This window comes from Cervus canadensis, chromosome 4 (genome assembly GCF_019320065.1).
Source record: "Cervus canadensis isolate Bull #8, Minnesota chromosome 4, ASM1932006v1, whole genome shotgun sequence".
NCBI classification, from domain to species: domain Eukaryota; kingdom Metazoa; phylum Chordata; class Mammalia; order Artiodactyla; family Cervidae; genus Cervus; species Cervus canadensis.
The window spans coordinates 49,898,238-50,173,176 of record NC_057389.1 but is presented as its reverse complement, the minus strand read 5'-3'; the positions used below and the strand labels follow the sequence as shown (position 1 = coordinate 50,173,176).

The window sequence follows — 274,939 nt, the reverse complement described above, 5'->3', positions numbered from 1 at the left end:
CAGTGGAAACAGTGTCAGACTTTATTTTTTTGGGCTCCAAAATCACTGCAGATGGTGACTGCAGCCATGAAATTAAAAGACACTTACTCCGTGGAAGGAAAGTTATGACCAATCTAGATAGCATATTAAAAAGCAGAGACATTACTTTGCCAACAAAGGTCTGTCTGGTCAAGGCTATGGTTTTTCCAGTGGTCATGTATGGATGTAAGAGTTGGACTGTGAAGAAAGCTGAGCACTGAAAAATTGATGCCTTTGACCTATGGTATTGCAGAAGACTCTTGAGAGTCCCTTGGACTGCAAGGAGATCCAGCCAGTCCATCCTAAAGGAGATCAGTCCTGGGCGTTCATTGGAAGGACTGATGCTGAAGCTGAAACTCCAATAGTTTGGCCACCTCTTGGGAAGAGTTGACTCGTTTGAAAAGACCCTGATGCTGGGAGGGACTGGGGGCAGGAGGAGAAGGGGATGACAGAGGATGAGATGGCTGGATGGCATCACCGACTCGATGGACATGAGTTTGAGTAAACTCCGGGAGTTTGTGACGGACAGGGAGGCCTGGCGTGCTGCGCTTCATGGGGTTGCAAAGACTCGTACATGACTGAGCGACTGAACCGACTGACTTGCCTCTCACTGAATTCTTTCTATGATAAGACATCAATAACCTGAGCTTCATTAGGTCCTGAAAGCAGATGTGTGATCTCAATTTAAAGACCATGGGTTCAAACCCCAACCTGAGTTCCATAGTTTTAGTTTCAGTTCTATTTACACACATTTGAAAAATAACAGAGTTTTTGTACATGACATGTGATTTATCCTATCTGCAGACAAGCATACACATTTGTTCTTTTCCATAGCTGCTTGGATACCAAGCACTCTCACTCACAGTCTGGGAACAAAACTTATGCCAACTGCTTCCTAAAGTTCTGAGGTTTATATGTTCAGTGTTTGGCAGCAAGTGAATAAGAAGACTGACTACTCAATGATTAGTACAACCAAAATCTTGAGGATGCCTTCTAGACTTCAGCACGGCACAGTAGATAAAGGCCCCTGTGCTCCTGGCCACATGATGCGAAGGGTCTCATTGGAAAAGACCCTGATGCTGGGAAAGATTGAAGGCAGAAGGAGAAGGGGATGACAAAGGACGAGATGGTTGGATGGCATCGCCGACTCAATGGATATGAGTGTAAGTAAGCTCCAGGAGTTGGTGAAGGACAGGGAAGTCTGGCGTGCTGCAGTCCTTGCGCTGGCAAGGAGTCGGACATGACTGAGCGACTGAACAACATGCTCTTGAGGATTCTTAACAGTAACACAGGTATCTGATAAGAAGGAAATGGGAGTGAAGGAGCAAATATCCTCACCTCTACCTTTATCACGTACTATTGCTCCTTCCCATGGGCCAAACCCAACAGAAGCCAGTTGGTGAGGGAGTCTGGACAATACAATCTAAAGACATCAGCATCTCAAGGCCCAGACTAGCTCAAAGAAGGGCATAGAATGGATCTAGTGGGGAAATGTGTGGTATAATAAGAAATATGTCTAATCTGTGTCCTGGGTTCTTGGCACAAAGCTCCCTAAACCCTTGTAATTTCCTAAGTGATAAGATTATCCTTTGTTATTCATGACAAGCCCTTTCAATCAGACCTGAGTTTATGCTAATGAGGTGATTTAGAGTGAAGTGAAGTGAAGTGAAGTCGCTCAGTTGTGTCTGACTCTGCGACCCAATGGACTGCAGCCTACCAGGCTTCTCCCATGGGATTTTCCAGGCACGAGTACTGGAGTGGGTTGCCATTTCCTTCTCCAGAGAATCTTCCCCAAGGTCCCAACAAAACCTCAGGATGGGGTTGGTCACCAAAAAGATCAAGTAATTGGAACTTTTAGTCCTACCCATTGACTTCTGAGAAGGGGAAGGGTGCTGGAGAGTAAAATCTGTATAAAAATTGGAGAACAGCAAGATCTGGTGAGTTTCTGGTTTGATGAACACTTGGAGGTGGTGGGAGAGTGGTGTGTCTAGAAAATGCTTGAACGCTCCATAGACCTTTCCATACAACTTGCCTTGTGCATTTATCCCTTCCATCTGGCTGCTCCTGAGCTATATCCTTTTATAACAAACTGCCAGACTAGTGAGCAAATGTTTTCCTGAGTTCCGAGAACTGCTCTAGCAAATATTAATAAATTGAAAGCAAGGCGGGCATCATAGGAACCACAGATTCAAAGCCCCTAGGTTAGAAGGCGGAAACCTGGGACATGAGATTTCCATTGGCAGGAGGGGGAGAACTGTCTTGTATGATTGAGCCCTTAACCTGTGGGATCTAATGCTGTCTCTAGGTAGACAGTGCCAGTAAGTAAGTAAGTAAGTGAAGTCGCTCAGTCGTGTCCGACTCTTTGCGACCCCATGGACTGACTATAGCCCACCAGGCTCCTCTGTCCATGGGATTTTCCAGACAAGAATACTGGAGTGGGTTGCCATGTCAGAATAGAGTTAAATCACAGGACACCCAGTGGCATTGCAGAATTGCTTGATGTGTGAAAAAGCCACAGGTCTGCTACCAGAAAGGAAATAGCATCGTAGAAGGGGAGAGGAGACACATAGGAATGTGGTTTTCCTTAGACCAAAGCAGCAGGGAAACTCTCACATTTGTAAACTTGACAGTTAACAAAGCACTCCTTCAAGTCTCAAAGCTGGGGATTGGGAAACTGGCAATGGCATGAAATAGAGGGACAGGAATGAAGGGACTTGCCCAAGGTTAAACAGTTAAGCAGAACTTGGCCTTTCCTTAAGCAATGTGACCCGCATCTAGTGTCTGTTGTATTTACGCTTCCCATCTCTACCTACCTTCCACAAAAAGGATACCATTATAGCTAGAGATTCTCCAGTGCTAGGGCTGAGCAATGCTGAGTGGTTCCTGTTCCGTTTCTTCTCTGTTTGTTTGGGGAATTTGCCTCTATTTGTAAAATATTATCTTGCTGTCACTATAGCATTTGTTGTTGCTGTTAATGTGCCCAGAATCTTTCATACCCTGCTTTTCAATGAGTTTTGGCTAACGTGCCGCCTGATTATTCACACTGGAGAGGGATGGGGGTTGGGGGGCATGGAGGGGGTCAGATTTGGAGAACCCCACACAGGGCTGCCCCCTGGGGGCCAGAAGAATGAGCCCCTTCTGGCAGGGAGTGGAAGGGTTGCAGGAGGCTGAAAGGTGAGAATGCTTGAGAGGCTCTGTGCTTGGTGGGTTTATCCCAGAAAACTTCAGTAGTGACAGTCTATTGGGCTCTTTTTTGCCTATTTATGGTTTTTCTATGCCTTACTTTAATCTTCCCTTAGCTGTCTAGATTCAGTGAAGATTACCATAAACTAACTTTTAAAACTTAACGGCTATTTCTTAAACAAAACTTAAAAAAAAAAAAAAAAGAAAGAAAAACATTACCCATAATTCCATCACCAGAAAGAATATTTTCATCTAAATCTTTCCAGTCATTATTCTCTGCATAGATATACATGCTTATTTATATAAAGTTTATTTTAAAATGCAATTATTCTATACACGTTGCTTTGTAGCTTACTCTTTCATCCCATATGGTGTCTTAAACGGCATAGATTTTTTTCAAATTTCATACAGAACTTTTCTCAACTATTTCATATCCCGAGTAATGCCATAGCTAGAAATAAATGCCCTCTAGTTGAAGCAGGTGACATGGTGGAATGCCAGCTTCTCAAATGGAAGTGTGTTTGGAGATCATCTGGGGGTCTTGTTAAAATACAGATTCTGATTTGGGAGTCCTGGGGATAGGACTTGCGAGTCTGCATTTCTGACACACGCCCTGATGCTGATGGTGATGCTTATGTGACTGGTCTGAGGCCCACACTTTGAGAACCACACAGGTGTGGAAAGAACTTCAATCTAGGAGCCAAAAACATGCCTTCAAATCTTGGCCATGGATTGGGGGTAAGTTTCTAACCTTCTTCAGTTCTTTTATATAAACAAAATTTCATAAAAATCTGAAGACACTTAGCATAAAACATGTATTTACACTTATGTTGCATAGCTACACACGTCTGGTTATATGGCCTCCCCAATGGCTTAGCAGGTAAAGAATCTGCCTGCGACACAGGAGACACAGGAAATGTAGGTTTGATCCCTGGGTTGGGAAGATCCCCTGGAGAAGGAAGTGGCAACCATAGTTATGTTTCCTTTGTGGAAACATACTCTGTCCACTGTAGTGTAAGGGGCTTCCCTGGGGGCTCAGATGGTAAAGAATCTGCCTGCAGTGCAGGAGACCTGGATTTCATCCCTGGGTCGGGAAGATCTCCTGGAGAAGGGTATGGCTACCCCCTTCAGTATTCCTGCCTGGAGAATTCCAAGGACAGAGGAGCCTGGTGGGCTACAGTCCATGGGGTCGCAAACAGTCAGATATGACTGAGCAACTAACACACATACCCATATGTATATGTATTGTGCATCCAACGTTCCTTTGTGGACACATAGTATGTCCACAATCGTATATATGCATTGTTTAACAACCCCCGCCCTCAACCTGGGTCCTGCCAGGGAAGGAGGCAATTTCCGCCTCAAGGGATACACATTACAATATCTTTGAGCTCAATACAGAACTAAAACCCCCAACAAATGGAAGATGTTAGCATTCTTCAATCAAGATAACCTTGAGAAGCTCATCAGGAGACCAGATTAAAGGAGTATAGGCTCTGCACAACCTCTGATCCTTACCAACAACCCCATCCTGGAACCATTTCTATAAAACTCCTCACCAAATTCTCCCAGTTAGGACACACAGTTTTGGGGTGGGGGGCATGAGCCCACTGTATCCCTGTTGGCCTGGCAAGGCAATAAAGCTATTCTTTTCTACTTCACCCAAAACTCTGTCTCTGAGATTCGACTTGGCACTGGTGCACAGAGGATGAGCTTTCAGCATCACCTAATCTGCTGGCTTTATCTTCTTTTCCCGTCAAGACGTTCCTTCTGGACCTCTTCAGATACCTTTTCTTAGGAAGCTCTTGGCTTCTTTAGTTTATATCTTCATATGCATTTCTAGGAGTCTGGTAGGACCTTGTGTTTTTCTTGCATAATCATTATAATTTGAATTTTTTAAAACTGGCATACAAACACAGAGTATAGAATTAGACTTCTCTGCTTCTCTTTTCAGCTGAGGAACTTGCCAGCTATATCATTGCCAGCTAACCCTTGATAATAACTTTAAACAAGGACAGACCCTTACTCACTCATTGTGGCTTCCCTTACCAGGTTAGGGGCAGAGAGAGTCAGGACTGTCCTGGGGAAAATGACTTGTTCTGCCTTTACTGGGAGCCCTTTGAAGGCTTGGTGGTCCAGTTTCTTGAGGGTGGGGGCGATAGTGGGTGAAGACGGCAGGCTGAGTCAGTCGGGTGCCTGCCTTTGCCCCAGGAAGTTCTTTGTATGAAAACTGAAAGGGTGGATTCTTAAATGCTGTTTCATTCTGGACCCCAGTGGTTAAATTCTGAAGGGCCTCATGCTGAGATCAAAATTGGGGAATTATATTCTCTTGAAATACCACCCTGGGTGGGCCTAGCTTGGGGACAGATAGTTATAGTTAGGCAAACAAAAATGAATGAACTAAAATAACTTAATTGATCAAATCAGGCCAAGATAAAATTTCCAGTGCTTACATGTTCAGATACTTAATGAGCAAATGCTGTCCTTTACTTGAATTATTTAGGTATTTATGTCTAATTCCTTTGGTTGCTATTTTCTTGTTTATTCTCATGGAGCCTAGCATGCTCTGCAGCTCCTTAGTGTGAGGACTGCAAATCCTTCTCTGTAAACCCACAGCAGTGGGGTAGGGCCAGAAAATGGCTGGTTTCTTTGTTGTGACCTGGCCATTGTTTACCTCTGACTCATGATTTTACATAATAATTTTTTTTTGTACGTGTTTGTGTGTCTGTTGGTGGGGGGTCATAGTTCACTTAAATAATAGGAGATAACTCAAATCCTTTTGAGGATAATTTAGGTACACTTCTGATATAGAATCCACATATATAGAAGGGAGGTAATACAACAGTGGAAAGAGAATGGAGTGAAGGGAAGGAAAACATGCCACCTCAAAATGTTGCAGGGAAGAAGCCAAGTCTGACTCCACGTTGGAAACTGTTTCTTTGACTTGCTTTTATTATTATAATCATACTCAAAGGCTTGCCTGGAGGACCCTACCCCTCTGCTTGACTGTAAACTAAAGTGCCTTTGTTCAGTTCATGGTGAGATAGTTTGTCTCTGCCCACCTGTGAATAGAAGCTTTCCTTGGAAGAAAAGCTATGACAAACCTAGACAGCATATTAAAAAGCAGAGACATTACTTTGCTGACAAAGGTCCATTTAGTCAAAGCTATGGTTTTTCCAGTAGTCATGTATGGATATGAGAGCTGGATGGTAAAGAAAGCTGAGCACTGAAGAACTGATGCTTTTGAACTGTGGTGTTAGAGAAGACTCTTGAGAGTCCCTTGGACTGCAAGGAGATCCAACCAGTCAATCCTAAAGGAAATAAGTCCTGAATATGCATTGGAAGGACTGATGCTGAAGCTGAAGTTCCAATACTTTGGCCACCTGATGTGAACAGTTAACTCATTTGAAAAGACCCTGATGCTGGGAAAGATTGAAGGCAGGAGGAGAAGGGAACGACAGAGGATGAGATGGTTGGATGGCATCACCAACTTGATGGACATAGTTTGAGCAAGCTCTAGGAGTTGGTGATGGGCAGGGAAGCCTGGTGTGCTGCAGTCCATGGGGTTGCAAACAGTCAGACGTGAAGGAGTCTTTTGGGCCTAGAAAAGAGAACAACAGTCTCAAAGGCCCCTTGCTGAATCATCTAACTTCGGAGAAAACAAAGCATAACTTTAGTTCCATCCTGATGCTCCAGGCCAGCTGCATCTATCTGGGACTTATCACCCCCTGTCCGGAAACCTACCACCCCCTACACCCACCCAGAAGACTTATCACCCCCTGCCCAACTACAAGTGTCATCTCAACAAAAGAATGCTCAAAATATCCCGCCTGATTGACGTTTCCCTTATCGCTTCCACAAACCTCCCTATAAGTATGAAGCCTCCCTGATCCCTTTCGGCGCTCAGCCTGGTCGTTAGGCCGACTGTCGCCCCTCCTTGCCTGAATAAAGGTAACCTACTTCTGTTGAGGTCGTCTTTCCTCTTCTGCCTCGCCGGAACTGTACCTTACAAGACGTGACTGAGCAACTGAACTGAACTGAACACACCCCTTCTGAAGACTGGAAATTCCCTTGGAGATGTTTTACAAGACTGAAGACCCTTTCACTTTACTTCCTCACTGCATCTCCCTCTCTCTTCTGCCTTTTGACTTTAGTTTCTCATTGCTTCTTTCTTTCTAATCTATAAAAGAATTTGGCATCCAGAGCCCAATAAGATGGTTATTTTGAGGCACTAGTCTGCTATCTTCTCAGTCTGTCAGCTCCCTGATTAAAGTTTCTTCCTTGCCTCAACACCTCATCTCTCGGATTCATCAGCCTATCGTGCGGTGAGCAGAGTGAGTTTGGACTTGGTAACAAAAATACTCCTCTTTGGCATATAGATTATTTGGCCTTGATTATGTTTGAAAAGTTGAAGACACAGGAGAATCTCTGCAAATCAAGCAGAGGTTATCCTTAATATTAACAAGGGAAATCTTTATTCGTAAGGGTGTCTCTGTACCAGAAGAGGAGGATGGTCAAATCTGCAGAAATTCTTATCAGTGGAGAAGACATCAACTTATATCTGCATAACAACCATAGCCTTGTTTACTGTGCTTTGCCTGTAAATCTTCCATAAGCACCCTCCTCCCACCCAACACAACATCTTTCTTTCGTGCTTGTGTATATGTGTGTGATCAGTCCTGTCTGACTCTGTGACCCCAAGGACTAGAGCCTGCCAGGTTCTTCGGTCCATGGGATTCTCTAGGCAAGAATACTGGAGCAAGTTACCATTTCCTTCTCCAGGGAATCTTCCCAACCCAGGGATCAAACCTGCGTCTCCTGCGTTTCCTGCATTGGCAGATAGATACTTTACCACTGAGCCACCTGGGAAACCCTACATACTATCAAACCTTTTTCTGTTTTCTGCTGTCAATTTGCCTCAATTACAGGAATTCTCAGCCAAGAATCTAAAAGAGTAGAGGGAAAATTACTTTTTTTCCCATACGGGAACAATGAGGAAGTTGACAAAGAAGATATTTTGAAGAATAACAAGTTAATTAGGAATCAGCTTAAGGAGATTGAGTTTAAAGAAAATTAAAGTCTGGACAAAGCTGACAGAGATTAAATGATATTTCTGAGAATTGTTAAGATAGTATCCTGGCCTCGCCTTGATGATAATCTGTACATGGTTATAAATTCTTCCTATTTTGGAAAGAAGGTGCTCACCCCACTGGTGTTGTCTCACCTTATAAAGGGGGTTCCATTTATTGAGTACATTTGTAAGCAAGTCTTTGCAGGAAATTACTTTCAGCAGGAAACCCCTTTTCTTGTCAATGTAAGCAAAGCTACATTGGAGCTAACTTTTAAATCAGGGGCCGCAATATTCTACTCATTCCTGACCCTAGCATACCTTTCAAATTTTTTTTTTTTTTTTTTTAATTTTTTATTTTTTTTATTTTTTTTCAAATTTTTTGACCATACAATATCTTGCCCACCTATTGGTTCTTTCAACAGATCAAAGAAGTAGAAATGAAGAATGAGTGATTAACAGATGACCAGATCTTTTCTCTAGCTTCCCCTTCAGTGATCTTGCAAACAAGCTGTGTGAACAAGATGGCATCTAAAGAAAGATCACAAGGGACCTCCCTGGCAGTTCAGCAGCTAAGATACATGGTTCCCCTGCAAGGAGTGTGAGTTCGATACCTGGTCAGGGAACTAAGGTCCTGCATGCTGCACGGTGCAGTCAAAAACAGGAAAAAAAAAAGTGGAAAAAAATAAAGATCACAAGAAGTCAACAAGCCTGCACCCAGTGGGGGAGAGTGAGAATTCCGACCCCCATCTCAGTGATTAATTAGGATTAATTCTCTTTTCCCCTTAAAAACTTTCATGGCCAAGCAGAATCTTGGGAAATGGTTTTTGGGAAACATTGAGCCCATCTCCCCAGATTAGAGGCATTCTGATTAAAAGCAACATTCCTTTCTACCAACTGCTTCTTGGGTATTGATTTTCCAGTAGCCAGAGGTTTGGTAACACCATGTAGATAGTGAGTGTAGTTTTTGAGGTGTGTAGGATTCTAATCAATGGGAAAATTTAATGCCACCATCTGGTGCCTCCTGTTGGTTACACAGAGAATTGGCTGAAGGGAAATGAAATTGGCAACACTATGAGATACAAGTTTTGGGCTGGGCTGCAGCATTCCTGCCCAGAGAAGTCTGGGTCACAACAGTCTCCACCTGCAAGAACAGTATTCAGTGGCCATTCCTCAATGGGCAGTTCTGAGTTCCTTGTGCTGGAGGCCAGGGAGGTATGCTGATGTCTCTGTAAGTTAGGATGTCAGGCTTCAGGGTACAATGGGGATAGCTGTGAACTTCCGTGCATGATGAGTTGTAACGATATCCCCCTTTCTTCCCTGGATGACTAGTCCTCATGGATAGCTCGAAACATAATGGCTTCACCAGCATCTCTATTTCTTTCATTATCTGCTGTTCTGGATTTTAAGCACTACATGCTTCTTTTTAAAATTTTATGTGGCATATGGCTAAAATAGGAAGGAGAGTTTAGGGCTCTTGGATGAAAGAAGAAATGGGAAGACATTAATGCATCATCCATAGTTTCAATGGTGGGCATTCTGCTTTCAATGAGGAGCAAAATTTTTCCATTTCCACTCTAGGTTTACTAAATTACTGAATTTTCATAAAACTTGTTGGCTACTTTTTCTCCACTTCTTCGGGTGACGGAAATGAAGTCTTAGAGAAGTACTATTAACCTGATCAAGAGCACATAATCTGGATTTCCCTAGTGGTGCAGTGGGATGGGAGTCCACCTGCCAATTAGGGGACTCAGGTTTGATCCCTGGTCTGGGAAGATCCCACGTGCTGTGGAGCAACTAAACCGGTGTACCACGACTGCTGAGCCCACGCAGTATAGCCCGTGAGCCGCAACTACTGAGCTGGCATGCTGCAACTATCGAAGCCTGCACGCCTAGAGCCTGCGCGCCACAGCAAGAGCGGCATCACAATGAGAAGCCCCCACCCCTGCTCGCCGCAACTAGAGAAAGCCCACATGCAGCAACAAAGACCCAGAACAGCCAAAAAGAAAAAAAGAGAGCGAGAGAGAGAGAGAGCATAATCTGAGCAAGAAAGAGCTAGGCCTCCAACCTCTATCCAGAGACAACACAGGTCAGGACCTTACCCCTGTTCCGCCATCCAAAACCCTCCACCTCTTACCCATCCCACCCCCAACTGGGGCAGTAACAGGAAGGGAGTATCACTGAGGTCTGCTGCTCTGACAGTTATTCCTAAGTCCTCACCAGATGTCTCCTCCAACTTTCGTTTTGAGGGAGGAGGCAGGTCCTGTTCATCTGCCAACTTCTTTATTCCTTAGAACTGATGGATCCTGGGATTCCAGTTCAAACTTCAGTTTGGAGAACTCTGAGCCCAATGAACCATGTCATAACCACATCAGGTTTTCTTCTTTCTTTTTCTTTTGTTTTTCCCTTAGCCAAATAGAGGCTGAATGGATGGGCTCTTGGCAACCTCATCGTTTCTATTGTGTTCTCATCATTATTTAAACAAATGGTATTCACTGGGGTCCAAGTCAGAAGACAGGACACAGAGAAGGCTTTTTATCAGTCAGCTGGACTGCTCTTTGCTTTTCCCAAGTCTTTTGTGTTCCCTGAGGGTCCTCAAGTGTGGAGAAGCTCACAAAGGAACTAAAATGGACACAGCCTTTGTCTGAGAAGGGACAGCCAATCAGTCCCCTCTACCCCTCCACAGATGTCTTGATCTTTTGATAAAACAGCACTTTTTTTCTTAAGGCACTTAAGGCACTGGGGTTGCAGAAGTGGAGAGTCATGTGCAGGTTTTTTTGCAAGGTACCAAGAATCAATTTAGGCACTAGGCCGTACACAGCACAGAAAGGTGTTGAAAGATGCTGGCTCTGCAGAGAGTATGCCTCCGTTCCAATAATTATAAAAGTGATCTCAAAAATGCTTTCACCTAGCGAGACTTAGATCCCTCATATGTAAATGGGAACAATTATTACAGGTATTTCACAGCAGTAACCAGAGAATTAAGTGAAATACTGCATGCAGCATGTTTATTGGAACATTTTGTGTTTTTCTTAAACTCTCACTTTTATAATTATAGCTGAGGATAGATTTATGGAGGGAGGTGGCCTTGGTTCCTGGAAAGGAGAAAAATTATAGAATGTTTCAGGCCCAAGTCCAGGGAGTCATGACATCTGGAGAATAAAGGCATCTGCAATTTATCTTTTCACTCTAGGGTATACAGTTAGTGAAATATTTTACAAATCTGAAAAGTTTCAAGTAAACTACACTAGTTTAGCACATTGATGCTTGAACTTATTTCCTACACCACATTTCCCATAAATAATAGTCCAGGAATTTTTTTTTTTATGTTACCTCCTTGAATCCTATAAAATGGATACTTTGGTTAAGTATATTTGAAAAAAATCAGTATATTTGAAAATTCATAATGAATGTTAGGATATAGTCTCTGACCAGGCCTGTATGAAAATAACATAATGCAGCATTGGCCAAATTAATTTGAATATGAAGCATTGCTGTCTCTACTGCTGCTGGTGTTCTTGGGAGTGAGGGAGCAGAAGGGTGCATATAACCACACCTTGGAGAGTGGAGGTCCATGGGACTTGGTTTGAAAGCTCTCCAGATTATTCCCAAGAGTGGAACTGGTGTTAAGCCGTCTCACTCAGATGTGTGCTGTCAGCTCAAGTGTTTGCATGCAGAGGGTCTAGTCCATCAAAAAATGTTCTTTGCAACAATGATAGTGACACTAGGCATTGTTCAAAAATAGTGGCTCTTAGAGGGGGAGAGTGAGGGGAAGGGAGAGTTAGGGAGTTTGGGGTGGACATGTACACACTGCTGCTGCTGCTGCTAAGTCGCTTCAGTCGTGTCCGACTCTGTGTGACCCCATAGACGGCAGCCCACCAGGCTTCGCCATCCCTGGGATTCTCCAGGCAAGAACACTGGAGTGGGTTGCCATTGCCTTCTCTGATGTACACACTACTACATTTAAAATGGATAACCAACAAGGTCCTACTGTATAGCACAGGAAACTCTGCTTGCTGTTATGCGACAGCCTGGATGGGAGGGGAGTTTAGGGGAGAATGGATACATGTATACAGATGGCTGAGTCCCTTTGCCGTCCACCTGAAACTATCACAGCATTCTGAATCGGTTATTGTTGTTGTTTAGTCACTCAGTCGTCTCCGACTCTTTTGCAACCCCATGGACTATTGCCCTCCAGGCTCCTCTGTCCATGGGATATCCCAGGCAAGAATACTAGAGTGGGTTGCCATTTCTTTTCCCAGGGGATTGCCTTGACTGAGGGATTGAATCCATACATATTTCCTGCATTGGCAGGTGAATTCTTTACCACTGAGCCACCAGGGAAGCCCATAATCAGCTAAACTCCAATAATAAAATAAAAAGTTAAAAAAAATTTTTTGAAACCCACCTACTGACTTTTGAACCTATTCCTTTCCTATGTTTTTCCAATGGAAGCAGCAATTGATCAAGCTGAAGTATTATTTTAGATATTGAGCAAGTGTATATCTTCTAACTAGATTTTTGAGCAAATTTAAAAATGGATTGTTACATGTCAGAAAGCCAAGGCTCTACAAACTGTGATGAGAATTTATATGCATTTTACTATAAATTTGATAATTTAGGAGATAAACCACAGGCTTGCATGCTGGTTTAGAGAAAGAGTGCCAAGACAGGCTGAGTGCATTGAGAACTAAATTGTGCAATTTTAGGGAACAATATGATAAGGTCTATGGTAGGAAGGTTGCATAATTTAAAAACCTAAGTATTTTGCTCTTTACTAAATTGGCAAAAGTCAAATCAATAAAATATACATCAAGATGAAAAGTAAAATAAAATAGTGGCTCAAAAGGGCAGTAAATCTGAAGACTTGAGCTGAGAAGTCTTAGCAGGTTGAACCAGGCAATCTTATCTCAGGAGAAAATACCTTATCATGATGTTGGGACCTGGTAGCAAAGTTTGAGTGGCTCTTACTTAGCTGAGTTTCCAAGATGTTTTAATTATCAAATTGTTTCTAAAACCATATACAAACTTATAAAAACTTTACTTACCCCAACACTTTCCTACTGTAGTATGCAGAGTATATGAAAGGTTAAGGCATTAGGTAGCACTGAGAATGTGTTAGATGCTGGAAAAGACGAGAGGCAGGGGAGGAAGACATAAAGAAAGCATGATGAAGCTATGTTCTCTCCATTTGCGTATATGTATACAATATAGCGGAGAAGGCACTGGGGACCCACGCCAGTACTCTTACCTGGAAAATCCCATGGACAGAGGAGCCTGGTGGGCTGCCGTTCATGGGGTCGCTAAGAGTCGGACACGACTGAGTGATTTCACTTTCACTTTTTGCTTTCATACATTGGAGAAGGAAATGGCAACCCGCTCCAGTGTCCTTGCCTGGAGAATCCCAGGGATGGGGGAGCCTGGTGGGCTGCTGTCTATGGGGTCGCACAGAGTCGGACACAACTGAAGCGACTTAGCAGCAGCAGCAGCAGCAGCATGCAATATAGAGACTAATATTATTTTATAATGAATTGGTAACCATATTTTTAGATTATCTAGATATATGATTTGTTTTCTGGGGAAGTAGAAAAACTAAATATAACTGATGAAAATTTCAGTTTTCTGTTATGTATTTACAGCTACATAGCTGTAGCCTAAAATTTGCTGTGACCAAGATTTTGTGAATTACTCAGCATTTCATAGGTTGCTGGCACTACATCACGAGAACATCCTAATTCTGAGCTTTTTGGTTCTGAGTCCACCCACTGAGTCTAATACACTGTGTCTTTGGAAAATCTCTTTACCCTAAGTATTCTTTAATTTCTTCTTATGTAAACCGAAAATAGTAACCGTGCTTCTGGATGTTTATGAAGTATATTTTTAATAATATACTGAAGTCATTCCTAAAAACCTCTCCATATATTGAGGTTGGTTCAACAACAATATTTTCATGGGTATACAGTAGAATAAGAAAAAAAGATCACTGTGGTGAGTGCTATTCAAATTTTGTACATTTTTTTAAAAATGGAGATAAATTCTTTCTATACTTTAGGTTTAAAATTTTCTTTATTTTACAAAATAACTTTTTGAAGTTTCTCCTGTCCCCTGCTCATCTCCCCTCCCCCCACCATTTCACTAGTAGATGACTGTGTGGATCACAATAAACTGTGGAAAATTCTGAAAGAGATGGGAATATCAGACCATCTGACCTGCCTCTTGAGAAACCTGTATGCAGGTCAGGAAGCAACAGAACTGGACACGGAACAACAGACTGATTCCAAATAGGAAAACGAGTACGTCAAGGCTGTATATTGTCACCCTGATTATTTACCTTATATGCAGAGTATAGCATGAGAAACACTGGGCTGGAAGAAGCACAAGCTGGAATCAAGATTGCCGGGAGAAATATCAATAACCTCAGATAGGCAGATGACACCACCCTTATGGCAGAAAGTGAAGAGGAACTAAAAAGCCTCTTGATGAAAGTGAAAGAGGAGAGTGAAAAAGTTGGCTTAAAACTCAACATTCAGAAAACTAAGATCATGACATCTGGTCTCATCACTTCATGGCAAATAGATGGGGAAACAGTGGAAACAGTGGCTGACTTTATTTTTTGGGGCTCCAAAATCATTGCAGATGGTGATTGCAACCATGAAATTAAAAGACACTCCTTGGAAGGAAAGTTATGACCAACCTAGATAGCATATTAAAAAGCAGAGACATTACTTTGCCAACAAATGTCCATCTAGTCAAGGCTATGGTTTTTCTAGTGGTCATGTATGGATGTGAGAGTTGGACTGTGAAGAAAGCTGAGTGCTAAAGAATTGATGCTTTTGAACTGTGGTGTTGGAGAAGATTCTTGAGAGTCCCTTGGACTGCAAGGAGATCCAACCAGTCCATCCTAAAGGAGATCAGTCCTGGGTGTTCATTGGAAGGACTGATGTTGAAGCTGAAACTTTAGTACTTTGGACACCTGATGTGAAGAGTTGACTCATTGGAAAAGACCCTGATGCTGGGGGGGATTGGGGGCTGAAGGAGAAGGGGACGACAGAGAATGAGATGGCTGAATGGCATCACCGACTCGATGGGCATGAGTTTGAGTAAACTCTGGGAGTTTGTGATGGACAGGGAGGCCTAGCATCCTGCGATTCATGGGGTCGCAAAGTGTTGGACATGACTAAGTGAACGGAATGAACTGAAAATCTCAAAGTTCCAGAATTGGTCAGCTGACGATACAGAAACACTGGTTACAACTGTCACCTATGAGTCAGTGTACAAATGAATTGTGCTATTGTATGAAGTTATCCCTGTGCCTAGCAGTAGAGAGAGAGATCTTCAGATGTAACATTTTTGGGTGAGTCCTTCTGAAACACAGTGTTTTTGTCAATGGGAAAAAGCTGAAAGGCTTCCCACTAAACTCTGTAATAAGGTAAGGATGCCCACTCTTACCACTTTCATTCAACATAATATTAAAAGTCCTAGCCACAGTAATCATGCAAGTAAAATAAATAAAAGGTACCTAATTTGGAAGAGAAGAGTTAAAATTGTCAGTATATGCAGATGACATGATACTATATATAGAAAACTCTAGAGACTCCACACAAAAATTACTTGAGGGACTTCCCTGGTAGTTCAGTGGTTAAGACTCCATGCTCCCAAATCAGGGAGCCTGGGTTTGATCTCTGGTCAGGGAACTAGATTTCCACATGTGAGAACTAAGAGTTAGCATGCTGCAACTAAAGATCCTGTATGCTGCAATGAAGATCAAAGATTCATGTACCGCAACTAAAACCTGGTGCAGCCAAGTAAATAAATAATAAATATTTTAATTAAAAAACCACCAGAGCTGATAAATTGAGCAAGGTAGCAGGATACAAGATTAACATACAGAAATCTGTTTTATTTCTTTACAGTAGCAATGAAATATCAGAAAAGAAAAGTTTAAAAAATTATTTTAAAATAAGTTTTAAAATCACATAAAAAATACTAAGGAATAAATTTGACCAAAGAGGTGAAAGACTTATATCCTGAATATTAAGTATTGATGAAGGAAACTGGAGGTGATTCAAATAAATGGAAAGATATCCGGTGCTCTTGAACTGGAAGAATTAATATTGTTAAAATTGCCATACTACCCAAAGCAATCTACAGATTTGATGCAGTCGTAATCAAATTACCCATGACACTGTCCACAGAACTAGAACAAAGAATCATAAAATTTATATGGAAGCATAAGTGACCAGAATTGCCAAAGCAACCCTGAGGGAAAAGAACAAACCTGGAGGTGTAACCCTCCCAGACTTCAGACAATACTTTAAGCTGCAGTAATCAGAACAGTATGATGTTGGCACAAAAACAGATACATAGATCAACTGAACAGAACAGAAAGCCCAGAAATAAACCTACATGCTTACAGAGTCAATAAATCTTCAACAAAGAAGGGAAGACTATACAATAGAGAAAGAACAGTCTCTTCAGCAAGAGGTACTGTAAAAGCTGGATAGCCACATAAAAATCAATGAAGTTAGAATACACCCTCTCGCCATACACAAAAATAAGCTCAAAATGGCTTAAAGACTTAAATATAAGACAGGACACCATGAAACTCCTAAAAGAGAATGTAGGCAAAACATTCTCTGATACAAACTGTACCAGTGTTTTCTTAGGTCATCTCCTAAGGCAATAAAAGCAAAAATAAACAAATGGGACCTAATCAAAACATAAGTTTTTGCATAGCAAAGGAAACCATAAACAAAACAAAAAGAGAACCTACGGACTGGGAGAAAATATTTGCAAATGATGCAACCGACAAGAGCTTTATTTCCAAAATATACAAACAACTCATATAACTCAACAACAAAAAAACAACCCAATCAAAAAATGGGCAGAAGATCTAAGTAGATGTTTCTCCAAAGAAGACATAGAGCAGGCCAACAGGCATAAAAAGAGATGCTCAACATTGCTAATCATTGCTGCATGCTGAATCACTTCAGTCTTGTCCAACTCTTTGTGGCCCTATGCACTGTAGCCCACCAGGCTCCTCTGTGCATGGGATTCTCCAGGCAAGAATACTGGAATGGGTTGCCATGCCCTCCTCCAGGGGATTTTCCCCACCCAGGGATCAAACTTGCATCTCTTATGTCTCCTGCATTGGTAGGTGGGTTCTGTACCACTGGCATTAAAGAAATGCAAATCAGAATTACAATGAGGTACCACCTCATACTTGTCAGAATGTACAGTGTTAAAAAGTCTACAAATAAAAAAAATGCTGGAGAGGGTGTGGAGAAAAGGGAACTCTCCTACACTGTTGGTGGGAATGTAAGCTGGTGTAGACACTATGGAAAACAGTACAGAAGTTCCTCAAAAAACTAAAAATAGAGTTGTCATATGATCCAACAATCCCACTCCTGGGCAAAACTGTAATTCTAAAAGATACACGAACTAGTATGTTCATAGCAGCACTATTCACAATAGCCAAGACATGGAAATAACTGAAACGTCCATTGACAGATGAATGGATAAAAAAGATGTGGTACACGTATAATGAAATACTACTCAGCCATATGCTAATCACTGCAGATGGTGACTTGCAGCCATGAAATTAAAAGATGCTTACTCCTTGGAAGGAAAGTTATGACCAACCTAGATAGCATATTAAAAAGCAGAGACGTTACTTTGCCAACAAAGGTCCGTCTGGTCAAGGCTATGGTTTTTCCAGTGGTCATGTAGGGATGTGAGAGTTGGACTGTGAAGAAAGCTGAGCACCAAAGAATTGATGCTTTTGAACTGTGGTGTTGGAGAAGACTCTTGAGAGTCCCTTGGACTGCAAGGAGATCCAACCAGTCCATCCTAAAGGAGATCAGTCCTGGGTGTTCATTGGAAGGGCTGATGCTGAAGCTGAAACTCCAATACTTTGGCCACCTCATGCGAAGAGTTAACCATACACACTGAGGAAACCAGATCTGAAAGAGACACATGCACCCCAATGTTCATCGCAGCGCTGTTTGTGATAGCCAGGACATGGAAGCAACCTAGATGCCCATCAGCAGACGAACGGATAAGGAAGCTGTGGTACATATATACCATGGAATATTACTCAGCCATTAAAAAGAATTCATTTGAATCAGTTCTAATGAGATGGATGAAACTGGAGCCCATTATACAGAGTGAAGTAAGCCAGAAAGATAAAGAACATTATAGCATACTAACACATATATATGGAATTTAGAAAGATGGTAACGATAACCCTATATGCAAAACAGAAAAAGAGACACAGAAATACAGAACAGACTTTTGAACTCTGTGGGAGAAGGTGAGGGTGGGATGTTTCAAAAGAACAGCATGTATACTATCTATGGTGAAACAGATCACCAGCCCAGGTGGGATGCATGAGACAAGTGCTCGGGCCTGGTACACTGGGAAGACCCAGAGGAATCGGGTGGAGAGGGAGGTGGGAGGGGGGATCGGGATGGGGAATACGTGTAAATCTATGGCTGATTCATATCAATGTATGACAAAACCCACTGAAATGTTGTGAAGTAATTAGCCTCCAACTAAAAAAAAAAAAAAAAAAGACCCTGATGTTGGGAGGGATTGGGGGCAGGAGGAGAAGGGGATGACAGAGGATGAGATAACTGGATGGCATCACCGACTCGATGGACATGAGTTTGAGTAAACTCCGGCAGTGGTGATGGACAGGGAGGCCTGGCATGCTGCGATTCACGGGGTCGCAAAGAGTCGGACATGACTGAGCGACTGAACTGAACTCAGCCATAAAAAAGAATCAAATAATGCCATTTATAGCAACATGGATGTACCTAGACATTATTATACTAAGTGAAATAAATCAGAAAGAGAAAGACAAATCACTTATATATGGAGTCTAAAATATGACACAAGTGAACTTATCCACCAAACAGACTCCTCACAGACATAGAAAACAGACTAGTAGTTGCCAAGTGGGGTGGGGAGAGAGATGGATTGGATTTAGGGATTAGTAGATGAAAACAATTTTAAATAGAATGAATAAATAACAAGGTCCTACTATATAGAACAGGGAACTATATTAAATATGCTGTGATAATCATAATAGAAAAGAATAAGAAAAAGAATATCTATATCTAGATATCTGAATCATTTTGCTGTACACCAGAAATGAATACATTATAAGTTATTATATACTTCACTTAAAAAAAAACAGTGCTTTTGAACAGCTGCCTTAGAGATGTCATTGGTGCTTACAGAACCAAAGTAAATTGCTCCCAAGGGTTTGATACAGCCTGATTAGCACTAACTGTCCACAGACAGCAACGGACAATAGAATTGAGAGAGAGCCATGGGGCTTCCTTATCTAAATGTGTCTGACTAGTGTCACAAAGCAAATATGACTTTGAGTCCTGTTAGTCATTGGCACTTTGCGTCTCTTTTCTCCCCTATTCATGCTAATTACTATAGACTCATTCCTTAATTCACCTCAGAGACAGTCACAGGGGTCCATATTTTGTCAGGCATCATACTGAGTGGGCTTCCCTGGTAGCTTGGACTGTAAAGTGTCTGCCTGCAATGCGGGAGACCTGGGTTTGATTCCTGGGTTGGGAAGATTCCCTGGAGAAGGAAATGTCAACCCACTCCAGTATTCTTGCCTGGAAAACTCCATGGCCAGAGAGAGGAGCCTGGTAGGCTACAGTCCATGGGATCACAAAGAGTTGGACATGACTGAGCGACTTCACTTCTTTATACTGAGTAGTTTACAAACACTATTATCTCATTTTAGTTCACACAACAGTCTAGTGAGGCAGGCATTATTTTCATCTTCAATTTTCATGAATGAGGAAATGGGCTCAAAGCCTATGTGCTGTATGAGAGCCACTGATCAAGAGTCACCTAACAGCATTCAAGGTCAATTGTCTCATATTCCGAGCTTCATAGCACGGACCATGGAAAGACAGGTTCTTGCATATCACAAGGAGACCAATGGTGGCAACATTATAAGCAAAGACTTTGGAAATATGCAGACCTCAATTGTTGCTGATGTTGTTTTAAGTTTGTTCAGAAAATTGAGAAAATAATTGTCTCCCATGGATGGTTGTTGTCATAACTAAATTAAATAGTGTATATAAGGTCCTAGAACATAATAAGCTTTTTGAAATGGTGACTGTCAGTAATAATGTTAACAATAGAATATAACTGAACTGTGATGTGAGTGGTATGAGACTTTGTAGTAGACGAGAAAACACACACAACAACGCGAAGTGTAGCAGGAAGTTTGAGAATTGGGTAGAAGGCTTGAGGGATTGTAATTAGAGATAAAAGGATCATTGGAGATGGCTTCCTGTGTAGTGATGGCATCCTTGTTGGGTCCATTCTGCCTGGTGGGCCCCGGCAACCTAAGAAATGGAGTACATGTTTGTGTGTGGCCACCAATTTCACAGAGCTTTATTTCCCTCCAGCTGGGGAGGGACGTGACCAGTGAGAGATGAGGTTCATGCAGCTGAGACCTTGTGAAAGAAGTTTGTATGGATGAAAAGCTGAGCCTGGCTCCCAAGGGGAAGCCCTCCACCCTGGCTGTCTGGTTTGTGTTGAGAAGTGGAGTCAGTCTCTGATTACCTTGGCCAACAAGCCTTTCTCACAATGGCCGAGGAACTGAAAAATTAGGATCCTTCTGGCAGCTGCTGGCATGTTCTGAACCACAACATTTGAACTTACTCCAAGCCTGGAAACCAGCTGCCCCATGGAGTGAAAGATGAGGGAATTTCACATGTCCAAGAACCTAAAAGCAGGGAACTTGCTCTGGAAGGAAATGAAGTCATAGCTCTTATAAGCATAGCATTTCCTCCAGATTGGGGGAATAAAGCCATGACTTAGACAGCTTTACTATTATAATGTATATTTAGAAGCTGGTAAAATTTAGGGAATGTGGCATGTTGATCATTTATTTGCACACATTTTCAATGTAGACAAGGAACATAACGTATTATAAGTTCTCCAGAGGATGACTCATTTCTCCTGTTTTTTTATCTTGGGCATTGTCTGAGAGTAGTGAGGAATACTGTGCTTAATTTTAATAAATTTTCTTCCATTTCCTTTACATTTATGCACATCTCCTCAAGAAATAGCTTAGTTAATAGTTACTGATTGTCTGCCAACTGCAATGTAATAGATAAATATATACATATTTATGGCAATGTATTTATGTATACTGTGATATGTAGATAGAAACATACATACATGTATTTAACTTATTTTGAAATAATTACAGATCTACAGGACTGTATGCAGGTCAAGAAAAACAGTTAAAACTGGAAATGGAACAACAGACTGGTTCCAAATTGGGAAAGGAGTACGTCAAGGCTGTATATTGTCACCCTGCTTATTTAACTTATATGCAGAGTACATCATGAGAAATGCTGGGCTGGAAGAACCACAAGCTGGAATCAAGATTGTCTGGAGAAATACCAGTAACCTCAGATATGCAGATGACACCACCCTTATGGAAGAAAGCAAAGAAGAACTAAAGAACCTCTTGATGAAAGTGAAAGAGGAGAGTGAAAAAGTTGGCTTAAAACTCAACATTCAGAAAACTAAGATCATGACATCTGGTCCCATCACTTCATGGCAAATAGATGGGGAAACAGTTGAGACAGTGACAGCCTTTATTTTTGTGGGCTCCAAAATCACTGCAGATGGTGACTGCAGCCATGAAATTAAAAGACATTTGTTCTTTGGAAGAAAAGTTATGACCAACGTAGACAGCATATTAAAAAGCAGAGACATTACTTTGCGAACAAAGGTCCATCTAGTCAAAGCTTTGGTTTTTCCAGTAGTCATGTATGGATGTGAGAGTTGGACTATAAAAAAGCTGAGTGCTGAAGAATTGATGCTTTTGAACTGTGGTGTTGGAGAAGACTCTTGAGAGTCCCTTGGACTGCAAGAAGATCCAACCTGTCCATACTAAAGGAAATCAGTCCCGAATATTCATTGAAAGGACTGATGCTGAAGCTGAAGCTCTAATACTTCGGCCACCTGATGCAAAGAACCGACTCATTTGAAAAGACCCTGATGCTGGGAATGATTGGAGGTGGGAGGAGAAGGGGATGACAGAGAATGAAATGGTTGGATGGCATCACCGACTCAATGGACATGAGTTTGAGTAAGCTCTGGTAGTTGGTGATGGACAGGGAAGCCTGGCATACTGCAGTCCATGGGGTTGCAAAGAGTCAGACATGACTGAGCGACTGAACTGACTTGAGGACATTTCAAAGATAGTATAGGGAGGTTTCTGTGTATACTTCATCCAATTTTCTCCAATGATTATATCTTACCTAATGATAATGTGATATCAAAACCAGGAAACTAATACTGGTACATGGTATGCAAAATTCTATGTCATTTTGTACCCACTCGGTGATGCAAGATGCAGAACTATTCTATCACCACAAAGATTTTTCCCATGCCATCCCTTTACGGCCACATCCATTCCCTTCCCTCCACCATTTCTAACCCCTGGGAACCCAGTAATCTGTTCTCTATCTCTGTAATTTTGACATTCTGAGAATGTTGTGTAAATGGAATCACACAGGTAACCTCACGAGACTGGCTCTTTTCATGCAGTGCAGTGCCCTTGAGATCCACCCAAGTTGCACATATCAATAGTCCATTACCTTTTATGCTGAGTAATATTCTACAGTATGGTTGTACCATAATCTTTTTAAGTAAATTGTCCTTTTTGGAAGGACATTTTTATTATTTCAGTTTTTTTGAAATTACAAACAGAACTGCTATGAACAATCATGTATGGGATTCATTTGGCTATAAGTTTTCATTGCTCTGGGGTTAACACTCAGAAGCATTGTTGCTAGGTTGTATGGTAAGTGCATGTATAGTTTTAAGAAAGCACCAAATTATTTCCCAGACTGACTATACTACTTTACATTTCTACCAGCAAGAGCTGAGAGATGCAGTTTCTCTACATCCTTGCCAGTATTTGGTATTGTCACTATTTTTTATTCTATCAATTCCAATAGGTTAGCAGTGACATCATAGTCTTGATTTGTATTCCTACAGTTGCATTGGTATATTTAAACACCCTTAATGGAATATAATTCACATACCATGTAATTCACACTTTTAAAGTGTACAATTCAGTGGCTCTTAGTTTACTCACAGAATACTATATCCAGTACAGTACTGGATATTTTAGAATGTTTTTATTACCCTCAAGAGGGACTCCTTATTCCTTAGCCATTACCTTCAGACTTTCCATGTCTTCCCAGTCCTAGGACACTAATTTATTTACCACCTCAATAGATTTATCTATTTTAGGCTTTTTATATAAATGAAATAATACAATGTATTATAATTATAATATAATATGTAGTCCTTTGTGACTTGCACCTTTCACTTAGCACAGTGTTTTCAAGCTCCATCCAAGTTGTAGCATGCGTTATCACTTCATTATTGCCAAATAATGCTCCAATGTATGGTTATACTATGTTTTGTTTATCCATTTATCAGTTGATAGGTATTTGGGATTTTCTACTTTGGGGATATTATTAACAATGCTACTAAGAACATCTGTGTGCAGGTTTTTGTGGATATGTTATAAATTCTCTTGGGTATACACCAAAGGGTAGAATCACCAGGTCACATGGTGACTGTTTAACCATTTGCAGAACTGCCAACTGTTTTCCAAAGTGGCTGCACTATTTTATGTTCTCACTAGTAGTTTATAATGGTTCCAGTGTCTCTCACATCCTTGCCTAAAGGTATTATTATCTTTCTTTCTGAAGAGTGTCATCCTACTTGGTATCTCATCGTGATTTGCATTTCCTTGATTTCTAATGTTGGTGAGCATCTTTTCATAGCTTCATTGGCTATTTACATATCTCCTTGGGTTAGGAGGATCCCCTGGAGAAGGAAATGGCAACCTACTCCAGTATTCTTGCCTGGAGAATCCCATGGATGGAAGAGCCTGGCAGGCTACAGTCCATGGGGTCAAAAAAGAGTTGGACACAACTTAGTGACTAAACAACAACATAGAGTGATTTTGATACTTTGGTCACTTGTTAATTGTTAATATGCTGTTTACTACTTGGTTTGAAGACATGTTTATATATTTTAGATACATGTCCTTTATCAGATACATGATTTTCTGAGTTTTCTCTTATTCTGTGGATCATCTTTTCACTTGAGGCTGTTTTTTGAAGCATGGTTTTTAATTCTGATCATGTCCAGTTTCACTCTTTTTTCCTCTTGTTGCTTATGCTTTTGGTATCGTATCTAAGAAAATATTACTTAATCCAAGAACATGAAGATTTACATCTTTCTTTTAAGAGTTGACACGTTCAGCTCTTACACTTAAGACTATGAAGGATTTTGAGTTGATTTTTGTATATGGTGCTAGATAGGAATCCAAATTCATTCTTTTACATGTAGATATCCTGTTGTCCCTGCACCATTTTTTAAAAAGGCTATTTCCCCTCTGTTTAATTGTCTTGGCATTCTTTCTTTCTTCCTTTTCTGCTGTGCTGATTGCGGGATCTCAGTTCCCTTAGACCAGGTATTGAACCCAGCCCCTTGGCAGTGAAAATGCAAAGTCCTAACCACTGGAGAGCTAGGGAATTCTGTCTTGGCATTCTTATCAAATCAACTGACTGCATGCCATATATTGTAGAACTGTGTTCTTTTTTTCCTATCCCCAAACTACAGTTCCTAAAAATTAAGCAATTTAAGCTTCCAAAGGATTAACTGAAGGCTGATCTAAAGCTTCAGGAGCAAGGACTTTTAAAACTGTGAAAAGTCACTTGTCCTTTATGTTAAATGAGATCCAGGCACTTTTTAGAGAGCAACTTTAGATCTGGAGAGGAAATATCCAGTGGCTTCTTTGGATAACTATGGGGAGAATCGAATAGGAGAAATGGGCCAAGAATACACGGCAATCCTAAAGATCAACATTATTTTTTCAGTTGTATCTTTAATTAATCTTGGGTTTTGTTTGTTCTTCTGGCTTCCCTCTATTCTCCAGAGCATAATATGGCCTCACTCTGGCTAAACATGCAGGTTTTGCATTAGATAAACAGGGGATCCAATCGCAGATCTTTTGTTGCTTCCTACCTGTTTGATCTCTTCAATCTTCATTTTTTCCTTTTGCAAAATCAGAATGAAAATTTTGTCTCCCTCAATGGATTGTTTGAGCATTAGGTAATACAAATAATACATAGCACTGCCATGGTATGTTAAAATATTATCCATTATTATTTTCTCTATCCAAAATAAAACCTTATCTGTCCTGTGTTGTATTCCCTTGAATTCTGCTCTGTAAGATGGGATAATCTGCTAATATGATTGAAAAAAAATCCTACTCACCTCTTCATAGGTTTGACATATCTTTCTTTGAGGGAGTAGTGAATATTTCCGTTTTCTTGTATGCCTTAATTTCTTGTGTGTATTACAAGTTGTATTAAATTACATTTACTATTTGGGGGTTTTAAGGGTCCTAAAGTAATACTAAGCTTCTGTTACCATATGATAGAATGGGAGAAAGTCCAGGAATCTGTGAAACCCTGTGGGCCTTCCACTTACTCCCTATGACCTTAGGCAAGCTGCTCACCTTTTGTGAGCTTCGCTGTCACCGCTCATAGAATGGGAGTAAAATATCAGCCTGGACTGTTGTACAGAGTTGCTATGATATTTGAAGGAGGTAAAAACTGTGCAGAGCTTTAAAACTGTGAAGTTTGCTATATATGAGATTATCTGTATTATTTTATTGAAGTTCACAATCAGTGAACTCTGACAAAATATCATTTTTTGTTGTTATTTTTCATTTATACTGTACTACTACTCTTAATGGGCTTCCCTGGTGGCTCAAAGGTTAAAGTGTCTGCCTCCAATGCGAGAGACCTGGGTTCGATCCCTGCGTTGGGAAGATCCCCTGGAGAAGGAAATGGTAACCCACACCAGTATTCTTGCCTGGAGAATCCCATGGACTGAGGAGCCTGGTAGGTTACAGTCCACGGGGTCACAAAGAGTCGGACACGACTTCACTTTCACTTTCACTTTCACTACTCTTAAGAGATACAAAGAAGACAGTAAGGTCACATCACTGTGGATGGCATCATCAACTCGATGGTCATGAGTTTGAGCAAACTCTGGGCGTTGGTGATGGACAGGGAAGCCTGGAGCTGCAGTCCATGGGGTCGCAAGGAGTCAGACACGACTGAGTGACTGAACTAAAGGTCACAAGTTCTAGGTGTGACACAAAGCAGGGAGTCAAATTCAGAATGCACAGCTGTGGTTCAAGGCTTTAAGATGTTTTGAAAGGTTAAAGTTCAGTGTTTTTACATTCTGTTCTAAAATCTTAGTGGGCTGGCTCTCTCAATGCTTTCTTTCTTAGTTGCATGATCTTCGGTAACAGGAAATAGATGAACTCATAATTTTAAGGGCCTTAATTTTAGGGCCAAAGAAATGGTCCCACAGGCTCTGGCCTGGTCATTTAAGAAATCTGATACTCCATTGTGTGTGTGTGTGTGTGTGTGTGTGTGTGTGTGTGTGTGTGTGTGATGCGTATGTGCACAGTCACAGCAAATGCATTTGAAATGCACTAATCCTTACAGTTTAACATCAGGTCTTTTGCTACATTCAAATACAATTGAATTATTCAAATGTATTTAAAAATAGGATCTATCATAGGACTCTATTGGACTTCCCTGGTGGCTCAGATGGTAAAGAATCTGTCTGCTATGCAGGAGACATAGGACACATGGGTTTGATCCCTGGGTTGGGAAGATCCCCTGGAGAAGGGAATGGCTACCTACTGTAGTCTGCCAGGTTCCTCTGTCCATGGAATTCTCCAGGCAAAAATACTGGAGTAGGTATTTTGGGGTTGCAAAGACTGAGTGACCGACACACACAAAGGACTCTATTTTCCTAAAAATAGCCTCAACCCTTCTCCTTCCACCTGAATATTTACAAAGAAAAATGTCTAAGATGATGGTCACCTAATGATATGATAATTCTGTGTGGTATAATTTTGGGGGAAATTTTACTCTCACCTATATATTTTCCTATATTTTTGAGGATTCCCCCCAAACTTTTTACTTTAAAATAATTATAGAGCCTTCCCTGGTGGCCCAGTGACTGAGATTCTATGCTTCCAATGCAGGGGGCTTGGGTGTGGCCCCTAGTCATGGAACTAGATCCCACATGCTGTAACTAAGAGTTTGTAACCCCAGTTAAAGATCTAGCATGCTGCAATGAAGGTTGAAGATTCCATGTGCTGCAAGTAAAATCTAGCATAGCCAATAAATAAATATAAATAGTTTAAAGTGAAATAATTATAAACACAAAGTTGAGAAAATAGGAATCCCATGTAACTTCTCCCTATGGCAACAACTTAATGACTATAGTATAATAGCAGAGCCAGGAAACTGACTTCGGTAGGATACAAACTACACACTCGATTCCAATTTCACCAGTTTTGACATGCACTGGTTTGTGGTGACTCCCCATCTTAATTCTATTTAGTCTTCAGTGAGCACTGCTATTATAGGGGTGGAGTTAGGGTACAGAGCACACTGCACTTCATAGGGATGACCACGTGCCTACTTTGAAAAGGCACATCATCACTCACATGGTAACAAATTGACAGGAAGTGACCTCATCCTTCCAAAATGGCTGGTCAGGATGTGCTTGAGCTGGCTCATACCACAGCTGAAAGCCAACTGTTAAATATTCAGGCATCTCGTCACTGGTAGCTTGAAATCAGCCATGGTGGAAGCATTTGCCTCAGAGACATCTGCAAAGAGTGTAAGCCAAGGCTCACTCTCTCTTCCCTGGGCCTGCTTACCACACATCGCTGCTTGCCTGGCATTGACAGCTTGTCTCAGAGGATCCAAGTTCCCCACATATGTCTCCTCAACTGGGTCTCAGTAAAATCTTACTCCCCAGCAGGACTTCTTGTCACTGATGATGCTTTTGTCCTCAGGGCTGTAGACTAGGCAGCCAGATAGTCTTAAAAAAAAAAAAAAGAATTTTCTGTTAATGGATTCTAATACCTTAATTATGACCATTATTGGTAACTCACTTTCATTTTTGCCCAGGGGCTTTCCGGAATATGTATTTATTTTTAACTCCAAGAGAGCAGTTAGGGGAGTGAGAGAGACAGTTAGGGGAGGCAGTAGAAGGGGTAGTGGAGACAGAAAAAGGGTCTGGAGTGCCTTTCCATTCTCACCTAGCAGGCAGGGTGGACTCACCTACACTTGGAGTCAGTACTGCCTTGACTCCCCCGGCCCCATCTTTTTCTTTATAGGTGATGGGAGGTCAGTAATTCTTTCTCTTGAGGCAGATGATGGGAACTCGGAAGAGAACTTTGCTTTCCACTTGAAAACGGGTCAAAAGGCAAAACGATTCTTTGCAGATTTCACAGTGGCTTCATAAGCTTCTGTGTATATAATGAAGGGCCACGTCATTTCACCATTAGTCAACAAGTGTGCTATGTCTCCTGGTACCCTTAGTATATTTACTTGTAGACAGAAAAAGAGTAGAATCAAAAACGAAACTTTGCTGTTCTGTTTTCTCCCCTTGTCTACGTATGTTGCTCACCTAGCAGACTTGTATGGACTGTTAACACGTATAGTCAAATGCAGGCATTGTGGGGAAGTATTAAATGTTCTCTCACCTCAAGGACCCACTAACTAGAGACGAAGAGCATGCTGGCAACACAGAACAGTGAAAAGAGCACATACTTTCAAGTGAGATCTGAGTTCAGATCCTAGCTTGACGACTTACTAGCTGTATAAACTTGGGCAAGTTACCAGACTTTTATGTGTTGGTTCACTCATTAGTAAATACAAAGTTGTTAAAAGCACAAACCCTAAGAACTGGGCCCCTATCCTGTACCATGCATTTGGTGTCTATTTTTATACTGCTACATTTTACTTTATTTAAATTTCATCCTTACCATAACCCTGCCAGGCAGGTTGTATCATTTCCATTTTATGGATGGGAAAATTGAGCTTCAGAGACATTCATGAACTTGATTAAGGTCATAGAGAGAATGGGGAATAGAACTGGGATTCCAAAGACCACTCTGGAGTCCATATAGCCTATGAAAAAATGTATTAAAAAATCCAGACACTTGGTAGGAGCTCAGTCATTGTTATGTTGTTACTCACTTAATATATAATTAATTACAGGTTAGCTATACTGATAATTATGTTAATATAATTAGGTACACAATATATAGGGTTATGTAATACATTATAGAATGCATTAATTACATGAATTAATTGTACATATTTTAAGTGGAAAGTTGACTAAACTTGGAGTTGGATGATCTGACGCAGAGTTTGGCTCTGCTCTTTATTAGTTCTGCCAAAGGCAAGTCACTCATATATGATTCTCCTACACAGGCATGAGTGAGACTTGGTAACTGTTCAATAAATATTTGTTGAAAAATGAAGAAATAAACGAATGAATAAACAAATGAAAGAGTAAATATTTGTCTTTTCTGGGCCTTGAAAAATGACTCTCATTGTGCTGAATAACTAGTTAATGCTCAAATGAAAACTTCATTGTCAGTAGTCCGAGTCAGAGGTATCCCAGAACATAGCGGTTCCTTATAGCGACCCACTGTGGTGATTAGCGGGTACTGCAAGGGTTATTGCACAGGCTTCCTAGGAATGCCCAGGATTTACCTTGCCGGGTCTTTGCTCCTCTTCTGCAGCCTATTAACCCTAGACTGAGGAGTAAGATTTTGGCATAGTCCTCTACCTGAATGCTTGCTTACCTACATAATATTGCAATGCTCTGACAGAATACATTTTGCTTGGCTTTATTAGAGAGTGCCAGGAGTCAGGAAAGATCCTGAAGGCAGGGATGTCTGAGGGTAAGATGCATATACTGTTCTTTCACAGTTTATGGTCTTATATTGACCTTTTGAACTATATCCTTTTATACTTACAAATGAACTGAAAACATTACAAATAATGAAAATGTCACATATGAAGCCTGCTGTTGATCCAGTCCTTTTATCTCAAGCCACACATTGAAACTTTGGGTACTAATCCTGCTACATACATTATTTAGTTCTCACAACAGCCTGACAAGAGAAATTATCTTATTTATCCCATTTTACAAAAAGTAAAGGAAGGCTTCAAATGTTTCAGTAACTCAGTGACACATACTGACTGGCAGAGCTAGGACTGGGACTCAGACTGCCTTCTGACACAGGCGTGTATGCTTAGTCGCTCAGTCATGTCTGACTCTGTGACCCCATGGACTGTAACCCACCAGGCTCCTCTGTTCATGGAATTCTCCAGGCAAGAATACTGGAGTGGGTAGCCATTTCCTCCTCCAGGGGATCTTCTCAACTCAGAGAGGGAACCCGTGTCTCCTATGTCTCCCGGATTGCAGGCAGATTCTTTACCCACTGAGCCATGACGGAAGCCCATTGTCTTCTAAACACACATTATCTCTCATAACAGAGTAGAAAGAAAAGTAGGCCAGAAGGAGAAAAGACCAACATAACTGGGATTCTGCTTTACTTCCTTCCGTAATTAAAATGAAAGTACCTGGCTTGTTTCGAACTGTCCTTCCCAACAGCAGCCCCGGCAGAACTGGGGAGACGCCAGCACTAAGCGGGGATCTTTTGTCAATTACAGAGTGATGTATAAAGTGCCATATATAGTTAAGAATGACAGACCAAAGGAATAAAAGCTTATCTAGCCAATGTTTTGTACAAACAATCAGAAATTATTGCTTTTTTCCATTCTTGTGCTTCTTGGGTGGTAAATGTTTTTGAAGGATAAATCCCTATTTTTTTCTTTAAAAATTCCTTTAGGAGACATGTTTTAGCAAAGACATTTAAATATAACACTGTTATTTAAAAAAATTCAGGTGCATTCACATAGAGCAACTCTAGACATAATAACATACCTTCCTTTTGTCTGTGCTCTGGGAAGAACTTGCTTATGAAGTTGAGAATTAGGAAGGGAATCTGATGAACTGCCTTGACCCTTTTCGTCTGGAGTCTTAGCAAGCCTGGAATATTTGGAGACTGTGTAATAGGGTGCAAACTTCCCTCAGCCTTTGTGTTTGCAAATGAATTTGCTGCCTCAGGGAAAGACAACAATTCAGCTTCTCTGAAGTATAGACTGAAAAAAACCCAAGATAGTAAAAAACCATGTCAAAAGAGCAGACAAGACAGTATTTATATTTAGATTATTGCTTTCATATGGACATGTGGAAGAGAAACACACAACCAAGGGTTAAAATGCCCCATAAAATCAACCTCAGATTTTCTTGCGCTGACACTTCTTCCCTGGACTTCTAGACAAATGCTTCCCTCCTGTGGGCAGAGAGTAGAATACAGGGGAATAGAGAACTTCAGCAGCAGGATAAGGGAAGCGAGTAGGGAGTGTTTTTGTCTTCTTGCCTGTTTTCTGAAAAGTGTTTGGTTTATGGGCCAGAATTATTGTTCAAAAAATAAGGTAACAAAAGGAAGAAATAAAAAAACCAACCAACAAAAACCCAGCAACAACAATAAAATAACTTTCCAAAAAATGGCCCAGTTTACCTATTTCCATGCTCATGGAGCCCTCTTTTACCGTCCAAATGAGAAGTGACACTCTTCTAAAAAATAAAACAAATGAGTATAACAAAACAGAAACAGTCTCACAGAGAACAAGTTAGTGGTTGCAAGTGGGAAAAGAGATGGGGGAGGGGTAACATAGAGGAAGAGGATTAGAGGTGCAAACTCCTTCTAAATTCTAAAAAAGAGTATCATGTGGAGCTTTACAAAGATGAATAAGATGCAGTGGCCCTTGTTCTCAATATTTTTACAGTAATTATAGGTACAGAGTCCCAATACCTCTTTGTTATAGAGCCTATTGGCCAAAGCCAATGATGTCCTACATATATGTGTATCTGCATGCAAAAATGCATTTGTTAAACACATCTTTATTTGGAGCATTTTCAGTGAGTAAAAAAGTCTTCATCATCCACTCTCACATTCCATATGTAACTACAAACCAGCTTAAGTAAAATAAGCATTCTTTATCAGCCACTGGGCACAAGTTTCTACCCATGGGGTAGGTAAGCACTTTACCACACATCTGCACCCCATGACAGTGTCTCACCTGTAGGTCAGAGGCAGAGCTCTGTGGACTGAGCCCGTAAGAGGAGTCTCTTTGTGTGGGCTTTGCATGAACTGAGTGGATGTTGTCCAATTGGCACTAGATAGGAAGTGTCCTTACCCCTATTAATGTCTCCAAAAGACAATGCATGCATGCATACTCAGTTGCTCAATTGTATCTGACTCTGCGACCCCATGGAGTGCAGCCTGCCAGGCTTCTCTGTCTATGGAGTTTTCCAAGTAGGAATACTGGAGTGAGTTGCCATTCCCTACTCCAACATGGGGTACTTCCAAATTCTGGAGCTAGAAGAAGTCAGCTGAGCTGTTGACATGATCGCATATTTGAGTGATATACCAGAATTGGAGTTCATCAAAACAGAGGTTTTCATTTGTAACATTAGACAGAATTCATAACAATAACAGAATCATGGCATGCTGATATGCTTGGTACCTTTCTCATAGACTCAGGCAGTTGTAAGTCTTCATCAGGTGATGTAGATGTGATGTCTTGAGGACTGCGGTAATGTCTTATTCTCTGTTTTAGGGATTTGACATGGCACAGAAATGGTTCCTATGGACAGGTAAGAGGACTTGGTGATGAACTGATGAGTGACAATTTTTGCCAGTTAAAGATAAGAAGTTGCACCTGAAAGGAGAACCATTCTTAGTAAGGATTTTTCAAGCCAACCCCCAAAGACTAACCTTAATTTTAATTGTTCTCAATAGTGACCTATAAAGTTATACCTCACTTTGTGATGGAATTCCAGTTGAGCTATTTCAAATCCTAAAAGATGATGCTGTGAAAGTGCTGCACTCAATATGTCAGCAAATTTGGAAAACTCAGCAGTGGTCACAAGACTGGAAAAAGTCAGTTTTCATTCCAGTCCCAAAGAAAGGCAATGCCAAAGAATGCTCAAACTACCGCACAATCGCACTCATCTCACACACTAGTAAAGTAATGCTCAAAATTCTCCAAGTCAGGCTTCAGCGATACATGAACTGTGAACTTCCAGATGTTCAAGCTTGTTTTAGAAAAGGCAGAGGAACCAGAGATCAAATTGCCAACATCCATTGGATCATCGAAAAAGCAAGAGAGTTCCAGACAAACATCTATTTCTGCTTTATTGACTATGCCAAAGCCTTGACTGTGTGGCTCAGAATAAACTGTGGAAAATTCTGAAAGAGATGGGAATATCAGACCACCTGATCTGCCTCTTGAGAAACCTGTATGCAGGTCAGGAAGCAACAATTAGAACTGGACATGGAACAACAGACTGGTTCCAAATAGGAAAAGGAGTACGTCAAGGCTGTATATTGTCACCCTGCTTATTTAATTTATATGCAGAGCACACCATGAGAAACGCTGGGCTGGAAGAAGCACAAGCTGGAATCAAGATTGCCAGGAGAAATATCAATAACCTCAGATATGCAGATGACACCACCCTTATGGCAGAGAGTGAAGACGAACTAAAAAGCCTCTTGATGAAAGTGAAAGAGGAGAGTGAAAAAGTTGGCTTAAAGCTCAACATTCAGAAAACTAAAATCATGGCATCCAGTCCCATCACTTCATGGCAAATAGATGGGGAAACAGTGGAAACAGTGGCTGACTTTATTTTTGTGGGCTCCAAAATCACTGCAGATGGTGATTGCAGCCATGAAATTAAAAGATGCTTACTCCTTGGAAGGAAAGTTATGACCAACCTAGACAGCATATTAAAAAGCAGAGACATTACTTTGTCAGCAAAGGTCCATCTAGTCAAGGCTATTGTTTTTCCAGTAGTCATGTGGATATGGGAGTTGGACTCTAAAGAAAGCTGAGCGCCGAAGAATTGATGCTTTTGAACTGTGGTGTTGGAGAAGACTCTTGAGAGTCCCTTGGACTGCAAGGAAATCAAACCTGTCCATCCTAAAGAAAATCAGTCCTAGGTGTTCATTGGAAGGACTGATGCTGAAGCTGAAACTCCAATACTTTGGCCACCTGATGTGAAGAGCTGACTCATTTGAAAAGACCCTGATGCTCGGAAGAATTGAGGGCAGGAGAAGGGGATGACAGGGAATGAGATGGTTGGATGGCATCACTGACTCAATGGACATGAGTTTGAGTAAACTCCAGGAGTTGGTGATGGACAGGGAGGCCTGGCGTCCTGCGGTTCATAGGGTTGCAAAGAGTCGGACATGACTGAGAGGTTGAATTGTAATTGTTGTACCCTATTGTTTGTTTCATGTATGCATGGGTTGTTTCTCACACAAACTGTAAGCTCTTTGAGTGTCGACTATTCATACCAGACCACAGGGATGGACACGTGAGGGATGCTCATATAACAGACTCCTGTTAACTTGTTATATCTAGTGGGTCTACAAGGGAGAGAAAAAGGTTAATAAAGGAAAAGAAGTAATAGCTAGATAAGAATGACAAACAGCTGGCAAGATTCTTCCCCCAACTGTATTCAGAGCAGGCATGCTAATGAGCATAGATCTCTCATGAATGTAAATTCTACCTTGGACTCCTCACCACGGTGCCCCTTGGCAGGTACAATAAAAAGTTCAGAGTGTATAGATGAGAAGAAATCTATTTACCATCTTTGATATAGAGTTTGTTCTCTGACATTATAGGAATAACCCTGATTTCCCTCATCCCGTTTTTCAAAACTAGCTTAAGTAAAGAACCCACATGCTAATACAGGAGATGCAAGAGATGCAAGTTGGATCCCTGGGTTGGGAAGATCCCCCAGACAAAGAAATGGCAATTCGCTTCAGTATTCTTGCCTGGAAAATTCCATGGACAGAGCAGTCTGGTGAGCCGCAGTACATGGTGTCGCAAAGAGTCAGACATGACTGAGCGCGCACACACACACACACATAAAATGAAAACGTATGGACAATGAAGGTAAAGTTTTTAAAAATGCAGTTTTTTTATTTTTATATAAACTAAAACACCAGAGCTTATTGATTCCTATATTAAATACATAAATTATAAAATAACCATTCATAAAACTTTACATACAATAAGTTGGTTCCAATCTCTACGGTAATACATACAGTACATGTACATGTTCAGTGTACTTCAAAGGGTCATTCTGGTGAAACTCAGTTTATATTTTTCTTCCATTAATAAACAAGCACTGAAACAATCAATGGAGTCATGCTAATGAGATGGAGAGAAAGAACCCCAACTGAAGCAGATGATTGAATGAAAGCTCTGAGAAATCGACTCCCCTGGCTGTATTAACGCAGTAGATACCCGGGGAATTACGTATTCCTGTGCATTGGTTGTACCACACCCTACTACCTAAGTCCTACTGAGTCCCTGCAAAATTGGATCTTGAAAGTTCAAGTGGGCATGAACCCTTTTTGGAATGAGATTGTTAGTGGATACAAATATGGGACTTTGGACTAATGTTAATACTGTAGATTGTGCTGGATTCTGTTGCTCTTTCCAGAAGACCACTGGCATTATTAGAAGGCTAGTTGGCAGGTCTGAGTAATTGGAAAGCCAAGGAGTAGTTCTTTGCTTCAGTCAGAAACAGGGAATAGTAGTAATGGACAGAAGGTGGAAAAAAGGGAGGAGAGACAAGCAAGGAGGGGAAGAACACAGATATCAGACGCTGAACAAAAAATGAGTTACCCAGCAGCCTCAGAAAACCACTTCCCAATTCCTCAGTCCTAGGACAGAAGTACACATTCTGTGAGCACTCACACCATCATACTATATACAGACTATATATGTGTATATATCTACATCACATATTTATAAAAGTGTTTGGGTTGTGATCTGCCTCATTGTGGGAAGTTATGGTTAAGGGGGGAAAATAGGCACATTTTGTGACTTATCAATCAAATATAAGTGACTGCTATTACCACTGGATGCTGGGGACCTTGTTTTGGGAAACTGCTTCATCCACACTACAGTGAGATCATGGAGGCTTGACTGTAAGCAAATTTAGACTCCAAGTTGTTCATCTACAGCACTCTCACCATACAGAACTTTGATATCACAAGGATGGAAATATAAGCATGGGAAGAAAGACCTCAATGCAAAACTACAAAGATAAAAAGAGGGAACTTCACCCAACCAACTACCTGTACTTCTGAGTTTGGTATACTAGGTTGAATATAGCAAATTACAATCCTTCTATTTTTGCCACATTGCCCCTTGAAGTTTATCTTTAGCGATTTTGGCTAAACATTGGACTTAAACTCTCAATAATAAAAGACTTGTTTAGAAAGAACTAAACTGCCAAACTAAAGGCAGTAAAGGAATGCGAATCTGCTCTGCCCAGGATTAAAATGGGATCACAGAGAATGTTAACTCCAGCTTCTATTATGTCTGAATCCTCTTGCCACAATGCCTGAGGCTCAGTCTTAAGACAGTATATTATATAGAAATGACAAGGCAGGTGAACAGGATGGAAGTGTTTGGTGCTCAAGACCTTGTGCCCTACTTTCTTCCTTTTAGAAAGGGGGAGTCCACTTAAGGGGAGGATTGGGCCATCCTGGAAACATCAGCTCACGACAGTCATCCAAGACTTGCTCTGATGACTGATCTCTCAAGTTATACTGAACTATTTCAGTATAGTAGATAAGTATATATATACACATTCATATATATATATATGAATATATATATATGCTGTGCCATTCTTTGACAGATCAAGAAATACCATTAAATATTTAAAAAACAAAATGTCTATGCTGCCAATCTATTTTGACAGATAAAAAATGCAATTAAATATTTTTTTAAAATGTCTATGCTGTGCATCTATTTTGATGTAATATAACACACAAGATCCAGTTATTTTGCATCAGCACAGAACTGATGAATATTATTTTTACAATTTCCATGAAAACCTAGGAAGGTTAAAAAGACATGCTTCATTTTTAAAACAATGAACTTACGAATTAAGTTGAAGACATTGAATACATGAATTACACAATGGGCTTACAAAAAAAGTTGACAATCAATAGGCAAAAAAGAACAAGTTGGCCAGAGATTTATTTTAAACTAAAAATCACCAAAGTAAGTTGAAATAAAATACTGTAGCAAAAATCAGTTGGCAAAAGTTTATTTGTTCTATTACTAATGGAGAATACACTTGTTCTACTTCAGTGATGACCCATGAGCCCTACATCATCTCTGTCCTCCTGAAGATACACGCTGCCTATATGGGCAGTGTTTTTTTTTTTTTTTTTTTTTAATACAAAGCAAGATTTATTCTTCTACCACTAAAACTTCACTATTGGCAAAAATTTCATTTATATGACATAAATTAAAAGGGATTTTGTAGCTTATTTTAGCAAATTCTAGTGTTACCTAAAACAAAACTTGGGTGGTGTTAAAAAAAAATTAGACAGCCAATTCAGCATCTGTTGATACTTTCTGGTTTTATAGTCAAATATAGTCTTCAATTTATTTTTCCTTTCTTGTGAAACTTTTCCTGTTCTGAATAGTTATGCTAAATTGGGGCTTTCATTTTATCTCAAACTATTTTTTAATATTTTCAGTTATGTTTATTTTCCAAGAAATGAAGGCTTTAGGAAAAGTTAAGTAAAATGAACCCTGAAGAATGCTGTTCTGATTGTTCCTCATTCATTGGCCAAATATGTCAGGATAGCTAAGATGAAGAAATTAGGTATTGAAGATTGGAGTGGGGATCATCTGATCTCTGTAAGAAGTAGAGCCACAGTCAACCTCTCAACTGTTGAGACACTTTTTACTCTTGCTGATCATGACATGCAAGGGAAGCATTCATCTGGATATGGTCCATTTCCTTGGATCTACAAGTGACTGGAAAATACATGTACAATTTTGCTGATGGTTTTTATAATTGTGGAAACGCATTAACAAAATATTTAGCCTTACTCAAAGATTTGTTAATTTTGAAGGTCATGAGTAAAGTGTGGTAAAAATATCATCTGTTAGCTTAAAATCTTAGAGAAATTTATTAACCTCCTCGATCTTAAGCAAAAAGAAAGAATTCTTTTTTTTCCCTTGCATTTTCCCTAAACATATCTAAAGCTGCTTAGATGGTCATACTCATGGGGATTGCTCTTGTATGACTTTGTGTATGTGACACAATCCAATTTATAGCAGATAAGGTACCTGACTAAGCTACATTATTTCAATAAGTATTTCTGATCACCCGAACCATAATCAGTGCTTGAATATAAAATTTAACCTACAAGTTTCTTGGTGGGAAAAGCAAGATTAAGAGGAAGGAAGTAGGTTTGGTGGAGCAGATGGAGTCTGAATTTACTCAGATGCACCCTGGGATGGCCAATGGAAGAGAAAAGTCATCTAAAATATGGGAGAGTAATTTATCCTCTTCCATACATTCTGAGATTTGAAAGTGTTGGGTCACAAACTGTAGTAGCACCCTTTTTTACATTGCTTGCACAGTGAACGTACTCTTCATACTTCATATGGAAACTACCTATTGAACAGAGAATCCAGCAGAAGGATGGTTACACTGTACATCCCCAGTAGGACATTTACAAGACCTCCCCCCAGATGAAAGGGATATCCATCAGACTAATTATGTGATACTCTCAGTTCACTCCAAACCTTAATTTCATGGCTGGCTCTCTTATGATGAGGGAGGACTTCTGTATTTTGGCATGCATATGCAGTAAGGGGAGCTAGAAGATGCTTCTCGCTGAAATGACACATTCTTCTATCTTGTTAAATAGCATGAAAATGATTTATTTACTATAGGTGATTAGAGCTCCTAGTTCTGGATCGCTCAATCTTTATTGCTAGTAATTGACTGGAAAGCTTCAGTACCGCGGTGCTTAGAGTGAATGAAACTGAAGCACTATTTTATTACGCAGGGGACTCTTTTTCTCAACAACCACAAGAAAGTCAGATATAGCAGTCATCATAATTACAAAGCACTTTGTGCTACTTTAAGCACCTCTTGTTCCAGAATTGCAAAAAAGAAAGAAAGAAAAACCTTATGAAAAAGCATTTTAACCTCATTTTGCAGATGAGGAAACTGAGGCACAGAGAGGTTAAGTGACTGGGCCAAAGATACCTGGGTCAGCAGTAAATATAAGAACAAAAAGTGGGACCCCTGCATTGTAGCTTTAATTGTACTTTTTTCAGTTACTGTTCTGGCTTTAAAAATGCCAGCGCCAAAACTGAAGAGTAAGATACTGAATCCACGTGTGGAAGGACTTGTGTAGCATTTCATAGAAAGAGTTTCTGGCTCCCTACACACATTCTTAATGCATGGGAATGCTAGCCCTGTAAATAAAATCTTGACAATTTGAAAAATTGAGGCTGTTTTGTTATCTACAGTAAATGAGGCTAAAATTAGCTTTTCAGGAACTTTTATTTGCTCTCAGAGCTGAATCTAAGACTCAGTATTACATAACTTAGGAAAAGTACCAGTCTTCTAATTGTCTATGGTAGAAAATGACCTTATCAGTAACACAACGTTACTTTTATATAAAAAAGTAGAGCTACCTTGTTGCTGTCATATCTCTGGGAAAAAAAAATTATCAGTCTAAATGACAAGAGGTCAGAATGCTCTAAGCATATCAGGATACTTCTAAAAATAATCATATTTTCACTTAATAGTCACATCTCTGTGGAAAACTCATTTGTTGATAGAAGTTTACTTATCGCCTCTATTTGTATCAAATCACATGTTATTTGCAGGCAATTTTAAGCAGCCATTTGAAGACCAGTATTTTGGAAATGGAAAGATTCAGAGATGCCTCTGGCCCTATAGTCGGTGGCATTCTTAGACAGAACTAAGTCAGGGAGCTTGTGATCTAGAGCATCATCTTCTTAATTTTCAATAAGAATGAGATCACTTTGTTGTTCTTGGAGGACCACAGAAGGCCAAGGAAGCATCTGCTTTTATGCATCTTATGTTGCATTCGCCTGGATCCTTCACATTGGTTGCCAGTTTAGTCGGGGTCACTGTGATCCACTTCTCATCTGTCATGTGTGGAATGCATTCCACAAGCTCCACTGTTTGCAGAAAAACCGGACACTGTTTTTCTTCTCACTCACATTGCAGATGTCTCTGTTCCTGAGGTTTAAACAATAATAAAGACAGAAAAGCAAATCCCTGTAGTAAGAAACCAGACTTTTCAAATCAAACATTTTATTGTAAACAGCTCCTCATAGGTATTCCTCGTGCTTCGATCCCCACCCCCCTTATCTTTCTGTTTTGATTTTTTTTTTAATGATGTTTATTTCAGGACTAGTATTTCCATGGGGTGTGGTGTTACATTAAAATGACCCCCCCTGCACAGCAGGGGTAGAATGTTTCTTTGTAACTTTGGTTCCATGCCCAAGACACATCTTTGCTTGATCTGCTGAAACTGTTTCCCTTGCTGAATTGTTTCTTTCACACAATATATGTCTATAGTTCTTTCCTTCTGGTTTGACATATACATGTTTCGTTAAATGCAGCATATATTGTAGATTTTCAACAGGGTCATGTAGGAACTGTCAAGTAAGAAACCTTGAATAATGGCTTTAAAATACACAGGTGTAGTCCTGGCTACAGGATGGGTCTTAGCTTTTGATCTCCCTTTCACTGCTGTAAGCATTTCTGCCATCTTTGAAGGTTTAGAAGTATTTGCTTTTCTGCGGTCTTATCCGTGTTTTCGGTTTCTCTGTAAAACAGAGGGAGAAATTCTTTAATCGTCATTTCAGTCAATAGCGGAAACAGGAAAAAAAGCACAAATTCTTTTTTTTTAAATTAAAAAAAAAAAACCATTTTTTATTCTTTACCACGTCTTGAAACAGTATAATCTTGTGCGTGTTATGTAAAGAAAGTCTCTAAGCTTAATTTCTTTCCTTTAAAATGAGAGAATAGAAATGTCTATTTCAAGGGTTGCTGCAACGTAATGCATGTAAAGCAATTAACAGTTCTTGTCTCATATTAAGTGGCCTAAAATATTAGCTATTATCAATATTGTCTTTTTCTCTGGGACTTTCTAAGCCAATGCCTTCAGAAGTTCAACTAAGATATTACTTTAAATTTAATCTTTAAAAATGTTATTGAAGTATAGTTGATTTACAATGTTGTATTAATTTATTCTGTACAGCAAAGTGACTCAGATGTATGTGTATGTATATCTATAATATATACACACATATATTTTATGTTCTTTCCCATTATGTTTTGTCACAGGATATTAAATATTATTTCCTGTGCTATATAGTAGGATCTTGTTGCTTATCCATCTTATATATAATAGTTTGCCTCTGCTAATCCCAAACTCCCATTCCTTCCCTCCCCTAATTACCAATCCCCTTGGCAACCATAAGCCTGTTCTCTCTCTGAGTCTGTTTTTGTTCTGTAGATATGTTAATTTGATTTGTATTTTAGAACCCACATGTAAGTGATATTACATGGTATTTGTCTTTTTCTTTCTGACTTACTTTGCTTAGTATGAGAATCTCTAGGTCCATCCATGTTGCTGCAAATGGCATTATTTCATTCTTTTTGATGGCTGAGTAATATTCCATTGTGTATATATACCACATCTTCTTTATCCATTCATCTGTTGATGGACATTTACATTGCTTCCATATCTTGGCTATTGTAAATAGTGCTGCTATCAACACTGGGGTTCATATATCTTTTCGACTTATAATTTTGTCTGGATACATGCCCAGGAGTGGGATTGTTGGATCATATGGCAACTCTATTTTTAGAGTTTTGAGAATATTTTTACTGTTTTCTATAGTGGCTGTACCTATTTAAATCCCCACTAATAGTGTAGGCATGAGTGCGTACTGTTGCTAAGTCATGTCCAACTCTTTGTGAACCCATGGACTGTAGCCCGCCAGGCTCCTCTGTCCATGGGATTATCCTGGCAGGAATATTGGAGTGGGTTGCCATTTCCTCCTTCAGGAATAGTGTAAGAGGGTTCCCTCTTTGCCACATCCTTTCCAAAATTTGTTATTTGTAGACTTTTTAATGATGGACATTCTCATGGGAAGGAGGTGGCACCCCACTGTAGTTTTGATTTGCATTTCTCTATTAATTAGTGATGCTAAGCATCTTTTCAAGTGCTTATTTGCCATTCATATGTCTTCTTCGCAGAATTGTCTATTTATGTCTTCCACCCATTCTCAATTTCTTTTTGGGGAGGCTATTGCTGTTAAGTTGTATGAGCTCTGTATATTTTGGAAATTAAGCCCTTGTTGGGAAAGAACTGAAGGCAGGAGGAGAAGGGGATGACAGAGGATGAGATGGTTGGATGGCATCACTGACTCAGTGGACATGAATTTGAGCAAGCTCCAGGAGTTGGTGATGGACAGGGAAGCCTGGCATGCTGCAGTCCATGGGGTCGCAAAGAGTCGGACACGACTGAGTGACTGAACTGAACGGAAGCCCTTGTTGCTCACATGAAATATTACTTTAAAAGCAGGTCTGTCTACGCCTTTCACTGACTTACTTGTATATCAAAATTTCTCTCCAACAACATTGTTTAATGGCAGACAGTCTCTATCCCAAAGTCCTGATCTGAGGATTCCCTGGGAATTTTGCTACACAGGTTTCCTGTTTGACCCCAGAGTATCTCTGAAAAGACATTTCCCTGGACTGGGCCAGTCAATACTTCTAGGTCCATCCCTCTTTAATTCTATGTATCTGGGTTTTTGCTTGGGTAGAAGCTTAGGACATAATACACTCCTCTAAGAAAAACCAGAAAATGGCACAGAGGACATTTTATCATGTACTGCATAAGGACGTGACCTTTAGAGTCTGAACGGCATGGATGGAGAAAATGGAATTTCCATGAAAAAGCCATTTAAGTTCTCCAAGGCTTAATTTCCCCATCTATAAAGTAAAGATACTAATTCTGTAGCAGAATTTAATGGTACCCCAGAAATGGTGGCCAAGATCCAAACTGGTGGAAAAGGAGGCATGTAGTATCTTAAGGATGCTTCCAGTTCACATACAGAGGCAAATCAGAGATTCAAAGAAATTTCTGCCATAGGTGCAAGTCAAAAGTATTTGGAACTCATATTTGCAGAATCACTTGGTTCATTCCCAAAGGCCAGATCAGACTGAGATGAAAGAGTGACCGAGTCACAGGAAAGTGAGTAGGAAGGAAGTACAGAGACTGGGATGAGAGTATACTGTGGGAGGGAGGTGTAGGTACCAAAAAGGCATAGAGATGGGTGGTGCTGGCACAAAGGAGCGCACGCTCAGTCACTTCAGTCATGTCCGATGCTTTGCAACCCCATGGACTGTAGCCCCCAAGTTCCTCTCTCCATGGGATTTCCCAGGCAAGAATGCTGGAGTGGGCTTCCATTTCCTGCTCCAGGGGATCTTCCCTACCAGGGATTGAACCCAGATCTCCTACACTGCAGGCAGATTCTTTACTGCCTGAGCCACCAGTGCAGCCCTATAATATTCCCATTGTCCTCAGTAAAGAAGAGAACTAATCTGAATGTGTTGGATGAAAGTGAGAGTGAAAAAGTTGGCTTAAAACTCAACATTCAGAAAACTAAGATCATGGCATCTGGTCCCATCACCTCATGGCAAACAGATGGGGAAACAGTGGAAACAGTGTCAGACTTCATTTTTTTGGGCTCCAAAATCACTGCAGATGGTGACTGCAGCCATGAAATTAAAAGATGCTTACTCCTTGGAAGGAAAGTTATGACCAACCTAGATAGCATATTAAAAAGCAGAGACATTACTTTGCAAACAAAGGTCTGTCTAGTCAAGGCTATGGTTTTTCCAGTGGTCATGTATGGATGTGAGAGTTGGACTGTGAAGAAAGCTGAGCGCCAAAGAATGGATGCTTTTGAACTGTGGTGTAGGAGAAGACTCTTGAGAGTCCCTTGGACTGCAAGGAGATCCAACCAGTCCATCCTAAAAGAGATCAGTCCTGGGTGTTCGTTGGAAGGACTAATGCTGAAGCTGAAACTCCAATACTTTGGCCACCTCATGCGAAAAGTTGACTCTCTGGAAAAGACCTGGGGGCAGGAGGAGGAGGGGATGACAGAGGATGAGATGGCTGGATGGCATCACCGACTGGATGGACATGAGTTTGAGTAAACTCCGGGAGTTTGTGATGGACAGGGAGGCCTGGCGTGCTGCGATTCACGAGGTCGCAAAGAGTCGGACACGACTGAGAGACTGAACTGATCTGAACTGAATCTGAATGTGTATAAAGATGCATTAGGTGTGCGCACCTCTCTTCTCTATAAACAAACTCATAGAGAAAGAGACTGGATTTGAGGTTACCTGAGGTGAGGAGTAGAGGGAAGGGATACTGGATGAATAGTCAAAAGCTATTATACAGACTACCAGTCATAAGATAAATAAGTACTAGGGATATTACAAACAACACAATAAATATAATTAATGTAATTGTACATAAAAGTTGTTAAGAGAGCAAATCCTAATAATTCTCATTGCAATAAAAACATTTTCTATTTCTTTAATTTTGTAGATGTTCACTAAATTTACTGTGGTAGTTATTTCAAAATGTATGTAAATCAAATCATCATGCCATACACCTTAAACTTATACAATGTTGTATGTCAATTATATCACAATAAAACTGGAAGGAAAAAATGAATGCATGAGCACATGGTATCTCCTGAAACTATGTGGGGTTCCCCTTTGCTGTGCTTAGTCACTCAGTCGTGTCTGACTCTTTGCGTCCTCATAGACTAGCCCGCCAGGCTATGGGGGTTCTCTGTCCACGGGGATTCTCCAGGCAAGAATACTGTAGTGAGTTGCCATGCCTTCCTCCAGGGGATCTTCCTGACCCAGGGATTGAACCCAGGTCTCCCTCTTTGCAGGCAGATTTTTTACCAACTGAGCCACCAGGGAAGCCCAAGAATACTGGAGTGGGTAGTCTATCCCTTCTCCAGGGGAACTTCCTGACCCAGGAATCGAACCGGGTTCTCCTGCATTGCAGGCGGACTCTTTACCAGCTGAGCTACCAGGGAAGCCCTTAAGGTAGAAGTCCCAACTAATGCATGGGACTGAGCTATTTAGTCAGCAACCACTGAAAGCAGTAAGGGTACCTTCTTGGGAGCCTGCAACAGCTTCTAGACCATCCCGGACAAAAATGACTTAGGTAATTGCTAAAAGGAAAGAAGCATAAGTCATTTCATTTTAAGGTAGCTATCTTTATGTATTATTTAAGTTAGTCTTTGGTTTAAGAACAGGATAGAATATAAATCATTAATAGGACAAATATTTGTATGGTTATTTACAGTATGCTTTTGCTACCTGCTAATAAGTGAAGCCCTTTTCTTCCTTACTTCCTCCTTCCTCTGTCTCGCCTGCTTTGGGCATATAAGTAGAATTAATCACTTGCCAGTAATGTCTTATTCACTTGTATTATTTAAAGCCAGATTATTCTCTGAAGAGAAAGATGAAAAGGTAACTATTCATTTTGGTTTAGTTCCTAAATTATTGTACTTGGCAGTATTAGAGGTTTTATTCTCAAACTTGTAAATCTGCAAACTCAGTACATGTGATAGCCAACTTTTTCATAATAATAGCTAAGAGTTGCTGATTACTGAAACATGTGCCAGTCAATGTGGCAAATCCTTTATAAGGATAATCTTATTTAATTCTTTCAACACAATACCATGATGTAGTTAATACAGTCAAAATCATTTCATGGAACAGGAAACCTAATTTTGGTCTAAACCTACCATGACACGCTAGTATATGGCAGGATTAAAATTTAATAGTATATTTAACTTCAAAGCCATACATGTTAAACTACTCAGACTTTTTCCTGTATGAATTTTATATTATCCAGATTCATGATACCAGGAATTTGTTATACTATTATTATTAATTATAATTATATTTTTTTTCATTTGATCATTACAAAGCATCAATTATGTGCTACTCTGGAGGAAAAGCAAATCAAATTTTGTATATCCCTCAAAAAAATTGGGAAAAGGTATGGGGGATGAGCATACAGCAATTTTAAATCCCAAGAACTATGTAGTAGTTAGTATACAGATCATAGAAGACACCTCTGATTGCTGATATATATAAACCCAAGTGATGCTCAGAATGTGAGAGAAAGGCCTCTTTCACGTGTCAGGCACAACACGGTTAAAAGTGGACTCTGGCATGAGGCTGCCTGGGTACAAATCCTACACCTGTCCACTGTAGCTATATGGTCCTAGGAAAGTCACATGCTGCAGTTTTCCAATTGCAAAAAAAAAAAAAGAAAGAAAAGCAATACCTACTTGCTAAGAGGGATTTGTGAGGATTAATGTATCTATTACTTAGAACAGCATCTAGCACGTAGCTGTTAGCCATTACTGATATTAATGTCCAAATTTACTCCTTTTCTAGCTAGTATTTACGAGTTTACGAGGTTTGATTTTTCTTCCCAACACCACGTAGTACTTGTGCCTCACTGAACTTCATTTGCCTCGTTGATTGATTGTTATTTGGGGGTGGGAACTGCTTGTTTGCTGATGCTCTGGCCATTTTGATCCTTTTCTAGAGAACCTTGCCCATTTTTCTTTAGATATTCTCATTCAGTTTAGGAGACTAAGTCCTCTTCTTTACGTGCTGCAAGGCTACTACTCTTTTTGTCAGACAAAGGATGATTTTCAGTCTTAAAAGAAAATCTTTTGGAGTAAGGAACAAGGCCAGGGAGTTGGTTCTATAAGGACACAACCTGCTGGGCACTTCTGCTTTACTTTTTCCTTGTGTCAGATCATGCTTTCCTGCTCCACATCCAGGTAACAAAGTTGATACCCAGAGACAGAAAGCATCTCTCTTCCATTTTTCAACTTGTTATAGAAAATGTTAAGTAACACGGGGTGGGAAAAGATCCTTGCATAATATAACTTAATAAGATAACCAAAGTAGACACAGACCATGGTAAATGGACTTAGAACAGCAGGTAGCCCTTCTTTATTTTTAAGTAATGGTGTTAAGGTTTGTGCTTTCTGTACCTGGGTAGATATTAGAATCACCTGGTTAGCTTCTTAAAAATATAGATCAATCTTATTTTCCACTTCTCTCATCCTCTGTCTCATCTCCATGTCCAATAATCTGTTTCATTAAATTGGTAGTAAGGCTTTAAATTCTGTATTTTTACAAGAATTGGGAATCACTCTCTAAGATTCTTTTTACTTACAAGAAATAGATTTGATAATATAATAATAGTGAGTCTTCATTTTTTTTTCTAAATTGACATTGAAAATTATCTTATTTGAAAACAAGATCCAATTTTCCTCAATATCCTGTTTCCTGAATTCTGATGAAAATGAACTAGGAGAAAGGGTTAAAAAAAAATCAGTCATTTTAACTTGTTAGATTTATAGGAGCAGAATTTTCAAGCTGGAGGAGACACTGAAAACATACTCCTGTTTCTTCACTTTGTAGATACAGAAGTGACTCTTTGAGTGTAATGAGAGGCTACAATGAGAATTCAGAGATCCACAGACATCATGACTTTCCAAAGCAAGACACTTAGCTAGAAAAAGATTCTTGACTTTCACCATGCTTCATTTCTTTAATAATCACCCAAATGGACTGGATTGATTTCTCATTTTATGGTATTTAGGACTGGCATTTAAATACCAAATGTATTTTTTTTTTAAAACATGAACATAGTAACATGCTAGCATTCTCATCAAATAAGTCTTAGAAGCACGTTTTGAGAATTAAATGGAATCTTACCTGTAAGAGGTACCTTGACATCAAGGCCATAGAATAAAGGCAAGAGAGAAGAACAAGAATAGAAACAGAAACTGCAGAAGAAAAAGAAGAGGATTATGTAAATCTGAATTTCTGTAGTGCCATTCAGGTTGTACAAAACCTCAGCTTTTCCATATTGCTCAAATCTGATCATTTCTCACATACACACAAAGTACCTTTTATTTAAAAAAACCATACCTTTTATTTGTTCACTAGTAAAGCAATACAATGAATAACTGTTGTTCACCTAACATTGACTGATACATTTTAGAATTCTGAGAGGGTCTTACAGGTAATTGGTCTAAGCTCTGAATTTTATAAGTGAGAAAAATAAACACAGAGCAGTTCATCAACAGACTAATTGTATATAATTTGATGGTACAGTGAAGCCTAGAGCTTAGACCTCCCAAGTCCTACTCTGTGTTATTATCTCTATTTTTAATGTGTGAGAGTATAATTAAAAAATTAAAAAATGATCAAAGTGTATGCTTTATCACTCAATGCTATCATTATTTGGTTACTATGACAGAGCAGGAAGAATATTAATTTGCAGGGTAAACATATGATTGCTTATCCACGTTGGGCACTCCTGAGAGGGAAATGGAACAATTTTAGTAATTACATTGGGGTACCAGGTATAACCACAGTTTGTCCTGGGTGAGTGAGGGTATGTGGTCCTCCTACTGGTATGAACTGTGCTTCTACATCAGAGATAGCTTCAGATAGTAAATGTATGCTGTTGCTCCAGCTTGTCATGCTTCTGAGATAGATGTCTCCTTGTTTGACTCAAAGAAGTTAAACGGAGTCTGAGCTGTCTCTCTTCACCAAGAACCTTCACCAGAGAAGCAACAACTTGGATGGAAAACATGCTTTGTGTAGCACTGGTAGAAAACCAACTGTATACTAATTATAAAATCTTATAGGTCAGATCAGTTTTCTCAAATACTGATTTCCTTGGGGATTTACTCTTACAGAGTCATGAAGTCTTTTGACTTGTTATAACCCTTCAGGAGCATTCTGTTGGATTTGATAGTTTTGAATAGGTCCTGTATGGCAGTCTCATATTAGGCATATTATTTGCCTATTTCCTTTAATGTAACTACTTACAAGGCTCTTGCTTCATGGTGGCAAAATTGCATGAACAAGTTATAAACATGGTGTGAAGAGCTAGGTATTAGTGATCAGGCTACTAGAATGAAAAGCAGAAACTCTCTTTTCTTTTTCCCATTCCTTGAAGATGGGTAGTGATAGGATGTCACCTGTAGTGAGAGTGGATGAAGGAGGGGAATGGAAGCCTTCCACTATTCCCACGATATGGTCAGGTGTCAGGGCTACCTCTCTGGGCATAATAGGTGCTCATCACTTGATTTACGATGAGAGTCAAAATTCCGTGCCACATGGTGGGCAGGCTGTGGGCCTCAGGGTCAGACACCTGACCTCTGCTTTTGATTTGCCATAGATGGGTTATATGATTTTGTGAAAGTTGTTTAATGTCTCTGAGCCATTGTTCCATTATCTGTATCAAAGAGGAACATAATATCTGCTGTGTCTGTCTCAATAATTAGGAGAATCAAATGAGATGATGACTTTGGCAGTGCTTTGGATAAAGTGAAGAGCAGCATGTGGGAAGCAATTCTGCTATGTTTGTTGCTATCCCCTGATTTACACTGTGCGTGGGAACTGGGACAAAGAAGGAATATTATATGTGTCCTGAGGGGGTGATCGTGTATCCCACAGGAAAGAATGAAGACTATCTCTGACATGAGTGATCGTTAGCCTTTTTACTATGCTTGTGGATAAGCAGTATTGAGGTCAAGTGAACAGAAGTCGCTTTATAAAGCATCTCTCATCCAAACCTCTAATCAGAAACCAACTGGATTGCCCTTGAAGTGGCTTAGTTTAGTACTACATATGGAACTTGCTGATTTAATAGCTAAATAATCCTCATTTTCTGTTAAGTACGTTAACCTATTATAAATATTTAGGAAGTTCAGACCTGTAGAATGAAAAGTACACTCACTTCAGCTAGGGTGGTGACATAACTAGATATAAAAAAAATTCCTTTTTCTGTTTTCTGTAAGTTATATGGGACTGAACTGAGTGAAGTTACTGGGGCAGAGCTGTCTTCTCTGCAATTTCCTCCCAGAACCACTCCAGGATTGTATAAGAATTAGCAGAGAGAGTGACTAGGACAAGGGTAGCCATTCAAAAACATGGAAAATGGAAGGCATCAGTGGTGTCCTTTGATAACCACGGAAACTGTGGCCAATCCCTGCCTTCTGTGGGTCTTTCTGCCAAACACCAGGAAACTAGACTCAGCTTTCAGTTTATTACACTTTACCTTTGCCTCATTTAATCCCACAGAACTAAATAGAACACTTCGGAAATGAGGAAAATTCAAACTTACAAGCTTACATAAGATATGCACTTCACATTTAGAAATTCTAAAAATTATACTTTAATTTGAGTTATACTTTCTTAGTGTTTCCTAATTTTCATGTAAGTGACTTCATTTTTTCCCTCATGGAACAGATGAGAGGAGGTGAACGAGAGTGTTACCACCCCTATTTTGTAGATACAGCTTAGACATGGTGGGTAAAGTCACTTACCCAAGCTTAAATAAGTACATGAAGACTCAGCCTACAAAAGAATCTAGGGTCTGATTGTTTGGCTACTGGACCTTCCCAACTTCCTCTGAGAAGGACAACTATAAAAGCAATTTGGGATGAACCAAATTCTAATCGTTATCTTGGAAATAGCGGGTGGTTTACTATTTGCTCCTCTGGTGCCCATGGAAGATACTGGAAAACAACCATGATTTTTTGCAACACAGGGGTTCAGCAACTACTTCCAGTCAATGAGATCAGAACTCCAGAGAATGCCTCTTGCCATCTCTGCTGTGTCCCTCCTCAGGCCTAGGGGGCTCCTGGCATCCTAGGCAGGACAATTCTGTGTTAATTATGCAAGACTGCCGAACTCACTGCAGCCAATCAGTATCCCCGTGTTAGTCCTCTCCCTTCTTCCAGAGCACACACATTTCCAAATGCCATCTTTACTCCCCAAGAGTGTTGGCTGACTAGGAAAAAGCAGTTCTTCTCTCAGACCACTGGGGAAATGCCATGAGGGCCAAATTTTCAAGCGTCAATCTAAATTTCTGAAGACATTATCTCAAAAAGGAAGAGGAAAGCAGAATAATGAAACTAGGAGAAACTTTTGGAAAAGAAGTGAAAATGGAAAAGGGAAAACTGAGGAAAGAAAACACTTACAGAAAAGAACAGGAATCAAAACAAAAGGCAGAAATGTATAACTGAAAGCAGATGCTTTGCCAGAACCCTGGTGCCTGACTACAGGGAGAGCTTAACTCTACCTGCCTACACACAACACACAATAGCTGAGAAGAAAGAAAACACAGTGAGTGAAACCAACACTACTGTCTGATCTAAAAAACAAAGATTGAAATACACGCTGAACTTCACACATACCTTTTCTTCTAGGTCCTTTATCTGTCTTTTCTGGATGTCTGTTTTATCTTCTAAGTCACGAATTCTCTGAAAAAAGGGGGAAAAAAACCTGAATGCTTTACAAGGTGTTAAGTTAAACAAGGTCATTCACCAACCTAAAACACAGAACTTCCCATAAAAACATTAGCATCTGGAAATGTCATGTATACATTTTTCTACACCCGGAGGGTTATTGCATATTTCAAAAATTGCCTGTACTCATATTCAAAATGATTGTCATTGACTGTATTTTAAAAATATTTGCCATCCTTTTTCTTCTGGGTCAATCTATCTCTGCAGACCTCTTCCCTGTGAGAGAGGTATGGTTCTCACCCCACTATCCTTGAGCTTGGTCAGCAGACCTGTTTTGGCCAGTGGAACATGAGTTGGGAGTGAGATGTGGGAAAGTCACCTCTTTGTGGAGACAGCTGTGTGTCCCAGAGCTAGAGAAAAAGGGACACACTTTGTTGTAACCCATTTGGATTAAGGTTTTTGATTGTTTTTTGCCTCATTAAAAAATGGCTAAAAGTGGCTCACACAAATGCCATTAGTTGCTGTTCTACTTTTTTTTCTTCAATCTTATTTCAAATTTGTTTCAGGGTATGATCTTCTCATAAAGCCAGACAGATCAATTTTCATAAAACAAAGGTAGAGATTACACTTCAAAAAAAATCCAAAGAAGGAACTGATAACTTAGGGGGAGAAACAAACATTACAAGAATAGCACAAGCAATCCTGAAGATAAAAAAAGCTCAGAAATATCTTTGAAATTACCTGTAAACTATAACAAAATTTCAGTAATTTGAATAGCACAGATTTGAAATCAACATTACAGAGACACTAATTTGAAAGTGACAGAGAAGAGTGAAAATGTTGGCATAAAGCTCAACATTCAGAAAACTAAGATCATGGCATCTAGTCCCATCACTTCATGGCAAATAGATGGAGAAACAGTGGAAACAGTGACAGACTTAATTTGGGGGGGGGCTCCAAAATCACTGCAGATGGTGACTGCAGCCATGAAATAAAAAGACACTTACTCTTTGGAAGGAAAGTTATGACCAACCTAGACCACATATTAAAAAGCAGAGATATTACTTTGCCAACAAAAGTCTGTCTAGTCAAGGCTATAGTTTTTCCAGTGGTCATGTATGGATGTGAGAGTTGGACTATAAAGAAAGCTGAGCACAGAAGAATGGATGCTTTTGAACTGTGGTGTTGGAGAAGACTCTTGAGAGTCCCTTGGACTGCAAGGAGATCCAACCAGTCCATCCTAAAGGAAATCAGTCCTGAATGTTCACTGGAAGGACTGATGTTGAAGCTGAAACTCCAATACTTTGGCCACCTGATGCGAAGAGCTGACTCATTGGAAAAGATCCTGATGCTGGGAAAGATTGAGGGCAGGAGAAGGGGATGACAGAGGATAAGATGGTTGGATGGCATCACTGACTCAGCGGACGTGAGTTTGAGTAAACTCTGGGAGTTGGTGATGGACAGGGAGGCCTGGAGTGCTGCAGTCCCTGGGGTCGCAAAGAGTCAGACACGACTGAGCGACTAAACTAAATTGAACTGAATTTGTAAGTGAATAAAAGTTTTCAAATTTCCTTCTGGCAAATTAAAGGCCTTATATGTTCATGGCTTAGGGTTACACAGTGTAGGCTTGTATTTTACTGCCTCTTTTGGGAATAATTAGAAAATGGAGAACGGGAGTCCAAGAAGAAAACAATGGGAGCTAAACGATGTGATAACATGAAAGACCAGGTTTTACAGTGCATTGTGGGGAGACAAAACCGTAAGCCGGAACAAACAACAGCTGAGCTTGGAAACTATATCCCCTCTCTGAACAGTGGTTCTCAACTAGGGGTGATTTTGCACCCCAGATGACATTTGGCAATACCTGGGCATTTAAAAAAGTTAAAGTGATTTTAGTATATTCACAAAGTTATGCAACCATCACCACTAATTATCCAGACAGTTTCAAATCACATGTGATCACCAGTCACAACTAGCATCTAAGGGGCAGAGGCCAGGAATGCTCTAAATATCCTGCAGTACACAGATCACTCCTCGCCAACTTCCACGAAGAAGAATCATCAGACCCAAAATGTCAGCCAGGCAGAGATTGAGAAATCCTCCTTTAAACGAAAGGGGGTGAGGTTTCTGCAGGAGAGGAGGGTGTGTGTTGTTAGAAGGACTGTGAAATTATGAGACAGTGAATGTTGATGTGTGTGACAATGATAAATAAATGTGTGTGATGTGTGTGCTTGCGTGTATTTCCACAGTGCTGCTTATGCTCCAAGGCTACACAGGGAAAGAATAAATTTGTTAGACATTTCTACCTCGAGTGTGCAAGTATTTCCTTGATACAGTCTGTTGGATGTGGAGACAAGCCTTACATCAATTAAATCATGGGCATGAGAGATGAGTGTAGTGTCTACTCAGCCTCCAGGTCTGTGCTTGCTGGGCGCCTGCAAGGATTGTGCTGGATGTAATGGCGAACACAGGCAAGGTGTCACTTAGTTACTGATCTCAAAGAACCATCACATCCAGATGGGGAGATAAAAATGGAAAACACAGGAAAAAAACCGATTATGTAGAAAGGGAAAACAGGGCAAAGCTAAGCAAATTCCATCACCAATCTCTAATACCTCGTACAGTGCTTAGTTGTACAAAGGAGCTGCCTATACATATTTATTAAGTGAGTTATGTATGCTCATTGAGTGCTGTGGGCTTCATTTCTTTCTCCTTCCCAGCTTTTCCCAGACTGCCATCTGATCTAACAGGAAACCCTGTAGAGTCCAAAGCAGACCTCTTTTCTACCAAGTAGGAAAGTTTCTACTGCTCCCAAGTGCACCAAGTTCCCATCAGAACTGTGAGAGGTTATTGCCTGCTCTTCCCGCTTCTGATCGTCTGCATCCTACAGCCATCTACAGCAGCCAGTGGGAACTCTTAGAACGTGAAATGGTAGGCTTCCTTGGTAGTCCAGTGGTTAAGATTCTGTGCTTCCAATGCAATGTGGGTTCGATCCCTGGTCAAGGAACTAAGATCCCACATGCCATGTGCCACAGCCAAGAAAATATCACACACACACAAAACAAAGAATGTGAAATGATCACAGCAGTCCTTGAGCTTTAAGGGGCAAGGAAGAGGAAGAACGGAGAGTCGGCCGAGTTGCTCTTAGAATAAAACCCAAACTTCTTCAGGCCCAGCATGATCTAGCCCTGTCTTACCTTTACAGATTTACCTCGCAGTCACCTTTCCTCAGCTCCACGTGCTCCTCCTGCCATGTTGGCCTTCTCTCTGCTCCTTGAATATCCCAAACATTCCCACAATAGAGACTTAGCCCCTGCTGATCCTAACTTCTGGCCACCTTGCCAAGATCTCTGTGCGGCTGATTCTTTGGGATTTCAACATCTTCAGACCAGCCAGTTTAGAGTGGTTAATCCTACTCCCAAGCTCTCTCTCTCACACACAACACACACACAGAGACAGATGCATGTATCTTCAGAGCACTCTCTGAAACTGCCTTGGCCATTGCTTGTTTGCCTTGCCTCTTTGCCCCTCTTCACCTGCAGGACACATGAGAGAAGTGACCTTTACGTCTTTGCCCGGCATCACATTCCCAGCACCCAGCACAGGCAGGCCCTCAGTAACTGGTCTTGAACGAGTGTATAAAAGGGTATGGGATATATATATTTTTTCAGTAGTAAGTGATCCATTGTCTTCATCTGGAAGAGCATCCTGCAGGAGGTAGAGCTTACACTGGGATTAGAAAAATGAGAACATTTGGACAAATGCAGCAGACTTTGAAGGACATTTGGGGGTCAGTAGTTAGGCAAACGAAGGCTTAGAAGTGGAAAATCATGGCCTCAAGAGTAAAGGAAGAGTTCTACACAAATAGAGGAACATAAGCTCTGGAGAGATTGTCTTAAATCCAATTTTTAGGGGAGGGGTAGCCAGCTACTGAAGGACCTGGAGATTTCTGCATGACTAGACTCAGCTGGAAAGTGGGATCATGGAAGCCTTTGAGGAAGAAGGTACCATCAGAAAAGGTGAGAAGGACAAGGAAGACCCCAGCGTTTTCAGTCTGATGCTTTGAGATACGGCAGTTCCACTAAACAAGACAGGCAGATGGGGAGAGAAGAGAGAAGCAAAGACAAGAACGTATGTTCAGGTGTGTTTTGCATGAGTTCACTTTGAAACATTCAAACAGAAATGTCTAATAAGTGGTTAGTGATAGGTTCTATAATTTAGACTGCCTTATAAACTTGCTGCTGCTAAGTCGCTTCAGTCGTGTCCAACTCTGTGCGACCCCATAGACGGCAGCCTACCAGGCTCTACCATCCCTGGGATTCTCCAGGCAAGAACACTGGAGTGGGCTGCCATTTCCTTCTCCAAGTATGTATAAACTTACATATGACAAATCCTGTCCAATGTCTTCTGGAATAACTCTCTCAAATCAAAGCTACTGATCGAAAGGGAAAAAAAAGTAAGAAGTAACTGGAAAGGCATATTCTAATGAACAGCTCTTTGGGAGACAGAAAATGTCAATGAAATTATGAGACTTAAAAATGTGTTGTTGTTCAGTTGCTCAGATGTGTCTGACTCTTTGTGACCCCACAGACTGCAGCATGCCAGGCTTCCCTGCACTTCACCATATCCTGGAGTTTGTTCAAGCTCAAGTTCATTGAGTTGGTGATGCCTTCCAACGATCTCGTCCACTGTCATCCTCTTCTCCTCCTGCCTTCTCTCTTTCCCAGCGTCAGGGTCTTTTCAAATGAGTCAGTTCTTTGCATCAGGTGGCAAAAGTATTGAGCTTCAGCTTCAGCATCAGTCTTTCCAATGGATATTCAAGACTTATTTCCTTTAGGATTGACTGGTTGGATCTCCTTGCAGTCCAAGGGACTCTCAAGAGTTCTCTCCAACACCACAGTTCAAAAGCATCAATTCTTTGGTGCTCAGCCTTCTTTATGGTCCATACATGACTACTGGAAAAACCACTGCTTTGACTATACAGATCTTTGTTGGCAAAGTAATGTCTCTGCTTTTTAATACCCTGTCTAAGTTTGTCACAGCTTTTCTTCCGAGAAGCAAGCATCTTTAATTCCATGGCTGAAGTCACCATCTGACTTTGATCACCATCTTTGAACACCATCTGATATTGTAACCCAAGAAAATAAAGTCTGTCACTGTTTCCATTATTTCCCCATCTATATGCCATGAAGTGATGGGACCGGATGCCATGATCTTTGTTTTTTGAATGCTGAGTTTTAAGCCAGCTTTTCACTCTCCTCTTTCACCTTCATCAAGAGGCTCTTTCGTTCCTTTTCACTTTCTGCCATAAGGGTGGTGTCATCTGTATATCTGAGGTTATTGACATTTCTCTCAGCAATCTTGATTCTAGCTTATGATTCATACAGCCTGGCATTTCATGTGATGCACTCTACATATAAGTTAAATAAGCAGGGTGACAATATACAGCCTTGACTCACTCCCTTCCCAGTTTTGAACCAGTCTGTTTTTCCATGTTCAGTTCTAACTGTTGCTTCTTTATCTGCATACAAGTTTCTCAGGAGGCAGGTAGGGTGGTCTGGTATTTCCATCTCTTTAAGAATTTTCCACAGTTTGAGGTGACCTACACCGTCAAAGGCTTTAGTGTAGTCAATGAAGTAGAAGTAGATGTTTATCTGGAATTCTCCTGGCTTTTCTATGATCCAGTGAAAGTGAAAGTTGCTCAGTCGTGTTCAGCTCTTTGCAACCGCACAGACTGCTCCTCTGTCCATGGGATTTTACAGGCAAGAATATTGGAGTGGGTAGCCATTTCCTTCTCCAGGGGATCTATCCAACCCAGGAATGGAACCTGGGTCTCCTGCACTGCAGGCAGAGTATTTACCATCTGAGACACCAGGGAGGCCCTATGGTCCCATGGATGTTGGCAATTTGATCCCTGTTTCTTCTGCCTTTTCTAAATCCAGCTTGTATATATGGAAGTTCTTGGTTCATGTACTATTGAAGCCTAGCTTGGAGGATTTTGAGCATTACTTTGCTAGCATGTGAAATGAGTACAACTGTGCAGTAGTTTGAACATTCTTTGGCGTTACCCTTCTTTGGGACTGGAATGAAAACTGAGCTTCTCCAGTCCTGTGGCCACCGCTGAGTTTTCCAAATTTGTTGGCAAACTGAGTGCAGCACTTTAATAGCATCATCTTTTAGGATTTGAAATAGCTCAGCTGGAATTCCATCACCTCTACTAGCTTTGTTCGTGATGATGCTTTCTAAGGTCCATTTGATTTCATACTCCAATATGTCTGGCTCTAGGTTAGTGATCACACCATTGTGGTTATCCGGGTCATGAAGATCTTTTTTGTATAGCTCTTCTGTGTATTCTTACCACCTCTTCTTAATATCTTCTGCTTCTTTAGGTCCAGACCATTTCTGTCCTTTATTGTGCCCATCTTTGCATGAAATGTTACCTTGGTATCTCTAATTTTCCTGAAGGGATCTCTAATCTTTCCCATTCTATCGTTTTCCTCTATTTCTTTGCACTGTTCACTTAGGAAGGCATTCTTATCTCTCCTTGCTATTCTTTAGAACTCTGCATTCAGATGGATATATCTTTCCTTTTCTCCTTTGTGAAAGGCAGTGGGAACTTAAAAATATAATGCAACTAACAGCTCAGACCAGATTAAACAGAACCTTTGCTTTTGGGAGTAAAGTACCTTAGCTGATTGAAGATACACTTAAAAGCACTGACAAAATTTTAGTCATAAATAAATTTAGATAACTATTTGTCCATCTTAAAAATAAACACTTCTACAGTTCTATGATACACCTCCCACTTTGCTGAAATTAAATGCTATTGCATTCAAAGAAATACTTACCAAGAGGACAAGTTCATTCTCTTAGAGAAGCAATGATTCTGTTGAGTCTATTATTAAATCCTTTAAAAACTCTCTTCAGAGTTGAAATCCAAAATTTTATGATGGGATCTCAAGAAACCAATGCATGTGTTTATTATCTTTGGAACAAAATGGCTTCAGAGTTTCCTGTTAACTTGGGTAATTTATTAGTCTACAAAGATCCACAAAATTCTTGGCTACAACTGAAGTGTGATAAATGTCATGTTCCCCATAAACCATTCTTACCGGTGTCATAAAATAACCCCTGTTCCTTTTCCACTCACCTTGATCCCTAATGACCACATGATTCTCACCTCTTGTATAGCCCATCTGGATTTCATACCAGTTGCTTATTACAGCTTGTGAGTACCAAGTGCACTAGCCTGGAACTCTCAATTCTGGAATTATTACAGAATCTGCTTTTTGACCAGGACCCTAGTCTTTGCCTGCCAAGGAATGATATGAACAAATAGTTGAAATTAAGAATGCTGGCTATAAGTTAATCCGGGTATTTATTTTGAGCCTTGCTGGTCTAGGAAAGTCATATAAATGATAGATGACTCAAGCTGTAGAAGACAGTATAGTGCAACGGTTATGTGCACTAGCCTTGGAGTTGGGCTGATCTGGGTTGTAATTCTTGCTCTGTAGCTTACTATCTGTCATCTTGGGCAAATGACTTAAGCCCTTTTTTCTTCAATATCATGATCTCTTTAAGTTGCAATTATAAGAATACTTACAGCAGTGGGCTGTGGTGAAGATTAAATAAAATGATGGAAGGAGAAGCCCTTAATTTAGTTTCTGACCTACAGCAAATGCCAGTAAATCAGAGGTGGCTTCCAGGCTTTGTTGTTGCTGCCGCTGTTTATTCTGGGAATAAAGAGAAAGGCCCTTGTTCCCTTTTACCCTCTTCTGATGATTCCATCAGGCTTGGTTATGGACTGGGGTGAAAAACAGCATGATCTCTGTCCTGGAAAAAGTCCCAAAGAGTCCCTTCCCAGGAAAAGGGACATGGTCAGGTTCCATGAAATTCAAAGGGTATTATTTCATGACAAAGTTGTTGCAAAAAACAGGAGCATGACACAGTGCTTCTGAACTGCCAATTTTCTTCAGATTAATTCATTAAGAAACCATCACCCTGTTTCTGAGTGTCGGTGTGAAACAGCAGCTATTTATTTTACTCTCTGAAAATGGCTTCTAGCTCTCAGGATCCTTCATACCCCCATCAACACTCCGTGCTAAGCACCAGGTCCCAGGTGCTCCGCACCACCCACACTGATGTGGTACCTCCATCCTCACCTGGTGGGCCTGCTGTAGGAGCTCCATCCTCTCCTGGAGAATCTGACAGTCATACTCTCTGCTCTTCCTCAGCATCTGCCGCCGTAACTTCTCCACTGCTGTCCTCAGCTCCTCCTGCTGCTTTTCACTTAATAATTCACCAAATTTAATAACAGTTTCTTGCTGCAGAGCATTGTACAAAGTTGCTTCTAGTTCCTGGATTCTCTGGCAAATAGAAGTAGAAAACTTTGGAGTTTAGTATCTTACAGGTGGTGTATAAACATACACATGTGTGTATACGGGGAGGGATGTATTATTTTACCCTCACAGGACCATAGCAACAAAATAAATGTCAAAGCTTGTCCAGCTTAAATATCCTTTTGATGATTCCCTTTATAAGATGCCATAAGGGTCATCTAGCCAATATGTAAATTTCCCTGATGGAGGGGAATTTGTTCTTTTTCCTGGATCCTGTCTATTTCACATACTTTTCCTCTTTAGGAAGTCCTTACCTTGTTATAACTGTATATCCTTCTATTCTCAAACGTAGCTGAGAATAAATTTGTTCTCTCTTTCATTTGACAGATATTTAAAGATATCTATTGTGGCAGTATATTATTTAGAAATAAGCATTGCAAAGTGGTCCATGTTAGAATACTGGAAATTGGAGGTATTTCACACACACGTACACAGTGCCACCTCTCTCCACATGACACACCTCTGATGATGGCTTTATAGTCTCCATTTTTTTTCTTAGAAATTGGGAAATAGAGCCTAAGACCCTTTGGAATTGGACTGTTTTTTAATACTCTGAGATTTGTAGTTGCTGTAGCTGTAAAATGCCTCCTTGAGGCTCTTCTTTTTTAGATGAAGAGTCTACTGCTTTGTACAGCCCAGTTTTCTTTTCTTTCACATGCTTCATTCAGATACATTTACCACAATCTATAATCTTATCCCCATGACTCTGACAGAGGTGAAAGGACATGACCTGGAGAGGGATGTCCTCCAAGCTCCTGTTCTGGACTAAGTGGGCTGACTTACCTTTTAAAAGTTAATGATCAGAATGAGTCTTCAGTCCTGGGACTCACACACATCGTCTAACATTATCATGTGTAGGTAGAGGAGGTAAGGTTGAAAGGGTAGGAAGGGAGGGAAAAATCCCCTCCTTCTTTATTCTCTAAGCAGAGGGCAACTCTCCTTCCCCATCAGGCGGTGCTCAGAATCTCTTACTCAACTTGGAGGGGGAGTACCAATTCATCTTTGTTAATAGCTGGGGCTAAGGGCCTCACTCTTTTCCCAACAGCAATTCAGGTTGCTTCCAGGAAAGCATTACAAAAACTTTTAAGTTTCCTCTTTTTGTCTTGAGTCAATACACTGCGCGGTGGGGGGCGGGGCAGCGGGGGCAGGGGGGCGGGTGGGGGTGGGCTTGCTGGGTGGGGTGGTGCCCACCCAGAGAGAAGAAATCCAAGCTGCAGTCCAACATTAAGAATGATGCTTTATGAATTTGGTGCAGGGGAGTGGATCAAATGTGCTCCTGAGTCAGCATAATCTGGAGGCGAGAGAAAGGTACAGCCCATTTCCCTCATATAGTCTCACTCACTGTGGCTGGATTATGGTAGTTATGGCCACAATGTCTGGAGTCAAACCTAAGCATTACGTACTCACTTAGCAAGCTGGGTCAAGGTCTTCCTCTCTCTAAGTCTTCATTTTCTCATATGAAATATAGAAATAATAATATTCCCTATACCTCATAGGGTTGTTGTAAGAAATAAATGAATTGAAAATACGTATCATGTTACATACAGTATTATTCTACCCCGAGATTAGGATCCCCAACAATCAGATTTAATAAAATTTCTCTGTACTCAACACTGTCATCCAGTCTGTCTTTCATTTAAATATTATTTAACAACATAAGTAAACTGTTTGAAAAATGAATTACAATGAAATATTTATTAACTATTATAGTAGCATTACAACAGCAAGGAGCTAGAGATGTACATTTGTTCTAAAATGAGAACTGGAAGCCACTGGATAAGTGAGCTGCATGTTGTGGTCTATTCAGACACATGACATGACAAATTATACAGGATGCTTTACTACAGAGCATTTAACCATCAACACTCAGAGTCTTGAATGTCTCTTGTACCTACCATATATGCTTGGTCGAGGGCTTGTTTCCTGTAGTCTAGCTCTTCCTCCAGATAGCCTTTGATTTTGCAGAATTGTTCCTAGAAAAAATGGCCATGTTAGTAGATCGAGTCAGCTTAGTTAACAAGAAAGTGATATCTAAATTGTATTGATTAATGTTTTCTCTAATTCCACTGTAAGACAAATCACTAGTCTTTGTAGGGTCAGAGATCTTGTCTTTTAGGGAAATAGTTCAACTTTTACAATTTCACATAGGGAATGTAAAAATCAGTGGAAAGAAGCATAAAACGACAACACAGAATGTCTTAAAGGATTTTCTAATCAACTTAAGAGTATGCCACTAAGGATAGATTTTTTGTTTGTTATGGCTTCACTGCATGACATGTAGGATCTTGCTTCCCTGACCAGGGATTGAACAGGAGACCCCTGCAGTGGAAGTCGAGTCTTAACCAACAGACTGCCAGGGAAGTCCCTAAGGACAGATTTTGGACAAAATAAATGCTATAGATGCTAACTAATAAGCATATCTGTGTAAATATACTATGATAGCATATTTTTTATAAGAATGTTATGAAATGTAATAGAGCAGAGTTGCATAATAAGAAAATTTATTCAAACTCAACTGTGTATCATTAGCAAACGCAAAGCTAGATAGTAATTCAGAGAGTGGGAGCAACTCTACCCACGCTGCTACTTAATGAGTGTCTGCTCTTGCTATAAAGCCAGGGTGATCCAGGAGATGTAAATCTGATGCTACCTTGCTTGTCCTCAGTCTGCGTGTGGTTCTCACACTGCAAGCATCCTGTCATTTGCAGTAAATAATATATCTTTGTACAGAACATAGCCCTAAGCATAAGTTAATTCTTTCTTTGTATGCTTAACCAGGAACAAGGATCTCTTCCCACGCTGAAGGTAAACTTGATTGCACCGACTTTTTTTTTCCTGTTTTTATTTTTGGCTGTGCTGGGTCTTCATTGCTGGGTCACCTGGACTTTCTCTAGTTGCGGTGAGCGCGAGCTACCCTTCGTTGTGGCACACGGGCTTCTCGTTGAGGTGGCTTCCCTTGTTGTGGAGCACAGGCTCTAGGGCACACGGGCTTCAGCAGCTGCGGCTCTTGGACTCCAGAGCACAGACTCAGTAGTTGTGGCGCATGGGCGTACTTGCTCAGCAGTATGTGTAGAGTTCCTGGACCAGGGATCAAGCCTGTGTCCTCTGCATTGGCAGGGATTCTTATATTCTTATCCACTGCGCCACCACGGAAGTCCTGCATTGATTTTGAGAGAGGCTATGTCTGTATGCAATTTTGCTGTTGACTTCCAGCTGATTACATCTGAGCTCCAGTGCTTAGAACAGTGCTTGTTAACAATCTGATTGCCTAATTAAAATTTTTGTATTTAAAGTGTTCAAGGGTATTTTGAATATAGACAGTTCTTATTAAATCTTTTGACTTTAGAGCCTAACCTGTTGGTAAAATGTAAGTTCTGTGTAAAATATAAGCAAATTGTACAAATTTGTAAGCTGTCACATGCTATAGAAATTCAAGTTGTTTTTACTATAAGATTCTCTGACCTAACAGGAATCACTACCTAGTTTTTAGTAATAGTGACAACAGTAATGACAGTACTATTATCAAATTCTATGCATTGCTCTTTGTTAATAAGGACCAATTCCCAGGCTGGGGGCTTTAAACAAAAGTTAACTGTGGCAAAATACATATAATATAAACTTTATAATCGTAACCATTCTAAGTGTATAGTTCACTAGGATGAAGTATATTCACAAGGTTATGAGACCAACCTCCTGGATTCTTTTTATTTGCAAAATTGAAACTCTGTACCTATTAAACACCAAGTGCCCATTTCTTCCTCTAAGCTCCTGACAATCATTATTGTGTCTTCTGTTTCTATGAATCAGACTACTCCAGGTATCTTATATAAGTAGAATCACACAGTATTTGTCTTTGTGTGACTGACTTATTTCACTTGGCATATATGTCCTCAAAGTTTAGTCATGCTGTAGCATGTAGGAGCATGTCCTTCCTTTTTAAAGGCTGAATCATATTCCATGGGTGTACATACCACATTTTGCTTATCCATTCATCCACTGATACAGAATCTTGGGGTGCTTCCATGTTTAAGTTATAGTGAATAATGCTGCTTTGAACACGGATATACAAAAATCTCAAGAGCCCACTTTCAAATATTATGGGTATATACCCAGAAGTGGTGTTGTATCACGTGGTGATTCCATTTTGAATTGTGTGAGCAATCACGAAGCATACTGCTTTTCATAGCAGCTGTACCATTTTATACATCCAGCAATACTGCATAGGGTTCCAATTTCTCCACATTTTCATCACTGTACGTTACTATTTTGTTTTGTTTTGTTTTGCTTTTAGTAGCAGCCATCTTAACGGGAGCCAGATGGCTTGGAGATTTTTAATATCAAAGTCATACCCATCATTTCTGTAATGTTTACTATAATTATATATGGTAGAAAATTTATTTAGCCTAAGAAAAAAAACATCAAACTGGATTTTCTTTAGCATTAGTCTTGGAAATACTACAAAATTACAATGTGACATTTTTAGAGAATATAACTTGAAATTGAGGGGTATTTCAATTTTTCTTTGTTTTTATGATACTTCATCTTTACTCACCATGTCACTTTCCAATTCCATCATTTTCTGGTGCAGGGCAGCCTCTGCTCCTTCAATTTGCTGGATCCACTATGGAGTAAAGCAGACACAGGGTTTGACATGACTGCTTGATGTGGTCTAGATGGTACCTTCTCCTGAGCTGCTGTCTTTTCTGCTATCTCAGAAAGTAGACTAAGAACTGAAGTTCTTAGTGCATTTTATCTCTTAGCTCAGAAACAAGTTTATAATTTTCCACTCATCCATTAATTCACTCTTCATTCAACAAATGCCTTCATTGTTATCTACCATGTGTCAGGCAATGTGCTAGGTACCAGGGATGTGAGGGTGAATAAGAAACATATAATTTGCCCTCATTGGAGATTGCCATGAGAGGCTTTCTTGGAAATGACATTGCACTGAACTGTAAAAAATGAGTCAGAGATGACCAGGCAAAAGTGAGGGGCAAGTTCCAAGCTGAAGGTATGTCTAAATCTCCATGATTGGAGGGAGCACAAAGAAAGAAAGAACAAAAGGTGAGATGGAGAAGGGGCAATTTTTCAGTATACGAAACTGATTACAGCTACATGTTGAAGAATCACTTTGTTGAGTAGAGACACAATTTAAATCACACAGAGAATTTACTTTCTTAATAGTTAGAATATATTGTTCTGAGTATTAGATCATTAACATTAGATGGCACTAATATTAGCACTGATCAACACCCTGAATAAATTCAGATTTCGGATAATATAGTGTGAGCCTACCACATATATGGTTTCAGATAATAAATTATTATAATGGGTCTCTACGAAGTTAACCAACAGCTTATCCCCCAGGGAGGCAACTGGGCAAAATAATTAAGTGTATAGGTCCTAGAGGTCAACTTCGTTGTTGCTCAGTCGCTAAGTCATGACAGACGCTTTGCAACCCCATGAACTGCTGGGCCTCCCTGTCCTTCACCATCTCCCGGGAGTTTGCTCAAACTCATGTCCACTGAGTTGGTGATGCCATCTAACCACCTCATTCTCTGTCATCTCCTTCTCCTGACTTCAATCTTTCCCAGCTACCTTAGGTCTTATCCCAATCTTAGCTTTTCACAGCTGTGTGGGCTTGAAACATTACCTGGTTACTCTTAGGTCTCAACTTTCTTATCTGTGAAATGGGATTAATAATGATGTGAAGAGTAAAGAAGGTAACTAACCTAAGGCCCTATGCACAGTGTATTGCATCTACTAGGTACTCAACAGGATTTTAGTTTTTTTGGTTAACATTCATTGTTGTACTTCTGCACTGTTAGAAATTTGCCTCACTACTAGCTATTTTTTCTTGGTTTGTGATAAATTATGCAGTGTACTGAACATTTTTCTATATATTAAAGCCTTGATTTATGCAAGGGGCTGTCACATCTAACAGCTGTTTGGCTGTAAGGAACATGGGGAAATACAAAAAGACATGATGCTAGTCCTGGAGAGATGCTAGTCTCTCAACTCTTGAACATACACAGAACTTCCCTCATGAAACAAATTTCAGTCCAAAGTCATGGGTTTCTGGGCACAGCCTCATATTGCAATTGTGTACCACCCAGTTTTATTAAAATGCTTCCTCCGGCTTGCTGTCCACTTACCATTGAGAAACAAATTCTCTTGTACATCATGTTTTTAAGAGAACTGTCAAATCAAGTAGTCTCTGCCTTTCGTAGAAACTGTCCCAAGTTTTCTTTGTAGTCCTAAACTAAAGTGACTTCCTGCAATAAGGAAAAGCCCTTTACGACCCCAACTGGATGAGATGCTCTGGCTATCACTGCCAAATAAATGTAGCAGAACTGGTGGTAAGACTGTGTTTTCTCTATTATTGTATCACTGGAAGAGTGTCTTCATGAGTTCACTCATTCAGTAAATGCTGATTGATCTCTTACTAAATATGCTGGGCTGGAAAACTAGGAAAACAAAGAGTGAAAAACAGAATCCAGATTTGCCCTCATGGAACTCATAATCTAGTGAACAACAGCATAAATTTTAAAAAAAAGGTGTTTGTGTTATAGTTGTCAGAGAAAGAAGACCTAATTAGACCTGGGTGAGTAGGAAGGCTTCCCCATGTATGGGAGGGTCTGATGATTAATATTTAGCCAGACAAAGGTAAAAAAGGGAAGAAGGGAAAATCTTGACAAAAGCAATGGTATAAAGGACCAAGTGGTAGAAATATGTACAGGCAGACAGAAAGAGTTAAAGAACAAATCCCAGATATTTCCCATTAAATACTTCAGGATGTATCCCTAATGCTTCAGGTCTTAAAAAAGAACACAACCACAAGGCCATTTCCACACTGCAAACTTAACGTTAATTCCTTCCATCATCTGATACCTGGTTCATATTGAAACTTCCCTAGTTGTCAGCAAAATGTTGCTTTCTTCACACTTGGTTTGCTTGAATCAAGATGTAAAGAACGATCGTTTCACTATTTCTTAAGTACCTTTTCACGTTATAGAAATCTTTCTACCTCTGCCATTTTTTTCTTGATGTCATTATTTTGTTTGAGTCACTAAACTAGGTTGGAGCAAGGTGAATGCTTGCTCATGGTTTCACTTAATTTACAACATGCTTTTTATGCATTTATGGAAAAAAAAAGTCTCAAGGAACTTATACTAGTTCTCACTTCATCCAACTGTGTGCACCAGTTAACTATGTGCCGATTTTCTTTTTTTTTTTTTTACCTTTAGATATTTTATTATATTTTCCTTAAAGGGAAAGAAAGTTGAATATAAATTTTCCTACATAAACACATGTTCATTATCATGCAAATTATAATGAATATTAGTTCTTATTATAATTTAATTAAAACTTCCAACTCATATTCCTCCCAATTCCCCTAAACTACACAAATGATTTGCCTTTCTTGAGTCAGAATTTATCTAAAACAGACCCACAATTTTCATGACAATGATTTGTTGAAAACTAGGTCAGTATTTTCCTACAGCCGATTTTCAAGGTGCCCAGAATACAGCCAGTTACCAGGCTTCTTCACTTGGGTCTTTCCTTTTTTCTCTCCCTTGCATTTACCAGATTTAAACACAAGGGGGCGAGAGAACACTCAGCGTTGCCCTTCTGACAGTCCTCAAGTTAGGCTTTCTGAATGAGTCTGCAGGGAGCCACCACCAAGTTACAAAATCAGTTGGAACGCATCCAAGGAAAAACCCGTAGAAAGAGCCATGCTGCTCCAACTTTCCACCTCTTAACGGGAACGTCTTCCTTATTGGTTTCCCAGGTTTTAAAACAGTGACTTCAGTAATGTAATCCAGGTTTTGCAAGTTTACAGAAGTACATTTTTAAGAGGCTTCAAAGTACTCACCCCAAATCAGGGTGTAGACCTTATTTTGTATATTCTCATTCTAGCTGGGTTAAGACTAAAATATTTATTAGGTATTCAATAATGTAAAATCAGGTGCGAAGAGAATGTCCTTCAACCCCAGGTGTTAAGTCAGACACTGAGATGATTTGAATGTTAGTACAATTTATTACCTTTTCTGCCAGGGACAGTACAGTGCTGGCCTGAATTATAGCCACTTGCTCTTCATTTCTTAAATTCTGTGTGGGGTAAGGGGGAGAGAAAGAAAATAAGCTGAAGACACTTTGGACATTTACACTGTTAGAAAATACGACCTAACTTGCCTGCCACATGTACATGCATGGAACATTTACAGTCTATCCTATTTAGTAATAATTCTGAGAAAGAGTTCATTCAAAACCTGTAGAAAGTACATTAAATGTGATGCTTTTATATCTCTCTAGTTCTGACTTGATTTTATGTTTCACTGTAAACATACTTCATTAACAGTCATAAGAAAAGCAGAAACCAAAATGAAATAAAAAGTAATCTCTTCATAGCAGTTTGATACAATTTAATTGATTTTGTTCTCTGCTTTGATAATTTTTCAAGGGAAAAAACAGCATGACTACTTCAACCTACATGCATCATTCACCGAGTATCTCAATGAATGGTCCTCCCACTGAATTAATATGCCTTGACCCTGTCAGGAAGGTGTTTTAGAAAGAAAAAGGATTATAGTTTCCTGGTTCATTTTTATGGGGCTGCCACCAACCCTACTATTTAGCAGTATTTGCAACTGCATGACTGATTAATTTTATGCCGAATGCCTCCCAGCAACAGTTAGAAGGTAATTAGCTTTAATCACCGCTGATGTGGTCGGCATACAAACCTGAAACGTGCCCAAGAAAAGCACCTTCCGCTTTCCCACTTCTGCCACTACCTTGCAGAGACCCTTATAATCCTTAAACCGAGTGGCCTGATAAATTGTTGATTCTCTTCCAGAATCTGTAAGCTTAAGTGAACCTGGAGTCTCACTTGTCATTATTTTTTAAGTTTTTTTCAATTTAGGTATGTACGTAAGTATGTATGTATTCCAAGTCTAGTGGATTTACAATGTTGTGTTAGTTTCAGGTGCATAGCACAGTGACTTAGTTATACACATATATATTCTTTCAGATTCTCTTCCCTTTTAGGTTACTACAAATACTGAATAGAGTTCCCTTCACTTGATCTTATTTTACACATGTTACATTGGCAAGTATTTCTTGCTTCTCTTTAGACAAATTCATATTTATACAGCACTTTTTTCATTACTTACCCCATTATCACCTAAGATATCAAGCTGCTTTATGAGATCAGGGATATTCACATCCTGCAAAATCAAGGAGTTGCATTCAAGTCAAAGGTGCAAGAGTGGCTTAACCATTCTATCAGTGCTCTAACCTCAAATGAGAGAGGACATTTTAAGACCTGTACCTTCTTGAGCTGTTTTCAATCAATCACAACTGGTTTTACATTTCCATTCTGCTTTTTATGAGCTGTGTGAACCTGGCAAAACTCCTTAACAATGCATTTTCAATTCCGCCAATTACAAAATGGAGGTAATAAACACCTCTTTCACAGGCTGATTTGAGGATAAAGAGATAGTATATAAAAGGTCTAGGGCGTATAAGAACTCAAAATTTTCTCAGTAGATTTTTTTTCTCATGATTATTGAAAATTTGTTCCGACTGTGGTAGATTTCAAGTATAAAGAAAAGTAACAGTAATAAATTTAAATAACCAGCCAGTTTCACTCTAATTAATGGGATCTGACCTGGTTGAGATTTTGACAGCTGCATAGAAAACTATAGTGCACTTTCATTTTTTGGGTATTTAGTATTAATTCCACTTATGGAAAACAGCTTATTTTTATTATATTGCCCTACCCCCGTCAGTTTGAAGCAACTGCACCATTTAAAGTGCTGCTGGGTATAAATTACATACATTGAATTAGGTTGTCTGTGATTTATTTAAAAACAAAACATCTAAGGAAAAGACAAGGTGAGGTGCTTCTCATTTAGAGCTGAATCAAAAAATTGCTTTGGTTTACAAATTTTCATGCAGCCCAGGAAGGCCAGAAGTTTAAACAACATGAGAATGGTTTACAATGAAGTCAAGGAAGCACAATTTTCTACCCAATTTCCCCATTAGTACCACTTTCTCCTCTTACTTATGTTCAGATAACAGTGTGTGTATGTGTGTGTGTGTGTGTGTGTGTGTGTCAGATAACAGTGTGTGTGTGTGTGTGTGTGTGCGCGCGCGCGCGCTAAGTCGCTTCAGTCATGTCGGACTCTTTGCGACCCTATAGACCGAAGGCTACCAGGCTGCTCTGTCCATGGGATTCTCCAGGCAAGAGTACTGGAGTGGGTTGCCATGTCCTCCTCCAGGGGATCTTCCCAACCCAGGGATCAAATCCAAGTCTCTTTAAGTCTCCTGCATTGGCAGACGGGTTTTTACACTACCTGGGGAAGCCCATAGAAAACAGTATAGCAGATCCCTGTTGCCAGAAATACAAAGTCTAGCTCAGTCTCAGAGGTAAAGAGGAGGCAACTAAAGCAGGTATATTTGGCAGTCAGAGTGGGAGCAGGAGGGGCCATGCAGAAGGCACGGGCAGGAGGATTCCGAGCCTTACATCTGGAACAGACAGTTGCTATGTGATTTTGTCACATGCAAGGACAATATATTTTCCAAGAGATGGAGCCACTTCCACTAGACCTTAACATTTAAAATGTATTCCAATATCACTAAAAATAAAATTATATACTATGTCTAAGTGGACAACATGTTATAATCCCTAAAGCCTTCTGAAAGGGAGTGTGTCAGCTGGTCAGTCGTGTCTGACTCTTTGTGACCCCCCATGGATTGCAGCCCACCAGGCTCCTCTGTCAGTGGGATTTCCCAGGCAAGAATCCTGGAATGGGTAGTCATTCCCTTCTCTGGGGGATCTTCCCACCCAGGGCTCAAACCTGGGTCTCCTGCATTGCAGGCACATTCTTTCTGTCTGAGTCACCAGGGAAGCCCAAAAGGGAAATCCTACCTAAAACACTCACAACAAAAGAGATGGTGGTGAGATGATTTCTAGATTTCTTCTAATACTGAAATTCCAAGATGATGAATTCCACAGCCATCAGAGCAGCACAACAAATACCTTTTTATCTGGCATCCTTGAAATATGTTTCTATAAGTAGTGAATTTATTTAATATTTCTGCTACATGATCAAGGGTAATTATCTTTACACATATTTTGATTCTGTATTACTCTCTTTTAAATAATCATTGCTTCCTATTTTTTTTTTTTTGCTGTTACCATTCATATATCTGTCACACATTTATTTGTGTACATCCTGTTAATTCTCCCATAGACGTGACTATTTTCAGCTCCTACATGGTTTGTATCAAAATGACACCCAGTGACTGAAAGACCAAACAGTGACCAGTAACCTCCCCTTTTCCAATTCCCAGCTCTTCTACTGTCTACAACACACACAAGGAAACATGTGCCTACCTTGACACCTTCTTTCATACAGTAGATCTGGAGAGCACTCACACCATCTGAGAATGGGTGAATTTGCAGATTAAATGGAGGGGATCGTCTCTCTCTTTCCTTGAAATACAGTGAAGAATATATAGGAATTGGAAAAAAAAAAGCAACAACTGATTAATCACTAAACCAGTTGTCTATGTTCTCTATGCTATTTCAGCAGTTTATCAATATGCCATTTGGAAAAAAAAAAAAGAAAATTGAACTCAAGATATTCAAGCTTGAATGTAATGGAAAAGAACTGATTAGTCAACTGAGAGTTGTGGGAGAAGAATTTATCACCGTGTCATCCAGGTTTGCAAATTTTTTGATCAGGGAAATTTGGGAAGTGGAGTTCCATTTTAAACTGCATGAATATTTAGAGCTTTCAGGTGTCACAAAGAATCTTCTTCTGACCATGAAGCTTTATGGCAGCTCAGGGCCTTTTGCATATTCAATTCACTCAAGCTTGATGAGTAAGATAAGTGGGCTACCAAAACGACTTACTTCCTCACTGAAGCATACCAACTGCAAACTCTATTCAAACCTAACGTTTGATATTATTCAAACCTAATGTGAAATATCTTCAAGAAGAAAATTGCTGGCAAAATAACAAATAAGTCAAATGGGAAATTTTCTTATCCTTTACATATCAGCATATTTAAACCAGACCCTAAGCCAGATTCTGCATGATACAATCAGAATCTGATTTGATTATGTTTTACTTTAAAAATATAGACTCTGAAACTTAGGTTAACCAGAGTATTTCCTAAAACAAATTACCTTGCTTTTTAGCCTTTTGCATAATGCATTACAGAATAAAAAGTTTACTTACAAATTCAAGAGTCTAACAATAAAATACTTTTATAATATAGTACATTTTGAAATATAATTTTAAATATATAAAAGAAATTTTTCTGAGTCAGAAATGGAGGATGGAAATGATTATGTAAAGGAAATGAAATATTTATGAAGTTTGAAATCTACTTAGCTATTTAAAAATTATTCATTAGCCTTGTTCATAAAGGCAACCATGTTGTAAAGTACAGTATCTGAGCAGACAATTCTGAGTTGCTTCAATGCTTCACCACTGACTAGTCACACGAGTTGGACAAGTTATTTAACCTCAGTTGCCTCATCAATCAAATCTTGGTTGTGGCTATGAGGTCTAGTGAGTGTATGTATCTGAAATGCTTAATTTGGTACCTCACACATAGAGTAGGATCAGTGTATGTTAATTGTTATGATTATTTTTATCATCATCATCATTTCCTTACTTCTAGTTCTAGGTTTCGAAACTCCAGCAGCTCATTCTGGTCTCTGGCATCCTGTAGTTCCTGTTGGAGCCGGTGATTTTCTGCCTCTTGTTTTTCTATCTAATAAAGTAAATCCTCAAGTTAGGTGGACATTGCACAAAAGCATCTACAACTTTGCAAAGCAAGCACGGACAGCATTCATTTACTCAGTGAATAAATCTTCCAGATCATGAAGAAAAAAATCCCAAGTACATGTGAATAAAATAAATCTTTGGCTTTCCTTCTAGTTATCCTTTGGTTGAATTGTTTGGGTCATAGAGGAAAATGCTGGAGGATACTCCATTCATTGGGACCAGGTCTAGGGACCCTGTGAAAAATGAATTTGTCCCATGTGGTCAGGGACAGTGTCCAAGAACTAGATTAAACGGTGCAAACAATGGAGACTGACACCTCTTATTTCTGGAGTTACAAGTTGCTGAAGAAATATTTTTTATAAAACAGCTCTGATCCTACACAAAACTTTGTTGAATTCTAGTTACCTTCAGAATAAAGTCAAAGTCTCAATATGGAAATAAAAAACTTTAATAATCTGCTCATCATATTTAGGTGTTATCACTGTCATGTCTACATACATACACACACTCACTCACATGCAATCACATGCACTTGGATCTAGAAACCCAGATCTACCCTATATTCTGAATATTCCAGGAGCTCTGTCGGCTCATCTTGGTCTGAAAAGGGCTCTTCCTTTTCCTTTTCTACGTGAGGAAATCCTACATTTCCATGACATCTCCTACCATAAGAGGCTTCCCCTGGCTTCTCAATTCAAAATGACACCACTCCTTTCTGTTTTCCCATAGGGTTTTCCTGTAGGATGTCTAGTATGCCATTAAGTTTGTTGTGTACAAACTTGCCTTGCCCTGTATATATACTGTATATATACACAGAACCCATGTCCACAAGGCCTCAGAACATTTCCATGATCGGCAATCGGTTTGGCGCTGCCTTCAATATTAGCTGTGTGAGTGGGCCTTCTGTACAGTAACTGTTTAAAATCTTGAATTTAGAAATAAAAAATCAAGGGCTTATTAATCTAAAGTAAATCTTACTTTCTCGAGTGTAAACACTTGAAGTAGAATGTTTAGTTTTATTGTTGCTTTGGTTTTCTTTTACTCTTAGAAGGCTGGGCTCAAAAATTCCCTTTATAGACCAAAGGAAATCAGACAGAGACATAATGGGAGTTATTTTTTTAGATGATAAACAGTGTGATAACACTTATTACTGGGCAGCTCGGAGACTACTAAAATTCTCTTTTCACTTAGCCTCTTGATATAGAAAAATAAATATAGGGGGAAGTGAGATACTATATGACATTAATTTATGTAGTCAACCAAGTTTTTTACACTAGATTTTTGTGGTTTAGTAAATGTTCGAAAGTTTTTATAAGTTGACTATTTCCTAGAATCTTGGATTGAGATCAGAGATGGGATATCTGGGGAGATTCCTGGATCTAGTGCTTAGCACTAGCCATCATATTAATGGTTCACAGGTGGCTGCAATACAAAAACCAGGGTCAGTGTCCATAAAGTTTCTTTATAGGGACCATTAACCTTTCTGAGAGTACCAGTCCTCAGTCCTGGAACACCTACCCTGCTTCTATACATCAGCTTTGTCTCTCATCATGCAGAAAGTAAGACACGACCAGCAGGAAGGGAGACGACCATCTTCTTTCCCCTTCCATGCTTACCAGGGTGTTGCAGTTAATTTTTATTACTTGTCAAGACCAGTGAATATTGGTATAAACAACCCTAAAATAATTTTTACATAACTCTGTGTCACCCTTCAGAATAACTTCCCTTACTCACATGCTCTTTCAAATTCTCTTTTTGTCAAGAATAATATAAGATTATTTTGTAATCATTTCACATAACCAAAGGCAAATATTAATACCAAAAGAAAAGCCATGCTTGAATGTAAAATGATCTCTGTTGTATCTCACTGTCCCCAGTCAAAAGCCTATATTCAGCTAACCTAAATTAATTCTATCTATTGGGCCAAAACCATGCCTCTGTATCTTGATTTGTTGAACAACTTCTGGGACATGCTCTTTTGTGCTTTGGATGTATCTTTTGAAACGTTCTTTCATAAAACAAATACATAAATAAGCAGCCAATATTAGCAAAAAATTAACAGTGAGAACCCAGTCAATGCTAGGTTGCAGCATCTCTTAGAGTCACTTCCTTGTACAAAATCATCAGTCCTATTCATAAGTGTTCTTATAGATGGACAACCACATAGGATGTGTGCACATATGGGTATATATATATGTACAGTAAATATACAGTATATATATATATGCAACAAATCAATAGGTTTCAGGGATCACATCTTTCCAATCGGCACAATGCCCAGCACAGAGCCATGCATACCACGGGCCACTCAACTGATGGTGATGGCGGTGACAGAGATGCGGTTGGGCGCGCAGCAGAGGGGAGCACAGCCGGAAGAGCCTCCCCGTCCCCGCGCCCCTGTGCCACTCCTGAGCGGACCCCCTGCTGCTCCTGGATCTCTCATCAGTCTCTCCTCTGCCCCATTAGGGTGTTGCGCCCCACATACCTTTTCTAAAAGCTCCTGGTTTCTCTTAATGAAAAGCTGTTTATCTTCTACCCAGTGTGAATCCTGTTTGACAAAGAATATCGCGCAGTCAGCATTTCAGAGTGGCACGAAAGAGCATGTATTGTCAAACCACTTTGCCAGAGCTATCTTCTCTCCACCCGGTCTGTTTGCCTGCCAGCGACCGGTAAACGTCACTCACCCCAGCCAGCTCCTCACTCTAAGATGTTGGGGCCAAAGTTGCCAGGAAAATTTAACCCCCCTTTTCATTGTCGCTCGCTATCCCTATCTTTTTCAGTCTGAATAATCCAGGACCAGCCTTCTGGGGACTCAGAAGTGACCACACAGGCAAAAAGTGAAAGGGGTCAGAATGCACACAGGCTAGATACGTATGGATGGAAAACATTAAAATGCAGAACCATCAATGTAGCATAGAGGCAAAGAATGCAGCTTGAGGGGTGGGTCTTGGTCTTAGCAGCTCATGATCACTCTAGGCTAAGTGTGCAGTGCTCCTCTTCCCTGGGCATTCTCTCTCTGTTGCCCAGCCTCATCCGCTCTTGTAGCTGGGTTCACGCTCTGGCCAGCAAAACACCAGGGACAGAAACAGACAGCTCAACATTCGGACACAGTTTGAGGAGATCACTGTGGACAGCCAAGCCGTGTCCTGAATGGGCACAGGGTGATCTAGTGGAAGGTCAGATTGAATCGTCTGCAGCTGCAGAAGTGAGAGCAACCAGATGCCTACCTGCCCTTTCTGAGCCAGAGTCGCTTCCAGATCTTCTATTTTGGCTTTATACCTTAGCACCTCGGCCTGGAGTTGTTCTTGAGCCTAGCGAAATCAAAATTCCAGAACTCAATAAGTAAAATGGTAGTTCTACAATTTTTCTTCCCACCATGTTCCCTGATTAGAACTCAACAAGTGAGAGAGAGGAAAAAATAATTTTCTACCATCGAAGAAACTTTTAAATCTATTTTTACATTCTAAACTCTCTGCATATAACTTTCAGTGGCTCCCTTTACCATCAGGTTAAAATTCACTGTACTTCTACACTTAGTTTGGTCTTATACTTCCAGTCTTTCCCCACCATCCATCAGGGCAGGGTCCACTCCTTACCGCCTGGTGATCTCCTTGTTTCCTAAATATGCCTTGTACTTCTCCATTTCTTTCTTTCTTTGAACAAGTGCCCTTCTGGAAAGTCTTCTCCCATTTGCCTCTCCAGAACATTTCCATTCTTTCAAAGCCAATTTTGTGCCTTATATGTAAGTCTAAATCCAAATCTATGTAAGTATTTATTTATGTATCTATCACCTGCTTTCTCTGTGTGTGTGTGTGTGCGTGTGTGTGCATGTGTGTGATGTGTGTGCACACACATGCACATCAGCAGTTTGGGACACTGATTTGTATGGAATGACCTTATCTCATTTGGTCCAGTTGTTTTTAAGATTCTCTTCTATTCTCTCTATATATGATCCTATTATCTGTTTTTATTTTCTGGCCATACACATATTACTTTCTTCATTGTCTTATGATCCAGATGGGTTCTTTGGTACAAAGTTGAACAAAATCAGCGATGGGAAGTATTATTCTCTTATTGTTCACTGTGAGGAGAATATTTCTTTGAACTGTTAAATATTATATTTACCTTTATCAGGTTAAAAATTTCAAACTTAGCTTGCTGAGAATTATTTTAACTTTGAATGAATTATTTTAACTAATAATTTTGTTAACTTTAACCTATTTATTTCTTGTATTGAAACGATTGTCTTCTGTTTTCATTGATAATTTTTCATTTTTATTAACTATTTTTGTATTTCTATTTTCTTTGAATTTATTATTCTTTTTCCCACATGTTGATTTGTTTTAGACTATTTTGCTCAGAATAGTAAGTTTTCTTACTTTAATGGCCATAAACAGTTCTAGACCTGTATTTCGATAGGAGAGTGAGACTAAAGAGAGAACTGGTTTCTACATCATCACCTCTCCAAAAAACAAGGCATAAGTTATTATTTTCATTGACTAGTCCTATGCTTATAAGAATGGGTAGTAAATGCTGATAAAAGAATCCACAACTCTTACAGTATTAGGGCATAGACATGAAAGCACACACACATCCTTTCCTAATGATTGCTTATCTATTTATTTCAGTTCACCATGGGTTTTTTAAAAAATGTTTGCTCTTTTAGGTATGTGTGTGTGCATGTATGTATGTATGAATGCTACCCTTTAAACATATATAGTTATAATATCTATCCTTTCCCACTAACCAACTTAACGTAGTTCCCACAGCACTCCCCAGTACACTGTAGACCTTCTAATAAGGAAGTAAGATAAAATCACTGGATGGTCACATTCATTTTTGACCCATGTAAACTAACATATGAGGCAGTGATGGCATGGTGGTGATGATTGAGCTCAGGAGGACTAGGTTCGTATCCTAGCTTTCCTGTAAGCTACATATCCTGGCTTTAATATAACTAAGCTACACTTAACTTCTACTAAGCTACTATTTCCTCCCCTCTAGAAAGGAGTTAATAATAGCATCTAACTTATAGAGTTGTCTTAGGATTATATAAGATAATGCATATAAAATACTCAGAACAATGCTTGAAATACACCACGGACTCAGTAAATGTCAAGTTTAGTACTGTGTGTGGTTTTTTAAAAAAATAGACTTATGTGAGGCAGTTGCAAGATAATGGAAAAAAATAACTGACCTAGTAAAATATGACTTGGAATCAACAGTTTTCCATTTATTAGCTGTGTGATCTTGAGCAATTCAATTAACCTCTCTGAGCCTCAAATTCCTCTTTTATGAAACACCTACCTTAGAGGGCTGGCACAAGGGTTAAGTGAGATATTATCAGTGATAATTCTCAGTAAGTTGTCAATCTAATGCTGGGCACTTATGAACTAAGAAAAGGAACTGGCTACCACTGCTTTTGAAAGATGAGTTTGTTTTTTTCAAGCAAGAAACTAAAAAAAAAGGATTATCAAAATTCAACATTTTCTAACTTTGAAAGTGCAAGCTTTCAAATAGCATAAATGAGAACTAGGCACTCAACTGTCTTTAAAGGAACAAAAGCATTGATCTAAGCTGGTTCTAATGTCTCCAGATCCAACGTTTGTTGACATAAAAGATAAAGCAGTTCAAAAGCTGCATTGGAGAGAAGGGTACAAGGAAAGCTATCCTATTGATACTTTTATGTCCATGGTACTTTTATGCTGTGGCTGTTGCAAGCCCATTCGGGGCACTCTCGCAGATGTACACTAACCTTGGCTTCTCTTTCAGCATCAATGATGCCTCCAGCCTGCTCCTGCAGGAGGGCATATGCTCTTTGGAGAGCCTGGTATTCTTTTGTTAATTGTCGGAATCTTAGCTCAGATTCTTCAGCTGCCAAACTCTTGAGGTTAAAAAAAAAAGCCAAAAAATAATTATGTTATGTTCACATCCTGTGTCCATGTAAATTGTTTAAAGACAAATAAAAGTTTGCATGATTTTGGATTCTATGTAATTCTTAATTTTAAAGGATGTTACAGGCACAAACACTATAACACTTTTAAGATGCAAATTGCAGAAATATTTAAGTATTTATTAATAAAAGAAGCATTTACTTATTTATATATTTCTGGTTATTGCCCATTTGGGATTGGATTACAGAAAATTTTGGATTCAAATGATAAAAACTTATACCCAGATTTTGGATGCAAATTTGAGGAGATGATAATCAGAATTTTAGTCCCAGTTCCTTTCAATATATTCATATCTAACAACTTCTTCCCCAGGTAAATTACAAAAACACAGTTTTACAGCTTCAGGCCTCAAACTTGGGAACATAACACAATCATCAGAGAAGTTTGGGGATTCCACCCTCAAGATATGAGTCAGGAGTTGTGTGGTCCAGGAACTTCCACAGTAACTGAACATCCCAGATAGTTCCAATGAAGGTGGCCTACAGAGCACACTTTGCTAAACACTGTCTTAGACTTGAATTTAAAAGTTTGTCTTCTTATGGTTGTTGGAGGGAAGGGAGAGGGAAAGGAATAGTTAGGGAATTTGGGATGTTCATGTACACACTGCTCTATTTTAAATGGATAACCAACAAGGACCTAGTATATAGCACATAGAACTCTGCCTGGATGAAAGAGGAGTTTGGGGGAGAACAGGTACATATACATATGGCTGAGTCTCTTTTCTGTCCACCTAAAACTATTACAACAGTATTAATGAGCTATATCCCAATATAAAATAAAAAGTTTAAATAAAAAATAAATAAAAATAAATCAGAAAAAAAAGCTTGTTCTACGCTTATCATTTGGTTCACACTTTCTCTGGATGAAGACTTTGGGAGAGTAATTATATATATCTTGAAAAAAATCTTCAAGCTACAGAGCTGAACTTCAGAGAAGTTTCTACAAGGGCTACATAACATAGGTGAAGCTCTTTTCCAAAAGGTAACACAGCCAGGCAAGATCTCAAAACCGGTCACTGTTATGAGATTATGTGCTTTTCATAAAGGAGATAAAAAGTGAAATGCTTTTTCTCTCCCTTCAAGGAAGGATGTGACAATATCAGAAAAGATGAGAAAAGTAAAAAAGCCTACCTCATCCAAGTCATCATCAGGAGTAGCTGGTGTCCGGTCTGTTCTAAATGAGGCCATGGATGATGTTTCTGAATCCATGGAGTCCTCATCATAGCCAATAAATGGGTCCAAAACAGGCCTCTAATGGAGGGACAGTACACATTTATCAAAAAAACTAAGGGGGGAAAGTCAACATATTACCAACACACTGTCAACCGCAGACATGCAAATGAACAGAGAACACATAGCTCCTTTAATGTTTCTTTGATAAAATAAATATATTAGGCATGAACACAATGATTCCAATAAATGTTTCTACTATGTTATTTCACTTCTGATATTTTGGAGGAAGATTCATTAATATTTGGCTCTGTTCATAAAAACCCTGGATCCTCTCTTATGTTACGTTTTATATCACGCTGATTTTATGTGATTTTTCTGTTGGGTATTTAAGCTACAATCAAGAAATTCTGAAAGTTCAGGTATCTATGGGAAGGGGATTATCAAATCCTATCATCTAATACCACATTCAAATCAAATGAGGTAACTGTTTTTTGTGTTTTTAAGTATTATAAACATTTTCCCATATCTTTACTATTCAATGGCATCATTTTAAGTGGCTTTATAATTTTTACTTAATTACTATTTTTTATTTTTTAAAGTATAAATAATGTGATTAATATCTACTACATAGATTTTGCAAAGTCTATAATTAATTTTTTTAGAAGACTTTATGATTAAAAAAATAAACGTGTATTTGGGCTTTGGATACATCTCGTCATTCTCTTTCTAGAAAGTAGGAAACATTTGTACATTTTACTAGTAGTAGATTCAAGCCCCCCATTTTTTTGTACCTCAGTGTGTGTTATCAAATGAGGCAACTGTTAAAAAAATCAAACAAATTGACAAATAGTAAAACTTTGTGGATTATAATAGGCTATACAGATATGAGAATTGGCTTTATCAATAATATTGCCCAAGTGAATAATGAAAATATAATTTAATCAATTATAGGATGGGTATCAGATGCTAATATTATTCATGGGAGACATCAAATCATGTGTATCTCTTGCATGTTCTTGAAGCATGACTCTCCAGCTTGTCAGATAACCCTTTCTACTTCAAATCTAGTGGGTTCTTCACTCAGAAAACCTGTATTAAAGCAAACACTTTCAGCTTAAAATCCACAACACAATTATTTTTTCAACAACACAATCATTTTTGGACTTCTAAGAACTGTCAAGAGGAAAGATTTTCTTCTGGCAAATAAACCCCATGCTCTGCTGCAGCTCAGGAACATCTGATTTATCATGTCTTTGCAGGAAGATGCCTTGGCAAGCTTCACTCCTCTGGCTGTGCTTGTGTGTGGCAAAAGCCTGATAACCTAGTTTCCTCATTACCTTAATTGGTTTGGAACTTCTTCTATGCTTTCTTCTACGAATGAGCTTTTCCCGGTCCTGGAAAACAGATGAAAGGCTTTTCAGCTCTTGAGTTGGTACATATTTTCCTATAGCTTTTTTGTTTGTTTGTTTTGAAAGACAGAGTTGTTTTTTTCCCTGAGGCATAGACATATTTCTATTTAAAATAAGATTATGTTTTGTAAAATTTGGCAACTTTGGATTTGATACTTAGGTATTTTCAAAGGAAGAATATTTTACAACTTTTCATGATAATCTGTGTGGATCTGAGAGCCTCACAGTCAGGAAGTACACTGTGCTCCTAATGGGCATTCTTTGTTTTATACTTGAAATGAAGTACAAAGGAGCTATTCATTGTTCTCCTAAAGTAGGATTCTTCAGTTTCCTCAGATCCCTCCAGGCCAGAATACTGGAGTGGATAGCCTTGCCTTCCTCCAAGGGATCTTCCCAACCCAGGGATCAAATCCACGTCTCCCACATTGCAGGTGGATTCTTTACCAGTTGAGCCACAAGCGAAGCCCAAGAATACTGGAGTGGTTAGCCTATCTCTTCTCCAGTGGATCTTCCCAATCCAGGAATCAGACGGAGTCTCCTGCATTGCAGGTGGATTCTTTACCAACTGAGCTATCAGGGAAGCCCAGATATAATGACTGATTTCTTAATTCATTCTTTTTGTGAAAGGAGATACTCTGGGAATTTGGTGTCCACCTGCTAAGTATTTCATATGGTTATTATACACATTCAAAAGTAGAAGAAATAAGTAACACTTATGTCTGTCTGAAAGTCTGGTAGAAATGCCTCAACATCTCAAAATTCTGTAAGAAACTTAGCTTAAACTGAGGATACTCAAAGTCAAGCAAATTCTTAGACTAGTGAATCTGTGAGATTTATGAGTTATTAAGGATGTGGAACTGAAGTGAGGGGCATAGAGATTTGAAGGGCATGTTTAACAAATAACCTAGATTAAGCCAGTAGTATTAATTTCCCCCCACCTTTATAAACAAAAATAACTTGATCATCCAATCTCAATATATTTAAAACTTTAAAAATTTATACTTAGATGACTCTTCTAATGTGGCATATGCATTATAACAAACACTCAATATAGAAAATTTTAAAAGGGTAAACCATAAATAATTATAAGCTGAATTTATAATCCTTTTTTTCCTCAATAGCAGTAAATCATGTTGTTCACTCTACTCTGGAGACTACCGTCTGAAGTTCTCCCATCACTAGTTCACCTCTGTAAGCCTTGGCTGGTTGTGAAGTTAGAGTGATCACAGATGTCACTTGCAGAATAAAGACAGAGAGGCAAAGGGGAAAACCCAAGTGCAGATACAGGTCTCAGTCCAAAGCTGCTGGTAACACAGACTTCCCTTGTGGCTCAGCTGGTAAAGAATCTGCCTGCAATGCAGCAGACCTGGGTTCAATCCCTAGGTTGGGAAGATCCCCTGGAGAAGGGAAAGGCTACCCACTTCACTATTCTAGCCTGGAGAATTCCACGGACTGTACAGTCCATGGGGTCGCAAAGAGTTGGACATGACTGAGTGACTTTCACGTAACACAGGTCTCAGCCAGGTGCAGATGGGAGTAACAACTGCCTGACCTACTTCAGCAGGTACTGAAGTCCTCAGAACATCTGGACTGGAATTTCAGCTGTCATGTCATTGTGACATTGCTGTTCATTTGACAAATATTTATTAAACTATCAGACACTGAATCAGGTGTTGGGAAATAAGAGGCCTATAGTCTTGTTATTGTAGGCAAAATATTTAATCTCTGAGCCTCAGAATCTTGATACTAGAAGGTAATTATAAGATACAGCACACCATCAATCTACTCACATATAATACATTTCGGAATTCTTTTATTGTGCTCTGTAGCTATTATTTGAGTTAACAAATTAGTTAACAAAGGATTATAACTGAAAAGATATAAAACAGTTAAAGGATATAAAGGAGTTTTGGAATAGTCTCTTGAACCTATTTACATATTAATCACATGAACTTGGTCCTTTGCAGCTAATCCAAAATTATTAAGTGTTTCTAGCATATGTTGATTTCTTGCCTACTTGTCCTTGAGGACAGCTTAGAGTTTACAGATTAATCAAGACCTACCCTTGTGAGCTCATCAATAATGTTCTGTTGCTCAATGACCTGAAGTTTTAGAAACTCTGTCTCTTGTTCTTCATTAGCTTGATCGAGGTCATTTAGAGATTTTAATTTCTTCAACGGTGGATGGGATGTGATTTTTTCTCTCTGGGTTAAAGAGAAAAAAAAAAGAAAGTATAGGTGGAGACTTTAAAAATCCCAAACTTCAGTGGCTAATATAAACTGCCTGTAGAAATTTTATGAAGTTCCAGCTAAAGGTGAAAACTGTTTAGCTTCAATACATAGACACACACACCGACTAACACCCTCACATCTATTTTGTCTGCTATAATAGGTGGAAATCATTGGGAATGTCTGAAGATCTCTACAACTGGACTAGAAGTCTGTGAAAGAGGACATTAGTACATCACCTCTCTATATAAAGCAAATGATGGCATCTATTTCCAGTTATTATGCAAGATCTTAGAAGATGCGGGTATACTTACTACACTGTTCTATAAAGAACCCATCAGTAAAACTCTTGGAAGAGGGCCTTTTTTTAAAACATTTTATTTTTAAAAAATTTTAGTGAATTATATTTGATTTACAAAGTGTTAATTTCTTCTGTAGAGCAAAGTAAATCAGTTATACATATGTATACATATGTATTCTTTTTTAATATTCTTTTCCATTCTGGTTTATCACAGGATAATTGTGATATCATAGGATATTGAATACAGTCCCCTGTGCTGTAGTAGGGCCTTGTTGTTGATCCTGGAAGCAGGCTTCTATGGCTGAGGAGACAGGTTGGAACTCTGCTTCTCTATTTTGGAGCTTTTGGAGAGTGTGCAGATTTCTGGAAGTGCTCCTATCGTTCTGCAAAATTGAGAAACTCCATAAAATTCAGAGCCAGCAGCCTTCTTTTGATTTCTTCCTTGTGGGTTCTTCCTTGCTTACATAAGGGGAAAAAATCTAAATTTTCACAAAGAGCACTGTATAATATTTTAAAAATAAACTGGGAAAGACCAGGAAGTCAGGTTAGTGGCATAATAAAAACAAGGAAGCTGCACTTTTGCAGAGTCTGTGATACATACCATTTCTGAATTTTCCTTGGTAACGGCTTTTAGTTTATCTTCCATGCGCTGCAAAGACACCATCAGTTCATCATTTCTCTTGGCGAGGCACTTGTTCCTTTCCAGAAGAGGTTTACATTGTTTTTCAGCTTCCCGCACACGCTTTAACTGGGAAGACATAAAACAATGTGTCCCTTCTGTTTAGAGTCTGAAAATAACTGCATTATAGCAACAGCCACCAAAAAAAGTGTAAAATATATGGCAGGATATTTTAAACATAAACATCTAAAAATTATGTAAAAAATTCCTACTACTAATAAGCATATGAAAGTAGCACAAAAGGAAATAGGCAAAAGACAAAGGGTAAATCACACAGTATATCAAAAAGGCCACTAGATATTTGGAAAGTTATTCTGCCTCATTAGTAAGAAGGAAAATAAAAATGAAAATTCTATAATAAGAATACATCTCACACCCACCAAAATGACTAAAATGATCTATAATATTATTTTTACATGCTTACAAAGACAAGGAGAAAATGTAACTCATATATTATTGGAGGGGGTTTAATTGTCATAACAACTGTGGAAAACTGTTTGGTAACAAGTGCTAAAACTGACTGCATGCATACTCTATGATCCAGTAATTCTGCTCCTTGGTATAGTCCACCCAGACATGAACATATTTTCTCAACAGGGCATGTAGCAGCACCATTAACAACTTTAAACTATCATGGAACAACATATATGTCCATTAACAACAGATGAATATATACATTTACTTATCACATATAATTGTATATACATATTGCATCATATATTTTTATAATAAAATATATATATACCATATACTTTTATAATAAATGTATAATAATCATATAATTGAATAGGATGGAGTCGTGAACATGAATGAATTCTATATGCAACACAATGAATGACTCTCATCAATGTAACACTGAGCAAAAAGCCAGACGCAAAAGGATAATTATTGTATGATTCCATTTACAACACATTTTTTTGGTGGTTATTGGTCATACTGTGCAGCTTGTGGTATCTTAGTTTCCTGATCAGAGATTGAACTTGGGCCCTGGCCATGAAAGCGCTGAGTCCTAAGCATTGGAACTCCAGGTAATTCCCTACAACACATTTTTAAAATGGCGATAGACATCCATAGTAAGAGAATTCAGTACAATGGTTAACTTTAGAAGGCTGGTGATTGAGAGAGGTCTCAAGAAGGGGAAGTTTGGAGACGCTGGTAGTCTTCCACTTATTCATCCGGCTAGTAAGTTATATGAGTACTACACGTTGGGCATATTTACTGAATTGTACCTTTATTATTTGTACACTTTTCTTTATGATTCTGTACTATAACATCATATATACTACTATAGGGGCTTTCCAAGTGACTCGGTGGTAAAGAATCCACCTGGCAGTGCAGGAGACAAGGATTTGATCCCTGGGTCAGGAAGATCCCTGGAGTAGGAAATGACAACCCACTCCAGACTTCTTGCCTGGAAAGTTCCATGGACAGAGCAACCTGGTGGGCTATAGGCTATGGGGTTGCAAAGAGTTGGACACAACTGAGCGAATGAACATGGATATGCTACTGTGACAAAATGCCTAAAAAGTAATAAAATTTGAAAAAAATCTGCTTAGAACTCACCAGTTCATTTCGTTCATCTCCAAGCAAGGTATTCCTGTCTTCTAATTTTCTTATCGTGGCGTTCAACTCAGCTATTCTCTTCTGATTTCTTCGCAAATCCTACACATGAAAATTAAAATGGGAATTTCTTCAATAAAACTTTTCACAAAGTTTTAGAATGCTGCTCTTAAAAGTAATAGGCTTAGTTCCTTTCATCTGGTTTATGAGTTGAGAGTAAAATGTCCTCTTACTCAGAGGAGAGTAAATATTTACCTTATTCCAAACCCCCAAATTCACTGCTTGCGTTTAAGATCACACCTGGTTGAAACTGCAAATGAATTCTATGTGGCAGATACTCCCTGGGGCCCTGACTCCTGACAAAGAAAGTGGTAGAAAGCTGGATCAGTTTATGAGACCTGTGAGCTGTGAGATCAGGGTCATGCTGTGATTACATGAGGTTCAAGGAGCGTCCCTTATGTCATGGCTGCACAGTGCTTCCCACAGTTAGGTAGGTGTCCTGCTATTACATTTAGCCAAAGAGAGTGTAGAATAGGGATGGGATCTGCAAATTCCTGCATAACTTTGGAGAAAAAGGTCAGATTCAGAAGACTGGTGCATTACCTCCATATATGGGACACAGTAGATTAATGAACAGACTTTGGTGGTAGATTTTGCCCAGATCAGCTGGCTTCCACACTGGTGTAATAGTCATGGAATCACTTCACACATAGCAATCATAGATTAATTCTGTGCTCTGGAGTTCACAGGACCATTACACACTTACATGTCCATTATCATTTTACATTTTGATAGTGCTCTACTGTTGACAAAGCAGTTCCACACACATTATATCTCTAGATTCATAGTATTCTGGAAGATTTTGCAGAACCAAGAAGATTTAGTGAGGTCTAAGTTGTTCAAGGTCTCTATCGGTAGCTCAATAACTACCATGTATTGGATGCTATGCACCAGACACTATGCTCAATATTTTGCATATCTTTTCTCCTAACCTCAGACTAGCTCTATGGAGTACCACTACTGCCTCTGTTTTACAGATAGGGAACTCTGAGCTGTCAAAGGATCTGCGAAAGTCACACGACAAACAGCAGATCCAGAATTTAAACTAAAGGGTATGACTTCAGAACATATTCTCTTGACAATTTTGCTACACTACAGGTAGGTGTCAGTGATAGAACTAAAACTTACATCTGCTAAAATCTAGTTCAGTATTCTTTCTGCCACCTACTAGGATATATATATATATATATATATGTATATATATATATCTCAATTCATAAATTATTCATTACTGAGTTGTAAGTATTAGCAATACTTTGAAATCTATCTTTGTTCCTAAATAATACATTGTCATCTTTTTAGCAGATAAATACTTTGAGAGATAAAACATATGAAAGTAAACTATATACAAGCTGATTTCTATCACTAAATGTCTAAAAATAATTTCTCATATAGAATGACGAAAATACAGGAAAATAAGTGTCAAACTCAACCAGACTTGAAGTTTTCAGATGATGGTTACAAATGGTTTAGTCTTTTACACAGTCATACATTTTGACCTCTGTACATGATAACCGTTTTTACCAGTTTCCAATTCAATTGTTCATACAAGGGAAAATTCCCAGTCTTGGCAAGGGGCAAAGTATTTTCATCTAATTGGTGATTCTTAAAATACGCTGATGTCTGGACAGGTATCATTTGGCTAGAAAAATTCTATGAAGAATTTTAAAAGATCTGTAATTCTCTTGTGATCAGCTAAGAGCAGTGCAGATCACTTTGTTGTCTATGAGTATAGAAAACCCTGCTCCCAAGGTACTCCCTGGTTTTATAGCAGGAGATAGAATTGATTTCTCTGTAGTAAACAGGAAAAGAGCTTAAGTGAAAAGTAAAACTTAGGTACTAAATAAAAGATGACTCCTGAGTCTTTAACTTCAACTTGAACAGACTTACTGGACTGCTGCAGTGTTCAGAGCCGTCTCCTGCCCTTCCTGGGATTTCTCGTTTTGGACTGCTCATGTTACATTCAGCCTCCTTGACCAGAAAGAGCTGTTCATCCAAAGCCTCCTTCTGGAGTTGGAGCTTCTGTACATAGCCTGTTTGGGTCTCCAGTTCCTTTTCCAGAGAAAAGATGATCCTGTCCTTGGCTTTGATCTCATCCATCTGAATTAAATGACACCCAGGACATTTTGTTTAACAATGCTGCAAAGAAATGCATCTTCACAATGGTATGAGCTTAACTTCTTTCTGCTCATTGAAACAGGAAAAAAAAAATCATGAATACGACAAGTATATTTAATTCAGGAATAAGGCAAACTGGTGTCAAGGAGGGTAATTTTTTTTTCTCTTTAGTATACCCTGTGTAGATGCTGTGATTCAGTATATTGTTTGAAATAGTCTGGGTTGGTTGAATATAGAAAGCAAAAGTTAACTCGAAGACAGGTTATTAGTGTTAATTAAAGACAGATACTAAATATTCTACTACAATGTTTCCCAGGACAACGTGTGATGTTACTTCCTATTTGGGGGAACCATCTTTGAATTCCTTTTAAAAAGCAGTAACAACAATGAACAGGTCATTGAACCTGAAAAAGCTTCAGTATTTCTAGTAGCTTCATCATTTTCTAAGGCCAGTATGTTTGCATTCAGGTGATGAGTTTGTCCTTCCATGGTTCATATTATATGGCTCCTTTCATTCCTATCCATTTTCCAGAGCAGCTAGTTCTTAGCAACCATTTTATTATTACCATCAGAAAATCATGGTTGGGACAAGAACAGGAACAGAAAATACCTGGCAATATTAGCCACTGTTTTCCCACCTGTATCTGTGGGATATATTTATTGTTAAGTCTGAGCATGGTTTCAGAAATACTTCTCAACTAAAGGCCAAAAGCATTTGGTACCTGTTGATCAGATTTCCATCAGACTAAAAACTTTCTGCCATCCCTGGGTGAGGGCTAGTGAAATTATTGTCTATAAACAATCTTTGAAGAAAGCAAGCCTTTCTTCTCATTTTATTATATTCTATGAGAATATTAAAAATGAAAACAGGGTAGGTAAGTAGACACATTTAATATAAATAATATTATACTGTTCTCCTCTTTATAAGAATGTCTCCTTACACATAACAAATCACTTTGTATAAATATTTCGTTGCTGTGTTCCTAAGACCAAAATACATTTTTGAGTATATTTGGGACAGAAATTGTGTTATACAATCACATTTCCCCACATGTAACTATTTGTGAGCTACTGCCTCCAAGTCACACGATTAACTTTTAGATCATTTTGGGGAGGTCATGGTCCTGGGATATCATCTGATAACTTGGCAAGTAATCAAACACTGCCCTGTTAATTTGGGAGTAAACACATTGTCTTTATTTTTATTTCCTTGTAGGAGACTTGAGTCTAGTGTTATTCTTATCTAAGTAGCATGTTCATTTGCTAGATCTGTTATCTATGGTTTATTTACAGTTTACCGGCGCTATAGATCTGCATGTTCCTACTTGGTTTTGATGTACCCTACATAAATAAACCTGCTGGGAAATCACCTCATCACACCCATATAATCATTCTCATCATCATAACTGAAATTTATTGATCTTTTAATACATTCAATGCATTCAGGGTCTTACATATCTTATCTCATTTTAAAACAATCCTATTATGTAGTTCTGTTATCACTGCTTCACAGGTGATGACTGAGGACCCAAAGGGTAAAGAGCTTGATCATCGTCATATGGCTAATAAATGATGAAGCCTGATTTAAAATACAGACTTATGACCCTAGAGCCCATTCTATTAGGCACTGTGCTATACTTCTGCCAAGATTATCCTTCCAGCATTTTCTCAAAATGGTTTTCGGTAGAATATCAAGTAACTAGTGTCAAGGAGTCTCAATTGCATACTGGTTATAAGCATGGACTCTGGTTTCAGAATACTGAAAATCCTCCAAATTCCTAGTTCTTAAGTAGGGAGGGGGTACATACCAGAATTCCCTGGGGAGATTTTCTACACAAGATCACTCTGATTTCTCTCCCTTTCTGTTCCACAAATGGAACTGGGTATTGGGGTAAGAACAAGATTCGAAGGAAAAAATGAAGACCAGTACATCTGTATTACTGAAAAGTATCCCATTTTTCTGTTTGCACTCAATTTTTGAACTAATATTCAGAGAAACTAGATTTTACACTGTTACTCAGAGAGATATCATGTCTGTCTCTGCAATGTGCCAGTGAAAAGAAGTCATGAAAAAGTTATAACCATGGATGGGTGGATATATTTCTAGACTTATTCTGAAACCATTGACAAACAAAAATATTTAATGTAAAGCTTCCTTTTTATTTACCTACCTGCTGACTCCAGAGTTCACATCCTGATTCTTTCTTCATCAGCCACTGGTGTTTTAAAAACCAAAGGCAGGGCAGAGAACAATATTTCTGACCTGCCTTTGGTCTTTATTGTCAACCAATACAATAGCATGAATTGCAGATAAAAAAATTTGTAAAGTGTGGCAAAGGCAACATTTACAGTCACACTGTATTGCAGTACAAAGAAAATTACAAATTTAATTTTTTTCTAATATGTCCTCTGATAACCACTTTTTACATAAAATCGAAATCCTAGCGAGATCATCCAAGGGACATAATTAGAATTCTCAGAATATAAATGGCTAGAATCAGCAGATACAAGAAGGAAAGTGTTTCTTAAATTCTTTTCTAAGAAAATATTTTTAGAGAAGCACAAAGTATACTTGAACAGGTGATAGTTAATTTGATAATATATAACCCAGATATAACTGATGCTAAACATTCTGAATACAGATGCAAATAAACACTTCTAAGACAAGGTCAATCTGCAACATGATAGCTTTCACACAGTAATTCTATTTGTTTTACTTTTAAGCATAGTGAAAAGACTGATGTGGCTTTTGGTTATACATATTAAAAAAAAGCTTCAACTCAGTAGGGGCTGAAGTAAGTCTTAGAAATTGGTAATAGCAAGTAAGCTAGGTAGGAATGACAACCAGTTTAAGAATTATAATGGCCTCTATTTTGAATTGCCTCCATTTACTTTGGGAAAGAAGGAGATCTATTTGTAAAATGACTAGGGGTTTTATAGCTCTACTTCTTGCCTTCAGACATGGTTCCTGGGGAGAAAACACGTGAATCCCTCAGTATGTTCCCACTGGCTGCCACTTTCAGACACCTTGAAAGCCAGACAAAATTCCCCTGCCCCTGTAAAAACATTTTATAAATGGAAAGCCTACAACACATGCCGATGTTGGAAGAGTATATCATTCAGAAAATTTCTATATACACCCAAGGAAACAGGAGCCATTAAATAGATAACTCTCCATACGTGTGAGGCTAGAAAAATCCACCTTTTATGAGAAAGTTGACTTCAAAATCTTTTACCTTTTACAATGCCAGTTTTGGCCTGGGTGCATCTATTTACCTGTCGACTTATTTTGTACTAGACAGAAGGAGGGCACTGTTTATAATCGACTCATGAAAAAACACCCAAAAAAGCAAGCCCCACGGCGCTCGGAAGCCTGGAAAGAGAACGGTTCTGCCCTGGGTTACTAACCAGCCTCCGAATATCCCGCTCCGACTCCCACTTGATCTTGGAGATTGCTTCCTGGTGGGACTGATGCTCACTCCTGAGGTCCCCAGCCTTGATTTTATCCGCTTGGATCATGTTGCTCAGCGCCTCGTCCACCTGCTTCTTGGCCGTTTTCAGGTCCGCAATCTCCTGCAAGAGCTTAAGGCGCTCGGCGTCGAAGAGTTTCCGGGCCTCCTCGCGGGCCTCGATGGTGAGCGCTGTCCTTACTTTGTCGCTGCTGCCGTCCCGCAGCGCGCACAGCGCCGACTTGAGCCTCTGGATCTCGCCGTCCCGCACCTTCACTGTCCGGGCCATCTCCTGCTCGTGCTGCTTGATGAGGTTCTCCCGCACGGCCTGCAGCTCCTTCATCTTTTCCTCGTGGAGCTTGGCTTTGAGCTCCGTCACCAGGACCGTGTGCTTCCGCTGCTCCAGCTCGCGGATCCTCTTGGCTTCTTGAGTCTTCTCTCGCTCGAGTTTAGATACCTGAGAGACGAAGGGAGGCAGAGAGGTGAGCCTCGTCAGAAAGATGTGCTCCTAGGCAGGACTGGCAGCTCGGATCCCTGGGATCTCCTAATGCCTCACCTCTTTTCAAATTCCAGCCTACGGTGGAAGGAGGGAGCGGGGAGGGGGCCCGCGGGAAACCACAGGCTTATGCTGGGAGGACAGCATGGGAGGGCTTCCCTGACAGCTCAGTTGGTAAAGAATCCACCTGCAATGCAGCAGAATCCGGTTTGATTCCTGGGTCGGGAAGATCCCCTGGAGAAGGGATAGGCTTCCCAACTCTAGTATTCTTGGACTTCCCTTGTGGTTCAGCTGGTAAAGGCTCTGCCCGCAAAGCGGGAGACCTGGGTTCCATCCCTGGGTTGGGAAGATCCCCTGGAGAAGGGAAAGGCTACCCACTCTAGTATTCTGGCCTGGAAAATTCCATGGACTGTACAGTCCATGGGGTCACAGAGAGTCTGACAAGGCTGAGCCACTTTAACTTTCACTGTATGTGAAAGCAGGACGTATCTGAGGATGCTTCCAATACTTTGTTCAGACAAATATTTGATGTTCTGGGGCTTTACTATTTTGTACAGTCTTCAGGCAAGCAGCACAGGCATTACCCAGAGGCTTATCAGAAATGCAGGGGATCCATCCCAGACCTATGAATGAGAGCCTGTGTTTAACACATCCCCCAGTGACAGACATACACATTAAAATTAGGAAGTTGTGCTCTAATGTTTCTCATCTTGGTGAGGAGTTCAAAATAGATCATCTGGAGATCATTCTAGACTATATATCCCTAGTGAGGTCTAAACTGATAACTGTGCATGTCCTAGAACACCCAGGATAGTCCATAGTTCAATATTTTGATCCGACTAAAAAGTTGTGCCTAAAGTGATAGCATAAAACATTTTCCTTTCTTTTTCTTCTTCTTCTTTTTTTTTTTTTTCTTTTTTGAAGAGAAGATAACTGCTGCTAAGGGGGAGGTAAGGAAGATGGTTGATACGTCCTCAACTTCACCTTCCTTACCATAGCAACTTGGTTCCACCCCCCAAATTTTCACAGATACACACACACACCAGCAAAAACCCCTGCAGTACAAGGACCTCTGTGTTACAGGAGGTCAGTGGCTGTTATTTTGGCTACATGGGTGTCTGTCTGCATTCTTCACTATCTGAACTCTTATCTCCCTCTCTTCCCCATCTATGTCAACACTCTGGGGAATTTAATAAAGTATTGCTTCTAATCTTTTTACCTGCAAGGAGAAAAGAAAAAATTCTCCTGTGTTTTTTACTATTTCCAATGGTAATACAGATCTCTTTATAGATAAGCAATAGCACTGCCTTAATTTGGCTGTGAGTTCGTCTCTGATTTAGTAGATGAGTGTGTGGCCTGGCATCTGTAGCTTAAAAAAGCCTCTCTAGGCTCTTGTACTGTCCTCCTCCTACTGTCATCTCTGCTGCCTTTCTTTGTTCCTCTGTCTCAGTCTTTTGCACACAATCACACACAGGCAGTAACCTAAAAAGGGAAAAACCGGGCAGCCCCAGGAGTAATATCTAGGTGAGTGATACTGAGTCTCTGCCAATTGTAAAATTAGAACAGTTTGCAAAATAATTGCTGAGCCTTTCCAGCTGAAAAATGGTAAGATCCAAATTCCTTATTGAAACAATTGTAATTATGACATAAAGTGTCTGAGATTTTACTTACCTTAATGGTTTACCTACCTTTAGCTAGAACAGGATTTTCTAAGTCCACATGTCATTCTATGAATATTTGATTTTAAAGGTACAACAATTATTCCCACGTAGGTTATTCTAAAAGGACTCGGGACACAAGGAGATTTGGCGAAATAAACAGTCAGGCATCCCCAAACAACTGTTCTCGGGTCTTGCCTCCAGCCCAGCCCCAGGTCCCCTCCCAAATGTCTGTTAGCTCACAGGTTCTAGAGCAGCGCTGTCCCACACGGTGGCCACTAGCCACAGCGAGCACTTGTCATACTGGAAAGTCTGAACTGAGCCTGGCCCCAGGTACAAAATACTCATCCCATTTCTAAGACTTAGTATGAAGTAAACATTAATATATCATTAATAATTTTTATATTGGTTGAAACTATAATATTTTGAAGTTTTTTTTGGCCTTGTGGCATGTGGGATCTTCCTCAAGCAGGGATCAAACCCATGCTCCCTGCATTGGAAGTGTGGAGTCTTAAACAATGGACTGCCAGGGAAGTCCAAAACTATATATAGTATTTTGGATAAATTAGGTAAAATAAAGTATACTATTAAAATTAATTTGGTTTATTGTTACTTTTTAAAATTGTAGTTACAAGAAGTTTTAAAATCACATATATGGCTTGCATTTGTGGCTTGCATTATATTTCTTTTGGACAGCATTACTCCAGAGTTCTTGGAGGTTCATTTACCAAACTGAGCTTTCATCACACTGCTGCGGACATTCTCTGAGTAAAATCCTGTTATGATCTATGTGCCAGGGCTTCTTCCTGTTGGGGAATAGAATCCCAACACTTCAACTGCCCCTTTCAGCTCTCAGAAGACTTGGCTGGACTTTCAGCCCCTATTTTAACTCCTCACTCGACATCTCAGGCATAGCGCAGTATTCTATTTTCTGCACACACCCTGAATCTCTACACCTCTGTGCCTGCCTCAGTTTCTTCTTCCCGATCCGCCCTTCCCTCAGCTCCTTTTGGGATCGTCTCATTCCTCCTGACCCAGCTAGATGCTACCCTCTCTGGTCATAACACCCTGATCACCCAGGACCAAGCTCATTTCTTCTGCATTTGTCTTCTCAGTGCAGTTTGTTAACACCTCCTTGCTGGTCTCTTCCACATTTTTCTTTATGCTGTATATATATATATATATATATATATATATATAATTGGTTTTTTTTTTGGTACACTTGTCTGTCCTCACTATCTCCTCTCCTACCCCACCTTGGTTGGAAACTCCTGGAAGGCTGCCAGTGAGCCTTGTTCATCACTGTCTACCCAGTGGTTGTCAGCACAACACAGAAGACAAAAGAGCATGCGTGAAATTAAAGAATGTAAGCCAATATGTTTCCCTGGCTAGCCTCGTAACCAGAGGCAGGAATAATGTATCCTGTCATACATTTTAGAGAACATAGGCTTGCACTGTTACCCAGAGCAGCCCTCATCCATCCCTTCCCTGTATAAAACAATAAAAGAAAAATACCCCCAACATATAATGTCTGCCTGTGCTCTGTTTGATATTTCTCCCAATGCTTCAGTAATGACTGCCTAAATCTTACTTCCCATTTTTTCTACAATGAACTGAAGACGGGCTTTCTAGACTATGAGTGGGCAAACAGTACCCCATGAGCCAAATCATTCCCGCCCCCTCCCCCTTTGTGAATAAAGTTTTATTGGAACACAGCCAGGCCCATCCATTTCCATGTTGCCTATGGCTGCTTTCACGCTACAATGAAGTTGAGTAGTTTCACAGAACCTCTCTGGCCCACAAAGCCTAAAATATTTACTCTTTTGTACTTCACAGAAAATGTTTGCTGATTCTTCTTTAATATAATGTAATTTTTGAAAAGAGGGGCCTTATTTTTCACTGAGTTAGAATCTCTGATAATTTACCTTCCATCTAATTTATCTTGGGGAAATTAACTCAAGTGATAGGAAACTATCATCTTCAATTGAAGATCAAATTGATCATCTTCAATTTCAGCAGGATGTATTTACATTTCTTAGGCATTTGGAACAGTATCATGACCATAAGAGCAGATAGGTAATGGGTTATAAGGGGAATTTTAGCAGCTTTTCCTAAAACAATGAAAAGCTGTAGTAAAAATGGATAAAGGGTAATGAATTCTGGGTTTGTATTTTGATTTCACCATCTACTGTCTTTAAGAAAGTTGCTTTATCCTGAGGATCTTTGATTACACATTAAAAAATACCTGTAAAAGACATATTTTTAGGATTAAATTAGATAACAAATGGGAAAGTAGCTTAAATTGTAAAGTACTGTAAAATTTAAGGTAATATTATATTGGATATAAGAGGAAATACTCATGACCTAAAATTATTTATGTGAAGTTCTCTGCAGATGTATTAGATTATACCAGTTTGCAATTCTGTAATTTCTCTCAAGTTATAAACACTAATCTTTTATGTGTAGACTCGAAAGGAGATGAATGAAAAAGAAAAAAAAAGTGAAAATACAGGTGTATGGAAAATATACTCCAGCATGAAGACAAAACAAATAGGAACACACACTGGCGTTTTTGTCCATCACTTAAAGGAATCCACAGAATTCAAAAAAAGAAAAAGAAAAGATATTGAATTACTTTTGGCACTTTTTAATGTCTACTTATTTGGTTGTCATGGAAACTTTCATTTTTGGCAGTATTTCTAGGTACAGTTTTTTTTCTTTAAACTTGAAAAGAGTTTCACTATGAAGGAGATACAAAGAGTGTGAGTGACATCTGGGAGGAAAAAAGAGTCAATAAAAATTTTGTAGTAAAAACATTTTCTGAAAATTATTTAAAGCTTAGATTGTACCACTAAGAAATAGATTTTAATATCTTAATGTAAAAAAAAATCTTAATGTAAATCATGAAAATGAGCATACAAAAAGATGAAGAACTACTCCTGAGTAATATGAAAAAATGTGAAGATAATACTTTGAACGGTAAAAGTTAATTAGTTGATTGAAGAGAGAATCAATTTTTACTTGTGGAAATGTTATATGGACAAAAATTTCAGCTCCACCACAAAAAATAGTAGGCATTTATCGGGGGCTTAACTTACTACGTATGAATTAGGCACTTTTTTAAAGGCTTTACACGTATCAAAACACTTAACTTCCTAGGTGGTTCTACGATGTAAGTAGTATTTATTACATCTGAATTTCTGATGAGAAAAGTGGGGAACAGGCTCTACAGAAGCACAACATAAAGAAGGCTGATCGGGGTCCAGGTGGGCCAGCAGCCAGGTCAGGGCAGATCTCAGATCTAGTTTGCTCTGAAAGCTTTGGCAAGCTGGGGCCCCAGACTCAGCCTCAGTTTACTCATGTGTAAACTAGGATTGGTGATATCTTTCTCATATGATTGTTGCAAGGACTGACTTCCATAATCCAGCAAAGTCCTTTGGATAGGCTGGAAGACATGGGTGATTATTAACTATTAATACATGGTAGATATTAAATATTAATTTGATGAGCATTATTGCACATTAATATTTTATCATGCAATGTACTAATACCATGAACAACATAAACCTAAATACCCACATTATGGTGGTAAGATGAGTGCTACTATTATTATATTATAAGACCTTAGCAACTATTTTCCTAATAGAGATGTTCAAAGATAAAATTGGGTTTCCTCAAGATGTCCTGAGTTTCTTGGTGGCATCTCATCTTAACTTGGAAGACACCTGTTTAATGTATACAAAGAAGTTATAGGGGGTAGGGTGGGACAGGGCCCGAGGGTGAGCACTGAATAGAGATTTGAATAAAAGACTTCCTATATCCCTTTTACTCCAGAGGTTTTATAAAAAAAAAAAATCATTAGGAAAATTTAATGCTGCTTCCACTATGATGGAAGAAAATTCATGACTAGCTTCCCAGGCTTCCCATTATATTTTCTTCTTTTGTCCTAATTCTAGTTTTGCCATTGAAAAATGCCACTGTAAATTCTGCTAAGATAAAGAGGGTGATGTTTGAGCTTTAATGTGATCTTAGAAATCTAGGATTAAACATTGGACTGCCTATCAAAGGTAAGGAGGGTTGAGAGGTTATCAAGACAAGACAAGCCAGCAAAATGTTCAGCTTGGATTATCTGCATCAGATGTAGCCAGAGATCTAAACGCACAGTGGGCTGGCAGGGGTTTTCATGGGCACTAAGTAATTCTCCGACAGGAGATGTGAAGAGGGAAAGGCTGCCGCCGTAGGAATGGGGCTCATAAGGGCTTCCCTGGTAGCTCAGCTGGTAAAGAATCCGCCTGCAATGCAGGAGTTCCCAGTTCAATTCCTGGGTTGGGAAGATCCCCTGGAGAAGGGATAGGCTACCCACTCCAGTATCCTTGGGCTTCCATGGTGGCTCAGTTGGTAGGATCCGCATGCAATGCGGGAGACCTGGGTTCGATCCCTGGGTTGGAAAGATCCCCTGTAGGAGTGCATGGCAACCCATTCCAATATTCTTGCCTGGAGAATCCTGAAGGACAGAGGAGCCTGGCGGGCTACAATCCATGGGGTTCCAAAGAGTTGGACACAAACAAGCAACTAAGCACAACACAGCATAAGGGAGATTTTATACAACCTGGGGAAGTAGTAAAAGCTTCTCTCTTTTCATTTGTTGCTTTTAGCTACTTAGGTTTCCTGAAAACAAAACTAAATTTGCACAAAGCAAGAAGTACTGGATGCCCAGTGTGGGCCCTGAACCTGCAAACTCTAGAGCACTAGCCTGAGGAGAGAGAAGGTTGGCTGGTTTTCTGAGAGCACCCTGGAGGCAACAGAGTGCAGTGGCGTAAGAAAGCGCCACCTTGATCACAGCCTTAGAGAAGATGGGAATTCCCATTTTGGCTCCTCCTCTAGCTGTGTCACTGGGAGCACATGAATTACATAGAACTTGTGTTCTTTCTCAGCGAAATCAGAATAGTAATCAGATGCTGTCTTTGTCCCAGGCTCTCAGTGAGGACTGCTTTGCAGTCTAAAGGGCTGTTCTAAGGGTGGAAACTCCTTTCTGGAGCTGACTCTGCCCAAAGCAAGCATCCCAGGCCTGCCACCCTGCAAACTTGACCCTTAGAGGCCTGTCCTCTGCTGCTGCTTCATCCCCTCTGTGACTGTGGGCTTCACTGTAGCTGCAGGCTGCCTCTGAGGGAGAGGATGAAAGCCTGGGGAACTGGGTGGGTGGATTTCACATCGCACAGCAATCCCTGGTATGCTTACACACCCTGAGCAGCAGATCAGTGTCCACGGAGGAGACACACAGGAAAATACCATGGCTTAATGGCTCAGTGCTGGCCCAAGAAAGACAGATCTGGTGGAAATATTTCCTCCACCCGAGTCTGGGGTGGCCCCCCTCAATCAATACTATAATATACTTATGCCATGGGGTTTTGGGAAATGTTTTAAAAAGAATCATAATAATTCACTCAACAAGTAGGACATGTCTCCTACATGTCAGGCAGCACTGTGAACACTGGGGATCCCTTACTTAGGGGGTCCCTGAAGCAGACAAGGAAGCATACATTTCAATAGAGCAGGGACAGCAGGCAAGAAACCAGCAAACAAACAAATGACATAACTTCAGACAGTACAGAGTCCTGTGATTAAAGCACTACAGGGCGATGTGCTAGATAGAGTACATGGTATGAAGGGACAGTGGCATGTAACTTGGTGATCAGGGAAGGGTCCTGAAGAGCTAGAGCAGATTCCTTTCCCGACTATTTTGAAAGGACCTTAGCTCTTTTATGTTATCCATAATCTGCTCATTTCATAGATGCACAAATGCAGGCCCAGAAAGGTCATCCAGCAGAGAGACCTCACCTGTGTTCTTTCCTCTCCACCATAGGCCCCCATAGTTACATCCTTTTGGCCCCTATGATTGGAGTCCAGTCAAAATGACCTACCTATCTCCATGTTTTTTCCTATCAGTGCTTTACAAATCTTTCAGATAATTTCTACTCACCAGAAGTTGGCTGTGTCTAATATTTTAGTTTCATTTCCCTGAAGTGGAAATGCAGGCATCTATGGGAGAAGGATAGGGGCATATCCCCAACCCCTCCCCACCCCCCCACACACTTCATTTCTTCATTTGAAATTTGCATAATAGTATAAAGAAAAGTTCTGACATTGTCTCTTCCTCTGTCTATGGTTTTCAGTATTTTCCAGACATTCACATGTTTTAAGTATTGCACTGGCCCTGCAAAACATGTAAACAACCTAAATGCCCACTGATAAATAAATAGATGAAGAAAATGTCATATATCACCTCCTATACACACACAATGAAATATTCAGCCATAGAAAGGAAGGAAATTCTGTCATTTGCAACACTATGCCAAGTGAAATAAGCCAGATAAAGACAAACACTGTATGATCACACTTACATCTGGAATTAAAAAAAAAAAAATAGAGCTTATATATAGGGAATGGATTGGTGGTTACCAGAGGCAGAATGTAGGAGATGGCTAAGGTGGTTAAAAGGTACAAACTTCCAGTTACATGGTTAGTTCTGAGGATGTAATGTACAGCATGGTGATTATTGTTAATAGTCCTCTTAACAGTATCTGAAGATTGCAAAAAGAGTATATCTTAACAGTTCTCATCACAGCAGCTGGGGGTATAGCTCAGTGGTAGAGCGCATGCTTAGCATGCATGAGGCCCTGGGTTCAATCCCCAGTACCTCCATCTTCAGGGCTTCCCTTATGGCTCAGCTGGTAAAGGCTCTGCCCACAAAGCGGGAGACCTGGGTTCCATCCCTGGGTTGGGAAGATCCCCTGGTGAAGGGAAAGGCTACCCACTCCAGTATTCTGGCCTGGAGAATTCCATGGACTGTATAGTCCATGGGGTCGCAAAGAGTCGGACACAACTGAGAGACTGTCACTTTCACTTCACTTTCACCTTCAACACAAGAACAAAAACTTTGTAACTCTGTGAGGTGATGGCTCTTGACTAAACTTATTGTGATAATCATTTCACAATTTATACATATATCAAATCATTATGTTGCACACATAAAATGAACACAATGTTATACATCAATTATATCTCAATAAAACTAGGGGAAAACACATTTGAAAAAAGAGTGCAGATGTGGGAGGAGAGGGAAGGGGAGTTGAAGACCTAGCTCTGTCACCAACAAGCACGTGACTCTGAGTGAACTGCTTTATCTCACTGAGCCTTGGTTTCTACATTTGTAAAATGTGGATAATGACAGTGCCCACCTCAGAGAATGGTAGTGAGGATGAAATGTGATAACTGAATTATAACACAACATGTTTGATGATATCTGCTCAAAAATACACACACATAACTTAGGAGGTCAACACAACTATTACCCCATGCAACAAAGGAAGACATAGGTATTTCATAACCTGCTCAGGGTCACTCAGGTGCTAAGGGAAAGAGCTGGGATTATGTGAAGAAGAAAAGCAGTTCTTACCATGTGTGACAGATAGTAAACATTCAATAAGGTCCAGCATGTGTGACCCTGCTCTATCTGCAATATTTTCTGCAAATGTCAATGGGATATTTGTCTTTCTGGAAAAATGAGTAATATCCCATCACTCCAAAGGTTTCCACTCTTTAACTGGTCCATTCCCCTGAGGTTAAATTGTCATTTTATCATCCTAGCCTTGGAGTCAAACTGAGAGTGTGAATTCACATGTCGGCATTGTTCATGTTCCCTCTCTTAAAGCCTGGGCCTTTGGTAACACAACCGTATTTATTTTAATAAAACTGCTTTATGACTTGCTTGCCCTCTAAATTCCCTTTGCTCTTTGGGGAATGCTGCTGACAGGCGGTGAGGCTTTGCTGTCGTCCCTGTGCTAGGATTATAATTAACTGCCACGGAGAGGGAGTCTGGGGGAGGGGCAGAGGGTGGACGACAAGGGCAGTGCTTTCATTTCAGAGTCTGGCTTCTAGTCTCCTGTCAGAGGAGACTGAAGATCTCCTCTTGTCTGACCTGCTAGCTTAGACACCAGTGCCCAGCCCTGGTAAACAGGCAAGATAAACAGTTCTGTCCACAGTCAAGAGTTACCCCTTTTAAAAGGCTAGCACATGTGGGAAATGGCACGGTTGGGATCTGCAGGGCCTCTGCCTCTTTAAAATCTCATGAGCTTGCTCTCTGTAAACCAGCAGCAGGTTACGGCTCCCAGTATCCAGACGGATAGCCTTCTTCCCATGAAGGTAGTTTGTCATTCTGCTGTTACTACAATTAAAGCTGCCTGCCTCCCTTGAAATGTTATGTTGCCCCAGGGAAAGTTAAAACCAATGAAATGTTCATAGCTTGTCGACCTGAAAGGAACTGTGGAGTGGAGTGTTTGTCAACATGAAGTCAAAGAACCACCTCCATGGGGACTGTCTGGACTGTGTGCTGGAATTGCAGTCCTGATCCTCATCACTCCTACTTTATCAGAATCTTTGGACTCTAGGCCCAGAGATCTCAATTTTTAATAAGTTCCCTCAGGTTATTCTAATTTCCAGTGACTCTTGAGAGACAAGGAGATGGAGAAACAGATTCAGTCATCTGAATTACAGATCAATACATTGAGAAATTGAAATTTGTCCCTGAGGAGAGAGAAAGGCAATATTCTGATTTTCTGACTCTTACACAAACATTTTTGACTTTGTTTTTGTTTGTTTTGTTTTATGACACCACATTCTTTTTAACTTTATGGAAACTGAAAAATACCCTTCACAAACTTTACACTGGGGCCTGCTTATCCAAGGTCAAGGCTTAGCTGAGACAGGGGGCCAGGAGCTTTGGCCAATTCAAGCTTTATTATTGTTCAAACCAGGAGAAATACATCTGGGAGAAAAGAACTAATTAAAATATAACGGTAAAGTCAAAGAAGAAGAGGCAGTAAAAAAGAGTAAGGATATATGTTGTTTGTGACTTGATCAAGAACATTTCCTTACTACACAAAGAGTTATCTCTTTAAGGCAATTTTACACTGACATGATTGTCTCTAGATTGTCTCTAGTCTCTAGCAAAAATGTCTTACGCCAGTCACGTATTTCAAAATGATTTCCTGTCCACGACTCTGTTTGATATCCATACTGCACTAATAAGAGAAGCATTAGCATATTCATTTAATGGATGAGACTCAGAAGCAAAGACACTTTCTTAAGTCTAATTAGCAACTGACTCAAGCATACCAGATATAAGAAGGGATATTACTATGAATTTTCTTTTCAGAATTTACTATGTGCCAAGCAGCTCTCTGAGCATCTGACATGAATTTTCTCATATACCCCTCATCACTCCTTTATGTAAGTGTCTAATTTAAACCTCCCCCCAGCTCTACAGGATAATAGTAAAGTATAAGGACAGAAATCACCTTTCAGTCATTCATCTACTCATTCAACAAATATATGTTGAGCTTTTCAGTCCTGGACATTTATTTAAGCTCCACTGATAGGTAAGTGAGACTGCTGTCACAGTGATTACACTTGACTGGGGAGAGAGAAGCATTAAACAAGTAGTCAATATATAAATACAAAAACTGCGCGCTGAGATGAACCAGGAAAAGGCAAGCCTTAGGGAGTGTGTGGACCCAGGAAGTGCTCTGTTTTGGAGATTGTAGTCAGATGCTTGACTAGAGCTGACACTTGCAGGAGGTGTGGAAGGAGCATGCTGCTGGCTGGGGAAGAACAAGGGCAAAGGCCCAAATGTGATGGGCGTGTGTCCCCTGGTCCAGCGAAGAGGCTGGAGCAGAGCGATCTGGGGACAGCAGTGGTAGGAGATGAGTCAGATGATGGAGAGCTGGAGCGGGGAGGTCCTGATGTGATGGGCAAATTTCTATGACTGAGAGAGATGGGCAGCCTTGGAGGGTTCTGAGCAATGGAATGACATGATGGACATGCTTTACAAAGATTTCTCTAAATGCCTCACAGGGAATAACTGCAGAAGGCAAGGGTGGGACCTGATCCAGGCCACACGCTTATTCATTTATCCAGAGGTGGTGGCGATGGGGAATATGGTCTGAATTTTACATCTGGCTTCCTGGGCAGGCAGAGCTCATGAGCAGGGTTTTCTCATTTTGGGTGCTCACATCCCTTCTGCCACACACAGGGAATCTCCCCATGTCCAGGGGTTGGTGCCCCCTCTGGCAACTGGCAGACAAGAGCCCACTGAGGCAGGGCGGCAGGCGGGCCGCAGGAAGCCGCACTCACCTTGGACTTCTCCTGATGCAGCTCTATCTGGATGTCTGTGAGCTTGGTCCTGAGGTCTTCGTTGGCAGCTTGAAGGGCGACAATGAGCGCCTCGGGCTTCTCGCCCTTATTTCGCCCTTTCTTGGACATTATTCCTTTCTGAATGGAGTCTGTTGGTGTTGAATTCCTCTCAAGCAGGGGCTGCCATGTTCCTGCGGCTTCTCCTGGGTGCCACGGCTCAGCAGCTACTGCGTGTTGCCCCTCGGGAAGGTCTCCTCAGCCACTGCCCTGGAAGCCCTGGGGGAGGCAGAGACAGTGGTTACTGCCACGACCCCGTCAGGCACTCAGCCTGAGCTGCTGCGAGAACCCCCTCCTAAGGGCTCCCAACCACTTGGTACATGAATTTAGGGCTGTCTTCCCAATGGGCTAGTCTGATCACGTCAGTGTCCCACTTAAAATCTTTCAAAGACCTATGAGTCCGTATACGAGTGTATCTTTCACATCTCAGAGTGCTCTTTACCCCTGAATCTGCCCATTCTCCTAGGCTTACTTCCTCCACATCACTCACGTATATTCTGGGCATAAAGATTCTTTCTCTCTTCCCATAAGGACTTTTCATTTCCCCCCATCCTTTGCCCTGCCTCCTCACACGGTCCTCAGCCTCACACGCTGCCACACAGACAGTTTAGTCTGACCAACCTTCATGACTCCGTCAGGTCTTAGCTGGCAAGTCAGTTCCTCCTGGAAGCCCCCCAGCTGACCCCACCCCAGGTGAATACAGGTCCCTGTTTTTTAAGTGTGGTCACCTCCGTGAGCCTGTAAGCCTTGTGATGGTGATGATGATGAAGATATATAGGTAGGGATAAAGGTTTGCTGTTTTTGCCTTGGAAAACTAACATTTTCAATTTCAACATATTGTACTGAGCATAACATATAGAAGCCTATAGGGATTTCCCTGATGGTCCAGTGGCCAAGACCCCTTGTTCCCAATACAGGGGTCCCGGGTTTGATCCTTGGTCAAGGAACTAGATCCCACATACCACATGAAGAGTTAGCATCCCACAACAAAGGTTGACAATTCTGCATGTTGCAATTAAGTCCTGGCAACCAACAAATTAAAAATCAAATTAAAAAAAAAGAAGTTTATAGTTTATAGTCTAATTAGTCAATAGTCTATACTGACTAAATAAATGAGTGACTCAATTAACCAACTATAGTAAATCTCCATGTCTCACAGTTTATCTATTGTATAATTCTAGGTCTTTTTATATATTGGATTTTCTTAAAGTCAAGTCTGTCTATGAGGAAACCATAAATCATCACATAGGTGACTTCCTTTCACAAATACTAAATTAAATAGCTGGAATCTTTTTTTTTTCCCCTAGTAGGTAACAAGGAAGCTATTGAAGCTCTTGGATGGTAGGTGCCCTAACAGAGCAGTGCTTTGGTGTGGTTGTTCTGGTGGCATAGCAGGGAGAGAATGAGGAAGGGAGACCAGATGGGCCACTAAACTTCCAAGGTGAAGGATGATGTAGACCCAACCAGAACAGCAGTGAGAAGAAAGAAAAAAAAAAAAATGATGTGTCTTGATTTACAAATCTTTAAATGTGTCATAGGAACAAGGAGGTAAGAAAAATATAAATCCTAAACTGTTAAAGTCAGTGTAAAAAGCACGGCTAGATAAAGAAGATACTAGAGAGTTTCCCATGCAACCTTTCAGAAAATTGAGTGTTTTGTATCTCTAGGTGCTTCAGTCCAGAACTAAGGGTAATTCCTACTGATGATCCATATGTTCCAGTAGCTGCTGCTCTATCGAGATCCCTGGTATTCAGCCTTGGGGACCATGCTGGGATCCTGGGCTTTCTGCCATCCACCCATGACCACTGGGGTTATGCCCTTTAGAGATTGTCTCTAGGGAAAGGGGATAGGGAAAAGTTAGGAAGTTAGATCAGTCTGTTGCCAGCAGTCATGGAACTGTCCACCATATTGTACCCTAGGCTAGATGTTGGAGTGGTCCTTCATACTTATTTTGCAAATGTTGCAAAATAATTAAAGTGTATGGCTGAGAGACTTCTAAGTGGTTACAATTCATTGCTTCTAGAATTGAAATGAATTCAACAAGCATTTATTGAAAATTTGTATGACAAATACCACTAGGCACAAAGATAAGTAAGATAGTATTTAACTCCAAGCAGATTTTGGGTGAGAAAACTCACATATATACAGTTAACAGTATCTCCTCTAGTTTGTTCTCTAGATGTTGCTGGTCCCCAAGGCTTTGTCCAGGTTTTCTCTACTGGCCCCATCTATAGGTTTTATGACCCCCTGTGTTATATTCATAGCCCTGACCATCCCCCAAGCCCCAGACTTATATATTCAACTCCTTCTACCAAATCCACCCCGATATCCTATTGGTATTTCAAACCTAACCCAACAAATACAGATGCCCTTTTTGAACTAGTCCCTCAAAAACCTTATCCTCCCCAAGTTTTCTCATATCAATAAATGGTATGATCACATGTCCAGTTGTTTCAGATCTTAGCTTAGAAGTCATCCTTTCTTTTTTTTTATCCCCTATTTACCTTATCCAGTCTGCTAGGAAGTCTGGTTTCTTTTACCTATAAAATATGACTCACTTTATAGTCAACTTCTATCAGACCTTTATAGTGTTGTCACAGCACAGAGGAAAAAGCCATTTGGGAAAAGCTTCCTAGCCATATTGTTGTCTTGAATGAAGAATAGGCTTTTCATTTTCTCTTTTTTCCCCCATGCAAACAAACCTTTATTAGCATCTACAATTTACCTGCTATAGTAAACAGTGCTGAGGGCTCAGAGATTTATCATATAGCCCTGGAGGAGCTCACAGCTGATTGGCTTCATCAGTTAGAGTTGCAGCAGAAAAACGTAATCCTGCTCAACTGAGAATTTAGTAATGGGACTATCTACCAAAGGGTGAGCAAAACTAAGGAAGCCTAAAAGGGCTACGGAGGTATATATCAACTTTAAAAGGAATGAGCCATCTCAAAATGGCTCTATGTAGGTTAAAAGGGTAAGTGAAAGACAGGTATGTCCCACAAACATGTCTTGTCTTGAAGCTTAAAGTGACTGAGATTTATCGGTTAGTTTGTTTAGCATCATCAGTTGGAGGGGTCTCTCCCTTGTACCTGAATGAAACCATACTCTGTTAACCTTTCCAACATAACCTCAAGAATTCTGACCTCAGTGATCCTTAATTTCCTCTCATCATTGTGCTACCTGCAGACATCACTGTGATGAATCTTCCAATACTTTCCACCATGGTTGACTCCATGGTAGGTGTTGGAGTGCATGTATATTGTGTGGGCCTGGGACTCTCTTCTCTTTCGAGCTAGCCCTCTTCAACTGCGCCTCAGCCCAGTAGATGTCCCAACTTTTGGAAGCCAGACGATCACCACTCCAGATTCCCTGAGCCAAGAATGGGCTGTTCCAATTGGAGATACTCAAATGGGGGCTACCAGGTGGCTCAGTTGTAAAGAATCCACCTGACAATGCAGGAAACTCAGGAGATGTGGGTTCAATTCCTGGGTCAGGAAGATACCCTGGAGGAGAAAATGACAACCCACTCCAGTATTCTTGCCTAGAAAGCTCCATGGATAGAGGAGCCTGGCAGGCTACAGCCCACAGGGTCGCAAAGAATTGGACATGACTAAGCGACTAAACAACAACAATAACAACATACTCAAACAACAGAGGCAGAAGCTTGAGAGAAACTTTGGAGTCACACAATTGATGTATGTAGAGAAGGTTGTAAAACTAGGAGAAAAAACTCCAGGGTTAGATTGTACAGGCTCTTGCATAATCGATGATTAAATTTAATTTAAAACGATTTCATTATGTAGAAATGGAGAAACATGGCAGTATGTGAATGTAAGTGCAATAATAATAATAACTTACACTGACCAATTGCTATAAGCCCATCATTGAATTCAGCACTTAAAGTACTGCTCAATTCTAATGCACACTAAAGATGGAGGTGGGGGGAATAAAACTATTTACAGAAAGATTAAGTAACTTGCCTAGGATGACTGAGTGGATAGCCAGTGGGGCTGAGATTCAAATCCAGGCAGTTTGAAACTGAGACCCAAGGTGTATACCCTGGACTACCCTGCCTCATGTTTGCATTTTAGAAAGGTAACTCTGGCAGTGTGATGGAGAATGAGTTACTAAGGAAGGAGAGAGACTGGAAGCAGGAAATCAGTGAGTTTGCTTCAATGGTCCAGGCGACAGATAATGCAGTTCTAAACGGGGCCACGGCCAAGGGGATGAAAAAGGAAGTGGCAACTCTGACACTGGAGACTTTGATGGAATCACATCCTACCTTTAGACATTACATTCTTCTCTCCTGTTGTAAATAACGAGAACCAGGTCTCTGTCATTGCTTGCAGCAAAAATGTGAGAAGCAACAGCCATATTTTACATCTTAATTTTCAATCCTTTCCCCAAAATATAAAATATGTGCCTGACTTAATACATTTTTAGTCTGGAAATTATTGTGAACTTAAGTCCCATAAGAGCTGGATAAAAGAATAGGATTAATAAATTAGACATGTTCAGGAGAGAAAAAAACGTCATAGGAAGTTGAGGATGGGATCAACTTATAGACATCTACCTTAATGTAAATTGCTGTTCATATAAGTATGGCCCTATATAACCCTCTACTGGAGGGCAATTTTCCAAAGTCTTTTCCAGTTGTGATGAGTGCCTGGAAGTCTTGTGATTCTCATACGTAATTTCACTAAAATGTTTCTGTTGCTTTGTGCTCCCCCTTCCCCTTTTTGGACAGTTTTGTTGAGATATAATTCACATATCATAAAACTCATCTGTTTTTTAGCATATTCACAAGACTGCAACCATAGTTGATTTTAGTACTTTTCATCATGCCAAAGAGAAAGCCCATACTTGTTAGTAGTCATTTCCCATTCCCACCAAACTCTCCCAGCCCAGGCAGTCATTAACCTACTTTTTGTCTCTATAGATTTGTCTATTCTGGATATTTGTGTAAGCAGAATCATAAAATATGTGTTTTTTTTTTTTTTTTAGTAACTGGCTTCTTCTACTTTAAAAGATTCATCCATAATATAGCCTGTATCAATATTTTATTTCTTCTTATTGCTGAATAACATTCCATTGCATAACTAAAACTAGATTTTATTTATTCCTCTGTCAGTTGATGGGCACTTGTGCTGCCTTTGCTTAAGCAGTTTGAGGTCAACCTTCCAGAGAGGCTGCCACATGCAGAGAGACACGGCCTCTCAAAGGAGTGTGCTCCAGAGCACAACGGAGGGATTGAAGACATCCCTGCAGACGCGTGGAATGTTTCTGGACCACCCTCAGAGCCTCTGCCATTGATAACATCTGATGCAACAGAAGATCTGGAGGAGGGACAGAAGTATTGTTCAATGATGGGCCGATCTGATCATGAAGGAGGGGGAGATGGCTTCTCCACTTCAAACCATTTGAAGGCATTTTAAATGAGCCCTAGGTTTCCAGCTTTTAGCTGCTGATGGCAATGCTGGCCCCAGGGATCATTGTGAGATATCAAAGGTGAGAATTTTAGCTTATACTCTGGTCCTACCCTGTCATTAATCAGGTACCTCCCATAGCCACCAAGGCTAAGTTTCCTTGTAACCAAGTTTCAGATAAAGATATCGGAAAATTTAGAGACAGGCTCCTATGAGCAGTTGCATTTTAAAATAAGGATCACTGCTTGAGAGCAAACCTTAATGAAGGAATATATTGTCAATGGAAGAGTTATAGCCATCATTCATTCATTCATTCACTCACTCCATAGACATTTATTGAGGAGGAAATACAGTGTAGTGTTTGAGAGTAAAGCTTCCCAAATTTTTGGTCTGGTTTTATTAAAATCTATTGGAGAACTTTAGTGATTGGAACTCTACTCTGGAGATTCTGATATAGTAGTTGCTGGGTGATTCTGATGCACAGGAATCTTTGAGAACTCCTGGTTAAGAGTTATGGACTATGGAGTCAGACAGACTTAATTTTAAATTTCACCTGTGTAGTAGATGTGGATCTTGGATAAATCATTAGTTCTCTGGTTCTCAATATCCCTCATCTCCAAAATGGGGGGGAGAGGTGCAGGAATATGTAGAACTATGGCATTGGATTGTTTGACAATTACATGAAAGAATGTAAAAGATGCTCTCACACAGCTCATGATGCATGAGAGGTAACATTTATTGGGTGTTTTCAATTTCAACTATTGGTTAAGGTGGTGGAAACAAAATAGCCAATAGGTACTTTTATCAAGATGCTTAATTTGAATAAAAATGACAGGGGATATTAAAAATAATGATAATTTAAGTGCCACACTTATGGAAGGCCTCAAATATTAAAAAGCCATTCTTATTCTTGTCCTCTACAGACTTATTTAGGCATTGGTATAAAACCCCTGAGAAAGAAACCACAGAGAGGGGGAGAGTGACAATAACATGAGTAGATGAAACTTTTTCTTTCCTCCCCATGGTTTTTCCTCAGGTGCTGCTTCTGGAGAGTAAAAGTGGGATGCAGCATTTGAAATAATCTTGGGATCATCTGCTCACAGCTTTAGCCTTTTTATGTCTTTTAGAGTTTAGGGAACCTCAATATCTATTTTTTATAACAAGATGTCCAGATTTTAAAATGCCCATTCAGCTGATTAGGACAGATGTAGTACATATACACAATGGAATACTACTCAGCCATAAAAATAATGAAATAATGCCATTTACAGCAACATGGATGGACCTAGAGATTATCACAAGTAGAGTAAGTCAGAAAGAGAAAGGCAAATACCAATATGATATCACTTGTATGTCAAATCTAAAATATGACAAAGACTCACAGACATAGGGAACAGATTTGTGATTGCCGAGGGGAGGGGTAGGGAGAGATGGATTGAGAGTTTGGAATTAGCATAAGCAAGCTATTATATATAAAATGGATAAATGACAAGGACCCACTTTGTAGCACAGGGAAATATATTCAATATCCTGTGATAAACCATAATGGAAAATAATGTATAACTGAATCCCTCTGCTGTACAACAGAAATTAACACAACATTGTAAATCAACTATATTTCAATAAAAATGGATTTTTAAAAATCTCTATTTGGAGCATCATTGTTTTTAAAAACACACATTTCAAGATTAAAATCAAGAAATTGGAAACATTTATTGATATTAAATCAGTTCATCAATACTTAAATATGTTGAATCTGTGCTATTTCTCTTTGGTTATAATCCTGGCGACACAGTCTGTCCAAGAAAATAAAAATATCCTGGAAATCCCAATATGATGTCCAACTACATTTTCTATTGTCTCTCACATCCTAAAATACCACATAATTCTTTATCAGAAATGTGGTCCAGAAAGCATGGCCACTATTTATTGAGCACTGTTCCTGGTTTTTCATAGATGCAAACAATTGCAAGGATCATTCATTCCCACCTGCCAGTGGCTTCTGGATGGTATGGGGAGGCAAACATCTGTCGAGAGGAAACAAATTCTAGAAAGCAGTGAATGATACAGTTGGTAAATGCTACGGGAGCAGCTTAGAGCAGACTTCAAAAGCATGAAGACAACAGAGAAGGTGAGCTGAGCCTGATGATGAAGGTGAGCAGACAAGAATGATGCTGATGTTGAATACTGCTGCCTAATTTACTGAGTTCTGACTCTGGGCCAGGCACTGTGCTTAGGTACACTCATCTTAGGTACAGGAATTTATCCCAGTCAACCTCTTCAGATATTTATTCTTATTACTTTTTTTTAGGTAAGAAAACTGAGGCTTAGAGAAGTTAGTTAACTTGAAAAAATTTACACACCTAATGAAATGGCAAAGCTGCAACTCAAACACACATCTGTCAATCTCCAAAGCCTCTTAGCTATTATAATACGTACTTGGAGAAAGGGCTGGATTCTTCTGCTCTGGTTGTGAGTAGGCTCAAGAGATGGCAAAGGCATGAAAATATCAGTGGGCACTAACAAAATAGAATTGTGGGATGTAGTGGTTAGGAGATGGGATCTGAAATCACACAAACTGGTTTTGAGTCACACTTCCTAGATGTCTATACTTGAGAAATTAAACTCTCTGAACTTCTGTTACTGTAAAATGAGGAAACAAATATATCTACCTCACTGAGCTCTTGCAAGGAGTAAATGAACTAAAGTGTGTAAAATGATTAAAAATTATTATCATTGTTATCATTTTTTCCAGGACTGAACTACCCAGGAAAAGCCAGCTTAGATTTTAAGGGAAGAAGAAACAATTTATCATTCCTTTGTGCTAAAAAAGACAGACCAGGAAAGGCACAGAGATCCCTGAAAAGACTAAAGCAATTCATGCTTATGCTTTTGGCAAAATAAGATTTGCACTGGCAAGGTCAGTATTCCCAGGAGTCTTGGCTTTGCAGATGGTTCTGCCCTAAGCTATAAACTGAATAAGGTTGTTATTAATCTTAAGAGTTTCCAATAAGGCTGTTGCCTCTGAGTTATGATTTGAAAAGCAACTGTAATATAAAATTAACTAGAGTTCATGTGTATGCAACACTTCTCCATAATTAACATTTTGATACATCTACTGCACCAAAGCCTTGCTGGTTTGGCTATGCCCTTCCCCCACTTCTTTTCCAAAGATGATGTTTTAGAATTAAATGTCATAAGTACTTAAAACAGATGAGTTAAACTTACTTATTTTATTCCCAGTGACCTGCAGAGACATGTTAAGCCCTTGTTTATGCAGGAAAATACATTCATGAACTGTGCACTCATGAGCCTAGCACAGAAATTTAATATAAAGGAGGGGAACTGCTATATTTAAAATGGGTAATCAACAATGACCGACTGCACAGCACAGGTAAACTCTGCTCAATGTTGGTACGTGGCAGCCTGGATGGGAGGAGGTATATGAATGGCTGAGTCCCTTTGCTCTCCACCTGAAAACTGTCACAACATTGTTTATTGGCTATGCCCAATATAAAATAAACAGTTTTTTAAAAGAAGGGGACTACTGTAAGTTATTCCAAACTTGGAGTTCTAATTTCTTTTATAAAGGGAATGTGGTGGTGTGGCTATGGGGTCAAAATATTTTAACCCTTTATACATCTGTTAGAAGAAAATGAATCTAAAATGCTAACATTCAACATAGTATCAGTTAAGCATCTTTAGGACTGCAAGGTGTCAGGCTTGTATGGTTCTTTGTGTTAGTTTTTCTCTCTCCTGTTTTTCTGCCAATTTACCCTCTTTATCACTTATAATAATAGCAATTATTTTATTACTACAAATTATTTAGTCAACACATAAATTTTTCATATGAAAGAATGTAATAGAACCAAAAATCTATTGTTCCTGATGCATTTATTTTTTAGATCTCAGGTTTAAATCTTCATATTAGAAATATACCTCCTGAAATGCAGTAAAATCATTCTCAGCACACATACAAGAGATGTCTAATCTCTTTCAGGGGGGTTCAGGAAAGCTTGGTAGAAGTGATGTCTAAATTTAACAGCAAAGCAGGTAGGAGGATCCTTCCAGAACTAATCTACTCTGCAAACTCTGCTAATGCAGTTCCTTGTTTGGCTTCCTTTCTCCTCCTCAACTCTCTGGTGAACTCCATCCTACTCATCTTTTAGGGGTCAGATCCAGTATCATCACATATCACTTTCCCTCACACCTCTGCACCATTCCCTGGGTGGAATAAATTACTCCCTCATCTTGGTTTCCATTTGTACATTAAAGACACTTCTTAGAGCATTCATCACTCTTCCTTTAATTTAATGATTCATCAATTCATAAGTATTTATGAAACATCCAGGGGGGGAGTGTCTGCTAAGCAAGAGAGACAGGGTCCCTGTTCCTCCCAGAGGAGGAATCAGCAATTTCATGCAGTCTGATAACTGCACTTTTTCCAGTGGTCATGTATGGATGTGAGAGTTGGACTGTGAAGAAGGCTGAGCACTGAAGAATTGATGCTTTTGAACTGTGGTGTTGGAGAAGACTCTTTCGAGATCCAACCAGTAGTCCATCCTAAAGGAGATCAGTCCTGGGTGTTCACTGGAAGGACTGATGCTGAAGCTGAAACTCCAATACTTTGGCCACCTCATGCAAAGAGTTGACTCGTTGGAAAAGACCCTGATGCTGGGAGGGATTGGGGGCAGGAGGAGAAGGGGACGACAGAGGATGAGATGACTGGATGGCATCACCAACTCGATGGACATGAGTTTGGGTAAACTCTGGGAGTTTGTGATGGACAGGGAGGCCTGGCGTGCTGCGATTCATGGGGTCGCAAAGAGTCGGACACGACTGAGCACCTGAACTGATAACTGCACACAAGATAAGAGATGGGAATCAGGAAAGACTTAGGCAAAGTAACAAAGGTTTGTAAGATGAGAAAGAGTCAGCTAGCTAAGAGAGTACAAAAAAAGCATGTTCTAGGTAGAGGGAGTACTGAGTAGGAAGGTCCAGGGGTAAAAAAAGAATATAAACGATGCTCTGGAGAAAAACATAGGCAAGATCTTGGTGAAAAATATGGGAAAACTTCAAAGATGAACTTAGAGAGGTAGACAGGGAACAGTTGGTAGAAAACAGTATAGATTATGTTAAAGGGTTTGGACTTCATTCCCACAGTAATGTGTAGTCACCAGAGTTTCATACAAGGGAGTGACTTATCACATTTTGGTTTTAGCGACAGAGGATGAGATGGTTGGATGGCATCATCGACTCAATGGACATGAGTTTGAGAAAACTCTGAGAGATAGAGAAGGACAGGGAAGTCTGGCATGCTTGCAGTCCATGGGGTTGCAAAGAGTCAGATACGACTGAGCGATTGAGCAACAAATAGTCCTTTGGCAATTGAGAATGGAATGGACTACAGGGGTCAACACAGACACTGAAAGAACATTTAGCAGGGGATAGCCATGACTCATTTACAGCAGTTATTCTTCAGGTGACTGAGCCCACATGAGGGTAAAACTGCCTCATTCATCTTTGCACTCACAATACCTGTCCCGAGGACCACCACGAAGTTCAGTTTAATTAACACTGGCCCAGATCCAAGGAAAACACTGAGAATGAGGAACACATTTCACAATTTCAACAAAGATGATTTATAATAGGAGTTCTTATGGAAAATTTCTTTTGCTTTGTGAAAGCGCCTGAATGACTGTTTTGATTTCAGGCAAAAGTAAAAGTTTGGTGCAACAGTTAAGTAAACAATAAAGTTAAGTAAGTTTTCATTTAAGCCATGCTCTGAGATTTCATGATCCTTGGTGCTATTCATCATATTCAAATAAAATCAAGTTTAATATCATTCAGCACTGAGTAAGTTATCTTGCATTGTACTACTGTGACTGGATTTAGAGGACTTTGAAGGATGAGTTCAGCAAAGTAAGTTACTCAGTGCCATACACTCTTATACGCAGTGTTCTTTCTTTCTGGATTGAAAGTGTTTTACAGCTACTGTAGAATGAGGAGTACCAATATCATTGGACATGGGGGAGAAATATCAAGCCAGCAGGAAATCACTGAGTTTTCAAGGTCAGACAGAGAAACCTCTGCCTAAAGTAGGCACTTGCTTCATCTGTACAGTATTAAAAAAAACTGGTATGCAAAATTAAAGAAAAATACCCAGATCACTAGAGGGAGTGAGCTTCAGAGAAAGTGTATTTATAACTGAGAGCAAGCCTATTTATACCTTATGCTATCGTTTCCTTGGTGACTGCTCTCAAAGGCCACGAATTTTAAAAAAACTATCATAAAAGCACCTTGCAAAGTATCAAACATGAGCAGAAATTTCTGTATATAGGATAAGAAATGAATAACCTGCTATTTAAAAAGAGGCAGGACAATTTCTGTATTAAGAGTTATTCAGACTAATATTACTTGAGTAAAAGCATGTAAAGTTTGAATATAATAAATTTTAGATATACAGTACAGTTCTGCTATAATATCTTCCCTATGTTATAATATGGTATCATGTATCAATAGTATAATAAACTACAGAATAGAAAAATGATTGTTTTTTTATCATTTAGATTCCTATTTTGAGTTCTGTTCCTGAGGTCAATGTCTAACTACATTTTTAAAATTGGTAAGGTCTTGGAAGCAAGACAGTGAAGTTGGCTAATGGAAATTAGTCAATCTAGCCCCAATGTGTAGCCATATGCTATAGGTAAATCGCTGTAAACACAGATCAGCAACTATTTCTTGAACCACAACCATGTGCAAGCTATTCTATTAACATTGAAGACAGTACAATATGTATCTGTCAAGCAAGGCTGCGTATGCCACGTGCCAAAGGAGTAAACACGTGCGCGCGCACACACACACACACAGACGCAGGAGAATAAAAGGGACAGTAGCACGGGGGCAAGGACTAGGTCCGTCTGGCTCCTTGTTGAATCTCAGTGCCGAGTACAGTGGTGCCAGGCACAAAACACTCTGAATAAATATTTCTGATTAAATAAATGACTTCACCAGAAGAAAAGGCATTATGATGAGGCTGGAACATGAAGGATGAATAGGAGGGATTAAGAAAAGGCAGAAAGGTAGGACAAGTGAAGGAATAAATTGCAGACTACAATATCTGGTCTGGAAGGTTTATTCTGGGGAACAAATGAATGCAAAGGGATGGTGAATCATGATGTCTTGACTGCCTAGATACTGATTTTGCATTTTGTTAAAAACTTACTAGGAATCTGAGAAATATTTTTAAGAGAAGAGGCATGATACAATTTAAAAAAAAAGATTAATCTTGTCATTATATGTAAGGCAGAATGAAGTAAAGAAACTAGAGGTTAAAGGTCCAGATATGGATCCATTATCAATGTTCAGATACAAAGAGATGAGGTTTGGATTAGAATGAAAGAATAGAAGTGCCTTTTTCTTTCCTATGCAAAGAAAGGAAAGATGGGAAAGAATATCTTTCCCATCATCATTTTCTTCATCATCACGCAATGTCTTCTCTTTATTGAGCATTTAGTATGTGCCAACGGTAAGGAGTCTGCCTGCAGTGCAGGAGACTCAGGTTCAATCCTTGGGTCAGGTAGATCCCCTGGAGAAGAGAACAGCAACCCACTCGAGTATTCTTGCCTGGAGAATCCCATGGACAGAGGAGCCTGGAGGACTACAGTCCATAGGGTCGCAAAGAGGTGGACACAGCTGACTGACTAACACTTTCACTTTTAAAGTGCTTTACAATGCAGTGTTTTACATGCATCCTTCCATTTCAGACTTAAAACAGGACTATGAGATATTCATATTTATTATTCCTTATTTATAGATGAGAGAATTGAGGTGATAGGAGGTCAAGTTTCTCACTCAAAGTCACAGAGCTAGGTAGGTGACATGGTCAAGATGTACTTGAGCCTGGAGTTTCTCATGGACTGAAACCACTACACTTCTCTCCAGCTGCTCTGTGATGTGTGAAGAGTCCCCACAGTGCTGATTGCTGAGAAGCAGTGAGAGAGAGAAGGGGAGGTTGAAGATGACACCCAATCCTTGTGCATGGGATGTCAGAAGAATGTCAGTATCATCAACAAACTCACTGGGATGAAAGGAATCACACGTGTACCCAAATATGCAGGTGTGCTGTTCTAAGTCGCGTCAGTTGTGTCCAACTCTTTGCGACCACATGGACTGTAGCCCGCCAATCTCCTCTGTCCATGAGATCCTCCAGGCAAGAATACTGGAGTGGATTGCCATGCCCTCTTCCAGGGGATCTTCCTGACTCAGGGATTGAACCTGCGTCTCTCATGCTTTCTGCATTGACAGGTGGGCTCCTTACCACTGTGCCACCTAGTAAGCCCCGTGCTTAGATATAACAAGAGTTAATATTTTCAGGTCCTTGGTATAACCCAGGCACTATGTTAAATGATACTCATTTTCTTATTTAATCTACAACATTATAAGTATTACAGAAAAGGAAAAAGAATCTCAGAAAAGAACTATGAATTGTGTGATATTATATAGGTAGTAAAAAGGCAAGTTAGGACATAACACAGATAGTCACATCCTAGAGTCTATAAATCCAGCAATGATTCTATAGCAGAAACACTCCAGTTTGTTTTTAGAGAAATCACACTTGAGGGACAGCAGTACTGTCTTTTTATTACTGACTGGTTGATTGACTTATCTATCTTTAAAATTTACTATACAACTTCTTTGAAAACAATTTCCAAGCACTTTATAGAAACAATAGACTTCAACAAAATAAGATTTAAGACATTTAAAATTAAGTAAATAGTACTTGTGTTAAAGTGTTAGTCACTTAGTGGTATCAGACTCCTTTCGATCCCATGGACTATAACCTGCCAGGCTCCTCTGTCCATGGGATTCTCCAGGCAAGAATACTGGAGTGAGTGGCCATTCCCTTCTCCAAGGGATCTTCCTGACCCAAAGATTGAACAGGGTCTCCTGCATTGCAGGCAGATTCTTTACCATATGAGCCACTTGCATACACATACATAAAGATAGGTGCTCAAAAGGCAATAGTTTAAGTAAATAGTAATGATGTACACATACATAGAGACTGATGTTCAAATGGCGTTAGTTTTCTTTGTGTGGTACATGGTAAGAGGTCTTAATTTAGACTTAAGTATGGTTTTTCTTCTTATTATTATTAATTGCTTTAATATACAATTAGTTGTATGTTCAGTTACACAATATAATATTTATTGAATACTTAATATAATCCAAATGAAATAATACTCCTGAGGAAAAAATGAAGAAGAATTCAGTGAGGAAAGTGCAGCAAAGAGAAATTAAGGGTAAATAACCAGCTGAAGCTAGGGGTGAAGCTGGAATACATTGTCATGCTTTCAACACACATCATGAAAAGCTGGAATTAATTCAAGCATAGAGATCTCATTTCTAAATCTGAAATGCTTCAAACTCAAACGCCCCCTCCTCTCCACTGAAGAGATAACCAGCCATTAGGCACTAAGAGTCACAGCACAATTTTCCACTCTGCAAATCCTGACAATGGTAATCAAACAGAAGGGGAACAAACTGTATGTAGGGCCCTCTCTTGTGAAGAACTCTTTAAACTCACAAAGTCTTAATGTTATTCTTCCAAAATATGAACTATTATAGGAGGAAGTGTAATTTATCATTGACTCAATAACAAAGTTATTTTTACCCCATATTAAACTCTGCAGCATATTAACAGTATCTAAATACTTAGAAATTTAAGCAAGATAATTTCACGTGTAAGCAATTTACATCTGAGAAACACACTTTTTCCCAGTATTTTCTTTGGCTTACAACCTACCCCATGGCACAGAAAGGAGCTACAATTTCTCACTTAACATTTCAAAGTATTTCAATATACGACTTTGTTAGGAAAAGCAAACTCAGCGCTCAAATTGTTTTTCTGCACACAGACCCACAAGGAAGGTTCTGAGATACAGTATTTCCTCTCTGTATGGTAAGCAATCTTTGATATTTTAAATCCTTGGAGTGCTGGCCTATAATATTCTAGGTAATCATAGATTTTGTACAGATAATTATTATAGTTCATCCACTTACTCACTTCATGCTGTGACAGATGAGTACTACTAAGACTACTAACCATCCTTCTCCTCATTACTGCTGACCATTTAACTAGGCTGGCTACTGTGCTAGGCTATTTACATGCATTTTATTTTTATGCTCTGAGGTGGGTGTAGAAGTCATCTAGCCCAGCCTCAAATGTGTGACTTATTAATTCTCTTTACAACTCTCCCCACTGGGAGGGACTGCCACGTGGATAATGAACTGCAGGCTTGAAAATGTAACGAGGTATAGGAGGAAAGCCGGGCACTGCCAGAGCGCAGAGAAGGAGATCTAATTCCCTGGGGAGGGCCAGCACTGCCAACAGAAGGGACGGCTGCGCAGAGTCTGGAAAGAAAGATGACAGAGGATTTGTCATGTGGTTGAAGAAGTGAGGAAGAGCTGAATAAATGTCATACGAGAAGATTTAGTAAGAATTACAGATATGCCAAGATTATTGCTTAACTGGAGTTAGGGGGAGGATGGAGGGGGAAGAGAGAATTTGGAAAGGGCTCATTTTTGTATCTTTACTGAGTTCATCTCTATTCTTACACCTCATTAAAACATTAAATTTTGGGGAGAAGGGTTCCACATGCTAAGCTATAGACTAAAAAACTGTTTAACAATAATTCTATTGAAATCTTTCTACAGGTCAAGCACAGTATGACCATTGCACATATAGTCTCCCTCTAAAACACACTCATGATGTTGATATAATTTTCCCATTGCACAAGAGGAGAAATTAAAAACTGAAAATTTGCCCAACTGTACAAAGTTTGTATGTCTATACCATTCATTGACTCAGTTGTTTCTCTAGAACCTACAATGTGTCTGACAGAATTTAAAATTAGGTCAGCCTGATTCAACAACACTCATTGTAACTAATACACAGCACTTGTCTTTCCTTTAGAATCAGAAAGGGAATATCTTTTTTTTTTCCTTTTCTATAACTATTATTAGCTTTAAAATTCTCAAATGAATCAAAAACAAGTCCTGCTCTATAGAAATCAAAACATAAGGTTGCAAACATATTCCTTACCCAGAGCATTTAAAAGATTTAACAGGCGGTTGTGTATCATTATTGCAGCAACAGATAAATCTCATTTTTCAGGGTGCTTATAACCTAGCAGTTAACATTTTTCCTGTGTGAAATAGGGTAAGACAAGGGAGTACTTTACTCCTGGCAAACAGTGCACACAAAGTAGCTATTAAGTCTTAAATGATCACATGAGATAGGTAATTAAATAAGATGATATTGGAAGCCTGAATCTAGGGCTGTGGTTGAAAAACTTCTTATAATGTTGATCTGATTACTTCAGACAGAATCTGACAAGAAACAACCAATGGTAGTAATCAGTAATATTTCCCTTGTATTCATTCAGATGGACTAACGGTGACTTAGTGAAGATGAATGACTGACCTTCATTCAGCTCTGAGCTGGCAAGTACTGACGGGGGAAGATTTATTCCAAGATGTTTGACTGCAGAGCCCATGTCTTCACTCTATGATTCAGGCCTCCCTTGGAGGGCGGTAGTGAAAATTCCACAGAATAACGCAGGTAAAGTGTTTAGCAATGTATGCATCAAGTAAGAGCTCTTTCTAAAAGTTGGTTTCTTCAACAAATGTCTATTGAACACATAATAGCTGCTGAACACTGGTCTTGGCACTGAGTAAATAAATGAAAACAGACACATGTCTCCAGGTCATGGAGGTAATGTATTAGTTGGGAGAGACACACAATAAGCATAATAAGGAAGTACTCTGCTAGATTATGACAAAGTTTTACGGGAAACAATAAAAGCATGGAAGGTGATGGGAAGTGTTCAGGTGGGTTGTGACTTTAGGTAACAGAAAGCCTAGACAAGCAGGTGCTATCTGGCTGAAGACTGGATGGGGTGAGCCACTCAGACGCCTGGGCAGAAGTGTTTCAGGAGTGCAGAGCAAGTACAGGAGCTCTGAGTGGGCACAGACATCCAAGTTCCAGGAACTGCGGGAGGCCAGCCGGGCTGGAGGGGATGAGCAGACTAGGCCAGCAGCCAAGTTGAGCGCCAGCATTAATGGGAGGGCAGTGTGTGCAAACCACACTGTACTTTTTAGGCCATTTTACATCGACTTGGGCTTTTACTCAGAGTGAGGTCCCACTGTAGGATTTGACAGGAGGGGTGCCCTCATCTGACTTCAGTTTTTAGCATCTCACTGACTCCAGTGGTTAGAGGAGAAGAATTTGCATAAGAGTGGAAGTAAGGAGACTGCCTCGGAAGCCTCTGCAAAAATCCGGCTTAAAGATGGTGATTTAGGTCAGGGTGGGAGCTGTAGAGTTAGTTAGAGGGACCAGATGTAAACTGCTGTTAATCCTTTCTAAATTGGTGTTTGCTCAAAATTACAACCAATCAGTTGCTAAGCTGAGTTGCAAAGTCACACAGGGTTGACTCAAGTATTAAAGAGTGCACTATATTATTTGTCTGTGAAATTTATTAAGCTCCCACTGGACTGGGAAGATCCCCTGGAGAAGGAAATGGTAACTCACTCCAGTATTCTTGCCTGGAAAATTCCATGGACAGAGGAGCCTGGTGAGCTATAGTCTATGGGGTTGCAAGGAATCTGAAGTGACTGAGTAAGCACCCTAAGAAATGCATTATGCTAGGCACTGCAGCTATCCCCACCACTTGGAGAGCTTAAATCTATTAAGAGGACAGTACACCACAACTATAAAGTGAAAGCAGGGACAGATTTTATTTTCTTGGGCTCCAAAATCACTGTGGACAGTGACTGCAGCCATGAAATTAAAAGATGCTTGCTCTCTGGAAAGGAAGTTATGACAAACCTAGATAGCATAATAAAAAACAGAGATATCACTTGCCTGACAAAGGTCCGTATAGGCAAAGCTATAGTTCTTCCAGTAGTCATGTACGGATGTAAGAATTGGATCACAAAGAAGGCTGAGTGCTGAAGAATTAATGCTTTCAAATTGTGGTGCTGGAAAAGACTTTTGAGAGTCCTTGGACTGCAAGTAGATCAAACCAGTCAATCCTAAAGAAAATCAACCCTGAATGTTCATTCGAAGGACTGATGCTTAAATTGAAACTCCAATACTCCGACCACCTGATGGGAAGAGCTGACTCATTGGAAAAGACCCTGATACTGGGAAAGATTGCAGGCAAAAGGAGAAGAGGGTGGGAGAGTATGAGATGGTTAGACAGCATCACCAACTCAATGGATATGAATTTGAGCAAACTCTGGGAGAAAGTGAAGGACAGAGGAGACTGGTGTGCTGCAGTCTATGGGGTCACAAGAGACAGACATGACTCAGAGACTAAACAACAACATATCTAGTCTATAAGCTAGTATGCAATAGTTATAACATACATATCTAGATATAATGACCAATGAGACTAGTTGCACTTTAAGATGTATCACTGAGTCAAAAAAGCAAGATGAATGAAACACAAAGTATAATTTTTAATAAACACACACATACACTTCTATGTGCACATGTATGCATATGAAATCACAACACATTTTGGAAAGATATGGGTGAAGGGTTCCACCTTGTTTAGGAATCAACATGGCTTCCGATGGAACTAACTCCTTGGCCATCCAATGTTCAGGACTCTGTGCTCTCACTGCTGAGAGCCTGGGTTTAATCCCTGGTTGGGGAAGTAAAATCACACAAGCCATGTGGTATGGCCAGCCCCCACAAAAAGAACAAACAAAGACAAAAAGGTGTCCTACATGCTTCACATCATTTACTCCAAACCTTCTGGGCAAGTCACTCAACCCTTCCCTTCTCAAATGTGGGTTAGTCTGCAGGCCATTCCCCAGAGCTGTGTGGCAGTTTGGCCACTGCAAGAAATACTGTGTCATCCTCTGTGTGACAAGCCCCACCCTGGCGACAGCTCAGACAATGACATGCTTTAATCTGTCTCTGGGAAAGCTGAGACCCTGAGAGTGGACAGGTCAATCCTGGGTGAAAAAAAATCTCTTCTGTTTCTTTCCTGTCTCCTAGGATTTTCTGGGGGCGGGGGGGTTGGGGGTGACTGAAGCCTCCTTCTGGCCTCTCTTCTCTCACTCCTTTGTCACCATCTTCTGGCCCAGTGCTTCACTCCACTCAGCCTTCCCAAGAAGATAAACATGATGAACCACTCCTGCCAACATGCTAGCAGATAGTTTGTGTTTACAGACACTCCCATCCCCCATACATGAGTGTTATTTTGAAAAGGGGTTTAGGAGATGCAAGCATTGAGGGAGATTTTATAGGAGAAAGCTAGTGTTACCCATAAACCACTGTACATAAACTCAGTTATCAAAATGATTAATATTAACTCTCATTTATTCCTTTGTTTGCTTTTCCTACTGTTCTTTTCCCCTTGCAGTTAATCTTTAATGTATATAAATCTTTATCTATCTCTATTTAATTTTGAATATCTATTCTTTCTTTCCTTTCCCCTTAACATATTTGTTAGTTTTATTTTCATTGCTTTATTCCCCAACTGGCACCTTGCTTTAGTTTTGTTTTACAGTTTGTGCTTTAGTTAGTTTTGTTCTGGTAGATATAATTTTTGGTTTCCTTTGTTCACTGGGTCGATCTGTTGTACTCTATTTTTGTTGGACTGTTCTGATTTTGCTTATGGGTATATATGTATTTGTGTACATTCTATTATTTTAATTATTATTTGCCTGATATTGTAATTGCCATTTGTCTGGGGTTCACCTTTGGTTTCTCATTTTTGGATATTTGTTTTAATCTCACTTAACACCATAACAAACCACTTGTTGAATCTTCATTCCTGACTAGAGGTCAAGCCCTGAACCTTTGGAGTGGGAGCACTGACCTAGACTACCAGAGAACTAACCCTAGGGAGTTTCAAATAGTGAGAACTCACACAAGGGAAACCACTTGAATAGAAGATCCCACATCACCCAACCACCAGTAGCACCCTGTGCGGGATGCCTCATCTAAACAACAAACAAAACAAAAATACAAACCCAATCATCAGCAGACAGGATTACCACCTCACTCAGCCTTGCCCATCAGACGAAAAACAAACAAAAACTCAGCACAATCTCACCCTATAGGAAGCTTACACAAACCACTGGACCAACCTTAGGAGGGCAGAATCCAAAAGGAAGAAAAAATTCAACCTTGTAGCCTGGGGAAAGGAGACCTCAAACACAACAGGTTAAAAAAAAAGAAAAAGAAAAAGAAAAGGCAGAGAAATACTACGCAAATGAAGGAACAAACTAGACACACAGAAGTTTATATAAATGAAGAGGAAATAGGCAAACTACCTGAAAAAGAATTCAGGATAATGATAGTAAAGATGATCAAAAACCTTGAAAACAAAATGGAGAAAATGAAAGAATCAATTAACAAAGACCTAGAAGAATTAAAGAATAAACATAGAGACAAACAACATGATTACTGAAATTATAAATACTCTAGAAGGAATCAATAGCAGAATATCTGAAGCAGAAGAATGAATCAGTGAGCTGGAAGATAAAATGGTGGCAATAGCTTCTGAACAGCAGAATAAAGTAAAAAGAATGAAAAGAACTGAGGATGGTCTCAGACCTCTGGGACAATATCAAATGCACCAACATTCGAATTATAGGAGTCCCAGAAGAAGAGAAAAAGAAAGAGTATGAGAAAATTTTTGAAGAGATAATAGTTGAAAATTTCCCCAACATAGAAAAGGAAATAGTCAATCAAGTCCAAGAGGCACAAAGAGTCCCATATAGGATAAACCAAGGAGAAGCACACCAAGACACATATTAACCAAACTAACAATGACTAAACACAAAGAAAGAATATTAAAAGCAGCAAGGGAAAAGCAACAAGTAACATACAAGGGAAACCCCATATGCATGAGAGCTGATCTTTCAGCAGAACCTCTGCAGGCCAGAAGGGAATGGCAGGATTTATTTAAAGTACTGAAAGGGGAAAATCTACAACCAAGATCGCTATACCTGGCAAGGATCTCATTCAAAATTGATGGAGAAAACAAAAGCTTTTCAGAAAAACAAAAGTTAAGAGAAGTGAGTACCACCAAACCAACTTTACAACAAATATTAAAGGGACTTATATAGTCAAGAAATACAAGAGAAAGAAAAAGAGCTACAAAATAAACCCCAAACAATTATAGTAACATATATATCAATAATTATTTTAAATGTAAATGGATTAAATGCTCCAACCAAAAGACACAGACTGGCTGAATAGATGCACCATACACATGCTGTCTACAAGAAACTCACTTCAGACCTCAACACATACAGACTAAAAGTGAGAGGATGGAAAAATATATTTCATGCAAATGGAAAGCAAAAGAAAGCTGGAGTAGCAATCCTCATATCAGACAAAATAGATCTTAAAATAAAGAAGATTACAAGAGATAGGAAGGACACTACATAATGATCAAGGGATCAATCCAAAAGGAAGACATATCAATTGTAAATACCTATGCACCCAACAGGGGAGCACCTCAATACGTAAGATAAACACTAACAGACATAAAAGGAGAAATTGACAGTAACACAATAATAGTAGGAGACTTTAACAGCCCACTCACACCAATGGACAGATCATCAAAACAGAAAATTAATAAGGAAACACGGGTCTTAAATGATACATTAGATGAGATGGTATCTCATGGGTATCTTCAGGACATTCCATCCAAAGGCAGAAGAATACACCTTCTTCTCAAGTACAACATTCTCCAGGATAGACCACATCTTGGGTCACAAATCAAACCTTAGTAAACTTAAGAAAATTGAAATCGTATCAAGCATCTTTTTCAACCACAACGCTATGAGACCAGATATCAATTATAAGAAAAAACTGTAAGAAACACAAACACATGGAGATTAAACAACACATTTCTAAATAACTAACAGGCTACTGAAGAAATCAAAAGGGAAATAAAAAAATTTCTAGAAACAAATGACAATGAAAACATGACAACTCAAAACCTATGGGATGCAGCAAAAGCAGTTCTAAGAGGGAAGTTTATAGCAATACAATCCTACCTCAAGAAACAAGAAAAACATTGAATAGACAACCTAACTTTTATACCTAAAACAACTGGAAAAAGAAGAACAAAATTCTTCCCCCCACCCCCACCAAAATAAGTAGAAGGAAAGAAATCATAAAGAAATAAATGAAAAAGAAATGAAAGAAACAATAGTAAAGATTAATAAAACTAAAAGCTGGTTCTTTGAGAAGATAAACAAAATTGACAAACATTCAGCCAGACTCATCAAGAAAAATAGACAGAAGAATCAAATCAACCAAATTAGAAATGAAAAAGGAGAGGTTACAACAGACAGTGCAGAAATACAAAGGATTATAAGAGACTATTATGAAAAACTATATGACAATAAAATGGATAACCTGGAAGAAATGGACAGATTCTTAGAAAAGTTTAATCTTCCAAGACTGAACCAAGAAGAAATAGAAATTATGAACAACCCAATTACAAGCACTGAAATTGAAGCTTTGATCAAGAATCTCCCAAAAAACAAAAGCCCAGGACCAGATAGCATCACAGGAGAATTCTATCAAACATCTAGAGAAGAGTTAATGCCTATCCTTCTAAAACTCTTTCAAAAAACTGCAGAGGAAGGAACACTTCCAAACTTATTCTATAAGGCTACCATCACCCTGATACCAAAACCAGACAAAGACAACACACACAAAAAAAACTACAGGCCAATATCACTGATGAACATGGATGCAAAAATCCTCAACAAAATTTTAGCAAACAGAATTCAGCAACACATCAAGAAGCTCATACACCAAGATCAAGTTGGGTTTATTCAGGGATGCAAGGATTCTTCAATATATGCAAATCAATCAATGTGATATACCATATTAACAAACTGAATGATAAAAACCATATAATAATCTCAATAGATGAAGAAAAAGCCTCTGACAAAATTCAGCAGCCATTTATGATTAAAATTCTTCAAAAAATGGGCATAGAAGGAAACTACCTCAACAGAGTAAAGGCCATATATGATAAGCCTACAGCAAACATTATTCTGTAATGTATAATAGTGAAATACTGAAGTGAAATAGTGAAAAACTGAAAGCATTCCCCCTAAGATCAGGAGCAAGACAGGGTATCCACTTTCACCACTATTAGTCAACATAGTTCTGGAAGTCCTACCTATAGCATTCAGAGAAGAAAAATAAATAAAGTGAATCCAGATGGGAAAAAAGAAGTAAAGCTCTGACTGTTTGCAGATAACATGATACTGTACATAGAAAACTCTAAAGATAGTATCACCTTACTTATAGTTTCCTTTGTTGTGCAAAAGCTTGTAAGTTTCATTAGGTCCCATTTGTTTATTTTTGCTTTTATTTCCAATATTCTGGGAGGTGGGTCATAGAGGATCTTGCTGTGATTTATGTAGGAGAGTGTTTTGCCTATGTTCTCCTCTAGGAGTTTTATAGTTTCTGGTCTTACATTTAGATCTTTAATCCATTTTGAGTTTATTTTTGTGTCTGGTGTTAGAAAGTGTTCTAGTTTCATTCTTTTACAAGTGGTTGACCAGTTTTCCCAGCACCACTTGTTAAAGAGGTTGTCTTTTTTCCATTATATATCCTTGCCTCCTTTGTCAAAGATAAGGTGTCCATAGGTTCATGGATTTATCTCTGGGCTTTCTATTCTGTTCCATTGATCTATATTTCTGTCTTTGTGCCAGTACCATACTGTCTTGATGACTGTGGCTTTGTAGTAGAGTCTGAAGTCAGGCAGGTTGATTCCTCCAGTTCCATTCTTCTTTCTCAAGATTACTTTGGCTATTCGAGGTTTTTTGTATTTCCATACAAATTGCGAAATTATTTGTTCTAGTTCTGTGAAAAATACCGTTGGTAGCTTGATAGGGATTGCATTGAATCTATAGATTGCTTTGGGTAGAATAGCCATTTTGACAATATTATATATAAAGATAGTATCAGAAAATTACTAGAACTAATCAGTGAATTTAGCAAATTTGCAGGATACAAAATCAATACACAGAAATCACTTGGATTTCCATACAATAACAATGAAAAATCAGAAAGAGAAATTAAAGAATCAATCCCATTCACCATTGCAACAAAAAGAATTAAGTATCTTGGAATAAACCTACCTAAGGAGACAAAAGAACTGTACATGGAAAATTACAAGATGCTAATGAAAGAAATCAAAGATGACATAAGCAGATGGAGAGATATTATATGTTCCTGGGTAGGAAGAATCAATATTGTGAAAATGACTATACTACCAAACATAATCTGCAGATTCAATGTGATCCCTATCAAACTACCAATGGCATTTTTCACAGTACTAGAACAAAATGTTCACAATTCATATGGAAACACAAAAGACCCCGAATTGCCAAAGCAGTCTTGAGAAAAGAACGGAGCTGGAGGAATCAACTTTCCTGACTTCAGATTAACTACAAAGCTACGGTCATCACGACGGTATGGCACTGGCTCAGAAACAGAAATACAGACCAGTAGAACAAGATAGAAGCCCCAGAAAAAAACCCATGCACCTATGGGTACCTTATTTTTGACAAAGGAGGCAAGAATATACAATGAAGCAAAGAAAGCCTCTTCAATAAATGGTACTGGGAAAACTGGGCAGCTACATGTAAAAGAAAGAAATTAGGACAGTTCCTAACACCATACACAAAGATAAACTCAAAATGGATTAAAGACCTAAATGTAAGACCAGAAACTATAAAACTCTTAGAGGAAAACATAGGCAGAACACTCAGTGACATAAATCAAAGCAAGACAGTCTATGACCCACCTCCTAGAGTAACAGAAATAAAAAGAAAAATAAAACAAGTGGGACCTGATTAAACTTAAAAGCTTTTGAACAGCAAAGGAAACTGTAAGCAAGGTGAAACGGCAACCCTTAGCATGGGAGACAATAACAGTAAATGAAACAACAGACAAAGGATTAATTTCCAAAATATACAAGGAGCTCATACAACTCAATGCCAGGGAAACAAACAACCCAATCAGAAAGTGGTAAAAAGACCTGAACAGACATTTCTCCAAAGAAGACATACAGATGGCTAACAAACACATGAAAAGATGCTCAACATTGTTCATTATTAGAGAAATGCAAGTTAAAACTATAATGAGATATCACCTCACACCAGTCAGAATAGCCATTATCAAAAAGTCTACAAACAATAAATGCTGGAGAGGATGTGGAGAAATGGGAACGCTCTTGCACTGTTGATGGGAATGCAAATTGATACAGTCACTATGGAAGATGGTATAGAGATTCCTTAAAAAACTAGGAATAAAACAAACATATGACCCACTGATCCCCCTCCTAGGCATATACCCTGAGGAAACCAAACTTGAAAAAGACACATGTATCCCATTGTTAATTGCAGCATGATTTACAATGGCTAGAACATGGAAGCAACCTAGATGTCCATTGACAAATGAACGGATAAAGAAGTTGTGGTACATATACACAATGGAAAATTACTCAGCCATAAAAAGGAACGCATTTGAGTCAGTTCTGATGAGATGGATGAACCTAGGACCTATAATACAGAGTGAAGTAAGTCAGAAAGAGAAAGATAAATATTGTATTCTAACATATATATACGGAATCAAGAAGAATGGTACTGAAGAACGTATTGACAGGGCAACAATGGAGAAACAGACACAGAGAACAGACTATGGACATGGGGAGAGGGGAGGAGAGGGTGAGATATATGGAAAGAGTAACATGGAAACTCACATTACCATATGTAAAACAGCGAATGGGAATTTGCTGTCTGGCTCAGGAAACTCAAAGGAGGCTCTGTATCAACCTAGAGGGGTGGGATGGGGAGGGAGATGGGAGGGAGGCTCAAAAGGAAGGGGATATATGTATACCTATGGTTGATTCATGTTGAGGTTTAACAGAAAACAACAAAATTCTGTAACGCAATTATCCTTCAATTAAAAAAAAAAAAAACCTCTCGACCTTCTCCACTGTACACAGATTAAATGTTACTGTTATTATTAACCTTCTCACCTCCTCCATGGTATACAGACTAGGAAATGCTATTAATAAACCCCCCTTTCTCCAGCCCTGCTCATTCTGTCACTGGGAAGATATTTGCGTGAACTGCGCTAGGCTTAAAAGGCCAAGGACTTTTAATTGTCCTTGTTCCTGGCACTGCCTAGCATTCTTTCTTTTTCTCTTCTTCTTCTTCTTCTTTTTTTTTTTTTTTTACAAGTTTATAAGCTTACAAAGTGCTTGAACATGCTTTATTTCATTTAACTTCACAATGAGACTCTGAGATAGATACTATGCTCCCCACTTTACAGATGACAACACTGAGGCTAGGAAGCATGAAGTTGGTGCTACAAAGCTGGAATGTAACCTGAGTTGTCCTCTTCTAAACTCTGTGTTCCTGTATCACAACCCAAGCCAAGGCTTTCTCTCCTACAGCCTCTCCCAGAAGAGGGGAGTGTTTTCCCTCTTTCTGCTCAAGGATACTGGAGGCAGTGATTGAACAAGAGTGTGCAGGGGAAGAAGCACTGGAACTGCAGAAAAGATGGCCAGGCTGGGACTGTTCACACCTGTGGGAGGGGACTCCGCTTGGGAGGCTGTGTGCACCTGTGCCTCTTGAGTGAGGCACTGAGCCAGAAGATAGTGACAAAGGAGGGAGAGAAAAGAGGCCCGAAGGAGGCTCCCGTCACCCTCAAACCCCCTGTACATACACCTGTTTCTGTGTCCTTCTCTCAAGTAGAATTCTTCTTCTCCAAATAGAAAGCCCCTTCCTGCATTAGGGCCTTTACACCTCCATTCCCTCTGTTAAGGTCCTCTCTTCTTTAGAGTCTAATGATATCAAGTCAAATGTAACTGACTCAAGGATGCTGCTGTAGGTTGAATTGTGCTCCCTAAGAAAGATATCATTTCAGTTCAGTTCAGTTCAGTCGCTCAGTCGTGTCTGACTCTTTGTGACCCCATGAATCACAGCACACCAGGCCTCCCTGTCCACCACCAACTCCCAGAGTTTACCCAAACTCATGTCCATCGAGTCGGTGATGCCATCCAGTCATCTCATCCTCTGTCGTCCCCTTCTCCTCCTGCCCCCAATCCCTCCCAGCATCAGGGTCTTTTCCAATGAGCCAGCTCTCTGCATGAGGTGGCCAAAGTATTGGAGTTTCAGCTTCAGCATCAGTCCTTCCAGTGAACACCCAGGACTGATCTCCTTTAGGATGGACTGGTTGGATCTCCTTGCAGTCCAAGAAAGATATAGTCAAGTCCAAATGCCTCAGTACCTATGACTATGACCTTTCTTATGAAATAGCATCACTGCAGATGTAATCAATGAGGTCATGAGGGATTAGGGTGAGCCCAATTCAAGGACTAATGTCCTTTTCAAGAAAAGAAAAATTTACCCACAAACACACACATGCACACAAAGGAGAGAAGGCCTGGGCAATGGAAGCTGAGACTGGCGTGACTCCTCTACAAGCTAAGGAACCCCAAGTATTGGCAGCAAACCCCTGAAACTAGAGGAGACAGAGCCTCCAGAAAGAGCCAACTCTACTGATAACTTGGTTTCTGATTGCTGGCCCCTAGAACTGTAGGAGGATACATGTCTATCATCTTTGTCACCAAGTTTGTGGCCATCACAGCTGCCTTAGGAAATTACAACAGAAGCAGCCTTGGCTTTTCCAGAACAGGCCAGGCTCATCTAGTGCAGGTTTTCACAGCATCAGCTATTTTCTTCGAAATAGAATTGTATCACAGCTTGTGGTTATATATTTGCTTGTTTGTTTTTTGATACAATATTTATACCTTACTAAAATGGAAGCCCTATGAAAACAGATAGTGTTGGGTTTTGATCACTAGTGAGGCAAAAAAAAAAAAAAAAGCCAGTAGTGACTAGCATAAAAACAGCACAGTATACAATGAACATTTTTTAAATGAAAGAAAGACTCAATAAATGGATTGAGGGTCAACTAGAAGAGAGAACGGCACTTGTAGTTTTGGCCTGGGAGTGTGGAAAAAGCATCCATCTGAAAACAAAATGAAGCTAAAATCTCCCTAACTCTCTCTTATTTTGCTCTCTCAATCTTCATCTGATTTCTTGCTTTTGTCAAGTTAGATTCACAACATTTGTCTTTTTAAAAGTCTGTGGGGACTGATAAGACTGACAAAATAGTTCATGATAACAGGGAAAACTGTCAACATCAACGCTGATGATAAATACAGTAAAACTGTGAAAAAATGAAAACAAGTGACTTCTTTCTGTAAGTTAGAGAGTGGATGCTTTTCTTTCACTGTCTTATTAAACAGTATAATAACAATTATTTGTACCATCAACTTTGTATACAATTGAAAATGGTAGATGATTTTGATTTAATGAAAATACAAGTCATATACATTTTTTCCTATCCTTAGTGTTATTTATAAACATCATGACATACTCATATATCTTAAAAAGTACAGGAAAATGATGCTGCATAATGGTTAAGGGCAAGAACTCTGCAGTTAGATTCCAAGCTTGATAACCAGCTCTAACCACTTAGTGGGTGACCTAGGACACATTACATAACTCCTCTACTTCCCAGCTTTTAATTTCTGTCTCAAAGGGCTGTTGCATAGATGAAATAAGCTAATATAGGCAAAAACATAAAATAGTAATTGGCACACAGTAAAACTCAATACATTTTAGCATTATTATTACTATTAGACATCTGACAGTTGATGAGGCCATGGAAAGTAGTCACTGAAATAATCTCATCTATTTATGTCATAGCTACAAATTACAAATCATTTTCCTTGTTCATCTTCCAGAATTAAAAAGCAATGAATAAAATAGACTGGTGAATGATGCGTGGGGTTAGGGATGGCAAAGAGATTTTGCAAACACATTTCTTTGTAATAAGAAGCGCTGAAAGCTTAATTAATCTTTTTATTTTTGGCGAGGGGGTTGGGGACATAAAATGTCAAAGAAATAGAACTAAAATTAATATGCCCTATTTGCATTCTTTTAAAGACATTAATTTATTTTGACGGTAATTTTTAAGTTCAAATTTTTGCACTTTAGTTTTAGCCCTGTCAAGGCAAAATTTCAAAGGACTGTTAAAAACTCAGGTTAGCAGAATGATTTAAATGGTTTAAAGACTGAGAATTACAATTAATTTCACACAAATCAGATTTCAGTAGAAAATCAAATCCATCAAGCATATCTGTGGTGTTTGTTCCTTCTCAAAGAAATAATGACTTCTATCAACATTTTCAATAACTAGTTTATTAAAGAATTTTATGGCCAATTAATTAACATATTTAAACTGATAATCAGAATAGCCACATTAGAACTTAGCTTTTCTCTTGGTGTCAAATCGGATCACTCTCATTTGATCTCAGATTTAATGTTGAGTTGTCTGCAGGCAGTTGCTAAAACTGTACTGGAAAAATACTGAGCTTAAAAACTTCCTTTAAAGTTCTATTTTGGCGAGAGAAGATTAAGTTCATTTGCGAGGGATGCCAGCAGCTTGTTTTCTTTTAGGGTGCTTCCTATCTTGACTTTGTGGCTAATTTTGGGATCACATTCAGATTATGGGCAACTGAAATAGAAATGACTCCTTGGTGGGCTGCCTACAACACACGTAGTCATTACCTCAGGCCAGAAGTTCCTGAGAGAAGGAGAGACCACAGAACAAAATGAGCCACCTCAACAAGATTCCTACAGATCCCACCACTGTCTAGAAAACGGACAGGCTATGCTTGTCAAAGCCACTGTTTGTCATTCTCCCCCTCTCCCTCTTTGTGGCTGACGATTTCCATCTGCAGCTTTTGCAGTCTGACATGTAATTCAGTCTCTCCTGCCTCCCTGAATGTGCCTTCATGTTACATCTCCTTCTGAGACTGCATCTTTCTCAAGCCTTTCTTATCTCTTAGAAATTGTTCAGATTCATCCTTTTTTGTTGCTGAGAGTCAGAGTTCAACTTTGAAAAAATACAGTAAAGATGGAAACAACTGATACATGAAAGAAAATAAAATATAGAGAACTAAACTCTTTTGACAGGCAAAGAAGTCAAGTTTTATGTCCTTTTGGCCTTCTGACCAGAATAATACATGAATATGTGACTCAGAGCTTATTGAATTATGACAAATGTTGTGTTTGTTTAAGGTTCTACAACAGAGGCTAACTTGAAGGCCTAACAGAATAATTGGCAAGGAAGCCAATTTGTTTTACTAGGTGACCATTTTTAGATACAGGATCAGAAGGATTTTCTCCCCTCATTCTCAAATTTAGAGTGAAGATGAGTATTCATGATCAAATTTAGAATCATACCAAGCTGATGTTCAGTATTAACACTCAGAACTCTTCTTTAAAATTATAGTTGCATTACAAAATAATATTAGTTTCAGGTATACAACATAGTGATTCAGTATTTTTATAGATTAGACTCCATCAAAGTTATTACAAAATAATGGCTATATTTCCCTGTGCTGTACAATATATTATTTATTTTATACATAGTAGTTTATACCTCTTAATCCCCTACCCTTTTTGCTCCCCCGCTTCCCTCTCTCCACTGGTAACCACTAGTTTCTATCTGTAAGTATCTTTCTGTTTTATAAATAAATTCATTTCTATTATTTTTTAGATTCCACATGTAAGTAATATCATATGATATTTGTCTTTATATGGTTTACTTCACTTAGTATGGTAATCTCTAGGTCCACTCATGTTGCCGCAAATGGCATTATTTAATTTTTTATGTTTGAGCAGTATTCCATTATGTGTGCAAGTGTATATATATTTTATATATATCAATATATGTATATATATGTGCTATACATATATCAGTATATACATATATATATCATATCTTTATTTATTAATCTGTTAATTGATTATTTCCACATCTGGACTATTATAAAAAATGCTGCTATGAGCTCTATTTACAATAGCTAGGACATGAAAGCAACCTAAATGTCCATCGACAGATGAATGGATATAGACGCTGAGGTACATATATATAATGCAGGAGACAGTGGAATATTACTCAGCCATAAAAAGGAATGCATTTACGTCAGCCCTAATGAGGTGGATGAACCTAGAGCCTATTATATAGAGTGAAGTAAGTCAGAGAAGAAGTATATACTCAGAGCTTACTGAATTATGACAAATGTTGTGCTTTTTTAAGGTTCTACAACAGAGGCTAACTTGAAGGCATAGAATAAAATATTTGTATACTAACACAAAATTCTCCAAGCCAGGCTTCAGCAATATGTGAACCAAGAACTTCCAGATGTTCAAGCTGGTTTTAGGAAAGGCAGAGGAACCAGAGATAAAATTGCCAGCATCTGCTGGATCATCGAAAAAGCAAGAGAGTTCCAGAAAAACACCTATTTCTGCTTTACTGACTATGTCAAAGCCTTTGACTGTGTGGATCACAATACACTGTGGAAAATTCTGAAAGAGATGGGAATACCAGACCACCTGACCTGCCTCTTGAGAAACCTGTATGCAGGTCAGGAAGCAACAGTTAGAACTGGACATGGAACAACAGACTGGTTCCAAATAGGAAAAGGAGTACGTCAAGGTTGTATATTGTCACCCTGCTTATTTAACTTATATGCAGAGTACATCATGAGAAACGCTGGGCTGGAAGAAGCACAAGCTGGAATCAAGATTGCTGGGAAAAATATCAATAATCTCACATATGCAGATGACACCACCCTTATGGCAGAAAGTGAATAAGAACTAAAGAGCCTCTTGATGTAAGTGAAAGAGGAGAGTGAAAAAGTTGGCTTAAAGCTTAACATTCATAAAACTAAGATCAAGGCATCTGGTCCCATCACTTCATGGCAAACAGATGGGGAAACAGTGGAAACAGTGGCTGACTTTGTTTTTCTGGGTTCCAAAATCACTGCAGATGGTGATTGCAGCCATGAAATAAAAAGATGCTTACTCTTTGGAAGGAAAGTTATGACCAACCTAGATAGCATATTAAAAAGCAGAGACATTACTTACGCAACAAAGGTCCATCTAGTTAAAGCTATGGTTTTTCCAGTAGTCATGTATGGATGTGAGAGTTGGACTCTAAAGAAAGCTGCGCGCCGAAGAATTGATGCTTTTGAACTGTGGTGTTGGAGAAGACTCTTGAGAGTCCCTTGGACTGCAAGGAGATCCAACCAGTCCATCCTAAAGGAGATCAGTCCTGAGTGTTCATTGGAAGGACTGATGTTGAAGCTGAAACTCCAGTACTTTGACCACCTGATGCGAAGAGCTGACTCATTTGAAAAGACCCTGATGCTGGGAAAGATTGAAGGCAGGAGGAGAAGGGGACAACAGAGGATGAGATGGCATCATCGACTCAATGCACATGAGTTTGGGTAAATGCTGGGAGTTGGTGATGGACAGGGAGGCCTGGCGTGCTGCGGTCCATGGGGTCGCAAAGAGTTGGACATGGCTGAGAGACTGAACTGAATTGAACTGAACACATATATGTGGGATCTAGAAAGGTGGTACTGATGAACCTATTTGCAGAGCAGCAATTAAGACACAGACATAGAGAAGCGACTTATGGACATGGCTTGGCAGGGATGAAGAAGAGGGTAGGATGTATGGAGAGAGTAACATGGAAACATACATTACCACATGTAAAATAGATAGCCAATGTGAATTTGCTGTATGTCAGGGAACTCAACCCAGGGCTCGGTAACAACCTAAAGGGGTGGGATAGGGAGGGAGGTGGGAGGGATGTTCAAGTGGGAGGGGACATGGACAAACCTACGGCTGATTCATGCTAATGTTTGGTAGAAACCAACACAACACTGCAAAGCAATTATCCTTCAATTAAAAATAAATTAGTTAAAAAAATAACGCTGCTATGAACACTGAGGTGCATGTATTTTTTCAAATTATAGTTTTGTCTGGGTATATGCCCAGGAGTAAGAGTGCAGGATCGTATGGTAAACTTTTTATTTAGTTTTTCTGAAGAATTTCCATACTGTTCTCCATTGTGGCTGCATTCCATTGTCCAATTTGCATTCCCACCAACACTGTACAAGGGTTCTCTTTTCTCCCCATCAGCACTCTGGACTCACATAGAATAATTTTTATACTAAATTTGGCAGTTTATAGACAGCTACTAATCCAATAAATCAAATGCTCTTTAACACAAGCTTAAACAAAGAAAAGCCTACACAATTGCTTGAGAGAAGAAAAAAGAAAAGCAAAATGGCACCAATTGCCAAGTTTTCTCAATACTTATGGAATGAACAGAACACGGTAGGGCCCCCACCAAGCAGTTAATGATTAGGACAAGTGAGATAGACACTCAGTGTCTGGTGCACACTCTTGAGTTGTTTTACAAATACTATAATTAATACCAGACGAAAAGCTAACTTTTAACCAGACTGCTGCCATGACATAAGCTGCTTCATCTTGGGCAGTACTGAATCTATGGCTAGCACAATTCTAAGAACTGGCCTCAAGAAAGTAGGATTAAGATCACTGCTCACAATAATCTATATCTTTGTGGGTATCAAAATAATTGCAGCTTGCTCTGCCCATAATGTAAGTGGGCAGCTAGAGGTCAGGAAAGAGATGTGACCGACCCATGTCAATACCTTCCACTCTGAGCTTCCCTGGTGATCCAGTGGTTAAGAATCCATCTGCCACTGCAGGGAAACAAGTTTGATCCCCAGTCCAGGAAGACTCCACATGCCACGGGGCAACTAAGCCTGTGTGCTACAACTACTGAAGCCTGTAGGCCCGAGAACTCATGCTCCTCAACAAGAGCAGCCATCGCAGTTAGAGGCCTAAACACCTCAGCTTGAAAGCAGCTGCCACTCACTGCAACTATAGAAAACCTGCATGCAGCAATGAAGATCGAGCGCAGCCAAAAATAAAATAAAGAGCCCTATGTCAGTGTAAAGAAGTTACAGAAGATAGACCTTGCCCCTAATTCCATGGAAATGGATTGATGTTCTGACAAGTGGGGATTTCTCCACAGCACTTTGCAGGAAACTACCTTCAGCAAGAAGCTCCTTTCCTTGTCACTTTAGCAAAGCTTTATTGTAACTAACTTTTAACCAGGCACTCCCATGCTCTACTCATCTCCAGCCAAGCACACTTTTCAAATCTTTTAATCACACAATCTGCCTAACTTGTCAGTTCTTGCCACAGACCAAAGAAGTAGGTATGAAGAATAAGTAATTAACAGATGACCAGATGTCTTCCTTAGCTTCCCTTTCAGTGATCTCCCAAACAAAGTGTGTGACCAAGATAATATCTAGGGGAATATCACAAGATGTCGACATGCCTGCAGGCAATGGAGGGATGATGATGACTGTGACCCCCATCTCAATGGTTAACTGAGATTATTTCCCTGTTTCCCTTTAAAAGTTTCATGGCTGAGCAGAATCTTCAGCGTTTTTAGGGTACGCTGAATCCACCATCTCTCCAGATTGCCGGCATTCTAACTAAAGGCGCCTTTCCTTTCTATTGACATTTTGAGGATGTTTTAATAATTGATTTTGTAAGCAGTGAGCAGCAGGACCCCCACTTGATAAGACTCCACAAGGAAGAAGACACTCAAGGATGCAGGTTTTTTCCCCTTAGATTCGAGGTAGGTGAAATTTATGGTGGTTTCTCATAGTCTGCAGTTTGGCTACAGCGGTTCCTGTATTTCCTCTCCAGACTAGAGTACTAGAGGCACTGGAATCCCTCCTGTGGCATTATCTAGTGGAAACAGCACCTACCAACTGCAGCAGCCCTGGCCTGTGGCCTGGCCCAGGTGTGTATGCGCCTCCCTAGCTTCTGGCCTGCAAAGCAAGGCTTGTTCCTCTCTTCCCCTATGTTATAGAAGTGGAAGGTCTATCTTTGTAGGGGCAGAGGGAGAGGGAGGGGAAAGAGAGAGAAAGCTCAGGGAATTTTTTTTCTCCATTTATACTCATATAACGCACACTGATTTATAGGAATTGAGGACTTCCTAGGCTTTGAGACATAAATTATATAAAATCAAAACTCTTTTTCTGGAAAAGTTATGCTGAATAATACATAATTATACTGTATATTTTAAAGTCACAATGGATCAGTACCTAAAATCTGAATATAATATTATGTTAATTTGCTTCCATTTTAAAGGAGAAACAAAAATGAAACAATATTCTATGGCGATCTTCCCAATATACAGACTGTTATCTGTCTTAACTTTTCTTATCTCAATAAAGGTTAGGTAATTACAAAAACAATGTTAAGACAAATGCCTGTGGAAGTTAGACAAAATTTAGTAAGCAGATAATGAATGCCAACCATGCTTAAGACTTGCTTCTACATGAAATGAGGTTTATTGAGACTGACATGCTGCCTAGCTTCAGGGGATGTCACTGGTGTGTGACATCCAGTGACATTTGCACAATGCTATGCAAAGTGGTGATACAAAAATGTATGCAGCGTGGTCTTTCATTGGTGCATTGTGGTCCACATAATAATGACTACATTTCATCATTAAAAGCTCTTTGCAAACTGGCCCAAACCTCATTTATAAACATCTGTGTAATCTAACATGTGGCTGTAAAAGACCTATTTGCTACTTATCTCATCTTTTGCTGTAACTGTCCTGCCCCTCCTGTCTTTGCTCACGGTGGTGTGATGCCCATATAACACAGCAGATAATACATACGTACCCAACTAAGACATATGGTAGGAAAAACACTAAGGCACATCAAGTTTGGGTATTGGTAAAGGAAATTAAAAGAGAATAGAGCTGGAAAGGTAATTTAGGCCAAAGCCCTTATTTAGTAGGATTTGCTAACGGTTTGAATAGGTGCATGATGTGAGCAGAGTTGTATATTAGCAAGACAAATGGGTTTGCTAAGAAAATTATTATAATTGTTAAATAAGACAGAATCAGGATCTAGTCACACTGGTTATGGAGAAAAATAGATGTAGCGAGTTAGGAAAGGTAATTGACAGACACATTCTAGGAAGATGTCTACACTGGTAAAAAGACAATTAGAGAAAGAGTCTTTTAAGAATAAAACTATGATTAAAGAGAGTGGGTAGAAAGACAAGTGAGGCGGGAATAGGGCTGAGGGGCTTGGGTAATAGAAATTAAGGAGAATTTCTTTTTCACCCACACAGTGAGCTAGTTTTCTTGGAAGTTTTACCCACACAAAAATTACCTAAAATTTACAGCTCAACAACAATAGCAGCAGCCAACAACAGAATAAAAATGGGATGCCAGAAATGTAAATAAATACCACAGATGGCTTTATCCTAGGAACATCTGCCAAAATGTGGTGACTGTTGGGCACTGGGGACCAGAAATAAACCCTAGTGCTTGCCACGAGTAAGGTCTTACTCTTTATGAAGGCACCTGTGTAAAATTTCCAAAGAAAACTAAAAATCAAGCTCCTCTACCAGAAGAACACGAAGGCAAACATGCCTGTTTCAAACTTAACAATTCCCTGAGACAGAATCAGATGTCATCCTACATGGGGATGTGTGGCCTGAATGTATACTATCTCTGTCTAACTACTTGTGTTAGGTAAAAACATGTTGGGTGAAAAATCAGTGGTCTAAGTGAGCAGAGAGAAGCAAACTCAAAAACACTTTGGAGAGACATACCTATAACATAAACTTCAAAGAATTACCCCAAATAAAGTTACAAGTTTACTGAGGAGGCACAGACAACAAAATCAGAAGAACAAAGATTCAAGTGCTGAAATTCTCAGGCATACTACATAAATTATGTACGCTAAAAATCCTTAAAACTAAGGTAAGGGGTTAAGAATACTAAGTGCTAGTTATAAAAATAGAACATTTTTATAAAATAATGAAAATAACCATACAAACAAGATTTATAAAATAACCAAAATTTAACTTAAAAAATGATTTTTAAAAAATATTTTATTGGCTGCGCTGGGTCTTTGTTGCCGTGCACAGGCTTCCTCTAGTTGCAGTAAGTGGGAGCTACTCTCTAGTTGCGGTTCACAAGCTTCTCATTGTTGCAGAGCGTGGGCTCCAGGGTGCACAGGCTTCAGTACTTGCCGCACACAGGCTCAGTAGTTGTGGCTAGCAGCTTTAGAGTGTGGGCTCAGTAGCTGTGGCACAGGGGCTTCGCTGCCCAGCAGCATGTGGAAACTTCCCAGACCAGCGATCAAACCCATGTGCTCTGCGTTGGCAGATTGATTCCTAACCATTGGACCACCAGGGAAGTTCCAAAATTGAACTTTTATAAATAAAAATAACTCAAACCTTTCCACAGAAAAGAATATAGCTGAAAATTAAATTGGTGGTGAATATCAGGTTAAATACAAATGAAGAAACATTTAGCAAATTGGAAGGTAGAACTGAAGAAAGTTTTCAGTAGTATGAACAAAAAGTGATTGAAAAAACATATATGAGGTTAAGACAAGTGGAAACTATAGTAAGGAAGTCTAGTATATATTACATGATATCTCCAAAGCAAAGTGAAGTCGCTCAGTCGTGTCCGACTCTTTGCAACCCCATGGACTGTAACCTACCAGGTTTCACTGTCCATGGGATTTTCTAGGCAAGAATACTAGAGTGGGTTGCCATTTCCTTCTCCAGGAGATCTTCCCAACCCAGGGATTGAACCTGGGTTTCCCACACTGTAGGCAGACGCTTTACCGTCTGAGACATGACATCTCCAGGAGGAGAAAATAGACAAATCTGGGGAGAAGTAATATTTGAAGAAACAATGGTAGTTTGAGAACTTAGCAAGAGTCTAGTGAGGGAAATTCAGCTGTGTGCTTGTGTTTCCTCGTTGAGTCACTGCTAAAACCTCTGATCAGGACCAAACCGAGATTCTAAGCCTATAGCCAGAACCAAGAATTAGCAACTTTCCAAGGGAAAAAAGCAGCTGCTGATCTTCAGATAACCTCTGTGGAATTTTAGTTCCTCTAGTCTTCCTTGTTTATGCAGTTCTCTAGAGGCTTTAAAATGCGACTTCTGTAACATATCTGGTTTTCCCAGTTATTTTCTGTGGGAGTATAAACCTATCACGAACTACTTCATTCTAGCAGGAAGGCAGAATTATGGAGGCTTTTTGCATATTTACACATATTCAGCTGGTTAGGGCATTATGAAGGGCCCTTTGTAGCTAAAGAAATAGAGAAAGAAGTTGGTAGCTGGGAGTAAGAATATGTAGAACCTTGTAGGCTATAATAAGGATGCAGTTTTATAAGAACTGTAGGGACAAAATATGTTAAGGACCAATATCACGAATGAAAACAATTCTAAGAATAGAGCCAAAACAGAGAAGGAATATGATCCTGGGTGTAAGGAGAGTATATCCTGGGATTATATTGAAGAAGAAAGCTTGGATCCAAAGACAGAGGAACAAGTTAATTCACTTTGCCATCAGACACTGTTTTCTTGTTGAATGATAAAGGCAGAGTATTTTAAAGATAAAGAGAATACCAGTTCTTTATTCTTATCCTCATGATTAGTGCAAGTAAGATGAAAAGCAGTCTACTGGTAAAGTAAGGAGAGAATCCTCTTGTTAGCAAAAGTTAGACTTTAGTGATTCTAAAACCCACTCCCACTCATTTTGCTTGTTCATCATCTCTGCAGTCTTCTGACAACAGAATCTCCTTCAAGGAAGCATCCCTCTTTCACCCCCAGTTAATGTGATTTCCCTGGTGGCTCAGAAGGTAAAAGCGTCTGTTTACAATGCAGGATACCCGGGTTCGATCCCTGGGTTGGGAAGATCCCCCGGAGAAGGAAATGGGAACCCACTCCAGTACTTTTGCCTGGAAAATCCCATGGATGGAGGAGCCTGGTAAGCTATAGTCCATGGGGTCTCAAAGAGTCGGACACGACTGAGCGACTTCACTTTCTTTAATGTGATTTCAGTAGAGTCAATTGCTTTCCCCTTCTACTGTTCTACCTGCCTGGAAAACTACTGGTACATGATCCAGAACTGACCACAGCAACTGACTCTAGGATAAACACAAAAACTCAATTCCAGGACTTTTGATGGAATCATTTTGTTTGAGTTGACGGAATGTTGATCTGGATCAGGTAGTGGCTACCTTGCACAAGAGTTAACAGAGTGCGGTAGAACCTAAGAGGGAAGAATACTGGGATCAGAAGACAGAACACTGACAGGGAAAACAGCGCTAACAACATGCCTGTGTATAGCTCTCTCCAGACTCTCCATTTACATGACATAATAAGTCACCTTTACTGCTTACATCAGTCTGAGTTGTGTTGCTGTTGCTTGTCAAAGAATAACTCCTGACAAATGCACTTGGAGAAATCTGAAATGGATGGAACTTATTTGCAGTAAAATAGGAGCTTTAGGGGCATAAAAAAAGCCAATCTTAGAATTTCAAACTAGTATAGAACCTCAGAGATAAAGAAGATACCCAGGAAAATGTTTTGCCTTGCTTTAAGTTCTGTAGTCAGTTCATGGTATATCTACTACTAAAATCCATGTCTCCCACACTGTCCTCTTTTAAGAAGAGATGGGGCTTCCCTGGTGGTCCAGTGGTTAAGAATCCACCTGCCAATGCTGGGGACATGGTTTGATCCCTGGTCCTGGAAGATCCCAGATGCTGTGGGGCAACTAAGCCTGGGTGCCTTAGAGCCTGTGCTCCACAAGAGAAGCCACAGCAATGAGAAACATTGGTTTGATCCCTGTCTGGTAGGATCCCACATGCCAGGGGGCAACTAGGCCCGTGTGCCACAACTACTGAAGCCCTCATTCTCTAGAGTCCATGCTCCACAATAAGAGAAGCCACCACAATGAGAAGCCCCAGCACTTCAATGAAGAGTAGTGCCCCCCATCACAGCAACTACAGAAACCCCGGGTGCAGCACCGAAGACCCCAAATACATACACAGATAAGAAGAGGTGGAGTTGTACTTTCCCCTCTCTCCTTGCCTCCCCCTACTCAAGTTTTTGGTGCTAGAGAGGACAGAGGAAGAGTCTCCCACATCAGCGGTGGAACAAAGTAAGAGGAAAGGCAAGCAGGGAGGAAGGATTCACTCTTCCCTGGGGACTAAATTATCTGTTAATAATCCATTAGCTTCTCCATGGAAAATCAACTGGATTCTCCATGATAACTAACAAGGTCATTTCTCAATAAAGGAGCCTGGCAGAGGTTTAGTTTCCTTAACTTCTAAACATCTTTGGCTATCAATAATCATTTGTGCTTGATATTGCTGATGACCCTGACTTTGGAGAAAGGTTCTGGGGTGGAGTTAGGAAGCTTCCCTGAAGAAACAGCATCTCACTGCATTGTGTGTGCAGGCAGTCAGAGGCCCGCTGGAGCTGTGTGTGTTCACTTCTCCAAAAAACACAGCATTTATTGGACAGAACCAGAGAGAGAAAATAGCACTGACAACACAACAGAGTGTGAATAGCAAGGTACAGGCAAACATCTGCATACACACAAATCAGCTGGGATAATTTTATCTCATCATCTGCTAGGCCCAAGATGCAAGAGTGAAATCTCTTTAAAATCCACTCTGGTGCTGCAGAGAAAATATGCTTTGCTCTAAAAGATAATTGTCCTCTGATTTCTTGATTCCTTGGAATGTCTTTTGCATCAGTTAAGCCCATTGTGAATGTACAGAAAAACATATCTTGCTCAGTTCAGTTCAGTTCAGTCGCTCAGTCATGTCTGACTCTTTGCGACCCCATGGACTGCAGCACGCCAGGCCTCCCTGTCCATCACCAACTCTCAGAGTTCACTCAAACTCATGTCCATCGAGTCGGTAATGCCATCCAACCATCTCATCCTCTGTCGTCCCGTTCTCCTCCTGCCTTCAATCTTTCCCAGAAGCACAGTCTTTTCAAATGAGTCAGTTCTTCACATCAGGTGGCCAAAGTATTGGAGTTTCAGCTTCAGCATCAGTCCTTCCAATGAATATTCAGGACTGATTTCCTTTAGATGGACTGGTTGTCTTACTCAAGCTGTGTTTAAACCTCAGAGTTTTATATGAGTTCGCTATATGTGACATCTGTTCTGCAACATAAGCAGTGGATTGCTAGATCTAGAAGGGAATTCAAAGAGGACTGAACTCAGAGACAGTGAGTGGTTGCTTGGTAAGTAAGAATATGTTTGAGGTACTATGTGACACTTGGCAGATTCCTCTTCACAATGGGCCTCAACTCTCAGGTATGAAGAGTGAGGGAGCTGGAATAAGTGAAACCTATGGTCAATTCCAGAGCAGAAATGGTCTGACTCTAACCTCAGGACAGTGTGTGGTTGGGAGGTTGGTCATTAGGTTAGATAGATATAAAGCATTGGAAGAGAGCAGAAGCTCAACCTTATGCATGATTAAGGACTTGCAATTTAAAAAGACAATTCCTCTTTTTACCTATCAGAAGACAACATTTTTTAAATGTGCTGTTTGGGCACGAATGTGGGCACCCATAGTTTGTATTAGGGGTGTAAACCAGCACCTTTCTGAACAGCAATAGGGCAACATAATTAATAACTGCAAATACATACACCATTTGATTTAGACATTCTATTTCTAGGAATTTATGCTATATATATACTTACATATGTGAAATTATGTTTGTATGAAGGTAATCATTATAGCTTTGTTTGTAGAAGCAGAATGCTAGAAACAACCTAAACACAAGTATCTATGAGAAAAAAATCTACAGCAAAATATCATGCACCTTTTACAAATAAAAGGTAACTCTGGAAGAAAAATCTTAAAATATGTTAATAAGCAAAGACTTGCAGAAGTGAATGACCTTAGCTGACTGATTTAAGAAAAAATCACAATTGATGCTAGCTTTTTAAATTTTCCTTAAAACTTGAGTATCAGGAATCATTCTAAGGCCAGCAAGCATTAATACATTTCAATGGAGAATTGAGCAGCAAACTCTTTGGTCAGCATTGGCAAGGATGGAACCTGGGGACTCCAACTGCAGTATCCATTCATGATGTCACCCCCTGTCTTACCCCTCTTCTTCCAGTTGTTCCCCTACACTGATGTCCGTGTGTTAATATTTTCTATCAGAAATACTTGCAATTTTTTTTCCTAACACATTCTAGTCACCTGATAAATGATAAAAATTTATAAAGCTTTTAATAAAACCTCTTAAGAAAACATAACAATTATAATATTGAGTAACTACAATGTGCCATGCAGTGTGACAGGAAATTTATATAGATCCAAAAACCATTTATCAAAAAAACTGCAATCTACCTAAATGTTTTTTCCATTTATCACATGAGAAAACTCAGCCTCCAATTACTTAAATAATTTACTCAGAGAATGACAGTTAATGAGGGGTTGAAATGAGTGCTTCATCCATTCTGCTGTGAATGCTAACATGTATGTGTTCACCTATATGTTGGACCCCTAGGCCTTCTTTGAGGTCCTGTGTACGTTTTTCATACGAGAAGTGAAAGAGTTTATACAAAGTGTGCATGCTTGTGTGAGTGCTAAGTTGCTTCAGTCACGTCCAGCTCTTTGTGATCCTATGAACTGTGGCCTGCCTGGCTCCTCCATCCATGAGATTCTCCAGGCAAGAATACCGGAGGGAATGGGTTGCCATGCTCTCCTCTAGGGGATCATCCTGATCCAGAGATCGAACCCGCGTCTTATGTTTCCTGCCTTGGCAGGCGGGCTCTTTACCACTAGTGACACCTGTGAAGCCCTTATACAAAGCATTGTCATTTAATTTATATTAATCCTCTATTCCAGGCACAGTACTAAGTCCCAGGGAAGTAAGTGTAGAGTCTTAGGACAAAAAGGGGCACATTCTCTAAGTGATGCTGGCTGCCCTTGATAGACAAACAATTAGTATTGATAAATGCAGTGCTTCCCCAATGTCATGTATTTTCTTCTTCTCTCATGGTTTTCACTATATCTACACACATACTATGATATTATTTCATTATTTTTTCTTTAAATCAATTCATTTTTTCCCTTAAATTCTAATGATTTTCACCTCAATCCAAGTAAAACCAAAGTTGTAGTAAGCTGGTAATATTTTTTTAGTGCATGATACAATATACAGTCAGCAAAAACAAGACAAGGAGCTGACTGTGGCTCAGATCATGAACTCCTTATTGCCAAATTCAGACTTAAATTGAAGAAAGTAGGGAAAACCACTAGACCATTCAGGGTACGACCTAAATCAAATCCCTTATGATTATACAGTGGAAATGAGAAATAGATTTAAGGAACTAGATCTGATAGAGTGCCTGATGAACTATGGACGGAGGTTCGTGACATTGTACAGGAGACAGGGATCATGACCATCCCCAAGAAAAAGAAATGCAAAAAACCAAAATGGCTGTCTGAGGAGGCCTTACAAATAGCTGTGAAAAGAAGAGAAGCAAAAAACAAAAGAGAAAAGGAAAGATATACCCATTTGAATGCAGAGTTCCAAATAGTAGCAAGGAGAGATAAGAAAGCCTTTCTCAGTGATCAGTGCAAAGAAATAGAGGAAAACAACAGAATGGGAAAGACCAGAGATCTCTTCAAGAAAATTAGAGATTCCAAGGGAACACTTCATGCAAAGATGGGCTCAATAAAGGACAGAAATGTTATGGACTTAACAGAAGCAGAAGATATTAAGAAGAGGTGGCAAGAATACACAGAAGAACTATACAAAAAAGATCTTCATGACCCAGATAATCACAATGGTATGATCACTCACCTAGAGCCAGACATCCCGGAATGTGAAGGCAAGTGGGCCTTAGAAAGCATCACTACAAACAAAGCTAGTGGAGGTGATGGATTTCCAGTTGAGCTATTTCAAGTCTTAAAAGATAATGCCGTGTGAAAGTTCTGCACTCAATATGCCAGCAGATTTGGAAAACTCAGCAGTGGCCACAGGACTGGAAGAGGTCCATTTTCATTCCAATCGCAAAGAAAGGCAATGCCAAAGAATGCTCAAACTACCGCACAATTGCACTCATCTCACACGCTAGTAAAGTGATGCTCAAAATTCTCCAAGCCAGGCTCAGCAATACGTGAACTGTGAACTTTAGCATGTTCAAGCTGGTTTTAGAAAAGGCAGAGGAACCAGAGATAAAATTGCAAACACCTGCTGGATCATCGAAAAAGCAAGAGAGTTCCAAAAAAACATCTATTTCTGCTTATTGACTATGCCAAAGCCTTTGACTGTGTGGATCACAATAAATTATGGAAAATTCTGAAAGAGATGGGAATACCAGACCACCTGACCTGCCTCTTGAGAAACCTGTATGCAGGTCAGGAAGCAACAGTTAGAACTGGACATGGAACAACAGACTGGTTCCAAATAGGAAAAGGAGTATGTCAAGGCTGTATATTGTCACCCTGCTTATTTAACTTATATGCAGAGTACATCATGAGAAACGTTGGGCTGGAAGAAGCACAAGCTGGAATCCAGATTGCTGGGAGAAATATCAATAACTTCAGATATGCAGATGACACCACCCTTATGGCAGAAAGTGAAGACGAACTAAAAAGCCTCTTGATGAAAGCAAAAGAGGAGAGTGAAAAAGTTGGCTTAAAGCTCAACATTCATAAAACTAAGATCAAGGCCTCTGGTCCCATCACTTCATGGCAAATAAATAGGGAAACAAAGTGCCTGACTTTGTTTTTCTGGGCTCCAAAATCACTGCAGATGGTGATTGCAGCCATGAAATTAAAAGACGCTTACTCCTTGGAAGGAAAGTTATGACCAACCTAAACAGCATATTAAAAAGCAGAGACATTACTTTGTCAACAAAGTCCGTCTAGTCAAGGCTATGGTTTTTCCAGTAGTCATGTATGGACGTGAGAGTTGGACTATAAAGAAAGCTGAGTGCCAAAGAATTGATGCTTTTGAACTGTGGTGTTGGAGAAGACTCTTGAGAGTTCCTTGGACTGCAAGGAGATCCAACCAGTTCATCCTAAAGGAGATCAGTCCTGGGTGTTCATTGGAAGGACTGATGTTGAAGCTGAAACTCCAACACTTTGGCCGTCTGACGTGAAGAGCTGACTCACTGGAAAAGACCCTGATGCTGGGAAAGATTGAGGGCAGGAGGAGAAGGGGACGACAGAAGATGAGATGGTTGGATGGTATCACCGACTCAATGGACATGAGTTTGGGTAAACTCCGGGAGTTGGTGATGGACAGGGAGGCCTGGCGTGCTGCAGTCCATGGGGTTGCAAAGACTCAGAGACGACTGAGGGACTGAATTGAACTGAGCTGAACAATAACTACAGGCTTTCTCAGGTGGCTCAGTAGTAAAGAATCCACCTACCAATGCAGAAGATATGTGTTTGATCTCTGATTCAGGAAGATCCCGTGGAGAAGGAAATGGCAACCCACTCCAGTATTTTTGCAGGGAAAATCCCATGGACAGAGATGCCTGGCGGGCTACAGCCCATGGGGTCACAAAAGAGTCAAACACAACTTAGCAACAAAACAACAACAACAATAAATACATTGCTTAAAAAAAAAATCAGTGCATGTCTCATGTAACCATACACCTAGGGAATGACTGGATTAATGCTAGATTAAGGCAGAGTGACAGGGTCCCTCCTTTGCCCCATGAAATTCTCTCACTCAATTTTATGATGCTGCTGCTCACAGAAACGCAATATGTGGCTACCAGAGTTTGGCTAGCAATGGTGCTTATTCCCTGGTGACATATTTCACTCCAAAATAGATAGACATTTACATGCTCCATCATGCACTCTCCTTTAAAAAAATGTTCGACTCAGTCTGTTGATGTGATATGTAACAGTGGGTTTGTGATACTGAATCTGTGGTGAGTCAATGTTTGATATGAAAATCAGGTCAGAAATAGTAAGAGTCTTCTTTAGAAAAATGGAATTGGATCACGATGTTGCTGGCAAGGAGCTGTTATCTGCACCAAATGCTTCCACAGAACAGAACTTCGGCTGTTATGATGTAGGCTACATTGACTGGTCTGAGGAAAGTCAGAAAAAAAGCTTAAGCTTTTTATGGATGATTTCTGAGTAAGGTTTCCTAAGACTTTAAGTCAGAGAGAAGGGAAGCTTTAAATATATATTATATGAATGTATGCTAAGTCTCATCAGTCGTGTCGAACTCTTTGTGATCCTATGGATGGTAGACGAACAAGCTTCTCTGTCCATGGGATTTTCCAAGCAAGAATGCTGGAGTGGGTTGCCATGACCTCCTCCGGGAGATCTCCCTGACACAGAGATCCAACCTGCATCTCTTATTATATCTCCTGCATTGGCAGGCGGGTTCTTTACCTAGTGCCACCTGGGAAGCCCATATATTATTATACACATATCAATAAATATTTCCTTAGGAGACATTTTTGGGAGTATGCAATTATTGAGTCAAAAATATGAAAATATTTTACACATTTTAATACACATGGTGAAATGTGTATCTATAATAGCAAGCGGAGCCCAGCAACAAATGAGGGTTCAAGTGACAATGGAAGGATGCTGTCAATTTGAAAACAATAAAACAAAGAAACAAAATAAATAAGGAATGTGGACCAAAGAAAGATTCACATTTCTCTCAACACTTGGTTTTAGACACTGATTCTCAAAACTTGAAAAGAATTAGTGTCTTCTGGGGGGTGGCTGGACATTCAGAAGTTAGGTTCCACCACTATAAATCCTGAAGTAGGAGCTCTCCGCTGAGATCGGGGAGTCTCATCTCCAATGAGCTCTCAGATGGTTCAGATGTGCGGTTCATTCCAAAACTCTGACTTAACTGATAGCTAGTTATGTGCGAGGTGGGACAAGCCAGAATTGTGATTACCAACACACAGATTAATTATTATAAATTTAGTAACCAATCTGCAGAATAAATTGCTCTTGAAACTTATTTTCATTCACACTTTTAACTCCTGTTCCTTCCATTGTAATATGAACTCCCCTCACCCTCACATTACTATGTTCCTGAAACTAAGATACTTCTTACAATTGACATTGCTTTTTTCATAAAAAGATCAATGTCACATAATACAGTCAACTGTATCTTAATCAAAGGACATTCGGTTAAACTTTTGATTAAACATTTGCAGTGACCTCAAAGGTCCACACCAGAGGCCATCGACAGTGTTGTGGATTCCTGGGTTTGACCTGTGAGTACCTTGAAAGCAGAGTGTAGCCGAGGTGACTGGTGATTGGTGACTCAGGCAACTGCCTAAGATCCCAGGTATCCCTTTTCTTTACCAACACAGTGCTTCTTCTAAAGCAATGAAGCCCATCACCACTCCAAAAATAGCCCATTTTGCTTCCTTATGAAAATCAGCCGCCAAATATGGCCAATGGTTGGTATTGGTGATGGGCGTAGAAAGGTCCAAGAATAATATTTGAATCTAAAAAGAGGTATTTTGAAGAAATCAAGGCGCTTAACTGTGGCAGCAAATAAGATCTACCAAATGAATGATATAAATAGTTCAGACTCATGGAACTGTTCAATGTTTAAATGATACTTTAAGACTGTGTTATGAAAATTTAATTAGGAGAGTTGAGATGACTTTAGCTTTTTGTTGAGAATGTTAAGGACATACATAATGAAACTATTATATGTACTTGCATGTATATATTTGTGTATGAAAATACATTTGTGTATGAAAATACAAGAGACAAAAGAAAGATAAATACTGTTATGACCTTACTTTTGGGGAATCTACAAAACCCAAACTCACAGAAACAGAGATCACAATGATGGCTGCCAGAGGTGAGGGGTGTGGAGGATGGAAGGTGGATAGAACAGGTGATGGTGGTCAAGAGGAACAGACTTTCAGATATAAGATATAATATAGAGCATGTTGACTATCATTAACAAGACTGTAATGCATAGTTGGATGCTGCCAAGAGAATAGATCTTAAAAGTTCTCATCACAAGGGAAAAAATTGTACCTCTGTGAGTGATGGAATCTGACTAAAGTTAATGTGATAATTACTTTGCAATACATGCACATATCAAATCACATTGTTCACCTTAAACTTATACAATGTTACATGTCAATTCTATCCCTATAAAACAGGAAAATTTAAATTGTACACAGAAGAAAATGTACATATGAACAACCCCTCAAATGTTTATGTACACAGCTTTGATTATATATATACACATGCATGCAATTGTGCTGTGCTGTGCCTAGTCACTCAGTCATGTCCAACTTTTGAGACCCCGTGGACTGCAGCCTGCCAGGCTCCTCTGTCCACGGGGATTCTCCAGGAAAGAATACTGGAGAGGGCTGCCATGCCCTCCTCCTCCAGGGGATCTTCCCAACCCAGGGATCGAACCCAGGCCTCCTGCACTGCAGGCAGATTCTTTACCATCTGAGCCACCAGGGAAGGCCAATTACACATATATATATATTTCCATACTTATGCACATGGATCTATATAAGTATCTCTACATAAATAGGTCCTATATCCTGATGTATATAGTATGCATTATAAGATATTTTAAAGATGCAATTAAATATTTTCTGTAGTCTATCCTAAATGAGCAAGTCACATATTAATGACTTACTCTGAAATCAATAAAAGTAAATAGGAGGTGAATATATTATTCTAGTCTTTCATTTCTTATTCTCTTTTTGCACTTTTTTCTTAAGAACAAATCATACTCTGCTTTGCACTTTATTTATAAGTGTGCCTGCCACACTCTCCATTGGACTACAAATAATCTAAATTCTACGAATCTTTGAATCCTTCAGGGCCTAATAGAGTGAACTGCATGTAACAGAGGCTTAATAAACTCAGAAGTACTAAATGAATAGACGAGTCAGGAAACACAAGCTCCATTCTGAGCTCTTTTATTAATTACCTTCTTAATCTTGAGCAAGTCATTTAATTTCCTTGGAATCCAGTTTATTCACCCTTAAGTTACAGAATTGGCTTAGTTAGCCTCCAAGGGTCTTTGAGATTTTTTGTTGGACATATTTTTAAAAATATAAATAAATATTTATATTTACTTTAAAAATAGTGTTCCAAAACACTATGAAGATATATAGATTCTTCTGTGACACACAACTCTATCATTTGTTCCATTATATATATGCAGTTCAAATCAGTTCAGTTGCCCAGTCGTGTCTGACTCTTTGCAACCCCATGGACTGCAGCATGCCAGGCTTCCCTGTCCATCATCAATTCCTGGAGCTTGCTCAAACTCATGTCCATCGAGTCGGTAATGCCATCCTACCATCTCATCCTCTGTCATCCCCTTCTCCTCCTGCCTTTAATCTTTCCCAGCATCAGGGTCTTTTCAAATGAGTCGTTCTTCACATCAGGTGGCCAAAGGATTGGAGTTTCAGCTTTAGCATCAGTCCTTCCAATGAATATTCAGGACTGATTTCATTTAGGATTGACTGGTTGAATTTCCTTGCATTCCAAGGGACTCTCAAGAGTCTTCTCCAGCACCACAGTTCAAAAGAATAATTCTTTGGCATTCAGCTTTCTTTATAGTTCAACTCTCACATATATATATATATATATGACTACTGGAAAAACCATAGCTTTGACTAGACAGACCTTTGTTGGCAATTAAATATATTAGCTATCAACAAAAGAAAATTGAAAGAAAATATCTAAAACTAACAGGTATGCATTATACATACAGTGAAGGGTCAAGAAAAAGTAGAAAATATAATTTGTGAATAGTTTTTTGTGAATAGTTTATTTCATTTAAAAGTCAAAAATCCTCAAATCTAGTCTGGCTTTTGCCATTACTAGTTGGGTGGCCTTCAGAAACAAGTCAATTGACTTCTGAGGCTCCATTTCCTGGTAAAATAAAGATTACGATGCCGACATTATCTCATTCTTAGGGTTGTTGAGAGGTCCGTTAAGATAAGATAAGTGAAAGCAGTTTATATAGGGCTGTATAAACAAAGGCTGTTGCTTCATCCCTCAATACCAACGTTTTAATGGTATTCAGCTATATATTATTATGGCACAATAATTCAAAATGCACCAAGGCTCTGCTAAAGAGAAACATAAAACAAAATGATAGATGTGATGGGAAGCAGCTTTGAAAGCTTAATTATATTATGCAAATGTAAGGTAATATTATTGTCTTATATCTTGATTCAGATTTCTGAATCAATTTGAGGGATACATTCCAAGTAGTAAATGTCTAACTAACAAATTAATGTATCTGAACAGAGAGGAATAGAAATCTTTATATTATTTCTTAAAAAGTCTTAATTATGTTAAGTCTTTCTAAAAATTAGTCCCTAATGTTGAAAAGATAACAAATTAAATGACATGCTGTGACAGTAGAGACATAAATGGATCTACCTTTAAAAATATCACTTTTTACGTTTATTTTCAGAGAGACTTTGAGAACATGGGTTTCATGGCAAAATAGAATATGACTATTACTGCTAAGAAATAGATGTCTGTGCCTATTATAAGGAGAAGCATACATCAAACCCAGAGCTGCAGTTTCCTAGAATCATAATGAGGTAGTTCCTAGTCTGATGTGGTTTGTAGAGTGATGATAAAATGGTATATATTCTATCATTTATTCACTTATTAGTTCACTCAACAAGTATTTATTTTGCTCTGAGTACTGAGCTTAGATGTAGAGACTGAGTAGTAAATAAAAAGGATTGGTTTCTTTCCTTCCGAGACTTTTCAGTCAGGCAGAGAAAACAAATGTTTAAAGAACATGGACTAGGGCAGCATGTTGGTGAGAAGGCAGACAGCTTAAAGACAGAGATACTTATGGCGGTCAACCAGTCAATCCTAAAGGAAATTAACCTCAAATATTCATTGGAAGAACTGATGCTGAAGCTGAAACACCAGTATTTTGGCCACCTGATGTGAAGAGCCAACTTATCAGAAACGACTCTAATGCTGGGAAAGATTAAGGGCAGGTGGAGAAGGGGGCTAAAAAGGAAGAGGTGGTTGGATGGCATCACTGACTCAATGGACAGGAATTTGAGCAAACTCCTGGAGATAGTGAAGGACAGGGAAGCCTGGTGTGCTAAAGTGGGGTCACAGAGTCAGGCACGACTTAGCAAGTGAACAACAACAACAATTTTTAGTAAGCTTCAGTATCCTCATGGATAAAAATGGAATAGAGCTATCACTGATGTCATGAATATTTTAGAAGATTAAATGGAACGATGGAGATAAATCATAGTGTGTGATACACAGTAAATTCTTACTACATGGTAGACCAGTTGAACACACTTTATTTATGCCATGTTAGAGCCTATGAAGAAACATGTTTTATTCATAATTCAGACCTCTAAAATGTATGCCATGCTGCACTTGCAACTCAGTTTTCTGATCCAAGTTTCTGAGTTCTGACCTTTGGCTTTGTTTCAGGTCTCTAACTTCACACCTACCTTGAGACCTATGTTTGAAACTGCTCCTCCTACTCTGGACTTTCCTTCTTGGCCATAATCCACACTCAGCTACAGAGGCCATGTTTTCCACCTACTCTGATGATAACAGCTGGGCTCATCAGATCAAGAGTCCCACCTGGTCTGCCCCATCTTGACAAAGGTACTTAGCCAATTTTATTTGTAATAAAGAAAATTATGCTCCCTAGCTCTCATTTTGTACATGTTGTTAAATGACAAGATTTGACTAGAAAATGCCTTTGTATCCATCATTTTATAAATTCCTGTTTCTTTTTTTTTTATTTTGGTGTGAAAATGATCATATTTTGCATACAGTCCTTTGTAAAATCCTGTGAAATCTACTGAAACAGTAGGAACACACTAGCCAGGGAGGAAAATTTTGGAGTATCTTTCCACTAATAATGCTGACACAGGGCTTTCTTCTCCTCTCTTTGTGTGGCTTTCTCACATTATAAAATTGCTCTGCCAATATCAGTTAGTGGAGGGGAGATGGGACATTCTAAAGCTAGGAACTGGATGTTTCACTCAGTTGCTCCCTCATCCATCTTAATTTAGACATCATGACCACACAGCACCTAGCACCCACTGTTTCCACTCTGATGGCAATAGTGGCCATGCCTATGAATGTTTAAAAGCAAAAATGGAAGGGCACACATTTCAGCTTCAAACACAGACACTTTCCATTCTCCTTCTTAAGTCAAAGCTTAAGCAGTAACTCCTTTGAGAAAGTGAAGGGTTGAAATAAAGTCTTTGCTATGCTGAGTTCATAAGTCCAAGTAATTCTCATTAGGCAGGGCTCCTTCAAGGAATGTGGCTAACAATTTAGATATGTGTACAAGAAGGGGAGACGAGTGAGAGTAAAGGAAACTGTCAAAACTGTCAATCTCCAAAAGTAAACCACATCCTAAAGATTAATAATCCATTGTATAAATTTAATTTATTACATTTTATATCGCTGGCTACATATTTCAGATTTGTTTTCACTTCAAGGACTGTAGATTGTAGAATTAGTATGTCTTTATTATACTAACAAAAACTGCTTAACATTCATTTAATTTTTTGACAGTTGACTGTCTTTTTGCAAATATGAGCCTTCCTTAATATCAGGTTTTCATTTTTCACATGAGATATTTTTAACAAATAGCAATAATGTTAGGGAAAATAATATAAGCTAAATTTTACTGAACATTCACTAAGTACCATATATTATTCTGGGGGCATTACATGCATCAATTCACTTAAAACAGTTTAAAGGAGCAGGGAACTCCTTTTGTATTTTGATTGCCAGTTTTGACAGTTTCCTTTACTCTCACTCTTCTCCTCTCCTTGTACACATATCTAAATTGTTAGCCACATTCCTTAAAGGAGCCCTCCCTAACTAGAATTACTTGGATTTATGAACTCAGCATAACATAGACTATTTATTTCAATCTTTTGTTTTCTCAAAGGAGTTACTGCTTAAGCTTTGACTTAAGAAGGAGAATGGGAAGTGTCTGAGGAAATTAGTCATAGGAAAAATGGTAAATTTATAAGTACATTGAAGATTCTACTTAATTAATGCCAGACCGGATAATTCTGACCAACTCTCAACCAATAAACACAATTTAAAAGGCTGGGGGAAAATCCCACTTTTTGAAAAGCATTAAAAAACAAGTAAGATTTAAAAGAATTAGTGGTCTGAGATTTGGGGAATGGCAACCCACTCCAGTACTCTTGCCTAGAAAATCCCATGGACAGAGTAGCCTGGTGTAGGCTACTCTGTCCATGGGGTCACAAAGAGTCGGACACGACTGAGCAACTTCACTTTCACTTAGTACTCAGAGAAAAGAACATAGAGCACCCTGAGGCTTTTGGTCTGCCTATATTTGCTGATTCAGGAGAAAATGGCTAAGAGGCTGAACTGAGTTTTTGATATACTAGTAAGTCTAGAAGGAAAAAGCTGGAGTCCAGGTAAACTGTCCGTGCTTTGGGTTGAGACCTCAAAGTGCTGCACACTAAAAAAAAAGATGAAATACAAGCAATTGAATACTCACAAAGACTCCAGGCTGGCTGTGAGTCATCTGGATGACCTAGAAAATCTCAAACCCCAAATATAGATGTCGGTAAACCCAAATTGCTATTATCCTCAGGAATTTGGGAAAGGCAAAGGGAAACTGACTTGGAAAGCTCAAATAATTTCTATTAACAATTACTGAAATACCATGCTCAGCATACAATCATAGTTGACCAAACATATTAGGAGACAAAAGAGCATATGTAAGAGACAACAGAAACACACAAAGACTTCAAATATGGTGATATTATTAGAAAGGCCCTGTAAAGCATACTTAATTCAAAGAGATAAAAATCAATTTAAAAAATTTTGAAAGGCAACCTGAAATTATAAAAAGTGATATAGGACATCTGGGAAAGAATAAACTAGAAAGTATTAAAACTGAAAAAAACAAATAACCAAAACTAAGAAACCAGTAGATAAGCCCATTGATCTTTTAGGTGCAACAGAAGAGAGAATCAGTAAATGAAAGGTAGGTCAAAAGCACTGAGAGATCGAAAGATGGAAAATGACTCAAGAGATAAAAGAAGACACAGGATTTTGAGCAAAAGTCTGGCACATTCAACAGAGTCATGGAAAGATCCAAAAAACAGAATGGGACAGAGGTAACATTAAAAGAGATGATCGATAAGTTTTTTCCAGAATTGTTGAAACATACCAATCCACAGACTCAATAATTGCCAACAAAAATCAAAGATAAGGAAGAAATCTCAAAAGCTGTTGGAGAAAAAGAGAAATGGCTAGCATACAAAAGAACAGTGGTCCAGACAGCTAACTTCTCAACAGTAGCATGGAAAGCAGAAGACAGTAGAAAGATGTTTTCAACAAGGTGAAGGGAAGTGCCAAATGAGAACACTGTATCCACTTAAAATATCCTTTAAGAATAAAGGTAGAATAAAGACATTTTTGGTGCATACTAAAGAAAATTTCAAGGCTTCCATGGAGGCTCAGTGGTAAAGAATGTGCCTGAAATGTAGGAGACATGGGTTCAATGCCCAGGTCCAGAAGATCCCCTGGAAAAAGAAACGGCAACCCACTCCAGTATTCTTGCCTGGGAAATCCCATGGACGGAGGAGCCTGGAGGGCTGCAGTCCACAGGGTCGCAATGAGCTGGACATGAACCTAGAGCCTATTATACAGAGTGAAGCAAGTCAGAAAGAGAAATATAAATATCATATCAGTTCATTCAGTTGCTCAGTTGTGTCCAACTCTTTGTGACCCCATGAATCACAGCACGCCAGGCCTCCCTGTCTATCACCAACTCCAGAAGTTTACTCAAACTCACGTCCATCGAGTTGGTGATGCCATCCAACCATCTCATCCTCTGTCATCCCCTTCTCCTCCTGCCTTCTATCTTTCCCAGCATCAGGGTCTTTTCAAATGAGTCAACTCTTCACATCAGGTGGCCAAAGTATTGGAGATTCAGCTTCAACATCAGTCCTTTCAATGAACACCCAGGATTGATCTCCTTTAGGATGGACTGGATGGATCTCCTTGCAGTCCAAGGGACTCTCAAGAGTCCTCTCCAACATCACAGTTTAAAAGCATCAATTCTTCGGCACTCAGCTTTCTTTAGAGTCCAACTCTCACATCCATACATGACTACCGGAAAAACCATAGCTTTGACTAGATGGACCTTTGTTGGCAAGGTAATGTCTCTGCTTTTTAATAAGCTGTCTAGGTTGGTCATAACTTTTCTTCCAAGGAGCAAGCATCTTTTTATTTCATGGCTGCAGTCACCAACTGCAGTGATTCTGGAGCCCAAAAAAAATAAAGTCTGTCACTGTTTCTACTGTTTCCCCATCTATTGGCCGTGAAGGGATGGGACCAGATGCCAAAATATCTGAAGCATATATGAGGAATCTAGAAAGATGGTACTGATGAATTTATTTTCAGAGCAGCAATGGAGAAACAGGCATAGAGAACAGACCTAAGGACACAGGAGAAGAGGAGAAGGGAGAGGGTGAGATGTATAGAGAAAGTAACAGAAATTTATAATACCATATATAAATAGATAGCCAATGGGAATTTGTTGTATGAGTCAGGAAACTCAAACAGGGGCTCTGTGATAATCTAGAAAGGTGGGATGGGGAGGGAGATGGGAAGGGAGGTTCGAGAGGCAGTGGACATGGGTGGACCTGTGGCTGATCCTTGTTGATGTACGACAGAAAACCACAAGATTCTGTAAAGCAAATATCCTTCAATTTAAAAAATAAAGTGGCAAAAAAATTTGGACACCACCTAGCAATTATTCCACTGCCACCACCAAAGAAAATTTCAAAGGGTATTCTACAGGCAAAATGAAAATGACACAAGAAGGAATAAGGAACAGAAAAAGTGATAGACGTCTAAGCAAATTCTAAATGAACACTGACTATTTTAAAATATGAATATGCTTGTGATAAATCTATATAATCATAATTCACAAAAAAGCATATAATTCTATAATTCAAGTACAGTTTTAAGGATGAGAAGGAAGTTAAGATATACAGATTAAAATCAGATTTTGATAAGTCAAAAATATGTTATAATTACTAGGGTGAGAACTAAAAGAACAGAATAAACAATCTATAACTTCTAAATTAATAAAAAAGAAGAAATTCAATGATCACAAAATCTCCTATCAGTACAAAATAAATTTAAAATAGAGAAGGAAAAAAACTAATATAGAATTCCTGGGGCAAACACAAAACATTTAATGAAGGAATAGATGTAAATCCAAATATCAGTAAACATTAAATTTGGATGAATAAAATATATCAGTTAAAAGATAAAATTGGCACACTGGGAAAAACAAAAAAACAAAAAATCCAAAATCATATGTGAATTTAAAAAGTCCTATCTATAAGAAAGTAAAATAGTCTTAAAAAATTGTATATTTATGTGAATTTATTTTATGTAAGATAAAAACAAAATAGAAAAAGTTGTGGTGGCTATATTCACACTAGAAAAATACATTTTACTAGAGATAAGTAGGGTACATTTTTAATGGTAAAATTCAAATTCCCCAGGAAGATTTAAGAACCCTACATTTGTGTGTATATATCCACATAGCCTCAAAAAAGCACAAAGCAAAATTTGACTAAAGTATAAAGAGAAATGGAAAAAACCAAATCACAGTGGGAGTCTTTTTTTTCCCTTTTTAAAAATATTCGTCTCCAAGTAAAAGATAGCCCCTTCAGGGCAAAAATAATAGTGATACAATTTTAAAATCCTATTTCTTCCATACCAAACTGTGGGAGGAAATGGATGCCACTTTTCTTATTTTTCCCCATGGCTTGTACCTCTAGGAAGGATTTCCCCTACAAATGATAGGTATTTGTCATTATGGAACATCATATTTTACCATACTTTCAATGGGTCCTATTTATCCTAGGTATTCACAAATAGTTTACAGTACAAAAGTATTTGAAAGTGCACCATTTTAAAAAAAAACATGGAAAGTATCTGCATTTATTTGAATATGCAAATCTACAAAATCCGATTTAGAATGATCCTAGATTGCCAAGTCTCTCAAAGCTACCTTTTTTTAGATCTTTCTTTTTTAAAATTGAAGTATGTGCTGTGCTGTCACTTCAGCCGTGTCTGACTGGTTGCGACCCTATGGACTGTAGCCCGCCAGGCTCCTCTGTCCATGGGATTCTCCAGGCAAGAACACTGGAGTGGGTTACCATGCCCTCCTCCAGGGGATCTTGCTGATCCTGGGATAGAATCCATGTCTCTTATGTCTCCTGCATTGGCAGGCGAGTTCTTTATCACTAGCGCCACCCAATTAACATATATCTAAAAGTGCAATTGTTTAAAGCCAATGAACTAAGTGACTTCTAAAGGGTCCTCCATTGCTTAACATTTTAATTTCTAATTGCTACTTTTACTCTCTATCCAACTTTGCTGCAAATGACTAATCTTAGTATTTTGCTGTTTGTTGACGTTATCACACTGAACTGAATATATCTGCAATCTTTCAAGGATGCTGTTATAACTTGCTCTCACATATTTCGGGGTTGCCTTCTTGCTCTCTTTATTTATCTCTCTCATCTTTTTCTTTCTCTTTCTTCTCTTCTCTCGCCTTTTCCCTCCTACCTCTTTCTTGTTTTTTTCTTTGTTTTTGATTATGTGCTTTGCATGTGGCAGGTTATTTGAGTAAGGAGAGGCTGCTCCTGGAACACTCCTCTCTATGATTTCCCAAATTTCTAAATCCTTGAGGATTTGCATCAGTAAGCTCCAGAATATCATAGAAGGAAATTTCTTATTTCTTTTTTATCTTATAGAATAAAGAGAATTTGACTTGAGTTTTTTTAAAGTATGTGACCAGCCCCAGCAAAGTATAGCTAATGAAAGGGTGACATCTTAGTAATAGGAGAATGGTGACAATATTTAGGCTAGATTAGAAGTGAAATAAATAAGAAACTAAATCATCTGACGCTGAAGATACCAAGTCCGTCGTTTTGTCTGATAAAACAAATCTAGCTGTAACTTATGGTTCTTTAATGCCACAATAGCTAATTTTCTCAAAGAATTATCTACTTTGAAAAATTAAAAGTAGAAAATATGGTTCATTTCCATTTGTACTCTTCTTTTCTTGTCTTTCCCCTGCAATCTCATTTCATGTTGTTATTATAGGAGAGAATTCATTCCTTTTACAGTGCTAGGATACTTAGTTACACAGCTTCAGCAAAGCATTTCTGGGAGAGGAAAAATATGAATACTATGTGACTGATTAAATTTTGAATTTTGAAAAATTTAATCATGCATCATTAGCATAATATTGAATCTACAGAAAAAAGTGGGAATTCACACTCCACAAATTTTATACTTCAATAGGGTTGACTTTTCTAAGCTACTCAGGCTTTATGCCTTGTTACTTTCATTTTGTGGTTTTTTTTGGTTTGTTTTTTTGACTGAAGTAGTTGATTTATAATGTTGTGTTAGTTTCTGGTGTGTAGCAAAGTATCTCAGGTGTATTTATGTACATACATATATTCTTTTCCATTATGGTTTATTACAAAGTACTGACTATGGTTCCCTGTGCTATAAAGTGGACCCTGTTGTTTATTTTTATACATAGTTGTTTGTATCTACTAATCCCAAACTCCTAATTTACCCCTCCCTGACCTCCTTTCCCCTTTGGTACCCCTAAGTTTGTTTTCTATGTCTATCAGTCTGTTTCTGTTTTGTAAATCAGTTCGTTTGTATTATATTTTAGATTCTCCATGTAAGTGATATCATGTAGTACCTTTCTCAGTTTTGACTTATTTCACTTAGTATAGCAATCTCTAGGACCATCCATGTTGCTGCAAATGGCATTATTTCATTGTTCTTCATGGTTGAGTAGTATCCTATTATATATGTATATACCACAACTTCTTTATCCATTCATCTATTGATGGACATTTAGGTTGCTCCCACATCTTGGCTATTATTAAGTATTGCTGCTATGAACATTGGGGCACATGTATCTTTTTGAATTAGTTTTATCCAGATACATGCCCAGGAGTGGGATTGCTGGGTAATATGGCAACTCTATTTTTAGTTTTTTAAAGAATGTCTATATTGTTTTCCACAGTGGCTGCACCAATTTATATTCCCACCAATGTAAAAGGGTTCCCTTTTCTCCACACCCTCTCCACCATTATGTTACTTCCACTTTAGTATTATACATAGGGAAAAATATTATACATATTACATAATCACATACAGAAATATGTGTATTTTATACACTGAATTATATGACACTGAGTATCCTAACTAAATATTCTATAAACCAGCATATAATACTGTGATTTTAATACCCACTTTCTAGGTTACATAATTCTTGAAGAAATAAAACAGTTCCATATCTGTACTTAATTTGTGACAGAAGATCTCATTTTAGGAAATAAAATACAATTAAATTCAACAAATTAGCAGACTCTCACATATGTTAACTGGAATATAGAGATCATGTAAAATGGCTCTTCCAAAAGTAGGAAACATGAGTGATTTTTTTAAAAAAATTATTCAATTGAATAGGGGAATAATTTAACACAATGACTTTATATATTCTAGGTGGTATGGTCTCTTACAAACTACCCCTTTGGATTATTAATATTAATTTTGGGCAGTGCCATGGGATGAAGCTTGGCCACTGTTTTTAAAACAAAACAAAATTTATTTTCTCTCAATGTTGGGTATTCAATCATAGGGAATTTTTATAAAATAGGTAATTATTAATCCAAATATATAAAAAGTTGATACTCCTTAATATTCACAAGATGATTCTCTATTACTCTTCTAAGCCTTTTGCCATAGTTATTTTTAGCAATTACAGCTCTGCCTGTGTCTCATTCATTATGCAGTCATAACCATCATTAGACATTACAGGAAAGAAGAGCACATGGCTTAAAAAGTTCTCATTCTACCTTATCCACCAGCTATGGCTGTCTGGGGATAACAATCTCACATTAACTCTCTAAAACATGTGATAAATGGTCTAAACCCCAAAGAAGATGCATAATATATCTGGGAGATGCTGTGTTAAAATGATCGTGTAATTTCCCACTACCTGTGGGAAGGTATTTTCATTTTTCCAAAGGGGCTTCAATCAAATTTGATCCAATATATAATAATAGAAGATGTTATTTATTATAAAGAACAATCCATTTTACTATACTTAATTAAAACCTGATTTTGTAGCAGGCTTGCTGGAAGATAATAGGGTTAAAAAACAAATGAGAAGTTAATTAAACAAACTATCCCTTTATTCATAATTCTACATTTTTAAAAAACACTATTTGTCAAGCATTGAGCTAAGTCCTGAGAATACAAGACACTTAACCTCAATTGCATTTTTTACAAATTCTAGAATACTTACAATGCAAGGCAGTTTCCTTTTACTATCTAATGTACCATATGCTCATAAATGAAGGCCCCCTGTAAACATGTCAAATATGTATTTTCTAGCAATGTTATTTTTGTCGTCTTCCTCTTGTTACCACACCTGCTGCTTAAGATAATGAGACAAGGTGTTATAGACAAGTATTTTTAATACTTGTCTATCTTTTAAAACCTTTTTGGCTTTTTAGTAACAATAACAACAATAACAAGAAAACCATCTAATGCACTGTGTCCTTACTGTGTGCCTGACACTCTGTATATGCTGTATAGGCATCATTGCTTTAAATCCATCTGAAAAACTCTATTAGGTTCATCACTTGAATTTAATGAGAAGAAATGAGATTCAGGGTGATTTACTAAATACCTTGAGTTAACCAGGTACTAAGAAGCTCAGCTCAAACTCAAACTCAGCTCTGCTACATGAAATAGTGATAAAGAAGGAAGATTTTCTGGTGCCCACTCCATCTTCATGATGTTTTCACAAGCTGAAGCAGTTTAAACTGATTTGTAAAAGAGCTAGATCAGCAGTTTTTCTTTTTAAATCATTGTCTAGATAGATAATTGCACTCCTATATGATAACAAAGGGTATCCCTGAATTAAGAGTTGGTCAACATAAGTTTTAGTCACAGATGCATGACCTTGACAACATATTTAGCAGGTCTACATTTGCTTGCTCATCTGTAATGTCTTAATTCCATCCTGCCTAGCTTACCTCCTCACTTTCAGGAAGATAAAGTGAGAGAATGTTTTGAGACAGCACTTTGGAAACCAAAAGGATATGCTCAAATATCATCAATAATCCCCCACCCAAATCAGAAAGGCTTACCCCTCTAAAGTGTTATAATTTCAAAAGGCTAAGGAGGGCTCAAATTGCCAACATCTGCTGGATCATCGAAAGAGCAAAAGAGTTCCAGAAAAACATCTATTTCTGCTTATTGACTATGCCAAAGCCTTTGACTGTGTGGATCACAATAAATTATGGAATATTCTGAAAGAGATGGGCATACCAGACCACCTGACCTGCCTCTTGAGAAACCTATATGCAGGTCGGGAAGCAACAGTTAGAACTGGACATGGAAAAACAGACTGGTTCCAAGTAGGAAAAGGAGTATGTCAAGGCTGTATATTGTCACCCTGCTTATTTAACTTATATGCAGAGTACATCATGAGAAATGCTGGGCTTGATGAAGCACAACTGGAATCAAGATTGCTGAGAGAAATATCAATAACCTCAGATATGCAGATGACACCATCCTTATGGCAGATAGTGAAGAAGAACTAAAGAGCCTCTTGATGAAAGTGAAAGAGGAGAGTGAAAAAGTTAGCTTAAAGCTCAACATTCAGAAAACTAATATCATGGCATCTGGTCCCATCACTTCATGGCAGATAGATGGGGAAACAGTGGAAACAGTGCCTGACTTTGTTTTTCTGGGCTCCAAAATCACTGCAGATGGTGATTGCAGCCATGAAATTAAAGGATGCTTACTCCTTGGAAGGAAAGTCATGACCAACCTAGACAGCATATTAAAAAGCAGAGACATTACTTTGTCAACAAAGTCTGTCTAGTCAAGGCTATGGTTTTTCCACTGGTCATGTATGGATGTGAGAGTTGGACTATAAAGAAAGCTGAGTGCCAAAGAATTGATGCTTTTGAACTGTGGTGTTGGAGAAGACTCTTGAGAGTCCCTTAGAATGCAAGGAGATTCAACCATTTCATCCTAAAGGAGATTAGTCCTGGGTGTTCATTGGAAGGACTGATGTTGAAGCTGAAACTCCAATACTTTGGCCACCTGATGGGAAGAGCTGACTCATTTGAAAAGACCCTGATGCTGGGAAAGATTGAGAGCAGGAGGAGAAGGGGATGACAGAAGATGAGATGGTTGGATGGCATCATCGACTAGATGGACATGAGTTTGGGTAAACCCAGGGAGTTGGTGATGGACAGTGACTCCTGGCGTGCTGCAGTCCATGGGGTCACAGAGAGTCGGACACGACTGAGTGACTGAACTGAACTGAAGGCAGGGCTGGATGCTGTCAAATAAAAAGCTTTGTTCTTTGAAATGTTTATTCGCTGAAAAACCTTCCCAACAGAGACAGAAACACAAGAATTTCTCCTTAGTGAGGAAGCAGCAAGTTCAAGGGTTAGGGAAGGGGAACTTGGGTCAGCTGTACATGGTTTGGGGCTTCCCAGGTGGCTTAGTGGGAAAGAATCTACCTGACAATGGAGACACGGGTTTGATCCCTGGGTAGAGCAGATCTCCTGAAGGAGGGAATGGAAACACACTCCAGTATTCTTGCCTGGAGAATCCCATGAACAGAGGAACCTGGTGGGCTACAGTCCATGGGTTCACAAAAGAGCTGGACATGATTTAGTGACTGAACATGCATGCACATATGTGGTTTGAAATGGGTTTGGCCATTTTTATCATCTACAAGACTGTCGAAGTTGTTTAACTTCCCTCAGCCCCACTTTCTTGTCTATAAAATAGCCACTTTAGGGGCTTCCCTGGTAGTCCAGTGGCTAAGACTACATTCTCCTAATGCAGGGGGCCCAGGTTTGATCCCTGGTCAGGGAACTAGTTCTCACATGCCACAAGTAAACATCCTGCATGCCACAACTAAGACCTCATACAAATACATAAATAGATATTAAAATAAATAAATTAAATAGCAATAATAACATAACAACAGCTGCCTGAAAATATGGCAGCAAAAATTAATACAAGTAATGTATATATAATGTATGGCTTTGTGTTTGGCAGTGAGCCTGGCACATAGAAACGCTCAATAAATGGTCTCTGCAGAGTGGTAGCTTGGGTGCTTTCCTACCAATACGCTTGTGTTTGTTTTCCTAACTGTGGGCCAAGCCTGAGTGATTTCAGGTCATTTTAAGTTAACAGAAAATGCAAACAGATAGAGATGCTGGGAAGAACAGAAACGCGTTTGTTAGACTGGAACAAAGTGAATGAACAGGGAAGGAAGGTAAAGGTTTCAGACCAGATGCACAGGGCAATGTGATGCAGAAACAAGAACTGTTATCAGTTTCATTCTGAATGGTCTAGGGGAGAGACATCAATAAAGCCACAAAGATCTAGTCTGGCAGCAAAGGGCATTGTTTGAAATTTTTAGGGGGAAAGAAATCATTAAAGATAAAATAAGTCCTTTGGGGATGTGAGATAATTTCAACTTCTGAGTGAAGCAATGGTAGTATTCCAGTTTTCTTGAGACAGACCTGCTTCATAGCTACTCTCTGGTGTAACTATTAACAGCACTCTAAAAGTATCCAGGTCTGGACAAGGAATTATACACACTTTCCTCTTCTGAAGGCCTGACACACTTCTGAGGCCTGACACTACTCGGGGCTTATTTAGATGGATTCTGGATGAGGTTTTCACAGGAGTTGTGAAAACAGCAGATCCTTGAACAGCATGCTGTATGTTAGAGGTTTTTTCTTAAATTCATGCTCATGCTTACCCAGGAAAAAGAGCCTCAGAGTTAGAATTAACTACCCAGTTAACTAACTAGTTAAAGCCTCAGAGAACACAGCAGTGCTTCCCTCATCCTTTTATCTAGATTATTTTGCTTCAAGATAATCACAACAATAGTTTTGAAAAGTAGGTCACCTAAATTTTAAAACTATTTTGTTTCAAGCCATCTGGGATGGTTTTGAAACGAGCCGTTCTTGGTATCATGGTTGAAACCTGACATGCCACATCTGTCTGCACATCCGCCAGTGTTGCAGCATCGTTCTGGGTGTTTGCTATTCAGAAGATGTGTCAAGAATTTGAACCTCGGAGAAACAAACTACTCAGCATTTCAATTAGGATCAGTGTGTCGTTCAGACAAAGCATCACTACAGAAAATCTTGGAACATGTTGGAATATGAGAGTTTTAAAAACTAAATGCTGCTGAGCAGTTGCAAATTAGATGATTATTCTGCATGGACAACCTCCTTCCTTGTCCCTGAGTTGTTCTAAGAAAGGTGATTAATATAGACTCTTGATTTGCATCTCCATATTCCAGTCACCTTAGCTTTCTAGTCCATGTTTAGTACGTTATTTTCAGCACATTTAATTGACTCTGTATAAAGCTCTGATTAAATGGCAGCTAAGATAATAGGTCATGTGACTCCATGTATTTCCCATAACACCCAACGTAACTATAAAAAAGATTAGTGGCTTCATTTGGAATCATTGCCATTTTTATGTCCTTCCCTGTCTTGCTGGTGTAGTTCTTAACATCCTTCTCTTTTACCATGTGTTTGTGGGGCTTCCAGAGTTCTATTCTAAGCTGCTATTATCATCACAGAAAAAAAAAGATGGCTCCATTTCTGATAAAAAGTAGAGTGTGTTAGAATTTAAATATGGCTGTTTCTCCCTATCTGCCTCCATGGTGGATATAGGAGAAAACATAGGGTTTAATGTTATCTTTCAAAATGAATGCATGATACTGCTATTACTGCTGCTGCCACTACTACTAGCAAATGTGTATTGAACATATACTAGGTGCCAAAGATCTTACTTGCATCTTGTCATTAATCCTCACAAAAAGCTGAAGAGGTAAACACTATCAGTCTTGTTGTGTTGTTTTTTTTTTTAATTGACGGATAACTGCTTTACAAGGCTGCCTTGGTTTCTGCTCTACACCAGCGTGAATCTGCCGTTAAGTATACACATATCCCCTCTCTCTTGCACCTCTCCTCCCGCCTCCATCCCACCACTCTAGGTTGTCACAGAGTACAGAGTTGAGCTCCCAGTGTTAGACAACAACTTTCCACTGGCTATCTATTTTACATATGGTAATACATCTGTTTCAATGCTACTCCCTCAATTTGCCCCACCTCTCCTTCCCCCACACAAACCTAGTAGTATTATCTGAGAAAGGAGACTAAGGCTTAGATAGGTTAAGTAGCTTGCCAATGTCACACAGCTGGTACTTTTTCATGAGCTGGGGATTTAAACTCAGATCTGCTTGAGTTTTGAATTTGCTCTTAATCTCATGCTAGGATATTTCTTCTATAATATGAACTTCTGACACACCTAACACCATCCTGTCATTTGATCTTGCAATGTTATATTCGAATTCTTCTGTCTTCCCAGCACCTTCAAGGAAATATCGAAAATTAAAATCTTTATGATGCTTACAGAATTTAAAATTGATAAGAGATCACTCATAATTAAACCATGGTTTAGGTGAGAATTTTTTTTAATCCATTAAACTCTGAGGTTCTTAAGGGGAGAGATGCTATCAATCATTTCATTCCCACTGTGGAGCACAATACTTGACAGGTAGTTGTTACCAGGTAATGCTTATTGAATAAATGTGAATTAAAAAGAAAAAAACCTTACTCACGATAATATCACTCACTGTGATTGTAACAGCATCTCTGTATAGAAAAACTAAAATTGCGGTTTCAGTCCATGCTGGACTCTGTCTGACCAGAGAAGGAAGAAACAAAGGAGAAAATCTGTCTTTGTGTTTCTGCTGTTACCGTACAACCTCATTCGTGCCTTTTCTAATTACTATCCTTTTGTGTTGGTATTTTCCATTTTGATCTCTATGCCCTTTTGTTTTCCTATTTATTCTTGATATGCTTTCCATCCTTCCATTTGCTGTTGCTGTTTCAGCATCTTTGTAAGTAAGGTTATTGACAAAACAAATTGCTTTCCAAGAAGAAGAATAACAGAAATTGATTTGGGGGTAAGATTTACAAACTACATGCAGATCATAACAAACTGCTAATAAACTGCTTTCTGTTTCTAATGAGTGTGAACAGAGTCTGATTTATCCTCTGTGTAAGAGGAGGCGGTGCGGGGGGTGCCCCAAGGGCCCTTGCAGACGTCCGTACAAGCAGGCAATGCTCTATTACAAGAAACAGCAAACAGCCTTCTCCCAGGCAGAATTCCTACCAGCTTGTCAAGGGGGTCAGAGTGCAGGGGGTCAGAGTGGAAGTCCTCTGAAAATGGACTCTTGTGGATCTGCATATGCTGGTGTCAGCTCTCGGGAGATCCTTGCTTAAAGAATTCAAGGTCAAGTCTTCAGGTGTCTCTATTTGCATGTGTTTTTCACCTGCCAGACCTCAGTTTGAAGGCTAGCTCTGCCAACAATGTCATTGCGATCAAATTACCAAAAGTGTCTTGGTTCCGTTGTCTGAAAAAGATGGATAATGAGAAACTCAAATCATACATATGATTACAGAGTATGAAAGTAATTTTTAAACAGTAAAGCCCACTTCAAGTGTTGCTTGTTATTATTACAGGAATCATCTCCCAAGTATTTTCACAAATTGAATTCTTACATTTGTTAATGATAAGCACTAGTTAATAACTGGCTATCTCAAACTTCCATTTGTTAAGCATGGTACTAAATGTTTCTAGCTATCATACTTTCTAAGAAACATTGTTGTTGGTAACTTGGGTACCACTTGTGTGAAATAAAGTCACAACAGTGAACTAGAATGAGCACTGGTTGAGAAGTAAAGAGTCTGATGGTTCTGGTCTCAGTCTGCAGTCCAACGTATTACCACTCTGGGCAAGTCACTCTCTCTGAGCCTCAGGGCAGATTAAATGAGACAGTTCCTATAAACTAATGCTTTTTTCCACCTCCTATTCCTTATCTTGATTTAAGAAAGAAACATAGTAAACTGCTTCTCATCTATCATTTTTAATAGATGTGGTCTTCTAGTTCATTTAATTTCTTGACTAATTAAAATTAAAATTTTGTTTCAGTTATCACTCAGAATAGCCTAGGAAGATTAATCCATTTGATTTAAAGAGCATTTAGCTATTAAGGCATATCTTAAAGTTCATTTCATTGAAACCCTAGATTTTAAAGGTTTCTGATATTGAGTATATGGATCTTTTACACAGATCCATGTAAGCCTTCTATTGTTTCAGTGTTAAAATTTTGAAGAGATTCTGGTAACTGTCAATAATTCAAAGAATTCAAGGTCAAGTCTTCACATACATCTGCTGAGAATTATTATTCCCCAGCTGAGTTCCAAGGGAAGAAAGAAGTTGACTAGAAGAGATACTGAGCCTGAGGGAGATTTGAGGTGCCCATAGCTACTATTATCACACGAGATTGTGAGTGAAATATCACATCCTATCATGCCATATCAGTAAAAAAAGGATGTTGCAGCCATGAAGCCATCACATTATGGCCGCCTCAAGAGTGAGCCCTTAGGGAACGCAGGATAGAAAAATGCCGCCTGCCCTGGTCATCAGCCACCGCAGCCACCCCTCAACGAAGCCCCAGAGGAGACTCTGGATGAGGAGCACAGTATACTCGCCCCAGACAGCTGAGATGCATATCAAAGAAGTGACTTCAGTGAGCCCAGACTCTTGGATCTTCCCATAGACAGAAAAGTGCTAAATTCCTTAACTTGAGGTGTCTGGCTTTCTTTAGTAAACAATATTTTGATGTTTTGACCACCTTGCCTTTGTTATAAAAACTCCTGTATATCCTGGCTCCTCCCTTGTTTCTTTGGAGCAGCTTCTCAGAGTTTGTGCCCTCGCCTTAAGTCTGCACTTTTTGTCTGCTGTATTAAATAAATCATAATTCTCAGCTTTCAGGTTGTGCATTTTTTTCCCCATTGACAAGATACATGATTTCTAAGACCTTATAAGTATTAATTTGCCTTTCTTACTACTGGGATGAGCATCTGCCCTTTCAGGTAATATTTGCCAATTACCTGAAGGCAGGCCCAGTAATCTGTGCTAAAGAACACAGATTTAGGGGAAAAGCCAGAAAATTTCCAGAAATATGTATTATACTAACAGACATTTGGAAAGATGTATTTAATTTTAATGTCTTAGATTTAAATATTGTCTGATTTTGCAAGATGAAAATACTTCCCACTTCAATGTCAAAACATCTCCTAATAAAATTAATTATAGAGCAGAAGGCATATGATTATCACCAAGTCTTTTCCTTGTGTTCTGTTTGCTCTTCTGGTGTTATAAATCAGGACTATAAATAAAGAAGGTTGTAACATTTTATCTTTTCATTTTTAGATCAAGACATTCAAGTATTCTTTTCTGGAGATAGGAAGAAATAAAGAAGAAAGTACTTACTATTAATAATAAACAGCACTGAGATTTTAATTTCCCTTAACAGAGATGGTAATGATACAAATTTAGAAGTGAAGCCATCGAAGGTGGGAAATGTCACTCTGAACAAGCTCTTCCCACAATTCTCCTACTTTTGCAAAAGTAAAGTAAGTCATCTTTAGGGCAAACATTCTGACTAAGAATACATTTAAGCTGTGATAGATCTCCAATTTTAGCTTTCTAAAGATTATACAGGAATTGATTCCAACAGCTGCTGCTTGGTTTTAAGATTCCACTCATGAAATATGCTCATTCTTCCACTGGAGAATAACATTCTCATTAAAAGCAGTCAGAATTCTCCTTGGCTAAGCTGAGTGACTTTAAAGTCTCAGTTAACACAAGTGATGGAATGTATATACATATATACACACACACACTCAATTTTTAAAATGTTAATATGAAGGACTTAAATAGCAATGCCTTGAAGATGAGAATTTTAGGTTGGGTGTTTTATAAGAAAAGTCATTGTATGGAAAATTAATGTATAGGTCAGGTGATTATTTAGCACTAAAAACACTATTTTAGCTCTTCCTTTACAGAACCATTAGATTTATAAGTGTGTTAATCAACATGAAGCTGACGATTAACAGCTTGGCTTTGTAGTGAGAAAAACTTCGGATCAATTACTGGTTCTGCCACTTACCAGGTGTGCGACCTTGAGGCAGGTACTTTTCTATTAATAAGTTTTAATCTTTAAAATGGAAAAAAAAAGATAAAGAATACCAGCCACCTCACATGACTGTTACTGGGATTTAATAACATCACGAGATGACCATGAGGAGAACATTAATGTTAACATATTGACAAAGGCTGAAGATATAATAGGTGTTGCAAGCCAAAGAAAGCTACCAGTTCAAAATACAATACACTTTCAGCGTTATCCTGAGAACCAGTTCCACGGTCCTTGGGTCTTCCACCCAAGTATCTTAAAATGTAGGATATAAAATATTGGAGGGTAGGAAAGAGGAGGGCTTGGTTAACTGACTTTGGAAAAGAGGCTTCAGAGGATGGTAGGTCACACCTGCTCCTTAACCTTCCCAAAGGGGAAGGGATGTGAGTACCCATCCTCACCACTGAAACCTAGTGAGGGGCTTTAATGTGCCCACTAGAAGGCCTGATATGGCTCTCCAGGACCCTTAAAGGCAATGGAGTCAAGCTTGACGCCTACCAAGGAGATGTGGAAGGCAGCAGAGAGGCTGGTAAGTTGCTTTACTGGGACAGAAAAAACAGTTCCTCCTGCAACTGTATTCCTTCTAATAGTAGAGAAAAGAAAGTGTAAGTTTACCCTCAAATTTAAGCCACATTAGAGAAGAAGCTGGCCTTGGAGTGTTTCACTTATGCCCAAGAGTGCCACCTGGAAGGGGCAATGGGATTTTATCTATGATAGTCTATTTGGAGTGTCCCTCCAGAGAACTGGCAGTGCAATGAATGGGTGGCCAGCCAGAGGGGCAACACTGCCTGGTTCATGACAGTAACAGCTCCAGGGACCACAGAATAGCCTCTGAAGAATGCTTAAAAATGTCTACAAGAATCACCTTTGAACTCTTCTCTTGTGGAGGAAAAAGAAAAAAAAAATTCCACAGTGAAAGAGAAACATCTTGAAACAGTACCAACTAAAAGCTTCCACATGCTCCCTTGCCCTTCCTTTTCTCAATGTTCCAAACATCCTGGAGAGTGAGAGAAAGACGAGGACACCCCCCTCCACACATACCCCCACACCACCACACACACAGGCACACACCCCCACACACACACACATTACCCCACCACATACACACATACCCCACCACACACACACACATTCACCCTACCATGTACACCCAAAACCCACCGCACACACACACATTCACCCCACCACATACACACACACACCCCACCACATATACCCAAACCCCACCACACACCCCACCACATATACACACAGCCCACCACATACACACACATTCACCCTACCACATACACCCAAACCCCACTATACACACACACACCCCCACCACACACACCCAAACCCCACCACACACACCCCACCACATGTATACACAGCCCACCACATATACACACATTCACCGCACCACATACACCCACACCCCACCACATACACCCAAAACCCACCACACCACACACACACATTCACCCCACCACACACACCCAAACCCCACCACACACACCCCACCACATGTATACACAGCCCACCACATATACACACATTCACCGCACCACATACACCCACACCCCACCACATACACCCAAAACCCACCACACCACACACACACATTCACCCCACCACACACACCCAAACCCCACCACACACACCCCACCACATGTATACACAGCCCACCACATATACACACATTCACCGCACCACATACACCCACACCCCACCACATACACCCAAAACCCACCACACCACACACACACATTCACCCCCACCACACACACCCAAACCCCACCACACACACCCCACCACATGTATACACAGCGCACCACATACATACACATTCACCGCACCACATACACCCACACCCCCCACATACACACAAAACCCACCACACCACACACACACATTCACCCCACCACATACACCCAAACCCCACCACACACACCCCACCACATGTATAACAGCGCACCACATACATACATATTCACCGCACCACATACACCCACACCCCACCACATACACCCAAACCCCACCACACCACACACACATTCACCCCACCACGTACACCCAAACCCCACCACACACACCCCACACACAGCCCACCACATACACACACGCACCCCACCACATACACACACACACAGCCTACCACACAGATACCCCACCACACATCTCACACACACTGCAAGATGCTTGTTTCCAATATTGGTCAGAGAAAATCTACCATCATATCAAGTTCAGAGTTGTGATCACCCTCTGGGACTAGACAGTCTAATTTCTAAAATAAGACTGTGTGATTTAAAGAGATCACAGGACTTTCTATTACCTAAGAGTGAGCAGAAAAATCACAGCCCTGCCCATTTTCCACTCACAGTCACAGAAAGACAGAGACTAGAATGTAAGTTTTAAAGGGCACAACGGAAAATAAGAATATAGTGTTTTGAATGTGTTCCATGAGCCATGCTTGTTCAAAGTACAATTGATTAAGGGTATAAATAGCTCTCTCTCTCTCTTTTAAACAACTGGAAAACCTTATTTCCTGAACATTAGACCCTTATCCATGCAATCACATGGCACTTTCTCTTCAGTCACACTCTTAACTGGCTATACTGGCTTTGGCCAAAGGCCACCATGGAGAAGGTGTTCTTCTCACACATAAGCCTTCACAAGATCACATAAGGGCAAATAAAATGTAAGGTAGGGTAGGGATGTAGGTATTGCTAAGATCCAATGCCTAATTACAGAATCAGAATGGAAGACACATATTAATCACTCAGAGATAGAGAGGAAATTAAAGACTGATTGCCATGACATATGTAAATATATAGTCAGAACACTCTGAAGCCAGACTGAACTTTGTTGGGGGTTACAGAACTAATCATGGCAGCTGGGACAAATAGGTCTGGTCATAGTCTTATCCCTAAAGGATAAGCCACTCTCAGATGACTGAAAGCCTTTCCCAGGCAAGAACCCAGGGTTTGTCCCAGTGACCTTTATTTTCAATGACCCTTCTCTTTCCCCATCAATGCTCAGCACATCTGCATTTCCAAAAACTTTTGGACAATTCAGAAGTAGTACGGGATGGTAACAATAATCTTGAAATCTTATCTTGCAGAGTCATCTCTCATCTTCCAGGAATCACGTGGCATAATGAACAAGCTAGAGTCAAAGCTGTGATAGTAGGCTTTGTCTCCACAACCAGAGCTTAGCACAGTGAATGAAACTCAGGATGTGCTTGATAAATGACAGCTGGAAAATAAAGTGCTTGTTAGCATGACTGCAATCCATCCTGAAGAGCAAATGTCACATATAAGGCTGGTGAAGAGAAACACTCCTTCGTATAAGAGAAGCACTGGAATAAAATCATAAATTGATTGAGCGAGTAGACCGTGCACTGCAAGGAAGAGTAGCCACACTCAAAACTAGAGAAAGCAATGAAGACCCAGTGCAGCCAAAATTAAATACATACATGAATATACACATTTTCCAGCTTCAGCATGTGACTGCCAAAATGCTATTTCTTAGGGAATATGACTGCGAGTGGCACTTATTATGTATCTAGTCCTCTGAATTTTATTATTTTGTTTTATAAATTTTCTAAAATGAACACACAATTTAATATATAAGAAAGTAAAAGTTATAAATATATGTATATACCTTTTTTCTGGAAGCAAGGATGTCTGTTCACTTCTTTCACCAGAAGATTAAGAAATCTTTGTTTTACTTTACAATCATCTGTAGAGTTTGATAATATGTGTTACTCCACGAAAGAAGACACTTATACAGAAAACTGACAGAGGTGGGCAGTACTCAGTCTAGATTTTAACTGTAGGAAAATAATTTCAGCAATGCACATGAAAGTGTTTTCTTTCTACCTTCAGGGAAAGCCTGTGAGCTGTAATTAAGTATTGAATTAATGCTACTGGTGTACAATCAATGGTCAGTACAATCAATACCTGAGCCTGAATGAAACATGAGTGTGGGCATCAGCAAAACTGTTGAAAAGAAACAACACTCAAGATGAACTCCGGCTGTGGTTCCAGGTCACCCAACCATAACAATCAAGGTGACAATTCCATGAATGATGACCAAATTATAAGGCCCAGATTAAGGTTTCATTTGAATGCACACATACACAGGCACAGAATATTAAAAGACAACAGCTCTTCCACTATCAAACCGCAATGCCAAACTATAGCCTGTGACTTTAATATTGCCTTATCTGTGACTGTCTTTCTTGGTTCCCCACAAGCCAAGTGTATCATATGTATTTTCACACTATTGTACATGTTAGTGGATTTTTTGCAAGACTCTGGTAGGATTGCAACATGTTCCTTAAGGTAATTAGAAACATCCTAAGCTGTCACAAAAGCAGGGCTAGTAAGTGCTGAACTACTAGCTCAGCAGTGTGTGTTGGGTTCGACAAAAATTTCATTCAGGTTTTTCTCCTGAACAAACTTTTTAGCAAACACAATATCATATCTCAACTAAGGTGCAGAGAAGCCCCCTCTGAACCCCAGACTCCTGGGATTATGCCCTTTGAGATCTTGCTGTCTTCATAAGTCAGCTCATTCTTGCTCATTCTTGCTCTTGCTGTGTTAGGCAGCAAGTTTGTTTTCATTCATTTGTTCCTTCATTTATTCAAGAAGTACTGATTGAGAACTTCCTATGTGCCAGGGGTAGGGGAAACAACCCCTGAAGTTTGACTCTCACGGAACTTACAGTCTTAAAACGGAAGACAGACAATAACAAAACAAAATCAAGTATACAGTATGGCAGGTGAGGATAAGTGCTGAGAAGACAAAATAAAGAAGGGTAAGAGAGGGAGAGATGGGGTTTACTCACGCAGCATTATCAAGAAAGTGCATTGGTGGCACTCAGTAAATGCTTTTTGAGCAAGTGGAGGAACACGGCTATGCACAACCCTAAGTTAGATGGTCATCAAGAAATAATGACCTGTACTTAACTCTGTTACCCATCCATACCACATGCATTCCCTTTTTAATTTATTGAGTTGATAATCATCCCTACCCTATTTTTGTCTTAGGAGCAAATTAATTACTGAAGTACAGCCTGGGTAACCATGATAGTGTGGTCACTCACCTAGAGTCAGATATCCTGGAGTGTGAAGTCAAGTGGGCCTTAGGAAGCATTACTACAAACAAAGCTAGTGGAAGTGACAGAATTCCAACTGAGCTATTTCAAATCCTAAAAGATGATATTGTTAAAGTGTTGAACTCAGTATGTCAGCAAATTTGGAAAACTCAGCAGTGGCCACAGGACTGGAAAATTGTCAGTTTTCATTCCAATCCCAAAGAAAGGCAATGCCAAAGAATGTTCAAACTGCCATACAATCGCACTCATTTCACATGCTAGCAAGGTAATGCTCAAAATTCTTCAAGCTAGGCTTCAGCATTACTTAAACCGAGAACTTCCAAATGTACAAGGTGGGTTTCGAAGAGGCAGAGAGACCAGAGATAAGCTGACATTTGTTGGATCATAGAGAAAGCAAGGGAATTTCAGAAAAACATCTACTTCTGCTTCTGACTATGCTAAAGCCTTCGACTGTATGAATCACAACAAACTATGGAAAATTTTTAGAGAAGGGAATACCAGACAACCATACCTGTCTCTTGAGAAACCTGTATGCATGTCAAGAAGAAACAGTTAGACCTAGACATGGAACAACAGACTAGTTCCAAATAGGAAAAGGAGTACGTCAAGGCTGTATATTGTCACCCTGCTTATTTAACTTATATTCGTAGTACATCATGCAAAATGCTGGACTGGATGAAGCACAAGCTGGAATCAAGATTGCCGAGAGAAATATCAACAACCTCAGATATGCAGATGACACCACCCTTATGGCAGAAAGCAAAGAACTAAAGAGCCTCTTGATGAAAGTGAAAGAGGAGAATGAAAGAGTTGGCTTAAAACTCAACATTCAGAAAACTAAGATCATGGCATTTGATCCCATTACTTCATGGCAAGTAGATGGGCAAACATTGGAAACAGTGACGGACTTTATTTTCTTGGACTCCAAAATCACTGCAGATGGTGACTGCAGCCATGAAATTAAAAGATAATTGCTCCTTGGAAGAAAAGTTATGGCCAATCTAGACAGCATATTAAAAAGAAGAGACATTACTTTGTCGACAAAGGTCCCTTGAGTCAAAGCTATGATTTTTCCAGTAGTCATGTATAGATGTCAGAGTTGGACCATAAAGAAAACTGAGCACCAAAGAATTGATACTTTTGAACTGTGGTGCTGGAGAAGATGCTTGAGAGTCCCTTAGACTGCAAGGAGATCAAACCAGTCAATCCTAAAAGAAACCAACCCTGAATACTCATTGGAAGGACTGATGCTGAAGCTGAAGCTCCAATACTTTGGCCAATCTGATGTGACTAGCTGACTCCTTGGAAAAGATTCTGATGCTGGGAAAGACTGAAGGCAGAAGGAGAAGGGGGTGGCAGAGGATGAGATGGTTAGATAACATCATCGACTCTATGAACATGAATCTGAGCTCCAGGAGATAGTGAAGGACAGGGGAGGCTGGTGTGCTACAGTCCACGGGGTCACCAAGACTTAGCAACTAAACAACAACAACAGATATTAATGGCTTAGAAAAATGTCTAGCACAGTAATTGGCACAGAGTTGGTGTATTACAAAGCTTGTTGACTTACAGCACTGAAAACATTAAATAGAACTAGTTTTGATCCTCTTAGAGTTCCACACATTATCCTGGTCCTCAGTGTTTGGCTTTCCTTCTGTGAGAAAACTTTCCATTAATAACCAAAATCATAATCCACTTTATTGAGTGCTTGCTGTGACAAATAAATGTGTTGCTGTGTTAATTGCTTAGATGATCATTTTGTAAATCTTTATACCCACACTAAAAGGAAAGTACTCACTGAGCCTTCCTGCAATGAAAGGAAACACACTCAGAGAGGTTACATGGCTGTCTGCATCACACAGCTTATAGGAGGTAGGACATGCTTGGAGCCAAGGTTATCTGATTTGAGCTGATCAGTGCTTGTCATTACTCTCACACACATAGATAATACAGCTCAGTTCAGTTGCTCAGTTGTGTTTGACTCTTTGCAACCCCATGGACTGCAGCACACCAGGATTCCCTGTCCATCACCAACTGTGAGAGCTTGCTCAAACTCATGTCCATTGAGTCGGTGATGCCATCCAACCATCTCATCCTCTGTTGTCCCCTTCTCCTTCTGCCTTCAATCTTGCCTAGCATCAGGGTCTTTTCTAACGAGTCAGTTCTTCGTATCAGGTGACCAAAATATTGGAGATTCACATTCAGCATCAGTCCCCCCAAGGAATACTCAGGACTGATTTCATTTAAGATTGCCTGGTTTGATCTCCTTGCAGTCCAAGGGACTCTCAAGAATCTTCTCCATCACTACAGTTCAAAAGCATCAATTCTTTGGTACTCTGCTTTCTTTATGGTTCAGCTCTCACATCCATACATGACTACAGGAGAAACCATAGCTTTGACTAGACAGATCTTTGTTGACAAGGTAATGTCTCCACTGTTTAATATGCTGTCTAGGTTTGTCATAGTTTTTCTTCCAAGGAGCAAGCATCTTTTAATTTCATGGTTGCAGTCACCATCTGCAGTGATTTCGGAGCCCAAGAAAATAAAGTCTATCACTGTTTCCATTGTTTCCCCATCTATATGCCATGAAGTGATGGGACTGGATGCCATGATCTTTGTTTTTTGTATGTTGAGTTTTAAGTCAGCTTTTTCACTCTCTTTCATATTCACCAATAGGCTCTTTAGTTCCTTTTCTCTTTCTGCCATAAGGGTAGTGTCATCTGCATATCTGAGATTATTGATATTTCTCCTGGCAATCTTGATTCTAGCTTGTGCTTCATCCAGTCTAGCATTTTGCATGATGTACTTATATTATCCACTTAATTTTAAAATAGCTTTCATGTAGAAGGCTGGTTAATCAAAGTACAAAAATCATTTATCAAATTCTACTACTTGAGTGGGTGTGTATGTGGAGGAGGAAAGCTTTCTAACCTTAATCTGTGTATTCCTCACAATAAAATGCAGGCATCAGACTTTATCTCAAAGAAAACTTACATCCCAGATAATATAAAAGTCTCTTCTATTCATTTATGAGATGAAGCTAGGCAAAACAAACCAGAAGTAGTAGATTATCCTTAATGTCATTCCATGGTCTGAGAAAATAATTCTTGGATGAGCCACCTCATTGGACAGTCCAAAGCTACTCTCAGTGTTTATCTGAGAATGTTCTATAGCACCTATTATCATACTGAATGTAGAGAGGCTGTTTATAGGATTTGCTTTCCTTCTCCTGTTTTTGGTCTAGCCAACCTCTACATTGGCTCCAATTTCCTTGCGAATTCTCCAGAGTTAGCAGAAGGTGCTTGAAGCCTTTAACCTCATAGATATGTTTTTCCCCAAGAGACTCAGCCTCGCAAAAGAGAACAAACATGTATAATCTTCTTTTTCAAAGATTAATCAAAGACTGAGTTCAATATCCCTTCCCTCTACTGCCTAGCCCTTTTCCCTTCCTTCCTTCCTTTTTTCTTTCTTCCTTCCTTTCTTTCCTTCCTTGCTTTCACCTTTCTTCCTTTCTTTCTCTCTGCAAGTTGCCTGTTTTGTTTTTAGAAGAAAAAAAAAAAAAAAGATAAATAAATTAGCCAATACAGGCAGCTGGCCTGTCTCCAAAAGATAACTGGAGATATCAAGGACCTAGAATGGTCAATGAAATTTTTTCCCAATTACTCTTGGAAAAGGAAAACAAGTCTTCTCCAGCTTGTCAAGTCATATTTTGTGATGACGTTATGTCTACAATAAGGAGCCATCAGGTTCCAACTTGACCTTTTCTATGACATTATTAAGAACCTAAGGTGGCTCAGATAGTAAAGAATCTTCCTGCAACGCAGGAGACCTGGGTTCAATCCCTGGGTCAGGAAGACCCCTGGAGAAGGGATTGACTACCCATTCCAGTATCTTGCCTGGAAAACTCCATGGACAGAGGAGCCTGATAGGTTATAGTCCATGGGGTCGCAGAGCCAGACATGTATGGGCAACTAACACTTTCACTTTCAAAATTCTTTTAAAAAGTGTACTAGAGAAACACTCTATGATTACAAATAAATTACCAAAGACTCTCAAAGGCCAGCTGTATTAAAAAAAAGTCCAAAACAATTCTTCAAAAGTTGTTGCATATATTAAACCTATCAATACTGTTTTAAAGCAAAATATACAAAGTATTATAACTGTGTTCCTCACAAAAATAATCACAGCATTTATTATATAAAATAAATTATAGCTCACTAAAGGCTGTAAGGTCTTGCAATTGGACAAAAATTTTAGATTTTATGATGGGCCACTTTTCAAACCTGTCAGTGTAGCTCTGTGCACACAGATTCTCAAGAGGACACAGCATCAAAGTTTAAATGTGAGGCTCTCTTTGGAAATGAGCTCTACTCCCAGCCCCTACTGTAGACCCACTGAGTGCTCTCTGAACAACCTATCCTATGGGAAAGCACAGGCAGACAAATCTGGAGGGTTAAACATAGATGCACACTAACAAACACTGACTGGTGACCTCAGGGTAGTACATCAGCGAAATATTTACTAGTGCAGGAAAATGAAGACTAAAACTGTTTTGCAATGATTTGGACAATCCAAGACCTACTTTCTTAGATTCCCAAAGTTTTGTATTTTGTTAGATTCTGCTTGATCAACCACTCCTTGCTTTATTTAACAGAGACTCCCAAGATTAACAAAGTCTTGGCTTACAGTCTTTGCATTATCACTGCAATGATTAGTGATTGTCTTTGCTGTGGCCATGTTATCCTCTTAGCATCCACCCAGGAGGACAAGAATACACACTTTTGCCTCATCACTCCAGACTGAGGTTTTGTCTCTTAGGTTTGATTTTTGTGGCCCTTTTATTGTTAATAATTATATTTCTCATCTGCTACTGAGCTTGTAAACAATAAACTCTCCTCTGACCTATATTTCCTATTTTCCAAAGAGCTTAAAGACTAAAGAACCAACTCTGTGGTCTCTGTTTAAAACCAAAATAAAAATACAAACAGCCTTGGGGTGATGCTATTATGAATTCACGATACAAGTCATAAACTTTAGTACCTGAACTTTTGTGAATTTATTTTTCTTCTTTTGCTTGTTTGGAGACTTTCTAAGCCTCAGGTTCATCATCCATAAAATTACAGTATAATAAAAAATGTTATGTGCTTATAATAATATAGACAAGCATTTATAGTCATTGTTTCTGATTATTACTTGTGTCAAAGACAAATGAGGGTTATAGAAAGATGAATGCTGGGGAGATAAAATGAAATTTTTAAATTCAGAGAATATAGGATCCAAGCAGAGAAAATCCAAAGTAAATATAGGGTTAGAAAGACATGGACTTTTGCATGCATCACACTCAGCCATAGGGAACAGATAACCTTCTCAGGATTCTCTGGAGTGTCCAAGTCATGCAGGGTTTCACCAGGCTCCAAGCACTGCTTAATAGCCTGTCATTCACAAGTCCTTCATAGAGGTATTTCCTCATCTAATCCTCCCTAGAAAAAGCCTAAAGACCTAAGTTGTATCCATGGATAAAATAAATAGTACTAGAATTAACACAAGATAGACCTATAATCTGTCAGAACAATTTTCTGGAGTCCATTGCTCTCCTAAGAGTTTAGGTGTGCTTATAACTTATAAACTATTAATAAATATTTGAATATGTGTAAGTCAAATAAATATAGGAAACATATATGATAAATGTATTAAATAAATATATCATTTTTATATATATTGTATATATATATGCAAAGTATTATCATGAAGTCTAAAACATGTAAAGTACTCAAGAATTATCTAATTCCGTTACTGCAGAATTAAATACCTGCCAGAACACCAGTCAATTATATAACTCTATATTTTTCTCTATTTTTATACATACATCTTCATTTGTCCATCCATTAGTTAAAAATACACACTTTGTGGTTTACTAAATATGATGCTTATTCAGAAATTCTCAGTTACATACATTTTAAGCACTACTGCTGTTCACATATTTAACTTAATAATTGGTAACCTGGTAGTCCACTGGTTTGCTTTACCATGATCTTAGAACATGATTGCCAGGAGAAATATCAATGATCTCAGATATGCAGATGACACCACCCTTATGGCAGAAAGTGAAGATGAACTAAAGAGCCTCTTGATGAAAGTGAAAGAGGAGAGTGAAAAAGCTGGCTTAAAACTCAACATTCAAAAAACAAAGATCATGGTATCCATCACTTCATGGCAAATAGACAGGGGAACAATGGAAACAGTGAAAGACTTTACTTTTTTGGGCTCCAAAATCACTGCAGATGGTGACTGCAGTCACGAAATTAAAAGACGCTTGCTCCTTGGAAGAAAAGCTATGACCAACCTAGACAGCATATTAAAAAGCAGAGACATTACTTTGCCAACAAAGGTCCGTCTAGTCAAAGCTGTGGTTTTTTTCAGTAGTCATGTATGGGTATGAGAGGTGGACCATAAAGATAGCTGAGTGCCAAAAGATTGATGCTTTTGAACTGTGGTACCAGAGAAGACTCTTGAGAGTCCCTTGGACTGCAAGGAGATCTATCCATTCAATCCTAAAGGAAGTCAATCCTGAATATTCATTGGGGGGACTGATGGTGAAGCTGAAACTCCAATACTTTGGCCACCTGATGAAAAGAGCTGACTCATTAGAAAAGACTCTGATGCTGGAAAAGACTGAAGGCAGGAGGAAAAGGGGGTGACAGAGGATGAGATGGTTGAATGGTATCATCAACTCGATGGACATAAATTTGAACAAGCTCTGGAAGATGGTGAAGAACAGGGAAGCCTGTTGTACTGTATTCCATGGGGTTGCAAAGAGTCGGACACGACTGAGCAACTGAATAACAGCAATAGGAACAAATATAGGGATTCCCTGGTAGCTCAGCTGGTAAAGAATCCGCCTGCAATGCAGGAGACCCCAGCTTGATTCCTGGGTCAGGAAGATCCCCTGGAGAAGGGATCGGCTACCCACTCCCGTACTCACGGGCTTCCCTGGTGGCTCAGACAGTAAAGGATCTGCCTGCAATGTGGGAGACCCGGGTTCGATCCTTGGGTCAGGCAGATCCCCTGGAGGAAGGCATGGCAACCCACTCCAGTGTTCTTTCCTGGAGAATCCAGTGAGCCAATGCCCCTAAGTTAGTACTCTAAGGCAGGAGATTGAATTGTTCTTCTAACAGTCTTCACTAGAACCAAGGCTGCATGTAGAAAAAACTGTCTGTTTTCAAGGCTTACTAATGATTCGGCAGTGTCACAAGTCATAGGACATTAAAAACACTCAGTGTAATGTAAATGCAAATGCCCCCTTCTTGCTCACATGTCACAGTACCTGGATTTTTTCACCCAGTAGAGTCATTAGGAACTCTTTTTAAAAAACAAGGTTCTTTTAGATCTTGATGATGCCGTGGTATATTCAAAGGAGGCTATTTAATCAAGCACAGGGAAATGAACTGCTCTCCATTTCTCTGCTGAGGATAAAGGCTGGAAGCATTAAACATATAAAGGTCCCTGCAAGAAAAATTGCTTAAAACACTTCTGCCCAACTACCAAGAGTTTTTGTCCTGAGGGTAAATTAAACAAGTTGAAGAACAAAAATTACAACCCTGGACACAGCTGGCTTGAAAACACAACAACTCTAGCAATAAAAATTGGTAATTACCAAAGATGTAAATAAACAGAGAGAGGCTGACATTCTGCTCTGAGGTGGTTTCATTGTCACTTGGCCCACCTCAGTACACCATCATACGGCACATGAACTAATTCAGTACCCATTTACCAGCCTCCTCTTTTCCAGGCTCTGCCTCCTGCAGCCATCTTCAAGGTGCATCAGGGTTCTGCTGAGAGTGTCTCTTTCTACTCAAAATCAGATCCCTTTTATTCCATTTAAGCCACTCCAAAGTTTAGCCCCAGCTGACATTTTTCAGATTCATTGTCCAAGACCTCCTCCCTTACTCCATGTTCCAGTCAAATCAAACTCTCACTATTTTCCATATATATGCTATGTCTTCCTGCCTTTGTATCTCTGCAAAAGCTATTTATTCTGTCTAGAATGTCCAAATGAAAAAATTCCCCCAAGGCCAGGGTTTGCTTAACTCTTTACTTTCTGACATATATTCTTCAAAGTGCATCTTGTAGGCTATCTCTTCTGAGGAACCACTTTCCCATTGTTATTATTTATACCAATTGTTGTTGTTGTTTGGTTGCTAAGTTGTGTCCAACTCTTCTCAATCCCATGGACTGCAACACGCCAGGCTTCCCTGTCCTTTACTATCTCCTGGAGCTTGTTCAAACACGTCTATTGAGTCAGTGATGCCATCCAACCAATCTCATCCTCTGTTGTACCATTTATAAAAATAACTTGGAAGATTTCCTAAACCCTATGAGGAACTTTGCTGAAGGTTTCCCAGATTTGTGTAATATGTGAGAAAAGTACAACACAGTGGTAAAGAGTGGAGAATGCCAGGGTTCAGATAATTGGCTCTACAACCAATCTGTGATAAACTTAAGAATATATTTACCTTCTGGAGAAGGAAATGGCAACCCACTCCAGTGTTCTTGCCTGGAGAATCCCAGGGACAGAGGAGCCTGGTGGGCTGCTGTCTATGGGGTCGCACAGAGTCGGACACGACTGAAGTGACTTAGCAGCAGCAGCATACTTACCTTCTGTGTGTTAAGTACCATCACAAGTAAAATGGGCATGGTTATAATACAGCTAAGACCTAACAAAGTTATTGTGGGGATTATGTGAAATAATATATTCCCATTTAAGAGATGAAGAAACTGAGACTTAGAAAAGTTGAAAATATGTCCAAAGTCATGGGGCAAATATGTGCCAGATCCAGACCAAACACATAAAACCTATCAACTCTAAAGCTATAATTTCATTTTCTGTAATAAGGGTAGACTAGTGGTCTTTGTTTCAATTTAGTGATTTTCCTGAAGGTAAATAATAACAACAACAACCATATGTACTAATGTTTGTTGAATATATGCCTGTGCCAGGCATGGTACTGAACACCATCCATGCATTATCTTATTAATCTTCACAGCAGATGTTATAACTGAGGACCACCTTTATCTCATTTTATAGAGGAGGAAACTACTTTAGAGAAACTTACGCAGTCACACCACTTATAAGTGACAGAACTAGGACTCAAACCCACATTCATATCTGAAATGGTGGTATCTTGCCTTACTTTTAGCTAAATTTATTCTCTTATTCTTCTGTTCCTCCAGCACTCTTAGCAAAAGCTAGTTCTATGTCACTGGGCACTTTGTTAGCTGTGCTTCTGTCAGACACCTCTGTCAACCTGTCAATCACTGGAAAAGCAGAACTCCGTCCTATTCATATTGCTTACCTACCAGTGTCTTCCAAGTAGTAGATGCCTAATAAATCTTGGACTGAATTGAATTTCATATTGGAAGCTGGATCATGAACAATCAAATGTTGCACAGAAAATGTTTTGCATATACACTGACACTGAGTTATAATGACAAAGGGCTTGAGTCCAGTTCTTCTAAGAATGGCTAATGAATAAGAACTTTCACATTAGTGAAGAGGCTCATCCTGGAAATTGGACTGATCTGGAATCAGGGCCCAAGCTCACTGACTTTTTTGTTAATTTTATTTATCCATTCTAAATCTCAGTTTCTTCAGATACAAATAAAAGACAAGAATAATACTGCCTCTTAGAGTTTTTTTTTTTTTTACAGGATTCAATATAAATATTCATAAAGCTGCTTAGCATTGTGACTCCGACATGGTAAGCACTCAGCAAAGTTTGCTTCATAAATAAAAACTTATCATATTTTTAAAAGTCAAAAAAATTAAAGAACAGTTCCTTGATCATTCAAGAAACTGCTTTTGTCCAGATTTACAATCTTCCTGCAGAAAGACCCCAACTATTATGAAATAAATTTGAGCAAAGATGAATGAACAAAAAATAAATAACTCTCTAGGGAGAACTGCCCTGAAAGGGCCAAGAATGTGAGAACTAGCAGGAAGGGGGACCATTTTGTGGTAAACAGCTCCATTCTTAACCCAAGGGACACAATCCCCACTGGTGCCTTTGTGCTGTTACAATGTGTGATAAAGGCCCTACAGTGAAGGTTTTCCTTTGTTCTCCAGTCTCACTGAGAGAGTGAATTTCACATGTAGAACTCATTTATTAGGAAACTCTGATGCCTAATATATTAAGAGTTGCAAAATTAAGACTGGGTGTAAAATATTAGAGTTGATAAAATAGAGTGAGCACATAAATGTCTCAAGGAATATATTACTCAGGTTTTCACCAAATACTTTATTATAGATAGATAGATAGATAGATAGATAGATAGATAGATAGATAGATAGATAGATATAGATATAGATTTCACAATTAATCAAAAAAGAAATCTACATCACATGAAACTGCAGCACTTGAAGGTTCCTGACTATTAGGGACTGAATTATGTGCTCTTCAATTCATATGTTGAAGCACTAAGCCCAGCATGACTATATTGGAGATAGAGATTGTAAGAAGTTGTGAAAGTCGCTGGTCGAGTATGACTCTTTGTGACCACATGGTCACAGTCCATGAAATTCTCCAGGCCAGAATACTGGAGTGGGCAGCCTTTCCCTTCTCCAGGGGATCTTTCCTATTTACTATTCAGTGATCGAACCCAGGTTTCCTGCATTGCAGGCGGATTCTTTACCAGCTGAGCCACAAGGGAAGCCGAAGAGTACTGGAGTGGGTAGCCTATCCTTTCTCCAGCGGATTTTCCCCATCCAGGAATCGAACTGGGGTCTCCTGCATTGCAGGTGGATTCTTTACCAACTGAGCAGCTAATTATAAGTTAGATTATAAAAATGGAGCCTTAGTCTGATAGGAATCATGGCCTTATCTGGAGAGGACACATCAGATGAACATGCACAGAGACCAAAGTGAGAATGAAGACTTTTATAGGCCAGAAAGAAAAGTTCTCAACTCTGCCTGCACCTTGATTTTGGACTACCAGCCTCCAGAACCGTGAGAAAGTGATTTTTCTATTATTTAAGCCTCTTCAGTTCAGTTCAGTTCAGTTCAGTTCAGTAGCTCAGCCATGCTCGACTGTTCGCAATCCCATGGACTGCAGTACGCCAGGATTCCCTGTCCATCATCAACTCCTGGAGCTTATTCAAACTCATGTCCATCGAGTAGGTGACACCATCCAACTATCTCATCCTCTGTTCTCCCCTTCTCCTCCTGCCTTCAATCTTTCCCAGAATCAGGGTCTTCTCTAATGAGTCAATTCTTCGCATCAGGTGGCCAAAGTATTGGAGCTTCAGCTTCCGCATCAGTTCTTCTGATGAATATTCAGGACTGATTTCCTTTAGGATTGAATGGATAGATCTCCTTGCAGTCCAAGGGACTCTCAAGAGTCTTCTCTGGTACCGCAGTTCAAAAGCAACAATTCTTTGGTGCTCAGCTTTCTTTATAGTTCAACTCTCACAACCATACATGACTACTGAAAAAAACCATAGCTTTGACTAGATGGACGTTTGTTGACAAAGGAATGTCTCTGCTTTTTAATATGCTGTCTAGGTTGGTCATAGCTTTTCTTCCAAGGAGCAAGCATCTTTTAATTTCATGACTGCAGTCACTATCTGCAGTGATTTTGGAGCCCAAAAAAGTAAAGTCTTTCACTGTTTCCATTGTTTCCCCATCTATTTGCCATGAAGTGATGGGACTATATGCTATGATATTCGTTTTCTGAATGTTGAGCTTTAAGCCAGCGTTTTCACTCTCCTCTTTCACTCTCATCAAGAGGCTCTTTAGTTCCTCTTCACTTTCTGCCATAAGGGTGGTGTCATCTGCATATTTGAGGTTATTGATATTTCTCCTGGCAATCTTGATTCCAGCTTGTGCTTCATACAGCCCAGCATTTCGCATGATGTACTCTGCATATAAGTTAAGTAAAAAGGGTGACAATATGCAGCCTCGACGTACTCCTTTTCCTATTTGGAACCAGTCTGTTGTTCCATGTCCAGTTCTAACTGTTGCTTCTTGACCTGCATACAGATTTCTCAGGAGGTAGGTCAGGTGGTCTGGTAACCCCATCTCTTGAAGAATTTTCCACAGTTTGTGTGATCCACATAGTCAAAGTCTTTGGCACAGTCAATAAAGCAGAAGTAGATGTTTTTCTGGAACTCTCTTGCTTTTTCGATGATCCAACGGATGTTGGCAATTTGATCTCTGGTTCCTCTGCCTTTTATAAATCCAGCTTGAAAATCTGGAAGTTCTGGAAAATCATGAAGCCTGGCTTGGAGAATTTTGAGCATTATCCTGCTAGCATGTGAGATGAGTGCGATCGTGCAGTAGTTTGAGCATTCTTTGGCATTGCCTTTCTTTGGGATTGGAATGAAAACGGACCTTTTCCAGTGCTGTGGCCACTGCTGAGTTTTCCAAATTTTCTGGCATATTGAGTGCAGCACTTTCACAGCATCATCTTTTAGGATTTGAAATAGCTCAACTGGAATTCCATCACCTCCACTAGCTTTGTTCATACTGATGGTTCCTAAGGCCGACTTGACTTCTCATTTTTTTCAGGATGTCTGACTCTAGGTGGGTGATCACACCATTGTGGTTATCTCCATCATGAAGATCGTTTTTGTATCATTCTTCTGTGTATTCTTGCCACCTCTTATTAATATCTTCTGCTTCGGTTAGGACCATATCATTTCTGACATTTATTGTGCCCATCTTTGCACGAAATGTTCCCTTGGTATCTCTGATATTCTTGAGGAGATCTCTAGTCTTTCCCACTTTATTAAGCCTCTTAGTCTGTGGTATTCCAATAGAACAGCTGGAACAGACTAATACACTGACTAACATTTGTATTAAATTATTTTCTGCCTTCCCATAACAATCCAGTTATATTTTTCCAACAAAGAATCAGGGTGGCTTATTGGACAAAGGACTTTTGTGTCTCTTTCAAGTCAAGGAATCCATTGGGAAATGGAGTTTGGATCTCCTGGTTTTTATACTTCAGACAAAAAGAAAAAAATATCAACATCCTCCCACATAACACTTGTTTTATAAAGTATCTTTTTATTAGGGATGTCTACTCTAAGTACTTCCCTGCAGACATCAAGCGTGGGCAAAGGGCCATGGGGAGACAAAGACCAGCCACACAGCAGGAACAGCATAAACTTAGCAATGTTATGGGTTCTTTGTTACATGGACTTAACTCATTGTCCTTCTGAAATTTAAATTCTTTCTGGTTGAAAGGGATGTCAAAATTCCATTTTTTTGGCCAGCCATGCTTGATGATTGTTGGTCAAGAGGGCAGAATAAAACCTTGGCCAGATAAGGCTCTGTAGGCTTAGTGGTACTGTGGTTTAAATTGATTAAGGCTGTTCATTTTCTTACTTTTCTTCCAAATGTATTTTTTGAGATCTGCTCTGTTGCCTGGGGAATTCCATGGACAGAGGGGCCTGATGGGCTACAGTCCATGGAGTTGCAAAGAGTCAGACATGACTGAGCAACTAACACTTTTGAGGCTCTGTGGTTAGAGCAGAGAAGCAACAGCCTGAATGTCTATCTTCAGCTTCAAAAGAGCAGTTAAGTATAGACCACTATATGCAATTAACCATATTAATAAAGAAAATATTTTCTGATCATAGTAAGTACAGAAAAGATCATAAAAGAGAGTAATGGATAACTTTACATTATAATTTGGATAGAGTCTGAACTATGGTCAGACTATGCTAACATGGAGGAGCAGATAATCAGGGCAATTAGTGCAAAGGCCCTGTGGCAGGAACCAGCTTGGTGTGTCTGAAAATCAGAATGAAGGATGGCATAACTATGGTAAAGAGGGAGACTAAAGCAAGAGGGCCACACAGAACATGATCAGGAGAGCTTGGGGATTCTTCGAGCTTTGACCAACTGTTAGGGGTTTAAGCTAAGTCAATATAACTACAAACAATGATCTGCAGGCCAAATCAGCCTACAGCCTGTTTTGTAAACAAAGTTTGATTGGGGCACAGTCAAGCCCAGTCATGTAATTATTGTCTCTGCGTATGTGTGTGCTCAGTCACTTTAGTCATGTCCAACTTGGCAATCCCATGGATTGTAGCCCACGAGACTCCTCTGTCCACTGGATTATCCTCAAAGGAATATTGGAGTGGGTTGCCATTTCCTCCTCCAGGGGATCTTCCTGACCCAGTGATCGAACTCATGTCTCCTGTGTCTCCTGCATTGGCAGGTGGATTCTTTACCCCTGAGCCACCTGGGAAGCTTCTTATTGTCTATGGCTCCTTTTGTGCTACAAGGGCAGAACTGAGCACTTGTGACAGACTACATGGCCCACAGACCTAAAATACTAACTAACCGGCCCTTTGTAGAAAGAGTTTGCTGGAGGGGAAGCGGTGGGCAGGAAGGGGGCGGGGGGATCAGGGGTTAGTTATGAGTTTCTGTAGTCATCCAATGGAGAGGTGAGGGTGACTTGGACCAGAGTGCTTGATAGCAGTACAGATGCCAGCAGGTGAACTAGGGCATTCTTTGCAAGAAGAGCTGGCACAATATCTTGAAGTTTTTCAATATGGTGGGGGAGAGGCGAGGTAAAGAGGAATCAACATATTTCTAGCGTTTTGCCTTGAGCAACTGAGTAGATAACAAAGTTCTGTATCGAGACAGGGAATTCTTAGAGAGGAGCAGCTTTGTGGAAACAGTAAGAATGAAGAGCTGTTAGAAATGTTCAGTTTGAAATGCCTTTTTCTAAAGCCTGTTTTTTTTTTTTTGTCTCAGTGCAGTGATTCCCAAAGCAACCCAATGACTTATTTTCCCTCTTTGGTGCATAACACAACAAAACCCATGTGGCCAGTAGAATGGTACTCGACACTTCCCTGGACACTAAACCATCAACATTCTGAAGGCAGGGGCCATGCCTGCATTGCACCCCACTGTATCTCCACGGCCAGCCCAGCACTGATGCAGAGAAGCAGCTCCATAAATAAAGGTTTGAAAGTGAACTGAAGAATTAGTAACCATTCACAGTGAACTTATTATGACATTAGGAACTCAGTGAGGCACTGTACATGAATTACATTATTTAGTCCTTAGAAAAATCCTGCAAGCTAGTTACTGCTATATCAGTTGTACAGATTTGGAGACTGAGGCTTAGAGCAAGGGATCAAAAGCACAACTGCCTGCTCTACAGACCTGAGTCAGATAGAAATGGGTAAAGAGGAGGCAGGTATCAACAAATGGGATGTAGCAGTCAAAAGTACTGTAAGATAACTGCCCTCCTTAAGTCGGCAGTTGCTTCTTGGCTGCTACTGAAGCTCGTCCCATGAAAAAGCAATATTACCAGGTCTGACATTTCAACTGAAGCTAAAAATCCAGTTTTTTAAATAACTGTGAAAACTCTCAATTAAAAAAAAAAAAGACATTGTCCTAGAGCAATCAGTAGAGATTCCAATCCTGGCAGGCACCTCTCATACTTTTCTCTGTGTACTAACTGCCCTTCTAGTGGGGAGAAAAACTAATCTACTCCTTAGTAAATGTTACTGGTGAATCTGGTATAACACACTGTCCCTGTGTGTTCAGTCAAACGTACTTTTTGTTAAAGATGCTTCTTACAATGGCTAAGGGTTTCGCTAGGCACTTGCCTTTTGTGTCTAGAACACTGTAACCATTCTCTGAGGTTTGAACATCTGCCTGATGCCTAGAGTGAACCCCCCCCCATCATACTGTCTGAGTGGCTAATGAATTCGTGTAGTCCTTCTAATGTGATGATGCAACATGCTGACCTTACTGTGCCAACAATTCCTACAGTTTTAGGATTGTAAGATATTTAAAGATTTCAAATTCTTCCTTTTAAAAAAATGATTCACTTCTTGTTATTAAATCTATATTTTAAAGACTGGATATTATATTGGTGGTTTCAACTTAAGTTAATTTCATAAAAAAAGATTAGAAATGCTATCACTGGCTTATCATTTCAATTTTAAGCAACAACTACCACTAAAAAGTGTAATGAGGAAAGTAGGATGCTGAAAGTATTTAATAAATTGAATTTGGTACAAAGTTACAGAAAGTCTATTATATGCCAGGATCTGTGCTAGGTCCCAGGATACAAAATGAATAAGCCATTGTCCTGCACTCCATTTCCAGGGAGGGAAACAGATCAATAAATAATAATAGATTGAGATCCATGCTGTAATAGAAGGATTACAAAAGGCTCTGGGAACTTAGATAAAAGGATAATTAATAGTGATTTCATGTGGGCAGAGCTGGGAGAAGTCTAGGGTAAGGAATGCTCTATAGGAAAGGCTACCACTTAGCTCTAACTTTAAGGATGGCTGGAGTTTCAGAATTCAGGTGTAACTAATACAAGGTGCATTCTGGGTAACACAAGCAATTATCTATGAATAAAGAAATGTACTATGAGTAAGATACTGTATTGAGCACTTATACTCCATTCTTCATAACAATCCAGTGAGCTAACATATCTAAAAATGATCATCTTCCAGATTAAGAAACAGAGGCCAAAAAAAAAAAAGAAAGAAAGAAAGAGAGGCCCACAAAGGTTAAGTAATTTATCCAGGGCTTTACAGCTGGTCATTAGCAAAATATGTATTTTATTCCAAAGTTTGGGCTATTAAACACTATATCACCAGGTAGGGTAAGAAGAATGTAGATATATATTACTTTGGTTTGAGGATTAGAGCTTAGTCTATTATGAATAAAGGTAACTTGCATTGATGTGTGCTGCAATAGGCGGTACAGGTAGGGATCAGCTGTGAATGCTGTGATGTAAGACTTGTAAACTGGATCCATATTTTAAGACTGAAGAGCTGAAGCTTTGCTTCATAGACATCAAGGATTCTTTGGATGATTGTAAAATTCATGACCAAGAATGAGCTCATTAGATAAATCCAGGGGCTTTGAAGCAGCTCTGGAGAAATCAAATGCTAGAAAACCTGCTAACAGATTATTGAAATAATGCAGACAAAAGACAGTGATGGTCCAAACTCAGGGACCAGCAGTGAGGACAAAAAAGATAAGGATGCAAAATGACATTGTGGAGGGAAAGATCAACATGATTTCAGAATGAATTTATGGAAGGGATGAGGAGAGGTATCACTGGTGATGCTAGCGATTCTGGCTTGAATAATTGAGTAGGTGTTGATGTGAAAGGGAGAGCGTTAACAGAAAGGTCTAGGGATGCTCAAATTGATAACTCTAAGAAATAACTGGGAATATGGAAATGTGTCTTGAAAATGTAGATTTAGGAACCACAAAAAAGGGGGAGATCATCTACACCCAGGCACATTGTGGAAATGAGAGGAAATGAGGACCTGAGACATAACAGCAATACCAGTAACAGTTACACAAGAATGTTAGCAAGGCTTAACCTGATAGTAAGCACAAATCTCTCCCTCTGCAATTTTAGTTAATTGTTTAAAATTAACCAAAGTACAGTAACTTCTCTTTCTTTTTTACAGATATTCCACCTACAAGTATTTAAGGGTTAGGGGGTCAAAGCATTCACTAGTACCAGGCTATCAGAGAATTGGACATATTACAGTTGGGGATCCATAATGATAATTGAGATAATTTACTTTAATATACTTTAATAAAGTAAATATAATTTACTTTAATAGGTATGTATATCCTATAGGGCCTTAACAAAAAGGAACACAACTTACAAACATTCATGTAAATCATATAAAAGTATCATAAATAGATCAGTGCAAAAAGAAAGGTCCAACATAAAAATTTAAATGTTTTTTAAGAAGGAATAGTTACTGTCATTACTAATGTCCCAATTGTAATGGACTAAAAGAAAGTACAATGCTTTGAAAGAATTGCTTTTCAAAGCACCTTATATTTCTAGGTAGGGACGAAAGCATCAGAACAAAGCAGTCTATCAAAGACAATTTGCATTCATTTTGTCTCTATAGGAGAAATAATTTTTCAGTGAAGGTCAACAGAATCCAACAGGGAGGCTGTTGCCCTCCCTCCTTACCCTGGTACGTGCAGAGGTTAGAACAGTCTAACTATTTAGCCTTGGAATTACTACATACTCCACCTTCCCAGCTATTCAGAAAGGCTTTGTTCATGAAAAGTTCTCATGGTTATAAAACACTAAGCAAAAAAAAAACACTTGTTCTCCCATGATGTGCTGTATTACATTTCTTTTTGTTTGAGGAATTGAAAAAGCTTTACAAACAAGACCTAATAAATCTTTTTAAGACAGCTGTGTGTGGGAACTCTTCCCCATTCAATGGAGACTGGGGACAGGTAAGGGGAGAAGAGAGGCTGAGAGAAAAGGAGGGCGGACAGGCACCGTCTGTCATGTAAAGTCACCAAAGAAGTTCAGGGTTGCACACATTTGTCCTCCGACTGGCCCTGTCTAGCTAAACAGTTAGCACTTTACCCTTCCCAGCTGGGAGCTGCTGTTTCTAGAGCTTGCCATCTGTTAACACAGGTGAGCCACAGCAAGCAAAACACCAGAAGTCCAGAGGGTAGGAGATAAAAGAAGGAAGTTGAGAAAAATAAACAATTCCAGGTGCTTTTTTGTGTTTAAGAAACTGTTAGTTAGATGCTGTCACATTTCCAGTAAGCACTCAATAAAGACTTAGCTTCTTGCCTTTCACATAATTTATGCTATCTGATTAAAGGAAACAAAAGAATCCCTGTGAATTAAAACTGCTGGTCATGAAGTAAGCCAATTTATGTATCACAGTGCAGAAGCATGAAGGAAAGGATGGGTGCAGAGCTGGGTCACGGTCAGCTTGTATGCTCTGCTTAGTGATTACACCGGGTAGGACCCATTCCATTCACACATAACATTACTACCAAAAATGAAGAATCCAAGGAACAAGGGATGGAAGGAGCCACTGGGACAAAGAATACAAATTATCTACCATCTTTACTCTAGCAGAGAACTCTTCACAAATGAAGTCGCTGCCTGGGTTTTTTACTTTGTTAACAGAGCAGAGACTGTGATGGGGCACTGGGAGACATGTTTTTACTCGGGTGTGTGTGTGTGTGTGTGTGTGTGTGTGTGTGTGTGTGTGACTCGGGGGGGTGTGTGTGTGTGTGTGTGTGTGACTCGGGTGTGTGTGTGTGTGTGTGTGTGTGTGTGTGTGTGTGTGTGTGTTTAGTTGCTCAGCCATGTCCAACTCATTTCGACCTCATGGACTGTAGCCTGCCAGGTTCCTCTGTCCATGGGGATTCTCTAGGCAAGAAGACTGGAGTGGGTGGCCACGCCCTCCTTCAGCGGATCTTCTCAACCCAGGGATCAAACCCAGGTCTCCCACATTGCAGGTGGATTCTTTACTGTCTGAGCCACTGTGGAAGCCCAAGAATACTGGAGTGGGTAGCCTATCCCCTCTCCATGGGGAACTTCCCTATGGATTGAACCAGGGTCTCCTGCATTGCAAGTGGATTCTTTACCAGCTGAACTATCTGGGAAGCCCTTACTCTCTCTACCCACAGGATTAAACTTGGTCCTGAAATTTTTGTAAAAATCAAGAGGAGGTCTTTGAAAAGCTATAGCTATAGCTTCCATAGGACAAGAGAGCTACTCAAAGCAAGTCAGGCATAGTATCCCAGTGGCTCCGGAGTCAGATGGGCTTGACTGTGAATCCAGCTTTTGCCATTTAACTTAGGCCTAGTTATAGAATCTCTATGGAGAAAGAAATGGCAACCCACTCCAGTATTCTTGCCTGGAGAATTCCATGGACAGAGGAGTCTGGTGGCCTCCGGTCTAAGGGGTTGCAAAGAGTCGGACACGACTGAGCAACTAACATTTTCATGCAATCACTTGATCCTGGTTTCATTTTCTATGAAATGAGTGAAAACAATAATATCTATCCTATCTGCCACTCAGGGCAATTGTCATAATGAAATGAGATAAGGCATGTAGACATTTAGCACAGTGCCAGACATGTGGTAAGAATTCAATACATACTAATTTTATGCAGGTAGCATTTAAAAAAAAACCCTGAGATGATAATACTCATGAGACAATAAAAATATACACCATTTTTAGAGCATTCTGAAGATTTCTGATAAAGACATATGATGAAAAATTTCATGTAAGTACTTATCTATATCTGTCAATATAAAACTTTATACATATACATCAATCCACAAGATTGGCTTCTTTTTTCTTTTCTGGAATGTAACAAGTATGAATGTTGATCACTTGGTTTTCATCTCAAAATATGAGCCATAAATATTTTTAAAATAACACCTACCATACAGCATATGCCATTTAACTTTTAAAGGACAAATTTATCTCTTAAAAGGCTATTCATCATCAACTTATTTTAGGTAAGACAGTCAGATGCAGTAACAAACAGTTTACTAAAAATTCAGAAAATAATATGGGTCACTAAAGCTTGATCCTCTGGTTAAAGTGTGAAGACAATAATGAGAACAAAGAAGCACAGAGGTAATCAAAATATCCACTTTTTCCTAATTTTACAGCTTAATCTAAACAATTATAGAAATGTAGATGGCATTGTAACAAATAATGTAAATAATTTCTGTTGGCAATGGAAAAACTTAATGATTAACTGCTCAAATACAAATGAAAGCCAATTTTAGGAAAGGTATAAGTAACTTATTTGAAAAAAATGTAATACTACATGGAGCAAAGAAAAAATCAGCATTTTCAAAAGACTAAGATAATCTACAGTTTATCAGTTCAGTTCAGTTCAGTTCAGTCACTCAGTTGTGTCCAACTCTTTGCGACCCCATGGACTGCAGCATACTAGGCCTCCCTGTCCATCACCAACTTCCGGAGTTTACCCAAACTCATGTCTGTTGAGTCGGTGATGCTATTCAATCATTTCATCCTCTGTCGTCCCCTTCTCCTCCTGCCTTCAATCTTTCCCAGCATCAGGGTCTTTTCCAATGAGTCAATTCTTCACATGAGGTAGCCAAAGTATTGGAGTTTCAGCTTCAGCACCAGTCCTTCCAATGAACACCCAGGACTGATCTCCTTTAGGATAGACTGGTTGGATCTCCTTGCAGTCCAAGGGACTCTCAAGAGTCTTCTCCAACACCACAGTTCAAAAGCATCAATTTTTTGGCACTCAGCTTTCTTTACAGTCCAGCTCTCACATCCATACATGACCACTGGAAAAACCATAGCCTTGACCAGACAGACCTTTGTTGGCAAAGTAATGTCTCTGTTTTTTAATATGCTATCTAGGTTGGTCATAACTTTCCTTCCAACTAGATGGATCTTTTTTGGCAAAGTAATGTCTTTGCTGTTTTAATATGCTGTCTAGGTTGGTCACAACTTTCCTTCCAAGGAGTAAGTATCTTTTAATTTCATGGCTGCAGTCACCATCTGCAGTGATTTTGGAGCCCCCCAAAATAAAGTCAGCCACTGTTTCCACTGTTTCCCTATCTATTTGCCAAGAAGTGATGGGACCAGACGCCATAATCTTAGTATTCTGAATGTTGAACTTTAAGCCAACTTTTTCACTCTCCTCTTTCACTTTCATCAAGAGGCTCTTTAGTTCTTCTTCACTTTCTGCCATAAGGGTGGTGTCATCTACATATCTGAGGTTACTGACATTTCTCCCAGCAATCTTGATTCCAGTTTATGCTTCATCCAGCCCAGCATTTCTCATGATGTACTCTGCATATAAGTTAAATAAGCAGGGTGACTATGTACAGCCTTGACATACTCCTTTTCCTATTTGGAACCAGTCTGTTGTTCCATGTCCCATTCTAACGGTTGCTTCCTGACCTGCATACAGATTTCTCAAGAGGCAGGTCAGGTGGTCTGGTATTCCCATCTCTTTCAGAATTTTCCAGAGTTTATTGTGATCCACACAGTCAAAGGCTCTGGTATAGTCAGTAAAGCAGAAATAGATGTTTTTCTGGAACTCTCTTGCTTTTTCAATGATCCAGTGGATGTTGGCCATTTGATCTCTGGTCCCTCTGCCTTTTCTAAAACCAGCTTGAACATCTGGAAGTTCACGGTTCACGTATTGCTGAAGCCTGACTTGGAGAATTTTGAGCATTACTTTACTAGCGTGTGAGATGAGTGCAACTGTGCTATAGTTTGAGCATTCTTTGGCATCTACAATTTATATCATATATCAAAATAAGCTTTAAGTTGCTTACTAAGTTAACTGTGACTTTCAAATCATAGAAAAACTAGCTAATAATGGACTATTAATTTTCAAAGGTGCAATAACTTTCTAAAGCTTGAAAAAATAGAAACTGTATTTTATAAAGAAAAAGTTCAAAAGAATTCAATATAATGGTTTTAGAGTTTTATGCAATGAAAATTCCAGTAGAACACAGAGAAAGATAATATATATGCATGCAAAAACTAAACAAAACAACAACAACAAAAAAGGAAAACAAAGGTCCAAAGACTGTAATTCATGAGGCTATGGGTAGTTCAGGGGCATCACTTAAGGGTCTTTCACATACTGACTAATTCTCTGACTACTTACTAGAAAGCATTCACTGTCCACTCTATACTCTTGGAAACCCATCTCCTCATTCCAATGTGCCTTCTTTCATTTTTGGTGATGAAAGACTCAAGGGTTGGAGAGATAGGTAAGAGATTTCAAAGACACTTTGATATGATTTCCATTCCTCAGCAAATTATTCCCAGAAAATAATTGAAAGGAAGAATAAAAGCACATGCCTAAAGGAGAGTGATGGGAATGGAAGCCCATCTAGAGTATGTTAAGGAGAAAGTGTTGGTGATAGGTATAGACAGTATGAGAAAGAGCTTTTTCAACAGGTGCTGCTGTGAAGAGCAGAATATAAATGGGGCAATGATTAAAGAGAATGTTGAGATCAAAGAGGAATTTTTTTAAGAGTTGAGATTGCTCAGTCACCAAGTTGTGTCCAGATCTTCAGGACTCCACGGACTATAGCACACGAGGCTTCCCTTTTCCTCATCATCTCCTGGAGTCTGCCCAAGTTCATGTCCATTGCATCAGTGATGCTATCCAACCATCTCATCCTCTGTCACCCTCTTCTCCTTCTGCCTTCAATCTTTCCCAAGATTAAGGTCTTTTCCAATAAGGTGGCTGTTCATATCAGGTGGCCAAAGTATTGGAGTTTCAGCTTGAGAGTTGGACTGTGAAGAAAGCTGAGCACTGAAGAATTGATGTTTTTGAACTGTGGTGTTGGAGAAGACTCTTGGGAGTCCCTTGGACTGCAAGGAGATCCAACCAGTCCATCCTAAAGGAGATCAGTCCTGGGTGTTCATTGGAAGGACTGATGCTGAAGCTGAAACTCCAATACTTTGGCCACCTGATGCGAAGAGTTGACTCATTGCAAAAGACCCTGATACTGGGAGGGATTGGGGGCAGGAGGAGAAGGGGACGACGGAGGGTGAGATGGCTGGATGGCATCACCGACTCGATGGACATGAGTTTGAGTAAACTCTGGAAGTTGGTGATGGACAGGGAGGCCTGGCGTGCTGCGATTCACGGGTTCACAAAGAGTCGGACACAACTGAGCAACTGAACTGAACTGAAGATGCAAGCAATAGAACTGAGAGGAAAAAGTGGATGATTCAGGAAAGCGTATGTAGAAGGAGAAAAGATCTTGAGAGGTGAGAGGGGATAGGATCCAGAACTAACAGGCTCCTCTCTGACCTTGACAGATTTAGGGAGTCTCTTCCACGGAGAAATGCATGAGATCCACAGGCAAAAATAAACACTTTAACTACAACCTTGTATACATATTAGCCAGGCTGGAAGGAAATAGGAGTGTTTGAAGAGTTGAATGAGGGTACTAAGTGGATTTTCCTTCTTCTTATATCCTTTAATACCTGTTTCCATAATGAATAGACAGAAATTTTTAAAGTAACACATTTTCAAAAAAGCTCCTAACTCAAGGTGTTTTCAGAATGTTATACAGCAAGAAAAGAGCTGACAAATATACAGTTGTTTTGATACATTAAAAACACCTGGACTATTATTTTTGACAATGTAGTGCTTTTGATGGTAAATACTATATATAACCCTATATTAATTCTTCATAGAGTTAATAAATGCCCATATAGTTTTACTATGGGTCATACTATTTAAAGAACTTTATAAATATCAACACATCTAATACTCAATATATATTATGTAGGTAGCATCATTTTTCCCATACAAGGAGTCTGTGGTACAGAGAGATTCTTGTCCAGAATCATAGAGCTAAAAAGTCAGGGAGCTGAGATTCAAACTCCAGTACTCTGATACCAGAATCCTTGCCCTGAACCTCTCTGCTGTGTTTTCAATGTTATCTCACTTCATCTTAACAAATTTTAAGAGAAGTATATTATTACTGAACAGAGAAGAAAGGTGAGACTTTGAAAGGTTAGATAACTTTCTCAGGATTACATTGTTTAAGTGCCTGGACCTGGATCTTTCTTTCTCAGCACTTAACACTATATAAGTTTTAGAAACAGAAAAGGTAAAAAGTTTACATGTCTTATCACTCAAAAATGCTGAATAAAGATGACAAGTGGTTTAGAAAGGAAATTTTTTAATCAAGGGAATGAAACAGATTAAATGATGAAGGTCATTATTTAATGATATTATATGCCTTGATTTATAAGATAGTTGCCGAGTTCAAGAATTGTACAACTTGGACATAATTTATTCCATATAAAAGCCATTTTTAAGACTTGGTATGGACAGGAATAAAAATATTTATGTCTAAGTTATATATATAGAAATACATATAGGAATACACATTGTTAAAAATTATTCATGTTATTTGGAAAAAATAGGCTTTACAAACAAGCAAAAGAAGAAATAAGTGAGAGAAAAGAGGATGAGAGGGAAGGAGGAAGAAAACCATATCTGGAAAGGATAAGAGGGTTTGCTGCATATAATTCTAGACATCACACACACACACACATACAGATAAACACATTTTTATATAAATGGTATCATACTATGTTTTTGTCTTTTGGTCTTTTTCCTGTTACCTCCTTTTCTAACTAAAACCATACTGGGAGAACAGTCTTTATCAATATGCCTGTATGCTCAGTTGCTCAGTTGTGTCTGACTCTGCGACTCCACGGACTATAGCCCACTGGGCTCCTCTGTCCATGCGACTTTCCAGGCAAGAATACTGCAGTGGGTTGTCATTCTCTTCTTCAGGGGATCTTCCCGACCCAGAGATCAAACCCATGTCTCTTGTGTCTCCTGCTTGACAGGCAAATTCTTCAGCACTGTGCCACCTAATAAGCAGGTGTTAATTATTATTTTTACGATTGTGTCATATTCTGTTGTTGGGATTGTACTCTAATTCATGTAGTCTTCTATTACTGGATGATTAGGTTGTGTATTAGTTTGATAGGGGTGTCATAACAAAACACCAGAGGCTGAGTGGCTTAAACAACACAACTTTATTTTCTCATAGTTCTGATGGCTGGCAGTCCAAGATCAAGGTGCTAGCAAAGCTGGTTTCTGGTGAGCCCTTTCCTCACGGCTTACAGATAACTGCCTTCTCATTTTGTCCTTAGAAGGCCTTTTCTCTGTGCGTGCACATTCCTGGAATAACCTATTTCTTCTTCTTCTAAGGACACCAGTCATACCGAATTAGGGTCACACTCTTATGACCTCATTTAACCTTAATTACCTCCTTAAAGGCCCTATCTCCAAATACAGTCACATTGGGGGTTAGGGTTTCAACATATGAATTTGTGGGGGAAACAATGCAGACCATAGCAGGTTGTTTCCAATTTTTTAGTAGTACAAATCATATTGATGATAAATGATAAGGTGATTTTTATTCAATCATTCTTCCCCTAGAATATAATCCTAATAGCATAATTTCTAGGTCAAACAGTCTGCCATTTTAAGGCTTTTGGTATGAATTGCCAAGCTGTTTTCTGGAAACAACTTCTTTTCTTTCAAACTTCTGCCAGTAGACAATGAGAATGAAAGCACAGCCATTTTAAAGAACAATATACATGTGTAATATTCTCTTGACTGTCTATGATATGGAATGTGTGGCCCTAGACTACAACAGTTTCAGTCCCATTTGAATCTGGAGAGAACTTCATGAGAAAGACAGAGTCAGAAGAGCCTGGATTGACGCATTCAAAGAGTTTCCTTTAGCATCTCTGTGGGCGCTATTTTAAGTTATTGCATTGAGAAGATAAAACCCAGGCCTCTCTGACAAACAGAACCACGGTGGGACAAAAAGAGTGCAGGCACATATTAATTTGGGGAAGGCTCTGAGGCTGTCTTTTCTAGCTTCCTGTAAGTTAACACACTTGAAAGGGAGCCTTTTCCTACTCAGCATTCTCTCTGTAAGTATTCCCTTCTGCTGTCTCCTGCAGAGGTCAGGTTACTACAGGCTTTTGAATATCCTAGAGATTCTGCAGGGAATTAAGTTCAGAATCACTGCTTCCTCTTCATTGTCTTTTGTCTCAAGTGTGCTGACTCTACTATTGGGAGAATAATTTACAGGGGGAGAGGAATCTCAAACTGAAATAGAGAGAAGGTAGCTTCTTTCATGCAGGGAATAGAGCCAATCCATGTATTCATGTCTTTAATATTGTTTGTGGAATAGAGGAGGAGTTCAATGAATTAGGCACCTTGAAGTTTTTAATGTAGTTTTGGTGAATGGAAACAATATCATGGGGAACACACCAAGAGAGGAGGAAAGACTTGGCATGAATAGGGGAAGAGCATTTAAAAGCAAATCACCAAGAGTTGATATTATCTAGTGTTTCCACCATGACATTTTACCTCAGTTAAGTTAAACACACAGCAAGAATACGGAGAAGTAGAAAATTAAATAACATGATCAATGAGCTATCATGTGAAAGCGACCTGTTATCAACTAGTAAGACAATAAAGTGGAATGGAAAACCTTTAGAGACCCAGATTAAGACAGCTGGGACACTAACCAGCTGTGTGGTCTCAGGAAAGTATGCAACCTCTCGGAGTTAAGTTTCCTTCCAGGACTTATGAGGATATTAATACCAAGTTAAGAGAAGAGTTAACAGGCTTAAGTGAGGTGACAAGCAAAATACTCAGCATAGTATACAGCATACAGAATGCACTCATAAAATAGAGGCTTCCTTCCACTTCTGGAAAATGGAGGAGGACTAATTTAAATTCTTCAAGAGCCTTTCAATACAGATATGGAGACAAAATGAGAACATTTAAACAAGGAGAACAGTTTGGTAGTAATCACAAGTATGATAGAAGTTCAGACAAAAGGAGAACTAAAAGCCCAGGACCACTCTGCCAGTGAAAGATACGTCAAACTCTTGGGTCTTACATACTAGGTATCTGGGATGAGTAACAGAGACGCTAACTGAGGAAAGAAGATGTTGAAAAGCGGTGGATGGGGTAGGGGATGCTCGAGCCGACACAATAAAATGGTAGGGGCACAGAATAAAATTAAGCAAAAGTGGGCTTCTCTGGTGGCTCAGACAGTAAAGAATCTGCCTACAATGCGGGAGACCTGGGTTCAATTCCTGGGTTGGGAAGATACCCTGGAGAATGGAACGGCTACCCCCTCCAGTATTCTTGCCTGGAGAATTCCATGAACAGAGGAGCCTGGCAGGCTACAGTCCATGAGGCCGCAAAGAGTCAGACACAACTAAGAGACTAACACTTTCACTTTTAAGCAAAAGTGACAAATAAAACTCTTCACGACATACAGTTTATGGAAAAAGCAATTCATTCTCATAATAGATACATTAAAATATAGCTAGAATGACTAAGAAGGATTATACAATGAGTATCTACTGAATAAATACTAATAATTAATAATACTGGTTTGTTATAATTCATTTTGTAAATTAAGAAAAAGATCCATGAATAAAAACCAAATGGTCATATTTCTCAAAAAAGAAATGACCCCCATTATTAATTTGCACAACTATTAGGTGATGGTATAATCACTCTGGTTTGCTTAACCTGATCTTATGACTTTCACTTCAGTATTGCAACAGCTAAAAACTGGCAGGAGAGCATTGCTGGTCTTCATTTGGCTTGTCTAAATTCTATGGCTTTCATTTCCTACCTATACTTATGATTGATAATTATTTTAATTCATTTTTTTAAAGAAAGAGAACAACAAAATAATTTATCTTAGTGGTAAAAGAATATGAGATTGTTTTTCCTTCCCTAAGACCCACCAGAAACTTTCTAAAATGTTCAGGTAGAGGCAACTTAAAAAGTCCTTTCTGGAAGAACAAAGCTAGAGGCATAACAGGTATAACCCTTGCAGACTTCAGACTGTACTATAAAGCTACAATAATTGAAACAGTGTGAGACTGGCATTAAAAGAGACATATGGATCAATGGAACAGAATAGAGAGCCAAGAAATAAATCCACACATCTATGGTCAATTAATCTATAAATATACAATGGAGAAAAGACAGTCTCTTCAGAAAGTGGTGTTGGGAAAGCTAGATAGTTACATGTAAATCAATGAAGCTAGAACACTCTCTCATATCATATACAAAAATAAACTCAAAATGGCTTGAAGACCTAAGTATAAGACATGACACCCTATAACTCCTAGATGAGAACACAGGCAAAACATTCTCTGACACAGATTGTAGCAATATTTTCTTAGAGCAGTCCACCAAGGCAAAAGAAATAAGAGCAAAAATAAACAAATGGGACCTAATTAAAATTAAAAGCTTTTGCACAGCAAAGGAAATCATAGATAAAATGAAAAAGCAGCCTATGTAATGGGATAAATATTTACAAACAACTCATACAACTCAACATCAAAAAAACAAACAACCCAACGCAGAAGACTTAACAGACATTTTTCCAAAGAAGACACAGATGACTGACAGGCACATGAAGGGATGCTCAACATCACTAGTTATTCGGGAAATAAAAATCAAAACTACAATGATGGTCAGAATGGCCATCATCAAAAAATCTACAAACAATAAATGCTGGAGAAGGTGTGGGAAAAAGGGAAGCCTCGTGTATTGTTGGTAGGAATGTTAACTGGTACAGCCACTATGGAGAACTGTATGGAGGTTCCTTAAAAATCTAAAAATAGAACTATTATGTAACAATCCCACTCCTGGGTTTGTATCTGGAAAAGGTGAACCCTAATTCAAAAAGATACATCTGATTGTTTACAGCAGCACTACTTACAATACCCAAGACATGGAGACAACTCAAGCGCCCGCTGATAGATGACTGACTTGAGAAAATATTGCATATATATACATACACACACATGCACAATGGAATATTAGCCATAAAAGAAATACTGCCATTTGCAGCATCATGGCTGGACCTAGAGAATATTATTCTCAGTGAAGTAAGTAAGATAAAGGTGAATAATTATATCACTTATACGTGAAATCAAAAAAATACAAATGCATTTATATACAAAACAAAAACATACTGAAAGACATAGAAAACAAACTTATAGTTACCAAAGGGGGAAGGCAGGGGGCAGGGATAAACTAGGAGTATCATACTAACAGATACAAAGTACTACATAGAAGAGGCTTCCTAGGTGGCACTAGTGGCAAATGCAGGAGATGTAAGAGATACAGATTGGATCCCTGGGTGGGGAAGATCCCTTGAAGAGGAAATGGCAACCCACTCCAGTATTCTTGCCTGGAGAATCCCGTGGACAGAGGAGCCTGGTGGGTTACAGTCCATGGGGTCTCAAAGAGTCGGACATGACTGAAGCGACTTAGCACGCACACACACATTACTACAGCTAGGCCCTGAGCAACTGAGCATGCATACGCATATATATATACATAACTGAATCACTTGGCTGTATACCTGAAACTAACACAACATTAGAAATCAACCATATCTCAATAAGAAAAGAGAAAGGTCCTGAATCTGTCACTGGAGCTTTCACATTAGGAAACTAGGAAAAGAAAAACAAATAAAACCAAAGAACACAAAACAAAAACAAAAAAGTTATTTTTGTTTGCTTCTCATTAGCCAAGCAATGTGTTCACTGGAAAAAACCTAGGAAACCTTATCAACAAAAATTCAAAAATAAAAAATAAAATTCATTTACACTTCTACTGCCTAAATACTTTTTGCATTTTTATATTTCTTTCATGTCTCTTTTCCTATGCATGTGTGAACATATTTTCAACATAGTGTTTTTAAATCTAGATTTTCGCTAAATACATTCTAAATATCTTTCCACATCATTAAAATTTTTTATCTGTAATGTTGTTTAAAATGTTTATAGCACATGCCTTCTGCAATGGTTTTTCCCTGTATTTTCACTATATTCCAACCAGTCAAGGCAATTTTATGCAGCTTTACTTTTTATAGCTGTATGTTATAAATTTAAGTATTATGTTAAAATGCATTTTTGAGCCATCTGCAATTCTATTCCTTTTCTTAGATTTTATTTCTCCCTCTTTTTCTCCCCTTCTCCTTACTTCATTTCCCTTGTCTTCCTTTGTCTCCTTGGAGGCTAAAGGGAGAAAAAAGCCAGGTCCATAAATAACTGTAATCACTACCACAGGCAAATAAAAGGACTCTGGATTTCAAAAGAGAATTCCTTCATCAGTTTGCAAATATGCCTACATATCTAAAGGCAAAGACCCTTCTGAACACTTAGCTATTTTTCTTTCAAGAGGAGCAACAAGAAAATAAGAGGCAATATTTTTTTCTCTTTTCATAGTTGAAAAAATAAAAATCAAGAATGGACAGAAAAAAAAAAAAAAAAAGAATGGACAGGATGCCCGCTCATGTCATACAGTTGGTTGGTGGCTGAACAAAGATTAAACCCAGGATTTCTGAATCCCAGTTTTGTGTTTTCACACTGTGGCACACAGCCTTACCCTAAAAAAAAATTATAGCTGGGATATGTGAACTTTGTATCAAGACCAAGACTGTAAGAAGAGAGTACTTTTCAAGTGAAGGAATTCTCTGATTTTGTGAGAAATTCTACTGACCTGATATACAACAGTAAAATTGTCCTGAGAAATGGGAGGGAATGAAAAGGACAATCCTGTATCCATTCATTTGGTGTTTTTCTATCAAGCAGAGCTATGTTCATGTGTGTGTGCGTGATAGTCGCTTCAGTTGGGTCTGACTCTTCTCGACCCTATGGACTGTAGTCTGCCAGGCTCCTCTGTCCATGGGATGCTCCAGGTAAAAATACTGGAGTGGGTTGCCATGTCCCCTTCCAGGGGATCCTCTTGACCCAGGGATCAAACCCATGTCTCTCATGTCTTCTGCACTGGCAGGCATGTTCTTTACCGCTAGCGCCATCTGGGAAGTCCCAGCTATGTTCATACTTTGATTAAAACATCACACATATGGCAAGCTGGCTTCCCCTAGGGGAACTCTAGAAAGTGACTTCCCGAATGAATAAGAGCAAATATTCTGTGGGACAGAGAATGCTCCTGCCCTGAGGGTCTGCTTCGACAGGTTCAAAATGTTGAGTGGAAAGAATCCTTGAATATAATCTAATACAGCGCCTTAAAAACCTAGGAAACCTCTTAATAATACCTCTGTCAGTCAGTCATTCACCTTGTGCTTGAACATCAGACTCACGGAGGATACAGACTCTGGGCTGAAGCCAAGAAAAAGTCAAGTCAGTACTTTTATTCATTGGGCTATCCAATTGGCCCTGCATATACTACGCTGTTCTGGAGAAGGAAATGGCAACCCACTCCAGTACGCTTGCCTGGAAAATCCCATGGACGGAGAAGCCTGGTAGGCTACAAGTCCATGGGGTTGCAAAGAGTCGGACACGACTGAGCCACTTCACTTCACTTCACATACTATGCTGTATGCCTTTTTATTTGTATGACTTGTTTTTAATGACCTTTTTGCTAAACTGAAAGGCAACATCACACACACAAACATACACAGTGAAATAGAAAAATAACAAAAAGCCAATATTGTTTTATTACCTTGGGAAGCATTTATTATGACACAGGGTGGATGGAAAATATGATGAACACTCAGAGGGTCATAAACATATTACAACTAGAAGGGTCCTTCTTATAGATAAACTAGTGCAAGACTTTCCTTTTACTTAAAAAGAAATAAGGTTTAAGAGATTTGCTAGGCTTTTACAGGTCTCTGCCTCAGTGGCATTTGACTACATAGAGAGAGAGAGAGTTTACAGATTATTTAACATAGAGGTTGGAGTACTGATAATCACAGCTCAAAGAAGGAAAAACACCAAAGGCAGGTGGATCAGGATCAATACTCTCATTAAACACTCAGTTATCGTTCCCCTTCTGGATTTATGTTTTCCCTCACTTTCTCAGTGATGTTTTTCTGTATTAAATACAGAAAGAATAATCAGGAAAGAGTTCCTTGACTGTAGCTGAAATCAATGTATCTAACATGTTTTCCAATACTTACTGTGCATGTGGCCTCATTACATTCACATGCCAGGAAAGGTTCAAAGGGGAAAAAAACTGTAGGAAGCCATTCGTGATTTTCTCTTCAGGATCTAATAGTCATTCTTACCTCAGTCTTACACTGCTTTCTAATACATCCCAAGTGATAAAGTTAGTATATTAAAATTCAGAACACAGCAAATTATTCATGGGGCAAAGTGATTGTTTATGTGATTTTGTTTTATTTTAAAAATTCATAGTCTGCACTATTCTCTGGAAAGGGGTCACTATATATAGATATTCTATGTAAAGGGGTCACCATATATATAGTGATATTCCATGTCACCATAACATTCCTTTTGAAAAGGCAGGTTACAATGCCTCTCCTCCACTTTCAGATGAATAAATTCAATCGTAAATTCAATCTTTAATCATCATGAATTTACTCATTTCCTTCATTTATGTTCCTTGACGGATGTTTCTCAGTTTTCTTGTATAGATTTTTACATGTTTGATACCCAGTTTCAAATGTTCTGATAAAGGCTCTGAGTCTCTCAGCATAATTTTAGTGCCTAAATGCTTACTGCTTACTGTACCTTTGGGATTAAGTCTTACTCATCTTTGTATGTTCCCCACTCTGCACTCCTCCACACATATACATTAGAAGAATACATCGTAGGTGTCAGATTTATTTTTAAACATGATTTTCCTTTGGATTAAAATTACGGCTGCAAATTCAAAGAATATTCATTTGTATTTGGTTTGAAGAGTATATTAAAGTTCTAATTCAAAATGTTCTAATACATCCCTAGTTTCTAATTATACAGGTTGACCAGATAATTTCATGACGAGAAAACTTTAACTCTGTTTAGTAATTCACAGAAGAAATAAGATCTTAAGTTATCTTAAGACATCAATTAGATGGGTTTGGTCAGGTAGTGTTAAAGTATATGATCAAAGGTAAGCATTACTATGTGTAACACAAAGCAACAGGAAATAGTCACTAAAAAGTCATTCACATTCTCTTTTTATCTCTTTAGTAAAGATCAAATAGAGTTCAGCTAAAATAAGACTCTCTATCTACATGGCAAATGTTAAGGTATTCCTTTTTCTTTTTTTTCTTTTGGAGGCTATGTCCTTTGGTGACTGAATAGGAAAGCCATACCATTACAACTGTTAACTCTTATTTTACTGATAACTCTTGTTTATAGATCTATCTCCTTAACTACTTTATAAGCCTTTTGAGAATAAGAACCTGATCTTTATCCCATATACCTAGTATAAAGACAAGTACTTAGGAACCATTCAGAAAATCATCTGTTAGCTGGTTGAACATTTCTCTGTCTTAGTTTCCTCAACTACAGGCGTAAGAAAGGGGTACAATAGTACCCACAGCCGAGGTGTCATATCTGCAAAGTGCTCAGAACCTCACAGGGCACACAACAGGTGCTCACTCAGTCCTGCTCCCCTGCACAACTCTGGGAGGCATCATTCACGGTGCTCCCTGGAGCTGTGCAACTCCAGACTCCCACCCTCCAAGTGGGAACTGCCATCAGCAGCAGCAGCATTCCAGCATTATTATTAGACCAAAGAATAGAAAAATTTCGCTTCATCTAAATTACAGAGGGGGCAGCAAAAGTGTAATCAGGTCCTTCATGGTGGAGGTAACTGTGTTTACTTCCTAAAGGGAAAAAGGTCAAAATTCTGAAGAATCTGTGTGCATTTATGCTCTCTCATCATATAAACCTTATTTGAGGTCTTCAGTGAAAATGAATCAGATGGTGTTAAGCTTGAAGTTTTGTCTGATTCAAGTAAACACTGTGAACTAAAACCACTGGAGGCTGATGAAAGTAAGATGATGAATATCCAAGTGAAAATTTAAAAAAAAAATTAGTTTTTAAAGAAATTAGATATTTTGGCACATATAATATTAATTATATCATGGGGTTCTCAAACAGTTTTGTGAAAGGATCTTTTCCTCAAAACTTTAGGATGACATACAGTGGGTATCTGTGTTTGGGTGTATATGAGTGCGTGCCTAAAATGCCAGACGACCCCATCCTCCCAGCCTTTCCTTTATGTCTCTGGCTCACCAGGGACATTGTGGTTGTCCATAGAAGCCAGTTTGGAGCCTCTGATCCAGAGAGAGCAGAACTTCTATCTGTCAGAAGCCCCACAAAGTCACTCTGGACAGTTAATTATTTGGATTTGTGGATGATTTAGAAATTTAGATGACCAAATTTTTCTTTTAAAAATATTCATCACATTTTACTAAATAAATAAGTAAATTTTATTTTAGTGAATTTGGAAATCATAAAAAAAAACCAACAAAGAAATTTCTCATAAAGTTCAGTTCAGTTCAGTCACTCAGTTGTGTCCGGCTCATTGCGACCCCATGGACTGCAGCACGCCAGGCCTCCCTGTCCCCATCACTAACTCCCAGAGCTTACTCAAACTCATATCCATGGAGTTGGTAACACCATCCAGCCATCTCATCCTCTGTTGTCCCCTTCTCCTCCTGCCTTCAATCTTTCCCAGCATCAGGGTCTTTTCCAATGAGTCAGTCCTTTGCATGAGGTGGCCAAAGTATTGGAGTTTCAGCTTCAGCATCAGTCCTTCCGATGAATATTCAGGACTGATTTCCTTTACGATGGACTGGTTGGATCTCCTTGCAGTCCAAGGGACTCTCAAGAGTCTTCTCCAACATCATAGTTCAAAAGCATCAGTTCTTTGGCGCTCAGCTTTCTTTATAGTCCAACTGTCACATCTATACATGACTACTGGAAAGACCATAGCTTTGACTAGACGGACCTATGTTGACAAAGTAATGTCTTTGCTTTTTAATATGCTGTCTAGGTTGGTTATAACTTTTCTTCCAAGGAGCGAGTGTCTTTTAATTTCATGGCTGTAATCACCATCTGCAGTTACTAGAGTGCTAAGTTGCTTCAGTTGTGTAGTCTGACTTTTTGCAACCCTATGGGCTGTAGCCTGTCAAGCTCCTCTGTCCACAGAAGACTTCCTACGCAAGAATACTGGAGTGGGTTGCCATGCCCACGTCCAGGGGATCTTCCCAATCCAGGAATCGAACCCACACCTCTTTATGTCTCTTGCATCGGCAGGCGGATTCTTTACCACTAGCAACTCCTGGGAAGCCCCAAAGTTACTAGCCAGGTTTAATTCCTGTTACTATTTTGAGTTGCACTTACGAAATAAATATATGTTTATATGTTTATGTAATTTTTTTCTCTTTTCACAAAACTGTTATTAAATTCCATCTTTTGATTTTTGAAATCTTTTTTTCTTCTAATTTAAAAGACATATCTTACATGTTTTCCTAAGTCACTGAACCTTTTCCTACAACATACTGCTTAGAGAGTTTCATTACATTCAGTGGTTGGCATAGGCCACAAATAATTTATCATATATATCTCACCTATATACAGGGACAGGCAAATCAAGGTTTCAACCTTTTTTCATCCAAACCTACTCTTGTCAAAACTCCTGCTATTCAGTACAAGCAAAAAAACTGAAACAAAAGAAGTCTTAAGTTGCATGAATTTATAACCACGGAAGCTATAACAGCACAGGAATATGCTCTTCATAGTATTAAATTCTGGGATTCGTACTGCTCAGTCCTTTTCACAATTGAGGACTTTTTCCAGAAATGAAATTCTTGTAAAACTGCTCTCTGAATCTCTTTAGAGAAAAAGAAATTTTCACAGTTTACAGAATTGTGAAAAACACAGCATACAAGGTTTTCTGGGGTTTTTATTGCTTCAAAAAAGTAGAAAGGAAAACTAGAGAATATTCTTCTATTAAAATATATTTAATACCTATTTAAATATTTGTTTTAAAGAGAGAATCCCAGATTATGTTGTCAAATACACATAACTCACAAATGATCTCCTAAGAGTTATTAAAACAACAACCCCAAATGGTTTTAGGACTGGAGTTCATTCAACCCTTTGTTTTCATTCCTCACTGAGGAAACTTTGGTTATGGGGACCTTGTTCTCGAGTGTCGATTTTAACAGAGTGTTACTATCCTTACTTAGCAAGAATTGGGTCTCAATTAACATTTAACAATAACAATAACATTAAAATATATTTGCCTTTTCTTTATTTAATTTTCAGGAGCACAATCAAGTTTTCACTGCAAGAAGGAAGAGGTTTAGCTCATTAGGTAATATGACATTGGAGTCAGGAAGACTTGAGTTCAGAATCTAGTTCCATCTGTTATTAGTTAGATAATCTTAAGTATTAAATTACTTTACATCAATAAACCTTAGTTGAGGGATGAATAAAATAGGGATACTATTACCTTCTTCAAAGCATGTTGCTGTATGCATGCAACAACTTTTGGGCAATTCTTGGCATCCAGGAAGCATAGTAAAACAAACACAAACCAACAACGCAACAACAACTAACATTAAAGTCAAATGTGTTTTGAAAGAAATTTCTTAGTGGTTTTTTTTAACCTGAATTTTTTTCATAAAGTAGATTAATGTGCCTCATAACCTCTATGTAATAAGCTAAACACTATATTTGGCTTATCGAATGAAACACTTATCTTCAGAGAAGAAAGATAGGATCGAATACTGATTCAAAACCATCCTCACCAACATGTGCGTTAACAATTTCAGGCCAATTAGCTAGAAGCCACTGTGGTCATTTCACAAAAACAAAGACTTGTGCTGAAAATAGCGGTGCTATTTATGTATTCCATCTAAGCGTTACATGTACTAATATTCTATTAAATTTGGCCCCTTTTCCTTATAAAAAACAGAAGTTACTTTTGGACAGGGACCAGGGATAACAATTGGAAGTCTATGAATGCTTTCTATTTTGGGGACCTTCAATTAGGCTTTTGTGGCATTGGTGATGATGGTAATGATACACGTGGAAACTTGTCATCCCCCATCCCTCTAAAACCCCTGCCCAAAGTTCTTTTCATATACAGATACACACCCGCTGATTATGTATGAAAGGAAGGACTCAGTGAGGATAACCAAGTGACCTAAATTTCCTTAGCACCTGAGTTAGGACTTAGAGTGCAGGTCAGATCATGTCATAGTTCTTGGGCTCTGATTCACATTACTGATGAATCATTTGGTTTGTATAGGGCCACATCTCGTAGAACAAAAGAATTCTGAAGTAAGGAAATCTGGATTTGCATCTCATAGTTTCACTTAGTGGTGAGGTTATGCTGGACACAGGTAGACAATCTGAACTTTATCCTGAGGATGATTATAAATGATATAACATAAAATAATGTAACATAATATAATACAATGTAACATAATATGTACTATCTTATTATCTTACATGCTTGTGAAAATTTAAAGTATGAAAAGTCCTTTGTAACTTGTAAAATAAAGTATTAAATATATATTAGTTATTGTGAAAAATGCCTTTGCTAACTAATTATGTAAGAGATAAAACAAATAATTGATGGAGTAGGGAGGAAACACTTGAAACTACAAATTATGTGGTTGAAATATCACTGTGACTGCCCCCAAACCAGATCAATAGCATTAGATTTCATATAGCTAGTTCATTTTTATCAAAAGGTCACCTACTGGGTTAAACTCATTTCAGCTTCCATAGTAATGAAAACTGAATGTTTCTCTAAAGAACAAAAACCAGACTTAACTGGGAAATAACTAGGTATAGTGGAATAAAAGCTGCTTCTCAAGTTGGCACAGTGGTAAAGAATCTGCCTGCCAATGCAGAGATGCAGGTTTGATTCCTGGATCAAGAAGATCCCCTGGAGAAGGAAGTGGCAACCCACTCCAGTATTTTGGCCTGAGAAATCTGATGGACAGTGAAGCCTGGCAGGCTACGGTCCGTGAGGGTCACAAAGAGTTGGACATGACAGCATCTGAACACACACACACAATCTAGATATAGTACATAATCCTCACCTGAACTAGGAATGAGCCTTCATAGTGAAAGGGAAAGTTGCTCACTTGTGTCCGACTCTTTACGACCCTGTGGGTTGTAGCCTACCAGTCTCCTCTGTTCATGGGATTCTCCAAGCAAGACTACTGGAGTGGGTAGCTATTCCCTTCTCCGGGGGATCTTCCCAATCTAGGGATTGAACCCAGGTCTCCTGCAGGCAGACTGCAGGCATATGCTTTACCATACTGTGGGACAAACCAATCACAAAATGTCTACCAAACCTTAGTAGAATTTATGACCAAAAGATAACAAGCTCTAAACAAAAAGAACAAAGAATGTCCTCATTATCTCCTTATACAAAGGGACTGTAATTCACCAGGCTCCTCTGTCCATGGGATTCTCCAGGCCAGAATACTGGAGAGGGTTGTCATGCCCTCCTCCAGGGGATCTTCCCAACCCAGGTATCAAACCCAGGTCTCCTGCATTGCAGGTAGATTCTTTGCCATCTGAGCCACCAGGAAAGCCCCAAAATACTGGAGTGGGTAGCCTATCCCTTCTGCAGGGGATCTTCCCATCTCAGGAATTGAACCAGGGTCTCCTGCATTGCAGGCAGATTCTTTACCATCTGAGCTACCAGGGAAGCCCATAATAAATACATAATAGGTACTCAAAGAATTTAGTTCTTTTCTGGATAATTTTGAAAGTAAGTTGTAAAAGTAAGTTTTCTTTTTATACTTGTTATAGCCTGACTATTTTAGATATTTTTGTTATTAAGAGGGTCAAGACCATTCCATTTGTTGCTGGAATAAACTGGTTTACTTGAATTATAAAGGAAACTCGATAACGACGGATGTCCTTAATTCTTCTAAAGAACAGAACTGAGTCAGCATCAAGTCTGAAAAAAAACTCAGATTGACCCAAGGGAAAGGGCTCTTTTGCAAAATGACTATCTCCTAAACAAAATGCTTTTCTACTATTTCATCAGCTATTCTCTGTCATAAAGATCCTCTTGTTAGGAAAACAACATTTGAGGACATCAAGAATGTGGTTAGCGACAGCACTATGTGAACCAAGAATGGATCAATGCCACTTACATTACAGTTGACTATACAGCCAAAGATCAATGTTTCAAAGCAAGTGGATTATATAAATTTGGACAGTTAATGTTTTCAAACCATACGAATGTCTGTGGAAGTACAGTAAGCAAATGGCCAGTGACTAGCAGACCACCCTACCTGCCTCCTGAGACATGTGTATGCAGGTCAAGAAGCAACAGTTAGAACTGGACATGGAACAACAGACTGGTTCCAAATTGGGAAAGGAGTGCGTCAAGGCTGTATATTGTCACTCTGCTTCTTTAACTTATATGCAGAGTACATCATGTGAAATGCCGGGCTGGATGAAGCACAAGCTGGAATCAAGATTGCCGGGAGAAATATCAATAACCTCAGATATGAAGATGACACCACCTTTATGGCAGAATGTGAAGAAAAACTAAAAAGCCTCTTGATGAAAGTGAAAGAGGTGAGTGAAAAAGCCAGCTTAAAACTAAACATTCAAAACACAAAGATTAATGCATCTGGTCCCATCACTTCATGGCAAATAGATGGGGAAACAATGACAGACTTTATTTTTGGGGGCTCCAAAATCACTGCAAATGGTGACTGCAGCCATGAAATTAAAAGACGCTTGCTCCTTGGAAGAAAAACTATGACCAACCTAGACAGCATATTAAAAAGCAGCGACATTACTTTGCTGACAAAGGTCTGCATAGTCAAAGCTTTGGTTTTTCTAGTAGTCATATATGGATGTGAGAGTTGTATCATAAAGAAAGCTGTGCACTGAAGAATTGATGCTTTTGAACTGTGATGTTGGGGAAGACACTTGAGAGTCCCTTGGACTGCAAGAAGATCCAACTAGTTAATCCTAAAGGAAATCAATCCTGAATATTCAAAGAAAGGACTGATGCTGAAGCTGAGGCTCCAATACTTTGGCCACCCGATGCGAAGAGCCAACTCATTGGAAAAGACCCTGATACTGGGAAAGATATAAGGCAGGAGAAGGGGGTGACAGAGGATGAGATGGTTGGATGGCATCACCACCTCCACAGACATGAGTTTGAGCAAGCTCCGGGAATTGGTAATGAACAGGTAAGCCTGGTGTGCTGCAGTCCATGGGGTTGCAAAGAGTCAGAGATGACTGAGTGACTGAACTGAAATGAGCTAGAAATATTAATCTTGTCTCTTTACTACCATCAAGCGGTCTTGGCTAAGTCATTTAGGTTTGATTTCAAAAACTGCAAATAGAGTGAAAAATATAAAATATAAAATCATACACCATACTTAAAAAAGATTGGACACTGGCTTCTCTGGTGGCTCTGCGTGGTAAAGAACCTGCCTGCCAACGTAGGAGACATAACTTCCATCCCTGGTCGGGTAAGATCCCACGTGCGACGGAACAGCTAAGCTAGCGCACCACAACTAGTGAGCCCGCGCTACTGAGCCCACATGCTACAATTACTTAAGCACACGAGCCCTAGAGCCTGTCTTCCACAGGAGAAGCCACCACAGTGAGAAGCCTGCTCACTGCAACTAGAGAGTAGCCCCTACTCTTCATAACTAGAAAAAAATGTCCCCCTGGCAAAGACCCTGCACACCAAAAAAAAAAAAAAAATTGGACAATGTGTAGCTACACCTGTCCAGATAAGAGCATTCATGCGAATCAGGCATGTTTAAGCATGCTTTTTGAGACTGGGCTCCTTTCAATCCATAGAATAAAAAAACCTGAAGGTTGCACAGTGGTGGAAGAATCAATTTCCCTTGTAGCAGGCTATTTTCCTCTCTTGTTTCAAAGTGTGGTATTGCATCGTAAGGAGCCTCAAATGTGGCCAGTCTAGCTAAGAAGAGAGCAAGATGGCTCAAATCCTCCTTCCATGTAAAATTAACTAGGGGTAAGGCGTCCTTTTTACTTCATTTTTTTTTTTAAAGCTACGGTTTATTTTTAATGACTGCTAATTATGTCTCAGGCATCTGGCTCAAAATACTGTAAATTCTAAACTTTGTAGATACTTTTTATTAAACGAAGTGCTTTTAAAATAAAACTAGGTCATAATTCAAAGGTCTTCCTTAATACAACAAAAAAATCATATGTTCTCTGAAATGAAAATTCCACTTTATGGTTAGTTAACAACCACTTAAATTCCTACTTAAGAGATGCAGGAGACAAAGACTAACCAGTGGAATAGGAGAAATTTTTCCTCCAGGTCTAGGTAACCCAAGGGAGCAGATGATGGAGAAGAAACTCCAGTAATTCCAGAGTTCCCATTTTTACAAACTGAAATATCTAAGAAATTCATGAGAAAACAACTCTGGGATCTATAACATTTTCAAAACACCTAAGTCCCTCTCTCCGTCTCCTCAGTGCCAATTAGCAGAATTACCATCATGTGGACTCTCATGTGAATTCAGAGTGCTGGTTTTTAATATAAACTCTCCAGACGGGTTACTGTTTTATATAAAATTACCAGCTCAATGGACATGAGTTTGAGCATGCTCCAGGAGATGGTGAAGGACAGGGAAACCTGGCGTGCTGCAGTCCATAGGGTCTCAGAGAGTCTGACACGACTGAGCGACTGAGCGACTGAACTATTGTCTTTTATATAAAATTATTGTCTTGCTATTCTTTTACTGGTAGAATGACACAATACTTTAGCTTTCACAGAATGGGACTCATTTAAAACAGTCCATCTAGCTGTTTTCATTAGTGTTATTGCATTTAAAAAAACAGTTTTTGTTTTGGAAAATATACTAAAGTTAGGTATATTTGACCTGTGAATAGTTTACAGGCCTTAAATACGGGTCAGTACTTTCATGGAAGGTACCACTCCATGAAATGTTTATTTTTGGAAGGTATCTCTCTCCATGAAATGCTGCACAAGGAAGAACCAGATAAGGGACGTGGGTGAGAAACACTTGCTCGGTTTACATTTTCACTGTGGTTATGCTGGGTAGCATTTTCCAAGGGAACGTTTCCAGTTTGGATCAGAGGCATAATGACAACATCACCCTCTTTTCCGAAGCACAAGCTCAGAAGGCTTTTTCAGAGTTATAACGATCTCAGCAAAATTTCCTTCTTGAAAATAACACCAAGGGTTAGTCTTCTAAACAGACACTGTCAACTAAACCTAGTCACATTTGGTTTTCCATCTCTGTTTTAATTGCAGTTGACTCCAGGATTAAAGCACTGCAGTAAATGATCTTAATTTCGATGCCAAACAAAGAAAGGGAACAAAGACTTTTCCCTCATACTTAGGTTTCACTGTAGCTGTATCTTTACAACTTTGATAAATGCTACAAAGGAAGCAGAGAGGGTACAAGAGTAATAGCAGAGACTTAAGATATACTAAAGGAAACCTCTCCAAGGAGTTACATTTTTTTAACCAGTTTTTAAATAATTTTTTTGATGTGGACCATTTTTTTAAGTCTTTATTGAATTTGTTTCAATACTGCTTTTGTTTTATGTCAGGTTTTTGGCTGTGAGGTACGTGAGATCTTAGCTCCCTGATCAGAGATTGAACCCTCACCCCCTGAATTGGAAGACTAAGTCTTAACTACTGGACCACCAGGGAAGTCCCCAAAAGTTACATTTAAAGCTCCAACCTAAAGTATAAGAAGAATCCAACCACCATTCATATTCTAAAAGGGGAAGAGCCAGAAGATTGGGCTTTCATTTAAAAACTATATATAGGTTTAAGAAAAATGCAGATGTCAGAAAGATATCTGAGTTTAGTGTAAGTCATGTGATAGCTAATGTATGTTGTTTAAATGATTTTTATGAAGGATTTAAGTTGGTCACAGAGGTTAGGACTATAGGATGCCCCTACCATACTGAGGAAAAATAACACAAGTCTGGAAGAGGTTTTTGTTTCTGTACTTATTGTTTATGCATGCACCTGGTGAAATTCTTAGCAATTCAAACTGGGATTTCTCTGACTTGGGCCCAAAACTTATTCTTTATCAGCAGATAAAAGAAGACCAAGGTCAATTTAATATCCATTGTGAGATGCAATGGCAAGTCAGAATAACAGATCTCATATTTCCTGAAAAACAATGCTTGAAGCACAGCTGCTGTAAATGAAGTAGGAGTTACCTGTATTTAAAAGCAAAGTATGAAGACCCCAAAATCGAGGAAAATATCTTGAGTCATCAAGATAAATGCACACAGAGATTAAAAATTTACTAGAGACATATTTCATTAACATGGAAAGATGACCACTTTAAATAAAATTTTAAAAATTATAAAACAGTGCTCAGAGTATGGCCCCATTTATGAAATTATATACCTGAGTGTGTTTATAGAAAAAAAATCTATATGCCACATATAGAAAAAATCTAGAAGGAAGTACTAACAGTAATTATTTCTTGATGGTAGATTATGGGTGATTTTCTTACACATTTCTGCATTATCTTTTTTTATTCTAACAATGAAGATATTATATTTAAAATGTAAGAAAAGAAAGTCTTTAAAAGGACATTTAACTGTATTGGTGAATACTGATTTAAAGCAAAATGCCTTTAATATGATAGATCTCACTGGTACTGCAAGCCAATTAATTATAAAGGATGTTTCGCAATTGTGGAATGACAGTTCAGATGGCATATTTTGTTCTTTGGCCAGCACTGAATTACTAAACAGACAAAGTACACCCCTACAATGTTAGCAAAGAAAGGGAGATAGCAAATAATTAGAATATTCTGGAGAAAAGTAATTTTTGATGGCTCAGAAAAGCATAAACATGAATATCCAGAAAATATCATAAAGTTGTTAAACTTATATACATGTATTTATGATTGAAAATCATTTTAATTTTTAAGAACATGGAAGTTGAGAGATGCTTAACATAGATAGGTGGACATATAGGTAGGAGGTGTGGCTAAGTTTCTTCAAATTAATTTCTATAGGATTAATTTGGTCCTAAGCACAGAAAAGGACTTCCTTGACGTCTCAGTGGGTAAAGCCATCGCATTCCACTTGCAATGCAAGAGACACAGGAGACATGGGTTCGATCACTGGGTCAGGAAGATCCCCTGAAGGAGGAAGACGGCAACACACTCCAGTATCCTTGCCTGAGAAATCCTGTGGACAGAGGAACCTGGTGGGCTACAGTCCCTGGGGTCACAAAGAGTCAGACATGACTGAGTGACTAAGCGCACACACACAGCACAGCAAGAAATTGTTACTCCCCCCAACTTGTATGTCATTAAAAACAAAAACAAAAACAATACTCAGCCATAAAATAAGTCCACATCAGTCCAACAAAGTTCTAATTTTTTCCCAGACAAATGTTTCTATGCCTTACGAAATATCATGAATCCCAGGTTTTCTCCAAAATAATTTCTGTGTCTACCCTTTTTTTTTTTTTTTGGCTGATGTCTAAAGAATGCACTTAGTCTATCTGGAAATCCAATGTGACCAAAGAACATACCATGACCTCTGAAATATTCAAATAAAATGAGTTACATTTAATGCAGATTTTATTATATTTGACATTTTAAAATTCAAATCAGCAAGATAATTTGTTAAATTTTCTAATACAGTAGATTTGGCTTCATGAGTGTGGAATTTGGGCCCACTTAGACTGTTTACCAAACCCAAAATTAAACAAGCCTAATCTCCCAAGCCTCTTTCCACTTACGTAAAATAATTATTATGGCACTACCTTTACTGATATGATAGAATTTGGGGGGGGTATAAGATGATAGATAAAGAATGTAAAATGACTTTAAGAATTATAAAAGAGTATATTAAGAAAAGGTGTAATGATGGTGTTAATTATAACTATATTATTTTCATCATTAACTATTTAATGCATGTACAGCTTATATACCCCCTAAGGAAATTCTATATTGCTAGAATATGCAAATTGTGCTAGTCATATAAGAGCTCTACAAACAGTTGTTTTTCAATTAATTAATTCATCATGTTTAGAAAAACATTTTCACGTGGTAAGAAATTAATCGGGATGTGCAAACACAGGGAATTATAACTGACCTCTCAGAGTAACACTCAAGTATACACCTAGTTTACTTATTCCAGTAAAAACCAACTGAGTGATTTATGTTAAAACTTTAAAGATAAATTTTGTTTTCTTTTAGGTACCAACACTATGAAAAACATTGTAGTAATTTTTCTATGAACCCATGAGAAATGTAGAAAACAGTTTTGACTCTCCAGATATTTTCTAAGTACCCCAATGGAACTTGAAGTATGTATGCAAAACTGAAATATGTTCTGAGGTCACTTGAAGAAACAGGAATATCCTATCCCAAGAAATTAGATAATATGTGTTTTATCCCACATAAAGCAAGCTTTATGAAAGTTTAAATACCAGTCAAGATATTTAACATTACAACAAGAATGGAATTTTCAAGACAGTATCTGAGAAAAAGGTAATTAACTTTGCTTGCTAAATAAACAGCACATTTAAATAAAAACATGTATATATCTTCCATATATTTTGTATTATCTGACATCAAATTGACTCTTGAATTATTTTATATCTAGATCCCACTAAACTAAAAATAGTTCACTTTTCTGTGGCCCTCAGCAAAGGTCATATAATCATCCAAGGTTGTAGGATCAAAATCTACACATGTGTTCCCATGAGGTCTGACCACACAGCTGAAACGCTGCTGAGAGCTGCATGTCCATGACTTACAGTGATTTGCTTCTGCTCAAACTGTGCCAACTTCACCTATAAAACCACATCCCAATGAAAATTCGAAACAAAGGAAATAAAACAATGCCCAAGATAACTGTTTTCATTGCATGAAACAGGGTCAACTACAACATATCTTAATTTTTTTTAAAGCTTACTGAAATTTTCTTACAAGTCGAAAGTTATCATTAAAGATTCAGGATGCAGCGTGTTATACAATTTTTGTTATGACATACAAGTCCAGCACCTCTTTCACTGCTCTACTTTACGTAGTTGTGATAAGGCCCACAGTAGCATGACTTGATGGAGGTGCGAATCTATATATGACATGCCATGAGCATATTAAATCCATTCTTCCCACTAAGGTGCTGAAGAGCCTTCCACTATATAAAAGAAACAGGACATTTATTCCCAGAGAAATTAAATTATAAACCTGATTCAAATGCATGTAAAAATTGTAAATAAAGGCGAGCAGTGTGTAAAATAAAATGCAGGATTAAAACAAATGTTTTTTTACATTGTAAAAAATGTTTGCACTGACGATGATATTGTTAGAGAAGAGGGAGGTGGATAAAAAATAGTCCACATGCTAAATGTAATGTTACTAATACAGTTTTACTTGCAAGGATTTTTCTGGCTTTAATTCAACAAAATCCATTATCCTGGGTGGTAATGGAGCCTTGTGCCCTACTCATCTCAGGCATCTTTAGTATCCTGAGCTGCCTTAAAGCTGTGATACAGTAAAATGTCAAGCAGATCCCACTAAGCATTTGTAAACTACAATAGCCCCCCATTTTGCCTACAAATCACACGCTCTCAAGCTGAGCTTTGCTCACTCGCTTGTTTCATTCGTTGCACAAGCAGGCTAATTTGGAAATGGCTAGTTTACTTGGGAACACCTAGATGTTCAAAACAATCCCACTTTCTTACTTGACCACCCAAAGAAGTAGAACCATAATACAACACTTGAGGGAACTGTAAAATGGTGCCTGGATACTGAAGGAATGAACAGCAAATAGCAGCACTAGTAAATAAAATGAATGCATTTCGCCTTCCAGCTCATCTGTGCTTCCTGGGACACAACACGCAAACATGAAAGGGTTGGGGTAGAATGTCAAGAAAACTGATGTCTTTCAACATTCACTTGGCAAGATGCTAGACACAAAATAATACCACAAGCCACCTCCCTTTCCCATCAGTGTAAATTCGGGGCTCTCAAATCACCCCCCACAAACCCCAATTAAAAATAAAGGAAAAAGGCAGGCTATAACACAGATTGTCCTAAGTGGTCACAATGAAACTAAGGGACAATAACAAGAATAAATCTTGCATTAATCCAAATGAAGTCAGTGAATAATAATACAAACCAGAAGCATAGTCTCAAAAATAAGCAATTATCCCCAAGCATGCAAGGGCATTTAAAACCCATAAAAATCATTGCAAAGCACACTCTGCATATAAATATGTTTCATAAATGCTAAGTAACATGTGTATAGATGATATGCATATCCACAGGGCATCCATTTGTGTGATCACAATCAAATCTGTATACTAAAAATTACACTCTATCTGGCAAATGGTTTCTCAGCAAGAGTACATCAGAATATGAAATAAAAGGCTAAATTCTGGGGCTACCTTTTCTTAGCAATGAAGGAAATAAGCAAAATCACCTTATAATTGGGCCTGCAAGCTTAGGAGGCACCAAATGTGTTCTTGAAGGAAGGCCCGACCCTATATGTGAGAGCTGCAAATGAAATGATTCCTTTCAATAACATCTATTTCTTGGGAGCTCTTTTTCCACCCCCTGATTCTGTTGCTAAGCTTGGAAGGAAAGGAACCAAGTGGCTCAGTCTGCATTCTGAGCCAGTTCAAGATAAAATCAGAACACCATATATACATTTTTTTAAAACACAAGCAGATGCCTCCTTACTTCTCTCTCCCTGGCAACCTTCCTCTCTCCCAGCCCCATCACTGTCTCCACACCTTCCTCCCCATCTCTGAGGGAGTCATTGTTCAATGCAGGCCACAAATGTATACCCAGGTCATTTAATAGCCAGCTAAATCAAGAAGCTAACCTCGCTCCCTGCTACTTACCATGCTGAGATCCGGAGAAGCTGTTGAAAGGAAGGAGAGATGCAAACTGAATCCATTTTCCTTGAGACCGAGTCGGATGCAGCCTCCGAACCCAACATCAGCAGCGGCTGCCGGGATTTCTTCCCCTCCCTCTCTGGTTGGCGACGGTGCTAATAGGAACCACCCTTCCAGCCCTCACTGGAGTATCAGCAGTCGAAGCGGCAGAAGCAGCAGCATCACCACTTGGCCTCCTCCCTCTCGGAGGATGGGGTGAGCTCAGAAGCAGCCAGGAACTTGCAGCAGACACCTCCTCTGGCTCCTCCTCTCCTGCCCCTTCCTCCGAAACCCCACCCCTGCTGCGGTAGAGGCTGCCTGCCCTGGCAGCTGCCGGTTGTCATGGCAACCACCAATGGCAAGCGACCAGGCTAAGGGGGAGGGGAGATGGGCGAAAGGAGCTGCGGGGGCTGGAGGGGAGTGAATTCGTGCCGCTGCCCTCCGGGATGCTCTTGGTCTCTCCTACCCTGGACTTCAGGTCTTTAAAATTGGGGCAAGGGTGTATAGCCATGGGAAGAGATTAATTTGAATTTAATCGAAATCTAGACTGAATCATACAAGACAGCTTAACTGTTTTTTTCATTTTCTGTGGTTTTCCAATAAATGTTATTAAATTTGCCATTGAATAAATAATAGCCAATATGGAGAAAGTTATATTATGTAATAGGAGATTATTATCACTCCAAATACACTTGTCTTTTTTTTTTTTTTTTTTTTTTTACACTTGTCTTTTATAGCATCTTTTACTGAAAGGCAGTCAAGAACAAGGAAAATGAGTGACTGGAATTTGCAATTTGTAAGAGTCTGATTCCTTGTCACAGCTCTCTGCTTGTTCCTCTCAGGTGAGTCACTGGTCTTACTGTTTTTCCAGCTCCCTCTCATAAGAGGAACTGGAGCTGTTTGGCATCCCCTGTGGCAAAGGAAGTTAGAACAGAGGAAACAGAAATTCCTTGAGCAACCAGTGCTGTCAGACAGTGGATATTCCAAACCCTTTTAGTGTTAGACTCCTGAAGTGTTCCATTTCCTGCAGGAAATTCCATGCTATTTCTAGGATGCCCTTTTGGAGGTCCCAAGCCAGCTGGTGGTCTGGGTGGTCGGTTGGTAGAAAGGATGTGAAAGCAGCAGTGCTGTGTTCTAGATGAATTCTGTTTCTAACTATAAATTATAAATGACACTAGTATTTATCTCAGGCAGTAGTTGTAAAGATCGAATGAGATAATGCACTAAAAGCCCTTGGCGTGTAGTAAGCATACAATAAATGTTTACTCTTATTACTATTATTAGTAGTGGTGGTAGAATATTGTAGCCACTCCTTGATCCAAGAGGTTGAAGGAATAGCATGGCAATTTCAGAATGGGAAAATATTAAGGCAAGAAAACAGTGTATGATAGCTGTGATGTTGATGTTGATGGTTATGGTGACAACGACGATGGCAAAGACAGTAAGGCTCTGAGAGATTAAAAGTTCTCTAAAACGTGACAATTTAGGATGTTGTAAGTCTTAAAAGAGTTAAGTAAATTTCCCAAATCCACATGGCTAATACACAGCAGAGCCAGAATTAAAACTCTGACACTTCTATCACTGGCATTTGCTCTTCCAACCATTACATTTTCTGCCACTCCTCCATGGAACAGAGATACTCTTTTAAAAAATTTTTAAATTATTTTTATTTTTTGGCCGTGCTGGATCTTGGTTGCTATGTAGGCTTTTCCTGGTTGTGGTGAGTGGGGGCTACTCTCTAGTTGGGAAGCACGGGCTTCTCATTGCTGTGGCTTCTTTTGTTGTGGAGCATAGGCTCTAGGGTGCCAGGCTTTATTCAGTAGTTGCAGCACGCGGACTCAGTAGTTGCAGCTCCCAGGCCCTAGAGCACAGATTCAATAGTTGTGGTACACAGGCTTAGTTGCTGCATGGCATGTGGGATCTTCCCTGATCAGGGATCAAACCCATGTCTCCTGCATTGGCAAGCAGATTCTTTACCACTGAGCTACCAGGGAAACCCTGGAGATACCCTTTGTTCTTAACCCAGAGGGTTATTTACAGATTCACATAGGATTAGTACCAATTTCAGCCAGACAATCTGGGCTTGACTGACTTTTGATATAATTTGGAACATGTTAATTAACTTCCCTGAACCTATGTTTCTTCACCTGTGAGATGGAAATCATCATAGAACCTTATCATGGGAATCAAATAGGGTGATGCATGTGGAGCATTAGCACATGTCTAGCAGCAGCAGCAGCACATAGTAAATGTTCAATAAATGTTAATTATGATTATTTGTTACTCATTCTTAAGTAATTAATGTTAAAATAGGAGAGGACTTTTTCCTGCTTGGGTTCACACTAAATATCAGGGCCTTATTCTAACAAAACTGACTTGAAGATAATTAGGTGGTTGCCGAAAAGGTTGCAACTCATCCTTAATACTTGGCATTGCCTTCCCCTCGAGGGAACGCCGGCATCCTGCTCCCATTAGAGCCTCGACAGTCACACAGTCTACACACACTTGGACATCATCATCACGTAGGTATAGTTGTGTAGCATAAAATAATGGGTTGTTATAGTCTAGCTTTTGTATTCTTCTCTGTATTTTATCTGCTATCTCCGCAGAAATGATCATGTAAGTAAGCAGAGAAAAAGCTGCAGACTGTAGAAGCTCAGATGTGTTTAGGTGATGAAATTGTCCCCATAGGCCTTGTGAGGAAGTATTTCATCTTGAGTATCAAGAGCTGACTTGGGTGTGGTGAGTGACTCTAGTTTTCTCTCTCCCTATCAACACAGAATCAATTGGAGGGGAAAAGTGTTTGGTGTTCCCTATTTAAATAAGTCCATAATTTAACGACTCAAGCAGTTTTTGTTTAGTTGTGTCCAACTCTTTTGAGAACCCTTGGACTGTAGCCCACCAGGCTCCTCTGTCCATGGTTTTCCCAGGCCAGAATACTGGAGTGAGTTGCCATTTCATTCTCCAGGGGAACCTTCCCAAACCAGAGATGGAACACACATGTACTGCATTGGCAAGTGGATTCTTTTCCACTGAGTCACCAGGGAAGCCCACTCAAATAGTATTCTTCCCTTTTTTCCTTTTGCCATATCCATGCTACACTGTTACTGTTAGGGGAAGCACACTGATTGAAACTGCCCACCCTGGCCAGGCACCATAGTAACCATTTGCATGAGTTGTTTTATGACAGGAGATCCTGATAAGGAATACAGAACTAATAAGCCACCACCAACCGAAAGAGTTCGGGAAAGGTCAAAAGGAGACACCGCGTGTCCGTCCACTTCCCAGAATCCCTCTCGATAGCATTCATCTTGGCTGAGCGATGCGACTGGTCAAAGACCACCGGAAACTAATCCCATCACCATAAAGCCCAAGACTTCGAGCCACGCGGCAGAGCAGTTCTCCTGGGTTCCCTCACCCTACGGCTCTCCACCTGGGTGCCCTTTCCCAATAAAGTCTCTTGCTTTGTCAGCACATGTGTCTCCTCGGGCAATTCATTTCTAAGTGTTAGACAAAAGCCCAGTTTCAGGCCCTGGAAGGGGTCCCCCTTCCTGCAACATTACCATTATTTAATAATACTTTTCTTTAGATGTTTAATTATGTGATATTTATTTTTGTCAACTTTAATTATTTGTTATTTATTTACTTTAAAAGAAAATTTGTCTCTGGCTTCAGCAGAACATTAATAAAATTAGGCATAGTAAAGAGAATGTTCCCAGAGAAAGGCATGTAATGTAAAACAATATTTTTTAAAACAGAGATTTCAGCTTCATTTGTAATAATTTTTGGTTAAAACAAAAAAATTTTAAATTTCATTCCTTCTCTCCATTGGCATTTCCTCTGTTACTGTGTTCTATTTTCCCATGGTATCTATCATCTTTTAATATACTATGTTATTTATTTGTGTTTTAAAATTTTCATCTGTTTTTCCCCACTAGAATGCTAGCTATGAAATAGCAGTGATATTTGTTAGTTTATTTGCGAACAGCACCTGACCCATATTATATGCTCAATAGTGTTTGCAGTAAATAAATAATATTTCCCATTATTTGTGGTATTCAGTAATGATCCTTTTAGTATACATACATATCAGCATAATGTGTATCTAATACATATTTTTAAAGTATATATCTATTAAAATGGAAGTGTTGGCTCACACAAATTCAGAGTCATCTAGCATATTGCTGGCAGTCTTTGGGAAACACTTGTTTTGTTCTAAGAGCATTTTCTCCAGAAGTACTAAATGTGACCAGACTGTCTGCCTCTCCTTAAACCTGTCTTAAGTTTGACTCTGAATTCTATGTCTGAAAAAAAGATGGCATGAATGTCTGAAAAAGTAGACGGTGTGTGTGGATTTTGGCTCCAAAAGCGGCATTAAATTTTCAGGAGAAACCACAGCATAATGGGAGGAAGCTGCAAAGTTTGAGCTCAGGAGACAGACTACCTGGACTGAGTCCACACTTCACTATTTTCTTTTCTGAATGACCTTGGGCAAGTTGCTTAATTTCTCTGTGCCTCAGTTTCTTTTGAAAATCAAAGTTCATGTGTGGCAAGAGCCAACATGTATTTGGCATGTAATAAATAAGTAATTATTAATAAATAATTTGCTTATTAATAAATATATATTATTAGTAGTATAATTTTTAATAACTGTGGTTATACACAGCACTTTTTTCTAGGTGTTTACAGAACACTCAGATCACTCCAAGCTATTCTAAGAACTTGCCGTTATGACTGCAGATCAACTGCCAGCAGACTGGAGATGTTTATCTCAGAGATAGGCCAAGGTCCTGATTCCCACCCCCCTGCCCCTGGCAAAAGGGGCAACAAGCTAGGGATCACAGATGTGACTGTTGTTTATTCCCTGTCTATTCTGTAGGAGGTTCTTAACATATTATCTGTTTACAGAGAACATTAAATGGAAGCTTCCAGGATCTTCTTGAGGTCATTAAGGTATCATTCTGACCTCACTGCATGTCCTTTATCAATACTACCAGCAAGCAAGTGTATCAGAAGCACTCTCCCATGAACTCCACACTCCTATGGCCAACCACCTTATGGATGACTCTACACTGCAGGTGAACACTTTTGCCTTTGCTCACCCTATATCCTCTGAAAGTCCCTTCTCTGCCCTAATTCTTCAGCCTTCAAGATTTATCCATCACCTCCTTCAGGGACTCTTCACTGATACCAGATTAGCATGAGATTAGCATTAGAAATGAGATCCCCCCTCCCCCGCCTTGTCACATCTTTATTAATATGCTAATGATATTGGGTAAAGAATCCACCTGCAATGCAGGAGACACAGGAAACAGGGGGTTGATCCCTGGGTCAGGAAGATCCCTGGGAAGAGGGCATGGCAATCCACTCCAGTATTCTTAACTGAAAAAGCCCATGGATGGAGAAGCCTTGTAGGCTACAGTCCAAAAGGTCACAGAGTCTGACACAACTGAGTATGCATACACAGGTAGGTAATGATGTTGAACTGTAAATATTTCTTGGTCTTTCCTATTTGATTGTAAGCACTTTGAGGTCAGAAATACTGCTCATTCATTCATTTACTGATATATTAATGCTGTACTAGGTACCAGCAACACAGCTATGCACATTTTTCAAAGAACTTTGTTTTCTCTGCTTTAGCTCCTCTCTGAAGTACCTAGATGCTAGGAAAAGACTCTGACGCTGGGAAAGATTGAAAGAAGGAGGAGAAGGGGACAACAGAGGATGAGATGGTTGGATGGTATCACCAACTCAATGGACATGAGTGTGATCCAATTCCACAAGATGGTGAAAGACAGGGTTACCTGGCATGCTGCAGTCCATGGGGTCATGAAGAGTCAGGCACAACCAAGCGACTGAACAACGACAATAACAACAGTATTGGATGCAAATTTCCTATGGCCACCCACCTGCAGGGAGACTCACTCATAACGTGGTTGGCCATAGGAGTGTGGCGATAGGAGTTGTTTGCAGGTATGAACCTTTTCCACAGCCACACACACACACACAAATGAAGGAACTAATGGATGACCATGACGTAGCCCCAGGCCTCCTGGAGACTAAGGACTGATAATGTTAACCCCCCTGTGACACCGCTCTTCTGCCTCAGGGTTCAGTTCAGTTCAGTTCAGTCTCTCAGTCATGTCTGATTCCTTGCGACCCAAAGTTAGTGCAGCACGCCAGGCTTACCTGTCCATCACCAGCTCCCGGAGCTTACTCAAACTCGTGTCCATCAAGTCGGTGATGCCATCCAACCATCTCAGCCTCTGTTGTCCCCTTCTCCTCCCTCCTTCAATCTTTCCCAGTGTCAGGGTCTTTTCCAGTAAGTCAGCTCTTCGCATCAGGTGGCCAAAGTATTGGAGCTTCAGCTTCAGCATCAGTCCTTCCAATGAATATTCAGGATTGATTTCCTTTAGGATTGGCTGGTTAGATCTCCTTGCTGTCCAAGGGGCTCTCAAGAGTCTTCTCCAACACCACAGTTCAAAAGCATCAATTCTTCAGCGCTCAGCTTTCTTTATGTAAGCTCCAGCTTTATGTAAGCACTTGATGTAAGCGCCAGCTCTTATATCCTTACATGACTACAGGAAAAACCATAGCTTTGACTAGGTGGACCTTTGTCGGGAAAGTAATGTCTCTGCTTTTTAATATGTTGTCTAGGTTTGTCATAGCTTTTCTTCTAAGGAGCAAGTGTCTTTTAATTTCATGGCTGCAGTCACCATCTGCAGTGATTTTGGAGCCCAAGAAAATAAAGTCTGTTGTTGTTTCCATTGTTTCCCCATCTATTTGTCATAAAGTGTGATGTCATTCAAAGAATGTGCATAAACTGATCAAGTGCCCTGAAACCCCTGCCCCCAACCAACATATTAAAAATGCTTGGCCAAAACCCTTCAGGGAAATCGAGGCTTTTCAGGGCTTGAACCACCTGTCTCCTTGCACGGCCTGGTAATAAGCCTTTCTCTGCTCCAAAAAGAAAAAAATACTACAAAATTCTTTAAAAATAAATGATATTGAGGGCTAAAACAGAGAACTACAAGAAACTCTGATGGCATATAAAGGGAGAACATAACATATAAATGTGTCTGAGAGCCTTGAAAGACATTCCTGGAGGGATTGTGGAGTGTGATGGGGGCAGGTGGCTTCAGACAAAATAAAGTGCATGCTGGTCCTGAGGTGTAGAAGAACATAGCATATTACTCGGTTTTTGTTCTATGCAAGTACCTAGCATAATACCTGTGCACATTATGTGCCCTATATGTGTTTGTTTAAAGAATCTGCCGCCTTTCTCCCCTAACGCATAGACACAAAGTTCTTTCCTCTAGGTTTTCCTTCTGTTAATTTATTTGAGGGAGTAGAGTTTGTCAGAGCTAGGGAGTTGACAGGCTGTGTGGGCTAAGAAAGCTTGGAGAGCGGTCAAAAGATTCATTGTTGTTCCTACAGTAGAAGAAAAGATATAATACTAACAGTGACCACTGCTCTATTACAGATTTATCAAGTTAGATTTACGCCATAAGACAACCTTTCCACTGATGTTGAAAGGAGACAGTTTTTTCCTTTCAGTTCCTGGGTAGTTGTGTATTACACAAAGCAGACAACACATGGGCTTAGGTTACCAGCAAGTCAGAGACACCAAAGAAATGGGAAAAGATCCACTTCAATGAACTTTCCCAAACTCTTGTGATTAGAAAATCTACAAATAATTGAAAGATTGGGATTGACATATACACATAATAGATAACTATTAAGAACCTGCTGTATAGCACTGAGGAACTCTACTCAATACTCTGTAATAGTCTATATGGGAAAAGAATCTTAAAAAAAACCAAACAGAGCTGTTGTTTAGTCGCTCAGTTATGTCCAACTCTTTTGTGACCCCATGGACTGTATGTAGCCCACCAGGCTCCCCTATTCATGGGATTTTCCAGACAAAGTTACTGGAGTGGGTTGCTGTTTCCTCCTCCAGGTGCGTTTCCTGACCCAGGGATCAAATCTGTGTCTCTGAGACTTCTGCCTTGCAGGTGGTTTTTAACCACTAAGCCACAGGGGAATCCCCTCAAAAAAGAGTGGCTATGTGTATATGTATAACCGACTCACTTTGCTGTATACCAGAAACTATCACAACATAGTAAATCAACTATTGTTGTTATTGTTTAGTTGCTAAGTCATGTCCAACTCTTGTGATCCCGTGGACTATAGCCTGCCAGGCTCCTCTGTCCATGGGATTTCCCAGGCAAGAATATTGGAGCAAGTTGCCATTTCCTTTTCCAGAAGATCTTGCTGAACCAGAGATCGAATCCACCTCTCCCGCTTGGCAGGCAGATTCTTTTACTGCTAAGCCACCTATACCCCAATAAAAATTTTAAAAATTTACAAGTTTCATTTCAGTACATGTACAGTTTTATTTTAGTTTTTCTCTAATTTTTACTATGGGAGCCACCATAATTGTCAGAATTTTTACAGTGCTTAGGAACTCAAAATGTCATTACTTACTACCCTAACAATAAGCACCTGTTTGCCACTGTGAACAAAACAGTCTTAGTTCCTGTCCTGGTAGAACTTAAAGAGTCTGATAAGTGGTGCAGTCAAAGAATAAGAAAACCAACCACTAAACAAACAGTGAAATTTCACAAGCACTATGAAGTAATGAAGGACCTAGGGGAAGATATGGATGGTGAAGGAGAGAGTGGGAATGACTCACTGTGGGATGACATTTAAACTTAGAAATGAAGTATGGATTATGCCAGCCCAGTAAAATCTAAGAAAAGAGAGGTTCCAGTGGAAAGATGAGCTCTTTGGAGAGGAAAAGCCACAGAGGAGAAATATTTTTGATGGTCACCATAGTTGGATGGGCTTCCCAGGTGGCTCAGTGGTAAAGAATCTGTCTGCCAATGCAGGTGACCCAGAAGACACAGGTTCAATCCCTGGGCCAGGAAGATCCCTTGCAGAAGGAAATGGCAACCCACTATAGTATTCTTGCTGGCAAAATCCCATGGACAGAGGAAACTGGTGGTCTGCAGTCCATGGGGTTGCAAAGAGTTGGATGTGACTGAGCACTCACACACATGCATAGGTGGATATGGTGACCTTGAGGGAATGTGCCATGCGGGGAAGTTGGAAAGGCAGACAGGAACCAAAGTATGCAGTGTCTTGTAACCCACTGTCAGGCAATTGGAGTTTTTCTTAAATGCAAGGAAGAATCATTGAAGACTTTAAACTTGGTTTGAAGCACTGTTGGAAGTGACATTTTTCTGGGCAACAGTGTAGTTAGGATGTAGTTAGGATGCTGTGGTCATCTAGGCTGGAGATGAGACTAGTTAGATTAGGGTGATGGTAGTAGATATGTGTTTCCCTGGTAGCTCAGCTGGTAAAGAATCCACCTGCAATACAGGAAACCTTGGTTCAATTTCTGGGTCTGGAAGATCCCCTGGAGAAGAAATAAGCTACCCACTCCAGTATTCATGGGCTTTCCTGATGGCTCAGACAGTAAAGACTCTGCCTGCAATGCAGGAGACCTGGGTTTGATCCCTGGGTTGGGAAGATGCCCTGATGGAGGGCATGGCAACCCCCTCCAGTATTCTTGCCTGGAGAATCCCCATGGGCAGAGGAGCCTGGAGGGCTACAGTCCATGGGGTCTCAAGGAGTCAGACACGACTGAGTGACTAAGCAAGCACAGTGGATATGGAGAAAATTGGACTATATCAGATAAGTACATTTTAGACGTGGCATTGCAAAGACTTGCAGATGCTCTGGAAGCTGAGGCTGAAGAAGAGGTAAATATCAAGGATAACACCTAAGTAGACAACAAAGTCCCCATTTTGAAGAAATGGAAGAGGTTTGGTTTTTACCTTCTGTGGTAGGGAAAGGCCTCAAGGCTCAGGCTCTGAAAAAGTGTGGAGAAACTTGAAGGGGTTCTGAGTGCCTGACTGCCAGGGGTCCCTCCTCACTCCCTCCTCAGACCTGATGTCCTTGAAAATTAAGCATTAACGACCAGGTGGTATGTTGGGTAAATCATCACTGAGTGTAGGCAACTGTAGTGGAAGCAGGCTAGCTGGAATGGGATAGATGAGGACTGGAAGAAACAATGTTTCTGACTCAGATAATCCTCAAACCTTGAGAATGGAATTGCCAATACGAAATGGGCTTCCTCTACTCTGAACCTCCCAAACCACATTCTTTTCCACAACAATTTGACTTCTACCTGGGTTACAGACCTCATCCAGCTACCTTCTAATCATGAGACCTGAAAATCATATCTTCGCTTAACTCCATTGCCTTATATACAAAGCCAGGGTGAAAACTGCCCTTGCTTAACTAAATGCGAAGAAATAGAGGAAAACAATGGAATAGGAAACACTAGAGATCTCTTCAAGAAAATTAAAGATACCAAGAGAACATTTCATGAAATGATGGGCACAATAAAGGCCAGAAATGGTATGGATCTAGCAGAAGATATTAAGAAGAGGTGGCAAGAATACACAGAAGAACTATACAAAAAAGATCTTAATGACCCAGATAACCTTGATGATGTGATCACTCACCTAGAACCGGACATCCTGGAATGCAAAGTCAAGTGGGCCTTAGGAAGCATCAGTACAAACAAATCTAGTGAAGGTAACGGAATTCCAGTTGAGCTATTTCAAATAATTTCTTTGGCTCCAGAATCACTGCAGATGGTGACTGCAGCAATGAAATTAAAAGACGCTTGCTCCTTGGGAGAAAAACTATGACCGACCCAGACAGCACATTAAAAAGCAGAGACATTACCTTCCCAACAAAGGTCCATCTAGTCAAAGCTATGGTTTTTCCAGTGGTCATGTAAGGATGTGAGAGTTGAACCATAAACAAAGCTGAGCACCAAAGGATTGATGCTTTTGAACTGTGGTGCTGGAGAAGAGTCTTGAGAGTCCCTTGGACTGCAAGGAGATCAAACCAGTCAATTCTAAAGGAAATCAATCCTGAATATTCATTGGAAGGACTGATGCTGAAGCTGAAACTCCAATACTTCGACCACCTGATGGGAAGAACTGACTTACTGGAAAAGACCCTGATGCTGGGAAAGGTTGAAGGCAGAAGGAGAAGGGGATGACAGAAGGTGAGATGGTTGGATGGCATCACTGACTCTATGGACATGAACTTGAGGAAGCTCCAGGAGTTGGTGATGGACAGGGAAGCCTGGCATATTGCAGTCCATGGGGTCACAAAGAGTCAGAAATGACTGAGCAACTGAACTGAACTGAACTGAAAAAATGATGCTGTGAAAGTGCTATACTCAATATGCCAGCAAATTTGGAAAACTCAGCAGTGGTCACAGGACTTGAAACAGTCAGTTTTCATTCCAATCTCAAGGAAAGGCAATGCCAAAGAATGTTCAAACTACCACACAATTGCACCCATCTCACATGCTAGCAAAGTAATACTGAAAATTCTCCAAGTGAGGCTCCAACAGTATGTGAACTGTGAACTTCCAGATGTTCAAGCTGGATTTAGAAAAGGCAAAGGAACCAGAGATCAAATTGCTAACATCTGTTGGATCATTGAAAAAGCCAAAGAGTTTCAAAAAAAATCTACTTCTGCTTCATTGACTATGCCAAAGCCTTTGACTGTGTGGATCACAACAAACTGTAGAAAATTCTTAAAAGATAGGAATACCAGACCACCTTACCTGCCTCTTGAGAAATCTGTATGCAGGTGAAGAAGCAACAGTTAGAACCGGATATGGAACAACAGACTGGTTTTAAACTGGGAAAGGTGTATGTCAAGGCTGTATGTTGTCACTCTGCTTATGTAACTTCTATGCAGGGTACATTATGCGAAATGCTGGACTGGATAAAGCACAGCTGGAATCAAGGTTGCCAGGAGAAATGTCAATAATCTCAGATATGCAGATGACACCACCCTTATGGCAGAAAGTGAAGAGGAACTGAAGAGCCTCTTGATGAAAGTGAAAGAGGAGAGTGAAAACGCTGGCTTAAAACTCAACTTTCAAAAAACAAAGATCATGGCACTGGTCCCATCACTTCATGGCAAATAGATGGGGAAACAATGGAAACAGTGACAGACTTTATTTTCTTGGGCTCCAAAATCACTGCAAATGGTGACTGCAACCATGAAATTAAAAGGCGCTTGCTCCTTGGAAGAAAAGCTATGACCAACCTAGACAGCACATTAAAAAGCAGAGACATTACTTTCCCGACAAAGGTCCATCTAGTCAAAGCTATGGTTTTACCAGTAGTCATGTTTGGATGTGAGAATTGGACCATAAAGAAAGCTGAACGTGGAAGAATTGATGCTTTTGAACTGTGGTGCTGGAGAAGAGTCTTGAGAGTCCCTTGGACTGCAAGGAGATCAAACCAGTCAATTTTAAAAGAACTCAGTCCTAAATATTCATTGGAAGGATTGATGCTGAAGCTGAAGCTCCAATATTTGGGCCACCTGATGGGAAGAACGGACTCATTGGAAAAGACCCTGATGCTGGGAAAGATTGACGGCAGGTGGAGATGGGGATGAAAGAGGATGAGGTGGTTGGATATCATCACTGACTCAATGGACATGAGTTTGACTAAGCTCTGGGAATTGGTGATGGACAGGGAAGCCTGGCATGCTGCAGTTCATGGTGTCCCAAAGAGTCAGACACAACTGAGTGACTGAACCTACTGACTTACTGAATGAAGGTCATATGAATTATGTTTGTAAAAACCTTAGCCATGCCTGACAGATGGAAAGATCTTTACAAGTCCCAGTTGTTCTATTATCTCCTCCTCCACATTTGAACCTTTCTTATTAAAGCCCCAATCTTTTCCTCCCAGCCCCCAAATTCTTGGACAGTTTCTCTAATGCTTCCCACCTCATGACCCCCGTACTGTTCCTTAGACCCCTTAAATGGCCAGGTACTTATTTTCCTCTGACAGGGAAGGGGCAGAGGGACCAAAAGGAGAAAAAGGCTGTCTAAAAGTGAAACTTACAGAATTCATGCTCCATCTCACATATTTATGAGCCAACTTTCTTTAAATATTTACACCTTGTGTTTACATCTTATTACTTTTTGATTTGTTTCTTATAGCTTATCTGAAGTGTGAAATTGGAAACTTGAAGCTTGCTAACACTTCCGTGCTAGAGAAATGCACAGTGAAGAAATCTGAGTTTCATGGGTTTTTTCCTCCCCACCCCAAAAACGAGATTTTGCAAGGAAATCATTGAGATTGCTTACATCTGCTCCCTGCACCAGCCCCATGTAGTTCTCTTCTTTAATGTGTCCCTGGCTCTAGCACCTGCTACAAGCTGAAGGATCTTTCCTGAGGAGTCAAAGATGACTGCTGGGAACCAAATGGGTTTGATTCTGAATGGGGATGGCAAAACTAAGGCAGGAGCAAACCCAAAGAGGGGAGTTAAATTTCAAGAAAGCAGCTTTCTTCTATTTAACTCTACTAAAACCTATTTTCTTTTGCCCTAAGTCCAAGTTCCTTCTTTTTTCTCAGCATCTATTTCTCCTTCTGATATATTTCTCAGATCTTAACAAAATCCTAATCAATCTCTAAAATAAATCTGTAAACTCTTATCTCTTATTGAAGTATAATTTTCATAATGGTAAATCAAGATCCTTAGGCAAATGCAAAATGTACACATCAGTGATTTTATGTGTTTATTATTTATTAAATCAGAGATCCTGTAATATGCTAAAACTGGCCCAAAGAGCATTTGAGAAGCTAAATATTTATAGGCAATATACAAATTAAAGGAAAAGAGTAGTTTTTACTATGCTGTCAACAGACGCATCAGTTGAGATGCACATTTTATGCACAGGAGTGATCTTTATGACCTTGAATAAACTAAGCTAATGGTTAGATCTGTTTTAGTAGCCAACTCTTGTATCAACTGAATCAACAGATGGAACGAATATTAATCTCTTCTCTTGTTCATGGGAGAAACCTCACACAGTATAAGGGTGCAATGGTCTGATACTGAACTTGGAAAAATGGAATTTCATATCCTTTTTCCTAACATTTCTTGGTGTTGCCAGATAATTTTTTAACCTCATCCACTGACTCACAACATGCCCAGAGTTAAATTTAGGGGTTCTCACTTCAAACAATGTCTTTGTCTCTCACAATATCCTCCCATTTTACAGCTCTATTTATGGCAGAGAGATAAGTAACTGAAAGTAGAGAATGAAAAAGAAGAATGGATGACAGCAGTGTTTCCAGGTAGAATATGGCACAGGTGCTTGAACTGGTCTTGACCTATCACAGATGTGATATGCTCTGTGTGGAAACTGAAAGATCCCTCCTTCTCACACTTTCACACACTGGGGCCCAAGTATTCCTGCCTGAACAACTCTTGTGAAAAGCAGAGAGAATTGTTCTCAACTCACTAAAAAAGCTTTGCACAAAGGGAAAAAGCTTTTTCCTTCCCTAAAAGGCAGAGGTGAGAGTGAATTTTCCTTACCTTGAAAGGTGCTAAACATTTCTGCCTGACAAGGATCCAGGGCATCTTTGGGCAACCATTGTGTGTGGAGGAGGAGACCTGTGCAGGGTGGTAGAAGCTCAACAGACCATGCGCGCAGGGCATCTGGAAGCAGCATGGTCTCCATCTTCATGGGCTCTGATGAAGACCTGGTTCTGAGAAGTAAAGACCAGAGGCTGTGGCACCGATTCTTGAGCTCATATAATAATCTCTTTGAGAGCTTTTGGCAGGAATGTGACCTTTCAGGGTGAGTAGGTTGGGGCTCATTCATTCACCCAGGCAAATCAGAGGTCAGGATAATTTGGTTATGCAACAAATAGTTATTTTTAGGTCCCTTCTCCGATCTCTCACATCTCCTTTTCAGTTGGATAAACTGAGAGTGAGCCACAGAAATGCAATGCAGCCTCATGCTACACCCCTATCATCCGTCTGGCTTTTCATGCGTCACAGTCTCCACATTAGAGTAGGGCAGCAGTAGAAAATACAGACATTTTGATTTGTATAATTTTTTCATGCCCCAAATTCCTATTAATCTCACTGTTTGTCTTCATAAAAGAGAGTTTCCTGAAGGGCACAAGAAGAGAGGAAATTTTGTGTCACTAGTTTCCCTTGATTTATTTAGAATGTCTGGCAGAGGCCTTCCTAGCTCGGTATGAGAAATCCAGCCTGGGGAAAGGACTTCATGCCTCTGCTTTTCAATAGAACTATAAACTCTGTGGACCTTACTTCTTTAGCATCCTTTTCAAAAGAAAGCTCCTCTTAGAAAGCTTAACACCATGTAGCCGCAATTCCCTATAGAGTTATTATAGCTGTGCTTCTGGGCAATGCAGAGAGTCAATGAATTTTACACCACAGAAGTCTCCTTAGGGGTCACTTACATCATGCCAACACCAGGCAGATTTAGATTTTATGTTATAGTAAGGGAAACTGGGCCAGGGACTTATCCAGAGTTTGGGGTGTTTTGCCTTCAATATGAGAGCAGAGTATCAGTGGTAGAATTCAAGACTGTTCTTTTACTAGATCATCGTCTTATCTCCTGAAAGGTCTGACACATAAGAATGCCTTGAGTGTGGAACTTAACCTTTTCCTTGAGGCTACTCTACTGCCCTAGGGAAGGCTTTACAAGTCCTTGCATTAGGAGCAAATTAACACTGAGTGAGAAAAATGTCCATTCTTTCTATCTCCAAACATCTCAGCTTCCAAGCCTTCTTTTTTTTAATCTTTAGTCACGCTATAACTGGACACTCAGGCAAGGAGGAGTAGGTCACATTGCTTTGTGATTATGTCCCTAGATTCCCAGCCTCTGTAACCGGGAACAATTTTTACATACAAATGCAGAAGAAGAAGTTGCATATTGTGCTTCATGCAAATTCCTCTCTAATTCTTCAGATTTCTTCTTCTTCTTTTTTTTTTTTGATACACGGAATGTCTATTGACTATCTGATTTTAAGAAAATTAGTAGGATTAAAGAGCCTACAGTGAATCAGAGGTGATGGAGTCTCTAATATTTCCTCCATTTTCCCCATCATTTCTATTTTGGCTCTAAAACACAATAGCACTGGACATAAACCTGAGCAATCTCTAGGAGACAGTGGAGGGCGGGGGAGCCTGGCGTGCTGCAGTCCGTGGTGCCGTGAAGAGTCAGACACAACTGAGTGACTGAATGACAACACCCAGCAGCCCGAGGATGTCAAGGAGGAAGAGCAAAGTGCTTTGGATCATGCAATGTCCTAATTTTCCTCTGGAAAATGTCCTGGGTCTGACATTATATGGAGATCGGTAAATGCAGATATTACAGAACAAGAGTAGGTTTATTTCATGTACCAAACCTCGGTATGAGATATCAAGCCCAGAAAGAACACTTAGGCCTTACGGTGGCTTCTGTGACCTAAATCAGATGAAATCAAAGTCCTGGTCTCTTATAGGTGATAATGACAATCCTTTTTATCTCTTGAACCAAAGCTTGTAACAGATACTAAATTTAGTCTCTGAGCCTCAGTTTCTCAGATCAATGTGGGTAAGGCTCTATAAATTGGATTTTAGAAGCAGATGGGATGAGATAAAGAAAAAGGAGCTTCATACTTTGGTTGCCAGCATCTCCTGGGATTTCCAGGTTTCTTTAGTCTAAACTTTAGCTAATATACCACAAAACTGAATGAAGCAATATCCTCAGTCCTCATATTTTCCTCCATTTGACATCCTATTTTCAAGTCAGACACATTCATGTATAAAATAGAGGATGAAAAAATGAAGAGGACTGAAACTAACAATTCTAAGTACGTGCATGCATGCTAAGTTGCTTCAGTTGTTTCTGACTCTTTGCGACCCTATGGACTATAGCCCACCAGGCTCGCTGTCCATGGGATTCTGCAGGCAAGAATATTGGAGTGGGTTGCTATGCCCTTCTCCAGGAGATCTTCTCAACCCAGGGTTCGAAGCCAAGTCTCTTGTGTCTCCTGCATTGCAGGCAATTTCTTTACCATTGAGCTACCAGGAAAGCCCAATTCTAAGTACATGATATGTTTTCTTCTTAGTTCAGAGTCTAGTCTGAGAGACCAAAAAGTGAAGAAGAATCCTGATATTGTTTCTTTTCATTTCCTTTAACAAATATTTGAGTGACATGTCACCAGCATTTCTAGTGTCCTTTTAGTATGGACATTTCCCCTCTACCTTCACCTCTCAATGGAAGAGTGATTCTATGATTGTCCCTGCAAAATCCTCAGTCTTTGTAATTGTGCATGCAAGCTACAATTGGAAACTACTTTCCTTCCCCTGTAAAAGGCCTTTAGAATACATCTCACTTCACTTTTCCTCCAGTCTTGGTTTCATTAAAAATTCATCAATAGAACACTGACTCTCACTCCTCCCAGGACCATCCCCAGAAGTTGTTGAGTCTAAGATCAAGATCCTTCCAGTCATGCCTATGGCAGGACCTCATCTAGACTGTAGGGCAATCATGGGTATATCCTATGTCTTATGTTATTAAACAGCCTGAGACTGGTTTTCACATGTATACTTTGGTGAACAAATTTGCTATAGGAGAATCACCTGAGACAGAGCTTCATGCTAACTCTTTTATCCTATTCCTGTCTTCAGTCACCTTCTGTCATGGCCAAGAATGTTAGCACTGAGCGCAGGCCAAAGAGCAGGCATAGAATGCTTTGCTTCATGTCTTATACTTATCTCCCCAATACTCCTTTCTACTCATAATTGAGAATAAAGAAGTATTCAAAGAATGATGGAGATACTTAGAAAGTCAAAGGAGCCAACTTGAAAGAACCCCCACTAGCAAAATCTGGAAAAGTTTCAGCATAAAAATGAATAATTGTAGTAATGGAATATAACATACAGAATAAAATTAGAATCTCTTGAGTCCATGCCATCATAAATAAACAAATAAATAAAATGGAATAAATAGGAGAGAAGGGAAAGCCCCCTTCTATAGTAGGATGCCAGTTAATAACTGTAAAAGGAATCACTCATCACTTGGCAAACCATCATTTAGTCAACATCATAGTAATGTTTTTAGGTGTGAATCATCAATGGATGCTGAAAGTAATGAGTCAAAGTTTGATAAGGAAGAGGACATTTACAGAACCTCAAACTGTGTCGCCACAGAGTCCCTATTTAATTACAAAGACAAACATAATAACTTGATAGTGATGAAAGTTGGTTGATATCTCTTTAACCAAGTGATTACAGCACTGAGAACAGGACAAATAGGTCTCACGTGCCTCCTTAACATGAGGCACTGAAAAGATCACAACATCCCTTCCAAGAAATCTCTGTCAGATGCATGATATAGCAATTTTAATCCTCGAGGAAACACTGGATAAACCCAAATTGAGGGATCTTCTGCAAAATAAGGCCTACATGTTTCAAAAATGTCAAGGTAATAAAAGACAAAGTAAGACTGAGAAAATCTAGATTAGAGAAGACTAGAGACATGATTATTAAATGCTTTGGAATCTTGGATTGGATCCTGGGGAATCAAAAGAAAATAAAGCAACTCGCCATGAAGGACATTAAGGAGATAATTAGCACTATTTGAATGAAGTATATAGATTAGAATTTATCATTGTTAATTTCCTGATTTTGATAATTGAATCCTTGTTGTGAAAGAAATTGTCCTTGCTTTTAGAAAATATACATGGTACTTAGGTGAAAAAACATAATGTCTGAGTTTTTCTCTATAAGTTCTCTTTTTTCCTCCCTTCTTCCCCACATTTCTTTCTTTCTCCCTTGCCCTCCCTTCTCCTCCCAGGATTGCTGCAGTGATGATCACAGGAACCTCAAGTACACAGGGTGCAAATGGGAGAGAACCAGTCCCTTTTTATGACAATCTTCCAGTCTCCCTCTGGCACTGGCTATTGGCAGAGTTTACTGACCAAGTAGCAGGGGTGTTTGCATAGTCCCAGCCCTAATACCACAAAGCAAAGTAGTGAAGGGTGAAATGGAAGCTGAGAGACAATGCTCACTTGTCTCTCAACCCTTCAGAGCTTTCTAGGAGATGCCTTCACGACATGCTTCAGGATAAGAGACTCAGCGCTGGAGAGGAAACTTCATGTTGCCTCTTAGGTGGGCAGGATGCTGGCCCATGAGTACTCATGTCTCCTGGTGTCATTTTCTTAAAGGGGGCACTTTTATTCCACAGGAAGTAAGTTATATACTTTATTCTTGTGGTCAGAAGTTTCTATAAAATTCTCAGCAAATTTTTCACTAGTGTTGGGGTCTTCAGTGAGAATCAATTATTATGAGCTCCTTCTCCAGGGAAGAACATTTACAGATAATCTACCTCTCTCCTCCAATCTTTATGAGATATAAGATCCCTACATTGCATACTGAGCATCTTTCCCACCCAAGAGCATAACCAGATCTCTCTAAATTTGACCTTCAGGCTATGTTTATTTACTTATTTTTTAAAATATGCCTTCTGGAAGAATTCCATCAAGTTTTAGATCAGTAAACTGTGTGATATGCTTTATGTTTAGTACCATAGAACTGGGATTGGGCTTTTAAAAAAATTATTTAGTTATTTACTTATTTTTGGCTGCACCACATGCAGCTTGTGGGATCTTAGTTCCCCAACCAGAAATCAAACCTGGGCCATGGCAGTGAAAGTGCTGAGTTCTAACCACTGGACAGACCACAAATGAACTCTCTGGGAGCGGGCTTTTATAGCTAGAGTTTGGGGACAAATTCATTGTTGCAGAATTAGGAGGAGTAAAACTTTAAACTGCATCTTCTATTATGCCTCCTGAATTTCCAGGTTTTGTTCTCCATTATTTTAAGCCCTGACATATAGAGAAGATCCTCAAGGGAAGAAAAAAACAGGATTCTGTGCCTCAACTAATGTCCTCATTCCTTGAGATTCTTGTCTACTTTACACTCATGCTTAAAGGCAGAGTCATGAGGCAGGGAAGGGCTTGCTTCTTACAGCCTCCTCTAAACCCATCAGAGCTATCTATGAGCGTCTTCATGAACCAGTTCTTAGCATGAGAGACCCAGTTTGTGAAGACTTTAAGAAGCTATATGCATCCAGGTTTCCCACTGCTAAATTAAAGGAGGCAAATTGTCCTGTCAGACCCCTGGGCCTCAGGCACCATCACTGTGGTTGTCATTATCTGCCATATTTTCACTCAGGCATCACCACTGTGGTATGGGTGGCCATGGCAAGTCAGAGCCTCCTCAGTTACATATGGACACTTAGAGTGTGAATAATTTTATCCCTTCCTCCTGGGTGGGCTAGTTTTAACGTCTTAGCATGAATGCAAAGTCTTTTCAATGAAAACCTTGGAGATGCTTTAATAGTCAGAATGATGGGAAAAGATTAGCTGAAATAAGGAGAAATGAAAATTCAAGATGTATATCCTAAGCTATTCTACCTTCTCCCAGACTACTCACTCAAGCTCAAGTCATGGGACACAGTGAAAAAGAAAGAACCAAAGGAAGGAGCTTTCTCTTTTTTCAGAGTTTCCTGTTCTTTGGTTTCATGGCAGAGAACCACAGATAAGCATAAGAGGATGCCATCAAATGACAATTTTAAGCAGTCTTTTCTTATTCCCCAAGAATTGTCTAAGAATAGTCTTTTTGATCCAGAGAAAAGAATAACTCTGAAGAGAGATCTTCATTTCTTGTACCCAGAAGTATGTGAGCCCTCTATGGTCTCTGCTCTACTGTCTCTCATAAGGGCCTCAGCTACTGAGCAGTAACTGTAGATCACAGGCTCCCAAGGACAACAAGTCAACTCAAGTAGAATGAGAAGGCATGCAGCCTCCTAGGCACCTCCAGTACTTGTTCTCTTCTCCTGTAGCTCTGAGTCCCAGCATGTATGGAGGCATAGAGAGGTATACCAGAAGGCTGGGTTTTATTGCAGACCCTTTCTTTGTTATAGGGATTTGGTGTAGATGGGTATAGAAAGACAGTGAAAGGAGATACTTTGTGAAGCCTCTCTGGAGCTCCCCGCACTGCCCAGGCATTGTCTTTGGGACCCAGAGCCTACTTGAGAAATCAAGGCTGATGGTGGGACTTGAGTCCAATGAGACACTCACTTCTGTGCCCCTCTCTGGATACTTCTCTAGTGTTCCTTCAAGGAACAAATATTACAGTTATTTCTTCATTAATTTGTGGGGGGATAATAGTGTGTCAGGTAACTGAGATGTATAACAAACCAAACAATATACAACTAAAATTCAAGCTGAATCCTTATAATCAGTGGCAATTATTGATTATCTTTTTCTCCTTAGTCTTCACTGCTGAACTGCTTGAAGCGTCCTTTATACTTAAGTCCAGAGTTAATGGCTGTCCCAGCAAGAGGTTTACAACAATGGTCTTGGGCTCTGCCTCCAGTCCTCTAAAGTAAATCAAAACCCACCTTCCGAAGAGCTGCCTTGCTCTCTTTTCTTTGCCTCTCAAGGTTCTGGATTAAAGAGGTTCCAAAATATCAATGAACTGTCCCTTCTTCAGTGTTTCTTTCCTCTAATTGGTTGAGTCCCCTAAGATAATGAAGCCAAAGAACAAGTGAGTGAATAAAGAAAATGCACGCTTGGTTTATAGTAAATGAGTAAAGCAGAAGCTAGAAGAGGTAGGAAATGAAAGAGAGCCTTCTGTCACCTCCCTCTGACTCCTGAGGTCTTGCTCTATGGCTCTCCCTGACAGGAATGCTCCTTGAGGTTTTGAATGGCTAAGGGATAATCTTAGCCTGTGCTTGGTCTAGCAGCAATTTTCATTGTTGACCAATTTTATGGTATACAAAATTATTCTTCAAGGAAGTACAGTTCAAACACTCTACAGAGCCTACTTCGGTAAGAGAGTTTAAAAACAGCCAAACTCTGCCTTTTCCAGCCTCCTTGCTCCCAAACCTCACTGCATTGGCACTGATGTAATTTTCTGCCAGTCTACAATAAAAGGAAATGCCTCAAGTATGGTGCAATAAAGAGCATTAGAAATATATACTCTGGAATGGGAAAGAGTTCCTTGCAGTTAAGCATTTGGGAAGGGAACCACAGGTGAAAAAAGCAGTGAGAGTAAAACTAATCAGAAGTCAATGTAAGCAGACATGGCAAGAGCAAGTTAAACATGAAGGAACTATTTGCTGCAGAATCTGGGTAATCATACACAAATGCCATAAGACTCTTTAGAAAGAAGCTTTTTAGCTGGAATCTCCCATTAGCATTTATAATAGTCTCATAGGCCAGCGAATCAGTATATCTGACTTTAAAAAGCCTCGTGTCCTTTAATATATAGATCATTCTTGGTTTAAGTGCTGAAAGTTAGTAATTTTGTATTTACTTAATGACTTTAAAATCACCAGTTTACCATTTGTGGTCTAACATTAATTAATACTAAAATAAAGGAGGTCACTTAAACAGCTCTGTCTTGCTCCAATATATTTTCCATTGACTACATATTGAGATATAGCAACACTGAATACAGACTCTTTGTGTTACACATATGGTATAACGCAAACCTTAGCCCATCAGTAATTCTTTCCCACTGGCTTTGAGTAAATAAATGCAGTACTTCTTTCTTAGGAGAATGTCTCCTTCCCAGTTTTCTAGAAACATCAACAAATGCCCTCTTGTTTGCAATAACAAGGATATGCTCATCTAAATTAAGTTGATCTCTGGAGACAGATGGACATGACTTACACTAAGCCTGCCCTGGGCAGTAGATACATCCAGGCGAGAACAGTAGGATAAACAGGTAAAGATTAAGATTTAGAAGCTGGGTCAGATGATGGCCTAGGTCTACCTGAGACTTAGCAGAGAGAACTGAAAAGCTTAGCTGGGATGAAGGGAAAGGAACCCTAAAAATCATTTGGCTATTAATATGATATAGGCGTAATTTGATCCCTGGGAAATTCTATTCTAATGCCTGATTTGGTTTTGCTCTGTTTCTTACTTTATACAATTTGGTCAGTCTTGTCCTCAATGTCCCTTATAGCTGTTTTCCCCCTTCTTTCGCATTTAATGTGCTCTCCCAGTTCAGGGGTAACAACTGACCCTTGCAAACCTTGCCCACTCTGAACTAATTTCTTTCTTTCTTTCTTTAGTTTTTTCAAATGATTGTCCTAGAGCACACTTCAGTGGCTTCTATAACATGGATGCATCATAGAGGGGATACTGACTTATACACTATCTATACTCTCTGTTTTTAAAAGGGAATAAGGTGGGAATTTGATGACTATTTAATGGTAGCAATCAGAAATCAAGGCATACAGAGGCAGATGTTTCCATCTGATGCCCAACCCACTGTTTTCCTTTTTGAGAAATGACCTCTGAAAGTGACCCCTGAAATTCCCTTTGTTCTGAAAGGAACTTCATTGGCAAGTGTCAGGGCCACACTGGGAGTCATAACTAGCACGAGGTCTTCCCGTCTCAGTTTTCTGGGTTCTAAGAGGAACATCACTTCAGCACAGGACTGTCAAGGACACACAGATCAGAGAGCAGAGCGCAGAGTCACCTCTTCCGGCTTTCTCCTTTCATCCCTTCTAGGGAAGTTCACAATTTTCTCTCCTGGGACCAAAGCACAGATCTCTCACTGCTAAAAGGATCCTGTTACAGTAGTGAGTTTTCTCACAGTGGTGAGCTTTAGTTCCTTGCCTACCACTTGAAACTGACTTCCAGCCAATGCTATCTTGAGGAAGCAGGTGCAGGCTGTTAGGGGACTTTGCTCTGTCCCAGGCTCATTCTCTTTCTGCTCCAGTGACATTCAAATAGAGTATTTCACCCAGATTCCTTAGAATGAACCAAATTATCCCTCTTCTTTCTTTCAGAACTTAACATCATTGATACCAGTCTCTCTCAATTATGTTTGCTTGCAAGTGGTTTTTATCAGGTAAGTAACTTCTGGCTTTGAGTTTTTGAATGTCTGAGAGGAAAAGTCTGTCTCACTTTCCAAAATTATCAATTAGTAAGGCTCCTTCTTCCTAGTCAGGTGTGCAAAATGCCCATTTTTGTTCCCATAGACCCAATTTGTAAGCATGATACACTTCACTGTCTTCCAATAGAACTCTAACTAAATGTGGTAAAGATAGGTAAAGGCAGGAACAAGATATGAGAGCATCATTTGCCCTGGGCAGGGGTTTGGGAGAGTGTTGGCGTGAAACAAGTGACAAATCAAGCATGGGGATGACACTCTCGAGAGCAGTGATTATCTTTTCCTTGAAGATGAGCCTTCTTGATGCTTACGTCCATTTCCCTGTGCTTCACAGTTTCCTTTCCTCTCATCGCTAAGAAGCCTTGTTCTCACTGCCTCCTACACTGGAAGCAGAGAAAGGAGGGCAGTAGGCATAAAACCCCCAGTCCTTTAGTCTTACCTCCTGAAGGTCTTGCTTTCTTTTTCCATGGATAGTGGCCCTTTCTGCCATCCTAAATGTGCAGGATTTTATCTACTGAGCAGAAGCAACAGCTCATCCAGAGATCTAGGCAACTTCTGGGAGATAAGACTGCTGTAATCCCCTCTCTGGGGCAGTTCTACAGGGAAAAGAAAGAAGAGTAAACCTATAGTAAATGAAAATAAGTCACTGAAGAAGAGAGAAGGACCATTCCCACCAGCATAGACAAACATCACACACTTTTTCATCTTCTGCTCTGCTAAAAACCCATTTGTGTCTCTTTGTTCTTCCCATAGAAGCCTTTTCTTCTTCCTCCTTTTCCCCTGCTGAGTTAGGCATATATACGTCTAAGTTAAACTATTTATTAAACTAGTGACTTTTTTGTTAGCTTTTATATGGATATGAATCAGTCATTTTTCTCCTGTCAATCTGTTATAGATCAGTTTAATTTGTAGACTCCAGTTACTGAATATAACTGGGTAAAGAAAAATTGTCTTTCTCCACATGTCAATTTTTAAACCTCAATTTTCATATAATATGAAAGCAGGAACCCCAACTCTTTAAAAATTTTGGCCACCACAACATTCTTGATATAAATTAACTTTCATTTATTAGAGAAAGTGCTGTGTTTGTATAATACAGAACACAGAAATACTTAGGCCTCAATTACTCCCCCTAGAAAACTCCAACAAACACATAAAGATTAGCATACTTTCTTATAATTCAAGATTGACTGTGGTTATAATAAGAGAGGAACCAACACATTTTTTGGGAATTTGGAAGAGAACAGTTTGGGAGAGCAGGAAAAAACTCATGGGAGGCTTAACAACTGAGGTAGATGAGGAATCAGGGGGATCCACCCCAGCTCCACTGATCTGAAATATCTGCAAGGTGAGGTTAGGCCACTGAAATTGTAAAGAAACTCTCCAGGGGGTTCTCATTGAGTCTAAAATTTGAGAACCAATATCTTAAGTGATGTTTATTAAATAGGTAAAAGTGACAGATAAAAAAGGAATGCATGAAGACATTAAGGGCTTATAACCACCAGGCTAATTTAGTAGACAATGTGTAGCCATTACAGCTTTTTCATTAAAGTATTACTTTAATTATTTTGTGGTCTAGAAGCAAGGGTTCCTAGGTGGCACAGTGGTAAAGAATCTGCCTGCCAATGAAGGAGATGCAGGAGACACAGGTTCAGTCAGTCCCTCGGTTGGGAAGATTCCCTGGAGGAGGAAATGGCAACTGACTCCGGTATTCTTGCCAGGAAAATCCCATGGACAGAGGAGCCTGGTGGGCTACAGTCCAGGAGATCGCGGAGAGTTGGACACGACTGAAACGACTAAGCACATATGTTTGCATGAAGTGTATAGAGTAGGAGGACATATTGGAAGGAAGACAGGCTGAATAACCTTGGGCAGGTAGAGCATCTAGTGAGTTATATTAAGTCATATCAGCAGTAATGCTGGGCTTTGAGAGGGCAGTATTTGGGGAAATGGAGAAGAGGGGTTAGACTTGAGAGAGTGTTTTAGGGATGGATTCCATTGTCCAAATTCCATGGAAAATTTTATTGGTCCTCACGTGTTACCTCTACTAGATACCATTGATTTTTTTGAGTGAGCCTGCACTGGGGAAGGAGATGTGTGTTTGGCTATGAAACAGGTTTACTGACCTGACTCAAATACCTGAGAGTGCTTTAGATGCCTAGAAAATCAAGAAAAGAGGAAAGGTTAGAAGACTTTGGAGAGATCAGGGCAGTAGCAGAGATCTTGAAAAAATGTTTGAAAAATTGGCAAACACATAAAAGGAGCAAAAAGAGGGGACACTTAAGAAGAGTTGTATGAAGAAAGAATTCTCAGAGGTCATACCTTCATCTGATAAGCCAAGAAAAAATGAGACGGATGGAGGGTGTGGGAATAATATGTGTGTGTGTGAGAGAGAGAAATAGAATGGTGGTGGTGGTGGTGGGGAGTTGAGCAGTAAGGATAATTCAGAGACATAATGCAGAGGCTAGAGAGCATGGTAGGTTCAGGGAACCTGGAGTAATTATTTTTAAAGAAGGGGAGGCTATAAATGCTGATATAGATCAAGGCAGTAGCAGTTATAAGTGAGAGATGGACAGAGAGTGTAATGTGACAGATAAGCCAAGGAACTCTGCAGTTTTACTAGTTATAACCCTGTGTGAAGGAGAATCTCAGTTTTCTCATTCCTAAAATGAGGCTCTGGGGGGTGGGTTGGGGAGATGGGGGGTGGTTCTTGTGAGAATTCAATGGAACAATGCAAGGGAAGCATTTAACATAGGGTCTGGGACATAGGATTATTACTCAGTACAAGTTAGCTCCTATTATCTTTATTAATTTCCATTAACTTTATAAGATATTAAGGGCTAATTTACATTGTTAAGATTTGAAAGTTGATTTCTATTCAGCCATTTTTTGAGTATTTTAAAGTTCTTCAGAAATAAAAAATTACTTGAAACATATAGCTGTAAGTTTTAAAGAAAAACACATATATCTCAGTAAATAAAAGTTTTAAAAAGCCCTGATATTTAGCATACGCAGTTCAAAATATAATAACTTACTTTGAATATGGCCTTAAAAAATTACATTCACTATGAAACTTCCTAAATTTTCACTGTCTTTCTCTCTGCTTCTCATTCTCTTTCTATTTAGGTACTTATCTCTTTTATTATTATTATTATTGTTTTTATACTACACACATCTCCTTCTGCTTTTTGCTCCTCTGATTTCCACAGGTATGCATTTTTCTTATTTTCCCAGTTGTTTTCTTTGTGTTTATTTTTGTTTTTAACACAACTGTTTGACAACACAACTAGATTCCTAATCTGCCACTTTCTGTTAGTCCTTTTCTTCCTTCAACAGGGAACAATAAAAAGCCCCCCCAGTAGTATTAAATTTATTTTACATGCCTTGTTCATGACTACACATCCAATAAGTAGAGCAGTCATCTATAATGTTAGGGGAAGCACACTGACCGAAACCGCCCATCCTGGCCAGGCACCATAGTAACCATTTGCATGAGTTGTTTTACGACAGGCGGTCCTGGTAAGGAACACGGAACTAATCAGCCACCATCAACCGGAAGAGTTCAGGAAAGGTCAAAAGGAGACACCACGAGTCCAACCACCTCCCAGAATCCTTCTCTCTGGCATCCGTCTTGGCTGAATAAGGCATGCACCACCAGGAAGGACTCTGAGTCAGAAGAAGAAGTGAAGTCACTCAGTCGTGTCTGACCCTTTGCGACCGCCATGGACTGTAGCCTGCCAGGCTCCTCCATTCATTGGATTTTCCAGGTAAGAATACTGGAGTGGGTTGCCATTTCCTTCTCCAGAGGATCTTCCCGACCCAGGGATTGAACTGGGGTCTCCCGCGTTACAGGCAGACTCCTTAAAGTCTGAGCCACCAGGGATGTCCCATATGGGAATCCAGTGCAGCAGCTACGCTCTCCAGCCCTCTGAGTCAGAATGATTGGCTAAAGACAACCCGGAAACTAATCCCGTCACCATAAGACTGCAAGCCACGTGGCAGAGCTGTTCTGGGTTCCCTTACCCTATGCTTTCCACCCAGATGCCCTTTTCCAATAGTCTCTTGCTTTGTCAGCACGTGTGTCTCCTTGGACAATTCATTTCCGAGTGTTAGACAAGAGCCCAGTTTCAGGCCCTGGAAGGTGTCCCCCTCCCTGCAACATATAATGTTACCATCTTTTAAAAAAAATGCATGGCTACAAATGGCACTCCTCCAAACAGTGTTTTTTGACCTGATCTCCAACTAGCCTTTTTTATTTTTGATGTTTGTTGGCTTTCCAGTGAGTGTCTATTTGCTGAAAAGCAAAAATCTGTATTACTCCTTTTTCATGAACATCATTTTATTACCTCCATTTTTCACATTTTTAGCTAAAAGTTAGGTACTGCTTACATAATGAATGAAAACAAAGGAAATTGTTGGCAGTGTAGAGTTTAGGACATTTTAATGTAATTGCCTCCTTTGTTACGCAAATATGTTTTATTTTAACTTAGTTGGAATAAGCAAAGGTTTTTAGGGGCTAAACTGGGTAAGAGAAATGGAAATAAAAGGTTCAATGTTCTTCATGTTCCTATTCTTCAGGAGGCTCCATAAACTATAAAAAATCATCGTCTATAAAAAAATATACTCCAAAAAAGCTTAATTTCAAACAAGTTTACTTCTCCAATGGACAGAACTATTTTTTTGTATACTATTTTTGTCTGACAGCTTTAAATTTCAAATACTCTGAAACCAGTAAGGGAAATCGTCCTGCATTCCTTATTTCTCCAGAGAAGAAATGTTATAACAGTGGAAGTTGGGTTTACCACCTTATCTTCTACAAGGGCCACAAAAACCTTCTCCTTCCACAAAACTTATTCCCAGCCACTACTCTAGAGTTCTTGTTTTGGGGGTGTGGTTTATAGTTCTGGAATTTTTCTACAGTTAAAAGCAGAGAGATTTTAGCCTGACCTTGTATCCAGTTAAAGAATCTCTTCTGTAAGATAACAATTTAATAATGTAGTGAATTGTTTCTCCTCCTATCAGGGACATGTTCATGTACCAGGAGACCTTTTTAGTGAGCTCAAAGGGTTATGAGATGAATAACAACAACAACAACAATAGTTAATCCTTCTTGAGCACCTAACAATAAGGCAGGCACAGTGCTGACTGCCCTAAGAGGGACTTGTTATCATTAACCCTATACAATAGATTAAGGAATTGAGACATTGAGAAATTCTCTGCCTTTTCCTAGGACACATGGTTAAACAGTGGTAAAACTAGATTCCACCCCAGGACTCTAACCCAGAGTCCTTGATTTTAACCATAATACTATTTGATTTTCTACTGAACCCAAATCAAACTCCCTTTAATCCCTACTCAATTAGTCTAAATTCTACCCTTTGGGGCCAAAAAGAACATGTTAATTTCTCTTCTTCATTCATTTATGTAGCAAAAAGAATATTAATCAGGCACCTTCTAGATGTTAGATACTGTCTTCCAGCCTGTAATACAGCACTGAGAAGAGAGTTTTTGCTTTCATGGTGTTAACACTCTCTCCCTTAAATTGTTTGAAAAAAGCCACCAGATTTCTAAAGGTTTTCCTTTCCTCAGACCAAAGTTTCCTATTCTTTCAACCATCTGTTATAGCACAAAGTTGCAAATTCTTACCTATCATGGTAGCCTCTCTCCTCTAAACACATTTCAGTTGTAAATTTCTTTTTTTAATTGGCATATAATTGCTTTGCCATGTTGTATTAGTTTCTGCTATAGGAAAACTGTGAATCAGCCAAACATATACATGTATCCCCTCCTTCTTGAGTCTCCCTGCCTGAGCTGCTGAACCAACCAGACATGAAACAGCAAATGAAACAGCAATCTACATGCTTTCTGATGGTTCTGTTAAAAATAAGGCAACCTGCCCCAAATGGAGTTTCTCAGGCTAAGACTCATGTCACCAAACTGAATTAACTTCATTTTAGTTTCCATTCCCAGAAATAGAATCTTAAACTAGTGATCAGAAATTGCCTAATCAGCATCAGTTAAGTAATTTGCCTGATAGACCTCCCGCCATCCCCTAAAGAAAAGGGACCCTACAACACTCAATCTGCTTTTTGTCCAGTAACTTCTCGTCCTGCCTCCTTTGTGAATGTAAATGCCACTTTGCACTGACCCTTGGGGCTCCTTCCTAACTGCTAATTTGGATGCTGCACAATTTGAATGCATTTTTGCTCAAACAGAATTTTTAATATGCCTCAGTTTATCTTATCACAGGTCTGGTGACTGAACAGGAACCAAGGAAACCTTTGACGGCCCTCAGCGGCAACGAGCAACAACAGCGAAGGTACCTGAGGAGCCCCTTGAGTCGCTGCTTCCTCACTGCCTCTGGAGGTGGTGGGTAAGTTTCCTCTAATCCTCCATCCATAGCTTGTGTGTTAGGAGGGTTCACTGTTTTGAGCATTTTTTGCGTTTTGAGCATTTTTTCCCCCCACAGCCTGGATCCCCAAACTGGCCTGAGTAGGGTGGCGTGGGACATAGAGATAGGACTGTTTCCAGTGACAGACGTGGTCTGACCCCTAAACCAGACTCAGTGGAGGATCAGACCAGGTTCGACTTATGCTGGATTGGGTCCAGAGTAAGGCCTCCAGCAAGTGAAATTTTGTTTGAAGGCTGAACGAGCAAGTTAAGCTTACCAAAAATAATCATGGATTACAATGGCCACAGTGGAGAACTTGTAAGCTAGATAAGCTTATCCATGTGTGATGTGCCTTGGAGAAGATATGTCCTGAAGAAAATGGGGTCTTCTCAGCCAACACTCACCATAAAGGATAGACAGAAAATTCTTTTTCCTTCTTTAAAGTTCCTGGTGACCACTGGGACACACTACTCTCTCCAGAACCTGCAGAGAGGATCCAGGGAAATCCGGCAGGAGCCGGCCAAAGATAAGAATACTTGTGTGGTGCTAATTTGCTTCAGTCATATCCAACTCTTTGCAACCCTATGGACTGTAGCCCACCAGTCTCTTCTGTCTATGGGATTCTCCAGACAAGAATACTGGAGTGAGTTGCCATGCCCTCCCTCCAGGGGATCTTCCCTGATCAGATCTCAAACTGCTGTCTGTCTCCTGCATTGGCAGGCGGGTTTTTTTCTTTTTTCTTTTTTTTTACCACTAGCAGCATGGGAAGCCTATAATAGTTATGTGGACTTAAAAAAAAAAAAGGTATGATGTGAGAGTTGCAAATTAAGTTTTATTTGGGGCAGAATGAGGACTGCAGCCCAGGAGACAGCATCTCAGACAGCTCTGAGAAACTGTTCCAAAGAGGTGGTGGGGGGAAAGGTCAGTATAAACGTGATTTTTGGTGAAGGGGGAATACATGCAATCAAGCACATATTTTTACAGGTTTCTACTAGTCTTGTGAAGCCTTTGCTAGTTATAGGGAACAGTCATTACCATGAAGGATTTTAGTGCTTTTCTAGATATGGGGAGATACAAGAACTGGGTTCCTGAAATTATCTATCTGAAAGACCTGTCCTGCCATCCCCCACCCTTGCAACTGAGCGCTTCATTTCTGATCTTCACCCTGAACTCCTTTCAGGGGATGTTGAAGGTCAGCACCTGTAGCAGCATATGACTTAATCCTTGCAACGGTAGATAGGTAGATGGCAAGCGCCAATTTGTAGTTGACACTGAAGTCAGCTGGCTCATCACTGTCTCTATCTGTAGTGCCTGCTCCAGAGAGGATGGTAGGTTTAATTTTGTCCGTTCCTTTCCAAATCCAGATTGGCAGGAGAAAATCATTTGTAAGAAATCAGTCTGTTACTGAACATAAGTTCATGTGCCCATTGCACAGTGAGGCCAAACGACCAAAACGTCAGAGTGTGGAGCAGAGACTTATTGGAGGACCAAGCAATGGGCATGAGGTGGCTTATGCTCAAAAACCCCAATTCTCTGATGCCGTTCCAGGATAAATTTTTATAGGTAAAATTTGGGGTGAGAGCTATAGTGTGTGTGATTCTCTTCTGATGGGTTGGTGGGTGAGATAACAGAGTGGTTCCGGGAACTTTGTGCTCAGCCTGAAGTTACCACCCTCCACCTGGGTGTGGGCCTTAGTTCCTGCAGAAGAACTCAAAGATATCATTAAGTGTATCCCTTGGAAAAGACCCTGGTGCTGGGAAAGACTGAGGGCAAGAGAAGTGGGTGATGAGATGGTTAGATAGCATCACCGAGTCAATAGACATGAGTTTGAGCAAGCTCCAGGAGACAGTGAAGGACAGGGAAGCCTGGCATACTGCAGTCCATGGGTTTGCAGAGTCAGACATGACTTAGCAACTGAACAGCAACAACACCCCTTGAGGAGGAACCAGGACTCGGCTTTAATCACTGCGTTTTAGTTTCCTGATCACTCTTCCTTTGTTTCTGCATTCTCTTACTTTCCTGATTGAAGGTGCTATTTGGAACTCAGGGAAGGCCTAGGAAGCTGAAGCCCTTTTTCTGCAAATGAGAAATATGGGACAGGGAAAGGATTCCTACCCAGGAGGGCCTTCCAGGATCCTGCTCAGTTTCAGATTCTTCAATCATGTGACTCATAAATTTGCTTTCAGGTGCCATTGGTTGCCCTTTCTTTCTTTCCAGGGGTAGCTGTTTCCTCTTGTTTGTCTTGTTTTGTGTCCCAAGAACTTTGCCTGGCAACAGTTAGGTTGGAGGCCTCAAAAATATGGCCAGGCAGAAATGTGGGTTGCCTAAATTTATTTTTTAACCAGTCAGAAAGTGAGCAGAACCATTAAAGGTAGATAATCTAGGTTTGTGTATTGCCTCTGCCTGTAATCTCCAAATCTCTTCTCTCCAGACTGCGACAATTTCTAGCATTCAATGTTTAAATCTGTTTACTAAAGCAAACTTCCTTAAGCTTAGCATTGCCCTTCAAATGTCCTCTAGCATCACAGACAAGATGCTGGAAGCCATCTTGCATCCGTAACTTAACTTGGTGAGCTGGGAGGTGTGTGTTTGGCTGAGTCACTTAGTAGACCACAGCATCCCCTAGTGGTCAGATTTAAACCTCAAGCCGTGTGTATTCTGAATACCACAAGATTTAACCCAAACCTTAAGTGTCATGCAACCGTGTTTTGCAAGTGTGAGACAGATTTTATTGGCTACTTTCGGTTCAATGCATGATGAATTCTTCACTATTTATCAGGGAACCTGATGCATCTCAGGGTCATCTCACCCTCTATCCACTTCTCCATTCTGGGCTACTTCTTTGTCTGAGCTTGGAATTCAAGCTGCTTTTCCTTCTCTATTTTTGTGATTATAGATATCTTTTTCCTTTTGAGGCACTTCTTATTTCTACATAGGCCATTTAATGTGAGCATGTTACCTAATAAAGTTCCTGTAGAAGAAATCAGGAAGGGATAGTCTACCTGGGGTGATTGTGGTTTAGACTAAAATGCATTAGATTTGGAGTCTGTCCTGAATTAAAAGCCTAATTTTGCCACCTTATTTGGTGGTGATATTAGTCAGGTTATCTAACTTTGCTAAGTTTACTCATGAGATAAGGTTAACCACACAGGGTTATTGTGGCTCATAGGTAAAGCAAAGTGAACTACACAGAGGCCTCATGATCATTTCATCTGTAGTCTGTAGGTCTGTAGTCCCTTCTTTTCACAGCAGATCATCTCTTGGGGGTGCTTTGGTGGCAAAAGTTAAATCAGAATCAGGTCTTAGTTCCTCTTTGTTCATCTCAGCGCAAATCCGTGAGACCCAAAAAAGCAGATCTCCAAGTCAAGCCAGAGATACAGTCCTCAGGTTGCCAGCGAAAATGGGGAGCTCTACATCACTAGTGGGGAATGGCCTCTGCTGGGGGAGAATTAAGGCTGAATGCAAAGGCTCCTCCACTGCACAGTTGAGAAAATGTAACTCTTTTGGTTTCCGAAATGATTCAGAGCCTCTCTGAGAAAGTCGTGCCTAACCTCAAATCTACTGTGAGATATATGGACAATCTTAAGACTAAACTCTATTCCACTGGGCAGGCAGCATTTCAGAATCATATGCCTCTGTGCCTAGACCAGTGCCAGGCACAATAGATGCTCAGTTAAATTCCAAGGAACCCTAAAGAAATTATTTCAGTCAGTGAATGGTGTGAGGCACCATGTTTCTGGACAGTTTTCCAATTGTTTCTTAAAATGCTTGTCTAATCCCCATGGGGCTATGATATTTGTGATCAACTGAATCCTGTCATTTAATGTCTGCAATCACATTTCCTGGGACAGAGTCCTCAGAATGTGAGGAGGATGGGGAAGGGAAAAGCATCCTCAAAGAAATCCTGTCCAAAATTATAGGATTGCTGTATTTTGTAAAACTCAGTTTATTCTGAGCTTGCCTCCATCCTCTGTTCTCGGTATAATCAAACATGCCTTTGAGGAAAAAGCATATGGGAGCAACAGGACGTACTTAGATGCACTTTATTCAGCAATCAGGCCAGCCACGCATTGTAGTGTACTTATGGGATTTCAGAACTTTGGTTCTCAGCAAGGCCCAGATTTTTGAATGAGGACAGGAGTCTGACGTTCCCTGTAGAAGAGATTGGAAAAAAAAAATTAGTTTAAACTTTGCTGAGAAAATGTGACTATGGGGGGAAAACAAGGGAAAAAATTCAGCTTTATTTAAAATGAGAGGTTTGAGATTTCCTTCCATTTCTGTTTCTCTTATTCATATACTCATTCATTTATTAAGTCATCAAATACTGATTGAGAACTACTACCTATATTGAGGATACAACAGAAGGGAAAAATGTTTATCCTAAGAGAGTTGACAGATCTAACAGGGCATCATTAAAAGCCTCGGAATTAATCTTTAATCCATTGTTGCTTTTCCTGCTGACGTCATTGTCCTAGCCAGCAGATTTCCAGCTTAGCAGGTGCCCAGGCTACTTTCGGACCTTTGCCTTAGGACTCTGGGGATTCCCATCTGTGAGATTTTGCAAAAGGAAATCATATCGCTATCTCATAGGATAGTTGCTTAAGTTAGCATCTAGACAGAGCCCATGGTTTGACTTATTTTCCATAGCTAAGCTGTCCATGACAGCTGACATGATCTCATGTAGCTGCTTAAATTTAAATCAGTTTAATAATGTTAAAAGTCCAGCTTTTTGGTTACGGTAGCCACGTATTAAGTGCTGGTGCCATGCCTAGAGGCCTCCATATTGGACAGCATTTCTGTCATTGCAAAAAGTTCTTACAGGAGAATGCTAGTTTATAGAAAAGAATTTGCCAGTGTAGGTTGCCTGAAAAGATATAGAGTAATTAGAGAAAAAGTTCTTACTGAATATTATCTGCCAGGAGCATAATGACCAAGGAGATGCAAGCCCTTGTTCATCTACTCATCTCAAAACTCAACAACTAGTGTCAGAACCTGGATCTAGTTACCATACAGTATATTAACACTTGTTTGGGGGTTTTAATGGGCAGTAGAAAGAAAAGCAAAATGATACATGAGTAGCGTTGAAACATATATATTACCATATGTAAAATAGATATCTAATAGAAAGTTGCTCTACAACACAGGGAGTTGAACGCAGTGCTCTGCGACAGCCTGGAGGGATGGGCCAAGGTGGAGGCAGTTCAAGAGGGAGTAGACGTATGTATACTTATGGCTGATTCACACTGTTGTATAAATATTGTGAAACAATTATCCTCCAACTAAAAATATTTTTAAAAAAATGGTACTTTTGAAAAAGCCACATTTCCCTCCCCTGCTTTCTTATCACAGAAATATAGGAAGAGAAATTACTTTTTCAGGCATTCAAATATTGCTCCCATATTTACATATTTTTAAAAGAACAGAAAAAGCAGGTAGGACTGATAGATTAAGTCTGAAGAAACAGGGTTTCCCAGCCCTATGCTTGTATTTTTCCAGTGTTTCACTCTAGATATTAGGCCATTTGATCTTGGCACCTGGACCCAAGTCTCAAGGCTGTTGTACTGCTTTCCCCTCCCCTAGGACGGAAATATGATGTTTGACTTTAACATCAATAACATAGGCCATGAGAAAACTAACAGGTGGTTTCAACTTTTTTTACAAGTCTTTAATGTGGGATTTTTTTTAAAAGCAGAGCATCTAATGTTTTCAGCCTAAAACTTTAGGATATTAAATATTTCTCCCTGGGAACCCAATTCCACAATCCTTGTTAAATAGCAAGAATTTTCTGAAATGATTTAAGGCAGATCAAAAAGAGGGTTCACGGTACAATGAATTAGAGCAGTGGAATGATGGAAGTGCATGCGGTCATCTGAGTCTAAATCAAAGTCTTAACACCACATCAGTTCCAAAATAACAGTTTTCTAGGTTCCTTGCGAAATCTCTTGTTTGACCATTCTACATCTTTATTTAGCCTGGAAGGCCCTTGTGATACTATGAAAACAGACTACTGTTTAAATGACTTCCTTTTCATGAATCCTTTCTTGACCCTTTCAGTAAGAGGCAATCTGTCTCTCTCCTTCATTCCTGTAGCACATTGCTAACACCCATTTAATGGCGTTTGTCACAAATTACAAGAAGCTACCTTATTTGTGCTATTTTCTCTTAGTTATATCCACAAGGAAAGCGGAGGAGACTAGCACAATGCTTGGCAGAAAGTGTTCCATAGCAAAGACAGAACATCTGTGGCAAATTTATTTCTCTGAGCTCGTGAATCTGATTCCCATCACCTACCCACCTGCAGTCAGTTCAGAATCTCCACTGAGGCTGGTTCTCACATGCATTAAAAAAAGTGTTACCAAAATATGTTTCTGGTCACCTAATCTATATAATTCACATTTGCATATTTTAGGATTTTAGTAAACACGATGATTACTATTTCAAAGAATTTTTTTTTTTAAGTATAATGGAATTTGGAGCATATTGTGAGCTTTAAAAAATCCATACTATCTCGTTTGCTATAAAAGCTTGAGTTTTTATCATAGAACTGATTTTTTTAAAAATTAATTGAAAGAAGCATTCAAACACTTCCCCTCCTCTATGATTGGTAATTTCTTAAACACCTTTTATACTCACTATATTATCACTTACTTTCTGGCTTTTGTTCAGTTTTTTCTTCATATTGGAATGCTTTTCTCTCCTTCTTTAGAATGTCCTAGAGCAAGCCTCCAAATGTCTCAAAATCCTGGCGGGCATAATTAATTCTTTTTGATTTTGTGCTCTCAGATCACTTTGCTTACACTACCACTGACCACACTGTGTTAGCATTGAGCGTAAGCAAACAGGAGACAAAACCTGTAGGACCTTCTTCTGTATCTCACACGTACTTAGGCTGGTACCTGACTTTATCGTGGAAAGAGCAAGGATTTCGTACCAGATCTGCCACTTACTGCTGAGCATTATTTAAACTAACTAAACCTTAATTTTCTCATGGGCACAATAAGCTTAGTATTATTTACCTCATAGAGTCATTGTGAATATTAAATGCCTTGCACAATGCTTGACACAATGTATACTATTTTCTATCTTAATGCACACACACACTTCTATATAATCTTTACAGACATATAATAAGGAAAAAAAGAGATCAAGAATGTTTTGGGGGAAAACTAGGTACTTTGTTTTTCACATGGTGAAATTCATGTTATTGGCATATTCATTGAGTCTTAGATATATAAAAATCTGAAGACATCTAGCTTAAAATATATATTTTAAAAGAAATTCAAGCTTGTACTCACTTATTTTCCACACATAACAAGCATTCATTAGAATAAGTAACTCCATCTGTCCCACAGACAGGGTTATAGATCCTGGGACATCCGTTCACTCCATTTGTACACTTGGCCTATAAATGGAATAAAAAAGAATCATTTCCCATCATTTTTCATTCTTTGAATTTATAGCAAAGTCTCTAAAATCTCCCTGAGTTGATCACCTTAAAAATGGATTGGAAGGATGATACTAAGTGTTCTAAAGGGAAGAATCCAACATTTGCATTCAGAAAACCTGGTTTTAAATAATGCCTCTGCTACTCACAGGCTGTGTGACATTGGTAAATCTCTTGGTGTCTCTGAACCACAGTCACTTCATTTGCAAAACAAGAATGATGTTGTCCTTTTTCCTACCTGTCTCATCATGGTGTTGTGAGGTTAGAATAAGGTAAGTGAGATAATGTTCAAATTTACAATCACTACAAGTGCTAGCTTCTCTCAGATCAGCCACACCTTGAAGCATGTTCTTCCTTGCACACAGTAGTCCTGTTACCCTGGTCTTATCCAAGTCACTTAAAGACATGCAGTGCCTTCTACCTTTGGAGTTTTTGCACAGCCTGTTTTCTCTACCATCAGTGAGAACTAGTAATTATGAAATAACTTTCACAGGGCAGACACTGTCCTAAATGCTTTTTATGTATTATTATATTTAAACTTCACAACTAGCCTATGAACTTTTTATCATGCTTTTCATCTAGTAAGGATAATGAAGTACAAAGAGAGTAAATCATGCCAGGTCACACACCTAATAATTACTGGTTCCTGGATTTAAACCCTGTCAATCTAGGTCCTGAACTTTAGCTCGTCACCACTTCACTCTATTATTCATTTATTTATTTATTTTTGGCTGCGCTGGGTCTTTGTTGCTGCACAGACTTTCTCTAGTTGCAGTGAGCACAGACTACTCTCTAGTTATGGTGTGTGGGCTTCTCATTGCAGTGGCTTCTCCTATTGTGGAGCATGAGGCTAGTGGCCCATGGGCTTCAGTCGTTGCAGCTAGAGGGCTCAGTAGTTGTGGTTCCTGGGCTCTAGAGCACAAAACCCATTTGCCAATGGCTTTGGCAAACATATTTTTTTGCTCCGCGGCATGTGGGATCCTCCCCAACTGTGGATCGAACCCGTGTTCTTGCACTGGTAGGATTCTTTATCACTGAGCCACCAGGGAAACTCTAGGGTAAGTTGCTAATGGAATCAGAACTTCTTTATAATACATCACAAATGTAATAATTTATTTGCTCATGCACTTTTGGTTTGTCATTGGCCTTCTCACTGTATATAAATGTAATGAGAAGAGGACACTTCTTCTGCTGGTCTCCACTGAAAATTCTTATCCTACAAGATAGCCCTACTACATATAAAAACCCCTTTACAGCAAACATAATATGACTACACAGAAATTACCCGTGTATCTGAGAATTTGTCCTTCAGCATAAGCACTTGTGGGGAACTACAATTACTACCCACGTTTAGTAGGTTAAGCCTTGCCAGCGTTCATACTCCTTGTATTAACTTGAGGCTAAATTGAAAGGCAAGTTAGACTATGCTTTGGTTGGGACAAACAGTTCTAGCCCCAGAGGTAAAAAAAAATTACAAAATTGTCTTTACCTCTCTTCCCAGGATGTTAGCTCCACTGTTACCTGGAAAACATAAATCAGACATGTGAAGTTGAGTCTTGAATGGGAGGACAGATGTGTTCTCATTCATAAGTTTCTGCTTCCATTTAAGTCTATGTCTTCTCTGCTGGCCTCTTTCACCACCTAGCCTTTCTTATTTCCATCTTTTTTCCTCAAGGACATCTCACTGCTGTTCACTCACAGCCTGCCTACTGAAACCTCAAAAAAATTAAGCAAAAGTTTGATTAGGACAGAAGTATTGTATATTTAAGACAAGTTGACTTATTTCCTTGAAAATAAAAATGATGTACTTACTGCTTAAGATGTCTCAGGCACAGAGCAAATACCTTCTGAATACTCACTGACATTCTAGTTAACAACTTGTTTATTGATGTAGGAAATGTAATATCTACCTCAAGTTTATAGGTAAAGATATGGAGAGTCTCTATAACTTGTTTCTATAACCAGTAAAACAGTTAACACTAGCAATAACCAGGTCTTGTGATGCAAAACTAGCTTTTATATTTACATATAAGTCTTCTTTTGTAAGTGATTCTAAAAAAAGTGGAGCTCTTCTGACAACTCAAACTTTGGTTCCCAAAGACCTCTTTTCCTCCATTGCGTTGTGCTATTAGTTTAATTCACATTTTTTGAATTTACAGGTAGATACTTAAAATTGTTATGCTGCATTCTCCAGAAAATAGCAGCAGGTCTTGATGACATCATGTTTATGTAGGAGATGGTGACTGTGGGTGAGCTCATTGTGGGGAAAAGGGACTAATTTGATAGTATTAGTCACTTCTTCTAAAGGAAGAAATGTTGGTCAGATTTGATTTTGTTATTAGTAATCTCTGAGGTCAGCTAGGTAAGGAGGTAGTTCTCCCTAGATATTGCAGGGAAGGGGGACTAATCAGATAGTATCTAAAGGAAGAAATGTTGGTTAGATTTGATTTTGTTATTAACAATCTCTGAGGTCAACTAGGTGAGGAGGTAGTTCTCCTGAGCTAAATGTTTTGAAAAGTCATAAGACACTCATGGGCTTGGAGCAGAAGTTCCCTGGAATAGTCAGAACTTGATGTGGTGAGAGTCCCACTGGATTTTAGAATCTAATTGAGTCTAAGATTTAATGAGCAGGTGATCACCACACAGGCACCTATCTGTATTAATTGATAGGCATGAGAAATGGAAAAGGGAACACCGCTCCCATAAATATTTAGCAAATACAACAAACAGCATTGTTCCTTTCTTCATAAAGTGTTGATTTGGTTTCTTTGCTAGATCTGATAAAAAATTTAACACGTTAACCATTTCCAAAGACAAAAAGGAAGCTGATGCCGATTCTGGGGGTTCAGATCGTCTCTCAGCGTTATCAGGACAGTTTGAAGATATACATACACCATCTATTCAAGAAGAATATTTTTATAAAAAATATTCTGTAGGTCAAAAGTCAAATTCTTAAACTCTGCTCTGTACACTGAATAACTGGAAACCATTGTTACCTATTTCTGCAATTCCATGAGAACATAAAATTTGTAAATTGGCCTTAAACATGTACAGAGCTAGAAGGGTACTTGATGTTTAAATAATCCCTTCATTTTTCTACCATATCTCTGATGAAGAGTCAGCTTCATTACCTGAGGGAAAAAAACATTTCATGTCTGAGCACTAGTAAAATTGTTTTCCTGTGTTATGTTAAAATCCATTTTTCTATATATAATTCTCATCCACTGATCTTATTTCACCTCCCTAGAACCAAAAGATCTGTCCAAGAGTAGACTCTAAGTCTTGAAAGTAATGTGCTCAATAAAGCAACAGGTCAAAAAGATTTTACTCAAATCAGAAAAATACCCAAAGACACGTACCAGATAAACTCATCAGGAACAATGCAGTGAGGAGAAAGATGCTTGCCACCTTCATGGCTGAAGTGCTGGTTCTAGAGCTGAGTCAAAAACTGCACCCAACTTACCACTTCGCTCTGGAGCCCTGGGACGGGAAGGGTCATATAGGCAGCATGGGCTCCCAGTCTCCACCTCCTGCTCTGTGTCACAGATCTCCTTGGTTATTGATTGACTCCACAGCATAGCCCGTCCTCCAGGTTTAGGGCACACCACCACTGTAAGAAAGGTGTAAGAGAGGAATGCCCTAGGCCTGAAATGTGCCAGGTAAAGACTGTCAGGAAGAGATTACTAGTGGTTAGCTGGTTCTTGCCCTAACTTCCTCTGACTGTGGAGAGAAAGCCCATAGACAAGTCCTGATTTTCTCATCTGTAAGGTGAACTCAAAAGTTCTTGTCCTCTGTAATTCTGGGTGTATGAAGAGGTTTGAATATCTAAAAAACTCCATTCTTGCTTCTTTTTCTTCAGCTTTTAAAATTCTTTCTCTCTTTTCTGTCTTTTTTGGCCACCCATTCACAAAGCCTAAAGTAGCTGCCAGAGGGCCAGGTTAGAGGTAAGGAGGACTCTCTTTCCTAAGGTGTGTGTACTCCACACACAGAGTGGGCTCCCCAGAGACTCTTACCAGCTCTATGTCCTTGGAAAAGCAGGTCACCTGGGGGTGGAAATAATAACAGCACCTACCTCAAAGAATTGATCTTTCATCCCCAAATATGCCTTGTGTTTATTTTGGAATCATGTGTGGTTTAGGGAGATAATTCTCAATTCTTTCTCATCTTTCTGCATGTCTTACGGGTAGAGACATTGACTGCATGTGTTTCAAACAATCTTTTCAAGAGTGTTTGTATGGGAAACAGCCTTGGAATGTAGAATAGTCTCTCTCTCTGGTGTAAAGGGGAGGTTTGTTTGCCACTGGGTATAAGATAGTATCTCTCACTAGGGCAAAGTTTAGGCAGGTACAATGCTTTTTTTGTGTATCTGCATCACATGGCTTGTGGTATCTTGGTTTCCCAGTCAGGGATTGAACCTGGGCCATGGCAGTGAAAGCATCAAGTCCTTACTGTTGGACCACTGGGGAATTAGTGCCCTTGAGAAAAATTAGGGATTTTTAAAAGCTTGGCATCCTTCCCTGTAACACACTGTGTTTTCGCTGTATGTTTCCTTGGCCGTCTTCATGTCGTGCTATGGAGGCTGGGCCTGGGGAACCAGAGCAAACGCAGGGACTCTGCCTATTGCTATTGAGTAATTACATCTCTTATCTCTGAGTCAGGAGTCTTCTCTCAGACTGCCTTTAACTATGGCAGAATAACGTGTCAGCTTCCAACCAGGGTGACATCGTAGACCCTTCCAGGTCTTGATGTATGTTAATTGTATTCAATAGAAAAAAAAGAACTGTACTAATCTATGGGGATGGATCACTGTCCTCATGAAGCTTCCATGACTTTTCAGTTTGGGAGAGATAGGCAATAAAAAAGTAACCAAATAAAGTATATCAGATTATACTAATGGTTATGGAGAAAAAGAAGATATTAAGCAGAGGTGGCAAGAGGAAGCAGAAGATATTAAGAAGAGGTGGCAATAATACACAGAAGAACTATACAAAAAAGATCTTCATAACCCAGATAACCACGATGGTGTGATCACTCACCTAGAGCCAGACATCCTGGAATGTGAAGTCAGGTGGGCCTTAGGAAGCATCACTATGAACAAAGCTAGTGGAGGTGGTGGAATTTCAGTTGAGCTATTTCAAATCTTAAAAGATGATGCTGTGAAAGTGCTGCACTCAATATGCCAGCAAATTTGGAAAACTCAGCAGTGGCCAATGGATTGGAAAATGTCAGTTTTCATTCCAATCCCAAAGAAAGGCAATGCCAAAGAATGTTCAAACTATTGCACAGTTGCATTCATCTCACACACTAGCAAAGCAATGCTCAAAATTCTCCAAGAGAGGCTCCAACAGTACGTGAACAGTGAACATCCAGATGTTCAAGCTGTATTTAGAAAAGGCAGAGGAACCAGAGATCAAATTGCCAACATCCATTGGATCAATGAGAAAGCAAGAGAGTTCCAGAAAAATATCTATTTCTGTTTTATAGACTACACCAAATCCTTTGTGTGTATCACAACAAACTGTGGAAAATGCTTCAAGAGATGGGAATACCAGACCACCTGACCTGCCTCCTGAGAAATCTGTATGCAGGTCAAGAAGCAACAGTTAGAACTGGACATGGAACAACAGACTGGTTCCAAATTGGGAAAGGAGTACGTCAAGGCTGTATATTGTCACCCTGCTTATTTAACTTGTATGCAGAGTACATCATGCAAAGTGCTGGACTGGATGAAGCACAAGCTGGAAACAAGATTGCCAGGAGAAATGTCAATAACCTCAGATATGCAGATGACACCACCCTTAGGGCACAAAGCGAAGAAGAACTAAAGAGCCTCTTGATGAAAGTGAAAGAGGAGAGTGAGAAAGTTGGCTTAAAACTCAACATTCAGAAAACAAAGATCATGGCATCCAGTCCAATTATTTCATGGCAAATGCATGGGGAAACAAAGGAAACAGTGAGAGACTATTTTTCTGGGCTCCAAAATCACTGCAGATGGTGACTGCAGCCATGAAATTAAAAGATGCTTGCTGCTTGAAAGGATAGCTATGATCAATCTGGACAGCATATTAAAAAGCAGACACATTACTTTGCCAACAAAGATCCGTCTAGTCAAAGCTATGGTTTTTTTCAGGAGTCATGTATGGATGTGAGAGTTGGACTATAAAGAAAGCTGAGCACCGAAGAATTGAAGCTTTTGAACTATGGTGTTGGAGAAGACTCTTGAGAGTCCCTTGGGCTTCAAGGAGATCCAGTCTATCCTAAAGGAAATCAGTCCTCAATATTTGTTGGAAGGACTGATGTTGAAGCTGAAACTCCAGTACTTTGGCCACCTGATGCGAAGAGCTGACTAATTTGAAAAGACCCCAATGCTGGGAAAGATTGAAGGTGGGAGGAGAAGGGGACGACAGAGGATGAGGTGGTTGGATGGCATCACTGACTCAATGGACATGAGTTTGAGTAAGCTCCAGGAGTTGGTGATGGACAGGGAAGCGTGGCGTGCTGCAGTCTATGGGGTCGCAAAGAGTCAGACATGACTGAGTGACTGAACTGAACTGAACTGAGGTGAGCACATTTATCTACATTATTTAAATTACATATGTAAAATTGTGTATATTTCTCATATATATATCTCTTTGCTAGATCTCTCCTCTGGTCTTCATACCTGATATTAAGTGCCTTCCTGAAAATTTTGAACATCCTATCGACACTTCAAATTTAATGTTATACTACTGTCTTAATCATTTACCACAAACATTTGTCTCTTCAGCCTCCCAATTACTTCTCTTTCTTCCAGTTTGTTGGTCAAGTCAAGACCTAAGTGTTTTCCTTGATGCCTTCCTCTGCCCTCACCATGTGCCATCTTCCACTCAATTCCTCACCAAGGTCTCTTCTTGACTTCGTGTCCAAAATAACCTCAATTCTGGACACTTCTCATTCTCTTACATGGTCATATCTAAGATGATGCAATCATTTCCACTTTGACATTCCGAAATTTCTTTCAGGTAGTTTCCCAACAGCATCTACTGTTATTTCATCTTCAAAGCTACCCTCCATGGAATAATTCAGTGATCTTTATAGAGTGTACATGTGATCATGCAGCTCTTCAGTTTCCCATGGTTCAACATCCTTAGGAAAGGCTGATTTGAATGACTTGGCTCCTGTCTATGTCTCTTACTTTATTCCCCATCAGTTTCCTGCTAGTTCAGTCTGTCAGTCTACACTGGTCTTTTCTCTGTTCTCTCTTGAAGGGGCGCAGCGTGGGGGAGCATCTAGCTTTTAACCCTCAGATTCAGGCTACATTTGCTCATGGAGCTGCTTTTCTGAGCATTTCCTAATTCTCTTCTGCGTCTATATTAAGTTTTGTTATTTGACTATTTCCTGATACCCTGCATAGTACTTAACTTACACTCTATAGCTGCTTTTATGATTATTATGTAATATTCTCTTCACCTTTAGGGAGCAAATTTTGTTGTTTAGTTTATTGTAGTAGCTAGCAAAGTACCTGGAAAAGAGTAGGTTCTAAATAAATATTTACTAAAAACTTAAGTAGTACATGTATATATCTGATTTTCTTAAAGACTCAGTTTTATGCCTTGTTCATTTTTACTCCAGTGCCTGCAATAGAGTAGTCATTCACTGGCTTCTTTAGTCTTTTATTTGCTCAACCATTGTTATAATGGAATATTCATAGAGCCTTACTATTTAAAAAATCTGGCTTGAGTGCAAGGGAAATCCATATGATTTCTGCTCTCATGGAGTTTAAGCTAAGCATTTATAAATATCAGCTGAATGAGTAAAGATTTATTCATCTCAAATCATAATTTAAATATTAGTTTTGTTGTCAATAAGAAGTTTCCAATAGCCACCATAAAGGGTTGGGGCTGTTAATATTTGAATTTTAGTAGAAAAGGAATTTTTCTTTGGTTTCACAAGTAGTCTGAGGAGAGAGGATTGACTTGGGACAGGAACTCTTTTTTCTTTTTTTAAAATTTATTTTAATTGGAGACTAATTACTTTATAATATTGTGGGGGGTTTTGCCATATATTCACATGAATTACCATGGGTGTACATGTGTTCCCCATCCTGACCCTCCCTCCCACCTCCCTCACCATCCCATCCCTCAGGGTTATCCCAGTGCACCAGCCCTGAGCGCCCTGGAACAGGAACTCTTTAGATATTAATAGCAGTAGTAAAACATTGAGATTTAGACTCATCTGATGCCAAAACCCAGGCTCTTTCCAAAACAGTGATTATTAGACATTTTGACTCTGGACCCAAAGTAAAACATAGCTTTTGTGTTATTGCCTGGTATATACATACACACATATGTATGTCATAGACAAGTAGACTGTTAAGAAATAAAACACAATCTTATGATACACGATGATTCTTGGTACATTTTATTCTGTCCTATTTCATAGTTCACCAGTCCTGACTTGAAATTTGAAAAACATTTCGCTACAATGAAATCCCATGGACTCCATTCAATCTTGTTTTCTTATTCACTATAGAATCTGGATAAAATTCTAGTCAGAAATTGCCCTAAATTATAATAGGAGACTGCTCTTTGGAGGCACAAATTGAAGAGGACATGAAGAGACAAACCTGGCTCTAATTACAATACTGCTGTTTCAACTGTGATAGAATTCTGGGAAAATTATTTTCTTTAACTATAAAAATGCATTTCATATGTTCAAGACTTTGTGTTATAAAGGCTAGCTATACCAAAAAAAATGCATTTCATAATATATTTGCTTTGAGTAAAAATAAACCTAGAAAAATAAATATTGTGCAAAAATATTCTTTTATCTCCCTTGGAATAGTAATTGCTAGCTGGTAATAACATCACTCTTCCTTCCATGGATTGGAATAATGGTAAAACATTTAGGCTTCTTATGATCAATATTTAGACAGAATAAATACTGTTAGAATAAATACTATGTGCCCTAGAGGATGGGATGAGCACTGGTTGGAACAATTCGGCTACTGTTGTAGACTATTAGTCATATTTAATGTGTTTACCTCTCTGTGTACATATCCATCAGTATCAGGAACTCAGTCAAATGTATTATGACCTACTGTCCCTTGTGTCAAGGACTAATTATTCACCTGAATAAAGAATGATGACAAACCTTAAGAGAACTGTTGTAATGGGTGCTGACAGTATTGGCTGGAATGGGGAAATTGGTTGAGCACCTGTTAATTTTCACATCCCGTTCTCAAGATTTGACTGGTATAAAAATTACAGAAATTGGAGAGACTCAGCCTTATATATTTAACCTGACATTTGAAGACTTCTTTGACTTAGCTGCAGCTTAACTCTTAAATCTCATTTTTCATTATTCATGGACCTTTCTGATTTTTCTTAAAAAATCTCTTCTTTTCCTTATACTGCCTACTCTCTTAAAAGGTACCAATGATTTTGTACCCATCCTCTAAAGCTTGGCTAAAATATCTATGGTCCTTTATTCAATTAGTTATGATTCCCCCTCCTCTTTAATCTCTCATAGAAGTTCATAAACCTATCATTTAATAATACTTAAAAAAATTAGATCATCATCATTACTATAACTATGGTCATTGTAGCTAAAAAATTTCAAAACTTTATGCCAGGCACTGTGATACTTTATTTCCATCATTTAAAGACCCTATAGCATTATTATTTCCATTTTACAAGTAAGGAAACTAAGGCACAAAGATTTCAATTGTCATGTTTCTGATCACAGAGATCAAATACTAACATACACATATTTTCCTGTAGTCACATATGGATGTGAGAACTGGACCATAAGGAAGGCTGAGCACCAAAGAATTGATGCTTTTGAACTGTGGTGCTAGAGAAGACTCTTGAGAGTTCCTTGGACTGCAAGGAGATCAAACCAGTCAACCCTAAAGGAAATCAACCCTGAATATTCACTGGAAGGACTGATGCTGAAGCTGAAGCTCCAATACTTTGGCCGCCTGACGCAAAGAACTGACTCCTTGGGAAAGACCCTGGTGCTAGAAAAGATTGAAGGCAGGAGGAGAAGGGGATGACAGAGGATGAGATGGTTGGATGGCATCACCAACTCAATGGACATGGGTTTGAGCAAGCTCTGGGAGTTGGTAATGGACAGGGAGGCCTGGCATGCTTCAGTCCAGGGGGTCCCAAAGAGTCAGACATGACTGAGTGACTGAACTGATATATATACACATGTATGTGTATATATGTTTCTATATCTATGTGTGTGTATACATATGTATATTTATATAATGTATATCTGGAGCTTCCCCAGTGGTTCAGTGATAAGGCATCTCCCTGCAATGCAGGAAATGTGGGTTTGATCCCTGGGTTGGGAAGATCCCTTGGAGGAGGAAATGGCAACCCACTCCAGTATTTTTGCTATGGACAGAGGAAACTAGCAGGCTACAGTCTGTGGGGTTGCAAAGAGCAGGACACTGAGCAACCGAGCACACACACAATGC

The 274,939-nt window shown here is 39.5% G+C and overlaps 2 protein-coding genes, 1 long non-coding RNA gene and 1 other non-coding gene across 9 annotated transcripts; 2 read left to right on the top strand and 2 right to left on the bottom strand.

Moving 5' to 3' along the window:
- Positions 1-40,496: 40,496 nt before the first annotated feature.
- Positions 40,497-227,039, bottom strand: JAKMIP2 (janus kinase and microtubule interacting protein 2). 5 transcript variants are annotated; one of them, XM_043465060.1, is made up of 22 exons: positions 226,769-227,038; positions 104,090-104,365; positions 91,704-92,201; positions 88,068-88,277; positions 86,121-86,219; positions 84,480-84,626; positions 83,413-83,553; positions 81,278-81,334; positions 79,899-80,018; positions 78,570-78,698; positions 76,042-76,125; positions 75,300-75,362; positions 72,702-72,800; positions 71,410-71,508; positions 69,182-69,235; positions 68,055-68,120; positions 64,561-64,629; positions 61,904-61,981; positions 59,772-59,975; positions 51,559-51,624; positions 48,059-48,129; positions 40,497-41,030 (listed from the first exon to the last, which is right to left on the bottom strand). In XM_043465060.1, exons 2-21 carry the CDS (start codon positions 104,216-104,218, stop codon positions 48,079-48,081), a joined length of 2,463 nt encoding a protein of 820 aa, XP_043320995.1. In that variant the 5' UTR covers positions 104,219-104,365; positions 226,769-227,038; the 3' UTR covers positions 40,497-41,030; positions 48,059-48,078. The 5 variants fall into 5 exon arrangements, with proteins under 5 accessions (XP_043320995.1, XP_043320997.1, XP_043320996.1 ...); XM_043465062.1 differs by lacking the exon at positions 226,769-227,038 and adding an exon at positions 121,055-121,180; XM_043465061.1 differs by lacking the exon at positions 226,769-227,038 and adding an exon at positions 105,911-105,923.
- On the top strand, positions 100,529-100,600 carry TRNAA-AGC. Its single transcript has one exon. It is a non-coding gene; the product is annotated as a tRNA-Ala (tRNA).
- Positions 227,040-227,191: 152 nt separating the features above from the next.
- LOC122439200 lies at positions 227,192-230,047 on the top strand. Of its 2 annotated transcripts, XR_006268824.1 has the most exons (4): positions 227,192-227,279; positions 227,539-227,643; positions 229,411-229,543; positions 229,992-230,047. It is a non-coding gene; the product is annotated as an uncharacterized LOC122439200 (long non-coding RNA). The 2 variants fall into 2 exon arrangements; XR_006268823.1 differs by lacking the exon at positions 229,992-230,047 and having other exon boundaries at positions 229,411-229,778.
- A 31,012-nt stretch (positions 230,048-261,059) lies between these two features.
- On the bottom strand, positions 261,060-267,955 carry SPINK1 (serine peptidase inhibitor Kazal type 1). The gene is made up of 4 exons (XM_043464292.1): positions 267,834-267,955; positions 265,964-265,995; positions 264,326-264,432; positions 261,060-261,182 (listed from the first exon to the last, which is right to left on the bottom strand). The coding sequence occupies exons 1-4, from the start codon at positions 267,886-267,888 to the stop codon at positions 261,137-261,139; spliced, it is 240 nt and encodes a 79-aa protein (XP_043320227.1). The 5' UTR covers positions 267,889-267,955; the 3' UTR covers positions 261,060-261,136.
- Positions 267,956-274,939: the final 6,984 nt, after the last annotated feature.

Coding starts and splice junctions, on each gene's coding strand:
- JAKMIP2 (XM_043465060.1), bottom strand. CDS start 104,218: ATGTCCAAGAAAGGGCGAAATAAGGGCGAGAAGCCCGAGGCGCTCATT. Junction 88,278..91,703: donor AGCGGGATATTCGGAGGCTG/GTTAGTAACCCA, acceptor CATTTAATTCAG/ATGGATGAGATCAAAGCCAA. Junction 48,130..51,558: donor TAAAGGACCTAGAAGAAAAG/GTATGTGTGAAG, acceptor TTTCTTCTGCAG/TTTCTGTTTCTATTCTTGTT.
- SPINK1 (XM_043464292.1), bottom strand. CDS start 267,888: ATGAAGGTGGCAAGCATCTTTCTCCTCACTGCATTGTTCCTGATGAGT. Junction 265,996..267,833: donor GTTCCTGATGAGTTTATCTG/GTACGTGTCTTT, acceptor TATGTTTTCCAG/GTAACAGTGGAGCTAACATC. Junction 264,433..265,963: donor CTAACATCCTGGGAAGAGAG/GTAAAGACAATT, acceptor TTCCATTTATAG/GCCAAGTGTACAAATGGAGT.